This window comes from Anabrus simplex, chromosome 5 (assembly GCF_040414725.1).
Source record: "Anabrus simplex isolate iqAnaSimp1 chromosome 5, ASM4041472v1, whole genome shotgun sequence".
NCBI classification, from domain to species: Eukaryota; Metazoa; Arthropoda; class Insecta; order Orthoptera; family Tettigoniidae; genus Anabrus; species Anabrus simplex.
Genome location: NC_090269.1, coordinates 269,778,046 through 270,066,403, shown reverse-complemented (window position 1 = coordinate 270,066,403; position 288,358 = coordinate 269,778,046).

The window sequence follows — 288,358 nt, the reverse complement described above, 5'->3', positions numbered from 1 at the left end:
CAGTTCTGCATATTTACTCTGGAGAAATATGATTCGAGAGGAACATATCACAAACAACCATCATTCCATTATAGTTGTGAGCCGTATCCTGCCGGCCCATAATAATAATTAGAGTATTATTTGACCCAATATGTAAATTTTATTCATACAAGTTACAGTCTAATATGTTAAAGTATCGTATCCTAAGATAGTTGATACCGGATGTTGAGCAAGACAGTAAGTCGCTGGACATTCCTTCATATTTCCGTGTGACCGTCAGAAAGGGTGGCGTAACCAAGCGTTGGCAAGGATCGACACTGTATTAGATGCTGACCAAGCAAGATTTTTCAGCCAATGGGAACTTCAGGATTTGGCAAACATGGAGGCTAAACCGCGCCAAATCTTAATTCCAGAATGACCAACGTGCTCAGCTGCTAAAGTCAGTTTCTGTTGTTCATCGGTTTTCCACAGTTTCAGAAGTCAGATATATTTGGAAATGTAATATAAAAATTGGTGTAAGAGATTTGCTAGTGTTTGAGCTGTGTTTTGTAAATATATCACAATTAATATTGTGTCATCATATACGACGAATTTTCTAATTGGTGGTTGGTTCAGACACACGGGAACCCCAGTATTGAAATGGCGTCATCGAAGCCTCCTCAGTAACCCAAGCTCTGGAGAGCGTCACTCTGTGTTAAATGCATGGATAGTGTGGAAGCACAAACTCTGATTGGTGATCGTGATTAACTTAGTGTTATTCCAGTAACAGTAACTGGTTCTAAATAATATTTAAAATTGTGCAGTTGGAAGATTTTACTGATCCTGAGTTAATGGAAAAGTATATTTTGGCAGAGTTTACTTTCAATAGGTTATATAAAGACGGTGTTTAGTGACCGCTGTGTAACAAGTGTAGAGGAGACGTGCTATTGTTTCACTACTCCGCGACGGGCGCGTTTCGCGAGGAACTTTCGTAGCGAATCGTGTGCTGCTCTTAAAACTGTATTCTCACCCTTTAAGTGAAGTGTTTATTATAAATGTATCAGTGTGTTTAGCTGATCTTGTAAAGAGAAAGGGTATTCCGGCTCGTAGCATTGAGCAGCGAAGATATTGTCAACCAAAATCTTCTGTGTTCCAGTGAATCATTTCCAGCAAGATGATGGCTATGCATGCAGAAGAAGGAAGTGCATTACCACATGTTAATGCTGTGATTAACATGGTGTAAATTCCTCAATCAGCGGGTATGTAAGCTACTATCCTGGTATCCCGAGAGTCGTCATGTGAAATTCAGTTAAGACGCATGTGTTATTTATGGCATGATATGTAAATTACATTAAGGTACTAGGGCAGTGTAGATAGGATTTTTAATTTCATGTAAAGTAAGTCTGACGGCATGTGTTTGTTTAATTTTATTACTATGATAGATTCGGATACGAGAATAATGCATGTTTATTTTATTTTCATTTTGCTTTATGATTAGATGATTGGGAAAATGAGGGAATATATATATGCTAGAAGGGCTAAATTGACAGGTTCATCTTAATACAACGTTAAATACGTATTAGTTCATTTTATTTCGGTTATTCAGACAGACAGGTATAGCTAATCTGCATGATGCATGATTTTACGGAAGCTGACTGAAGGAGCTGCAGAACGTCGTTGTTAGAATAAGATCTTTGAAGTTAAGTTGGACTCTGTTTTGCCTGATGGTCTGCAAAGGACACGAACTGTCTCATAATGTGGAAGGCCAATGGGATTTATGAGAAATATGAGAAAGATTGCATGCTGAATTATAATGTATTGGTGCAGGTTGATGGTAAGCCTGACAAGAGAAAGAATATTGTGCAGATGTGTGTGCCTGCCAAGTGTCTTCTGAGTGTATATTGTGATCAGAATGGACAGTATTAATTCCAGACTATTGAGTCGAATGTTATTCAATGGTAAAAGCATGCTTAGAAGGAATGAATATACGTGAGTTTCCGTGTAGCTGGCGAAAGTCGTTATCTCATGGCAAGCTGATTACTGGCCTTGTGTTTATTAGTAGGCGCGAATGAGACGATATTTCCTTGTGACAGCCTCGGGAGACAGAATCCAAACTTTAGCATAGTGTTGAGTTCAACATTTCTTTTCAGCCCGTAATCTACCCGGAAGTACATGACGGATGACCGCGCTGTTGGGCGCTCAAATGCAGCAGAAGGAGGCAATGTTGCCCATTGCTTTCTTCATGATATCAAGGGTTATTTATATGTTTTTCCCTTACAGGATGATGTTTTACATTGTTATTTGTGGTTGTATACCTTGTCTCGTTGTTTTTAAAGGGAACAGCCCGAGTGCGGAAGTATTGGTGGTTTATCTAGTTCTGTCTAGAACTTTGTAGTGAACCGTGATTCACATTAGAATCTGTGTAGCATTTAAGACTCTATTCGATATCCGATATATATATATAGATGTGTTTAGTTTGATTATTTGAATTGTTGTAAATATAGTATAGGATATGCCCCTAGTATTTTTGCATAACTTACATAGCGTCCCATTGCGTCTTAATTTTCTTTTTCGTCGTAACTTTTCTTTATAATGTAACTTTTATTTAACGGTAGCATTTCGGCGACTCTCGTTTTAACTTAACTTTGGAAACCGTATCGTTGTGATGCGATAGTGTGTAACTCCATACGGAAATACCACATGTCAGTGTTTGCGTACACTTGTTGCCATACAATATAAATGGACCATAAGAAGAAACTCAGTTTTGATATATATATATGTGTTCTTTGTTAAACTTGATTTTTGATTTCAAAACTTGTTTTTATCATTCAAGTAACGTTTTAACTTCCATTTATTTTATATTTTTGAGTTCATTTTGACATATTATTATTCCTTGATTCTAATTGTTTTCTCGTAATATGATCGGGAATATTTATCAATAAATCCATCTTACCCCCTATGATCGTTTATCATTCGTGTTATACCTCCATTTCCTGTCATTGACTGATACTTTAGTGTAGAACTTCGACTTTTATCCTGACCCAACCGACAACCAACCCACACTCTGCCCAACCCTGAGTTAGTCGGATGTTCATACAGGAATGGAGGCATCGTCCTAGAGGGTATTTACCCTTGGGTACGGTACAGTTGTGTTTTGACATGTTGATTCAAATCTGGATTCAAAAAGTCAGTATTCTAAATATCTATGTCTAGCAACTACGAGATCGACAGACTTGGATAATCGGGCGATCGAGTTAAACAATTTCCCACTTCACACTTTATTACCAAAGCTCACCCTGTTCTTCCTTTAAAAAAAATACCAGTAACCTGTGCACAAATTCTCGCCTGTGACTTCTTCCCCATATCCGTATTCTTTCTGGGGACCGTAAGTTGAGACCAGAGGTAAAATTATCCCGTAAGTTTCATTTAATTGGTGGAAACGTAATTTTCGCCCTGTGGTTCTCAAGAAAGGAAGAAAGAAGGAAAGAAAGACAGAAAGAAAGAAAGAAAGGGTCTTCATGCGCATAAATGGATAGTTATTTAAGCAACTGCCACGTAAAGTGGTATTTTACGTCACGAGTGAGACGTTTACATCCGAGCATCTGAGCCGCGAAATTTCTAAACGAGTAACGTAAACTTGTCACATTATTGGCTCTTGGGTAAAATATTTTATTTCATAGTACGGTGAATTTACGTATTTTAAATTAAATGAATTTATTTATAGTACTATACAGTATAGTCAATAAGTTCGCGGACTGGTGCCTGCAGAGAGGGCAATACCTCGCACACTCACGTACTAGAGTCAATAGCTTCCAGGACTCGCGCTTACAGCGCAGACATCTGTGTAAGCACTTCAGTCTTATGTTCGTGGACTGGCGCTAAAAGTTCGAGGATCACATAGTTTTTTGACCTGTATTTTGGCGTCTTTTTCCTGTCGTGGTGATCAGGGAGATTTCGACTTGATCTTCTCAAACGTTTCGCTAGGAGATTTGCTTGTTCTTTTTTTATATGTTTCTGCTAGTGGCTTTACGTCGCACCGACACAGTTAGATCTTATGGCGACGATTGGATAGAAAAGGCTCAGGAGTTGGAAGGAAGCGGCCGTAGCCTTAATTAAGGTACAGCCCCAGGATTTGCCTGGTGTGAAACTGGGAAACCACGAAAAACCATATTCAAGGCTGCCGACAGTGGGATTCGAACCCACTATCCCCCGCATGCAAGCTCACAGTCGCGTGCCCCTAACCGCACGACCTACTCGCCCGGTGCTTAATTTTTGACAGAAGTTGAAATCTGCCGGTTGCTCAAACTACGACATTCTCAAAGTTCGCCACCGACATTCAACTACACTTCACAAAAAAAAAATAATAATAATAACCGTAGTTCAACTTATTCTGCATGCACGCAATTGCCTTTGCTGGGACGGCCAACTAGCTCGGTCACTTTTCTCTAAAACATGCGATAATATTGGTAAAAAGTTGAATGTGGTTATGTCTAGCGTTCGACGTAGAATACGCATCGCGAGATAGTTATTGTTGATATAAAGTATCTGGTCAGTACAGGTTTCAAATGTCGTTGTTTACATTCTATATGTTAATTGTGAACGAATTCGCGTGTCTTCAAGGTAAAGTCGATCACACCAGAGTAATCAGTATCCACATCCTTTAGTTCCAAATCACTTCCTATCACTGGGGCAGTAGACGTGTTATGATGGAACTCTCTTCGCGATACTCAGCCGCCTTTACTTTCAGACAAACCCGATAAGCCTGCTGACGCTTTGAATTGGCGATTTTGTACTTTTGGAAGTCTACCTCTCAAAAGGGATTTTTAAAATGTCGAAGCCATTTATTGTCCATATGTTGTGACAGTTTGCGAAAAAGGAAAGTAGTTTGCAATTCTTCGCTTCACAATTTTGTCAAATGTTCATGTTCACCATATTATTTAAATTTATCGTATTATTCTAGAACACACTGGGATGAAATGAACGACATGTACATGACGTGCTGCCTTACCGGAGCCCAGAGTTTCACTAGCCGTTACCCACGCGGCACGGTACTGTCAGTACCACAATGTGGTGGTACATGCAAGCACAGAAATGGTGTCCCGACGTAAACAATCAACACTGCCCCACTCCAGTACAGAAAAGGAGGAGAGGGAGTGAAGGGGTAGTGTCGAAGGCCACTCCAGTACCGAAAAGGAGGAGAGGGAGTGAAAGGGTAGTGCTGAAGGCACAGTGTGTGTATTGCTATACATCCACCACTGTGCCCATTTCAATCACAGCAGTCTTGTAGCGGACTGTCTACCTGCAGCAATGCGTTAAACGTGGAGGTGGGGGTATACCATATTTTGTTTATACCGGGACACCATTTCTGTGCTTGCATGTACTACTGCCTTCACCCGATGATGTCATACCGAAGACAGACCCTTGTTGCTTAGTTCCTCCTCTTTACCATAATATACTGAACATCTTTGTTGCACATGTGCAGAATTTATTTCAATTTTAAAACTTGCATGGTTTTTCAACGCTCACTGGCCACGGGACGGCTCCGACTAGTCGGTTGGCTGCGCGTTTTGGGTCACATAACTGTCAGCTTGCAATCTGGAGGTAGTGGGTTCGAACCCTACTGTCGCAAGCACTGAAGATTATTTTCCGTGGTTTTCTATTTCCTTAGATTAATTGAGGCCATGATCGATTTGTTCCTACTCCTAGCCTTTTCCTATCCTATCCTATCGTTGTCGTAAGATCTATCTGTGTCGGTGCGACTCAAAGCAAATTGTAAAAATAAAAAAATACGTTTCCAAAAATATAGACCTATTCTACGTCTAAATCCGTAACATTGAAAACTTGGTGCAACACTTTTTTATTCTGATTCTTCAACTTTATTAACTCTGATAATGCAAATTCTCCATCTGAGGAAAACGCTTACTCAACATTCCATTACAACGAACTATATTTATCTTTACGACACAAAGTCTCACGCAATATTCCAGTCGGCACGACAAGCCAAGGTCTACCGTTTATCAAGAGACATTCCCGCCTGATAGCTCGGGAACGTGAGGCGTAAATCCCAAGATGAAAAATGTTGATGAATGTATTATGTTTTTATTTTTGTTGTTATTATTGTTGCTGCTGCTGCTGCTGTTGTTGTTGGTATCAGTCTATAGACTGCACTGATACTCATTTTTGCAGAATCCTGTGCTAATTTCTTCACAATTACGTAGTCATTTCATTCTATATCCACCCTTATGCGTTTGTTATGTTTATGTGTGGCCTCCCCTTACTATTCTTATTCCTTATACTCCATACTTCTTAGGTATATCCATGTGTTCATTCCGGCAAATCGTTCTCCACTCGCCAATTAGATTCATTATCTATTTACATGTGACCTGATATGTCAATCTCATCCTTAACATTCTTCGGGAACACTGCCATTTCAAAGGCTTTCATTGTACACTGACTGACAGAGCAAATGCAACACCAAGAAGGAGTGGTCAGAACTTTATGCCAATTGCAGGGTAGACTGACGTCACTGAGGTATGCTCATGATGTGAAATGCACCGCTGTGCTGCGCACGTAGCGAACGATAAATGGGACACGGCGTTGGCGAATGGCCCACTTCGTACCGTGATTTCTCAGCCGACAGTCATTGTAGAACGTGTTGTCGTGTGCCACAGGACACGTGTATAGCTAAGAATGCCAGGCCACCGTCAACGGAGGCATTTCCAGCAGACAGACGACTTTACGAGGGGTATGGTGATCGGGCTGAGAAGGGCAGGTTGGTCGCTTCGTCAAATCGCAGCCGATACCCATAGGGATGTGTCCACGGTGCAGCGCCTGTGGCGAAGATGGTTGGCGCAGGGACATGTGGCACGTGCGAGGGGTCCAGGCGCAGCCCGAGTGACGTCAGCACGCGAGGATCGGCGCATCCGCCGCCAAGCGGTGGTTGCTCCGCACGCCACGTCAACCGCCATTCTTCAGCATGTGCAAGACACCCTGGCTGTTCCAATATCGACCAGAACAACGTCCCGTCGATTGGTTGAAGGAGGCCTGCACTCCCGGCGTCCGCTCAGAAGACTACCATTGACTCCACAGCATAGACGTGCACGCCTGGCATGGTGCCGGTCTAGAGCGACTTGGATGAGGGAATGGCGGAACGTCGTGTTCTCCGATGAGTCACGCTTCTGTTCTGTCAGTAATAGTCACCGCAGACGAGTGTGGCGTCGGCGTGGAGAAAGGTCAAATCCGGCAGTAACTGTGGAGCGCCCTACCGCTAGACAACGCGGCATCATGGTTTGGGGTGCTATTGCGTATGATTCCACGTCACCTCTAGTGCGTATTCAAGGCACGTTAAATGCCCACCGCTACGTGCAGCATGTGCTGCGGCCGGTGGCACTCCCGTACCTTCAGGGGCTGCCCAATGCTCTGTTTCAGCAGGATAATGCCCGCCCACACACTGCTCGCATCTCCCAACAGGCTCTACGAGGTGTACAGATGCTTCCGTGGCCAGCGTACTCTCCGGATCTCTCACCAATCGAACACGTGTGGGATCTCATTGGACGCCGTTTGCAAACTCTGCCCCAGCCTCGTACGGACGACCAACTGTGGCAAATGGTTGACAGAGAATGGAGAACCATCCCTCAGGACACCATCTGCACTCTTATTGACTCTGTACCTCGACGTGTTTCTGCGTGCATCGCCGCTCGCGGTGGTCCTACATCCTACTGAGTCGATGTCGTGCGCATTGTGTAACCTGCATATCGGTTTGAAATAAACATCAATTATTCGTCCGTGCCGTCTCTGTTTTTTCCCCAACTTTCATCCCTTTCGAACCACTCCTTCTTGGTGTTGCATTTGCTCTGTCAGTCAGTGTATTTTCTGAAAAATGTAATGTCCACCATCCAATTTCAACGAGTGTCTCACTTCAAACAAGCATCTTTATAAAGTACCACTAACATGCAAATCTATCTATAAGAGAAGCAAATTTCTTTCTTTAAGATCTCATTGCTTAGTCTTGTAATAATTTTTCGTACTCCTTACTTTTGACATTATTAGTTATTCCACTACCCAGACGACACCTATCTCATTGCCTAATCTATTTCTTGCATTATAACTTCACTTGACTGTTTTCCTTTATATTCGGTTCAAATTTATTCATTTTAATCTCGTGCTACTTCTCCAAGAATGTGTAAAAGTTGTTATTGAAGGAATACTTTACATACTCCAAACAATCTAGAGGTTTTGATTTCCTTACTTTGAACTGTGATTCCTTTTTCAAGTCTGTCTTTTATACCCTTTAAGTACTGTTTATGAAAATGTTAAGAAGGAAAGGGGAAGACTGCAACTCTACCCCGTATTTCGCTGTACTCTTGATAGTTACTTTTCTTCCATACCGTTTGATTCTGACCACTGTCCTTTGATTGTTGTTTTTAATTTATTTGATTTTAATCGCCTTGAAAGTCTCAAAGAACTGGTAGGAACAATAATCGCTATCACGTGACTCTCACCAGTTCTGTAAGTTCGTTATTGGTGGTTCTACTCTTTTCATACGGTCCTCTTTAGCTGACGTTTGTGATAAATTCCCTAGTAAGTTCCTTCATTCTCTCCTTACTTCCTAACTTGCACCTCCTTTTTAACTCTATATTACCGGGCGAGTTGTCGGCAGCCCTGAAGATGATTTTCCGTGGTTTCCCATTTTCACACCAGGCAAATGCCGGAGATGTACCTTAATTAAGGCCAAGGCCACTTCCTCCCCATTCCTAGGCCTTTTTTCTATCCCATAGGTCCTATCTGTGTCTTTGCGAAGCAAATAGCAAAATCTCTATATTGTAACATTGAGTGACTTTAACGTACCTAACAATCTTTAAAGGTATACGCCGGTATATACCCATCTCACAGGCATTTTACACTCTTATTTACCATTTTAAACCGACCATAATTATTTTTAACCTTTACAACCTTTCTTTCCATTATATTTAACGTTCACTATGACTAGAACAGTTCCCCCTGTGGGTTGAGGCGGTAGCATAACACCCACGGCACCCCCTGCCTGTTGTAAGAGATGACTAAAAGGGGCCCCAGGGGCTCTCAACTAGGGAGCGTGGGTTGGTGACCACTGGGCCTTCAGCTGAGTCCCGGCATTGCTTCCACTTACTTATGCCCTGCTCCTCACTTTCATCTATCCTATCCGACCTCCTTTGGTCAACTCTTTTTCTTTTCTGACCCCGACGGTATTCGAGCACCCGTGGCCTAGGGAGTCTTTCATTTTCACGCCCTTGAAGGCCCTTGTCTTCCTTTGGCTGATACCTTCATTTTTCGAAATGTCGGACCACTTCCATGTTTTCTCTCTGATTAGTGTTATTTAGAGGATGGTTGCTTAGTTGTACTCCCTCTTATAACAATAATCACCACCACCTGACTAAAACAGCTTCCTGATCACTTATATCATCTACCTTCAGTTTCTGTGCTTGAACACCTTCAGATCCCACCGATCTGAGCCGGAACTGGAGCCGAAAACTTGAGTTCAGAGACAAATATACATTTATGTAGATGCAATTATAGTTAGTATTAAATGGAGAGCTGTTTTATTGTTGTCGTATATCTGAAGTAAAAATATTTGGCCTGGTTAAAATTGTATTTTACGGAATATTTTTCGCGGAATACAACGTACTTAGTGGGTGCTTTAACGCGACACCATAGCAGCCGCCCGGTTGAACAATTCTGAGTAGCATCTCGTAGCCAAAAGGCTTCCCACTTGAAACTGCATATAGTAGGCCTATATGTTCTTTCTTTTCAATAATAATCCAAGATAGACTCGATCCCATCCAACTTCATTTATCGATACTCTGTTGCACGTATTCAATTGAATTATTATGAAACTGACATACTGGTCGTATTGAAAGGAGAGGAAACTCAGCCCTAAATCAGGACAGTGCTGGAATATCCAAGACGAATCGTAACCCTATCGTTACAGTGTTACAGCTTTCAGCATCGTTGAATGATCTCGTTTTGCAAACGGCGCTGTGACTAAGGTATTTTGGCAATGATACTATCGGGAACGGCTAGGACTCGGAAAGAATGGCCGGGTCCTGAATTAAGACATATTTTTGTCTAGCGTGAAAATGAGAAACTGCGGGAAATCATCTTGAGGGCTTTAAACGTTGGGGTTCAAACCCGCTACCTCAGGAACAAATGATCAAAACTATGTTGCTAAAACAGCGTAGTTATCTTTCTCAGTCGTTGAAAAAAATATATCAGCTAATTAACTGAATAATATAAGCAAAGTGAGCCCTCTACATGACGTTCATCACATTCCGTATTCATTAGTTCAGGAGATATTAGTAACAGAGTACTTGAGTATTCAATTCTGTCTCAGAAAAATCATAATGATTCCCGAGTGTGAACTTGGATCATTTCCTCGTTACGTCGAAGTTGTATAGAAGAATGTATGTCTATACTATTCAAAGTCGGCTATTGTTGACCTGGTGTATTATTACCGCACAAATATGCCACGCTTGCTTTTTACCTGTTGATTGTTACATGGAATTACTCCCATTGATAACAATCTTTTCTTGCACTTTTACTGAGAGTAATAGCTTTTAAAATTACCGTCATTAAATGTACAGTTAACATAGAGTACTCTAAACGGACTGTCAACGTGCTAATGGATAAGATTCTACAACCGTTTTTAATTTAATGATGTATAAATGATATATTGATACAATATTTATTTTATCATTTCCCTGTAATGTAATGTAACGTAATTGTTTATAATGTCATTTTATTTCTCTGAATTTATAATACAAGCGGAGGGTCACTGATAGAAGGTCACTAATTTATTAATATTAATAACAGATAACGAAATTTTTCATTCTTTATATTTTTCTTTAATCCAGTACATCAATGTCTAAATCACACGGTACTTTTTCTGAAGATCATACATTCTACGACAAATTAATTTATGGAATTACCAAGAAAATATATGGTACACGTACAAAATTAACGCTGTGATTAAAACTTTATCAAAACAATTCTTGACTCTTCTGATGAGACTTGGTGTTTGCAATGCTCTGTGTTTGCTGCTATGGGTTAGATCAAATTTGTCACTTTCGGTGACCTGTCACAGTCTAATCCTAAGCTTCGACGATGTGAAAGTGATTGAGGTATGAGTGATGCTAATAGTGACATTCCTTATACATGGTGGGGAAATATCCCCCATACGGTCGGTTGGTGCATGCAATTCGCTGGGCTTGGTACACTGATATGTAACAGCAACTTCCAGCTCGGTGAGGAAAGCAACAGGAAAGTACACTAATTCTCATTTCCCGAGCACTGTTCTTCAGTGACACCTACGCCACCTATGACAGCCGATGGTGGAACTGTTGTGGATTGGAAAAGCCTTCGAGCTTATTACTCGACATGCACAATAATTCCTAGTGTATGTGCAACTTCTTTCCACTTCTACTTTTCCAAGCCGAGTGTTACTAGATGGGACGATAGTAAATAAGTTTACGATACAGCTTACACTTAATCTACTAATTTCCTTGTCTGCGTGGACAAAGACAAGTACATGTAAAAGATACAATACAACAAGAGAAGAAAATGAAAGTAAAAATGAGGCACTAAACCCATAGGTCAGGACCGCTGACCACTAGGCTACAGGTACTCACCTGCAAAGTGCTAACAAGTATGCACACTGTTAAATGTAAAAGGTCATTTTCTCGTTAAATAAGGGCCTATGACACAAACAGTTGGACACTTATCTGTTTAATTTCGTGTAGATCAACAATGCGCGGTTTAATCGAAATCGTTCACTTCATAGCTGTCCGACTCTTTGGCTGAATTGTCAGCGTACTGACCTTCGGATCAGAGGGTCCCGGGTTCGATTCCCGGCCGGCTCGTGGATTTTAACCTTAATTGGTTAATTCCAATGGCTCGGGGCTGGGTGTTTGTGCTGTCCCCAACATCCCTGCAACTCACACAACGACACATAACACTATCCTCCACCACAATAACACGCAGTTACCTACACATGGCAGATGCCGCCCACCCTCATCGGAGGGTCTGCCTTACAAGGGCTGCACCCGGCTAGAAATAGCCACATGAAATTATTATATTACTTCATAGCTGTGACCTCGCCTTGTCAGTGAAACAAACAGAGCTAAGAATGAGATGATATATAATTATTGATTATATTGAAAATCAAGGATATTATGAATATTATCAGAACCAGCTTATGGTATATCTTCCTGGTTTTTCCTCAATTATTTGGGATCGCTACCTGTAGACTTGGACAAATTACATGGCCGGTTTCTTTTTTTTTTTTTTTTTTTTTTTATACTTGTTAAACGATGCACTAACACATAGAAAGTTTTGGCGAAGGAAAGATTGAAAGGACTAGGATTGGAAAGATACCGGCCGTGGCCTTAATTAAGGTACAGCCCCATGATTTTCCTAGTATGAAATTGGAAAGCATGGAAACGACCGGTTGCTCTCCCTATCCCCGATCCTATGTGGAGGAAAGTACTCACTACTGCGTGTCTCTGCGGACGTCGGTAGTATGATGAATTGTGCGTGTAAGAAATTGTGCTTATTAAGAGAAATACAAAACATATTTTCTCGAGCAAAATTAATTAATCGGAGTCTGACTCGTTGGCTGAATGGCCAGCGTACAGGCTTTAAGTTCAGAGGGTCCTGGATTCGATTCCTGGCCGGGTCGCGGATTTTAACCTTCATTGATTAATACCAGTAGCTAGGGGGATAGGTGTGTGTGAGGTATTCAACTTTAGAAATCATCCTAGGTAGGACCCTCATCTTCACAGACATCCAGGTCGCCTAATAGGCCATCTACGAGGAAAAGACCCACAACCGGCCTCCCCGGAGGCCATAAGCATTATTATTAATTAATCGGACGTCGCTAAAACCGGCAGGAATCGAACCTGAGACCGTATAAACCGAACCCCACTACGCTGGCCATTTAGCCACGGATTCGGGCAACTTGGTAAGTACATGTACTTTCGTAATCTGATCCACTTGGTGTTTGGTCTCTGAAATACCTGTATGAAAGTATACCGCTTACCACAGAGCTTAAAATTCGTCATGTAAGCAATGAATACCTTAAGCCTCTACGTGTGAAGGAAGTTTCAAACTCGATCTTCTCAGCAACATAGCAAATAATAATAATAATAATAATAATAATAATAATAATAATAATAATAATAATAATAATAATAATAAAGTTAGGAATGAGTTAAGAGTAAGCAGGGCAACAGGAAATAGACCGCAAATCGCACGACATATACACCTACCAAACTTACGTGTTCGCTCTGTAGGTCTATAGGAAAGGAGTGTTCCCTGCCTTGACTAGCAGCGTAACCGCAAGGTACACACAGCCCGTGCCTGCGCCCCATATTTCCTCAGTCGTGTTTGACCTGTTATAGTGTGCGGAGTGTAGACTCGTGGTGAACGTGACAACATAATGGCACAACGACGCCATATGGATCCCGTTTTGCAGGGTAGAATACTCGGCCTCCTGGAAGCAGGCCAGACAGACCGAAGTCGCTGTATCCTTGAATGTGCCACAAAGTGTCATTTCCAGACTTTGGAGACGGTTTCGAGACACAGGAGATGGTAGTCGTAGGCCAGTACCATGTAAACCAATGGTAACTTCCCTTAGCAGGACCGATATCTGGCCTTAACCACCCGACGAAATCGGAGTGCACCTGCAAGACAACTGTCGGCGGAGCTTGCAGCCGTCTCAGGGGTTGTCGTTTCCCGGCAAACTGTCTACCGGAGGCTCAGAACAGCAAGGCTGTTTGCCCGACGTCCAGCGGTGTGCGTCCTGCTCACTGCAGCACAGAGATGGGCCCGTTTACTGTGGAGCCGTCAACATGGAAACTGGACCATAAATAAATGGAGGCATGTGCTCTTCACAGATGAATCCCGCTTCAGTTTGCAGAACGATTCCCGTCGCACATTAATCTGGAGAGAACTGGGTAGCCGATACAACCACAGGAAAATCGTGGAACGGGACCAGTATGGTGATGGTGGCGTCATGGTGTGGAGCGTCGTCATGTTGAATGGCCGTACGGACCTGCACATGTTCATAGGTAGTCCGAGGAGCACTTTTAACGCTCGGATATACAGGGATGTGGTACTGAGACCACATGTTCGACTCTTCAGAGATACGGTTGTTCCAGACGTCCTCTTAATGGACGATAATGCCCGACCGCACCGCGCTGCTCTGGTTGATGAATTTCTGGCCGGGGAAGACATTCATCGCATAGACAGGCCAGCGAGGTCTGCGGATCTGAATCCTATAGAACATGCCTGGGATACATTGGGGAGGCGAATTGCATCCCGTCAGCCTCCACCAAGGACCCTCCAAGACCTTCACACTGCCCTTTCGGAGGAATGGGATCGACTACCCCAAGAGCTCTTGGACCATCTGAAAGAGAGCGTGCCACGTCGCTGCGGAGCGTGTGTGGCCGTTCGGGGGTAAACATACACCCTATTAACAGCATATTTTGTTGTGGAAGACATTGCCAAGTTTTGTTATTTGTTGTCAAAGGTGTACATTAGCTATCAGAACCTTTCTGCCACTGTTTCTTTGGACAAGTTGTGTGACATATGGTGTGTCATTCAGCATCCGTTTGTTCAGCAATCCGTCTGACATTCCTATCAGGCGGTATGGCCTCATTTAGTGATTATGCTTAACTTTTGGACACTAGTGTAATAATAATAATAATAATAATAATAATAATAATAATAATAATAATAATAATAATAATCGTCTATATTACTAGAAACGTAACGACCGTGTGTCTGTACATTGATTACTTTGGCGAAATTTTCGTACAGTTATCCGTTTCATGTGTAATTTTTTAGCTTTGGTGTCTATTTGTCCGAGCTCATACAACTTGAAAACTGGATATATTTCTACCAAACAGTATATTTAGAATACACCTGTCCTTGGGTAGCTTTTAGGGCTAATGTTATTTCTGAATACCTACATTTACTGGGGGTTTATATGAAACCGAAGCCGTGATTTTGCACTCCCATAAAATATGCGCGTCCAAATTTAATGGAAATCTACCTTCCTTAAAGGAAATCATTTTCTATTTTTTTTTCTCACGTGCATCATTTCGATAGGAGGATAAATAAGGAAGATATCATTAAGGGACACTTTTCCATCACAAGTCCCAGCGGACTAAACTCAAAAGTGTGTGCGTGTAAAGCGTATCTCTTATAACTAGAAAACTACTGGATATACGCGTATTTCAACCTAACTTCATATTTAGCATCCATATGTCCAAAAGGAGGATCCTAGGTCCATACCGTTTAAAATTTCCGGAAGAGACTAGGGTTTTATAGGGAACCGAAACAGAGATTTCACTCTCCCACAAAAGACACAAGACCAGCATGAATGGAAACCTACCGATCTTAAAGGCAACCTATTTCTAAAACATTTTTCACATACACCTATTCGGTAGGAGAATTATTAAGGGAGATACAATTAATGGACGGTCCTACAGACTAAGTCGCAGTGGACTGTGACCGAAAGGTGTTTCACTTGAAGCAAATTTCTTACCAATATAAATAAAATCGTAAAGACCGTGTGTTTGTACATTGACTATTTAGGCGAAATTTTTGTACATTTATCCGTCTCAGGTGTAATAATGACCATTTGCATATTTCCTGGCTTTACTTTCCTCAAACTCCTAATTTTTACTCCCTCCCCCAAATCAATATGGTTGCACAATCCGTGAGACGAGCTAGAAAATACGAATTTGGCAGAATTCTAAGTTTCAGCCTGTAAAAGACGAGGAAATTCTAAGATATTTATATTTTTCACATTTTACCCCTCGAAAATATCGAAATATGGAGGCAATTTTAATGACGGTGCAGTCCTTTGTTTCAAGGTATTTCGTGGCTGAATGGTAAGTTGTATCATCAAACGGATGGCACAATCCCCGTTCAATTCGGAGTGATCTACAACTTTGGTCCTATGAATTTTTGTCGTATGTCTATCGCTTATACGTTACATTTTACTGTATTTCTCGATTATACGTACATTTAGCAGTCTTTTCACGTACAACTCATATTTTGACACACTTATAGGAAGGATAGAATCATTAAATTCGGCACGAACATTGGTCCACCCAGTAGCCATATATGTGGCTAATTCTATGGTTCTAGCTCCCACGTAAGTGTCCGAACTGTGTGAAAACCTTACCCTAATTTCACCCTATGCAACGTTTCTAACTCAATCTAACCCATAAATAAAGGAGATACGAGAAAATGTCATAGGATTAACCATTTAGATCGCTAAAGGAGGCGTCTTATTGTGCAATCCGTTTGTCGATATGATATACCGTTTAGCAGTAGTTAATCTATAAATGAAGGTATGCGGAATTGTAAACGTTCATGTAGTTTCATATGCCGATCTATATACATTCATTGAAGTTGATTTGTAGTGATATAGGGTGTGTCTGCCATTATAATTAATACTTTACAAATCGATAGTGACTGTCAGCAGGAGGCCGTCTGCTATTGTAATCAACACTCCTCACATCGACTTTGGTTGTCAGTAGGAATGGGGTCCTTCTCCACCTCTTGTCCAACTGGCATTAGTAAGGAGAGCCTACCATTGTAATGAATAATTTCCTCCTCAATTCGACTGGCACAAAGCATGCAGTTTTGTTCAAAACTCCCGTACCCGATTGTGTTTCGCAGTAGGCGAGAGTGCTAGCCATTATAAACGCATTTGTCCATCTAATATGTGGCTGGCATTAGACAAAGTGTCCTGCTATTATAATAGAAACTCACCAACTCGGTGTGACTGGCAGTAAGGTCACTGGTATTAGGAAAAGCGGCCTGTCATTATAATGTTAACAGGACACCTCAATTTTGACTGGCAGTAGGGGAGGTGCCTACTATTCTAATAAAATCTTCTCAAATGTATTGTGACCGGAAGTAAGAAAGGGGGTCTGCCATTGTAGCGAGAACTCCCCAAATCGATTGTGACCACGCAGTAGGCAACGGAGCCTGTCATTATAATGTAAACTTCCCAACACGATTGTGAATGGCAGCATGCAAGTGAGCCTGCTGTTATCATCATAACTCCGTAAATGGTATCTTACTTTGGAAACAACGTATGGGGGCCTCCCCATGCTGTTTCTCGCATGCAGCTAAGAGACATGCCATTAAAATATCTTATTTACTGCATGTACAGTAATTTACTTCGATATCTGTATACAGTGTAGAATACCGTGGCGAAGCACGGGTACAATTTATAATAATAATAATAATAATAATAATAATAATAATAATAATAATAATAATAATAATAATAATAATAATAATAATAATAATAATAATGGAGTATTGCCTCCTGAGAGGTCTGGTGCAGATCTATCAAATTAACACCTACAGGCAACCTGCGTGTCTAAGAATGAGACCCTTCCTATGATTTCTAATGTTGAAGATGGTACACACGCACACCCTGTCCTCGACTCAGAGGCATTAAACAATTGAGGTTAAAATCCGCGACCTAGCCGCAAATCGAACTCGGAACTCCTTAGCCCTGATCCGTACATTGCAAGTTGTTTATTGCTCACACTGACCACGTCACTCGACAATTGTTAAACGAACACGAATGGTTTTAATCAACTGGCCTTTCGCACGGTACGACAATAAAATCCTAAGTAGTTTCTTACAAGGCGTTTTCTAACATGGAGAAAAGGACTATTTTGTGCCGGAGAAAAAAAGATACTTAAAGGGTACATCCATTTATTTCAAATACGCAACGTCGTGGAACTTGACTGCCCTGTTGTTGTGCCAAGAACATTAGACAGCACGATAGAAAGTCATTAAATAATCCCTGTTGACAGACGTAAGAATGAGCCTTTTGCGTGTTGTGTAATTTGGACGGAATTATTTTCTGTCATTTAATTATTCTGGAGATTTTAGCAATACAGGCCTATATCAAGAACTTAATTTATGGAAGGCAGCTTCAGAGAATAAGATAGCAAGGGCTCGCACGAAGAGATTTTATAGGCAGATACAACGATACACAGTAGCGTGGCAGTTACGCGTAGTACAATTCCACATAATCACCATTCTTTCCTAAAACATCGCCACTTTTAACCCGATTGCGTCTTATCACCTTCTGAATATTTAAATCCCTTGTAACAACTGACTTAAATCCACTCTCACTTAACATGGAAAACATGTTACACTTCTGCTAGTACTACACTCCACTGAGACTGTCTGGGAACTGACAATGAGTCTAGAGAAATGAGGCAGTTCTTGGGGGGCAGGGGGAAGGAGAGACTTCCCTCAATAATTTCAGAACTCTAAAAGCTATCAGAAAATAATAACTGATTTGAAAAGAAGAAACGAAGGTTCATAAAATCTTCCCAAATAGATTTTAAAGTCAGGTCGTGCAATAGAAAGCGGTGCCCATTCGCCACTTTCTGGTGAAATCGGAGCTTTGAGTGTATGATGAAATTAGTGTGACTCAGGACCTTGGCTTTACAGCACGCACCGCGGGGTGTCATTCGTTTTGCCTGCGTTCGATCTGTCGATATCTGTATTAAAATTTGTGAGAAGTCTTCAATAGGAGCGTTAAAATGGTGACATATTTTCTGATATTTCCGACATGCCACTATATCTTAATTGAAAGAAGGTCCAAGTCGACCGCAAATGACAAAAAATAAAAATAATGAGTGAAAGAGAATCGAGCAAGCCGAAAATGTCCAAGACTTGGCGTAGGACAGTCTATGTACAACATAAGAAAGCCGAGGCCGCCAAGCGCCACGAGCCGCAACCCGCGACAAAGTAGGTCTTGACTTACTGCTTCCGTCTAGCCTGTTGAAGCTGATAAGGCAGAAAACACTCAGAAGATGTAATAGGTTTGCTAGAGATCAGAAATACTGGTAGTGTGATTTCAAAACATTCGTGGGATATAAGTCCATTTGAAAGGAAATAATCTCTCTAAACCTTAACTCTGGGCATTCACTCATTTCCAACACCCACCAGATGTATTCTACGCTCAAATGACCTGCGGCCTTGACTTCAACACAGCCTCTGCAGAATTCATTTTTAATCATTGAGTATGCACAGAGTCCTGCGAATGGTTATCCGCAGATATTGTAAAAGTTTAACTACCGTATATTACACCCAATGTATAGAAACGGATAGAACTGTCAACATAATACAATAGGCCGTGTCAGATGCGACCGTGCCGAATGTGACCCGCTCACTAGCCACCGCATAATCTGTAATTGTGCCGGATATGACCGATGTTGTCAACGCAGTTTTAATTTAATAAGCTATGTCATCATTCAAGATAAAGTAAGCTAAATCAGAACAAGAGAAGTTCAGAAAATAGGCCTAACATTTATAGCACTGCTTACCGGGTGGGAATGAAATTGTTCTTTGTTCTGTTAAAATAGCGAAATATTATAGCTACAAACCGTGAACAACAATTAATTATGTACAATGAACTACTCGTCAGTAAAAAAAAAAAAAAACTTTTAGTGCCGGGAGTGTCCGAGGACATGTTCGGCTCGTCTGGTGCATGCCTTTTGATTTTACTCCCGTAGGCGACTTGCGCGTCGTGATGAGAATAAAAATATGAAGACGACACATACACCCAACCCCGTGCCAGCGAAATTAACCTATGATGGTTAAAATTCCTAAACCTGCCGGGAATCGAACCCGGGACCCCTGTGACTAAAGAACAACACGCTAAATATTTAGTCATGGAGCCGGAATCGTTGGTAAATACAGCCAAAATGAAACTTAATGGAGAATAATCCCAATGACTGCGTGAAATGTTTATAAAAGTAATAATTAATGAGTACATTTCTCTGAAGACTTTCCAATAAAACATGCATATCACACAAAATGGTAATATCTAAAACCAACTCAAGAACTCGTCGTTGAAAACTAAATCAATGTAATGTACAGTTTGGAATGCCATGAACAGAGACATTCCTTCCCAAGAGAAAACGGACGGGACATAAATAATGCAAGAAATATTTTAAGGTCAAAACTGTAGAACTGAATACTAAAATAACACCAGTTCAGTTATATTTTAACGAAGATTATACTTCTACATAATAATAATAATAATAATAATAATAATAATAATAATAATAACAATAATAATGTCATTGGCTTTACGTGCCACTAACTAATGTTACGGTTTTCGGAGACAACGTGATGCTGGAATTTAGGCCCGCATGAATTCTTTTACGTGCCAGTAAATCTACCGACACGAGGCAGATGTATTCGTGCACCTTCAAATACCACCGGACTGAGCCAGAATCGAACGTGCCAAGTTGGGTTCAAAGGCCAACGCTTCACCCACCTGAGCCACTCAGCCCGGTGATTATATTTGTTTTACTTACCTTGTATATAAAATCAGTTCTGGCGGATCATGAAGTTCAGTCCCTGGATTTTTGGGAAACAGATATAACAGAGCAGCATCTTCCTAAGTTGCTTCTGAAGAATTTACTGAGGGAAACTGGTCATTTTTTACAACATGAAATATGTTGATGCGTTTACGGTTTATCCTACAACATGCACGTATTATGGAGCTGCATCTCCATGTCTGGGAGAAGTTACCAAACAAGTTATCTCGGTGCGTTACGTAGTGTCTGTTACGGCTATTTCGGGAGACGGCTGGGCTCGCATCCCACGTCGGTCATCCTCGAAAATGGTTTTTCGTGGTTTCCCATTTTCATTTCCAGCCAAATGCCGGGATGGTACCTTTCTCATGGCATGACCATTTCCTCCCCATTCCTAGCCCGTACAGTTACAATTAGACCCACAGACAACACCCTCGCGCAGTAGTAGAAGTGACCTAACGGGAAAAACAGCCACAGATCTGGGGAGACGAACATGTCCTCGGACTTCCCGGCACTAAAAGTCATGCGATAACAACAATTAAAACGTTCAAGGTAATCATAAGACGTGGTAGCATTTATTCAGATACTTTGAAGTTTTGTGAGATCATGTTATATAATCAAACCACATTCCATTTTATACAGCTTGGAATGTAACTGATGCACCAAATTAACACAGTAGATCTTGGGGAGAGGATTACAATGCCGTAATTAACAGGTCTCTTGTTTGTACCATTACGCTAAGATTTGGGAGAAAGGAGACGAGCTGATCAAATAAGCGGTATGTTCTGAGCTGTCAATGGAGAGATAGCGCGGAATGACATTAGTAGAAGAAGAAGAAGTTTGAATGATACTTTTAAAAGTAGGAAATGTCACAATATGAAGATGAAGTTGGAATTCAAGAGGACAAATTGAGGCCATAAGAAAGGCACTTACGGATTGGAATAATTTACCAAGGGAAATTTTCGATTAATTTCCAAATTCTCTGAATATTTTTAGAAAAGACTTGGTAAACAACCGATAGGCAATCTGCCACTTCAGCGATTCCCTAAATACAGATCAGCGGTGACTGACTGATTGACAAATTGGTCGCATACGGCACTCAGTCACTAGCGGCACGATATCAGCGTGGTTGTATCCGGCACGGTCGCTTCTGGCACGTAAACGACACCAAACCCGTTACAGTCACAGGTTGGTGAGGCAGTTTCTCTTGCGACAGCTACCGACGTATTGACCTTTGTTCCTTCCTTCCATTAACTGCGGTTTCTCATTATATGTCACCATTCTCCCATGCCACAGTCAAGGGTCGCTTAAGCACAAGAGTATACCTGAGTGAAAATCAATAAACTTCAGTATTTAAAAATTATCAGCACAATTATCCGCACTGCCATACAGCTTACATCCGCAAGGCACTAGCTTTGCGGATTTGCAGGGCTCTACCTATATAATAACTTCTGCGAAGATAATGATGCTTATTCGACGGTCATGTCATCATACACTTAATAGTATTATTTCATGTCTGCTCTAGGGATACTCTTGAAGATATGTCTTCTGCATTTCGTCCAAACTCGCATCCAAAACTGAGTGTCACTGTCATTAAGTCAGTGTCAACATACAGATTAGTCTGAATACTGAAATCATAGGTGACGAAGACCCTTCGACGACTGAAACCGTATTAGGGCATCCGAAGCGACACCATATATCAAGGCCTATGTAGGCATTTGTCGGGATGTGACTGCTACAGTAAGGACAGTACGGTATGTGATAGTATGCCGAGCCTCCTCTTTGTTCGCAATGGAAGTAGCTGCCTCAATGAGTCTAGAGCTGGTTGAAGAAGAACTTGTGTTCTAGTCCGATATTATTACATGCGTGGTTAAATGCATTCAAACTATTTTGTAAGTCTTCCACTGTTTTGGCTAGAACAACACCTTCGCGTGCGAACTGGAGTTCGACCATAAAACTGACAAGAAAAACTCAGGCTGAGTATACATTGGTCTTTTTTAGTCAACTTCGTTTTACTTTAGCAAACCGATAGGCCTAGAGCATATCAACATACGGAAGAAATCATTCTTTAACAATATTATTACTTACAACAACATTATTAATATTAACCAATACTATTGGTTTTACGTCCCACTAATTACCTTTACGAGTTTCTAAGAATGTGCTGGAATTTTGTCCCTCAAGAGTTATTTTACGTGCTAGTAAACCTACCGACACTTGACTGACGTATTTCAGCACCTTGAAGTAATACCGGACAGAGCCGCGATCGAACGTGCCAATTTCAGCTCAGAAGGCCAGCACTCTACCGTGTGAGCTTAGCACAACATAAAGATTGTTCATATCCTCCGTTTAATTGACTGACCCCTGCTTTCTTGTTTGTGTAAGGTCACATTAACACACCGAAGGTTTTTCAGCAACGGAAGAATTGGGAAGGTAGCGACCCCAGCATTTGCCTGGTAACCACGGTCAACCATCTTCAGGGCTGCCGACGGTGGGATTCGAACCCACTGTCTCCCGAATGCAAGCTCACAGCTACGCGACCCTAAACGCATGGCCAACACGCTCGGTTTTCTGACGGCTTGGGTGCATACCTGCACTAGGTTTTTTCCAGCTCCTTCAAGATGATATGTATTATTCCCTCTCGACCTAGGTTTATCTCAAGCAGGTGTACTCCGGATTTTAGCCGGATGGCAAGACTGTAGTGTACTAGTTCACTTTCCACCCCTACGGAAGTTTCCCTTTGACTATTGAGGTGAAGTCCAACGCGTAATTTCCAATAACCGGACCCGAGCAACACTGTGAGAAATTCGTGGGGAACTCTGTTACACGGTATAAACATAATACCACTTCAGAATGGATCGAACATTTCAAAACAACCGTAAGTACGAGAGGAGTGTATAATCCTTACTACGAAATCACTACAGCGGCGTGGGCGTTCACTCCAAATTGTTTCAAGATAAATTGAAATCTCCCTGGTTCGACCTAAGTAATAATAATCATAATATAATGTCTATGATGTATCTTCATTATTAACTACTATGCCTTTCAGCGTTCTGTAGGCGAGCCTCTATTTCCTACCTCTGTACTGTAGTCTGGCTTAGTTGTACACCTTTTATAAATAAATAATTAAAACCGCGTCTAATCATCGTCGCCGAGGGCTTCCTCTACTCTTCTTACCCTCAATGGCTGAGTTTATTATTCTCCTTGGTAACCTATCCTCCGCATGGGCCTCGCCACAGGTAACCACTGCTACATCTATCGAGTTCATTCCTAACAGCTTTTATCTCCTCACTTCTATTACTCTCCTGTCTAAATAATAGTATTTATCAATTTTTTCAAGTGGCTTTACGTTGCACCAACGCGGATAGGTCTTATGGCGACGATGGAAGAGGAAGGGGCTAGGAGTGGGAAGGAAGTGGCCGTGGCCTTAATTAAAATACAGCCCCAGCATTCGCTGGCGTGAAAATAGGAAACCACGGAAAACCATCTTCAGGGCTGCCGAGAGTGGGGTTCGAACCCGTTATCAGCCGGATGCACGCTCACAGTTGCGCGCCCCCAACAATACGGCCAACTCGCCCGGTTGCAAGTTTCTGTAGGGGTGGGTAGTGTGACCTTGATCTACCAATCAAATTTCTGTCTGACGAACTAATGATCAAACAGACAGGTGGTTTACGTCTTTGTTCTAGAGCTGCCAACCAGCTTCCCTATAAATTATGTGTGTTTTGGACCTAACGTGTCAATGTACAGGGGGAGCGTAAGAGTGGTAATTGAAGAAGGTCTCTTTCGGGAGCCGTTGCCGAGGCTGGAGATTGGCATAAGTTAAAGCAGGACTTATCTAACTACTAGCAAATGTACCCGTGCTTCGCTACGGTATTCTACATTGTATACGGATATCGACGTAAATACTGTGCGTGCAGCAAATGAGATTGTTTTAAAATTGCATGTCTCTTAGCCTTATCCGAGAAATAGCATGGGGAGGTCCACATACGTTGTTTCCAATGTAAAGTGAGGGTTGCGGAGTTGTGATGATAACGCCAGGCTCACTTGCCTACTGCCATTCACAATCGAGTTGGCAAGTTTACATTATAATTGCAGGCCCCAATGCCTACTGCGCGGTCACAATCGATTTGGGGAGTTTTAGTTACAATGGCAGACCCATTTCCTACTTTCAGACCGGTTACAGTTGAGGAGTTTTTATTATAATACCAGGCAACTTCCCTACCACCAGTCAAAATTGAGTTGTGCAGTTATCATTATAATGACAGTCCCTTTTTACTGCTGCTAGCCAGCTTACTGCCAGTCACACAGAATTAGTGAGTTTCCATGAAAATAGCAGGCCACAATGCCTAATGCTAGTCAAATTTTAGATTGGAACATTTGTTTATAATGGCGGGCACCCTGGCCTAGAGCCAAACACAATAGAGTAGGGGACTTTCGAACAAAACTGCATGATCCCTTGCCTTCTGCAAGACAAATCGAAAAGTGAATTATTCATTAAAATGGTAGGCCCTCCTTACTAATGCCAGTTACACAGGAGTTGGAGAAGGACCCCATTCCTACTGCCAGCAGTCAAAGTCGGTGTAGGGAGTACTGATTACAATAGCAGACACATCCTTTCTCGATCTCTACAAATCGACATCAATGAATATATATACAGATGGACATACGAAAGTATATGAATGTTTACAATATTGCAGACCTTCATTTACAGATTAACTGCTGCTAAACGGTACGTCATATCGACAAAGGATTGTACCGTAAGGCGCAGTATTTAGCGATCTAAATGGCTAGTCCTATGATATTTTCTCGCATCTAATCTATTCATGGGTCAGATTGAATCAAAAACGTTGAATAGGTTGAAATTTGTGTAAGAATATCTTACATTTCCATTACTTTTCGGATAATTATGTGGCATAGCATTTGGCTCACATATGGGTACTGGGTGGGCCAATGTTCGTGTAGAGTTTGATCATACTATCTTTCCTGTAAGTGATTGAAATTATGCACATGAGAAGAAAAGGTTTAGAAATTAATTTCCATTAAGGCAGGTAGATTTCCATAAAGTTTGGTTGTGTGTATTTAGAGGGAGTGCAAAATCACGGTTTCGGTTTCGTATAAACCCCCAATTAGTTCAGGGATTTAGAAACAATATTTGCCCTAAAACCTCCCCAAAGGACAGGTGGATTCTAAATATGAAGTTTGGTGGAAATATATCCAGTAGATTTCAAGTTAGAGAAAGACAAACAGACCAACAAACAAAAAAACAAACTAACTAACTAACTAACTAACAGACACCAAGGAAACCTACCCCTGGACAGATGGATGCTATATATAAAATTTGGTTCAAATATCTTGTTAGTTTTCAAGTTGTAAGAAGTACGCTTTACACGCACCCGCTGGGATTTGTACCGAAAAACGGTCCGTTAATGATATATCCCTTACTAAATCCTGTTATCGAAATGATGCACATGAGAAAAAAATGGTTTAGAAATTCATTTTCATTAAGGCAGGTTGATTTCCATTAAGTTCGGTTGTGTATACTTTGAGGGAGTGCAAAATCACGGTTTCGGTTTCGTAAAAATCCCCACTCAGTTCAGGGATTTAGAAACGATATTTGAGCTAAAACCTACCCAAGGAGAGGTGGATTCTAAATATGAAGTTTGGTGGAAACATATCCAGTAGTTTTCAAGTTATAGAAGGACAGACAAACAGACAAACAGACAAACAGACAAACAGACACCAAAGATAAAAATGATGCAGATGGTCGTTATTACACCTGAAACGGATAACTGTACGGAAATTTCGCCAAAATCAATGTACAGACACACGGTCGTTACGCTTTTATTTTTTGCGCTAAAACCTACCCAAGGACAGGTGGATTCTAAATATGAAGTTTGGTGGAAATATATCCAGTAGTTTTCAAGTTATAGAAGGACAGACAAACAGACAAACAGACAAACAAACAGACAAACGGACACCAAAGCTAAAAATGATGCAGATGGTCATAATTACAGGTGAAACGGATAACTGTACGGAAATTTCGCCAAAATAATCAATGTACAGACACACGGTCGTTACGATTTAATTTATATAGATGACGGATAAGCATGAGCACGTTGAAAAGTGCAGACTTCCACTTCGAGATTCATATCTCCTAAACGGTTTATGATATTAAGAAACGGTTTGCGCTATCAGACGCCTCATTTATCGCTCTACATGTTTGTTTCTAAACCATTTCCTCGTATCTCCCATATTAAGGGGGTTAATTGAGATCAAATTTTGAATAGGGTGAAATTTGGGTGCATTTTTAACATTTTACATTACTTTTTGCCTACTTATGTATAAGCTAGAATCATGAAATTTGGTACACACATGTCCCTTAATCGTGCCAATGTGCGCACACAACGTGATGATCCTATCTTTCTTATAAGTGTGTCAAACAATGAAATATACTTGTAAAAATCACCAAATTTACGAACAATCCAGAAATACGGCCAAATTTAACGTATTAGGGAGAGAGATACGACAAAATGTCACAGGACCAAGGTTGTAGATCACTCCGAATTGAAGGGACATTGTGCCATCCGTTTTGTGATACGACTTACCGTTTAGCCAAAAAATAGCTCAAAAGGAATGTCTGCACAGTCATTAAAATTGCCTCCATATTTCGATATCTTTGGGGGGTAAAAAGTGAAAAATTTGAACATCTTGGAATTTTCCCATCGGTTAGGGACCAAAAGCTATAATTTCACCAAATTTCAATTGTCTACTTCGTCTGGCAGGTTGTGCCGCCATTTTGATTTGGGGGGATAGGGGATAAAAATGAGGAAATTCTCGAAAATTTTTAAGCCCACGAAACCTATAGGTTATCGTTTTGGATATACTATACGACTGTGTTCTTATGCTGAACCCAAAATTTGAGCCCCCCCAGCGTGCCCCCTTCAGGGAATTTTGAGAATTTCCGATTTTTCTAGGGATCCTGGGGTCATCAGTTTCCTCCGTACAAAGTTTCAAATTTCTGAGATTTCTGGAAGTGCCTCATTAATTCACGTCTTTTTTCATTTTTAAATATTTAATATATACATCGCTCCAGCCCGACTTGCTTTTATATACTGTATATAGATGACGGATAAGCATGAGCACGTTGAAAAGTGCAGACTTCCACTTCGAGATTCATATCTCCTAAACGGTTTATGATATTAAGAAACGGTTTGCGCCATCAGACGTCCCATTTATCGCTCTACATATTTGTTTCTAAACCATTTCCTCGTATCTCCCATATTAAGGGGGTAAATTGAGATCAAATTTTGAATAGGGTGAAATTTGGGTGCATTTTTATCATTTTACATTACTTTTTGCCTACTGATGTATAAGCTAGAATCATGAAATTTGGTACACACATGTCCCTTAATCGTGCCAATGTGCGCACACAACGTGATGATCCTATCATTCTTATAAGTGTGTCAAACAATGAAATATACTTGTAAAAATCACCAAATTTACGAACAATCCAGAAATACGGCCAAATTTAACGTATTAGGGAGAGAGATACGACAAATTGTCACAGGACCAAGGTTGTAGATCACTCAGAATTGAAGAGACATTGTGCCATCCGTTTTGTGATACAACTTACCGTTTAGCCAAAAAATAGCTCAAAAGGAATGTCTGCACAGTCATTAAAATTGCCTCCATATTTCGATATCTTTGGGGGGTAAAAAGTGAAAAATTTGAACATCTTGGAATTTTCCCATCGGTTAGGGACCAAAAGCTATAATTTCACCAAATTTCAATTGTCTACTTCGTCTGGCAGGTTGTGCCGCCATTTTGATTTGGGGGGATAGGGGATAAAAATGAGGAAATTCTCGAAAATTTTTAAGCCCACGAAACCTATAGGTTATCGTTTTGGATATACTATACGACTGTGTTCTTATGCTGAACCCAAAATTTAAGCCCCCCAGCGTGCCCCCTTCAGGGAATTTTGAGAATTTCCGATTTTTCTAGGGATCCTGGGGTCATCAGTTTCCTCCGTACAAAGTTTCAAATTTCTGAGATTTCTGGAAGTGCCTCATTAATTCACGTCTTTTTTCATTTTTAAATATTTAATATATACATCGCTCCAGCCCGACTTGCTTTTATATACTGTATATAGATGACGGATAAGCATGAGCACGTTGAAAAGTGCAGACTTCCACTTCGAGATTCATATCTCCTAAACGGTTTATGATATTAAGAAACGGTTTGCGCCATCAGACGCCTCATTTATCGCTCTACATATTTGTTTCTAAACCATTTCCTCGTATCTCCCATATTAAGGGGGTAAATTGAGATCAAATTTTGAATAGGGTGAAATTTGGGTGCATTTTTATCATTTTACATTACTTTTTGCCTACTTATGTATAAGCTAGAATCATGAAATTTGGTACACACATGTCCCTTAATCGTGCCAATGTGCGCACACAACGTGATGATCCTATCATTCTTATAAGTGTGTCAAGCAATGAAATATACATGTAAAAATCACCAAATTTACGAACAATCCAGAAATACGGCCAAATTTAACGTATAAGAGAGAGAGATACGACAAAATGTCACCGGACCAAAGTTGTAGATCACTCCGAATTGAAGGGACATTGTGCCATCCGTTTTGTGATACGACTTACCGTTTAGCCAAAAAATAGCTCAAAAGGAATGTCTGCACAGTCATTAAAATTGCCTCCATATTTCGATATCTTTGGGGGGTAAAAAGTGAAAAATTTGAACATCTTGGAATTTTCCCGTCGGTTAGGGACCAAAAGCTATAATTTCACCAAATGTCAATTGTCTACTTCGTCTGGCAGGTTGTGCCGCCATTTTGATTTGGGGGGATAGGGGATAAAAATGAGGAAATTCTCGAAAATTTTTAAGCCCACGAAACCTATAGGTTATCGTTTTGGATATACTATACGACTGTGTTCTTATGCTGAGCCCAAAATTTGAGCCCCCCCAGCGTGCCCCCTTCAGTGAATTTTGAGAATTTTCGATTTTTCTAGGGATCCTGGGGTCATCAGTTTCCTCCGTACAAAGTTTCAAATTTCTGAGATTTCTGGAAGTGCCTCATTAATTCACGTCTTTTTTCATTTTTAAATATTTATATATACATCGCTCCAGCCCGACTTGCTTTTATATATATAGATGACAGATAAGCATGAGCACGTTGAAAAGTGCAGACTTCCACTTCGAGATTCATATCTCCTAAACGGTTTATGATATTAAGAAACGGTTTGCGCCATCAGACGCCTCATTTATCGCTCTACATGCTTGTTTCTAAACCATTTAATCGTATCTCCCATATTAAGGGGGTAAATTGAGATCAAATTTTGAATAGGGTGAAATTTGGGTGCATTTTTAACATTTTACATTACTTTTTGCCTACTTATGTATAAGCTAGAATCATGAAATTTGGTACACATATGTCCCTTAATCGTGCCAATGTGCGCACACAACGTGATGATCCTATCATTCTTATAAGTGTGTCAAACAATGAAATATACTTGTAAAAATCACCAAATTTACGAACAATCCAGAAATACGGCCACATTTAACGTATTAGGGAGAGAGATACGACAAAATGTCACAGGACCAAAGTTGTAGATCACTCAGAATTGAAGGACATTGTGCCATCCGTTTTGTGATACGACTTACCGTTTAGCCAAAAAATAGCTCAAAAGGAATGTCTGCACAGTCATTAAAATTGCCTCCATATTTCGATATCTTTGGGGGGTAAAAAGTGAAAAATTTGAACATCTTGGAATTTTCCCATCGGTTAGGGACCAAAAGCTATAATTTCACCAAATTTCAATTGTCTACTTCGTCTGGCAGGTTGTGCCGCCATTTTGATTTGGGGGATAGGGGATAAAAATGAGGAAATTCTCGAAAATTTTTAAGCCCACGAAACCTATAGGTTATCGTTTTGGATATACTATACGACTGTGTTCTTATGCTGAACCCAAAATTTGAGCCCCCCCAGCGTGCCCCCTTCAGGGAATTTTGAGAATTTCCGATTTTTCTAGGGATCCTGGGGTCATCAGTTTCCTCCGTACAAAGTTTCAAATTTCTGAGATTTCTGGAAGTGCCTCATTAATTCACGTCTTTTTTCATTTTTAAATATTTAATATATACATCGCTCCAGCCCGACTTGCTTTTATATACTGTACTAGCAAATGTACCCGTGCTTCGCTACGGTATTCTACATTGCATACGGATATCGACGTAAATACTGTGCGTGCAGCAAATGAGATTGTTTTAAAATTGCATGTCTCTTAGCCTTATCCGGGAAATAGCATGGGGAGGTCCACATACGTTGTTTCCAATGTAAAGTGAGGGTTGCGGAGTTGTGATGATAACGCCAGGCTCACTCGCCTACTGCCATTCACAATCGAGTTGGCAAGTTTACATTATAATTGCAGGCCCCAATGCCTACTGCGCGGTCACAATCGATTTGGGGAGTTTTAGTTACAATGGCAGACCCATTTCCTACTTTCAGACAGGTTACAGTTGAGGAGTTTTTATTATAATAGCAGGCAACTTCCCTACCACCAGTCAAAATTGAGTTGTGCAGTTATCATTATAATGACAGTCCCTTTTTACTGCTGCTAGCCAGCTTACTGCCAGTCACACAGAATTAGTGAGTTTCCATGAAAATAGCAGGCCACTATGCCTAATGCTAGTCAAATTTTAGATTGGAACATTTGTTTATAATGGCGGGCACCTTGGCCTAGAGCCAAACACAATAGAGTAGGGGACTTTCGAACAAAACTGCATGATCCCTTGCCTTCTGCAAGACAAATCGAAAAGTGAATTATTCGTTAAAATGGTAGGCCCTCCTTACTAATGCCAGTTACACAGGAGTTGGAGAAGGACCCCATTCCTACTGCCAGCAGTCAAAGTCGGTGTAGGGAGTACTGATTACAATAGCAGACACATCCTTTCTCGATCGCTACAAATCGACATCAATGAATATATAGAGATGGACATACGAAAGTATATGAATGTTTACAATATTGCAGACCTTCATTTACAGATAAACTGCTGCTAAACGGTACGTCATATCGACAAATGATTGTACCGTAAGGCGCAGTATTTAGCGATCTAAATGACTGGTCCTATGATATTTTCTCGCATCTAATCTATTCATGGGTCAGATTGAATCAGAAACGTTGAATAGGTTGAAATTTGTGTAAGAATATCTTACATTGCATTACTTTTCGGATAATTATGTGACATAGCATTTGGCTCACATATGGGTACTGGGTGGGCCAATGTTCGTGTAGAGTTTGATCATACTATCTTTCCTGTAAGTGATTGAAGTGATGCACATGAGAAGAAAAGGTTTAGAAATTAATTTCCATTAAGGCAGGTAGATTTCCATTAAGTATGGTTGTGTGTATTTTAAGGGAGTGCAAAATCACTGTTTCGGGTTCGTATAAAACCCCAATTAGTTCAGGGATTTAGAAACAATATTTGCCCTAAAACCTCCCCAAAGGATAGGTGGATTCTAAATATGAAGTTTGGTGGAAATATATCCAGTAGTTTTCAAGTTAGAGAAAGACAAACAGACCAAACAAACAAACAAAGAAACAAACAAACAAACTAACTAACTAACAGACACCAAGGAAACCTACCCTTGGACAGATGGATGCTATATAAAAAATTTGGTTCAAATATCTTGTTAGTTTTCAAGGTGTAAGAAGTACACATTAAAAGCACCCGCTCTTGCGTTAAGTCCGCTGGGATTTGTACCGAAAAACGGTCCGTTAATGATATCTCCTTTACTAAATCCTGTTATCGAAATAATGCACATGAGAAAAAAAGGTTTAGAAATTAATTTTCATTAAGGCAGGTTGATTTCCATTAAGTTCGGTTGTGTATACTTTGAGGGAGTGCAAAATCACCGTTTCGGTTTCGTAAAAATCCCCACTCAGTTCAGGGATTTAGAAACGATATTTGCGCTAAAACCTACCCAAGGAGAGGTGGATTCTAAATATGAAGTTTGGTGGAAATATATATTTAGTAGTTTTCAAGTTATAGAAGGACAGACAAACAGACAAACAGACAAAGAGACTAACAGACAAACAAACAGACAAACAGACACCAAAGCTAAAAATGATGCAGATGGTCATTATTACACGAGAAACGGATAACTGTACGGAAATTTCGCCAAAATAATCAATGTACAGACACACAGTCGTTACGATTTTATTTTTTGCGCTAAAACCTACCCAAGGACAGGTGGATTCTAAATATGAAGTTTGGTGGAAATATATCCAGTAGTTTTCAAGTTATAGAAGGACAGACAAACAGACAAACAGACAAAAAACAGACACCGAAACTAAAAATGATGCAGATGGTCATTATTACACCTGAAACGGATAACTATACGGAAATTTCGCCAAAATAATCAATGCACAGACACACGGTCGTTACGATTTTATTTATATAGATGACGGATAAGCATGAGCACGTTGAAAAGTGCAGACTTCCACTTCGAGATTCATATCTCCTAAACGGTTTATGATATTAAGAAACGGTTTTCGCCATCAGACGCCTCATTTATCGCTCTACATGTTTGTTTCTAAACCATTTCCCCGTATCTCCTATATTAAGGGGGTAAATTGAGTTCAAATTTTGAATAGGGTGAAATTTGGGTGCATTTTTAATATTTTACATTACATTTCGCCTACTTATGTATAAGCTAGAATCATGAAATTTGGTACACATATGTCCCTTAATCGTGCCAATGTGCGCACACAACGTGATGATCCTATCATTGTTATAAGTGTGTCAAACAATAAAATATACTTGTAAAAATCACCAAATTTACGAACAATCCAGAAATACGGCCGAATTGAACGTATAAGGGAGAGAGATACGACAAAACGTCACAAGACCAAAGTTGTAGATCACTCCGAATTGAAGCGACATTGTGCCATCCGTTTTGTGATACGACTTACCGTTTAGCCAAAAAATAGCTCAAAAGGAATGTCTGTACAGTCATTAAAATTGCCTCCGTATTTCGATATCTTTGGGGGTAAAAAGTGAAAAATTTGAACATCTTGGAACTTTCCCGTCGGTTAGGGACCAAAAGCTATAATTTCACCAAATTTCAATTGTCTACCTCGTTTCGCAGGTTGTGCCGCCATCCTGATTTGGGGGGATGGGGGATAAAAATGAGGAAATTCCCGAAAATTTTTAAGCCCACGAAACCTATAGGTTATCGTTTTGGATATACTATACGACTGTGTTCTTATGCTGAGCCCAAAATTTGAGCCCCCCCAGCGTGCCCCCTTCAGGGAATTTTGAGAATTTCCGATTTTTCTAGGGATCCTGGGGTCATCAGTTTCCCTCGTACCAAGTTTCAAATTTCTGAGATTTCTGGAAGTGCCTCATTAATTCACGTCTTTTTTCATTTTTAAATATTTATATATACATCGCTCCAGCCCGACTTGCTTTTATATATATAGATAGATGACGGATAAGCATGAGCACGTTGAAAAGTGCAGACTTCCACTTCGAGATTCATATCTCCTAAACGGTTTATGATATTAAGATACGGTTTTCGCCATCAGACGCCTCATTTATCGCTCTACATGTTTGTTTCTAAAGCATTTCCTCGTATCTCCTATATTAAGGGGGTAAATTGAGTTCAAATTGTGAATAGGGTGAAATTTGGGTGCATTTTTAATATTTTACATTACATTTCGCCTACTTATGTATAAGCTAGAATCATGAAATTTGGTACACATATGTCCCTTAATCGTGCCAATGTGCGCACACAACGTGATGATCCTATCATTGTTATAAGTGTGTCAAACAATAAAATATACTTGTAAAAATCACCAAATTTACGAACAATCCAGAAATACGGCCGAATTTAACGTATAAGGGAGAGAGATACGACAAAATGTCACAGGACCAAAGTTGTAGATCACTCCGAATTGAAGAGACATTGTGCCATCCGTTTTGTGATACGACTTACCGTTTAGCCAAAAAATAGCTCAAAAGGAATGTCTGCACAGTCATTAAAATTGCCTCCGTATTTCGATATCTTTGGGAGTAAAAAGTGAAAAATTTGAACATCTTGGAATTTTCCCGTCGGTTAGGGACCAAAAGCTATAATTTCACCAATTTTTAATTGTCTACCTCGTTTCGCAGGTTGTGCCGCCATCTTGATTTGGGGGGATGGGGGATAAAAATGAGGAAATTCCCGAAAATTGTTAAGCCCACGAAACCTATAGGTTATCGTTTTGGATATACTATACGACTGTGTTCTTATGCTGAGCCCAAAATTTGAGTCCCCCCAGCGTGCCCCCTTCAGGGAATTTTGAGAATTTCCGATTTTTCTAGGGATCCTGGGGTCATCAGTTTCCCTCGTACCAAGTTTCAAATTTCTGAGATTTCTGGAAGTGCCTCATTAATTCACGTCTTTTTTCATTTTTAAATATTTATATATACATCGCTCCAGCCCGACTTGCTTTTATATATATAGATATAGATGACGGATAAGCATGAGCACGTTGAAAAGTGCAGACTTCCACTTCGAGATTCATATCTCCTAAACGGTTTATGATATTAAGAAACGGTTTGCGCCATCAGACGCCTCATTTATCGCTCTACATGTTTGTTTCTAAACCATTTCCCCATATCTCCCATATTAAGGGGGTAAATTGAGTTCAAAGTTTGAATAGGGTGAAATTTGGGTGCATTTTTAACATTTTACATTACATTTTGCCTACTTATGTATAAGCTAGAATCATGAAATTTGGTACACACATGTCCCTTAATCGTGCCAATGTGCGCACACAACGTGATGATCCTATCATTCTTATAAGTGTGTCAAGCAATGAAATATACATGTAAAAATCACCAAATTTACGAACAATCCAGAAATACGGCCAAATTTAACGTATAAGAGAGAGAGATACGACAAAATGTCACCGGACCAAAGTTGTAGATCACTCCGAATTGAAGGGACATTGTGCCATCCGTTTTGTGATACGACTTACCGTTTAGCCAAAAAATAGCTCAAAAGGAATGTCTGCACAGTCATTAAAATTGCCTCCATATTTCGATATCTTTGGGGGGTAAAAAGTGAAAAATTTGAACATCTTGGAATTTTCCCGTCGGTTAGGGACCAAAAGCTATAATTTCACCAAATGTCAATTGTCTACTTCGTCTGGCAGGTTGTGCCGCCATTTTGATTTGGGGGGATAGGGGATAAAAATGAGGAAATTCTCGAAAATTTTTAAGCCCACGAAACCTATAGGTTATCGTTTTGGATATACTATACGACTGTGTTCTTATGCTGAGCCCAAAATTTGAGCCCCCCCAGCGTGCCCCCTTCAGTGAATTTTGAGAATTTTCGATTTTTCTAGGGATCCTGGGGTCATCAGTTTCCTCCGTACAAAGTTTCAAATTTCTGAGATTTCTGGAAGTGCCTCATTAATTCACGTCTTTTTTCATTTTTAAATATTTATATATACATCGCTCCAGCCCGACTTGCTTTTATATATATAGATGACAGATAAGCATGAGCACGTTGAAAAGTGCAGACTTCCACTTCGAGATTCATATCTCCTAAACGGTTTATGATATTAAGAAACGGTTTGCGCCATCAGACGCCTCATTTATCGCTCTACATGCTTGTTTCTAAACCATTTAATCGTATCTCCCATATTAAGGGGGTAAATTGAGATCAAATTTTGAATAGGGTGAAATTTGGGTGCATTTTTAACATTTTACATTACTTTTTGCCTACTTATGTATAAGCTAGAATCATGAAATTTGGTACACATATGTCCCTTAATCGTGCCAATGTGCGCACACAACGTGATGATCCTATCATTCTTATAAGTGTGTCAAACAATGAAATATACTTGTAAAAATCACCAAATTTACGAACAATCCAGAAATACGGCCACATTTAACGTATTAGGGAGAGAGATACGACAAAATGTCACAGGACCAAAGTTGTAGATCACTCAGAATTGAAGGACATTGTGCCATCCGTTTTGTGATACGACTTACCGTTTAGCCAAAAAATAGCTCAAAAGGAATGTCTGCACAGTCATTAAAATTGCCTCCATATTTCGATATCTTTGGGGGGTAAAAAGTGAAAAATTTGAACATCTTGGAATTTTCCCATCGGTTAGGGACCAAAAGCTATAATTTCACCAAATTTCAATTGTCTACTTCGTCTGGCAGGTTGTGCCGCCATTTTGATTTGGGGGGATAGGGGATAAAAATGAGGAAATTCTCGAAAATTTTTAAGCCCACGAAACCTATAGGTTATCGTTTTGGATATACTATACGACTGTGTTCTTATGCTGAACCCAAAATTTGAGCCCCCCCAGCGTGCCCCCTTCAGGGAATTTTGAGAATTTCCGATTTTTCTAGGGATCCTGGGGTCATCAGTTTCCTCCGTACAAAGTTTCAAATTTCTGAGATTTCTGGAAGTGCCTCATTAATTCACGTCTTTTTTCATTTTTAAATATTTAATATATACATCGCTCCAGCCCGACTTGCTTTTATATACTGTATATAGATGACGGATAAGCATGAGCACGTTGAAAAGTGCAGACTTCCACTTCGAGATTCATATCTCCTAAACGGTTTATGATATTAAGAAACGGTTTGCGCCATCAGACGCCTCATTTATCGCTCTACATATTTGTTTCTAAACCATTTCCTCGTATCTCCCATATTAAGGGGGTAAATTGAGATCAAATTTTGAATAGGGTGAAATTTGGGTGCATTTTTATCATTTTACATTACTTTTTGCCTACTTATGTATAAGCTAGAATCATGAAATTTGGTACACACATGTCCCTTAATCGTGCCAATGTGCGCACACAACGTGATGATCCTATCATTCTTATAAGTGTGTCAAGCAATGAAATATACATGTAAAAATCACCAAATTTACGAACAATCCAGAAATACGGCCAAATTTAACGTATAAGGGAGAGAGATACGACAAAATGTCACAGGACCAAAGTTGTAGATCACTCCGAATTGAAGGGACATTGTGCCATCCGTTTTGTGATACGACTTACCGTTTAGCCAAAAAATAGCTCAAAAGGAATGTCTGCACAGTCATTAAAATTGCCTCAATATTTCGATATCTTTGGGGGTAAAAAGTGAAAAATTTGAACATCTTGGAATTTTCCCGTCGGTTAGGGACCAAAAGCTATAATTTCACCAAATTTCAATTGTCTACCTCGTCTCGCAGGTTGTGCCGCCATCTTGATTTGGGGGGATGGGGGATAAAAATGAGGAAATTCCCGAAAATTTTTAAGCCCACGAAACCTATAGGTTATCGTTTTGGATATACTATACGACTGTGTTCTTATGCTGAGCCCAAAATTTGAGCCCCCCCAGCGTGCCCCCTTCAGGGAATTTTGAGAATTTGCGATTTTTCTAGGGATCCTGGGGTCATCAGTTTCCCTCGTACCAAGTTTCAAAGTTCTGAGATTTCTGGAAGTGCCTCATTAATTCACGTCTTTTTTCATTTTTAAATATTTATATATACATCGCTCCAGCCCGACTTGCTTTTATATATATAGATGTAATGTTTAATAACGTGTGATAAAGGGAAGATTCCAGCGTTCCCATTCAACATCTAACGGTTATGTCGATCTGCGCTTCATAAATTTAATATAGGGTTTCCTTATTTCTGTGTTAGGACTTGCAATATAGATTTTCCAGGGAGTTTACAGACTTAATGTTATCACCCATCATGGAAACTATGTAAAATGAAGCACGCATGAGTGTGTACCCTAGTTTCCCTCATCCAATTTGGGGCCGATGACCTTAGATATCAGGCCCCTTTAAACCACAAGCATCACCATCATTATCTATCCAATGTTTTGTTTGAAGCTTTCCTACATTCCAATTGTATCTACCCTGGTTTTGGACTGTAGCCCCTCTTACCTAGTCACAAAGTAGCATGGCTTATTCTTTCTATCATTGGGGTCTATGCGCTATTGGATTTTAATTTAACTTTTGAACAAGAAGTGTTCCAGGTTATTCAGCCTCCATTTGCATTTTTGGCCTCATCCTCTTCTGTTAACCTTTGTTTTCTTCTTTTTTGGCCGTGTAGTATGGGCTTCGGCCTCTGTATTTTCTGGATCTTTGAATCCGCCTTTCTGATATGGCTCCCCTACGAAATAAGGGTAAAGAATGTGAAAACTATTTAAGCTTCAAGAACAGAAAGTGTATTCTGCTGAAGTAACTAGAGCTGTTGGACGTAAAGTTATTAACGTAACTTCATTTAACTGTGTGACTTCGAAATCTTGAGGGCATAATATACTGTCAATTTTTCTCAGGGTTCTCTCATTTAATATAACTTTTAATTTGAGTCCTCTCTTTCTAGGCGCTGTGGCTTCTTCTACTGCACAGAGTAAAATTTCATACTCCCTCTGCTATGGGACTAAAATTGGAAAGCCTACTGCCTCATTAAACTGCGTAAGATTGTATGCTAAAAGACCTATTGATCTAATTTCGACTCTAAGTCTGGTACTAAATGGTAGACTTTCTCCCCAGATTGTGAATTTTCTAATCTTCTGAGATTCCCCGTTATTTCTTGCTAATTCCTGTAAACTATTTTGTCATCGTTTGAGAAAAGATCATCAATAAGAAAAGAAAGTAGATAAATTTCGGTATATTTTTTTGTAACAATTCAGTCTTTGGTTCTAGCTTTGTCCAGCCATTTTCTCTTTAAAGTTTTTCCATCTCTGCCCCATGGAAATACTTGTAACAATAATAATTATGGCTGATGACCTAGATATTAGTCCCCGTTAAACAACAACCATCATCATCTGCAATAAAATGGAGGATAGTCAGACTCCTTGGATGAATGGCCAGCGTTGAGGCCTTCGGTTCAGCGGGTCCCGGGCTCGATACCCGGCTGGGCCAGTGATTTTAATTACGTCAGATTAATTCTTCTGGCTTTCGGACAGTGTTTTTTTTGTTCCGAAACTTTCCTTCTAATATTCAGACAACATACCAACCACCAATGAAACACGGAAATGTGATTACATCCCTCCATATAGGATTGACATCAGGAAGTGAATCTGGCCGTAAAACAGGGCAAATCCACATTTTGCGACAAAGTTCACACCCGCGATCCCACATGTGTGGGAAAAGCAGTAAAAAGGAAGAATGACAATATGAGGGATAAGCGGGTCAAGTCTTACTGTAGTACATCGTTCTCTCCGTAGAAGGGCGTAGCGTTCTGAGAAGATACTATGTAAGTAAGGGAAGGTATAGAGGCCATAGGGTTCGGTGATGATTTGACAACTGGTGACCCTCGTACTGCTGTTCGGAGACTCTTCAAGTGTTATGAAACCGCACCTCGGCAGCTAGGGAGGCTGGATCGATCGTCAGAGCGCGCTGGGCGCAGTGGGGTGAGAAAGGGTGGTCGGGGTGGTTCTAACTGGTGAAAGCGATGGCCAACAATTTATTTTATACATGTTACAGGCACACGGTGACAAATGATGGACTTCTGTCGCTATCTGTTCTGTAGACGTTGACGTAAAGGAACTCACAGCGGTGTGTGGTTAAAGGTTAATAGATCGACATTACCGTCATACGTACTTTTACCCGTACATTCTGCGACTGCCGTACTGTACATTATTTCCTGTCAGAAACGTGATGGTAGCTACAAAACATGATCTTCAAGATATAAATTGTTTCACCGTACTGTAGTTTGTCATGAATAGATTGGCCCTCGGCAAGAGTTCAAGGAGATATCACATTCCGACAGATTTAAATCTACCTCAGGGATGACTAGGTTGGATTAGCGCCCTTGAAACTAGGACGTGAAGCGATCATCACGTAGTGCGCTGAGTACCTGTCTGTATTTCGTTGCGCCAGGCAGACGGATGAGACGTTGGCCTTCTGGCCCCAACTAGGCAGATTCGATCCTGGCTCAGTCCGATGTTATTTAAAGGTCCTCAAATATGTCAGCCTCGTGCCGGTAGATTTACTGGCACGTAAAATAAATCCTGCAAAACAAAATCCCGGCACATCAGCGTCTCTGAAAACCGTCCATAGTAGTTAGTGCGACGTACAACCAATAATATTATTATTACTATTATTATTATTATTATTATTATTATTATTGTTATTATTATTATTACGTATTTCGTTGTACATTCTAGTAACAACACATACACACACACAATTCGTTAAATATCGCCTGGATCCTTTTCACGCGTTGTTACGAAACGACAGTGCCAGAACTTCACTGTGCCTTGATACAAGTTAACCAATACAATGTAAACAAAAGGGACGTGAAGACCCAAACCTCGCTCCAGGGAAATTAACTAAACGCAGTTAAAATCCTCGGCCTATCCGTAATCAAACTCGTGGCCCTTTGAACCGGAGACCAGTACACTGAACATTCAGTCAAGGAACCCACCCTTTCCATTTCTGACCTACCTATTCAAAATAAACTATGAAGGACACGTAAAACAACCTCATTTCTTCTTTTTAATCCTCTTCCTCTTCAACTTCTCTTTTGACTCTGCTCTTAAGTAACCAAATACAACTGTGTAGACTTATGTAACTGCTGAAGTCGTGTTCATAACCATATAGGCCTACACTCAGCCTAAGACAGAATCACAACCATAGGACGAGGTGTCACTTAATAGTTTCCATTATGCAGTCGACTGGATTCAAGCATCAACTGCATGAAGTAACCGTGATTTGTTGTACCTATCTGTCATAATACTACGGTATGTTGATTACATTTCTCAACGTTTTGCAGGAGATCGGCAAAACATTGTTTAAAGCGAAGACCACTTCATTCAATTCTGCACCAGTTCTTCATTTTTCGACATAATCAAGCACTTTTAATAGTTTTGAATTAGCTTCTCTTGTCGGTAGAGTGTGCCATCCTGCTCATTGGACCATTTACTCTCCAGTCCACCTCCATCTACACTTACTGGCATTTTTGGACTTGTGGAAAGATTAACAACTTATGACGTAGCACGCCACCCTGAAGCTGAAGCAGACAAGAAGACTGCTCCTCTCCCCCATGGGAAATTTTATGACCCCTCTAGCATGACCACAGAACTCAGCAACTGACAGAAATTCAGCGCCACATGCCTGTCCTCCGGCACTGTATCATCATCAATAGCATTAACGAATGCCTTTATAGTTGAAGTATGGCTGTTTTGTTCGTCGTCTTTCACAGTTGTTCGACCCTCTACAAATTCAACTTGCCGTTATCACACTGATTTCCTCACTTGTTGGACAAAAATAACTATTTATCTGCACATAGACACAATCCTTGTGAGAATAACGACATCTTCCGACGTTCTACCCACAGAAAACGAATCACTGCGCGTAACCTCCTCCATGGCCACTCTTTTCAGTACTTTCACAATTTTCCAACTGTCAACTTAAACTGTGCACAATTTATCGGTGGGCCTATAAGCTAGCGAATACTCAAGTTGTACTGATCTCTAGTGATTTGTTTCTGATCAATACTTTTTGGAAAATTGTTTTAGGACGTACCCTCGTATATTCCATTTCAAGTGTAAAATATTAGGATTCACCGATTACGCTTTTAGCATGCAACCAACAGAATTAATCCTGAGAGAGAATAGTGTTTCAGTGAAGTTGAGTATAACAATTCTGATGTATACCATACCACGTCTTACATTTCTCTCTTTCATATTTGGTGAACTTTAGTAGCATATGTAGGTATAGTATAGGCATAGGGTAGAAACGTTCCAGCCAAGAACAGTGAATACAAGTATACTCGTGAATCTGCATATGTCCACCTTTGGAAAATTCAGGCAAATTCGCTTCACTCACTATTATGAATTGCTTCCTTCTCTTCCTACAGAGAGCAGTGATCCGTGGAGCAGTAGTCAATTTTTGCTCTCTGAAAACAAATCTGTACGTGTATGATCTACTCCAACCATAGCATAAATTGCTACCTGCTGATGTGCTAGAATGAATGAGTTAATTAGTTGAATGGAATACAGAGCTAATTATTTTTATTGCTCTTGTAGTTGTTAGGAAATCTACAGCCTTCGGTACAGTGAATATACTGTATGTGTATGATTTATTTATTTATTTATTTATTTATTTATTTATTTATTTATTTATTTATTTATTTATTTATTTATTTATTTATTTATTTATTTGCTAGTGGTTTAACATCGCAATAACAAATCGAAGGTTGATAGAACCTTCACAGAAGGATGGGAAAGGGCTAGGATTTGGAAGGTAATGGACGTCGCCTTAACTAAAGTACAGAACCAGCATTTGCCTGGTGTGAAAATGGTAAACCACGGAAAGCCCACTTCAGAGCTACCAACGGTGGTATTCGAAACCACCATCTCCCGAACGCAAACTTACAGCTACGAGAAACTAGCCACATGGCCAACTCGCTCGGTTATTCTTCTTCACTGTAAAGTTCTGTTTTAATGTGAATGAGTTGAAGAAATACGGGGTAGGAATATAGATACAATGTTTTCAAGTTGCGGACGATCTTAGCCCTCTGTGTTTGTGAGTAAAAGAAAACAGAATGTGGTGTGAAGACGATGTATAAAATTGTCAGGTCACAGGCTGGTGGGATCCTCAAAATTTATGCAGCTGTAGGAAAACCGCAAAACCGATTACAGCACTATAATGAACCGGAACAGGGCACAACGACGAATTGGATAGTTTCCTAATGCTTTCCTCAGGACGACCACCCCTATGAATAACACCTTCCTTAACATCAAGATGTACTACTCATGCTCCAAATGTCATTACCCACACCTCAGCAGCTATGATACTGTCACAGCCATACATAAGTGAGACGTCGGCAGAAACTGCATTTTGTTCTTGCGTGTGACACGAGACAGACGAAAGTATCCGTCAAGGAATGGCAACAGGTGAGACTTATTCATAGTAATCATCAAAAGTTATCCAGGTATACTCATAGTTTACTCTGTGGATGAATATTACGCTACAGCTGGGATGACCGGTGCTCGTATCAGACTTTCTTATATTTAGTTTAATTACTCCATTCAAATTGCAACCAAAGCATAACAAGAACCTTCATGAATGCTCAAAAATTACGCTTTACTCTTACGTAACATATAGCACCTCGTTTTCCCTTTCCTTTTCGTAACGGGGAAATGAACTTATTTGTGATATACAAATATACCAATCACTTTCTTTCCGTTCAAGTTGCTGTCCATCCTATTTACTAAGTTGAAGCGGCTGATATCTTAAAAATCTTCTCTAGAAACAGAGAAGATGCGTAAGAGAGATAGATCCAGTGTTACTGAATACTCGAAAGAAATGTCAGTCGAATTCTGCGTCTAGTCAGCCAAGCCAGTGGACACTCAACTAAGCGTTGGCGTCATGTGAGCTCTCAACAGAATCAGGACAGCCAATGTCAGCCGTGCTTACTGGCTGCATAAATTAGATAAAACCTCTTCAGCAAGCTTTGATTGTGGTAATGATAAACAAGCTGTTCAATAACACGAGATTAAAAAGAAAGAAATGGCCGCTCATTCTAGCAATATATATTTGGAGAGGAGGATACCAAATGCTGAATATTAGCTGCATAAAATTAGTTTAAATGCACTTGTAAATCTAGAGCATGCTATAGGGCATTGGAGTCTACAATAAAGATATAGATGTAATGAGTAAACTCTGTAAAATAGCAATTGGTCGACATGAATGTATTGCTAATAATGGAGTTAGAATGTTTTGTGATGATATAATTTACCTTTCTTCTTACAATTGGCTTTACATTGCACGGACACAGATAGGTCTTAAGGTGGCGATGGAACAGGAATGAGCTGGGTGTGGGAAGGAAGCGGCTGTGGCCTTAATTAAGTTACAGCCACAGAATTTGCCTGGTGCGAAAAAACGAAACCACCAAAACCATCTTCAGGTCTGTCGACCATGGGGTTCTAATCCACTATCTACTGAATGCAAGTTCACAGCTTCACACCCCGAATCACACAGCCAACACACTCGGTGATGATATAAATACACAATCAGATATAGCTAGAACGGTAATACAAAATTTGTTAATATTGATAATAGGAAACCAAAAACCAAACCAAACCCCATGGCACTACAGCCCTTGAAGAGCCTTGGCCTACCAAGCGACCGCTGCTCAACCCGAAGGCCTGCAGATTACGAGGTGTCGTGTGTGCAGCACGACGAATCCTCTCGGCCGTTAATCTTGGCTTTCTAGACCGGGGCCGCTATCTCACCGTCAGATAGCTCCTCAATTCTAATCACGTAGGCTGAGTGGACCTCGAACCAGCCCTCAGGTCCAGGTAAAAATCCCGGGGCCTCCGGGTAAGAGGCAGGCACGCTACCCCTACAGCACGGGGCCGCCGATAAGAGGAAACGGGAGGGAAATATTGAATTTAGTATACCAAAATTAGATGAAGCATTTAAAACATTATTGGCTAATGGAAGTAAAAAAATGACGATAGAGAGAATAAAATGCGTAACTTCGGATAACAAGATTCAGAACAGAGACCGAAAGCTGAGTGTAACAATTCAAGTGAAAGATATTTATAAGTTGATGAATATGGCAAAATGTAAGACCAAAAGAACATTGTTAGAATTATGCGGAATTATCCATAAGTTGTCCATAAAAAGAATGAAACGCTTGCGAACAGAGAAGTAAGAAATATCATGTTGTGACTAATTTGTATATACTCGTTTAAGAACAACGATCAAAGAGAGCGACATGGCAAAAATAATTTGTTCTGTGGAGAAACAATTTAGTCGACACATCTTTTTTTAGAGTATAGAGCCATTTCCCCCGTTACATGTGAGGTCCATAGATATGGCTCACAGCTGGCAATCCTTTATGTAAGAAACTAATGTATAAGTAAGGAACAAAGTAACAGCATCAGTACAGTATTTCAAATTCCAGTCTATTTAAGTAGTTTTTGAATGAATATGTTTTCAGGACGTTAAGGAAGACAGTGTTGACGCTGCTAATTTGGATGAGGATTATATAACGTAAGGATATTTTAAAGAGTCAAAATTCAGGTGAGCCTGAACGCATAGGTCTTAAATGACAGGAAGAGTCCTCAACTACACCGGACAGTCAGAATGGAATTATATTGGAGATAATTTTTTGCTAATGTTAAAACACGTCTGGTGAGGGAAAACATATTTGGGGTACTTAAAGGGAAATTCGACAGTAAGGACGAACATCATACCGAGATAACGCCATCAAAATGTTCAAGGAAGAATTCCAACTTGACTTTGACTCAGGATGAATTTAAATCTATGGGTGAATAACTTGCTCATAGTCATTGTCTTTTGATAAAGATCACGAGCAACGTTGACGGTCGCGTTTCTTTCGTAGATACCTGTAATTGAGCATCTGGCCGTTATTAGATTGGTGTCATCGAGACTTCGGGAACAAGCCGAACCAAGTAATTTAACCGCGACAGATTGCTTCTACGCGATGATATAGAATAACAGAAGGTTTTATGAAACTGAAATAAGAGTGTATAGAACAGTAGTTGTATACATGGTTATTCGATTTTGTGTCCTGATGAGGGAGTATTCCGTCTAAAACTTTGCCATGCGTGGGTAGTATTATTCTTCGTCGTGAGGCATGTTTGCGATTCAGTTTCTTCAATTACATAGGATGAGAATTGTGTGTCTTCAAGATGAAGTCTACCAGTTACAACCTGAGAAATTGAAGGAGATCCAGCGGATAAGACCGACAGAAGAATAAGTCCGCTATTTATGTTATTTGCTTGTAGTTTAATTTCTCTTTCAGGAATGCAGATGTTACTTGCATTGTATTTTCCTGTCAGTGCATTTATTTTCTAACGCGAACATAGGCAGAATGCGATGACATTTCTAAGAGCTTGGAAGAGATGCTTGGATGCTAGAGAAGTAAATCTATTAATAAAGTTGTGGCAATACTTATTTGCCTAAAGGGGAGACCATTTTCTAAATGTGCTTGATTAATAAATCACAGCTCGGTACGAAATGTCTATGACGATATTTAAACGTTCGAGATTTGTCACCGCCGATTGTCAATTCGACTTTGCTCATTCATTACTATTGGCGATAATGGCCAAACATGTTTGTGAATGAGAAGAATTAATATAATTGTAAACAGTACATTGTCATCTAGTATGCTAGTAACTTCACTTAAAAAAAGTATTAATGTTGGCATTCCGTAGTAATTTTAAGATTAACATACCTTACCCAAGTTATTATGGTCTATGGTTGATCCAAACGCACCCTTCTCCCAGAGGCAACTCTACGCCCTGGAGGTTAGTTTCATGTTTCTCCCTGAGCAAAGTTTGGGCGCAAATGTGTCTAAAACTCATGCCTGGTTTACTTATTTTCCGTTTCAGACCTGAATGCCGTTGGCGTTATTCAGTCATTTATTATTTGTATGTGCAGATGTTTTCTTTCTAGCATATTCCATTACACGAGGCAGCGTGTGTTAATATTGTGTTCATCTTCGCTATTTTTGCTCCATAATTATGGCGTCGTTTGTTTACTTTTGGTCGAAATCCCTTTCGTATTCTAGAAGTTAATTAAGCTTTGTTTTGTGTATTATGATTCGTTTATCATTACGTTTTTTACTACGTAAGAATAATTAAACAAAGAAAAACAACATATCTTACGCACTATATTAGAATATAACAATGGATGTATAAATAAAATTATTATTTCGTTAAAGGTATTAAACTTGAGGCATCATTACTTTCAGTCAATCTGATTCCTTATTGTGTAATTATCCTGCTATTGTATTCCCTCATTTATTTATAAGTTTATGCGATTGCTCGAGACGTCTGTCTCAGGCCATCATACCCTAACATACCACTAAATTTTCTTTGGAACTTAGCAATCCCTACAGATTAGAGCAGCGAATCCTGAGAAGAACCCGAGGCATATGGTTACTACGAACCTTATATACACTGACTGACAGAGCAAATGCAACACCAAGAAGGAGTGGTCAGAACTGTATGCCAATTGCAGGGTAGACTGACGTCACTGAGGTATGCTCATGATGTGAAATGCGCCGCTGTGCTGCGCACGTAGCGAACGATAAATGGGACACGGCGTTTTCGAATGGCCGACTTCGTACCGTGATTTCTCAGCCGACAGTCATTGTAGAACGTGTTGTCGTGTGCCACAGGACACGTGTATAGCTAAGAATGCCAGGCCGCCGTCAACGGAGGCATTTCCAGCAGACAGACGACTTTACGAGGGGTATGGTGATCGGGCTGAGAAGGGCAGGTTGGTCGCTTCGTCAAATCGCAGCCGATACCCATAGGGATGTGTCCACGGTGCAGCGCCTGTGGCGAAGATGGTTGGCGCAGGGACATGTGGCACGTGCACGTGCGAGGGGTCCAGGCGCAGCCCGAGTGACGTCAGCACGCGAGGATCGGCGCATCCGCCGCCAAGCGGTGGCAGCTCCGCACGCCACGTCAACCGCCATTCTTCAGCATGTGCAAGACACCCTGGCTGTTCCAATATCGACCAGAACAATTTCCCGTCGATTGGTTGAAGGAGGCCTGCACTCCCGGCGTCCGCTCAGAAGACCACCGTTGACTCCACAGCATAGACGTGCACGCCTGGCATGGTGCCGGGCTAGAGCGACTTGGATGAGGGAATGGCGGAACGTCGTGTTCTCCGATGAGTCACGCTTCTGTTCAGTCAGTGATAGTCACCGCAGACGAGTGTGGCGTCGGCCTGGAGAAAGGTCAAATCCGGCAGTAACTGTGGAGCGCCCTACCGCTAGACAACGCGGCATCATGGTTTGGGGCGCTATTGCGTATGATTCCACGTCACCTCTAGTGCGTATTCAAGGCACGTAAAATGCCCACCGCTACGTGCAGCATGTGCTGCGGCCGGTGACACTCGCGTACCTTCAGGGGCTGCCCAATGCTCTGTTTCAGCAGGATAATGCCCGCCCATACACTGCTCGCATCTCCCAACAGGCTCTACGAGGTGTACAGATGCTTCCGTGGCCAGCGTACTCTCCGGATCTCTCACCAGTCGAACACGTGTGGGATCTCATTGGACGCCGTTTGCAAACTCTGCCCCAGCCTCGTACGGACGACCAACTGTGGCAAATGGTTGACAGAGAATGGAGAACCATCCCTCAGGACACCATCCGCACTCTTATTGACTCTGTACCTCGACGTGTTTCTGCGTGCATTGCCGCTCGCGGTGGTCCTACATCCTACTGAGTCGATGCCGTGCGCATTGTGTAACCTGCATATCGGTTTGAAATAAACATCAATTATTCGTCCGTGCCATCTCTGTTTCATCCCTTTCGAACCACTCCTTCTTGGTGTTGCATTTGCTCTGTCAGTCAATGTATTCTTCTCCATCACCTCACTAGGGTTAAATATCTGGGTAGTGAATATTAAAAGGTCCGCCTCTCTGGTGTAGTGGTTAGCGTGATTAGCTGCCCCCCCCCGGAGGCCCGGGTTCGATTCCCAGTTGTGTCACGAAACTTGAAAAGTGGTACGAGGGCTGTAACGGGGTCCACTCAGCCTTGGGTGGGTTCGATTCCCACCTCAGCCATTCTCGAAGTCGTTTTCCGTGATTTCCCACATCTCCTGCAGGCTTATTACGAGCTGCCTGCAGAACGGCCTCTTCTGTTTCACCCGATGTATCGGGCTTATCTCGGACTGGTGGCTGGTTGGAAATCAAGCCTCTTGTCCTTAGGCGTCTTTCAACACGGCGGAATGTCGTAGCAGCCGGGTGTCTGCTGTCGGGATGCCGTTCCTACAGACGTAGTGCCTCGCACGCGTTTTGTCTTGCTTCCCCATTAAATGAGAGCATGTCAACATACTGGAAAGGGCTGCTGAATCACATTATATCCCCCTCCCCCGATATCGACAAACTCGGGTACGTTTTGATGTCAGTAAATTTCTAATTCCCAGTCGCCGGTACCGCTAATCACAGGAAGAATTGTTGAGTTAATAACTTTCAAGCAACGGTAATATTTGCAAAGGACATTAAAATATCTCGAAGGGCTTGAAAATCAAAGTCTGCCCAGATCTTTCAAACTTAATACCGTCAGGGTCTGAAGAGAACAAGAGTTGATCACAGGAGGTCTGGTAGGGAAGATTAAAGTTATGAGCCTGGCAATAGCAAGTACTCACCTCTCCACATTCCCTAGTTGACTGCCTCATAGTTTTTATCCGATTTTCATCGCCTTGCAACATAGGCAGCGAAAAGCCGTGGGCGAGTTCTATGCCCCTACCCTCAGAGAGATGAGACGAGAGATTTTTCTGGGGATTTGGCTGAGCTCTCGGTGGCCAAGAAAATGCTAATTATTATTTTCAATTATTCAGATATTTACTTTAAAAATAATTTCCGAAGAGTTTAAATATTAATTTTATCCCTGTCATCTACGTGGTCTCAGAATATGAGAATTCTGGTCCAAAATGCCTGCGTTTGACTCCAAGCTTTTTCCACAGATTTTCAATGTTAAATTTTGTTTGGAACCAGAAGTACTCACCCTCCCACGGAGAAGTGAGTGAGTACAGTTGTGTTGAAATTCCAATTCTCCGATACCCACGAAGTGATTTTGCATAGCATCCACTTCAAATTCAGAAACATTCTGGGATGGTACAGAACCTAAGAGCACAGCATTCTCTTTTCAAACCTAAGCATATCGACTCTTAATTGCCATTTTCGAAAGATCCCCGTTTCATGTAGTGGGCGCAGTCTTTAGGGCCAAAGAATAGTTCCTCCTTCTCAATTGTACAGATGATTGAGTGTGAACTGTTCCGAGACAGCGCCTAAGGTGATGTAACAGAATTCTGTGGTTAAATGACAGTGTTACAATATAAACTAACTTCATTACATGGAACTATCTGTAAAATCTATTTAGTGTGTGTTTGTTTTGTTTTTTACCAAGCCGTAGAAAAAGGGGTGATCAACTGAAAGCGAGTCACCTGCCAAAAGGTGCAGTAGAAGATTTCGTACCTCAAAAGTAATTGCGCTGAAGAGTGGCCGCGTAGTTTTGGTTCAGTTACTGTCTAGCACCATACGGGAGATTGTGGATTCGAATCCCAGAGTCGACTGCCCAAGAGATGGCTTTCACAATTTTCATACCAGAAAACTGCTGGGGCTGTACCTTAATTAAGGCCAAGATGACTTCCTTCCTTGTCCTAGCCCATTCCTATCCTATCGTAACAGGACTTGTGAGTACGGATGCTAGGTAAAACAAAGGGTAAATAAAATGAACTACCAGAAATCCTGAGAGAATTATCGCGCTTGGCTTTGAGACGGTCAAACCCATTCCAGAAAAGTCTTGCAAGCTGTCAAACGGAACTCAATCACTACCCAGTCGCACACGTCGTTGACCTATGCAAGCCGATTAATTTGGAGGTGCGAAATATTCAGCTACACTAGACTTTATTTCGGGAGCCCATTATAAATAATAACTGGTACACACGGCAAAAGAGTAAGGCTACTGTAGATACCAGAGTCGCGGAACGGAAAAGGAGCCGTGAATGTTCAGTAATAATGCCATTACTGCACTTCATTACGGCGCCGTCATTGCTCCATCATTACCCCGTTATTGCGTTTCTCATATAACAGGCTAATCAACAGTGTCATTACTTGCGTGCGTTCAGTGTCAGTTGAAGTGCCATAGAGATTTCAGGAATTTTACCTCCTATTTGAAAATGACTATGGGAAGAAAAATTATTAATTATTCAACAACTAGCTGATATACCCGTGCTTCGCTACGGAATTCTACATTGTATACAGAATTCTAGCTTAGGTAAGATTGTATTCAATTGCATAGCTCTTACCGTCACTCCAGAAAGGCGATGGATAAGTCATCTACCGTCTTTTCTCATGTAAAGACTGGGTTAGGTAATTTTTCATTGTAATGGTAGGCCCTCTTGCCTACCTTTAGCGAATGTTCGATATATTGGCACAGACTCACTCACGACCTGCCTTTTTTACATCCTCAGAAATACTGTCTTAGTGGTTTACCCAACTGAAATTAACATATAACATTACAATGACGTCAGTAGGAATGTCGCGCTTAAAAGCAGTGCTATAGTATGAAAAGCTAACAGTTCAACGTTCCAGAGCTGGAATGACCAGGCCTATGAGAACAATGTATCGCCATTAGCTCCTGGTCCATCTCCATAGAGTTAGTCTCATATAACTAATGTATAGCATTCATCTTGCCTTGGGGGCCTTAGCACTAGAAAGTTGTACGCAGCCTCCATCTTGCGCAATCGCCCATAGGCCATCTCCTTAAGTCCTACGTCCCCCCTAGACTAGCTTTCTCCATAAGAGCCCACATATAGCTGCCATCGTGCGCAATAGCCTCGAGGCTAGCTTTCTCCATAAGAGTATGCGTATAGCAGCCATCTTGCTCAAGCGCCCTTAGGACGTCTTCTTAAGTCCTATGTCTCCCCTAGACCAGCTTTCTCCATAAGAGTCTGTGTATAATCGCCATCTTGCGCAAGCGCCCTTACACCGTCTCCTTAAATCCTATGTCTCTTCTAGACCAGCTTTCTCCATACGAGTCTATGTACAGCCGCCATCTTGCGCAAGCGCCCTTCGGCTGTCTCCTTATGTCCCATGCCTCCTCTAGAACAGCTTTCTCCATAAGGATCTCTGTATATCCGCCATCTTGCGCAGTAGCCCCTGGACTAGTTTTCTTCATAAGACCGGTGTACAGCCGCCATCTTGCGCAATCGCCCCTAGGCCATTTCATAAGAGCCTACGTATAGCCGCCATCTTGCACAGTTACCCCTGACCCAGGTTCCAGGATTTAGTCTCGTAAGAGCTTATGTATAGCCGCCATCTTGTACAATTCACGTCGGGAAGGGCATCTAGCCGTAACACTAGGGCACTGTGTAGTTGGGCTCCTCCATGTGGTTAGGTGTGCCCTCGTATGCGAATCCCTATTGCCCTACTACTTAAGATCGCGTCTCGAGAATACCCAATACCCTACTATTCAAGATGGTGTCGGTAAGGGCACCTGGCTGTAAAACTGAGGTTATTCGTCTCCAAGATAGCGACTGTAAGGTTAGGTATGCTCTCTTGTGCAAAATCCGCGTCGGGAAGGGCATCTCGTAGTAAAACAGGTAGGCCCTCCATGAGGTTAGGCTTGCTCTCTTGCGCGTAAAAGGTAATGTTAAGCCCCTCCAAGATGGCGTCTGTGATGTTAGACTCGCTCTCTTAGGCAAAACCCACGTCGGGAAGGGCATCTAGCCGTAAAACTGAGGTTAGGCTCCTCCAAGATAGCGGCTGCGAGGTTAGGCTTGCTCTCTTATACAAAATGCACGAATCGGCTTGGCCCTTCTACTATACTAGGAGTTAATGACCTTGCTATGGAGGCCTCTCTCGAGGGCCAGCGGTGGCGGTGGCGGCAGAACCCCTGAAAAACAGCTACTACCATCAACGAAAGTCGGTTTAGCCTATGCGTACAGATTCATCCATCGTGTTCATTCCTAACAGCCTGTATCTCCACATTCTGGGTATCCTTCCACCAGTGTTCCCACCTGTTTGCACCAGCAGTCATTCTCGCTTGTTAATGCATGCTGTTCTAGTTTATGAATAAATTACTCTGCGTTCATCCAGCTTTCAGCTGCGGACGGTGAAGTCTGAGAAGAGAGCAACGTAAAATAATTTTGTCCGAGAACTGATTTCTTTTTCATAGAATACCGTACTGCTGAACTCCACTGCTAACTCACGGCATTAGCTTTGTTTGACCACGATTCGATTTTACTTTTATACTAGAGTTCTGGGACATCTATATCCTAAATAGACCACTTTAAATAATCAAACTGGAAATGACGAAAATGTTCTAGTTTGATCTTTCGAACTTGGCATTCAATCCTATTGGGCTTCTTTCTAAATGGCATCTCATTAGCATAGGAAATGCAATTTATGTATCATACCCGCTGTTCTTCTTTTTAATAATAATGAATGTCTAGCTCAGTGGCTAAATGGTTAGGACACAGGTCATTCATCCTAAGGGTCTCGGGTTCGATTCCCGAGAGCATCGGGAATTTTAGGTACCATTAGTCAACAATTCCTCATGTTCGATTTCTGGGAGTTTATGCCGTCTTCAGCATTAGAATTCTTCCTAGGCAGGGTCCCATCCTCATAGACTCGCAGGTCACCTATACGGCGTCAGTTCGAAAGACCTGCACCAGGCCTCTTCGGAGGCCACACATGATAATAATTCGATATTATTATTGACTACTATTATTAATGGCAAATGTTGAATAAAAATCGGAACTTGAAAAGGAAATGAAAACTGCACATTACTTTTCTTTATTTTCACGGAATCATCTAAAAATTATATGTTAAGTAAATGTTGCAGTGTTAGTGGTGGTGATACTGTTTTAAGAGGAAGGATAAGTGGGCAACCAACCTCTATTAACACTAATAATAAGGGAGGAGGGAGGAATTGAAGAGGTCTGACACTTCGAAAACTGAAGTTAAAGGCTAAAGAAATGGAAGGGCCACTAATGCCGTCAGAATGAAGGATTTCTTAGGTCTGGAATGTATAACACTGTCGGGGTCAGAAAAGAACAAGAGTTGGCCAAGAGAGGTCAGATGAAAATGTAGATGAGCCTGACACACAGAAATGAAAGCTATGCCGGACTCAGCTAGGCCAACCATGGTATGCGTGCATAGTGGTTGAATGTGGGCTGTGGACCTCCAATTAACACATAAGTTAAATGAATGACGCAACAAATGTTACTCCTACCTCGGTCATTTTGTACTTACCTCATTACAACAATTACCCTCTGTTTGATCTTCCTCTAGTGAAGTAGTGATTTTTATTTGTCCAAATTAAGGTAATAAGCTTCAATAATTTATAGATTATTTTGCTATGAATTGAACCTCCTTGCATGAATTATCAGACGTGATACTTAATGCCAACTGTAGCATCAGGGCTGCACGATTCGAGCATAGTAATGATGGAGTAATGGGGCGAGTACCGCAACCTGATCATTATTAACGACAATATCACCTTTTTCCGCTAGTAGTGACGGTTCGATATCAGAATGTCCGGATCAACGTCATCACCGCATCATTACTTGCCTTCATACTATGTTCAACAACATGGTCATTACTTAAACTCACGCGTTTACAGATATTTGTTCGTGGCGTCGACCACTAGAGATCTTTTGCCACTACTTTCACAATATGATATGAACCTGCGTGTATTTGGAATTGCGGAAGTGTAGAGTGTTGAATGTGTGGAAAGGAACGTTAAGGACGACACAAACACCCAGTCCCGGGATATTAATCATTTACAATTAAAAATTCTGACCCGGCAGGGAATCAAACCTGGGGCCGCCGAATGACGGGCGCACGCGTTGCCCCCTACACCGCGGGTTACGCGTTTACTTATTGAGTAATGCGGTTGTAACGACTCTGCAGTAAGGGAACGAACCTATGAGATAATGGGCTCCTTGTGGCAAAGGAATGAAGAGTAAGTGGACCTGGCAGGGTGGTTTTATGTTCCACTCAATATTTTCATGGTTTTCAGAGACTCCAAGGTGAGGTAATTTTGTTCCACAGGATTTCTTTTACTTTCGGTAAATTTTATGACAGGGCTGCTCGTATATGCTAGCTGCTTTACGTCTCACCGACACAGATAGGTCTTATGGCGACGATGGGATAGGGAAGGAAGCGGCCGTGGACTTAATAAAGGTACAGCCCCAGCGTTTGCCTGGTGTGAAAATGAACATCGTCAAATACCAGCAGACTGAGCTGGGATCAAACCGTCAGTTTCTCCCCTTTATATCGTATTTCTCTTCCAATTTTCCTTCACAGAGGGAGGATAAGGAGAAAAATGTCGGCTTCCAGATCATGTGTACGGTGTCCTCCTACTTCGACATAAAAATATAACAGGAGTCATGTTTCCCGAGGTCCACCATTTTAGAATGTTTAGTAGTTGTTGACGGAATCTTAATTCTGTTCCAGGCAGTTAGCGTGCAGTGTATGATTGTGGTCGTCCATCCAGCCACGATAGGTTAGTATAGTCTATTTGTTTTATTCAATTAGGTTATTGTTTAAGAGATCGAAGTTGCATTTCAGGAGCTTTTTTGTTGACATATATGTGTGGTATTTATTTATAACATCAGCACAAAATATAAAATGGTCACCCATCCAAGAGGTGCCCCCTTCAATCTTGCTTAACTGTGGTTGATTCAGGTGACGTTTTTAGTGACATATAAACCTACCTCAATTACTGATGTTGAAGAGTCACCCGCATTCCTGTGCTGATTTAATGAATGACATTTCAACGTTCACACTGCCCATCTCTGTGAATGTACTAAACCCCACGGCAGACTTGTATTTGCAACTATTTCGGCGGTCTCATTTAGTACCATATCTCTTACCTTTAAATCATTGCAAAGTGAATATACCATATCCGCAATAATAATAATAATAATAATAATGTTATTTGCTTTACGTCCCACTAACTACATTTTAAGGTCTTCGGAGACGCCGAGGTGCCGGAATTTAGTCCCGCAGGAGTTCTTTTACGTGCCAGTAAATCTACCGACACGGGGCTGTCGTATTTGAGCACCTTCAAATACCACCGGACTGAGCCAGGATCGAACCTGCCAAGTTGGGGTTAGAAGGCCAGCGCCTTAACCGTCTGACCCACTCAGCCCGGCATTACCATAGCCGCCTTGGTCTCCCTCTGTATCTCTCATCATTCAAGACCGAGTTTGATATTATCTTAGATAACATACACTCCTCCGTTCGATTCACATGATTCCACCAAAGCCAGGTGTGAGGTTACCTATGGTCAAGGTACAGCACTCTCCCCCTGATCTATGCACCTCCGTTCACATTGCAATACCACAAACGAAGTCGATTTATACGTACAACATCATCCATTGTGTTTAGTGCTAATTTAGTCTTCATCGTCCCATTGTGAGTTCCCTTCTACCATTGTTCCTACATGTCTGCATCAGAAATCGTTCTCGATACATTAATTTCTGTTTATGCTAGCTTATGAATAAGATACTTTAAGCACCCTGTTTTCACTGCCGTGTGGCAAAGCCCGTCTGAAAGCACAGCGATGTGAAGATGATTTAGTCCGAGACCTTCTTGTATTAGCTTTGCTACAACTTGGTTTCATGTCACTTAATTTCCAACCATCCCTGGAGAATAACTTCAAGTTGTCAAATTGTTCCAGTTTCAAGTTCCTCAACCATCACAAACACACCAGTGTGCTTTACGTCGCACCGACACATATACAGTAGGTCTTATGGCGACGATAGGATAGAAAAGGGCAAGTAATGCGAAGGAAGCACTCGTCTTATTAAGGTACAGCCGGGGCATTAGCCTGGTGTGAAAATGGGAAACCAGAAACACCATCTTCAGGGCTGTCGACAGTGGGGTTCGAACCCACTATCTCCCGAATGCTAGCTCACAGCTGCGCGACCTTAACCGCAACAGCCACTTGCTCGGTTTTCCATCTATCATATGATCCTCTGATGTTTCTTCGCAACTCACGTCACATGACCCTTGTAAATGCTGATTTTTATATCGTACTGCGTTTATTTTCAAGTAAGTTTTAAAGATAATCGTATATTTCACCAAACACGTTGCCCTGTATATACTCTGTGAAGTCATAGGATCCATCCAATGTCCCAAAGCAGCGTGGTCGAGCAGATTGGAATTAACTAGGAGTTATGTAGCAAAACAAACCTGTTTGTTAGGTTATATGCCTATATTCTTCTCACATTGAAGTAGGAGGTCACTCATAAGATGGTAGAAATAAGTATCCAATACACGTGTTCCATCAGCAGCCACTTTCATGTTCAGGTCACAGTGTTACAAAGTCCGTAACACGATTTCAATCTTCCATGGTAGAAGTAACCTGAGCGAGAAAGTAACGACGTGGGATGGAATATAACATTGATACCGAATAATAGGCCTATATCTTCCAAGAAAATCATTACCACATCTTTTTCTTCTTCTTTGTGAATCGATCACTTAGAACCACGCGAAATCAACATTTGTTGACTGTCCTTCAGCCCAGGATTCTCTCATGTTCAACGAGGGAGTGTGTTTCCGTATTTTTATAAAACATTCGTTCAGCTAGCCCAGCTGATAATACCTTTAAATGGCCCCTTACTAGGGTGACGTTGATGACCTGAACGGTAGCAACGGCGAAGAAGATGGTCTTCGGTACGGCGAAGCTGGGGAAGGAGGTAATCCAATGTCCGAGGTTCATGGAGAATGATGAATGATAAGGATAGAAGGATAAGAGGGATGCATGTCCTAGAATAATTATTAGTGGGTTAAAAATAATAATAAATGTAGTAATATATAAGTTGCTGTATTGTCGTGTCGTTATCTTCTATCCACCGAGCTCGATAGCTGCAGTCGCTTAAGTGCGGCCAGTATCCAGTATTCGGGAGATAGTGGGTTCGAACCCCGCTATCGGCAGCCCTGAAGATGGTTTTCCGTGGTTTCCCATTTTCACACGAGGCAAATGCTGGGGCTGTACCTTAATTAAGGCCACGTTCGCTTCCTAACAAATCCTAGTCCTTCCTTGTCCCATCGTCGCCACAAGACTTATCTGTCGGTGCGACATAAACAACTTGCAAAAGAAAAAAAATGTCTACTATCCTTAATTCAGTCGTTAAGTAAATGTGAATTAAATGAGAACATCCCTTAATTAATTAATTAATTCATTCATTCATTCATTCATTCATTCATTCATTCATTCATTCATTCATTCATGGAACTCTCTCTCTCTCTCTCTCTCTCTCTCTCTCTCTCTCTCTCTCTCTCCAATGGGAGAGAGGATTTGCCGTCCAATCCAGTCATTCATGCATTCAGTCATCCATCAATTCATTCGTCTATTTCGGCAGACGATACTTCTTTCATCCTCAATTGAAAGTTAAAGTTATTTCATCAATTCACAATCAAGCACGCATCCTCTACTGAATGCTCTATTCGCAGTTGGTGGCTATCCGTGACTGGGGGGAAGAATGTTTATCTACTTAGTCTGGCACGAAATTCAATCTGAGAATCATTCATTCATCAACTCATAATGCATGAAACTCTCTCCGCAGTTGGTGGCTTCCGCGAATGGGAGAGAGGACTTTGAATCCAGTCCATTCAGTCATGCACTCAGTCATTCATCAATTCATTTAGAGAGTCAGGATCTCACTCATAAAGGAATGCTCAGTGCAGTATATTACAACTCAACAATGAAACCATGCATTTACAAATTCATGGAGTCATCCACTCATTTAGTTCGGTCATAAGGCATGTTATATTGGTAGCATACTCCATAAGACTTGTGACACAAAAATAAGCATTCAACATTCAATAAGCTAAGGAAAGGTAGGATACATGTTGTCCTAGACTATATAACATTGTTAACGTCTAGGACAAAATAAATTATATTTAGTGTAGTAATAGTCGAACAATTATAAGTGGAGAATACAATGTATGTTTTACGTTGGGTATTCAGCCCGAAGGCTGGTTTGATCCTCCATAGGTATGCCAACAGCTGTCATAGATGTCCTAGGCATCTCTGAAGAGACGTACTAAGGAAATGAGGAGTGAGGTGCTTTCCCGTTGCTTTCCTCAATGTAATGCATGTATCGAATATAATGAATTGCAGTAAAAGAGTACTCTCTTCCCAGTTTCATTCGATACGGAATTAGGGGATGGGAGTATTCTATTCTCTTCTAATGTCCGAAGTTCAAACGGACAGAAGGCACGGCAGTTTCACATGTAATTAACTCATCAGTAGAATCCTGAGCTTAAATGGACTGTAATCCCAAGTAAAAAGTAAAAAAGAAAACCAAGTAAATCAACATAGAAAGTGTTCCTTTCAAAACATTATGACTGATCCTGAGAAAAGTAAAATAAGGAATGGGTTGAAGAAAGTCCTGGAAGACTGATATATATATTCGGTCAATAAAACCCCATTAATTGAAAGGAACAATCAAATGTTTGTTCATTCCTGACATGAAAGCTGATTGGATTCTTGTACGGATAAAGCAGCATCAAACTATATACACTGACTAACAGTGACAATGCAACACCAAGGAGGAGTGGTTCGAAAGGGATGAAAGTTGGGGAAAAAACAGAGTCGGCACGGACGAATAATTGTTGTTTATTTCAAACCGATATGCAGGTTACACAATGCGCACGGCATCGACTCAGTAGGATGTAGGACCACCGCGAGCGGCGATGCACGCAGAAACACGTCGAGGTACAGAGTCAATAAGAGTGCGGATGGTGTCCTGAGGGATGGTTCTCCATTCTCTGTCAACCATTTGCCACAGTTGGTCGTCCGTACGAGGCTGGGGCAGAGTTTGCAAACGGCGTCCAATGAGATCCCACACGTGTTCGATTGGTGAGAGATCCGGAGAGTACGCTGGCCACGGAAGCATCTGTACACCTCGTAGAGCCTGTTGGGAGATGCGAGCAGTGTGTGGGCGGCATTATCCTGCTGAAACTGAGCATTGGGCAGCCCCTGAAGGTACGGGAGTGCCACCGGCCGCAGCACATGCTGCACGTAGCGGTGGGCATTTAACGTGCCTTGAATACGCACTAGAGGTGACGTGGAATCATACGCCATAGCGCCCCAAACCATGATGCCGCGTTGTCTAGCGGTAGGGCGCTCCACAGTTACTGCCGGATTTGACCTTTCTCCACGCCGACGCCACACTCGTCTGCGGTGACTATCACTGACAGAACAGAAGCGTAACTCATCGGAGAACACGACGTTCCGCCATTCCCTCATCCAAGTCGCTCTAGCCCGGCACCATGCCAGGCGTGCACGTCTATGCTGTGGAGTCAATGGTAGTCTTCTGAGCGGACGCCGGGAGTGCAGGCCTCCTTCAACCAATCGACGGGAAATTGTTCTGGTCGATATTGGAACAGCCAGGGTGTCTTGCACATGCTGAAGAATGGCGGTTGACGTGGCGTGCGGGGCTGCCACCGCTTGGCGGCGGATGCGCCGATCCTCGCGTGCTGACGTCACTCGGGCTGCGCCTGGACCCCTCGCACGTGCCATATGTCCCTGCGCCAACCGTCTTCGCCACAGGCGCTGCACCGTGGACACATCCCTATGGGTATCGGCTGCGATTTGACGAAGCGACCAACCTGCCCTTCTCAGCCCGATCACCATACCCCTCGTAAAGTCGTCTGTCTGCTGGAAATGCCTCCGTTGACGACGGCCTGGCATTCTTAGCTATACACGTGTCCTGTGGCACACGACAACACGTTCTACAATGACTGTCGGCTGAGAAATCACAGTACGAAGTGGGCCATTCGCCAACGCCGTGTCCCATTTATCGTTCGCTACGTGCGCAGCACAGCGGCGCATTTCACATCATGAGCATACCTCAGTGACGTCAGTCTACCCTGCAATTGGCATAAAGTTCTGACCACTCCTTCTTGGTGTTGCATTTGCTCTTTCAGTCAGTGTATACCCGTGCTATGATCTTTGAACGCATAATGAGTCTGTTGTTTCGTTCCAGTTCCGGATCTCACAGTAAGGAACCGTATGTTCCAAAACTGTGTTCAGAAGACTTCAAGAATTTCAAACCTACAAGAACTACTAAAACATAATAATTGACTTAAAACAAGGAAGTCCAAACAGTCTGACTTTTTTAGAGATCTTCAGTGTTCAGATGGCACAGTAGTGAACATCGCGCCCTGTGATGAGATTGGAGCTCGGAGTGTACGGTAAAATGAGTAAAACCAGTACGGCTCCATGGCTAAATCGTTAGCGTGCTGGTCTTTGGTCACAGGGGTCCCGGGTTTGATTTCCGGCAGGGTCGGGAATTTTAACCTTAATTGGTTAATTTCCCTGGCAAGGGGGCTGGGTGTATGTGTCATCATCAACATCATTTCATCCTCATCACGACGTGTAGGTCGCCAACGGAAGTCAAATCAAAAGACCTGCATCTGGCGAGCCGAACTTGTCCTTGGACACTCCCTGCACTAAAAGCCATGCCCCATTTCATTTTTTCAGTAAAACCAGTGTCGCCAGACATAGGGAAATTTCCTTCGGAGAAGGGAAAATTTACTCAAAAGTTGCAGTGATTGGAAAACGGCAAATGTCAATATAACAGTGGATTTAACCAATGAAGGTTAAAATCCTCAACTCAGCCGGGAATCCCTTGAACCAAAAGCCAGAATGCTAACCAGTTAGTCATGGATCCGAACACGTATTATTTATTAATAAATTTATTTTCCTTTTGAGTTCGGCTCTTTGTCTGAATTGTCGCCTTTGGGGCCTACGGTTCTCTTCTCTTCATATACACAGAAAACCCTGCACTACTAGCTACCATGGAAACACGCACCCGTCAATATATTTCTCAAATAGGGTTGGCGTCAGAAAGAGAATAGGACCGTGAAAGAGATAGAAATCCACTTGTGCGAACCAGTTCACACGCGGGATGTCCCAGGTGTGCGAAGAGCAGTAGAATAAGTAGTTCCGCTTTCAACTTCCCTTCAATTGACATGGAATTTGAGAGACTCCAATTTGTCAGATTTTCGTCCGTATGTAATGTACTAGAAGTCCAGGATTTGGACTTGTCGCATTTTACCCCCTTCAAATGACACTGATATTAATCGGCATTGAACCCGCAGTGGACTACAATGTTAAGTAATCAGCAACCGTCTCCAGTACTGGAATCGGATAATAGTGGTTATTGCATTCAGGAAATTTTGGGTTCGAATCCCAACGCCATGTCGGCAGCCCGAAAGATAATTTTTCTGTGGTTTCACATTTGTACAGTAGGACAATGCTTGAAATGTACTTAATGAAGACAACTACCTCTTAGTACTAGCTCTTGTACCGATGATACACTTCTACGTGTTGGTGTACGTGATTATGCTACTCGTATACTAAACTCAATACTAATTTACCAGTAAGAACCAAAAGCAAAGCCTTCTCTTGGAGGAGTAAGAGGGAAAAACTGCTACTGCTCTTCGTTACCTCGACACTTACTGCGATAGAGTTACTAGCATCCTGTCCGGCTCCATGGCTAAATGGTTAGCGTTGGACATTGGGGTCCCGGGTTCGATTCCCGGCAGGGCCGGGAATTTTAACCATCAATGGTTAATTTCGCTGGTAAGGGGCCTGGGTGTATGTGTCGTCTTCATCATCATTTCATCATCATCACGACGCGCGGGTCAAATCAAAAGATCTGCACCTGGCGAGCACATTTCCTCGGACACTCCTGGCACTAAAAGCCATAAGCCATTTCATTACAAGCATCCTGCTATGTCGCCTTTGCCCCCAGGAATGAGCCTCCTGGTATAGGGTGGGAGATATCCCGGACCATGTGCCTCTGCAGCTGTGCTACTTCTCCTGCCCTTGTTACCTTGGGTCAGCACTTTATGTAGATTCAGCCCAGATTCGCGACGCCAACCCTATGCATAGGAATGCATTCACTATTTTGTGTTCCTTTACGCGGTTTGTAGTGTGATATGTTGTATCTAAATGAAAATATCCGGAACCCTCTGAACGGAAGGTAAATACGATGACCATTCAGCCAAGGAGTTGGACCTTCTGCAGCAATACTCTCATTTTTTTATCATCCGACTTCACGAAGGATCGAACCGACGCCTTCCCGGTACTTCCAGCATGTTTTACCACAATATCTTAGAATCCCTCATTCTATGGCCTAATTGTAATGTACCACTTGCCTCTTCAAGTCCAGTTACGGTGATTACATAAACTACATAATATGAACAAAATGATTACATTTCAGATTCTATAGTTCCTATGCGCTAATGTAAAGGCTGAAGTTTGCATTCTGATCAGCCTATTATATATGGAGCTGTGAACGCTATGTAAGAACTGACAGCTTTGTACTTTACAGAGAGTTGCGAGAGCACGTATTGTAAGAGGAATGACAATCGATCACGTAGGGAAGTCCCTGATGCAGCAAAAATTTCACATGCAGAATTATACAGCGTCTCCCATGTTAGCCTATTCGACTTTTCTTTCTTTTTATCGAATTGTTTTTGCTTGCCTCGACACATGAATCTTCTACGGAGGAACAATGGAAAGGAGGATCTGGAGTTTTCAGAACAGGGATGAAGTGAGAAGTAAAGGAAAAAGCTTGTGGTTGAATTTTTCGAGTCATAAGTATGTTAGAATACACAATGGAAAGGGAGATCATGAGAAACGTTAAATAAGTTAATGGCAAAATAAAAGAGAAAATGCTTATAATTATATGTACAAACAGACTAATTCATCAGCACTTTATAATTTTTAAAATATTATTTTTACAATTTGCTTTACGTCGCACCGACACGGATAGATCTTATGGCGACGATGGGATAGGAAAGGCCTAGGCGTGTGAAGCAAGCGGCCGTGGCCTTAAGGTACATTTGCTTGGTGTGAAAATGGGACACAACGGAAACCCACCTTCAGGGCTTGATCCTGGATTACTACTGCGATATGGTAGGTTTAATTTGGACAATGCAGACACAATCGTTAGATCATTGAAAATTCAGTAATGTATATGTATGTTTACTCCTCAGCCCGAAGACTGGTTGGATCCTCAACATCTCCGCCATCAGCTGTCATAGATGGCCTAGGCGTCACTGAGGAGGCGTACTAGGGAAATTAGGAGTGAGATAGTTTCCCGTTGCTTTCCTCACTGAGCCAGAAGTTGCTATTACATATCAGTCTGCCAAGCCACGGAAATGCATGCATCAACCGACCCTATAAGCAATATTTTCACACCATTCATAGCAGGGACTGGCTGCAGAAGGAATGGCATTACTAGCATCACTCATACCTCAGTCACTTTCACACTGTCAAAGCCAAGGATAAGACAGAGACAGATCTATGAAAGTAGCAAAATTGCTCTAGCCCATACCGGAAGACATAGTGCACTGTAAACACTAGGTCCCGCCAGTAAAGGCACAAATTCAGTACCGTAATATAAAGTGTAATGTATGCGTGGAAAGACCACATGTGCGAGTAACACTGCCTCAGAAGAGAACGTGAACAGGTACCATATAGACTCCGAACTTCACTCGTGATGGTTACCCCTTTATCTTGCTAAGGTGGCAGACGCATTCACCTCTATGTTTATGAAATTAGGTCGTGCAAAGGTGGGTTCAAGTCCCCCCTATGGGTGGGTGAGGTAGAATAACACTCACCGTATCCACTGCCTGTCGTAAGAGGAGACTGGAGGGGGTCCAAGGGGCTCTTAACTTTGGAACATGGGTTAGTGAGCAGGGGGCCCATAGCTGATTCCTGGCATTGATTCGGCTTACTTGTGTCAGACTTCTCACATTCATATATCCTATCTGACCTCCCTTGGTCAAATCTTGTTCTATTTTTACCCCGATGTTATTTTCACGCCCTGCGTGGCCCTTGTCTTTCTTTGACCGATACCTTCATTTTTCTAAGTATCGGATCCTTTCGATACTTTCTCTCTGATTAGCATTAATAGAGGATGGTTGCTTAGTTGTACTTCCGTTTAAAACAATAATCACCACCACCACCCGCAGGTTCAATTCCTAGGGAGGGCCTCTTCCCTATTTTTTTTTTCTGTCAATTACTGTTGCTCTGACACAGGTACATGATATTCGTTCTTTGCAAATGTTTACGAAGGCTGTAAATACAGTAGTGGCAACGTAGTCCTGACACTCGCAGGTGACAGGGCATGCGCAAATAGGATATGGGAACAATGAGGTGGCGCTGTTATCGATGTTTAGTGTGCATATGACGGGCATCCAGTTGGGAGTGTTGTTGCTGTGTGGAGTTGAAGTGAAGAGTATCGATTTCATCGCTCTGAGGTAAGTTTTCAAAAGATGATCAGCGTGCGTGGATTAAAATCGAGGTTGCCCATGGCAAAAATGCATCAGAATGTTATCGAGAATTAGGTGAAACCTGTGGCGAAAATGTATTACCGTATATGAAGGTTTCACAATGGGCCAAGGCGTTTCGTACGGGTCTGAATGACACTGCGGATTTGCAACGCACATCCTCCGTACTCACCGGACATGAGTCCTTGTGACTTCAGCCTGTTTTCGAAGTTGAGAGAACCCTTCCGAGGCCACAGATTTCCTGACATAGCATCTGCACTCCGCGCATAAGGGCGCTCCGTCGCTGTCACCAACTCTTCGCCAACGGCCCCGTACGGCTTCTCGACATTTGGTAAAATGTAATAGACTTTGCGGGTGACTACAATGAAGGAATGTGATGGAATTGTATTTGTTAGTTCATTAAATATTGCCACTACTTTATTTAATGCCTTCGTATCATAACGAATAGTCGGTTTGCACCGAATATTACATAGCATCATTGTTGTGAAAATGTGATCCATTCGTAAATGGGACTACTGATGAAAAAAGGCTGCATCATTAAATGAAATATCCAATCGCAAAATGTTCCCGAAGCGTAGAAGTGGAGCTCCTGATGTAGTTCTATATTATGGTGCAGATGAACTTTATTGGTACGTAATACTCTTACCACTGATGACCGGCTGATGTTGGTATGTTTCCAAGTGAATGAATGAATTAATGAATGAATAGAATACTCTTCTCTTCCAGTCAAGGAAGATCAATTGAGAACAGGGTATTCATCTACTGAAGTCATAACCGATATACGCGTTAGTTATTTATAATACAACATATTAAAAAGTAATCGAACTAAAACTGTTACAAATACTGTATTTTTTTAATTATTGAATATTCCATAAATATTCCATGGGTGTACAATTAATGGTTAGTTAAACGTAGACTCTGAGGTATTTCCTACACTATAACTACGTCATAGAGTGTGGGATACCTACTCATACCACTAGTTAAAAGTTTATTCTCTGTTTCCGCCTACTTTAATTTCATTTTCTCCACATGCCTCTGAGAAGATTACATAGTTTTGTTGTTTTCCCTTTTTTAATAGCTTAACAAGTGTACTTATTCATGTTCCAATTCAGCATCGATATTTAATATTGCAGCATTGAGCAAGAGTAGATGAAAAGTTAATTAAATACTACCCACAACTAGTGAAACTCAGTAAAGAATACATCTCTATGAGTGCCACAAATTCTTTGTAAATATATTCTGAGTGCATCAGAATCAGGAACACAGTCCGCAAGGCTATTAATAACAGGTGGTGTCATACTAGAATGATGTTATATTGGTTACAGTAGGAGGGGAGGACAGTAGCAGATCGGCGTTATTATCCCATTAAACACGTCCCCCTTTCAACTGGCTTCACACCATACTACCGTAACATAACTAGGGACAGTGTGGCTGTTATCCCGCTGGTCTATAACCATGTTGTTCCGAGTCCCATTTACCTCATTTTCAGTAGAAGCAATTTAATTGTAAGACAGTCATCTTATATCTTATTTATTAACATAGGCTGAACTTGTGACTTTATTAGGTTCCTGTTACGGAGTTTTCCGTGGTAGTTAGAGGTGAAAGAAGGTGCGGGGTGGTGAATAGGTCTCAGGCTACGAAATTAAAGTGAATTTAAAATTTAACAAGGTTATATTTTCTTTTAAAAATCAAGAAATAACAAATATGGCAGGTACAGAGTAGCAAGGCAACAAAAGTACAATTACAGTATTTACAGGATTTGGGCTTCGAGCCCCGCGATCACAATCCTTGAGCAATCAGCTCAGTTTTACCCCAAACACAAGTGTCAACAGAGAGGGGAGAACCCCATTCATACCTAGGAGCACTTGCTCCAAAATACACAGTAAGGCCTCCTTGAGGCGCGCAGAAAACAAATTTTTTGGGAAAAGAGCAACTTGCTCTCAAAATTCAGGCCTGTCAAAGGCCACACCTAATTCTACTTTCAAGCTGTCCTCTCAGGACATATACACAGGGGTAAAATACCCAACCTACTGAGGTCTGTTAAATGACAAGAAGGTTAATTACATGACCTCTAAATCAACAATTTGAGAGGAGGCGATTTGCACTCCTAATATATTTGTTTCAAAACCTAATTTGGCTCTAGGCCACTGATGCAAGGGCTAATCCCATACTAAAGAGGTGACTTTAGAAATTGACAAATTTACATAATGTTAAGGAAGAATAGGTTGAGAAAATAAGTTCACCTCAAAACAATATGAGTGGGAGCTCGAGAGGGTTAAGCACTCTCTATCCCAATATGTAGTTTAAAAGATAGAATAGATACAAGTTCCTTTACATTTAAGGAAGTTTACATAATGGAAAAACTTCGGACCCGCCCCGAGAGTTAAACTGCTGAGCAAGCAAGAAAAGAAGTAATTAATCGGCCATTACCTGGTTGTTGACTGCCGCCGAAGAAAGAGGCGCTTCCCGCCCCCTGCTATGTACTTTACACACGAAAAGATGGAACAGAAGTGGCCCGGAGACCCTAAAATCAGCAGTTTATATACTCTCGCGGAAAGTTCGAGGCGTTAGGGGAATGAGAACACCCTCCCACAAACTCTTTATTGGGTAGGATACAGCAACATATTCAAGTTGGGGGAAGATACATCCGATTGGTCAGAAATTAATAAAAGAAATTCGGGATTGGCTAAATACAAAACAAGGGGAAAGAGAGGGGTATACAGCCAACTTAAACAATAACAGAAAGAAATTTAACAAGAAACAAACTTTTGAAATAAAAATTTCTCAAAAAAAATAGTTCTTTCACGTCGCACTAGGGTGCACCATTGTAGTTTTTCAGTAGTGTCCTCTAGAAGAGAAAGTTCACACTTCTTACTACAAGCAAAACAAAAATACGTCGAAAATGACACAGTTCAAAAACTCCAAAATTTCCAGGTAGTGACATCTTCTGATAAAGTAGAAAATTAATACCGTAGATAAAGTTCAGACTTCATCCAGCAGAGGAGTTTCAAGTGGCGCACATTTTTAAACTAGCGGCGTGGAGGTGTACCGCCCGGTACAGTTCCTATGCACTTATAAGTCGTATTAATGAAGAAACCATTCCAAACATGGAAATTAATAGGCGACATGGAAGTAATGGCTTACAGAAATAGATTTATTTCATAGGTGAAGGAAATAGAACATTATAATTAGTTATATTCATGTTAACATTTAATTGTAATACGCCATCATTTTCAGTATGACATCATTGATAACAGTTTTACTTCAAGGGCGCATTTCCATTGCCTCTTCGTCTTCCACTGAGAAATACTTGTAAAGTGACAATGTCCTGTGATAGTTCATATATTACACCTTCGCACTATATTCAGTAGTAAGAGATATTTATTATTGTCATTATTCATATTATTATTATTTCATTTGTATATGCATTCGTAATATTTTAAGCTGGAAGGTCTTCATATGTGATATGAGTAATTTGTTTGTACGAGCGGATGGGAAAATAGTGCTCTTTACAACTCACAAACTTCCTGCGAGTCATGTGAAACGGCCCAAAGTCCGACGACTTGGTCTTGTTATTCTCTTGGGACCCGGAAGAAGTTCGGGGCGTGGTCCTCGTTTAGCAAGAGGTTCTTCACTCGTGATTGGATGGCCAGTATTAGTCTAGACGTACCATGTAAGAGTAGGGTGAAGCTGAGGTCTTCTTAGGCATGTGAGAAAACGGCGGAGGGGACTGGACTGAAAAAAGCGGAGGAGCTGATTTAAAAACTTCGGTGTACGTAGAGGAGATGTAACTTTTGTGAAACACGCTTGTCTTCAAATCTTTGGTGGAACGTAGAGGAGATGTAATTGTTGTGAAACATGCTTGTCTTAAAATGTTTGTGGAACGTGGCTGACCTACAAACTGTTGAGTGCTTAGGCACTTGGTATTTTATCGCTTGCGGTGGCTTGGTGTCTTATATGTTGGTGAGAGCTATGGGGTGCTGTATTTCAGACATTTTATAATTTATTTTCTGGAACAACAAGCGTGCATTGCTCGAGTGAATGTGTCTTTAAACCAAGTGTTAGAATCAGTAAACACAGAATTAAAGAGATACGTTATCAATGTGATGTAACAAGTGCCAATATGAGAATGTGTTAATATAGAAAGACAGTGAAGGATATTTATCTACATAAATGTGTTTTGTAATTAATGTTCAACGGACTGACTGCAAATGGTAGCTTGTTCCTCGCTTTAGTTTTCCCACTGTTTTTTTTGTTGTTGTTGTAAATATGGAGTCTTCCATTAGTATTTTGTGAGTGTATTATATGTATATTTTGGTGAGTTGATGAGGTGCTTATGCAGGGATATTATTCAGAATATACATAGTTATTTTAGAATCAGTGCAGTTCCTACATATTTACTCGCTTTCAGAAGGTTAGGTAAGGCCTTAATGAGATGTACCAGGTCGCAGTCTTATGTACACGCCCTGGGAGACAGAATTATCTTTCTTTAATAAAATTGGAGGGATCCGTTCTGGTGAACTCTGGCGCCCATACTACGTATATTCGATTAATTAATTGTATTAATTTGTTTAATTCAAAAAATTTATTTAGTTATTTGAGTTCGTTTATTCAGATACCATATATGATGATAATATTACAGTCCTTTATATCGCATCGATACAACTGTTTGCAGTGCTGATTACCTTCGGTTGTGTCTGAAAATGAGCATTTTTAATTCACCCTCTTCATATTGTGTATGCTTTAATTTTGAAAATGACGCTTTGCTAAGATTTATTTACGTGCAACTGATTTAAAATTAAAATCAAATAATATTTTGGCACCATTTGGCTAAATTTGAATTTCTTATTTGACCTACAGTTCAGAATAGCCTCGAACAGAGACAATGGACTATGGAATTCCGTACGTCTAATGTGTCGTTCTATAATTGGATGCATTGAATCGACCTCGTCATCAGCACTATCACCAGGTTCTTGGTATATATGTTCTATAATGCTTAAGTTATGGTTGTCCCTTTCCAAGAAACAAATAATTAAGGCAATGGACATGTTGTGTCTGACGTTACCTTGGTACGTGATTTGGTGTGGTCCGGAATTTAACAGGATTAGTATAGACACAAAACAAAACGGATCTGTTTCTTCACCAGGTGTTTCCCTGCAATTCACAGCATAGTTCTTGGCAAGGAATATTCACTGAGCTTCATAACTAATATTTTAATAGAAATTGACTTAGAACAGTACGGTTCTAGACCATCCCCCAGATACCTAAAAAGAACGTATACCATTCAATGAATTATTGTGCATCAATTGTAATCCTAATCGCTATTCAAGTATATAATTCCCTTCAAAGATACACTGGTAATCAACACAATGTCCCCTGTAAATGAGTCTAGTATTTTTAAGTATAAGGGGGAAAATGTAGGTTAACCTGAGGTCTTACGTTCTCTGTAATCTCCCTGTCTAGGTATTAATGGTGTCTAAAATTTCAGCATCACTGTGGAAATACTTTTGTTTTAAGAAAACGTTTGAATCAAATTTTGGAGTTAATAATAATAATAATAATAATAATAATAATAATAATAATAATAATAATAATAATAATAATAATAATAAAACATTTTGTGAGCAACTCGAGAGATTTGTGCAATTACTGCTTTCGTCCAATTAGAAGGTATCTTGCAAGCATTTCATGTCAAACTTATTAGTCTGTGAAGCCATTTCATCTCTGTTTTCCCACTATGCTTTACCATTTCAGATCTAATTTAATCTATTACTACTGCTTTTTAACAATGGAGTTTATTTATCATCCTTTAAAATTCCACAAGCTGAATTTAATTAACATCATTGCCCTCCAGCCCATGAGCTTGGTCGTTCGCGACTTCAACAGAAAGTTTACGTTGATATTTTCTAAAATTATATTTCCACCTGTTCAGTGGTTATCTGGGATCTACTGCGAGTTCACGCAATTTACCCAAAACCCTATTAATTTCCTGTTTCGTTTTCTTTCTAAGATTATTCCTGTCAAGAAAATCTTCCCTATCGCTTGACTAAACCTTTCAAAGTTCTGACCGAAATCTTCCCTTGACTTCTTGTAGGATTCAACAATGACTTGTTTCTCTCTGTTTCATTCATCTACGTCAGTCCTGCAACAGTTTTATTTGGAACCATTCTGATATGCCTTCCTTTTACGTTTATAAGCTGCCCTCACTTCAACATTCCACCAAGATGTTCATTTTTATCATCTTCTTAAGCATACCCTTGCTGTTTCTAGTACCGCATCCCTGCATGCCACCCATTCTTCTATATCCTCAACCTGCATATTATATAATTACTGGATGTTTTCTCTAATCACATCCATGTACTTCTGTATAATATCCTCGCCCTGGACATTATCTACCCGTATTCATCTGCAGACAGATTTCACTTTGTCCTAGGCCTAGATGTACTTAGCTCACTGTTGATTAGATAGTGGCCTGTATCATCGAAATTTCCCAGAAAACTCGTACATTGCTGAACAGATTTCCAGAAATCAATGTCGGTTACGATATAATGTATTATGGAACTGATGTCCATTCACTCCGATGTGTAGCGCTGAATATCAATATTAGCGTATTAAACCAAAAGTAAATGTCATTAAAATAGGTGTCAGATGGAGTGAGATGACACGCAACGAATAGCTTACCAACCACTTATTCTCGAATAATCGCGGGTTTTTCACAATTTTAAAAATGGGCAAACAATGCTAGTGGCTTTTAAGTCGCACCGACACAGATAGGTCTTATGGCGACGATGGGATGGGAAAGGCCTAGGAGTTGGAAGGAAGCGGCCGTGGCCTTACCTAAGGTACAGCTCCAGCATTTGCCTGATGTGAAAATGGGAAACAACGGAAAAACAATCTTCAGGGCTGTCGACAGTGGGATTCGAACCCACTATCTCCCAGACGCAAGCACAGAGCCCCGCGCCCCTAACCGCATGGCCAAATCGCCCGTTGGACAAACAATGAAAAACCAGGAAAGAGAAGTTGGGTTATCAATTTACGTTTAACTAATCTAATGACCATCTGCATATTTTTAGCTACAGTTTCCGGAAAGTTCTAACTCCCCGCCCCTCGCCTGAAATCAAGATTGCGGTACAATTTGGCAGACAAGCTACAGAATTTAAACTTGGAAAAATTATACGTTTTAGCCTCTAATCGATGGAAAACTTGCAAGATTTTCAAATTATTCACTTTTATCCCCGAAGAGTATCGAAATTTGGAGGCAATTTTAATAACGGTGCAGTCCTTCATTTCGAGGTATTCCGTGGCTAAACGGTAAGTCCTACCACAAAATGGATGGCACAATCTCAGTTCGTTTTGTCGTATGTCTATCCCTTATGCGTTAGATTTATCTCTATTTCTCGATTGTAAGTAAATTTTTCACTTTTTACACGCATAATTTATACTTTGATTCACTTATAGGAGAGATAGAATCATCAAATTCTACACGAACATTGGCCCACCCAGTAGCCATATGAGAGACAAGTCCTATGTGTGTAGCTGTCACATAATTATCCGAAAAGTAATGCACTGTGAGCCAATCCTACCCAATTTCACCCTATTGAACGTTTCTAATTTAATCTGATCAATGAATAGAACGAATAGAAAATATCATAGGACCAGCCATTTAGACCGCTAAATACGGCGTCTTATGGTACAATCCGTTTGTCGACATGACGTACCGTTTAGCAGCAATTAACCGGTAAATGAAAGCCTGCAATATTGTAAGGATGCATACTTTTGTATATCTATCTATATATATTCACTGATGTCAGTTTCTAGCGATCGAGAAAGGGAGTGCCTGCTACTGTAGTCAGTACTCCCTACATCGACTTTGACTGGCAGTAGGAATGGGGTCCTTCTCTTACTCCTGTGTAACTGGCATTAGTAAGGAGGGCCTACCATTGTCATGGAAAATGGCCTTCTCGATTTGACTTGAAGAAGGCAAGGGAGCATGCAAATTTGGCTGTAGGCAAGGGTGCCCGGAAATATAAACAAATGCACCCTTCTAAAATATGACTGGCAATGGGCATAGCGGCCTGCTATTTTAATGGCAAATCACCAACTTGGTGTGACTGGCATTAGCTATTTGCTTTACGTCGCACCGACAAACGTAGGTCTTATGGCGACGATGGATAGGAAAGGCCTAGGAATGGGAAGGAAGCGGCCGTGGCCTTAATTAAGGTACACCCCCTGCATTTTCCTGGTGTGGAAATGGGGAAACAACGGAAAACCATCTTCAGGACTGCCGTCAGTGGGGTTCGAACCCGCTATCACCCGATTACTGGATACTGACCGCTCTTAAGCGACTGCACCTATCGAGCTCGGTGACTGGCATTAGGAAAAGGGGTCTGTCATTATAATGATAACAGCACAACTCAATTTTGACTGGCAGTAGGGAATGTGCCTGCTATTATAAAAAAACTTCTCAACTGTAATATGTCTTCTGGAAGTAGGAAAAGGGGCCTGCCATTGCAACGAAAACTCCCCAAATCGATTGTGACCGCGCATTAGGCAATGTTGCCTGTCATTATAATGTAAACTTCCCAACACGATTTTGAATAGCATTGAGCCTGCCGATATAATCACAACTCCGCACCTCACACTTTACATTGGAAACAACGTATGGGGACCTCTCGGATAACTCTAAGAGACATGCAATTTAAAAATATGTTATTTACTGCATGCGCAGTAATATTTACTTCGATATCCATATACAATGTAGAATACCGTAGCGAAGCACGGGTACATTTTCTAGTTTTGACTTCTAATGAAAACTCCATTGGAAACTAATGCAGTTATAAATCTTTACAACTTATAAAGATAACTGTTTGAAACAGTTATTTATCTAAAAGAAGAACGTTATTTCCGGATTTACTTATGGACTTACGGAATTAAGAATTTTGGAAGAAAGCTCTTAAATTGCATTTGAAAGTAAATCGATTTAAATTATCATCCCATGCGGTAGAGAAATTCTTTGGCCTTGCCATCTATTGTATAGCGACATCTAATTTCTAAGCACAAATTAATTGCTCAAGATATTATTATTTTTGCAGTTGGTAAACCTTTTTTCTGATTGTTTTTAATGTACCGAAGTTGTTAACACTTCACCTGGTTCCTCCTGTAATGTAATCTGACTATCACATGCCTGTAACTATGTTCTCTAGCCAGTCGAATCCTATTTAAGGATAGCATTTTAGGGCCGTCTTGTCTGAACTGCTCCATTTCTTGAGAGTGCGACATGACTGAGGCGAGCAGGGCGCGGCCAGCTTGAAGAAGATCCAGCGCTACAGTGTAATGGTGGAATTTACTAAGCATGTAATCGTGCCTGCTGGTAGTTCGAGGGGAAGATTTCAGCAATTTTCATTATATCCAACATGTAATCTTTTCTTTTTTAGGCTGAAATATAGGACCATCTGCGCATTCTTCGGACTCTTTCGATTTCCTACTTTTTTTGCTATTTTACTTTACGTCGCACCGACACAGATATGTCTTATGGCGACGATGGGATAGGAAAGGCCCGGGAATTGGAAGGAAGCGGCCGTGGCCTTAAGGAAGGTACAGCCCCGGCATTTGCCTGGTGTGAAAATGGGAAACCACGGAAAACCATCTTCAGGGCTGCCGACAGTGGGACTCGAACCCACTATCTCCCGATTACTGGATAATGGCCGCACTTAAGCGACTGCAGATATCGAGCTCGGTCGATTTCCTACTAGGAAAAATTCTAATGTAAGGGAGCACGAGTGATGACCCTCAGATCTCTCCCCTTCAACTTTCAGCCAGGTGACTTAAGTTTTTAACCTCTAAAATTTGGTAATCTTTGTCTCGGCTTTTAAAATTTCTGCCCGTTTAGTCACCCCTCTGAATATGTGATTAGCCTCTGTGTCATTGGGCCTTAGGACCACTTAGTTTCTCGTCTTTTCCAGAATATTCCTTAAGGAGTGCTGGTGTTTCGCCTCCTTGCCTTTTGTTAATGGCTGTTGTGTATAAAGATTTATTTGCATTCTTAAGGCCTTTTAGTATGGGTGATTATGCCCCTGTTTCTTCTTTATTGTTCTTAGGGTAACCGTGTCTACGTTTTGATTCCCTTCGGAAACAGGACTTAAAGCTAAATGTGGAACCTTGTAATAGGAAAGCCCACCATGGAGCCTCCTATAAATTGTACTTGCTCAGAGAAATAACGCTCTTTCATAAGATTGTACCTGTCAGGAGCAATTGTGCTCTTTCGTATGCAAGTTAACTGCGAGGAGTTTTTCCGTATTTTGTACCTGATGTACGAATGCATTTTTGGAGCTGGCCAGCTCGTTGTTAAAATTTTCAATTGTTCCTTGTTATACCATTGAATTTCTTTCTCCGGATTTTGAGAGAGGAAAGAATTAAAATTTCCAAATTTGTCAAAGTAAAGTTGCTCTCTGTAATCCCCTGTCCAGACATTCAACTCAGGCGCTTTATATTCCTCTGTGAGCCACGGAATGTCCGTAAAATTCCTGCGGCCCTAAAACGTATTTACTCATGTCAAGCAACTTCAGAGCAAAATCAGTCGACTAAACACTAAACATTGCAGTAAGTTTCCCTAATATTTCTTTCGGTGAACTGGCCAAGACAGCTCAAAATAAAGAACACCAAAGTTATTCAAGCATTGGTCATAGTGGAAAATGAGTCTCCCCCTTCAGTAACAACGGAAAGTGGAATCGTGTTCGCTGAACATCTGTAACTGATTCAGCGTTATATGTCTGTTATCCCGAACCATTTTAAAATAGCATTAACTAGCACATCTGATTTTGTTGGATGGCCTCTCACCCTACCTCTTTCACAGTCTTTCGATCCTGTGAAAATTCACATCACGGCATGATGTTCTGGAATGTGCTCTATTTGGAGAAACAAAATTTTCTGTACGTATATAAATACAATCATTTTTTGAATGGTGAAGTTCCAAATTTATTCCCGCAGAAAAGGAGATAACGGACTTCCTTCCCTTAACACTCGTACAATAACCACCATTTGCAACGTTCGCTGTGTCAAGGTTCTTGTTGTGCGTCTATACAGAACCTATCGGTGTGAATACAAACTACCGCATGCATGAGTCGGAACGAGCTTTGTTCCGTTATTTTTTCTGAACTTACCAACTATGGCATTGTAAGTTTGTTTAATTGTTTAATGGTCTCAGATACTGTTTTCAGGCTTTCTGATTTAACGTCCTTTAGGCCATCTGTGTGCCAAGTTTGACGTTTGACTTTATCAATAGCAGAGAATGCACAAGTCTTCTGCTGACACTTTACGATCCTATAAAGAGCAGAATGGACTCTTCAGCTTTCAGAAATCAGACTATCCCTATCGGTTTTCAATCTACGGTCATGTACAAAAACGAGTACAAAAGCAACGATAAAATATAATTCTAATTACTTTTTTGTCGCTATCGCTATTTGCTAGTTTTTCTCTCTGCCGCTGTTATTATAGCAGCCGGCGTCAATAACGATATAAATTAAAAAGTAAGCTTTAATTAGTTTTATGATTGCATCAGCAAAAATGTATGGCTTCAGTAATTTTTATTCAATGTTCAATGTAATTATATAGTCAAATATTAGCCTGTACAATGTATTCTTTTTTTCCAAAACTTCGTGTATAAATGAACCTTTATTTAATATAATACGTAAAATTGAAATATTATGGAAAATGAGGTATAATACGTAATCAATTCTAAAACGGCAAGCTTTTATGTAAAGGAAATTCAAACATTCATACTTACGGATTCCACTGCATGAATTGTGAACAACAATTTAAAGAAAAGCACGTGTTAGCAAAATATCAAGTTATCGAAATTCAGTACCATAATTTGACAATCTGTTGTGGATGTGAGGGATTTACTTCGCATGCAATAATGAATTTCTAACTTGCTATCTCTGCATCCCTTATGCAACAATGAATTTCTAACTTTCTATCCGGGTAGGTCCATCAGACAGGTGAACGTCTCCTGTATTCAGGGATGGGAGATCGAATACTCCCTCAATTGGTTAAGTGTACTGAAATTCGAGAGCCAGTGTAAACAGATTTAGTGATACATTTTAGGATATCTTTCCAGGGATACATCCCAGCAATTTTGTTTCTTTTGAAAGTGTAATAGTTGAGGGGACGGGCAAAATGTATTATTATTATTATTATTATTATTATTATTATTATTATTATTATTATTATTATTATTATTATTATTATTATTATTATTATTATTATTATCACTATGTGGCGAGAAAATTAAACATGTCAATATAATTTTCTATTTATTTTACTGAAGTCTGTATCCGATCGAGCTGAGGATCTTGCTAACATGTCCGCCCTTTCATTTTCAATAGTTCCAGCATTACCTTTTTACCCAACTAAAACAGATATACAAGTTGGAGATGAGATTAAATTCCTAATGTTTGAGGCCAATGGGTGTAGATTAAATTTGTCTGTTATGGCGGTGATGGAAGATTGAGAATCACTTGATATTTGAGCACTATAATTGTTTTGTAAGCACCACCTTACTGCCTGTTTTATAAAAGAGAGTTCTGCTTGAAAAATAGTGGTACAAAGTGCTAGCCTGTACGCTTTATTCAAAAAATCTGAATTATTAATAAACACAACGAGTGAGCATCCTACGTAGACGGTTCTGAGGTCTTAATCAGTTATCCGAGACCCGTCAGTGTATATGAAGCAGTGATGTATATTGCTGCACAGGGTTTTAGCTTTTATCTGTTTCTTAGATAATGTTTTCAACTCATTGTAATATCCTTTGCAGTATTTTGTTCTACCTATACTAGGTAATACATTAATAAAATTTAATATTGTATTCTTTTAAACTAAAGTCCTGACAATCTACGGCCATGTACATCGCTGTGTCAAGATTCTTGTTGTCCGCCTATACAGAACCAACCGCATATCTAAGTCGAAACGAGATTAGTTCCTTTCTTTTTTTCTGAACATTAAAGAAGTGAACTTATCAAGTATGGAATTGTTTACTTAATTGTACACTGGTCTGAGAATCACTGGATATATGAGCACTGTTATTATTTTCTGAGCACCGCCTTACTGCCAGTTTTATAGCAGAGATATCGGCTTGAAAAATGGTGCTAGAAAGTACTAGCCTGTATGCTTTATTCAAAAATTCTGAATTATTAATAAACACAACGAGTGAGCATTCTACGTAGACGGTGAAATAAGGCTACCTTTCTTGGAGAATAAGTAATAATAATAATAATAATAATAATAATAATAATAATAATAATAAATTTTACTGAGCGGAAATGGTACACAACTGCATCTTCTTTATACGTAGTCTCAGTTACGTTCAATGCAAGTCATCCAGCGCTAACTATCTGCGTTTTACGAGAAGTCGCAGCAGCTTGTAGGTACGTCACGGGTAACAGCTACAAACAGTGCGAGCTCTCTGAAATAGATGCGTGTTCATTATTAAACTGTTCATTATACAGTACTTACAGTAAATGTGTAACTGAAATACAATTGCACTGCCAATTTGAAACTTCACAGCAGCCCCTTAGTTCACAAGAATCACCGCGGACGGAGCCGATGTTTATCGTCGGGCCTTGAGACTTGATATTGACGCATGCGCAGCAGCTATGCTCACCCTCCGCACTCCTTACCCCGCATGCACGCGACTTCTCGTCAGACGACCATAGTACAAGGTGCATGAATTCCTCCCAATTATCGGTGCAGCTACTATTTACCCTTCTTTTTCCAAAAGGAACGTTTTTACTCCCAGTGCCTTTTTGAGTTGCCCAAACAAGGGACATTCACTAGGGGTGCAGTCTGTACAATATAGTGGATGTGGAAGACACTCGAAATGCAGGTCGCAACTGTTGCACGTGTAATATGGGCCGAGCATTGTCATGCTCCTGCTGTGACAAAGATGCATCACTATATTGACTCGTCATTCGTCGATGGATTTCAAAACGTTCCATACTTCTCGAAAAGACAGAATAACACACCGCTCTTTTAAAATAGATATATTTTTGGGCTGGGGGTCTATCAAGGAATACCATGGACATTTTTGCATTGACAATTTTCCGACACCACGGTAACCATGGTAACCAGTGTAAGTCCTCTGTGTATACCAGGACAGGAAAAGAACTTATCAATGCTGCTATGTTTCTCCGTGTGGTGGAGGAATTTAATTCATTCCTTTCGCGCTTGTCTGAATTGGGGCGTCCATAGTTACACTATGTTACGCGCTTGTCAACACGGGGTTACCATCTATTGGGTATATTCCTTAAAACATTTGTAACAGTACTGCCAGTGGACCGAAACCTGGCGTGACATATAGATTGTTAATTACACTCTCAGGTGACATATATCGTGTTTACCAGACAAAATTCATTTTAAAACTCGGCCGTAGACGCCCAAGAGAGATTCCGTTTATTCTGTCATCTAGTAGGCCTCCAGTATAACGGAATATTGAAATTGACGAGCAAACTGACAGATGGGGTCAAATTAAGAAAAAAATGCTTGCACACGGCAGCTGAGGCCATACGAATATTATTATTATTATTATTATTATTATTATTATTATTATTATTATTATTATTATTATTATTATTATTATTGCTAGTTGCTTTACGTCGCACTGACACAGATAGGTCTTATGGCGACGACGGGGTAGGAAAGGCCTAGGAGTTGGAAGGAAGCGGCCGTGGCCTTAATTACGGTACAGCCCCAGCATTTGCCTGGTGTGAAAATGGGAAACCACGGAAAACCATCTTCAGAGTTGCCGACAGTGGGATTCGAGCCCACCATCTCCAGATGCAAGCTCACAGCCGCGCGCCCCTAACCGCATGGCCAACTCGCCCAGTATTATTATTATTGATTACTCTTATGGTATTCGTTTCACTCGCTCTCATATTATTGTTATTATTTTTTATTATTATTATCATCATTATCATAATACCCTTTCCTTTGTTTTCCTTTCCTTCCCCAAGTAGAAATTTGGTGGTTATACGCAAGATGATGTACGGTTTCACTCAGTAGGCCTGTTCATGATTTTTCTGACTCTGTATGCCAGCTGTCTAATAAAACTGCCTTGTTTCTGATAGATTAAGTCAGTTTTGGACTGTCTGTATCTCCAGCTGCTGAAATCAAAATAATTGCAATAACAGTAGTTGCTCAAGCTTTCTAGAGACATTTTACTTCTGCTACCTGGTCCTTGTCTTTATTAGATTTGTCTAGGATCTTACTTTTCATGAAGTTCGGCACAGCAATGCGTTATTACATACTTTATACAGTGGCCGACAGGTGCACTCAGCTTATCTAACCCCCGTTGACTCATCACTGTCCGCTGCGCGGCATAACAATAAGGACAGCACTTCAGTCACTTTATCTGTGCATGACATGAGATAACAATTAAAATTAAGAAAACAAGAATTAAGAAAATTAATTAAAACTTTAAATAAAGCTCGTACCTTACGACAGGAGATGATGGAAATGTTCTCCTCCTTTTCTGGCATCGCCTTAGGAAACTCTGATTCACACGCATAAGTTCGTCTTCCGTAATTGAAGCTATTTTAATATTTTCGTAGACGGCCATGCTGAGCTCTTCTTGTCCAAGTCATCCTAGACATTTTGTAGGCGTATGTTCTAATCTTTGTGCGATTTAATTTACTTTTCCTTGTTAAGTGCACGTTCTCTAATACTTCGCTTCTTATCGAGTAAAGGACCAGTTCCTCTCAATTTGTGTACGAGTTTCCATACGGTCTCTCTGCTGGATATTGTGTTACAAATCGCCTAGCGACTTTCCTGCAAGACTCTGTTTTCGCATAATTATCGTACATAAATACCATTCCTCTAATGCAGGGTGCGAAATCACAAATAAATGGGGGGTTGGGGAAGGAACATAGGACTTAAATACTAGTGTCTATTTCGGGCAGTATCCGGCGGGGCGAGGGGGTATAACAATCCCCTGTAAGTAAATTACCCCAATCCTCAGAAAAATGCAAATTTTAGATGTTTTTGTTTGAATTTTGATGTTGTAACAGGACTGATAAAAATTAGAAAGTTATTCCAATCAGCTGAGAAGTTTATGACAGACTGTTCCTTTCTTAATAAAGGCCAGACGAGGAAAGATTTGTCCTGATTTATTGCTTTATTAGTAGAATCTTCCTCTAACAGGGCTAAGTGTTGACTGAACAAATTTGTCGGTTTACACACACCTGAAGTGAATATTGTCCTATTGATACTTACCGGAATCACACCCTCTCCAAGAAGTACAGGAGTTGTGTACGCTCATGCTACTTAGAGCAACGACAAGGGAGGAAACCTTCAAGTTACATTTTTGCCCTGGTTTCAAATGTACTTGCGAGAGTAAAACATGAACAACAGGCTACAGGTGCGGGGTTGCCACTGCTGCCTTATTTCATTGCTCAAGGTCTAGCAGTCACTTGAATTACTGCTGATGTTTTTATGAAAATATGCGCAGTAAAAATAATTAATTTCAGTAATAAAGTGTATGTGTTCTACATTTTCCTCATTATTTTATAATGAAAGAATCCCCCCCAGACAATTTTATTTGGGGGAACTTTTGAGATAAAATCGTCGGTAGGGGGGAAATCCCTCCCTTTCCCCCGCGATTTCACACCCTGCTCTATTGTGTACACATGTGGAGGCATTATGAGAATTATGCCATGAAGTAACACGTCACATCTCAAGAACGATTGGAGCGACAGATCTACTCTTAATACACGTTCTAAACACGGACCTGAACTGCGGGCGTACCCGTGCTGTCGCCGCGCTGTGTAACGGTAAGGGAGGCAGATATGCTGGGTGCGCCTACCGGCCAACCAATGAGAGAAACTCACTGTATACGATTAGCATTAGTTGGGCGTGCGGTTATGGTCACAGTTGTCTCTTCAGGGATCTCGTGACATTGTTTCTGATTGTTTATATAAACAGTTGTGGTTCACAGTGTGGGTTTCCATAATCATGTCCTGGTTCACGTACCGTGAACTACGACTGAGCGTCCTATTAGATTGTCCTCATAGTTGAGAGACTAGTAAGATGAGAGTAGGCATGTGGAACACTCCCTGGAAGTGGCCATACTTGTGCCTAGCTGACCATCCAACCCACCAACAATCAGCGGCGTCCAAAACGCTCCACAGTGAGTAAGTCACCACAGTTGTACACAAGTACTGATGCACTGTGAAACAGAGTCGTCAGTTGAGGGAGAAAAAGAGTGCTGGTGTTCGTGTGAACGAGGCAGACTCTTCTGGCGACAGAGCTGAAGAGGCGCACGCACTACCGACGGACATAGGCTGGAGAGCTCGATTCTCTAAATTCGTCGTAAGTCCACTCCCTCTCGATCCAGAAAGGGTCATAGGATTATTCAATAAATGATGGTATCCTTTGAATAAGAACGAGTCTTTTCAATATTAAAACGAAATAAACCAAGGGTGCGAGCAGGCATTTCAGATGAAAACGTGAGAAGTTGTTTACTCTTGTCTGCAATACTTTCTTTGCACCTGATGTTAAGGCGATTGTTTACTCCCGGAAAGAAGACTAATTGAAAGGAAAACACTAATCATTACTTTATGTATCTTAATCGCAAGCATATGCCAGTTTTATTGATATGTAAAAGTAGATGTTCGTTTGCCAATGTAGAAAAATACGAATATCCATTGTATCTAGTCTATTAATAAATTTGTTTTTGTATGTTACGTAGTACACACAAAAATATTCGTAGGATTTTACTGTGTTAAACAGTTCAAAATTCTAAAAACCATAATTTTGATGTCAAATTATTTTCTGTTTTTTCGTGACCCTCCCTTTACGTGACACGCAGTTTGATTGATAATTGACAGACTTAATGTTTTATGAATAAATATTTTGGTTTTATCGCAATTCCTACTGAAACATTAATGACATCTGTCCTCGAAGGTTGTAATGGGCAAGGGATTTCCCCGCCGCTCGAAGAGTTGCGGTAGTAAAGACGGGCGGGAACGTAAGGGTAACTGTGCTGGGCAGTGATTGAGTCACGCACTGTTTGCACCGCATACTGTGCGCAGTTCCGGACACTGCTGCGCTATCTTCTGGCAAGGGGAAGTCGCAGGTGCAGGGCTTCGATTTCGTTCAAACCGTGGAAGGTTCATCTACATAAAAATAAATGGAGACGTTTCCGAGGGTTTGTGTCATTGTATCTTATTTAACTAGAAAATGGCTTTGTTAAACTGTTGTTAATTTGCTTGTCAAATTCTGTACCACTGCTGCATTTCGGGATCGAGTCGAGTTAGTGCGTAAGTTTTACTTTTACCTCATTGTGTGGCTTCCCCTTGGAGTGAATATGTTGTTCTCACTGGACCTATAGGCTACAGGGTGGGCGGAAACAACGTGAACTGGGTATATGAGTATTAGAGGTTTGGTCATATTGATAACAAATTTGAGAAAACTTAGATATCTCGCGCCGTTCTCATTTTATTAGCTGCTGAATTCAGCCAATCAGACCACTCCGCGGCTCAGTTCATATGAGCTTTGCGAGGCGATGTTGCTAAATCTGCAAGTGAAGATCGGCTTTAGAGCACTCATAGAAGAAAAAGAACTTCGCCAGTGGAGGGATATGATCACGGACTACCGAGCTGACAGGATGGTGCCATAGCAAGTACCCTACGGTGACACTGGCTGAAACCATCATTATGTCTTTGTTTGATGCTGATTTCATGGCTTGGCTCTCAAGCAGGTCTAAGCCACTGGCAAGGTTAGCAACACCATCCCGCAAAGCCCACTTTTATTCGGCCCTGAAGCGATCTTAATAATAATAATGATAATAATAAAAATAATAATACGAAAATATTTGAGAGTAAAATGTCAGTCGTTTTCCTATACGTATACTAACTGAACATCTATATCACATCATAATTAGGCCATTATTATTATTATTATTTTTATTATTATTATTATTATTATTATTATTAGTAATTTATTAATAAATACATTTTTTTGAATCAGGATGCTACTCTTATGGACACACAGGGTGGTCGGGAAAGAACGTGAACTACGTATATGAGCGATAATAAAGTTGACATATAATTAACGTACAACAACAACAATAAAACGACGAAAAACAAAAACAACTACGACAAGAATAGCCTACAACAAGCAATTCCATGTGAGGAACTGACTAACTCCAGCGCTGATAAAATGACAACGGTGAGAGATATGGATTTTTTTTTTCAAATATAAATAAAGAACAACACTTTTATCGCTCATATACGCAGTTCACGTTCTTTCCCGACCACCCTGTGTGTCCATAAGAGTAGCATCCTGATTCATACAAATTTACTGAGCAGGCTCACAATGAATTTAGCAAGTTTGCTCAACTGATTGGGTGAATTAAAACCTGCATTACACGACAACGATTTCTTGGTTTCTGTAATTCAAAATGATAGTAAACTGTTACCTAGTAGGTGGACAATGGTCAGATCCAAGTCCCTGAAGACTATTCTGAAATAAATTCAATAAAATATTTGTTAATTTCACGTCACAAAAATAGGCTTTCAAGTTTAAAACCGTTGTCGTTTCGATCATCAGTTCACAGACTATTTTGATACAGCTAACCACGCCGTCCTGACCAGTCCTTATTTCCCATTTCTATATAACTACTACATGCTATATATACTCTAATCTATTCGTCATATTCATGTGTTGGTCAACCTTACCATTTTATACCCTAACCTTCCCGCAGCCACTAATGAAACGAGACCTGGATGTCTCAAGTTGTGTCTGATCAATCTATCACTTCCTCTGGTCAAATTCCATGAAACCATTCCTGTTTCTCCAACTCCCTTGTGATGTGATGTCTCTCATTTTCACTATTTTTCCGTTACAACACATTTCCGAATATTATGTTATCTTCCTTTCTGTGCTGGTAATTGTCCATGTTAGACTTTCGTACAATACTAAACTGCACACATAAATTTTCTTATGTTTACCCACGACTGAAATGAATAACTCGATTTTCTAATGAAAGACTCTCCTTCTTTGTGCTTGACTGCCTAATTTTACGACGGTCAGTTACTCTAACACTGAAGTAAAATTTTTAAATTCTTTAGGACTTAATTTTATAGCTTATTATTTCCTGCATTCTAGTGAACTTCATTTGACTCTGTACGTTGCCGTGTTATTGCATTCGTGTTGATTTTTAGTGCAAAAGTGAAAAAAAATCTCAAAACTAGGAGGAAGTGCTGAGAGACAAGACAATCCACACTGTGAAGTGGAGTACAGTATATGAATATTGAAAATTGTAAGACTAAACGTCCCTGTAAGTTTCACGAAGCTCCGGTTAGTGGGCTCAAATGCACAATATCACAATTAAGTGAGAGACAATATTTAATTAATGTTGATATAGGCCTAGATACTTTGTAAGTTGTAACAATTTTAATAATATGGAATATCATTTTCGGTTAGCATTTGTGTCTCATATTTCTTGTTAGCAGTCTTCGCCATAAAATGCGCATGAAAACAAACACGCGCATGTATATACATAATGATAATATGATTCTAAGTACAGAATTTTCGCGGTAAAGTAAACTCGTGTCCTCATCCCGAGGTGGTGCAGCTCTTTTCAGGCACACCCCTATTGGAGGTGAGCTGCATGTACCACTTTAACCACATACCAGCCCTCCTGCCAGTTTTAAATTCCTGACAGTACCGGGAATCGAACCCGGGCCCCCGAGGACGGCAGGTAATAACACTAACCGTTACGCTACGAAGGCGGACATTTTCGCGGTAAACGGTGGTAACTCTGCCTGCTGGAACCATATGAATGGAATTCTCTCTTTCACATCACTCGAATTAATTTAGCGTCGTCAATATGCATTGTGACCTTGCTTAAACAGTTGTGGATTCACTGTTAAAGGCGGCGAGGAGTTCTAAACATAACGAGCTGTAATTTAGGTTTAACGAGAGTGGGGGTTATAAATTACTCACTGGGAGAACTAGACGGCTGGGCTTAACGCACTACGCTTAGATCATTAAAGGGCGGGTTTTATTTTAACCTTCTGGTTTATGTCCTGCCGGTAATCTTATAGCTTGGCTAAGTGAGACAAAGAAGGAAGTGAATGAATAAAAGATTGGGAACCTATTTCTCTACTAATTCTGATGAGAAACTCGAATGCGATTGTTCATGGTTCTACCAGCTTCATAGGCAACACTAATTAATCATCATGTCTGATTTTTGTGTAATTGTACTTTGTTGCATGAACCATTGTGTTATTGTAAGACCTTTTACAAACAGGGTAATAATACATTCGTGTGACTATTTCTAGCCGAGTGCAGTCCTTGTAAGGCAGACCCTCCGATGAGGGTGGGCGGCATCTGTAATGTGTAGGTAACTGCGTGTTATTTTAGTGGAGGATAGTGTTATGTGTGGTGTGAGTTGCAGGGTTGTTGGGGGCAGCAGAAACACCCAGCCCCCGGGCCATTCAAATTAACCAATGAAGGTTAAAATCCCCGACCCGGCCGAGAATAGAACCCGGGACCCTCTGAACCGAAGGCCAGTACGCTGACCAGTCAACGAGTCTGACTACAAACAGGGTAATCCTCAGGGAAATGATGAGACCTCTTGCTTAGTCTTTGCTAAATAAATAAATAAATAAATAAATAAATAAATAAATAAATAAATAAATAAATAAATAAATAAATAAACTTTTGCTAGATCTATTAAGTCACTGATGAGCACGACGAACAACTGACTGCGAGAGCGATCCGAGGGAGGGACGAGTCAGTGACGTTGGCTTCTACAAGACGGTTGCGGCAAGTACGGAAGCCGTGGCAAGTGGCTTGCCTGGGTCAGTGTACTGTACACACTAGAGCTATGCAATAAGCAAATCTGGGCTCATTCCATCAGATCATACCTCTTCACTTCTACTACTTAGCTCGTTTCGTTCGAGAACGAGCTGAGTGAGACTCTTATATGAACGAACCTGGACCGACTAAAGATGAACTGTTGCTCGATAATTGGACAGTGGGTTGTGTGAGTCAACTTACACTCTTAGCCCGATCATGGTTTTGACATACCAGTCAATAACAAGTGCTGAATATCGTATTTAATGTACTCGTACATTCACAAGGATGTTTCCGGCATTTGGTAATGGTCATGATGAAAACCTACAACCTGTTTTCCAGTCAATGACCTGGTCAGGGATGGTATGAATGAAGCCCCCATCTTGCGGCGATGATAGGAATTGTGCCGGCTGCCGAGGACTGTTGCACTTCTCTGGGGCAATGATTAATGACAGACAGATGAAATGAAATGATAATGGAGAGTGTTGCTGGAATGAAAAATGACAAGGAAAACCGGAGTACCCAGAAAAAAAAACAGTCCCGCCTCTGATTTGTCCAGCACAAATCTCACATGGCGTGACCGGGATTTGAACCACGGAACCCAGCGGTGAGAGGCCGGCGCGCTGCCGCCTGAGCCACGGAGGTTGGTAATGGTCATCAAAACAAAAATTAATATAAATACTGTACATGCCTTCAAATAAACAAGGTTTACTCTTAATCAGTGTCAGGCAGTAGCAACTGTTCGTAAATACAGACCTTGTCAAAATTAATTAATAAAACCAGTACGAAACTGTTCCTTATGTGTAGTGACTTTGTTAATTTTGTTCCGATTGTTTTGACTCCATTGATCTTTGAGTGGTTTTACTTTTAAAATATTCAAATTCCAAGACTCCTCCTTAAACATTCATCGGTGGAGGTTTTTCTTTCCCATCCCGTGCATTGTACGATTTTCAAGAGAGCTGCTTATGAAACTAGCCATGGTAGAACAGTCCAGTCGCGGCTTTAGCCAATGCCGTGTATGGTCCAGTTTGCCATACTTGTAATGGAACGCACGCAACGTCCGATTTCCCGGATGACTACCGTGCTCCATTCGTCTTTGGCCTACGCTTTCGCCGGACCTGCCGTATCCTTAATATTTACTTACACTGTGATTACACAACGTTGGCTACAGGAAAAAAACCCGGCTCAAAGCATATTAGTTGCTAACTCTCGTAATACTTTCAACTCATCTTCTTCATCCAGTGCCGCGTAGTGGAAAGCCTGCTCAGGATGTTTTCATGAATACTGATATCTTTTATATGTTCCCCTCGTTGCATCAAGCCTAGTATTGACGCTAGTAGGGACCGTAGGAGAAGATAGTAAACTAAATACAGTTCTCCTAGTGCTTGTCCTTCATCGCGTCGCAGTTTTAAGAGTCAGCAGTGTCCGGCTCCATGGCTAAATGGTTAGCGTGCTGGCCTTTGGTCACAGGGGTCCCGGGTTCGATTCCCGGTAGGGTCGGTAATTTTAACCATCATTGGTTAATTTCCGTGGCACGGGAGCTGGATGTATGTGTTGTCTTCATCATCATTTCATCCTCACGATGCGCAGGTCGTCTAAGGCCGTAAAATCGAAAGACATGCACCTGGCGAGCCGAACCCGTCCTGCGATCTCCCGGCACTAAAAGTCATACGCCATTTCGTTTCATTTTGCCATTTCACTTTCTTTTAAGTCAGCAGTGTACTTTTGGAACATAAACTTTGTTACGGTGTTTTGTATGGAAATATCTGTCTCTCTCGCTAAAACTTAGTCAATTGTCGACGTTTAGAGGGTATACTTTATTTGTTCATGAGATGTTTAATTACATCTCGTTGAATATTGGAGATGTCAAGTCATTTACTCTTCGCTAACTGATTTATGAGCTCGTTATTATAATTACTCATCTCCACAAATTCAACATCGCCTCAGATGTAGTTCTACCTTACTAGGAACCCACCACACTTTCATATCGAGAAATTAAAATGTTGATATGGCTAAAAGCCCCATAGAACATCTACCTCATATGCCCAACGTTTGCTGCCTGTGGATATTTTGTCGACCAGAAAACGATTTACCTTTCACTTGTGCGAAAAGGATCTTCCTCTACCTAGATGGGTAGTCTGAGTAGTTCCACCAGGCGAGTTGGCCGAGTGGTTAGGAGCGCGCGGCTGTGAGCTTGCATACGGGAGACAGTGGGTTCGAACCCCTTTGTCGGAAGCCCTGAAGATGGTTTTCCGTGGTTTCCCATTTTCAAACCATGCAAATGCTGGGGCTGTACCTTAATTAATGCCACGGCCTCTTCCTTCCTACTCCTAGCCCTTTCCCATCCCTTCGTCGCCATGAGACCTATCTGTGTCGGTGCGACGTAAAGCCAATTGTAAAAATAATATAGTAGTTACATCGTCAGTGTTCACAGAATCATTATAACATATTTTTAACTTACAACTAGCGCACAGCAACTAGGAAGTTGTACGAAAACTTTAAAGTTGCGAAATTTGTTCATGACTACGCTGATGGTGCGTTGTCCAATGGCTACAACCGCGTGCGTCAACACGTGAATAAAGTATTGCCTACTAAATAAACTGGATAGTCTTCAATTTCAGTGCATTCGAATTTTCCTTGGAGATATGAAAACCACGCTAATTAATGCTCCTCTGTTAGAATCCGCAGAAATGTCCTTGCATATCCGTGCATAGATTCTTTCAGATAAGTTATATTAATTCAAACCCACACAAAAATCAACACTTCTAACATCCCTTCGAAGATTACAACACTTAGAAGACGACCAAGACCGGCTTTCTTTGAATCAAATATATCTTCTGCTGCAGCGTATAACGTATATAGACTCACTACTGAACCAACACTGTTAGAAGTGTATAGCAAACATATGTGATAATCCATTTGAGCACTGCGTATTCCGTATGGAGGGGAAGGGATCACTAACATATCTACATAAAGATCACAGATTGGCGCAGTTATGTCAAGATGATTTGACTCTCCTGTATCCTTCGTTTGTTAATATTTATACTGATGGCTCAAAAATACCAACAAGCGGTGTAGAATATGCATTCTACTGTCCTAAACAACATGAAGCTCAAGGTTTTCGTTTGCCAGGACATACTTCTGTCTATGCAGCAGAAGCCATTGCCATTATAGAAGCCCTCAAATATTCCAAACGATACTATCTTATAAGTATCACTAACCTTACCGATTCACTGAGCGTCCTTTCACACTATCGACCCCACTTATCCTCTAGAAACCCAGTATATACCAAATCCGTATTATTAATATAACATACTGAACCCGAGTGACTTAGGCCCATAATCAATCATGATTTGATCGGTAAAATAATATGATACATTTATTGAAATACAGAGGAGTGTATTTGAAAATATTTCGTTTAGGTAATGTCGAAATCAGAGCGAAGGAAGGACGACAGACTGGAGCCTGACGGATTAGCTCAACCCGACAACTTTTAGCTACTTCACAGCAGGGAATATCATTAGTTGGCGTACAAGGAAATACAGAGTCCACAAATAAGTCTTGGTCAGAAAGAGGAAGGGGGAGAGTCGTACAAAGAAAACCCACCACATGAGTAAGACCTTGGGATATTTTTGGTAGGACGGAAATTCCATGACCTCATGGAAAATTACAGCGGCTGAGTGTACGTTCGCTAGCCTAAGTTCGAGCAGGTGGAGATTTAAATCACGTGACCGCTTGCCGGCCAATAGTAAAAATTTGATGGGAGACTCAGTGATACCATCTTAAGGATTGATGGATGAGATATTTTCGTAACTACAAAAGTATTCAGTAATAAATTAATATGAGTACGCGGATGAATGTAATGAATTTATTAGATGTCACGCATGGAAAAATAATCAATACTTATTGGCAAATTAAATAAATTGAAGGCTGGATTTCTTGGAAACCGGACAGCTTGAATCTCATTGGCTGAAAGAAGACCACGTTGTCAGGGACGCTTACAAAGGCGCGAAATGTGAGGAGCGAAATCCACCCATATCTCCTAAATCTGTGATCACCAGGAGTTCATATTTTATCCAGCAGATATGCTAGCGGAGTGGATTAATTTGATGTAAATTTTAACTTCCAATTCGGAGTGCAAGTACCGATATTAAAAATCCACCCCCTCCCTCAGGGGTATGACGTCAACAAATCCGCGGGAAAAAGGCTTCATCCATATATACGGAGCTGAACTGACGGTCGCGAGACACTTGTCTTGAATCGTTGGAGCTGAATTGACGGTCGCCAGCACACGTGAATTGAATATCGGGAGTTGAACTGTTGGTCGCCGGTAACTTAGAATTCTACGGACGTACAGTCATTTAATGGCGCGAGCATCCGCCAGTGTTTGTAAAGTGTGATCGCGCTCAAGCAACATGTTAAATCTGGAAATAGTTAACGTAGGATAGTGTTTGTTATTTATGAATAATCAGTGACGTAAGGTAATTACCCTGCAAGAGAGTAGTATAAAATATATTACCATAAGTACGTACATAATAGACTGTGTGACGAACAGTACTTTAAGGAAGTAGTAGCCTGTACTTAGCTATACCGAACCGATATAATGAACACGTCAAGAATGCCGTATAAATCGGGCGTATCGCGACGGGCGAAATAGTTGACACCTCGTCGTACGTGTCCAGGTCCATTGTGCGGTAGGTGGACGAAGATTAAATAGTGTAAATATATTAAATTCTTGGGTCTAGGATAGAAATTTGTTGTGTTAACGTAGTAAATGGTGAAGGTTTGTGGTAGTCAAGATATGAGTATAAAATGATAATGTGCCAGGAAACCTTTTGTGAAACTACGCCATCAAGGATGGAGGAGTAAAACGCAGAGAGGGGCTGGATGAAGCCTCTCGTCTGCAAAGCTGCAATGGAATACCGATAACTAAGATGAGTACTAAATTGTAAAATATATTTGGGAAATGTTATCGTGATGGGAAAAATGGGAATAATTTGATTATACTTGGTTACCTTCTGTAACAAGATGGGTCGCTTAACGACCCCATCCTAAATTTGTAGCACGGACAGTAGTAAATCATAATAATGTAAATAATCGGGTCTTTTATGTATTCAGTTTGTTGGAGATGTAAATTTGTATATATAGTGTAGTACGTTAAGTCATGCATGCATTCATATTTTCTTTGTAGTCGATAATTTTCTTTACATTTGATTTTGATTATGATAGTTAAATAAGACCCGATATGTGCTTTTATGTTTTGTCATTTTAACGAGCCATTTAATGACATGGAAGGAAAATCCAGCTTCGCCATACCAAGAGTGTTTTGTTGAAATTAATATGGTCATATTTTCAAAGTGAAGTTGTTAAATTTGTGAGATACGATTAATATAATATTTCCAAGTAAATCATATCTGGAGTGATTAGTGCCAGAATAAATCGACTTTGTAAAAGGGGTTATGCGTTAAACATAATAAGAGTGGACTACCGTATTACAGGCGAAAATATTATTTTTTTAAAATAATAATAATAATAAATAAATAATATAACTATTTTTTTAAAGAAGATATTTCTTTTTTAAATATGATTTGGAGATAATAATAATTTATGTGATCAAGTGTTGAGTTTATTGGGAATCATTTAATGACGGGAGGTCGTTTTAATTTGGAATTAAAGTGCGTGATAATTTAATTTGATCGATTAATAATATTGAAATGTAGATCGGTGTTAATAATCCGTACATGTTAATGAACGTGTGGTTTAAATTACGGTCCAATATTTTTTTACGTATAAATGTCGCGTTTTGAAGTTGCGATTCATTAGCCGGAACATGTAGTGCTAATATTACGAGACCATGATTGTCAAATTTTGGTAAATATAATTTCAAGATGTTACGATTATTTGTGGAGAATGAACTAAGGCATAGATCCAAATGAGATAGAAAATGTGAAAGAATTTGCAGTCAGATAATAAAAGGTCGTACGATGTCCGAAATGAATAAATAAGTCAGTTGATAATTCTGTGAGGAATAAATAAATGAATCGAGGAATATTGAGATAGAGAGGAAAATAAATTCCGTACGAGAGACACTTAGGATATTGATATGAGTGTAAAATGTACGGGCAGTGTCACAGAGAAATACTGAGTTACGCAGCGGGTAGAATTCGAACCCGTGACAGCATGTACGAAATAAATAGACTGCACAGTTATTCGTTGAGATACAACGGATCTAAGGATAAGGAGAGTTCAGATTCCACATAAATGGTCGTATATTGTATTCATTGTAATAACGAGTGAGGACAATCATGATGTCGTGATAATAATAATAATAAATATTGCAGATAAAGGATTGGACCGCCTTAATTAATTGAGCGTTGATAACGATGTTAAACGGGAATCTAAATGATAATATGCAACCGATAATAATAATAACAATGTAAGGACGATGTTAAATCATCGCGGTCAGATTAATAATAATTGTCATAATAATAACTGTAATGATGTCGTTGGTTGATCAGTGAAATGTTTGTAATTGCACCGATATCTTAATATATATAATTTGGCGGAAGTGACCGGTCCATTAATGATAATAACCTTTTTAAGTGACGTGAATAATAATAATATCTTGAGTCACCTATTCATTAATAATAATAATAACCACGAGAGGGATATAATAATAATAACAGTAATAACCATTTGTGTTTGCATCCCGCATAATAATGATGATATTAATCAAACGTGACAGTTCCAGGAACCGTTGCATAATAATAATAATAATAATAATAATAATAATTTCGAGGATGATAATTTCGTGGATTAAATTGTTTGGTGACAACATCCCTCTATTCGTATGTTTGAATAATGAGAATGATAATATTAGAGTCATTTGGTACCTCTTTATTGTACGGTCTCCGTACGGGACGATGTGACAGTCATACTTGCGTGTTTGTTTACTTCGCTCGCGATGCGAGGGGGGGCCATGGCCACGGTATTTCCCACCGCTTCTCGTTATCTCATCTGTGGCAGTAGTCTACTGAGGCTAACTGGTGACAATTCAGATCACATGTAAATAATATATAAATGCTAATTCATTGGTATGGCATCAGCTGGATATCGTAAGATAGGGACTGTCCGTGGAATCCAGTTTTCGCAATTCACGAGAAACATTACCCAGTCCGAGTACCGGTCTCGGAAAAATGTACATAGCCGGAGTACATCATCTTAGTTAAATCGGGAAGCCGACCGTAACATGGGTTATGCTCGGGCTCCCGATAGAAGGAAGCTATATCTTTGAGTGACGGTTCGATTCAAATGGAATCGATCCGTAAATTATACCTCCAAAATGTCATTTTATTTCAGAAGCAACGCAGCAAGATATTGATACCACTTGCGGTATGGCAAGTGATTTATATATGTAACATGTGTGTAAATTCAAATATTGTTGCCACGTGTATCAAAGTCTTATACGTCAAATGGCGTAATAAACCGCTCCTTCTGGCAAATTATTTCAAAGGAAACCACTCTCATAATCTTTTTATTGTAGTTAGATAATGCCCTTTTTAAAGTAACAGTCACTTCCTAGTCCTATCATGGAGTCCTTAAATTCAAGTTACAATCGAGCCTTCCCCCTTTTAATTTTAAGTTGCTCCGTTCATCCCCGTGTTCTATTATGCCGTTATATTTATATTTGATGATTTAAATAATGAACCGACACCCCTGAGATAAATGCTAGTCTGGGACTCGGGAGGTGGACGGGTGCAATACGAACTCCAAAGACGCAGTTCCAGAGTAACCTTCGTATGGATCCTTTACCACATCGGGATACCACATAGTGAATATTAGATGCCTTAGTGAAGGAAACATGTGCCAATGGACAGGTCAAGAACACTACCAGCAACTTCATGGATCATACAGTGATTATACAGAATAGAGCCTATAGTCAGTGGACAAAGGTGTGGGAGGAAACAAAGAACCATAAAGGTAAATATTACTCAATAATCGAACTGAATCCTCCGCGAAGTTGTTGGTTCGTACAGTGGAACACTCAACGACTAATGCGATTCTTTTTTTTTTTTTTTTTGCTAGGGGCTTTATGTCGCACCGACACAGATAGGTCTTATGGCGACGATGGGATAGGAAAGGCCTAGGAGTTGGAAGGAAGCAGCCGTGGCCTTAATTAAGGTACAGCCCCAGCATTTGCCTGGTGTGAAAAGGGAAACCACGGAAAACCATTTTCAGGGCTGCCGATAGTGGGATTCGAACCTACTATCTCCTGGATGCAAGCTCACAGCCGCGCGCCTCTACGCGCACGGCCAACTCGCCCGGTGTAATGCGATTCAATCACGGAAGTTTTAGAAGTCACTTTTATCGCAACAACGTAGTGGACACACCATACAATTCATGTGATGGCCAGTCGATTCAGAACCTAAATCATCTCTTTTTTTTTGCATGTGCTCATTACCACCAACAGCAAAATGTGTTGATAACCTCTCTGATTCACGCTAAGCAACAGTTACCAACCTGTGTAAGTACCATACTGGCGACTAAAGACAAAAAAGTGTGTACTATTATTAGGAACTATGTAACAGAGACGTGCCCAAAAATGTAACTGATTTTCTGGATATTTATGTGATTAAAATGTAAAGATGTGCAACATATATGTCCTTAAGAATATATATATCAATTGACATGAAATGTAAAGTTAAATCCAGCGTGCTGTAATATCCTGATGTCTGTTTGGTCTGACAATTACATAAATCCAAATATTTTTTTAATATTGCCTAACATTGCGCTATTGAACGCTGTGTGATAGTCCTACCTCTCGCATTCAGTTATTTTAAAAAGTAAATGTTCGATATTTATAACACTTGTTTCTTCGAATTCGTAACAATTTCAACTTTCATATTAGCTATATTAATTTAAGAGAATGAAATTGGTATTAATTTATCGGCTAAACACCATCCCTCGAGAAAACGTAGCACATTTTCTGAGAACCCCTTACTTGTATTTAATAATATGAAAAGAGTAGGCTTATATGGATACCTTCATTGGATTAGAATTTATCAGCTAACTCTATATAAAGACCAGTATTTTCATAAAAAGTGTAGTAAACATGTCTCAAGACGCAGCGAACATATTAGTTCCTTTCTTTTACATTTGGCTTTACATCGCACCGACACAGGTACGTCTTACGGCGACGATGGGATAGGAAAGGCCTAGGAGTTGGAAGGAAGCGGCCGTGGCCTGAATTAAAGTTACTTCCTGAGAATTCTTTGAAATTATTTCATAGATTTAATGTCAATCTTTCTTTTCTTTCATTCTCACTGTATTTTCTTGGTATTACACAAATCGACATTCCTAACAACAGTAATTATGGTCGTGAGTTAAGCTTCGCTTTAACTGCGGTTCAGAAATTTCTTGCATGGTTTAACCCATTCGGTCTGCGTTCGTTACACTGTACGTTCCCTTTGTATATTTCACTCCTAGATCACCAAATTTCTTAAAAAATTAAGTTTTCTTATATGTTTTCACGTACCATTGCGCTGTTTGCTTTCAGCAACACGATGCTAAGCGATATGCCAGAACTTGAATAAGAGGAGAATGTCATTCAATAACATCACACCCTCTGAATGGCAGAATATACATCGAGGCAGGAAACCTCTAAAGAAAAAGAAAAGGAAAGTTATAACTTTACAACGCATTGATTCCCCTGGAGGAATGTATGCTAAAGGCTTTCAATAACTGCAACCTGTGCTTTTGTTCCGTTTGTGTTGCTTATACGTAACTGACTGCATGCTGTTTGTCTTTGTGTACAACCACCATACATACATATAGCAAAATTGAAAGTGCATTAACCCAGAATATCCAAAACTTTCTTCGAGTATTGTAAGAATAATCATTGGGAGTCCTAAGGCACACTATTGTTGTTAGTTCGATACAGAACAGTGACATCAGTGCTGGCCTATCTCTAAGACGGATGTCGTTCGATCCCAGCCAATTCATGGGGAAACTAACATCATACAAAGAACTTCACAAGAGATTGTTTTTCCTTTCATCGTTCAATCTGAAAGCCTTTGTTAATTAACTAAGTGTGCCCACAATCCTCTATTTGCAGGTAGCTCCATGTCTTTGTTTAGTTCCACATCTGCTATCATCACATCATTAGAAACTGAGTCTAACCATCGTTGTCTTAGTCTCTCTCTACTCCTCTCAACCTCCTTGGCCGTGTCCGTTATTTTCCTACGTACCCTATTCTCCTCTATTCGTCTCGCATAACCTAACCATCGTCCCCCTGCGCATGGAGGAGGTTGTATAACACCCACGGTATCCCTTGCCTGTCGTAAGAGTTCCCAGGGGCTCCAAACTTGGGAGCTGATATAGTGACCAGGGGGCCCTTAGCTGAGCCTTGGCATTGCTTCCACTTACGTGTGCCAGGCTCCTCACTTTCATGTATCATATCCGACCTCTGTTGGTCAACTCTTGTTCTTTTCTGACCCCAACGGTATTAGAGAACTCGACGCCAAGGTAGTTTTACTTTCCACGCCCTTCGTGGCCCTTGTCTTTCTTTGACGAGTACCATCATTTTTCGAAATGTCGGATCCCTTCCATTTTTCTCTCCGATTAGTGCTATATAGACGATGGTTGCCCAGTTATATTTCCTCTTAAAATAATCACCACCACCACCGCCTCACTATCAGCCTCAACCATTGCGTGTACTCCTAACTTAGCCTATATCTGCTCAAGCCGAGTACCTTCTTGCCTTTGTTCCCACTTGCTTGTGCCTGCAATCACTCTTGTAACTTCTGAATGAGATATCCCGAGTTCCACAGATTCTATTCCCGAGCAGTAAAATTGGTCTCAAAAGAGGACGATGCGAAAATGGTCTCGTCCGAGAACTCACTTCTTTCTTACAGAACACCGTTGATCGCAAGAACGAGCTCACTTCTTTAGCTTTGCTGTACCTTCATCCTATTTCAGTTAGTATGCTATCGTCCGGGGAGAATATACATCCTAAGTACTTGAAATGATCCACCTGTTCCACTTCCGTATTCTCTCTCTACCTGACATTTAATCTTCGCAGGTTTCCTCGCTACTGAAATGTTACCCCTAGAGCTACCAAACGTCGCGCTTGCGACGCAACATAATATCACTAGTATGCCAACGTCGCATGCGCCACGCATAGTACATGCATTTGCTTAATCACATATAAGATAACTTATCTTTCACTTGCGCTATTGTAGAAAGTAAGACATTGAAGACAAAGCTTCAGGTCTTTCATCACACATTCCTCACTAGCCGTAAATGACTATGACTTATGAAGCATGGCAGGAAAAGAACTCTCCAATGCTCGCCGACTGACGAAACTGTGTGCCGCTCGGAACTTAATTTTGTCTCTGTGTTTACCTTTGACAACTTAATATTCCTAATTTTTAATGACTAGAAGAATTTTGCATGTTTTTATATATTGATTTTTTTAAATGAGTGTTTTTATTAATGGTGAATTTAAAAATATGAAAAACAATACTTAGTTTTTCAAAATGTTGATCGCCTGATAATTACCAGATAAGTAAAACATCTAATACTTATATATGATCATATTAAATACAGTTTTCTGAGTAAAATGGCGTTCTTTATGTCTAACTTTTCTCTACCTAGACGTGATTGCATATAAATGAGCAATGCATAGGTAAATGGTCTAGCAATTAGGGAAAAATACTCGGCACTTCTAGGGTTAATTTTCTTATCATACTGCAGGCTTTCCACGTCCGACTCGTTCGTTGAATGGTCGGCGTACTGGCCTTCGGTTCAAAGAGTCCCGGGTTCGATTCCCGGATGGGTCGGGGATATTAATCGCTTCTAGTTAATTCTTCTGGCTCGGGTACTGGGTGTTTGTGTCCGTCCCAACACTCTCCTCTTCATATTAACACAGCAAACTACACTGCCAACCACCAGAGATTACATCCTTCCATATAGGGTTGGCGTCATGAAGGGTATCCGGCCGTAAAACAGGGCCAAATCCACATGTGCGACGGAGTTCGCACCCGCGACCCCACATATGTGGGAAAAGCAGTAGGAAAAGAAGAAGAACACCGCAGGTTTTCTACACAGTTTGCCTTTAACACAAAGTCCTTGGCATAGGCCAAATTGCTTACTACATTTACACCCAAGTGAATCCCTCTCTGCCATTTTATATTTTCAGCAGATGATCCGTGAATGCTATGAGTAACAAAGGTGAAGGATTATTATTTACTTATTTTTACTACTTTGCTTTACATCGCATGGACACAGATAGGGATGGGATAGGCCTAGGTGTGGGAAGAAGGAGATTGTGGCCTTAAGGTACAGCCACAGCATTTGCCTGGTGTGAAAATGGGACACCATGGAAATCCATCTTCAGGACTGCCGACATTGGGGTTCGAACCCACTATCTCACGAACGCAAGGTGAAGATAACAGCCCTGCCCAACCTCTGTAAGTTTCTTGAACCGAGAACTCATTTTACGATCAATTTTCATGGCGGACCGACTGTCAATATAAATACCTTGAATGGCCTGTGATGGCGTGCCACTAATCCCATAATTTCTCACTAAGTAAACCATAGTTTCCCTTGGGACGCTGTGATATAATTTTTCTAGACCTACGAGCCATGGACACGATCCTCTAAAATCACTTTTCAATTAATTGACGCATACTAAAGGTCTGGTTCTGACTGTCGCTCTGTGGTCTGAAAGTACACTTATATTTATAAAGATTACTCTCCACCTTTGGTGGCACTCTCCCTTTCAAAATAGGAGTGAAAACATTTCCTCGTACACTGGGTGATGAAATACATTGAAATATTTTGCAAACCTTTCTGTTCTGCTGCTTTATAGAAGGCACTTTCTTACAATAAGAAGGTACCCTACTCACATCCTATGGTACTTCTTTTACCTTACGCAGCCTTTTCATCCCTGCTCTCCCACTACATTTCACCATCTCAAGTCCAGTTTCACCTATACTATTGCTACAATGCAATTTATTTACAATCCTTCCAACTTCCTCGAGAGTAATTTGACTGTCTTCATTATTCTCCTCCCCATGAACTATTGTTCTGGAAATCAGCAAAAATTTACCCTCTTTCGCTGAGAAGAAATATTCTATCTGTCCAGTGATTCCCTAGTTCACCTAATTTACCCTGAACGATATTCATACCCTTTTTCTCACCCTTTCTGAGATAATTTATAACAGACCATAATAGTTTCCCTACCACTTAACCAAGCTTTTCAAGATTATTACCACCTCTTCCACCGAGCAAGTTGACCGTGCGGTTACGGTCGTACTGGTGTGAACTTTCTTCGGGAGAGAGAGTAGGTTCGAACCCCACTGTTGGCAGCCCCGAAGGTGGTTTATCGCGGATTCCCATTTTCGGACCGGGCAAATGCAAATTCCACTGCATTCCTTCCTACTCCTAGTCCTTTCCTATCCCATCGTCGCCTTGAGATCTATCTGTGTCGACGCGACCTACAGTAGATCGTCAAACTAAAGTCCTCCCTCGATTTCTTCTTGGACTCTACAATGATTTGTTTCGCTCTGTTTATTCCATTTAATAGGACAAACTTAACTTCCTCTAGTGATACTGTACGTTTACTGCATATCAGATGATGGTCTGTATATCAGAATTTCCCAGAATACCTGCATATTCCTAGCAGATATCCTGAAGTCGAAGTCAGTTATGATACAGTCCCTTATGGACTTACACCTCCCCGGATGTAACAGTGAATTATCTTATGCTTAATGAATGAATTCGCAGATGTTAATCCTGTACTAGTTCGCAACTCCAGTATACGCTTCCCATTCCTGTTTGCTTCCGTATCTTTGAAATGAAAAATCACAACCCTGAGGTTTCGATCGTCGTAGAACCGAATGTCGTATTTATTATTATTCTTCTACAACCACTTTTCTCACATTCTGTTAGGGTCGTGGTTGTGAACTGTGTCAAACTATTGGATTTGAACCTATGCCCTTCTCTTTGAGGAAGGATATAGCCTATATTGCGTGATTCCGTAATAGATTTTAGTGCGGTATATTGTGTAAATATGTAGAAGGATGTGTTGGGACGAACACAATCATCCGATTCCGGACGCAGAGAAATGAAGCAAATGTTATTAAAAGCTCCAAACCGGCCTGGAATCGAACCCGGGTCCCTTTGTGTCAAAGGCTTCAACACCGATCATTCATCCAAATAGCCAGACGGGATGTTTTGTGGCTATGTAGTAGTAGTAGTAGTAGTAGTAGTAGTAGTGGATTAACGTTGTACTAACACATCGAAGATTTTTGGTAATGGAAGGACGGGAAAGAGCTGGGATTGGGAAGACAGCGCCGTTACCCTAATTCAGTTCCAGCAATTGTGCGGCTATGATCACGATGTCAATATTCACATAAAACTGCGAAATTGCTTGTTTCTATATTTCTGCCTTTATTTGGGTGAAGGAGGAAGAATGGATGAATCCATTCGGCTTTAGCTACAAGTTTCTCTCATAATACATGACGTAGATGCAGGTAGGAACGTCCGTGGCTCAGGTGACAGCACGCCAGCCTCTCACCGCTGGATACCGTGGTTCAAATCCCGGTCACTCCATGTGGGATTTGTGCTGGACAAAGCGAAGGTGGGACAGATTTTCTCCGGGTACTCCGGTTTTTCCTGTCATCTTTCATTCCAGCAACACTCTCCATTAACATTTCATCTGTCAGTCATTTATCATTGCCCCCGATGGCTTCGGCAGCCGGCACAATTCCTATCCTCGCCGCCAGATCGGTCCTTCATTCATTCCATTCCTGACCCGGTCAAATGACTGGAAACATGTTGTGGATATTCATTTCATAGATGCAGGTAAGAAAACGTCTGCAGAGATATTAAAGTTAGTCATCATATCTGAGAGAGAAACTGGGTAAGAGAGCTGCTTTAAAACGCATGGGGAATACTGCTTTATTTCCTGGAAATGAAAACATGTAACGGCCACAAGGAAATAAATCAAGCAGGCCAGTCTCTTGGACTGTGCAATGCGGCAACTGCTATGATGCGCCAACCCACGACGAAGGCTGCCTCTGGCCTGGATATCATGCTCGCATTCATAGCCAGGCCTGCGCGCAAAACGAAATCGCTGTTGCTGCTGCTTTGTGTGCGGGCATATAAACATCCGCAGCGTTTTACAATAGGGCAATCAAGGTGATAGAAGTAACGAAGGTCAGATTAATTTCTGGTGTTATCTATCGGTCTGAGAACGCATAGCTGAGGCAGTAAAGACGTGTTCGGTTCACCCGAAATTACGTTGGTTCGTTTCTTTCTCAAGAAAACGAGAAATGTTGGAACGAAGCTGTTATTCCTGGAAAGACACATGGCCTCGGGGTTTATAAAGCCAACTCCAGAAATTAATACAAGGTTAATTCCTGGGGAGAAGTCCGGCTCCATGGCTGAATGGTTAGCGTGCTGGCTTTGGTCACAGAGGTCCTGGGTTCGATTCCCGGAAGGTTCAGGAATTTTAACCATAATTTGTTAATTCCGCTGTAACTGGGGTTGGGTTATGTGTCGTCTTCATAATCATTTCATCCTCATCTCGACGCGTAGGTCGCCTACGGGCGTCAAATCAAAAAGACCTAGATCTGGCGAGCCGAGCTTGTCCTCGGACACTCCCGGCACTAAAAGCCATACGCCATTTCATTTTTCCTGGGGAGAAAAAGTGGAAGAGCGCTAGCTAAGCAGCAATTTTCGCATAGTGCTGAAGTTAGAAATGGTGGAAGTCTTTACCTTCCACTCCTTTAGGGGCCTTCCTGATCTGATTTTTCATAACTTTCGTTTGTATTTTTATCTGTTAGCTAATAAGTTTAACCTGGCATATAACTAACTTCGGATAGTTTTCTGAGGTTCCTCAAGTGTTGAACCGGGGGAAACTTATTCCTGGCTTACCCCACGTATTTCTCTCTTCCCTGGAGCCATCTGGCACATTTTAGGTGTGAACAGGAATTAATGTTCGGATACTCTTCCTGAAGCCAAGTGAATATTCAAATGAAAATTCCAATCCACAACCACCAAGAATCTAACCTCGAGAGTCTGGCAGAAAAGCCAGTAGCTGAAGTCAGTACGCTAATACTGGTCCCAACCTCCAACCAATTAACTGTAAATTAAGGAATTTTATATGAATTGTTTCCTCTAACTAGTAATCGACTGGATGCTATCAAATAATATACTCATAGGACGAGTCATGCTGCAATAGCACTTTCTACCTCAGTGAGGAATTGGTCTGCCGTCTCAGTACTCCCTAGTATAAACTCATATTTCTTACTTACATAATTATTTTTTTTATTTTTATTTTTGCTATTTGTTTTACGTCGCACCGACACAGATATGTCTTATGGCGACGATGGGACTGGAAAGGCCTAGGAATGGGAAGGAAGCGTCCGTGGCCTTAGTTAAGGCACAGCCCCAGCATTTGCCTGGTGTGAAAATGGGAAACCACGGAAAACCATCTTCAGGGCTGCCGACAGTGGGGTTCGAACCCACTATCTCCCGAATACTGGATACTGGCCGCACTTAAGCGACTGCAGCTATCGAGCTCGGTTTACATAATTATAAGCAGTACATATTTCGGGAACGCTACCATTCTTGTCATCAGCCACAAATATAAAATTTACTTAGCATGTCCAAAACTCTTAACTATAAGGTTATTACAGTACCTAAAATAAGCTAAAAAGAAGGACAGGCAAGAATGTAAAGCATAATAACTCCGATGTTTGTTTTTAGTTTATTTTAAGTATAACTAATAATTTATAGAATAGAATACAACTTATTATCCTTAACAATGTTCACTGTAACAGACAATAGTCCAACAGTCCATAAAAAATTTGCTTTTAAAAATTGTCACTATACGTACTGTACTATTAAACATCGTTCACTCCATTGTAATATATAATGTACTACTTAATGCTGTATAAACAAGTAACATATCTACATCTATATATATAAAAGCAAGTCGGGCTGGAGCGATGTATATATAAATATTTAAAAATGAAAAAAGACGTGAATTAATGAGGCACTTCCAGAAATCTCAGAAATTTGAAACTTGGTACGAGGGAAACTGATGACCCCAGGATCCCTAGAAAAATCAGAAATTCTCAAAATTCCCTGAAGGGGGCACGCTGGGGGGGCTCAAATTTTGGGCTCAGTATAAGAACACAGTCGTATAGTATATCCAAAACGATAACCTATAGGTTTCGTGGGCTTAAAAATTTTCGGGAATTTCCTCATTTTTATCCCCCATCCCCCCAAATCAAGATGGCGGCACAACCTGCCAGACGAGGTATACAATTGAAATTTGGTGAAATTATAGCTTTTGAACCCTAACCGACGGGAAAATTCCAAGATGTTCAAATTTTTCACTTTTTACCCCCAAGGATATCGAAATATGGAGGCAATTTTAATGACTGTGCAGACATTCCTTCTGAGCTATTTTTTGGCTAAACGGTAAGTCGTATCACAAAACGGATGGCACAATGTCGCTTCAATTCGGAGTGATCTACAACTTTGGTCCTGTGACATTTTGTCGTATCTCTCTCCCTTATACGTTAAATTTGGCCGTATTTCTGGATTGTTCGTAAATTTGGTGATTTTTACAAGTATATTTTATTGTTTGACACACTTATAACAATGATAGGATCATCACGTTGTGTGCGCACATTGGCACGATTAAGGGACATATGTGTACCAAATTTCATGATTCTAGCTTATACATAAGTAGGAAAAATGTAATGTAAAATGTTACAAATGCACCCAAATTTCACCCTATTCAAAATTTGAACTCAATTTACCCCCTTAATATGGGAGATACGAGGAACTGGTTTAGAAACAAACATGTAGAGCGGTAAATGAGGCGTCTGATGGCGCAAACCGTTTCTTAATATCATAAACCGTTTAGGAGATATGAATCTCGAAGTGGAAGTCTGCACTTTTCAACGTGCTCATGCTTATCCGTCATCTATATTCTATATATAATATAAAAGCAAGTCGGGCTGGAGCGATGTATATATAAATATTTAAAAATGAAAAAAGACGTGAATTAATGAGGCACTTCCAGAAATCTCAGAAATTTGAAACTTGGTACGAGGGAAACTGATGACCCCAGGATCCCTAGAAAAATCAGAAATTCTCAAAATTCCCTGAAGGGGGCACGCTGGGGGGGCTCAAATTTTGGGCTCAGTATAAGAACACAGTCGTATAGTATATCCAAAACGATAACCTATAGGTTTCGTGGGCTTAAAAATTTTCGGGAATTTCCTCATTTTTATCCCCCATCCCCCCAAATCAAGATGGCGGCACAACCTGCGAGACGAGGTATACAATTGAAATTTGGTGAAATTATAGCTTTTGAACCCTAACCGACGGGAAAGTTCCAAGATGTTCAAATTTTTCACTTTTTACCCCCAAGGATATCGAAATATGGAGGCAATTTTAATGACTGTGCAGACATTCCTTCTGAGCTATTTTTTGGCTAAACGGTAAGTCGTATCACAAAACGGATGGCACAATGTCGCTTCAATTCGGAGTGATCTACAACTTTGGTCCTGTGACATTTTGTCGTATCTCTCTCCCTTATACGTTAAATTTGGCCGTATTTCTGGATTGTTCGTAAATTTGGTGATTTTTACAAGTATATTTTATTGTTTGACACACTTATAACAATGATAGGATCATCACGTTGTGTGCGCACATTGGCACGATTAAGGGACATATGTGTACCAAATTTCATGATTCTAGCTTATACATAAGTAGGAAAAATGTAATGTAAAATGTTACAAATGCACCCAAATTTCACCCTATTCAAAATTTGAACTCAATTTACCCCCTTAATATGGGAGATACGAGGAACTGGTTTAGAAACAAACATGTAGAGCGATAAATGAGGCGTCTGATGGCGCAAACCGTTTCTTAATATCATAAACCGTTTAGGAGATATGAATCTCGAAGTGGAAGTCTGCAATTTTCAACGTGCTCATGCTTATCCGTCATCTATATATATAAAAGCAAGTCGGGCTGGAGCGATGTACATATAAATATTTAAAAATGAAAAAAGACGTGAATTAATGAGGCACTTCCAGAAATCTCAGAAATTTGAAACTTGGTACGAGGGAAAGTGATGACCCCAGGATCCCTAGAAAAATCAGAAATTCTCAAAATTCCCTGAAGGGGGCACGCTGGGGGGGCTCAAATTTTGGGCTCAGTATAAGAACACAGTCGTATAGTATATCCAAAACGATAACCTATAGGTTTCGTGGGCTTAAAAATTTTCGGGAATTTCCTCATTTTTATCCCCCATCCCCCCAAATCAAGATGGCGGCACAACCTGCGAGACGAGGTAGACAATTGAAATTTGGTGAAATTATAGCTTTTGAACCCTAACCGACGGGAAAGTTCCAAGATGTTCAAAATTTTCACTTTTTACCCCCAAGGATATCGAAATATGGAGGCAATTTTAATGACTGTGCAGACATTCCTTCTGAGCTATTTTTTGGCTAAACGGTAAGTCGTATCACAAAACGGATGGCACAATGTCCCTTCAATTCGGAGTGATCTACAACTTTGGTCCTGTGACATTTTGTCGTATCTCTCTCCCTTATACGTTAAATTTGGCCGTATTTCTGGATTGTTCGTAAATTTGGTGATTTTTACAAGTATATTTTATTGTTTGACACACTTATAACAATGATAGGATCATCACGTTGTGTGCGCACATTGGCACGATTAAGGGACATATGTGTACCAAATTTCATGATTCTAGCTTATACATAAGTAGGAAAAATGTAATGTAAAATGTTACAAATGCACCCAAATTTCACCCTATTCAAAATTTGAACTCAATTTACCCCCTTAACATGGGAGATACGAGGAACTGGTTTAGAAACAAACATGTAGAGCGATAAATGAGGCGTCTGATGGCGCAAACCGTTTCTTAATATCATAAACCGTTTAGGAGATATGAATCTCGAAGTGGAAGTCTGCACTTTTCAACGTGCTCATGCTTATCCGTCATCTATATATATAAAAGCAAGTCGGGCTGGAGCGATGTATATATAAATATTTAAAAATGAAAAAAGACGTGAATTAATGAGGCACTTCCAGAAATCTCAGAAATTTGAAACTTGGTACGAGGGAAACTGATGACCCCAGGATCCCTAGAAAAATCAGAAATTCTCAAAATTCCCTGAAGGGGGCACGCTGGGGGGGCTCAAATTTTGGGCTCAGTATAAGAACACAGTCGTATAGTATATCCAAAACGATAACCTATAGGTTTCGTGGGCTTAAAAATTTTCGGGAATTTCCTCATTTTTATCCCCCATCCCCCCAAATCAAGATGGCGGCACAACCTGCGAGACGAGGTATACAATTGAAATTTGGTGAAATTATAGCTTTTGAACCCTAACCGACGGGAAAGTTCCAAGATGTTCAAATTTTTCACTTTTTACCCCCAAGGATATCGAAATATGGAGGCAATTTTAATGACTGTGCAGACATTCCTTCTGAGCTATTTTTTGGCTAAACGGTAAGTCGTATCACAAAACGGATGGCACAATGTCGCTTCAATTCGGAGTGATCTACAACTTTGGTCCTGTGACATTTTGTCGTATCTCTCTCCCTTATACGTTAAATTTGGCCGTATTTCTGGATTGTTCGCAAATTTGGTGATTTTTACAAGTATATTTTATTGTTTGACACACTTATAACAATGATAGGATCATCATGTTGTGTGCGCACATTGGCACGATTAAGGGACATATGTGTACCAAATTTCATGATTCTAGCTTATACATAAGTAGGAAAAATGTAATGTAAAATGTTACAAATGCACCCAAATTTCACCCTATTCAAAATTTGAACTCAATTTACCCCCTTAATATGGGAGATACGAGGAACTGGTTTAGAAACAAACATGTAGAGCGATAAATGAGGCGTCTGATGGCGCAAACCGTTTCTTAATATCATAAACCGTTTAGGAGATATGAATCTCGAAGTGGAAGTCTGCACTTTTCAACGTGCTCATGCTTATCCGTCATCTATATATATAAAAGCAAGTCGGGCTGGAGCGATGTATATATAAATATTTAAAAATGAAAAAAGACGTGAATTAATGAGGCACTTCCAGAAATCTCAGAAATTTGAAACTTGGTACGAGGGAAACTGATGACCCCAGGATCCCTAGAAAAATCAGAAATTCTCAAAATTCCCTGAAGGGGGCACGCTGGGGGGGGCTCAAATTTTGGGCTCAGTATAAGAACACAGTCGTATAGTATATCCAAAACGATAACCTATAGGTTTCGTGGGCTTAAAAATTTTCGGGAATTTCCTCATTTTTATCCCCCATTCCCCCAAATCAAGATGGCGGCACAACCTGCGAGACGAGGTATACAATTGAAATTTGGTGAAATTATAGCTTTTGAACCCTAACCGACGGGAAAATTCCAAGATGTTCAAAATTTTCACTTTTTACCCCCAAGGATACCGAAATATGGAGGCAATTTTAATGACAGTGCTGACATTCCTTCTGAGCTATTTTTTGGCTAAACGGTAAGTCGTATCACAAAACGGATGGCACAATGTCGCTTCAATTCGGAGTAATCTACAACTTTGGTCCTGTGACATTTTGTCGTATCTCTCTCCCTTATACGTTAAATTTGGCCGTATTTCTGGATTGTTCGTAAATTTGGTGATTTTTACAAGTATATTTTATTGTTTGACACACTTATAACAATGATAGGATCATCACGTTGTGTGCTCACATTGGCACGATTAAGATACATATGTGTACCAAATTTCATGATTCTAGCTTATACATAAGTAGGAAAAATGTAATGTAAAGTGTTAAAAATGCACGCAAATTTCACCCTATTCAAAATTTGAACTCAATTTACCCCCTTAACATGGGAGATACGAGGAACTGGTTTAGAAACAAACATGTAGAGCGATAAATGAGGCGTCTGATGGCGCAAACCGTTTCTTAATATCATAAACCGTTTAGGAGATATGAATCTCGAAGTGGAAGTCTGCACTTTTCAACGTGCTCATGCTTATCCGTCATCTATATATATATATATTATATAAAAGCAAGTCGGGCTGGAGCGATGTATATATAAATATTTAAAAATGAAAAAAGACGTGAATTAATGAGCCACTTCCAGAAATCTCAGAAATTTGAAACTTGGTACGAGGGAAACTGATGACCCCAGGATCCCTAGAAAAATCAGAAATTCTCAAAATTCCCTGAAGGGGGCACGCTGGGGGGGCTCAAATTTTGGGCTCAGTATAAGAACACAGTCGTATAGTATATCCAAAACGATAACCTATAGGTTTCGTGGGCTTAAAAATTTTCGGGAATTTCCTCATTTTTATCCCCCATTCCCCCAAATCAAGATGGCGGCACAACCTGCGAGACGAGGTATACAATTGAAATTTGGTGAAATTATAGCTTTTGAACCCTAACCGACGGGAAAATTCCAAGATGTTCAAAATTTTCACTTTTTACCCCCAAGGATACCGAAATATGGAGGCAATTTTAATGACTGTGCAGACATTCCTTCTGAGCTATTTTTTGGCTAAACGGTAAGTCGTATCACAAAACGGATGGCACAATGTCGCTTCAATTCGGAGTGATCTACAACTTTGGTCCTGTGACATTTTGTCGTATCTCTCTCCCTTATACGTTAAATTTGGCCGTATTTCTGGATTGTTCGTAAATTTGGTGATTTTTACAAGTATATTTTATTGTTTGACACACTTATAACAATGATAGGATCATCACGTTGTGTGCGCACATTGGCACGATTAAGGGACATATGTGTACCAAATTTCATGATTCTAGCTTATACATAAGTAGGAAAAATGTAATGTAAAATGTTACAAATGCACCCAAATTTCACCCTATTCAAAATTTGAACTCAATTTACCCCCTTAATATGGGAGATACGAGGAACTGGTTTAGAAACAAACATGTAGAGCGATAAATGAGGCGTCTGATGGCGCAAACCGTTTCTTAATATCATAAACCGTTTAGGAGATATGAATCTCGAAGTGGAAGTCTGCACTTTTCAACGTGCTCATGCTTATCCGTCATCTATATAATATAAAAGCAAGTCGGGCTGGAGCGATGTATATATAAATATTTAAAAATGAAAAAAGACGTGAATTAATGAGCCACTTCCAGAAATCTCAGAAATTTGAAACTTGGTACGAGGGAAACTGATGACCCCAGGATCCCTAGAAAAATCAGAAATTCTCAAAATTCCCTGAAGGGGGCACGCTGGGGGGGCTCAAATTTTGGGCTCAGTATAAGAACACAGTCGTATAGTATATCCAAAACGATAACCTATAGGTTTCGTGGGCTTAAAAATTTTCGGGAATTTCCTCATTTTTATCCCCCATTCCCCCAAATCAAGATGGCGGCACAACCTGCGAGACGAGGTATACAATTGAAATTTGGTGAAATTATAGCTTTTGAACCCTAACCGACGGGAAAATTCCAAGATGTTCAAAATTTTCACTTTTTACCCCCAAGGATACCGAAATATGGAGGCAATTTTAATGACAGTGCTGACATTCCTTCTGAGCTATTTTTTGGCTAAACGGTAAGTCGTATCACAAAACGGATGGCACAATGTCGCTTCAATTCGGAGTGATCTACAACTTTGGTCCTGTGACATTTTGTCGTATCTCTCTCCCTTATACGTTAAATTTGGCCGTATTTCTGGATTGTTCGTAAATTTGGTGATTTTTACAAGTATATTTTATTGTTTGACACACTTATAACAATGATAGGATCATCACGTTGTGTACTCACATTGGCACGATTAAGATACATATGTGTACCAAATTTCATGATTCTAGCTTATACATAAGTAGGAAAAATGTAATGTAAAGTGTTAAAAATGCACGCAAATTTCACCCTATTCAAAATTTGAACTCAATTTACCCCCTTAACATGGGAGATACGAGGAACTGGTTTAGAAACAAACATGTAGAGCGATAAATGAGGCGTCTGATGGCGCAAACCGTTTCTTAATATCATAAACCGTTTAGGAGATATGAATCTCGAAGTGGAAGTCTGCACTTTTCAACGTGCTCATGCTTATCCGTCATCTATATATATATATATTATATAAAAGCAAGTCGGGCTGGAGCGATGTATATATAAATATTTAAAAATGAAAAAAGACGTGAATTAATGAGCCACTTCCAGAAATCTCAGAAATTTGAAACTTGGTACGAGGGAAACTGATGACCCCAGGATCCCTAGAAAAATCAGAAATTCTCAAAATTCCCTGAAGGGGGCACGCTGGGGGGGCTCAAATTTTGGGCTCAGTATAAGAACACAGTCGTATAGTATATCCAAAACGATAACCTATAGGTTTCGTGGGCTTAAAAATTTTCGGGAATTTCCTCATTTTTATCCCCCATCCCCCCAAATCAAGATGGCGGCACAACCTGCGAGACGAGGTAGACAATTGAAATTTGGTGAAATTATAGCTTTTGAACCCTAACCGACGGGAAAATTCCAAGATGTTCAAAATTTTCACTTTTTACCCCCAAGGATATCGAAATATGGAGGCAATTTTAATGACTGTGCAGACATTCCTTCTGAGCTATTTTTTGGCTAAACGGTAAGTCGTATCACAAAACGGATGGCACAATGTCGCTTCAATTCGGAGTGATCTACAACTTTGGTCCTGTGACATTTTGTCGTATCTCTCTCCCTTATACGTTAAATTTGGCCGTATTTCTGGATTGTTCGTAAATTTGGTGATTTTTACAAGTATATTTTATTGTTTGACACACTTATAACAATGATAGGATCATCACGTTGTGTGCGCACATTGGCACGATTAAGGGACATATGTGTACCAAATTTCATGATTCTAGCTTATACATAAGTAGGAAAAATGTAATGTAAAATGTTACAAATGCACCCAAATTTCACCCTATTCAAAATTTGAACTCAATTTACCCCCTTAATATGGGAGATACGAGGAACTGGTTTAGAAACAAACATGTAGAGCGATAAATGAGGCGTCTGATGGCGCAAACCGTTTCTTAATATCATAAACCGTTTAGGAGATATGAATCTCGAAGTGGAAGTCTGCACTTTTCAACGTGCTCATGCTTATCCGTCATCTATATAATATAAAAGCAAGTCGGGCTGGAGCGATGTATATATAAATATTTAAAAATGAAAAAAGACGTGAATTAATGAGGCACTTCCAGAAATCTCAGAAATTTGAAACTTGGTACGAGGGAAACTGATGACCCCAGGATCCCTAGAAAAATCAGAAATTCTCAAAATTCCCTGAAGGGGGCACGCTGGGGGGGGGCTCAAATTTTGGGCTCAGTATAAGAACACAGTCGTATAGTATATCCAAAACGATAACCTATAGGTTTCGTGGGCTTAAAAATTTTCGGGAATTTCCTCATTTTTATCCCCCATTCCCCCAAATCAAGATGGCGGCACAACCTGCGAGACGAGGTATACAATTGAAATTTGGTGAAATTATAGCTTTTGAACCCTAACCGACGGGAAAATTCCAAGATGTTCAAATTTTTCACTTTTTACCCCCAAGGATATCGAAATATGGAGGCAATTTTAATGACAGTGCAGACATTCCTTCTGAGCTATTTTTTGGCTAAACGGTAAGTCGTATCACAAAACGGATGGCACAATGTCGCTTCAATTCGGAGTGATCTACAGCTTTGGTCCTGTGACATTTTGTCATATCTCTCTCCCTTATACGTTAAATTTGGCCGTATTTCTGGATTGTTCGTAAATTTGGTGATTTTTACAAGTATATTTTATTGTTTGACACACTTATAACAATGATAGGATCATCACGTTGTGTGCTCACATTGGCACGATTAAGAGACATATGTGTACCAAATTTCATGATTCTAGCTTATACATAAGTAGGAAAAATGTAATGTAAAGTGTTAAAAATGCACGCAAATTTCACCCTATTCAAAATTTGAACTCAATTTACCCCCTTAACATGGGAGATACGAGGAACTGGTTTAGAAACAAACATGTAGAGCGATAAATGAGGCGTCTGATGGCGCAAACCGTTTCTTAATATCATAAACCGTTTAGGAGATATGAATCTCGAAGTGGAAGTCTGCACTTTTCAACGTGCTCATGCTTATCCGTCATCTATATATATAATATAAAAGCAAGTCGGGCTGGAGCGATGTATATATAAATATTTAAAAATGAAAAAAGACGTGAATTAATGAGCCACTTCCAGAAATCTCAGAAATTTGAAACTTGGTACGAGGGAAACTGATGACCCCAGGATCCCTAGAAAAATCAGAAATTCTCAAAATTCCCTGAAGGGGGCACGCTGGGGGGGCTCAAATTTTGGGCTCAGTATAAGAACACAGTCGTATAGTATATCCAAAACGATAACCTATAGGTTTCGTGGGCTTAAAAATTTTCGGGAATTTCCTCATTTTTATCCCCCATTCCCCCAAATCAAGATGGCGGCACAACCTGCGAGACGAGGTATACAATTGAAATTTGGTGAAATTATAGCTTTTGAACCCTAACCGACGGGAAAATTCCAAGATGTTCAAAATTTTCACTTTTTACCCCCAAGGATACCGAAATATGGAGGCAATTTTAATGACAGTGCTGACATTCCTTCTGAGCTATTTTTTGGCTAAACGGTAAGTCGTATCACAAAACGGATGGCACAATGTCGCTTCAATTCGGAGTGATCTACAACTTTGGTCCTGTGACATTTTGTCGTATCTCTCTCCCTTATACGTTAAATTTGGCCGTATTTCTGGATTGTTCGTAAATTTGGTGATTTTTACAAGTATATTTTATTGTTAGACACACTTATAACAATGATAGGATCATCACGTTGTGTACTCACATTGGCACGATTAAGATACATATGTGTACCAAATTTCATGATTCTAGCTTATACATAAGTAGGAAAAATGTAATGTAAAGTGTTAAAAATGCACGCAAATTTCACCCTATTCAAAATTTGAACTCAATTTACCCCCTTAACATGGGAGATACGAGGAACTGGTTTAGAAACAAACATGTAGAGCGATAAATGAGGCGTCTGATGGCGCAAACCGTTTCTTAATATCATAAACCGTTTAGGAGATATGAATCTCGAAGTGGAAGTCTGCACTTTTCAACGTGCTCATGCTTATCCGTCATCTATATATATATATATTATATAAAAGCAAGTCGGGCTGGAGCGATGTATATATATAAATATTTAAAAATGAAAAAAGACGTGAATTAATGAGGCACTTCCAGAAATCTCAGAAATTTGAAACTTGGTACGAGGGAAACTGATGACCCCAGGATCCCTAGAAAAATCAGAAATTCTCAAAATTCCCTGAAGGGGGCACGCTGGGGGGGCTCAAATTTTGGGCTCAGTATAAGAACACAGTCGTATAGTATATCCAAAACGATAACCTATAGGTTTCGTGGGCTTAAAAATTTTCGGGAATTTCCTCATTTTTATCCCCCATCCCCCCAAATCAAGATGGCGGCACAACCTGCGAGACGAGGTAGACAATTGAAATTTGGTGAAATTATAGCTTTTGAACCCTAACCGACGGGAAAATTCCAAGATGTTCAAAATTTTCACTTTTTACCCCCAAGGATATCGAAATATGGAGGCAATTTTAATGACTGTGCAGACATTCCTTCTGAGCTATTTTTTGGCTAAACGGTAAGTCGTATCACAAAACGGATGGCACAATGTCGCTTCAATTCGGAGTGATCTACAACTTTGGTCCTGTGACATTTTGTCGTATCTCTCTCCCTTATACGTTAAATTTGGCCGTATTTCTGGATTGTTCGTAAATTTGGTGATTTTTACAAGTATATTTTATTGTTTGACACACTTATAACAATGATAGGATCATCACGTTGTGTGCGCACATTGGCACGATTAAGGGACATATGTGTACCAAATTTCATGATTCTAGCTTATACATAAGTAGGAAAAATGTAATGTAAAATGTTACAAATGCACCCAAATTTCACCCTATTCAAAATTTGAACTCAATTTACCCCCTTAATATGGGAGATACGAGGAACTGGTTTAGAAACAAACATGTAGAGCGATAAATGAGGCGTCTGATGGCGCAAACCGTTTCTTAATATCATAAACCGTTTAGGAGATATGAATCTCGAAGTGGAAGTCTGCACTTTTCAACGTGCTCATGCTTATCCGTCATCTATATTCTATATATAATATAAAAGCAAGTCGGGCTGGAGCGATGTATATATAAATATTTAAAAATGAAAAAAGACGTGAATTAATGAGGCACTTCCAGAAATCTCAGAAATTTGAAACTTGGTACGAGGGAAACTGATGACCCCAGGATCCCTAGAAAAATCAGAAATTCTCAAAATTCCCTGAAGGGGGCACGCTGGGGGGGGCTCAAATTTTGGGCTCAGTATAAGAACACAGTCGTATAGTATATCCAAAACGATAACCTATAGGTTTCGTGGGCTTAAAAATTTTCGGGAATTTCCTCATTTTTATCCCCCATTCCCCCAAATCAAGATGGCGGCACAACCTGCGAGACGAGGTATACAATTGAAATTTGGTGAAATTATAGCTTTTGAACCCTAACCGACGGGAAAATTCCAAGATGTTCAAATTTTTCACTTTTTACCCCCAAGGATATCGAAATATGGAGGCAATTTTAATGACAGTGCAGACATTCCTTCTGAGCTATTTTTTGGCTAAACGGTAAGTCGTATCACAAAACGGATGGCACAATGTCGCTTCAATTCGGAGTGATCTACAGCTTTGGTCCTGTGACATTTTGTCATATCTCTCTCCCTTATACGTTAAATTTGGCCGTATTTCTGGATTGTTCGTAAATTTGGTGATTTTTACAAGTATATTTTATTGTTTGACACACTTATAACAATGATAGGATCATCACGTTGTGTGCTCACATTGGCACGATTAAGAGACATATGTGTACCAAATTTCATGATTCTAGCTTATACATAAGTAGGAAAAATGTAATGTAAAGTGTTAAAAATGCACGCAAATTTCACCCTATTCAAAATTTGAACTCAATTTACCCCCTTAACATGGGAGATACGAGGAACTGGTTTAGAAACAAACATGTAGAGCGATAAATGAGGCGTCTGATGGCGCAAACCGTTTCTTAATATCATAAACCGTTTAGGAGATATGAATCTCGAAGTGGAAGTCTGCACTTTTCAACGTGCTCATGCTTATCCGTCATCTATATATATAATATAAAAGCAAGTCGGGCTGGAGCGATGTATATATAAATATTTAAAAATGAAAAAAGACGTGAATTAATGAGCCACTTCCAGAAATCTCAGAAATTTGAAACTTGGTACGAGGGAAACTGATGACCCCAGGATCCCTAGAAAAATCAGAAATTCTCAAAATTCCCTGAAGGGGGCACGCTGGGGGGGCTCAAATTTTGGGCTCAGTATAAGAACACAGTCGTATAGTATATCCAAAACGATAACCTATAGGTTTCGTGGGCTTAAAAATTTTCGGGAATTTCCTCATTTTTATCCCCCATCCCCCCAAATCAAGATGGCGGCACAACCTGCGAGACGAGGTAGACAATTGAAATTTGGTGAAATTATAGCTTTTGAACCCTAGCCGACGGGAAAATTCCAAGATGTTCAAAATTTTCACTTTTTACCCCCAAGGATATCGAAATATGGAGGCAATTTTAATGACTGTGCAGACATTCCTTCTGAGCTATTTTTTGGCTAAACGGTAAGTCGTATCACAAAACGGATGGCACAATGTCCCTTCAATTCGGAGTGATCTACAACTTTGGTCCTGTGACATTTTGTCGTATCTCTCTCCCTTATACGTTAAATTTGGCCGTATTTCTGGATTGTTCGTAAATTTGGTGATTTTTACAAGTATATTTTATTGTTTGACACACTTATAACAATGATAGGATCATCACGTTGTGTGCGCACATTGGCACGATTAAGGGACATATGTGTACCAAATTTCATGATTCTAGCTTATACATAAGTAGGAAAAATGTAATGTAAAATGTTACAAATGCACACATATTTCGCCCTATTCAAAATTTGAACTCAATTTACCCCCTTAATATGGGAGATACGAGGAAATGGTTTAGAAACAAACATGTAGAGCGATAAATGAGGCGTCTGATGGCGCAAACCGTTTCTTAATATGATAAACCGTTTAGGAGATATGAATCTCGAAGTGGAAGTCTGCACTTTTCAACGTGCTCATGCTTATCCGTCATCTATATAATATAAAAGCAAGTCGGGCTGGAGCGATGTATATATAAATATTTAAAAATGAAAAAGGACGTGAATTAATGAGGCACTTCCAGAAATCTCAGAAATTTGAAACTTGGTACGAGGGAATCTGATGACCCCAGGATCCCTAGAAAAATCAGAAATTCTCAAAATTTCCTGAAGGGGGCACGCTGGGGGGGCTCAAATTTTGGGCTCAGTATAAGAACACAGTCGTATAGTATATCCAAAACGATAACCTATAGGTTTCGTGGGCTTAAAAATTTTCGGGAATTTCCTCATTTTTATCCCCCATCCCCCCAAATCAAGATGGCGGCACAACCTGCGAGACGAGGTATACAATTGAAATTTGGTGAAATTATAGCTTTTGAACCCTAACCGACGGGAAAATTCCAAGATGTTCAAATTTTTCACTTTTTACCCCCAAGGATATCGAAATATGGAGGCAATTTTAATGACTGTGCAGACATTCCTTCTGAGCTATTTTTTGGCTAAACGGTAAGTCGTATCACAAAACGGATGGCACAATGTCGCTTCAATTCGGAGTGATCTACAACTTTGGTCCTGTGACATTTTGTCGTATCTCTCTCCCTTATACGTTACATTTGGCCGTATTTCTGGATTGTTCGTAAATTTGGTGATTTTTACAAGTATATTTTATTGTTTGACACACTTATAACAATGATAGGATCATCACGTTGTGTGCGCACATTGGCACGATTAAGGGACATATGTGTACCAAATTTCATGATTCTAGCTTATACATAAGTAGGAAAAATGTAATGTAAAATGTTACAAATGCACCCAAATTTCACCCTATTCAAAATTTGAACTCAATTTACCCCCTTAATATGGGAGATACGAGGAACTGGTTTAGAAACAAACATGTAGAGCGATAAATGAGGCGTCTGATGGCGCAAACCGTTTCTTAATATCATAAACCGTTTAGGAGATATGAATCTCGAAGTGGAAGTCTGCACTTTTCAACGTGCTCATGCTTATCCGTCATCTATATATATAAACTCGCTTTCGCTCGTTGGGGGCTGCGCCCCCAAACCCCCCATTCCTCTACATTACAAGTGGTTACATGGAAAATTACTGTGACGAAAAGGTACTTCGTTACGAAGAACGGATTCGCCACCAGACGGCGCATATATTCGCGTACATATTTGGTTCTCTAATATTTTCTCGTACCGTATATTCACGATTTATAGACGAGGTAGCGTTAAACGTTCCGACGTGGTGAAAATTACGTACGATTCTCGCAAGATAAGAAATTATTTTCCTAACGTAACGGGGAGCTATATTCTTGAAACTTGGCAGGTTTATTGTGGTTGAAACGCTCTATATTTCCGTTATTTGATGTTTTGTCGTATCTGTTCGAGTTGACCCTAGATTGGTTTAGAACCTTGGATTAGGAGTACAGGGTTTACGTATTACTTTCGTTTTTCCATGTTTACAGGGTGCTAGAATCATGCATTTGGTCACTTGTGGCCCACAAACGTTCCAATGAGCCTGCCAAATTTCATGATTCTATCTGTCCTATAAGTGTGTAAAACAGTAAATTAATTACGGAAAATGTAAAAAATTGACGTTAAATCTGAAAAATGGAGTTTTATCCAAGGCATAAGGGATCATGATACGACTAAAATTCCCGGGACCGAAGTTGTAGAACCCTCCATGTTGGGATCCGAACGTCTTGTCCATTTGGCGGTACGACTTACAGCTTAGCCACCAAAATTTTCGAAACGTTACTTAGCACCATAATGAAATTTGCTTCCAGATTTTGATAACTTCTGGAGATGAAGACGTTAAACAATTCAACTCCTTCGAATTTCTCCGTCGGTTGCAGGCCAAAGATGTAACTGCGGCAAATTTTAATTCTTTGGCGCACTGCAACATATCGTCCAAAATTTAGTTTAAGGCAAGGGAAGTAAAAATTACACTAAATCAACATATGGAACTTTTCCACAGTACAGCCTATTTGCTATCATATTGTCAAATTTTAAGTTTCTAGCTCATGCCGAAGTGGGTAAACATTTATGCCAGCCAGTGAGTCAAACAGTTTTATATATATAATATAGAGCCAGACAATGTGCACGCTAAATAGTGCAGACTTTGGTTAGGAAATTTATTGCGGAAAAACGGTACGTCGTATCAAAGTATGGATTGCGCCATCAGACGACCCCTTTAGTCTTCTACATTACTGTCTTAGGCTTTTTCTAGTATCTTGCGTATTTATACAAAGGAAGGAGGTGAACATATCGATCCATGTCAAATTTCGACCGCTTTAAACAAGTTGAAAAAAGATTTTGCCAACTTAGCAGACACCTACATTGTTGAAACTTGGCACGCTGGACGACAATATAACGACCTACAATTTTGGTTGTTTGAGGTTTTGCCGTATCTCCATGGTCTTCACCATAAATTGATTACGGTAGATACATTATGCTGAAATTAATGTAGTGTTTCTTGGTAAGTTACTGTATTCCTTCAGTTTCCCATACATTCATAGCAGTAGAATAATCAAAGTCGGTCTACATATGGCCAATGGTCGTGTCAGGGAGCGTGCTGAATTTAGTGTCTATCTGTCTTATGAGTGTGTTAATCTTAATTTTAGGACGCGAAAGTGTAATCAGTTCATTGATAGCAATTACCGTTCAGCCACAAAATAGCTCTAAACGAAAGTCTGCATCGTCATTAAATTTGGCTTCATATTTCGATTTTTCAGTGGGTTAATTATTCAAAATTTGAACTTGTTGCGATTTCCTCGTCGGTTACAGGCTTGGATCTAGAGTATTGCCAAATATTAATTTTGTAGGGCACTGCATCATTGCGTCCACCATTTTGTTTGGGGGGGAGGGGTGCAGAGGATTTTGATTGGGTGGTGGAGGGGTAAATATGAGAAAATGGAATGTTTTGGAATTTTTTCTTGGCTTACAGCCCAATTTCTATCAAACTGATTAATTTCAATTCCCGGATCATCTGGATGGGCCTAACACGAAATTTGAGTCTGATAATTTGATTGGGCGGGGAGGGTGCTAAATATGAAAAATTTGAACTAAATTTGAATTTTTCCTTGGGTTCCAACCTAATAGCCATCACATCGCCGAATATCAAGATCGTAGATCATCTGGAAGGCTCTAACACGAAATTTGAGCCCGATATATTGATTGGGCGGGGGATGAAATATGAAAAATTTTAACTTTTTGGCATTTTCCTTGGGTTTCAGCCTAATAGCTATCAGACTGCCGAATTCCAATATTCTAGCACATCTGGAACGGAAGGTTCTAAACCGAAATTTGAGCCCCATATTCTGATTCGTTGGGGGGATAAATATGAAAAATTTGAACTTTTTGGAATTTTTCCTTGAGTTGCAGCAAAATTTATATCACATTGCCAAATTTCAAGTTCCTAGCTCATCTGGAAGGGTCTAACGCGAAATTTTAGTCCGATAATTTGATTGGACGGAAAAGCGGCTAAATATGAAACATTTCAACTTTGTAGAATTTTTCCCACGGTTGCAGCTTAATAGCTATCAGAATTCCAAGTTTCTAGCTCATTTGGAACTGAAGGGCCTTACCCGAAATTTGAGTCCGATATTTCGATTCGGTGGAGGCTAGATATGAAAATTTTGAACTTTTTGGAATTCTTCCTTGGGTTACAGCCAAATAGCTATCAGGCAGCCGAATTTCAAGTTCCTAGCTCATATGGAAGGGTCTAACACGAAATTTCAGTCCGATATTTTGATTGGGCGGAAGGGGGCTAAATATGAAAAATTTCAACTTTTCGGAATTTTTCCTTGGTTTGCAGCCTAATACCTGTTAGACCGCCGAATTTCAAGTTCCTAGCTAATCTGCAAGGGTGTAACACCGAAATTTGAGTGATTCTGCGCGGGGGGGGGGGGGGGGCTAAATACAAAAAATTTGAACTTTTTGGAATTATCATTTGGGACACACCCTAATAGCTATCAGAGTGCTACATTTCAAGGTCCTAGCTCATCTGGAAGGGCCCAACACGAAATTTCACTCCGATATTTTGATTGGGCGGAAGGGGGGCTAAATATGAAAAATTTCAACTTTTTGGAATTTTTTCTTGGGTTGCAGCCTAATAGCTATTTGTTTGCCGAATTTCAAGTTCCTAGCTAATCTGCAAGGCTGTAACACCGAAATTTGAGTGATTCGGCGAAGGGGGGCTAAATACAAAAAAATTGAACTTTTTGGAATTTTCCCTTGGGACACACCCTAATAGCTATCAGATTGTAACATTTCAAGTTCCTAGCTCATCTGGAAGGGCCTAACACGACATTTCACTCCGATATTTTGACTGGGCGGAAGGGGGATATATATGAAAAATTTCAACTTTTTGGAATTTTTCCTTGGGTTGCAGCCTAATAGCTATTCGACTGCCGAATTTCAAGTTCCTAGCTAATCTGCAAGGGTGTAACACCGAAATTTGAGTGATTCGGTGAAAGGGGGGCTAAAAACAAATTCGGCGAAAGGGGGGCTAAAACAAAACATTTGAACTTTTTGGAATTTTCCCTTGGTACACACCCTAATAGCTATCAGAGTGCTACATTTCAAGGTCCTAGCTCATCTGGAAGGGCCTAACACGAAATTTCACTCCGATATTTTGACTGGGCGGAAGGGGGGTATATATGAAAAATTTCAACTTTTTGGAATTTTTTCCTGGGTTGCAGCCTAATAGCTATTTGATTGCCGAATTTTTTTAAGTTCCTAGCTAATCTGCAAGGCTGTAACACCGAAATTTGAGTGATTCGGCGAAGGGGGGCTAAATACAAAAAATTTGAACTTTTTGGAATTTTCCCTTGGGACACACCCTAGTAGCTCTCAGATTGTCACATTTCAAGTTCCTAGCTCATCTGGAAGGGCCTAACACGAAATTTCACTCCGATAATTTGATTTGGTGGAGGGGGGCTAAATATGAAAAATTTCAACTTTTTGGAATTTTTCCTTGGGTTACAGCCTAATATGTATCAGGTTGCTGAATTTCAATTTCGTAGCTCATCTGGAAGGGTCTTACACAAAATTTCTTTGATTGGGCGAAAGGGGGGCTAAATATGAAAAAAATGAACGTTTTGCAATTTTTCCTTGGGTTGCAGCCTAAAAGCTGTCAGACTGCCGAATTTCAAGTTCCTAGCTCATCTGGAAGGGTCTAACACGAAATTTCTTTGATTGGGCGGAAGGGGGGCTAAATATGAAAAATTTGAACTTTTTGCAATTTTTCCTTGGGTTGCAGCCTAAAAGCTATCAGACTGCCGAATTTCAAGTTCCTAGCTCACCTGGAAGTGGGCAAACATTAATGTCAGTGAGTGAGTGAGTGAGTCAGTTAGCCTTGCGGCTTTATATATATAAGATATAGAGCCAGGCAATGTGCACGCTAAATAGTGGAGACTTTGGTTAGGAAATTTATTGCGGAAAAACGGTACGTCGTATCAAAGTATGGATTGCGCCATCAGACGACCCCTTTAGTCTTCTATATTACTGTCTTAGGCCTTTTATAGTATCTTGCGTATTTATACCAAGGAAGGAGGTGAACATATCGATCCATGTCATACGACAAAAAGTCATACGACCAAAATTGTAGACATCTTAATTTTAGGACGCGAAAGTGCAATCAGTTCATTGATAGCAATTACCGTTCAGCCACAAAATAGCTCTAAACAAAAGTCTGCATCGTCATTAAATTTGGCTTCATATTTCGATTTTTCAGTGGGTTAATTATTCAAAATTTGAACTTGTTGCGATTTCTTCGTCGGTTACAGTCTTGGATCTAGAGCATTGCCAAATATTAATTTTGTAGGGCACTGCATCATGGCGTCCGCCATTTTGTTTGGGGGGAGGGGTGCAGAGGATTTTGATTGGGTGGTGGAGGGGAAAATATGAGAAAATGGAATGTTTTGGAATTTTTTCTTGGCTTACAGCCCAATTTCTATCATATTGATTAATTTCAATTCCTGGATCATCTGGATGGGCTAAACACGAAATTTGAGTCTGATAATTTGATTGGGCGGGGAGAGGGCTAAATATGAAAAATTTGAACTAAATTTGAATTTTTCCTTGGGTTGCAACCTAATAGCCATCACATCGCCGAATCTCAAGATCGTAGATCATCTGGAAGGCTCTAACAAAAAATTTGAGCTCGATATATTGATTGAGCGGGGGGGAATAAATATGAAAAATTTTAACTTTTTGGCATTTGCCTTGGGTTTCAGCCTAATAGCTATCAGATTGCCGAATTCCAATATTCTAGCGCATCTGGAACGGAAGGTTCTAAACCGAAATTTGAGTCCCATATTTTGATTCGGTGGGGGATAAATATGAAAAATTTGAACTTTTTGGAATTTTCCCTTGGGTTGCAGCCTAATTTATATCAGATTGCCAAATTTCAAATTCGTAGCTCATCTGGAAGGGTCTAACGCGAAATTTCAGTCCGATAATTTGATTGGACGGAAAAGCGGCTAAATATGAAACATTTCAACTTTTTAGAATTTTTCCCAAGGTTGCAGCTTAATAGCTATCAGATTACCGAATTCCAAGCTTCTAGCTCATCCGGAACTGAAGGGTCTTACCCGAAATTTGAGTCCGATATTTCGATTCGGTGGAGGCTAAATATGAAAATTTTGAACTTTTTGGAATTCTTAATTGGGTTACAGCCAAATAGCTATCAGGCAGCCGAATTTCAAGTTCCTAGCTCATATGGAAGGGTCTAACACGAAATTTCAGTCCGATATTTTGATTGGGCGGAAGGGGGCTAAATATGAAAAATTTCAACTTTTCGGAATTTTGCCTTGGTTTGCAGCCTAATAGCTATTTGATTACCGAATTTGAAGTTCCTAGCTAATCTGCAAGGGTGTAACACCGAAATTTGAGTGATTCGGCGAAGGGGGGGCTAAATACAAAAAATTTGAACTTTTTGGAATTTTCCCTTGGGACACACCCTAATAGCTATCAGATTGCCACATTTCAAGTTCCTAGCTCATCTGGAAGGGCCCAACATGAAATTTCACTCCGATATTTTGATTGGGCGGAAGGGGGCCTAAATATGAAAAATTTTCAACTTTTCGGAATTTCTCCTTGGGTTGCAGCCTAATAGCTATTTGATTGCCGAATTTCAAGTTCCTAGCTAATCTGCAAGGGTGTAACACCGAAATTTAAGTGATTCGGCGAAGGGGGGCTAAATACCAAAAAATTGAACTTTTTGGAATTTCCCCTTGGGACACACCTTAATAGCTATCAGATTGCCATATTTCAAGTGCCTAGCTCATCTGGAAGGGCCTAACACGAAATTTCACTCCGATATTTTGATTGGGCAGAAGGGGGGCTAAATATGAAAAATTTCAACTTTTTGGAATTTTTCCTTGGGTTGCAGCCCAACAGCTATTTGATTGCCGAATTTCAAGTTCCTAGCTCATCTGCAAGGGTGTAACACAAAATTTCAGTGTTTCGGCGAAAGGGGGGCTAATTACAAAAAATTTGAACTTTTTGGAATTTCCCCATGGGACGCACCCTAATAGCTATCAGATTGCCACATTTCAAGTTCCTAGCTCATCTGGCAGGGTCTAACATGAAATTTCAGTCCGATAACTTGATTGGGCGGAAGGGGGGCTAAATATGAAAAATTTCAACTTTTTGGAATTTTTCCTTGGGTTGCAGCCCAAGAGCTATTTGATTGCCGAATTTCAAGTTCCTTGCTCGTCTGCAAGGGTGTAACACGAAATTTCAGTGTTTCGGCGAAGGGGGGGCTAAATACAAAAAATGTGAACTCCTTGGAATTTCCCCATAAGACACACCCTAATAGCTATCAGATTGCCGAATTTCAAGTTCCCAGCTTAACTGGAAGGGTCTAAAACGAAATTTCAGTCCGATAATTTGATTGTGCGTAAGGGGGGGGGGGTAAATATGAAAAATTTCAACTTTTTGGAATTTTTCCTTGGGTTGCAGCCTAAAAGCTATCAGACTGCCGAATTTCAAGTTCCTAGCTCACTTGGAAGTGGGCAAACATTAATGTCAGTGAGTCAGTGAGTCAGTCAGTCAGTCAGTTAGCCTTGCGGCTTTATATATATAAGATAGCATAGATCCAGGCAATGTGCAGGCTACACAGTGCAGACTTCCATTTGAAAATTTATTGCGGGCAAACGATAAGTCGTATCGAGATACGGATTGCGCCATCAGACGTGTCTTTTAGTCACCTACAGTACTGTCTGAGGCATTTTCTCGTATGTCGAATATTTATGCCACTGAAAGGGGTGAACGTTTCGATCCATATCAAATTTCGTCCGCTTAACACCAGCTGAAAAATAATTTCGCCAACTTAGCAGACAGCTAGAGTCTTGAAACTTGCCACACAGATCGACGATGAAACGACCTATAGTTTTGGTTATTTGAGGTTTTGCCGTATCTCAAATGGCTTCACCATAAATTGGTTAAGTATCATAAATTAGGCTGAAATTTCAATAGTGTTTCCGCATGTACCCTCCGATTTCCCATACTTTCATGGCAGCTAGAATAACGAAAGTCGGTGTACATATGGCCAATGCCGTTGCCAAGGAGCGTGCTAAATTTCGTTCATCTCTCTATCATATGAGTGTGTGAATCAGTAAAATAATTTATGGAAATTTAACAAAATTTTGCGAAACCGGGAAAATGAAGCTCAATCTAAGGTAGAAGGAGTCGAGATACGACAAAAAGTCATAGGACCAAAGTTGTAGATCTTTTAATTTTAGGAGCCCAAAATGCAATCCGTTCATTGATAGCAATTACCGTTCGGCCACAAAATAGCTCGAAACGAAAGTCTGCACCGTCCTATATATTGAATCGGTGGGAGGGGGTTAATTATTAAAAATTTTAGCTTTTCGGATTTTTTCCAGGGGTTACAGCCTAATAACTATCAGATTGCTGAATTTCATGTTCCTAGCTCATCTGGAAGGATATACCCCGAAATTTTAGTCCGATACTTTGATTGGGTGGAGTTGGGCTAAATAGGAAAAGATTCAGCTTTTTGCATTTTTTCCTGGTGTTACAGCCGAATAGCTATCAGATTACCGAATTTCAAGTTCCTAGCTCGTCTGGAACTGAAGGGTCTGACCCGAAATTTGAGTCCGATATTTTGATTCCGTGGGGGGGCTAAATACAAAAAAATTTAACTGTTTGGAATTTTTCCTTGGTTTACAGCCTCATATACATCAGGTTGCCGAATTTCAAGTTCCTAGCTCATCTGGAAGGGTCTAACACGAAATTTCTTTGATTGGGCGGAAGGGGGGCTAAATATTAAAAAATTCAACTTTTTGGAATTTTTCCTTTGGTTGCAGCCTAATAGCTATCAGACTGCCGAATTTCAAGTTCCTACCTCACTTGGAAGTGGGCAAACATTAATGTCAGTGAGTGAGTGAGTGAGTGAGTGAGTCAGTTAGCCTTGTGGCTTTATATATATAGGATAGCATAGATCCAGGCAATGTGCAGGCTACACAGTGCAGACTTCCATTTGAAAATTTATTGCGGGCAAACGATAAGTCGTATCGAGATACGGATTGCGCCATCAGACGTGTCTTTTAGTCACCTACAGTACTGTCTGAGGCATTTTCTCGTATCTCGAATATTTATGCCACTGAAAGGGGTGAACGTTTCGATCCATATCAAATTTCGTCCGCTTAACACCAGCTGAAAAATAATTTCGCCAACTTAGCAGACAGCTAGAGTCTTGAAACTTGCCACACAGATCGACGATGAAACGACCTATAGTTTTGGTTATTTGAGGTTTTGCCGTATCTCAAATGGCTTCACCATAAATTGGTTAAGTATCATAAATTAGGCTGAAATTTCAATAGTGTTTCCGCATGTACCCTCCGATTTCCCATACTTTCATGGCAGCTAGAATAACGAAAGTCGGTGTACATATGGCCAATGCCGTTGCCAAGGAGCGTGCTAAATTTCGTTCATCTCTCTATCATATGAGTGTGTGAATCAGTAAAATAATTTATGGAAATTTAACAAAATTTTGCGAAACCGGGAAAATGAAGCTCAATCTAAGGTAGAAGGAGTCGAGATACGACAAAAAGTCATAGGACCAAAGTTGTAGATCTTTTAATTTTAGGAGCCGAAAGTGCAATCCGTTCATTGATAGCAATTACCGTTCGGCCACAAGAGAGCTCGAAACGAAAGTCTGCACCGTCATTCAATTTGGCTTAATATTCCGAATTTTTTAATGGGTAAAATATTAAATTTTTGAACTTGTTGCAATTTCTACGTCAGTTTCTGGGTAGGAGCTAGATTTTTGCCAAATTTCAATATTGTAGGGTACTGCATCATGGCGTCCGCCATTTTGTTTGGGGGGCGGGGGGCAAAAATTAAAAATTTGAATTTTTGGGATCTTTTCCGTAGCTTACACGCTAATAGCTGTTACTTTGCCAAATTTCACATTTCTACCACATCTGGAAGTGGCCAATCATTTATGTCAGTGAGTGAGTCAGCCGTTCGGCTTTATATAATAGAGATAGCATAGATCCAGGCAATGTGCAGGCTACACAGTGCAGACTTCCATTTGAAAATTTATTGCGGGCAAACGATAAGTCGTATCGAGATACGGATTGCGCCATCAGACGTGTCTTTTAGTCACCTACAGTACTGTCTGAGGCATTTTCTCGTATCTCGAATATTTATGCCACTGAAAGGGGTGAACGTTTCGATCCATATCAGATTTCGTCCGCTTAACACCAGCTGAAAAATAATTTCGCCAACTTAGCAGACAGCTAGAGTCTTGAAACTTGCCACACAGATCGACGATGAAACGACCTATAGTTTTGGTTATTTGAGGTTTTGCCGCATCTCAAATGGCTTCACCATAAATTGGTTAAGTATCATAAATTAGGCTGAAATTTCAATAGTGTTTCCGCATGTACCCTCCGATTTCCCATACTTTCATGGCAGCTAGAATAACGAAAGTCGGTGTACATATGGCCAATGCCGTTGCCAAGGAGCGTGCTAAATTTCGTTCATCTCTCTATCATATGAGTGTGTGAATCAGTAAAATAATTTATGGAAATTTAACAAAATTTTGCGAAACCGGGAAAATGAAGCTCAATCTAAGGTAGAAGGAGTCGAGATACGACAAAACGTCATAGGACCAAAGTTGTAGATCTTTTAATTTTAGGAGCCGAAAGTGCAATCCGTTCATTGATAGCAATTACCGTTCGGCCACAAGAGAGCTCGAAACGAAAGTCTGCACCGTCATTCAATTTGGCTTAATATTCCGAATTTTTTAATGGGTAAAATATTAAATTTTTGAACTTGTTGCAATTTCTACGTCAGTTTCTGGGTAGGAGCTAGATTTTTGCCAAATTTCAATATTGTAGGGTACTGCATCATGGCGTCCGCCACTTTGTTTGGGGGGCGGGGGGCAAAAATTAAAAATTTGAATTTTTGGGATCTTTTCCGTAGCTTACACGCTAATAGCTGTTACTTTGCCAAATTTCACATTTCTACCACATCTGGAAGTGGCCAATCATTTATGTCAGTGAGTGAGTCAGCCGTACGGCTTTATATAATAGAGATAGCATAGATCCAGGCAATGTGCAGGCTACACAGTGCAGACTTCCATTTGAAAATTTATTGCGGGCAAACGATAAGTCGTATCGAGATACGGATTGCGCCATCAGACGTGTCTTTTAGTCACCTACAGTACTGTCTGAGGCATTTTCTCGTATGTCGAATATTTATGCCACTGAAAGGGGTGAACGTTTCGATCCATATCAAATTTCGTCCGCTTAACACCAGCTGAAAAATAATTTCGCCAACTTAGCAGACAGCTAGAGTCTTGAAACTTGCCACACAGATCGACGATGAAACGACCTATAGTTTTGGTTATTTGAGGTTTTGCCGTATCTCAAATGGCTTCACCATAAATTGGTTAAGTATCATAAATTAGGCTGAAATTTCAATAGTGTTTCCGCATGTACCCTCCGATTTCCCATACTTTCATGGCAGCTAGAATAACGAAAGTCGGTGTACATATGGCCAATGCCGTTGCCAAGGAGCGTGCTAAATTTCGTTCATCTCTCTATCATATGAGTGTGTGAATCAGTAAAATAATTTATGGAAATTTAACAAAATTTTGCGAAACCGGGAAAATGAAGCTCAATCTAAGGTAGAAGGAGTCGAGATACGACAAAAAGTCATAGGACCAAAGTTGTAGATCTTTTAATTTTAGGACACGAAAGTGCAATCCGTTCATTGATAGCAATTACCGTTCGGCCACAAGAGAGCTCGAAACGAAAGTCTGCACCGTCATTCAATTTGGCTTAATATTCCGAATTTTTTAATGGGTAAAATATTAAATTTTTGAACTTGTTGCAATTTCTACGTCAGTTTCTGGGTAGGAGCTAGATTTTTGCCAAATTTCAATATTGTAGGGTACTGCATCATGGCGTCCGCCATTTTGTTTGGGGGGCGGGGGGCAAAAATTAAAAATTTGAATTTTTGGGATCTTTTCCGTAGCTTACACGCTAATAGCTGTTACTTTGCCAAATTTCACATTTCTACCACATCTGGAAGTGGCCAATCATTTATGTCAGTGAGTGAGTCAGCCGTTCGGCTTTATATAATAGAGATAGAGCCCGGCAATGTGCACGCTAAATAGTGCAGGCTTTCGTTTGGAAATTTATTGCGAGCAAACGGTGCATCGGATCGAGGTACGGATTGCGGCGTTAGACGACCCTTTTAGTGGTCTACATTACTGTCTTGGGCGCTTTCTCCTATCCCGCATATTTATGCCATAGAAAGAGGTTAACGTTTCGATCCATGTCAAATTTCGCCCACTTTTCACAAATTGAAAAATAATTCTGCCAACTTGGCGGACAGCTACAGTCACGAAACTTAGCAGGCACGTTGACGATGAAACGACCTATAATTTTGGTTATTTGAGGTTTTGCCGTATTTCAACGGGTTTCGCCATAAATTGCTTAAGAATCATAAATTAGGCCGAAATTTCAATAGTGTTTCCACATGTACCCTCCGTTTTCCCATACTTGCAAGGCAGCTAGAATAACGAAAGTCGGTTTACATGTGGCCAATGACGTTGCCAAGGAGCGTCCTGAATTTCGTTCATCTATCCATCTTATGAGTGTGTGAATCAGTAAAATCATTTATGGAAATTCAACAAAAATGAGCAAAACCGGGGAAATGAAGCTCAATCTAAGGTAGAAGGAGTCGAGATACGACAAAAAGTCATAGGACCAAAGTTGTAGATCTCTTCATTTTAGGGGCCGAAAGTGCAGTCCGTTTATTGATAACAATTACCGTTTAGCCACAAGAGAGCTCGAAACGAAAGCCTGCACCGTCATTAAATTTGGCTTAATATTTCGAATTTTTTAGTGGATAAAATATTAAATATTTCAACTTATTGCAATCTATACGTCGGTCACAGGCTAGGAGCTACAACTTTGCCAAATTTTAAATTTGTAGGGCACTTCATCACGGGGTCCGCCATTTTGTTTGGGGGGAGGGGGGCAAAAATTAAAAATGTAAACTTTTGGAATTTTTCCGTTGGTTACACGCTAATAGCTATCATGTTGAAAAATTCCAAGTTTCTAGCTCATCTGGAACGGAAGGGTCTAACCCGAAAATTGAGTCCGACGATTTGATTCGACGGGGGCTAAATACGAAAAATTTGAACTTCTGGAATTTGTCCTTGGTTTACAGCCTAATAGGTATCAGAAAGGGTGTACGAAATTTGAGTCCGATAATTTGATTGGGCGGAAGGGTGTAGCACGAAATTTGAGTCCGGTATTTTAATCCGGTGTGGGGGGGCTAAATATGAAAAATTTGACCTTTTTGAAATATGTCCTTGGGTTATGGAATAACAGTTATCAGATTTCCGCATTTCAAGTTCCTACCATATCTGGAAGGGTCTAACAAGAAATTTCAGTCCGATATTTTGATGGGGCGGAAGGGGGGCTAAATATGAAAAATGTCAACGTTTTTTAATTTTTCCTTGGGTTACAGCCTAATAGCTATGAGACTGCTGAACTCCAAGTTTCCAGCTCATCTGGAACGGAAGAGTCTAACCCGAAATTTGAGTCCGACTTCTTGATTCGACGGGGGGCTAAATACGGAAAATAGAACTTTTTGGAATTTTGCCTTGTGTTACATCCTAATAGCTATCAGATTTCCGAATTTCAATTTCTTAGCTCATCTGGAAGGGTCAACACGACATTTTAATCCGATATATTGATGGGGCGGAAGGGGGGCTAAATATGAAAAATGTCAACATTTTTGAATTTTTCCTTGGCTTGCAGCCTAATAGCTATCAGACTGCCGAATTCCAAGTTTTCAGCTCATCTGGAACGGAAGGGTCTAACCCGAAATTTGATTCCAATATTTTGATTCGATGGGGGGCTAAATACAAAACATTTGAACTTTTTGGAGTTTTGCCTTGGGTTACAGCCTAATAGCTATCAGATTGCCGAATTTCAAGTTCCTAGCTCATCTGGAAGGGTCTAACACGAAATTTTAGTCCGATTATTTGATGGGACGGAAGGGGGGCTAAATATGAAAAATTTCAACTTTTTTGAATTTTTCCTTGGGTTTCAGCCTAATAGCTATCAGATTGCCGAATTTCAAGTTCCTAGCTCACCTGGAAGTGGGCAAACATTAATGTCAGTCAGTCAGTCAGTCAGTGAGTCAGCCTTGTGGCTTTATATATATAAGATAAGATAGAGCCAGGCTATGTGCACGCTAAATAGTGCAGGCTTTCGTTTGGAAATTTATTGTGAGCAAACGGTGCGTCGTATCGAGGTACGGATTGCGGCGTTAGACGACCCGTTTAGTGGTCTACATTGCTGCCTTAGGCGCTTTCTCCTATCCCGCATATTTATGCCATAGAAAGAGGTGAACGTTTCGATCCATGTCAAATTTCGCCCACTTTTCACAAATTGAAAAATAATTTTGCCAACTTGGCAGACAGCTACAGTCTTGAAACTTTGCAGGCAGGTTGGCGATGAAACGACCTATAATTTTGCTTATTTGAGGTTTTGCCGAATCTCAACGGGTTTCGCCATAAATTGCTTAAGAATCATAAATTAGGCCGAAATTTCAATAGTGTTTCCACATGTACCCTCCGATTTCCCATACTTGCAAGGCAGCTAGAATAACGAAAGTCGGTCTACATATGGCCAATGACGTTGCCAAGGAGTGTCCTGAATTTCGTTCATCTATCCATCTTATGAGTGTGTGAATCAGTAAAATCATTTATGGAAATTTAACAAAAATAACCGATACCGGGAAAATGCAGCTCAATCTAAGGTAGAAGGAGTAGAGATACGACAAAAAGTCATAGGACCAAAGTTGTAGATCTCTTCATTTTAGCAGCCGAAAGTGCAGTCCGTTTATTGATAACAATTACCGTTTAGCCACAAGAGAGCTCGAAACGAAAGCCTGCACCGTCATTTAATTTGGCTTAATATTTCGAATTTTTTAGTGGATGAAATATTAAATATTTTAACTTTTTACAATTTCTACGTCGGTTACAGGCTAGGAGCTAGAACTTTGCCAAATATTAATTTTGTGGGACACTGCATCACGGTATCCGCCATTTTGTTTGGGGGGAGGGGGGCAAAAATTTAAAATTTAAAATTTTTGGAATTATTCCGTAGGTTACACGCTAATAGCTATCACCTTGCCAAATTTCTAGTTTCTAGCTCAAGTCGAAGTGGGTAAACATTTATGTCAGTGAGTGAGCCTTGCGGCTTTATATATATAAGATAAGATAGAGCCAGGCAATGTGCACGCTAAATAGTGCAGGCTTTCGTTTGGAAATTTATTGTGAGCAAACGGTGCGTCGTATCGAGGTACGGATTGCGGCGTTAGACGACCCGTTTAGTGGTCTACATTGCTGCCTTAGGCGCTTTCTCCTATCCCGCATATTTATGCCATAGAAAGAGGTGAACGTTTCGATCCATGTCAAATTTCGCCCACTTTTCACAAATTGAAAAATAATTTTGCCAACTTGGCAGACAGCTACAGTCTTGAAACTTTGCAGGCAGGTTGGCGATGAAACGACCTATAATTTTGCTTATTTGAGGTTTTGCCGAATCTCAACGGGTTTCGCCATAAATTGCTTAAGAATCATAAATTAGGCCGAAATTTCAATAGTGTTTCCACATGTACCCTCCGATTTCCCATACTTGCAAGGCAGCTAGAATAACGAAAGTCGGTCTACATGCCAAGGAGTGTCCTGAATTTCGTTCATCTATCCATCTTATGAGTGTGTGAATCAGTAAAATCATTTATGGAAATTTAACAAAAATAACCGATACCGGGAAAATGCAGCTCAATCTAAGGTAGAAGGAGTAGAGATACGACAAAAAGTCATAGGACCAAAGTTGTAGATCTCTTCATTTTAGCGGCCGAAAGTGCAGTCCGTTTATTGATAACAATTACCGTTTAGCCACAAGAGAGCTCGAAACGAAAGCCTGCACCGTCATTTAATTTGGCTTAATATTTCGAATTTTTTAGTGGATGAAATATTAAATATTTTAACTTTTTACAATTTCTACGTCGGTTACAGGCTAGGAGCTAGAACTTTGCCAAATATTAATTTTGTGGGACACTGCATCACGGTATCCGCCATTTTGTTTGGGGGGAGGGGGGCAAAAATTTAAAATTTAAAATTTTTGGAATTATTCCGTAGGTTACACGCTAATAGCTATCACCTTGCCAAATTTCTAGTTTCTAGCTCAAGTCGAAGTGGGTAAACATTTATGTCAGTGAGTGAGCCTTGCGGCTTTATATATATAAGATAAGATAGAGCCAGGCAATGTGCACGCTAAATAGTGCAGGCTTTCGTTTGGAAATTTATTGTGAGCAAACGGTGCGTCGTATCGAGGTACGGATTGCGGCGTTAGACGACCCGTTTAGTGGTCTACATTGCTGCCTTAGGCGCTTTCTCCTATCCCGCATATTTATGCCATAGAAAGAGGTGAACGTTTCGATCCATGTCAAATTTCGCCCACTTTTCACAAATTGAAAAATAATTTTGCCAACTTGGCAGACAGCTACAGTCTTGAAACTTTGCAGGCAGGTTGGCGATGAAACGACCTATAATTTTGCTTATTTGAGGTTTTGCCGAATCTCAACGGGTTTCGCCATAAATTGCTTAAGAATCATAAATTAGGCCGAAATTTCAATAGTGTTTCCACATGTACCCTCCGATTTCCCATACTTGCAAGGCAGCTAGAATAACGAAAGTCGGTCTACATGCCAAGGAGTGTCCTGAATTTCGTTCATCTATCCATCTTATGAGTGTGTGAATCAGTAAAATCATTTATGGAAATTTAACAAAAATAACCGATACCGGGAAAATGCAGCTCAATCTAAGGTAGAAGGAGTAGAGATACGACAAAAAGTCATAGGACCAAAGTTGTAGATCTCTTCATTTTAGCAGCCGAAAGTGCAGTCCGTTTATTGATAACAATTACCGTTTAGCCACAAGAGAGCTCGAAACGAAAGCCTGCACCGTCATTTAATTTGGCTTAATATTTCGAATTTTTTAGTGGATGAAATATTAAATATTTTAACTTTTTACAATTTCTACGTCGGTTACAGGCTAGGAGCTAGAACTTTGCCAAATATTAATTTTGTGGGACACTGCATCACGGTATCCGCCATTTTGTTTGGGGGGAGGGGGGCAAAAATTTAAAATTTAAAATTTTTGGAATTATTCCGTAGGTTACACGCTAATAGCTATCACCTTGCCAAATTTCTAGTTTCTAGCTCAAGTCGAAGTGGGTAAACATTTATGTCAGTGAGTGAGCCTTGCGGCTTTATATATATAAGATAAGATAGAGCCAGGCAATGTGCACGCTAAATAGTGCAGGCTTTCGTTTGGAAATTTATTGTGAGCAAACGGTGCGTCGTATCGAGGTACGGATTGCGGCGTTAGACGACCCGTTTAGTGGTCTACATTGCTGCCTTAGGCGCTTTCTCCTATCCCGCATATTTATGCCATAGAAAGAGGTGAACGTTTCGATCCATGTCAAATTTCGCCCACTTTTCACAAATTGAAAAATAATTTTGCCAACTTGGCAGACAGCTACAGTCTTGAAACTTTGCAGGCAGGTTGGCGATGAAACGACCTATAATTTTGCTTATTTGAGGTTTTGCCGAATCTCAACGGGTTTCGCCATAAATTGCTTAAGAATCATAAATTAGGCCGAAATTTCAATAGTGTTTCCACATGTACCCTCCGATTTCCCATACTTGCAAGGCAGCTAGAATAACGAAAGTCGGTCTACATGCCAAGGAGTGTCCTGAATTTCGTTCATCTATCCATCTTATGAGTGTGTGAATCAGTAAAATCATTTATGGAAATTTAACAAAAATAACCGATACCGGGAAAATGCAGCTCAATCTAAGGTAGAAGGAGTAGAGATACGACAAAAAGTCATAGGACCAAAGTTGTAGATCTCTTCATTTTAGCAGCCGAAAGTGCAGTCCGTTTATTGATAACAATTACCGTTTAGCCACAAGAGAGCTCGAAACGAAAGCCTGCACCGTCATTTAATTTGGCTTAATATTTCGAATTTTTTAGTGGATGAAATATTAAATATTTTAACTTTTTACAATTTCTACGTCGGTTACAGGCTAGGAGCTAGAACTTTGCCAAATATTAATTTTGTGGGACACTGCATCACGGTATCCGCCATTTTGTTTGGGGGGAGGGGGGCAAAAATTTAAAATTTAAAATTTTTGGAATTATTCCGTAGGTTACACGCTAATAGCTATCACCTTGCCAAATTTCTAGTTTCTAGCTCAAGTCGAAGTGGGTAAACATTTATGTCAGTGAGTGAGCCTTGCGGCTTTATATATATAAGATAAGATAGAGCCAGGCAATGTGCACGCTAAATAGTGCAGGCTTTCGTTTGGAAATTTATTGTGAGCAAACGGTGCGTCGTATCGAGGTACGGATTGCGGCGTTAGACGACCCGTTTAGTGGTCTACATTGCTGCCTTAGGCGCTTTCTCCTATCCCGCATATTTATGCCATAGAAAGAGGTGAACGTTTCGATCCATGTCAAATTTCGCCCACTTTTCACAAATTGAAAAATAATTTTGCCAACTTGGCAGACAGCTACAGTCTTGAAACTTTGCAGGCAGGTTGGCGATGAAACGACCTATAATTTTGCTTATTTGAGGTTTTGCCGAATCTCAACGGGTTTCGCCATAAATTGCTTAAGAATCATAAATTAGGCCGAAATTTCAATAGTGTTTCCACATGTACCCTCCGATTTCCCATACTTGCAAGGCAGCTAGAATAACGAAAGTCGGTCTACATGCCAAGGAGTGTCCTGAATTTCGTTCATCTATCCATCTTATGAGTGTGTGAATCAGTAAAATCATTTATGGAAATTTAACAAAAATAACCGATACCGGGAAAATGCAGCTCAATCTAAGGTAGAAGGAGTAGAGATACGACAAAAAGTCATAGGACCAAAGTTGTAGATCTCTTCATTTTAGCAGCCGAAAGTGCAGTCCGTTTATTGATAACAATTACCGTTTAGCCACAAGAGAGCTCGAAACGAAAGCCTGCACCGTCATTTAATTTGGCTTAATATTTCGAATTTTTTAGTGGATGAAATATTAAATATTTTAACTTTTTACAATTTCTACGTCGGTTACAGGCTAGGAGCTAGAACTTTGCCAAATATTAATTTTGTGGGACACTGCATCACGGTATCCGCCATTTTGTTTGGGGGGAGGGGGGCAAAAATTTAAAATTTAAAATTTTTGGAATTATTCCGTAGGTTACACGCTAATAGCTATCACCTTGCCAAATTTCTAGTTTCTAGCTCAAGTCGAAGTGGGTAAACATTTATGTCAGTGAGTGAGCCTTGCGGCTTTATATATATAAGATAAGATAGAGCCAGGCAATGTGCACGCTAAATAGTGCAGGCTTTCGTTTGGAAATTTATTGTGAGCAAACGGTGCGTCGTATCGAGGTACGGATTGCGGCGTTAGACGACCCGTTTAGTGGTCTACATTGCTGCCTTAGGCGCTTTCTCCTATCCCGCATATTTATGCCATAGAAAGAGGTGAACGTTTCGATCCATGTCAAATTTCGCCCACTTTTCACAAATTGAAAAATAATTTTGCCAACTTGGCAGACAGCTACAGTCTTGAAACTTTGCAGGCAGGTTGGCGATGAAACGACCTATAATTTTGCTTATTTGAGGTTTTGCCGAATCTCAACGGGTTTCGCCATAAATTGCTTAAGAATCATAAATTAGGCCGAAATTTCAATAGTGTTTCCACATGTACCCTCCGATTTCCCATACTTGCAAGGCAGCTAGAATAACGAAAGTCGGTCTACATGCCAAGGAGTGTCCTGAATTTCGTTCATCTATCCATCTTATGAGTGTGTGAATCAGTAAAATCATTTATGGAAATTTAACAAAAATAACCGATACCGGGAAAATGCAGCTCAATCTAAGGTAGAAGGAGTAGAGATACGACAAAAAGTCATAGGACCAAAGTTGTAGATCTCTTCATTTTAGCGGCCGAAAGTGCAGTCCGTTTATTGATAACAATTACCGTTTAGCCACAAGAGAGCTCGAAACGAAAGCCTGCACCGTCATTTAATTTGGCTTAATATTTCGAATTTTTTAGTGGATGAAATATTAAATATTTTAACTTTTTACAATTTCTACGTCGGTTACAGGCTAGGAGCTAGAACTTTGCCAAATATTAATTTTGTGGGACACTGCATCACGGTATCCGCCATTTTGTTTGGGGGGAGGGGGGCAAAAATTTAAAATTTAAAATTTTTGGAATTATTCCGTAGGTTACACGCTAATAGCTATCACCTTGCCAAATTTCTAGTTTCTAGCTCAAGTCGAAGTGGGTAAACATTTATGTCAGTGAGTGAGCCTTGCGGCTTTATATATATAAGAAGCAAGTCGGGCTGGAGCGATGTATATATAAATATTTAAAAATGAAAAAAACGTGAATTAATGAGACACTTCCAGAAATCTCAGAAATTTGAAACTTGGTACGAGGGAAACTGATGACCCCAGGATCCCTAGAAAAATCAGAAATTCTCAAAATTCCCTGAAGGGGGCACGCTGGGGGGGCTCAAATTTTGGGCTCAGTATAAGAACACAGTCGTATAGTATATCCAAAACGATAACCTATAGGTTTCGTGGGCTTAAAAATTTTCGGGAATTTCCTCATTTTTATCCCCCATCCCCCCAAATCAAGATGGCGGCACAACCTGCGAGACGAGGTATACAATTGAAATTTGGTGAAATTATAGCTTTTGAACCCTAACCGACGGGAAAATTCCAAGATGTTCAAATTTTTCACTTTTTACCCCCAAGGATATCGAAATATGGAGGCAATTTTAATGACTGTGCAGACATTCCTTCTGAGCTATTTTTTGGCTAAACGGTAAGTCGTATCACAGAACGGATGGCACAATGTCGCTTCAATTCGGAGTGATCTACAACTTTGGTCCTGTGACATTTTGTCGTATCTCTCTCCCTTATACGTTAAATTTGGCCGTATTTCTGGATTGTTCGTAAATTTGGTGATTTTTACAAGTTTATTTTATTGTTTGACACACTTATAACAATGATAGGATCATCACGTTGTGTGCTCACATTGGCACGATTAAGAGACATATGTGTACCAAATTTCATGATTCTAGCTTATACATAAGTAGGCAAAATGTAATGTAAAATGATAAAAATGCACCCAAATTTCACCCTATTCAAAATTTGAACTCAATTTACCCCCTTAATATGGGAGATACGAGGAAATGGTGTAGAAACAAACATGCAGAACGATAAATGAGGCGTCTGATGGCGCAAACCGTTTCTTAATATCATAAACCGTTTGGGAGATATGAATCTCGAAGTGGAAGTCTGCACTTTTCAACGTGCTCATGCTTATCCGTCATCTATATAAATAAAATCGTAACGACCGTGTGTCTGTACGTTGATTATTTTGGCGAAATTTCGGTACAGTTATCCGTTTCAGGTGTAATAATGACCATCTGCATCATTTTTAACTTTGGTGTCTGTTTGTCTGTTTGTCTGTTTGTCTGTTTGTCTGTCCTTCTATAACTTGAAAACTACTGGATATATTTCCACCAAACTTCATATTTAGAATCCACCTGTCCTTGGGTAGGTTTTAGCGCAAACTGTGTGTCTGTACACTGATTATTTTGGCGAAATTTCCGTACAGTTATCCGTTTCAGGTGTAATAATGACCATCTGCATCATTTTTAGCTTTGGTGTCTGTTTGTCTGTTTGTTTGTCTGTTAGTCTCTTTGTCTGTTTGTCTGTCCTTCTATAACTTGAAAACTACTAAATATATATTTCCACCAAACTTCATATTTAGAATCCACCTCTCCTTGGGTAGGTTTTAGCGCAAATATCGTTTCTAAATCCCTGAACTGAGTGGGGATTTTTACGAAACCGAAACTGTGATTTTGCATTCCCTCAAAGTATACACAACCGAACTTAATGGAAATCAACCTGCCTTAATGAAAATTAATTTTTAAACCTTTTTTTCTCATGTGCATCATTTCGATAACAGGATTTAGTAAGGGAGATATCATTAACGGACCGTTTTTCGATACAAATCCCAGCGGACTTAACGCAAGAGCGGGTGCGTGTAAAGCGTACTTCTTACAACTTGAAAACTAACAAGATATTTGAACCAAATTTTATATATAGCATCCATCTGTCCAAGGGTAGGTTTCCTTGGTGTCTGTTATTTAGTTAGTTTGTTTGTTTGTTTCTTTGTTTGTTTGTTTGTTTGTTTGGTCTGTTTGTCTGGTCTGTTTGTCTTTCTCTAACTTGAAAACTACTGGATATATTTCCACCAAACTTCATATTTAGAATCCAGTTATCCTTTGGGGAGGTTTTAGGGCAAATATTGTTTCTAAATCCCTGAACTAATTGGGGGTTTATACGAAACCGAAACCGTTATTTTGCACTCCCTCAAAATACACACAACCAGACTTAATGGAAATCTACCTGCCTTAATGGAAATTAATTTCTAAACCTTTTCTTCTCATGTGCATCATTTCAATCACTTACAGGAAAGATAGTATGATCAAACTCTACACGAACATTGGCCCACCCAGTACCCATATGTGAGCCAAATGCTATGTCACATAATTATCCGAAAAGTAATGCAATGTAAGATAATCTTACACAAATTTCAACCTATTCAACGTTTCTGATTCAATCTGACGCATGAATAGATTAGATGCGAGAAAATATCATAGGACCAGCCATTTAGATCGCTAAATACTGCGCCTTACGGTACAATCCTTTGTCGATATGACGTACCGTTTAGCAGCAGTTAATCTGTAAATGAAGGTCTGCAATATTGTAAACATTCATATACTTTCGTATGTCCATCTGTATATATTCATTGATGTCGATTTGTAGCGATCGAGAAAGGATGTGTCTGCTATTGTAATCAGTACTCCCTACACCGACTTTGACTGCTGGCAGTAGGAATGGGGTCCTTCTCCAACTCCTGTGTAACTGGCATTAGTAAGGAGGGCCTACCATTTTAATGAATAATTCACTTTTCGATTTGTCTTGCAGAAGGCAAGGGATCATGCAGTTTTGTTCGAAAGTCCCCTACTCTGTTGTGTTTGGCTCTAGGCCAGGGTGCCCGCCATTATAAACAAATGTTCCAATCTAAAATTTGACTAGCATTAGGCATAGTGGCCTGCTATTTTCATGGAAACTCACTAATTCCGTGTGACTGGCAGTAAGCTGGCTAGCAGCAGTAAAAAGGGACTGTCATTATAATGATAACTGCACAACTCAATTTTGACTGGTGGTAGGGAAGTTGCCTGGTATTATAATAAAAACTCCTCAACTGTAACCTGTCTGAAAGTAGGAAATGGGTCTGCCATTGTAACTAAAACTCCCCAAATCGATTGTGACCGCGCAGTAGGCATTGGGGCCTGCAATTATAATGTAAACTTGCCAACTCGATTGTGAATGGCAGTAGGCAAGTGAGCCTGGCGTTATCATCACAACTCCGCAACCCTCACTTTACATTGGAAACAACGTATGTGGGCCTCCCCATGCTATTTCTCGGATAAGGCTAAGAGACATGCAATTTTAAAACAATCTCATTTGCTGCACGCACAGTATTTACGTCGATATCCGTATACAATGTAGAATACCGTAGCGAAGCACGGGTACATTTGCTAGTACTTATATATTTACACATCTTTACTAATTTTTATGGAGATGCACCAATTTTTCTTCAAATTCATATATACTGTAAATGCTATTTCCCGTCAACTAGATTTTTAGAGTCTTTTGATAGGATTTCACAGACATATCTCTTAATTCCAATGCGCGATTGTTAAACAGTATCATTCCTGTGTAGTTATATTTTCGCGTTCCTTTAACCTAAAATGAGGAGTGTTTATATCATTTCGTTTTCTTGTATTATATTGATGGAACTCCTTCCTTAATGGCAATTAATCAGGTTTCCTTTAATGTCCATTATGCATTGGTAAGTATATATTGAGGGAAGAGTCATTATTTCCAGTTCTTGAAAAATGGCCCTACATGATTTTGTCTGAAATACCATGTACGCACCTGATTGCTTTCCTTTGCCATATAAAGACATCCAGAACCCCTCTGGAATGTCCGCACAGTATTGTTCAGTACTGTAGTCGTGAATGAAACAACGCATAGTAAGCAGTAGAGGTTTGCTAACACATTTCTTCAGTTTTCGCAGTAAAAATATCACTCGGGACAGTTTCTTACATAGTTGTTGCGTATGAACATTCCAGCTCAGTTTTGAGTCTAAAATAAATCCTAACATGTTCACTGAATTTTTGCTGTCCTCCCTAGTTTTTACTGCTTCGATGAAAGAAAATTTCTTCAGTTTTGTTACTATTTAAGACCAATTTATTCCCCTTTAACCATGTCAATGACTCCTGAAATCACTCCCTGGTTTGAGTAACTACATTTTATAATTCTAATATCATTTGCATATAGTACATACTTGTACTGACTTGCTTGATAAGTTCCCAGGAAAGTTATTAATATACACAAGAAAAAGGTATGGTTCGACTATTGATCCTTTGACTACTCCTGTTTTTACTTCGAGTAACTCTGAGTATTGATTGACAACCGTTGTTACTTTTTGGTTTTTGAAGGGTTTTAGACATTGTAAGTGAATTTTGTATTTGTAAGTGAATTTTTTATTTGTAACTGAATGGCAGCGTTACCGAAGCATGCACCGCATATATTTATGTAAATAATAAATGTGAGTTTATACTAGTGAGTACCGACAAGGCGGACCAGTACAAAAGAATATATTTGTACCAGTCAATACGGACCAATTAGGCCAAGTATGGTCAAAATCATGGGTTCAGTAAGGAAAGCAATGAAATCTGACTAGCTCTTTAACTTGCCTAATATATCCCTTTATAGAATGCCAATGGCCTTTGGGGTTTCCTGTAACTTCATAATCATCAAAGGTGCTATATGAGGATCTATCATGATGACTAACAGACACAATATTTTGTGGCACTCACAAAGGAAGGATTCCGGCTTGAACAGAAATTTGTCATAAATTTATACAGACCCAACTCTTCATCTCTGTACATCCCCAAATAATTTCTTTGTTTAATGTGTGACTTTTATGTTAAAACACTGTAAACGTTGATGAATTTGGTGAGCTTACCGTTAATCAAACCCATCCATGCAACAGCTTAATGTACTTGATAGAGCAATTTATACAGGCTGTTCCCAGACATCTGGGAAGTAATCAGGGTTGGACAGTACACCCCAAAACAACACAGACATTTCCTATGAACATATGCCTTAAGGACAACCGTTTACAAGTTACAGACTTTCCAGCCTTGTACACTCAACACGGCACACTACAGACAATAGTGAAAAGATCCCTCTTCATAAGTTCGACAGGAAAGGCATCGGGCCGTAAAACGCGTCTGAATTCATACTAAGTGCAGACCCCACGGTACTTGGGTAAAGACTAGGAAAAAAGAGAAGAAAATTAAGACCTTTGGTTTGCCGGGAAAACAAAATCACACGCGTAAAATACCCGGATGATGAGTATTCAAAAAGTTGTTGGTGTTTTCCAAACAGTATTATTCTAAACAAAGGTGGAGGCTACGCCGAGAACTACTGTATGTACGGATTCAGACGTTCTAATATTACTACATAAAGAAAGATGTTGCAGAAGACCACGGAGTAGGCGAATGTAGCGGGTTAGAAATTTCGACCAATTATATTTTAACAGAGTAAGTTCATTCATCAACAATATTTCAAGACTTATTTGCTAGTAAGTCATCAGACGTTGGATGGACTTACTAAATATTAATACTACGTTGAGAGTAACACAATTGAAAGTAGCATGAGAATGAGTCCGGCCCCGCGGTGTAGGGGGCAGCGCATCCGCCTGTCACCCAGCGGCCCCGGCATCGATTTCCGACTGGGTCAGGGGTTTTAATTGTAATGATTGATATCCCTGGCCAGGGGACTGGGTGTTTGTGACGTCCTTAATATTCCTTTCTTCACACACAATATTTCACACTACCGCCATTCCTATTACACGCAGTTTCATACAAGATCCACATGGGTCGACGCCCCGAACAAATAGCATTACATTTCTTTAAAAAAGAGCATGAGAATGACAGATGTAATAATGATAATAACAGTTGACCTAAATATCTTTTTCTGAAGCGTATGCGAGGTATTCCTGAGGTAACTGGAGCACCTAGCGCATTTTGGGTTTTGGCCATAGGTTTAAGACCGGACGACCTTCGTGACCCCACCTGATTATTCCTGTGAAAATTCCAAATCTGGCTTTACCGGCAATCCAAACTCAGCCCTTCTGTTAGAAAGTCAACATCAAAACTATTTCGTTAATCACACCCCCAATGTTAATAAAAATAAAAATAATAATAATAATAATAATAATAATAATAATAATAATAATAATAATAATAATAATAATAATAATAATAGAACGCCAGGCAGATCGTGTAAATGTGGACTACAGATGGTAATATCGATCGATAAATCATAATTATAAGAGGAAGAAGAAGAAGGTCTCGGCTGCCATGTGCAGATATTTCACTTTTAGTGTTTACATAGACCAGGCAGTAAAGGAAATCAAAGAGAAATTTGGAAAGGGAATCACAGTCCAAGGCGAGGAAATCAAAACCTTGAGATTTGCCGATGATATTGTTATTTTATCTGAGACTGCAGAAGATCTCGAGAAGTTGCTGAATGGTATGGATGAAGTCTTGGGTAAGGAGTACAAGATGAAAATAAATAAGTCCAAAACAAATGTAATGGAGTGCAGTCGAACGAAGGCAGGTGATGTAGGAAATATTAGATTAGGAAATGAAGTCTTAAAGGAAGTAGATGAATATTGTTACTTGGGTAGTAAAATAACTAACGATGGCAGAAGTAAGGAGGACAGAAAATGCAGACTAGCACAAGCAAGGAAGAGCTTTCTTAAGAAAAGAAATTTGCTCACTTCAAACATTGATATCGGAATTAGAAAGATCCTTTTTTTTTTAAGACTTTCGTGTGGAGCGTGGCATTGTACGGAAGTGAAACATGGACGATAACTATTCAGAAAGAAAGAGAATAGAAGCTTTTGAAATGTGGTGTTATAGAAAAATGCTGAAGGTGAGATGGATAGATCGAATCACGAATGAAGAGATACTGAATCGAATTGGTGAGAGGAGATCGATTTGGCTAAATTTGACGAGAGGAAGAGATAGAATGATAGGACATATTTTAAGACACCCAGGACTTGTTCAGTTGGTTTGTGAAGGAAGTGTAGGTGGTAAGAATGGTATGGGTAGACCAAGGTATGAATATGACAAGCAGATTAGAGCAGATGAAGGATGCAATAGTTACGTAGAAATGAAAAGGTTAGCACAGGATAGGGTGGCATGGAGTGCTGCATCAAACCAGTCTATGGACTGATGACTCAAACAACAACAGTGACCTTTCAGATGCCAACTCTGTGTGGAGGGATGAATTCACTATTGCGTACTTCTGTGGTGGTTCTTAGTGTAGTGAATTGTAAGTAAGTTATGAAATGAAAACGCACAGCCTGTTTCCAGTCATTCGACCGGGTCAGGAATGGAATGAATGAAGCCCCATCTAGCAGCGAGGATAGGAAGTATGCCGGCTGCCGAAGCCTGCCGCAGTCCACTGGGGCAATGATAAGTGACTGACAGATGAAATGTTAATGGAGAGTGTTGCTGGAATGAAAGATGACAGGGAAAACTGGAGTACCCGGAGAAAAACCTGTCCTGCCTCCACTTTGTCCAGCACAAATCTCACATAGAGTGACCGGGATTTGAACCACGGTATCCAGCGGTGAGAGGCCGGCGCTCTGCTGCCTGAGCGGTGGAGGCTTCTGTAAGTAAGTTAGATGAAGAAACTTGTATTAAGACTAACACAAAATGCCAGTGGCCGCTAGATGGGGGCTTCATTCATACCATTCCTGCCTCGGACAAATGACTGGAAACAGGCTGTGGATTTTCGTTTCATAACTTACTTACAACTCACTACACTAATAACTAAGAACACAAAATAAAATCACTGGACCGAGCGGGAAGTGAACCAACGCGCCTTTATACCAAAGACCAGTACGCTGACTAATCATCTAAGGAGCGGCACCTCTGTGCCAGTTAAACTATCGACGCCATACTTAAGCATCGTAAATTAGTCTAACCTCTCGACTGAGGTGGGGTCGAAACCGCCAATTTGAGCTCAAATCGACAGGTCCTTTTTGTTCTACCTGATGTCAGAGAACTAAATCTCTGTTGACTGACCGATGGCTGAGTTTTAATTCATCTTATGAAGTGAAAATGAAAATCCACAACCTCTTTCCAGTCATCTGACCGGGTCAGAAATGTAATGAATGGAGCCCCCATCTAGCGGCGAGGATAGGAATTGTGCTAGCTGCCGAAGCCTGTCGCACTCTTCTGGGGCAATGATTAATGACTGACAGATGAAATTAAATGATATTGGAGAGTGTTGCTGGAATGAAAGATAAGGATTATTCTGCCCGAAGGCAGGTCCGAACCTCCGCAGAGGTGTTCCTGAGCCGGAGTTTACGTGCGGTAGGGTGGCCAGTTCCTTTCCGCTCCTCCATTCCCTTACCCCCACCAACAGCGCGTGGCAACCCATCCAACTCCTGACCATGCCCAATGTTGCTTAACATCGGAGATCTCACGGGATCCGGTGTTTCAACACGGCTACGGCCGTTGGCGCTGGAATGAAAGATGACAGAGAAAACCGGAGTACCCGGAGAAAAACGTGTCCCTACTCCGCTTTGTCCAGCACAAATCTCCCATGGAGTGACCGGAATTTGAACCACAGAAACCAGTGGTGAGAGGGCGGCGTGCTGCCGCCTGAGCCACGGAGGCTGCCATCTCGTCAAGTAAACACTGAATTAGTCCCTTATAATATCTTTCAGATTACAATATCGTACGACATGGAGTGTCAAATGAAGTTTTCTCTGCTTTTCGGAAAGTCATCTATCAATAAATCGCATGGCAGCCTGTACGGTTGCTAGGTAACATCGAATCACGCATTTTGTATTCCTAATTTTGTGGTGCACATTTTCAGATGACTCTCAGCCGTAAGACATAGACCTATTTATGCCAACTTGGAGATGGTGTTCATTTTTCACTGCAAAATCCAAAGGTTTTCAACAAGTGAGGAGGAGTGGTTGATGAGTGCTAGATATTCACGTATCTCACAGAACACCGCTGGTCAAAAGGTACTTTAAATAGAATATTTTCAACTTTCTAGCAAATATTTTTCAATTTTGTAGCACCTAAACATCTTTTTCCTAGTCGCCACTCAGCACTATCCCATATCTCAGATTCTTCCATAACCGGGCGAGTTGGCCGTGCGCGTAGAGGCGCGCGGCTGTGAGCTTGCACGCGGGAGATAGTAGGTTCGAATCCCACTATCGGCAGCCCTGAAGATGGTTTTCCGTGGTTTCCCATTTTCACACCAGGCAAATGCTGGGGCTGTACCTTAATTAAGGCCACGGCCGCTTCCTTCCAACTCCTAGGCCTTTCCTATCCCATCGTCGCCATAAGACCTGTCTGTGTCGGCGCGACGTAAAGCCCCTAGCAAAAAAAAAAAAGATTCTTCCATCCTCTAAAAACCATTGTCAAAATGAGTGACTTCTGTCGAACGTGCATTTTTCTGTCATACGTGAAACGTCGTACGGCTTTTAGTGCCAGGAGTGTCCGAGGACATGTTCGGCTCATCAGGTGCAGGTCTTTCGATTTGACGTCTGTAGGCGACCTGCGCTCCGTGATGAGGGTGAAATGATGTTGAAGACGACACATCCACTCAGCCCCAGTGTCAGCGGAATTAATCAATTATCGTTAAAGTTCCCGAACCCGGGACTCCTGTGACCAAAGGCAAGCACGCTAACCATTTAGCCATGGAGCCGGACGCTTTAATAAGTGTAAGGAGCCAAATGTAAAAATAGTTCATTCATCAAGAAATAGTAACACGAATGATCACATGAACTACGATGTAAAACAGAAAACTGCTTGATTTGTAACATTCACGCCTTTTTTAATAATAATAAAATGACACACGAGAGAGATACGGTAAGATGAAAGGTTTGTCCGACAAGAAAACGAGAAAGAGCAGAATATTCTCGCCAGAAGAATTAGCACGAGGAAGCCGACGGATGAAGAAGTACTAGCGAAATAGAAAAGAGAGAACTTGGGAAAATGCTGGAAGTTCTGTAATCGCAATCCACAGGTATTTGAAATTAAACTACTACTACTACTACTACTACTACTTTCTTACGTCCTACTGCCTACACATTTACGGTTTATGCACTGCCAACGTGCCGGAATTTCCACAGAAGTTATCCCATGATCTGGAATAGGCTTTTTTTCTTACAACTGGCCTTATGTCGCACCGACACAGATAGGTCTTACGGCGACGATGGCATAGGTCTAGGCGTGGGAAGTAGTCGTGGCCTTAATTTAAGTACAGCCCCAGCATTTGCCTGGTGTCAAAATAGGAAACCACGGAAAACCATCTTTAGTGCTGCCGATAGTGGGGTTGGAGCCCACAGTCTGCCGGATGCAGGCTCACACCTATACGCCCCTAACCGAACGGCTAACTTGCCACCCGATCTGGAATAGTATACAGACACGAGGTTGACATTTGAGTATCTTCAAATACCACCCAACTGTTTGCTTGACATCTGGCTTTTAGTACCGGGAGGGTACGAGGACATGTTTGGCTCACCTGGTGCAGGTATTCCTATTTGACACCTGCACTTCTGTACTTAAGATGATTATGATAATGAGGTAAGGAGAAAGCGAAATCCGGTGTCGGCGAAAAGCCTACTCCTGTCAAATAACAGCAAAGCTTAACTTCTCCATACGTTGGATGAATCGCCATCAATAGCATCATGTGCCCTTGTTCAATATGAACACTGCAGGGAGGTCTGGAATTGAATCCAGGCTTTTAACACGGGGTCTACTGATTACAAATGTTACATCATTAGCTCTCTTGTCCTTACCGGCCAATAATCTGATGGGGAAATTTTTTCACCAACGGGACTCGAACCTGCTAATCATAGTGTCTGACCGCAGGGACTTGACGCCTTATCGAACATACCTAGTCACCCGGTGGGCTACTACCAGGACTGAGTCAGTGTACTGGGTGAAAAAATAATACAAGGGCATATTCCTCGCACGTAGGAACAGGAAATATATTCTTACGGACATTGGGCCTGAAAACCCTTCTATTTCCATGTTAGAACTCGCTTACTACAACTATCCATAGTACATTAATCATGGGAAACAGACCCAAACGAATAAACCAGCATACCACATAAAACTCTCTTTTGCATGAAATATTCCAAATGCCTTCGTTAGAATTTGATACATGAAACAACCCGGCATCGCACGGAATACCGGATATGCTTATTTATCTCTGGTGTATTATATATATGACTTTATCAATGTTATCAGAGGATATTTTCGGCATTTCATGTAAGGAAAAGCTTTAAGTGGTATGATGGTAAGTTCCCTTCCTGTGTGTTTCCCATGATGTATTATTATTATTATTATTAGTATTATTATTATTATTATTCGTTATCTGTTTACCCGCCAGGGTCAGTTTCTCCCTCGGACTCAGCGAGGGTTCCCACCCCTCTACCGCCTCAGAGGCAGTGTCCTGGAGCTTTAGACTCTGGGTCGGGGGATACAACTGGTGAGGATGACCAATACCTCGCCCAGGCGACCTCACCTGCTATGCTGAACAGGGGCCTTGTGGGGGAATGGGGAGATTGAAAGAGATAGACAAGGAAGAGGGAAGGAAGCGGCCGTGGCCTTAAGTAAGGCAACCACGGGAAACCACTTCCAGGATGGCTGAGGTGGGAATCGAACCCACCTCTATTCACTTGACCTCCCGAAGCTGAGTGGACCCCGTTCTAGCCCGCGTACCACATTTCAAATTTTGTGGCAGAGCCGGGAGTCGAATCCGGGCCTCCAGGTGTGGCAGCTAATCACACTAACCACTACACCGCTGAGGCTGTCTATTATTATTATTATTATTATTATTATTATTATTATTATTATTATTATTATTATTATTATTATTATTATTATTTGCCTTTATTCGTAGTGGCGAAATTAGGATTCATGGTCATCTTTTACATTTAACCAAGCTTCTTTAACACTGTACATCTGAGAAAAATATTCATACTCTTATCTTACAAACGGAAAGGAACATGACTCAAAAGTATGTAATATAAATAGAATAAATATTCTTAAACATATCTTAAATCTATTGTTAAAACTAGAAGTAACATGACACAAAATAACATAAGCACAGTGGACGTATGTTCCCTCTCTCTCTCTCTCTCTCTCTCTCTCTCCTCACAAGATTCATTCAACCTGGCGACATACATCGAGAAGATGCTGACGGCAAGACGACTTAAAGGAATTTAAGCTTTTTATGACTTTGATATTATGGGGGAGAGGGTTTCATGTTCTAACTCCATTCGCAACAAAGGACGGCTATATGCTGCTGACCTGCTGGAAGGGATATCTCTTGGGCGTCTATGGCTGAATTTTAAATTAATTTTGTCGTATGAACACCAAGTGTGTCACCAGACATCTTTATCATACCGACATCGTACGACCTGGAGTATGGAATTGACTTTATAAACGCTTCAAAAATCCGAGTACCTTTGCTGGGTTTGAATCCGCTTTCTTCGGTTGCGGAGGACGACACTCTACCAATGATCCACGGAGGGAGCTCTTAATTTGAATAGGCTGTATGTCCTATTAGGATGATCAGGATATTTCGGTTCTCCTCATTTCATAGCATAATTGCCGGAGGGGTGTTTACCAGGAAATTAAATTAGAGCTATGAGAAACAGAAAAAAGGCTGATCCTACGCTGGAGGCGGTACGAGAACACGGAAATCTGCTGAACAAAAAATACTTGGCAGTTTTCAAAGAAATTCATTAACAACTTTTATACACTTCATCAATCAAGGATTTAAAGCAATATCTTGAAAATTCCTAAATGTATATAACTATTTTAAACAGTAGGAGAGCTAGAATATGTAGTTAAGAGGGTAGAGCGTTGGCCATCCAACCCTCAGGCGGCCGTATTTGAAGTTACTTGGAGACGGCAGCCTCGTATCCTTAGATAATCTCACGTACAAAAACTCCTGGTGGACAATATTCCGCCACCATAGCGTCTCCTAAAATCGTGCAAGTAGCCTGCTGGATGTAAAAGTAATAGGACTAACCAATTATCATTAAGAATGTTGAAGGTGAAGTCAATAATTGCGTCACAATAGAAAAGATACTGAATTGCATTCGAGTAGACAAAGTATTCGCTATTTATGCAAAGATGAAGAAGACCTCAGCATATCTTAGGGTGCATAGACAGCTGCATGAAATCAGTTAACCACTATATTATGAGGGAGTAAAAGTTAGTTGGTTACAAGGATACGTGGTGAAAAGTTGTGCTCTGTTTAATTTCCGATATTTTATGGAAGTGAAGTGGCCACGAGGTTGCAACCGCGTATTGGAGGTTAGTTTGGAAACAGATGATGTATGGCTCATTATTATAATGGGTATCCGCGGAGGAAGTAACGCTTACAACTGGAAGTATATTCCTACTTTTCAAACTCCTATGAATGCAGTTTAGAAAGATTCATAATGGCCAAGCAATGATATATTTGACAGCATGGAGAGATTAAAAAGTTACATTGGGCCACTATTACCTTTCAATGGAGAACGAAACCATCTGCAGAGAAAATTTAAGTTCTGAAGCATGCATTGGGTGGAATGTTTCTGAATTAAAAAATATAAAAATTGCCGTTCACATAATTTAATCGAAGTAATATGGATTTTGGGTGAGTGGTATCTAGGATTATTTTTGAGAGTTTCCGGCTCCTTGGCTGAATGGTCAGCATAGTCGCCTTCGGTTTAGAGGGCCTCGGGTTTGATTTCCGATCGGGTCGCATATTTTTACTTTAATTGGTTATTACCCCTGACTCGGGACTGGGTTATTGTGCTTCCCCAATAACACTATCCTCCAGTATAAAAGCACTCGGTTCCCATACACGGCAGATGCCATCCCCCTCGTTGGAGGATCTACCTTACAAGGGCTGTACCAAGCTAGCCAAGCCTCGGACACTCCCGGCACTAAAAAGCCATACGATAAATAAATAACATAAAATTGGATAGTACTAAACGTGAAACATCAATGTCTAATTCTAGGAAGCGTTCTTTTGTGCAGTAGTAAGTAGAATGGAATCATCTTAGAAAACATCTCTGTTCGAACCCCACTGTCGGCAGGCCTGAAGATGGTTTTCCGTCGTTTCCCATTTTCTCACCAGGCAAATGCTGGGGCTGTACCTTACTTAAGGCCACGGCTGCTTCCTTCCAACTCCTAGCCCCTTCCTGCCTCATCATCGCCATAAGACATATCTGTGTCGGTGCGACGTAAAGCAAATAACGGAGGAGAAAACAACTCACAGAAACGCGTAGTAGGTTTCGGAATCAGTGAGGCCAGAACGGGAAACAATACAAACCTAATATTCAAGCTTCCTTTTCCATCGCCTTTTCCCCCACGTACTAGATGGGTTATAAACTGTTGCGCCTTTCAGCGTTAAATGTCCAAACCTCCTTGAATTAACTGTGCGCCTCCACAAGCCTCTGTTCCCAATCAGCTCAGCCACCTCATTTAGTTCGATATCTGTTATTTTTAAATAATTCAAAACGGCTGAACTTCGCCTCCACAATCCTCTGTTCCCAATCAGCTCAGCTCCCTCACTTAGTTCGACATCTGTTATTTTGAAATAATTCAAAACGGCTGAACTTCGCCTCCACAATCCTCTCTTCCCAATCAGCTCAGTACCGAGCTCGATAGCTGCAGTCGCTTAAGTGCGGCCAGAATCCAGTATTCGGGAGATAGTAGGTTCGAACCCCACTGTCGGCAGCCCTGAAAATGGTTTTCCGTGGTTTCCCATTTTCACACCAGGCAAATGCTGGGGCTGTACCTTAATTATGGCCACGGCTGCTTTCTTCCTACTCCTAGCCCTTTCCTGTCCCTTCGTCGCCGTAATACGTATCTGTGTCGGTGCGACGTAAAACAACTAGCAAAAAAAAAAAAAAAAAACCAGCTCAGCTACCTCATTTAGTTCGACATCTGTTATTTTTAAATAATTCAAAACGGCTGAACTTCGTCATGATGCTCTCTCTATTATACTCTGACCCTTAATGGACTAGTCCATTATTCTCCTAAGTAAACTATCCTTCTCCATATCCTAGCACGCACGGAAGCATTCCATACGCCTGTTTCATCAATTGTGTTGTCCGATTCGTTGGCTGAATGGTCAGCGTACTGGCCTTCGGTTCAGAGGGTCCCGGGTTCGATTCCCGGTCGGGTCGGGGATTTTAACCTTAATTGGTTAATTCCAGTGGCCCGGGGGCTGGGTGTTTGTGCTGTCCCCAACATCCCTGCAACTCACACACCACACATAACACTATCCTCCACCACAATAACACGCAGTTACCTACACATGGCAGATGCCGCCCACCCTCGTCGGAGGGTCTGCCTTACAAGGGCTGCACTCGGCTAGTAATAGCCACACGAAATTATTATCAATTGTGTTCATGCCGAACTCCCAGTACCCTCCTGCTGTTGTTCATACCTGACTCTACCAGCAATCCTTTGCGCTAATCTCATCCCAGTTATTTAGAACTCGTAGTATATTATATGAGTCCACCCATCTTTCACACTCATGTACAGCACAATCCAGTTGAAAATAATAACGATGTAAAGATAATTTCGTCCGAGAGCTAACTTTCATCTTACAGAATATAATGTATTTAAAAGTAATAGTGACAGTTACTTTCAGTAGAGGGGATATGTTTAGGAGAAAATCAGGTATTGAATTCGTTTGCTAGCGGTTTTACGTAATACTAATAAATCGTACAGGATTTCCATGGTGGTGAGTGGGATGGGAAAGGCTAGGACTGGGAAGGTAGTCGCGTGGACTTGAAAGGTATGGGTACAGCAACTCATGCATTTGCCTGGTGTGAAAATAGGTGAGCATGGTATACAATCGTAAGGTCTGCCAATGGTGAAGTTTGAATCCACAATTTTATAAAATCAAGCTAATAGCTACATGACCCATAATACGTAGGTGATTCGCTGGAAAAGACAAAATTACTGTTCTCAGGCCCAAGAAGGATGAAGAACTCATCAAGATATGTTGCTCGGATAATAAATATAACACCTGTGTGAATGTGTTGACGGAAGATACCCACGGTATGCCCTGCCGTCTAAAGAGGTGACTAAAACGGGGTGACTCTGCAATTTAGGAGAGTGATTTTGAATCCACAGGGAACTTAGCTGTATCTATAATTTCTTCCATTAACTGGTGCAAGAGTCCATATTTTCCTATTTACTAACCTCCGTTGGCCAACATTTGTTCTCTTAATATTTCGACAATATTGGGTTTTCGAAACGTAGAGAATTTTTCTTTCATTTCCACACATTTCGCATCCACGGGGTAGAGTAGTGTATACGACAATGCGCTGGACTTCTGAGCCCAGATTGTTGGGTTCTATCCTGCTCAGTTTGGTGATATTACTGAAAATGCTTAAGTATAACAGACTTATATCGGTACATGAAGAAAATATCCTTTCTATGATTCCATAATTTCTATGATTCTGAAAACCGTAAAAATAGGTCGTAGGGCGTAAAACCAATAACATTAATTAACCTTTCATGGCCTTTCACTTCATTCCCTGTGCCTTCATTCTCCAGAGCCTTCGATCTCTTCATCCTCGTCCTTGTAATAGTAGCCAAAAGCGGCTCAACATCTCGCACTTATCCTTAGAACAACAACCACAGTCACCACCACCACCTCTATTACTACGAACGCTATATGATATGTAGTAATAATTGCGTGTGGCCTCCGCAGAGGCCTGGTGCAGATCTTTCGAGCTGACGCCGTATAGGCGACCTGCGCCCCCGAGCCATCGGAATAACTAATGAAAGTTAAAATCCTCGACCCGTTCGGGAATCGAACTCGAAACCCCTGGACCAAAGGCCAGCATGCTAATCCTCATCCCGAGGTGGTTCAGCTCTTTCGAGGCGCACCCCCAAGGGAGGTGAGTTGCATTGACCATTTTAACCACATGTCAGCCCTCCTGCCATTCTAAAATTCCTGGCAATACCGGGAATCGAACCTAGACCTCCAAGGACGGCAGATAATAGAGCTAATCGTAAAGCTACGGAGCCTGACATCTGTAGTAATATAACGAAAGTTTCAGAACTTATCCTGAGAGAATGTGGAGCTCGAGTTCAATTGATTTTCACTACTTAGCGAATAACTATGCAACTTAAGCCAGTAATGAAAATAAAAGTAAATAAATATACAGGTATTGACTGGATTAAGTAACCTCTCCAGAGAACAAAACATCCAACACTGTTTTAATTTTGCTTTTGAACTCTATGGGCCACAGGCTGCCAGTACGTCAGCAGTCGGCCTAATTAGAATAACAGATTTGCATCCTGTTAATTGTGCACTTTGTGGTCAAATTTATAGACTAAAGAAGATGTATTCAGTTAGATGTTCTGATGAATTTAAGAAAGTGCACATTTGTTCGGTAAGTGATCAAACTGTGGTAATAGGCAGCTGTAATTTGTTGAAACTTCTGATATTCTTATAGTGGCTTGGTCAAACATTTCCGAGGCAAATAACCAATTTAATGCAGCCTTTGGTCCATCAACGATCACTTTACCTTAATTCGGGGAATAGAGAACCTTAAGTAATACTGATTAGTTCTAACAAGCGGTCATAGATACATTTATTTTAAGTATGATCCTCCTGGAAAATGTCCCTCAGGGATTTTCTGTGGAATACAGGAGCAATGAAGTTACTTCGAGAATATGACTGTGCTGTTAAATGCCGACGAAACTCGATGAATAGCTTAATGATCAAGGCTGTTAATACTTCAGTCGCAAAAATATATATAATACAATTTAATATAATTTATGTGTGTATCAATGTTAATAGGATATTGTAGATTCTTAAAAGATGCGGAAAGGTTGACGTAAAAGACAATTGTGCCGGATATTGAGTAGGCTTATGTTGCGCTGATCTTTAGGAACTGGCATTTCACTTCAATTAAACGAATTGTCTTCGACTTCTACACATTTTTGGAACTTCATATTTATTAAATTGTGTTGTGACTTCGCGCCAGACAGTGTATGAAGACTGGTTGACTGAACTGTTCACCTCTTCTCGTAAACATTTTGAGGCACAGTGCCGGACATTGCGTGTGTTGTGCTACTCTTCAAGGGCTTGCACCGTGCTTCATATAAGTGACTGATCTAAAACGTTTCTGGATTTTGTGATTTGAAATCGCACAGTGCTAATCCTTATTGTCTTATATTGCCTCTTTAACTGCTTTTGAAAGACTTATCCTTCAATTTCTTGTTTTCAATGCATTGTTTTTTGTATTTTTTATCGGCTGATGATGACCCAGATTAGTTTTCGAAACCGGTACCGCTTTTAATCAAATAAAACTGTAACACTACATTTCTTATTTTATTGTATTGAATAGGTTGAACCATTTTATTTCTTATTTCAATTTAATTAGGGCATTTCATTATACAATACATCCACTTGGTAATTACATATTTGTCCTATCCGGCTGTCCTCGGTTATACTTCTATTTTCCATTAATTTCAACTATCTTAACTGTAATAGTTTCTTCCTTAATTACTCCGCACGTATGCGAGTACTAATCCGGAAATCTGGACACCCTTTTCCTTGAGGAAAAATTCCAAGCTTTTCAAATGTATAACATTTTCACCCCGGAACATATCGAAATATCGAGGCAATTTCAATGTCGGTGCAGACCTTCGTTTCGTAGTAGAAAATCTAGCCTGCCATTATCATCCAAATTTTCCCAACGTGCACCTTACATCGGAAACAACGTATGGGGTCCTTCCTCCCCCCCCCCCTTTTTGTTTTGAGACACGCAATTTAATATAATCTTACTTGCGGCCTGTACAACAACTTACGTAGAACTCCGTATACGAGGTAGAATGCCGTAGCGAAGCACGGGTACATTTAATATTTTAAAATAAAAATGAACATGTTAATATATCTTATGAACAAATCTTCCACAGGGTTGACAGAGATAATTACCGCAGTAGATGATCTATTGCTGCTTTCACCCATATGACAGTCTCTCGTTACATGATGAGAGATATTTCATGATACAGAATCAAGCATGAGGAATTCCACCTTGCAGGAATCATATCTCTGCATGGAAATACCTACAACAAAACATCCACGATCAAAACTGCACAGACTCAGTGACAAGAGTTCTGTCTTCTTGTTAGAGATGGAGGCAATGAATTGTTCTTGTGTAACCTATGTATGGTGCCAAATGTCTTCAAAACTTCTCGATTTCTTAGTATCGCTGCGGAAGGCGACACAACAGAGTACGGCCGACTTAATGCGTCGCTCTAGTTAGCTCAACGTTGATTTAGTTGGCCGTGCATAGAGATTCCTTGTTCGAACTCATGCCGACAGATAGAGCTGGGCAGAGCTCTGTGCGTTAAGAAGGTGAAGATGATCAATCATTTCACTGAAAAAAAAAAACCCACTTCAAAATGTTAAACACCGGGCGAGGTGGCCGTGCGCGTAGAGGCGCGCGGCTGTGAGCTTGCATCCGGGAGATAGTAGGTTCGAATCCCACTATCGGCAGCCCTGAAAATGGTTTTCCGTGGTTTCCCATTTTCACACCAGGCAAATGCTGGGGCTGTACCTTAATTAAGGCCACGGCCGCTTCCTTCCAACTCCTAGGCCTTTCCTATCCCATCGTCGCCATAAGACCTATCTGTGTCGGTGCGACGTAAAGCCCCTAGCAAAAAAAAAAAAATGTTAAACAATCGTGATCACAACAAGTTCATTGTGTTTGTCTGGTAAAGGGGAGATAATAAGCTATATCTGGTGATAATATAAACTTTTGAAAACCGAGCGAGTAGGCCGTGCGCTTAGGGTCGCGCAGCTATGAGCTTGCATTCGGAAGATGGTGGGTTCGAATTCCACCGTCGGTAGCCTTGAAGATGCTTTCAAGTGGCTTCTCACTTTCACACTACGCAAATGCTGGAGCTGTACCTTAATTACAGTCACATACACTACCTTCCCAATCCTAGTAGTTTACCATCCTTTCGTCGCCAAAAATCATTCGATGTGCTACTGGGACGTTAAACCAGTAGCGAAAAAAGAGTAATCTGTTGAAACGTTCCCTTAATCTCGCTATCGCTGTGAAAGACATTCAGATAAGGGGATGTGATCAATTATATGTTATCGAATAGTAAAAACAGTTCAGTTTTAGACCGGACAGGGATAAACCTGGAAAGGAAATGACCGTTTTTAGAGTTTTAAGATATCGCTTATCACTTACCTGGAGTGAAAATAGGATGCCACGGAAACCCATATTCAGGGATGCCGACAGTGTGATTCAAACTTATTTTACCCCCAATGCAAGCTCAGAGATACGTTACGAAAACCGCACAGCCAACTCAGAGAAAATTATTACAGGTAATTCTATTTTCATATTGTAAATAACTGAGACGATCCTATGAATAACTATCAAAATACAGACCACGATATGGTACCACATTAGTTGAAGATAGTCCAGTGCCTTGATTGAATGGTTAGTATAGTGGCTTTCAATTAAAAAGGGCCCCAGGTTCGATTCCCAGCCAGGTCGAGGATTTTTAATCATAAGTGCTTAATTCCCTTGGTTCACCAATATTCTGACAACTCATACACCACACACAACACTGTCCATCACCACACAATCACGCAGTTTTCTATAAATGGTAGGCATCACCCTCCATCGACGAAGGGTCTGCCTTACAAGAGCTGCTCCAGGCAAGAAATACCTCATTAAATAATAATAATAATAATAATAATAATAATAATAATAATAATAATAATAATAATAATGGCTTTCGGTTCAAAGGACCCCGGGTTCCATTCCCTGCCGGGTAGCGGGTTTTTAACCTTTATTAATTAATCATCAATAATAATTATAGCTGAGTATTTATTTTCCAATTCCTCCATTATTTTCCTTTGATGAATTACCAATTTCCTAAACTGATCGGTGTGCTGAAACATGAAACCTTTTGGTAAATACAGTTACCCTGCCAGAGTATCTCCTCTCAAGTTCTGTATAAATATTTGAATTATTTCAGAATCGTTCAACATTTAACAATCTATAAAAAGCATTCATGTTAAAGTAACTTGCAACAAGCTTAGCCAGGAAACCTGCAGAAATCCGTCAAATGTGAGCTATAGGAATTAAATTTTCATTTCCAGACTGTCGCTGGGATTTGAAACGCGGTAATCCAAGGAACTAAAATGCTTAGGCCTAAAGAAAATAATCAAGAAACAAAACATTGTCAGTTCATGCTTATAACGTAAGACAATCCACGAGACCAACGAAGAGTTCTATGAAAGGTAATTACTAGAGATCATGGTATTGGCGATAAAAATAAAAATACTACTCAGTCTTTATAGCATTCACTTCAAGAAAGAGTTATGATCAGGATACAAGGGAAATAAAGCTTTTCCATTGCAATTAGTGGCTCTAATATGGTGACAGTGAAATAATAATAATAATAATAATAATAATAATAATAATAATAATAATAATAATAATAATAATAATAATAATAATAATAATAATAATGTGTGGATATTGCAGCCGGATGAGCCTTTGTAAGGCAGACCCTCTAATTGGGGACGGTGGCACTTCTCGCGTATGAGGTTTTGCGTGTCATTGTGCGAATTGCAAGAACGTTACTGATAACACAAACACCCAGTCCCCGAGCCAAGATAATTAATCATTAAGGATCAAAATCTCACTAACTCGACGGAAATCGAACCTTTGAGCCGTACAGCTAAGGTAATTGAAGAGTCATGAGAAGCAGATATAAAATATCTCCCCATGCTTTGCAACTGATATACTGTGAGAAGAAAAAAACGAGTCATGACCAAAGGAGATCGTATGAGAAAGGTGAAGACGTTAGAACAAATCCATGGATGTTAAACCCACTAAAAATGTAAACTCGTGTCCTCATCCCAAAGTGGTCCAGCTCTTTTCAGGCACACCCCCATTGGAGGTTAGCTGCATGTTCCATTTCAACCACAGACCAGCCCTCCTGCCATTCTTAAATTTCAGGCAGTACCAGGAATCGAACCCGGGCCCTCGAGGACGGCAGCTAATAACACCAACCATTACGCTGCGGACATTAAACCCATTTTTTACGCATGAAGTGGAAAAAATAATAACAAACATCTTTTAGAAACGAATTACTTGATATTCTGTTTGTATAACATAGCCTGGAAGAGAAAAATCTAGTAATATGACAAATATTTCATTTACCCCTATTTCGCCACCCGGTGGCGTCATACCGGGATAACACTTTCGTTTCTGGGTGAATTGATTCCCCTCCCGCCTTCTTTAAAATGGAATAATGAACACCGTTGTCGTATCTGTTGTCTAGAAAATATCTGATTAAACGTTCATGTATGTTCCTTTACGTTGTAACGACACAGATAGATCGTATGGCGTTGATGGGTTGGGAAAGGGCTAGGAGTGGGTAGGAAGCAACATCGGCCTTAATTAAGTTACGGTCCCAGCATTTGTCTGGTGTGAAATTGGGAAACTACAAAATATCATCTTCAGGGCTTGCGACAGTAGGGTTCAAACCCACTATCTCCGGAATTCAAACTGATAGCTACGTGACGCACACCGCATAGCCACTTGTTAGGTCATTCCCGTTTCCAAAAGTCTCACCAGATAAAGTAGGCTACTGTTCCGACACTATAGACATTATTAGAGCACTTCCCTTGCACTTTAATAATGGGAATAGCAACAGCTGGAATGATGGGGAACTGTCTTATTTTATTATTTCAGTTATTTTTGAAAAAGCTTTTCTTGAATTGGGAATTTTCGATCACCAAATATTCTTCACAGTTTAGGGACTACCTCCATGCAAACTGCGGCTTTCAGGACCGTCTAGCATTTAAGACTATTTATTCATCCCTTAATAAAACTCCCGTTGCGACCTTCCAGTACAATCTTAATTCCAAACTGCCCAGGTCTCCTAGTATTCCTGCGCCCCTAAACGCTAGGTGATACTAGAAAGCAAGCTTGTAACTTCGTAAGGCATTCTGGTGTTAAGATATTTTTGTCTGGAAAGCAAGCGGAATAACGGTCTATATTACCACGTGTTTTGGTCTCCGAAAATTTTACATTTACGGCCTTCTTTCTTGATGAAGAGGAACTGTTTCCGATGCTGCTGTGCTGTTTTTTAAATATCTTTCAACTTGATGAGGGGAATATTCTGTGAAGGGCCTTGGCCTACCAAGCGACCGCTGCTCAGCCCGAAGGCCTGCACATTACGAGGTGACGTGTGGTCAGCACGACGAGTCTTCTCGGCCGTTCTTCTTGGCTCTCTTGACCGGGGTCTCTACCTCACCGTCAGATAGTTTCTCAGTTCTAATCACTCTAATCACGTAGGCTGAGTGGATCTCGAACCAGCCCTCAGATCCAGGTAAAAATCCGTGGCCTTGCTGGGAATCGAACCAGAGCCTTCGGGTAAAAGGTAGGCACGCTACCCCTACACCACGGGGCCGGCTATCAAACACACAGTATCTGGCAAATTAATTTCTTAAATTGCAAGCAAATTTGTTTTTTACAAATAGGCGACGTATGTCAAAATGTTAGGATAACTTATCAAAGCACTTGCGTATTATCGCAGGCCCTTAACGAAACACATGGACTTTATTTTCATGACGTTGTTTCACTATATAGAGGACAACATTTGTTTAACATCCGTTAAGTTGATGAAGAATTCAAAATACGTCGGGATATTGTAATTTTGACACGTAGGAATTCTTTTAACGTGACAAAACATAACGACATGAAATTGTAACATATCTTTCCTTCCTATCCTGGTACCCTTGACGGGGAGTGGTGGTATGGCATGTGTGACCTCGGCGTTTTCGTCATGCACTCCTGTCCTGTCACCTTCCGTACATACGTCCCTAACTATTCCTTCATCTGGTCAAGCCACATTGTTGAAGCTACTTCTCGGGGTCTTGTTCCTTGCACCTTGCCCTTTACGGTCGGGCACCATAGCTCCAGTACCCCTTGATACATGACCAATTTATCTCAAATATATGTGGCTTATCATTCTTCTGTATCTGCTACTGAGCTCTTCTATGACAGAGAAGTTCGTCCTATATCCGGTCCACAATACTCATATTACACTTAAGAAAATGGAAATTGCAACACCATGAAGGCATAGGTCGTTTGTGTTGGTTTTCAAGATATGGAACGATGACATGTAGCTATGTAAACGATCAAAGTTTCAGACCAATTGGATTGTTGCTACAGGTCTCTCCACGTGATTGGTCGCGGAGGAATCAACTCCAGTATACGAACTCTGGTGTAGCGTAGTTGACTTGCAGTCTGTGCAGTGAAGTGTTCCCCGTCAAAAATGCCTCGACGGCAGAGAAGAGCACGCTATCAACAACTGTCGCCGTTTGAGAGGGCTCGGATAATTGAGCTGTGTCAGGCTGGATTATCGCTAAGGACTGTCGCTGCACGTGTTGGCCGACAGGCATCTACGGTACAAAGTGTATGGCAGCAGTGGTCAAATGAAGGTACCCACACTCGTAGACCTGGCACAGGCCCAGCGCGACAGACAACTGTGAGAGAGGATCGCCGCATCATTCGGATGGCCCGGATGGAATCGCATGCAACAGCAGCGCAAATTCGAGCAGTTGTGTCACCCCACTTTTCACAAGAAACAGTTGGCAATCGCCTGCGTGCAGCTGGCTTACGAGCCCGTGTCCCTGGAGAAGGTGTTCCATTGACCCCCACAACAGCGAAGTGTAAGGCTGGCCTGGTGTCGAGAAAGATCGACGTGGGTTGACGAATGGCATAGGGTCGTTTTAGTGATGAATCGCGCTTCTGTCTTGCCCGCAGTGATCGCCGGAATCGTGTGCGCCGACGTACTGAGGAGAGGGGCCGCCCAGATCTTATTGTCGAGAGGCACACAGGGCCAACACCAAGTATTATGGACTGGGGAGCTATTGGTTTTAATGTGAAATCACAATTATTGCTTGTTGACGGCACTATAACTGCTCGACAGTACGTTGATAGGGTACTCAATCCAGTGGTTGTCCCTATGATGGCGAACATTGCTAATGGGATGTTTCAGCAGGACAATGCCCGGGTTCACACTGCACGCATCTCCAGAGAAGCTCTCCACGACATCACAACCTTAGAATTGCCCGCCAGATACCCGAACCTCAATCCTATTGAGCATGTGTGGGACATGATGGGTCGACAACTGGCCAACCGTCCTCAGACACCCACACCTCTGGAACAACTGACCCGTGCAGTGCAGCAAGCATCGACCACAATTCCTCAGGAAGCGATCGAGGGCCTTATTGATTCCATGCTTCGACGAATTCATTAATGTATTGCAGCTCGTGGTGGGCACATCCTGTATTGATTGTTGTCCAAACTTGCGTTCAGAGGGACCTGAAAGTGTAATCATCGAATCACAACCGAACACTCGTCCTGCATGTTCAATTGCAGCAATGTAGCACCACTCCTTCTGGGTATTGTAATTTCCATTTTCTTCAGTGAATTTCAGTGTACACCCTACAATTCCATCACTTCAATCTTCAAAAGCTACTGGCCTCATCCAGGATCGAAGCCGCTACCATGTGGTCAGAATGACAACGACAAACCAATTATGCCTCTGAAATCTGTCATTTAAAAACCATAATTGTTGGGGTAAACTGTATGATTTCTATTCGCTGAATCAAATGTCAGTGTGAGCCTTACAGTGGTGAGAAAATATTTTAAAAGGTGGACATGTTATAAGAAAGGAAAAATGCTAACGAATTACGAAACTCCCCCGAGCTACGAAATAAGAAGTACGAATTTACGCCAGCTTTATCCTTGCAATCATCAGTTATGACAGATTGTGGGTGCGCAGGACTTTGTCTCAAGCTGGCACTGGTTACATATCTTGGAGTCCTACAATCATCTCGCAAAGCACACACAGACAGCAGAACAGTACTAGCCTACTAATTCTCTAAATATCAAAATAAAAATTACATTTGAAATCATTCTGCTTTCAAGACATAGAGCAATGTACTTATTAACGGTTTTGCAAAACATTTCCATATCATTCTGCAGACGAAGGCAATCTGTAAAAGGATTGGAGAATTTCACAAACTATATCAGGTGAGTGGAATAGAGTTACTGTTTACATAACAAACTTCTTAAGCTTACATAAACAACATCCGTAGTCCATTCAAATTTTCGCTTGTTTGTAAACAGAGCTGAGCGAAGTTAATATAATATTCGAACTCTCTTCCTTAATGTATACTACCTCGCCAATACCTCGAACTCGCTATGTTTCGTTTTGTAAATTACATTTCTCAAGTCACGCTGCCGATCCGAAACGAAAACAGCAACTACGACAATAGATTCATCTACTCCAATTCTGTAAAAGAATAAAATATCCAAGCTGTAAACTCGTGCTCGGTTCATCAACAAAGAGGTGAATTTGTTAACTTGCCGGGGTACTGAAACATTCAGAAAGGGACTTATATTTTTGGAGAGACATATGACTTCGGGGTTCACTTAGCCTACACCAGATATGATTACCAGGTTAATTGTTGTGGCTGAAGGCGACCAAGGGTAGAGCAAATCACTACAATTATTCTTAACCTAGTGATTAAGCTCAGTGAGCCAGAGCGTACAAACTGCGAAGAGCGTGGACACCCGTGAATTCTAACCTGGACGTCAGCAGTTTTTAAAGTAGTTAGTTTGGGGTTCGAAATTCTCAAAATCAGGCGGATGATGGGTTCTGGGTTAATGTGAATGCTTATCGTAAATGTTCATCCTTTTTCATACCACGAAATAACTCTTCATGAACGATACGTATATTCCTTTCCTCTGACTGTATCCAGAATTATACGAGGTGACATGGTCATATTTGAAATATCCGAGTCAGAAGATAATGAGCAATTCGCGAGGCCAGCTCTTGAATGGGTAAGCCGAGTGCTGTTGGCTGCAGGAAGGGCAGATAGGAACTTGAAATTCCTGCTCATAATATCTGAGCTCCTCCAGCACTGTAATGAACTCAGGTTCTAACTTTTTGCTCAATTCTCATTAAATTAAGGAAAGTTTGGGTAGGCCGGAAGATTACAAATTTGGTAGAGAATTGATAATTCACACATCAAGGAATGAAGATGTGTTAGAGAATAAATAAGAAAGTTATGCAAGTATACTCTAATATGTACTCTACGTAAAATTGAAAATACAGGAAATATTGGCAGTTTGGCTAAGGAAACTACAAATGTCCTTTCGTCCACTACGGTGTCCTATTCACTTCGACTTATACGAAAGCAAGTCAGCTTTTGTTTAAAGATATCTCCGCATTCTAATCACTTAGTTGCTTTGTGTGAATCTGGCCAATTAAATCAGGTTATAAATTTATGTCCGATTCACAGGAATTCAATAATAGCTACATTCTGTTGCTAGGAGTAAACAAGAACTGAACAGTATATATATGGTGTACAGCAACGATAGGGTTAGACTCTACACAGCTATGGAATGAGGCAATCCCTATATAATAGTGACTGGTGAACATGGACGATTTATGTTTATTATTATTATTATTATTATTATTATTATTATAAAAATGACAAAACAGGCGACCTAAGCAACAAAGGGCCGAAACGCTTCACATCGACGTAAAGACTGCAAATATATTATACTCCACGAAGCTCTATGAAGGAACAAAAAATTGTTAAGTAGAGTGGTTGTGGACCTGCCATTAGACGGGACAACGACTGGTGAACAAAGCGATTATGATTAAGATATAGTAATCTTTAATTAACACACTATTGGACTTTATGAATAACTTTGACAAAAATGCCGCGAAATATATTCAACGGTACAGCAGGAAAAATACAGTAGGTTTAACGCAAGATAGTAAATTTTCGTCTTCGACGTAAGAATATCAGATTTCTTTTGGTTAGGAAAGTATATTGTATACTTACACGTTAATTAATTAACTTATTTATTTATTTATTTATTTATTTATTTATTTATTTATTTATGAACTATCTGATGTCACACTCACAGAATTATATTTAGAGTAGAATACGTTTTATAGTTTCGGAACCATACTTAATCTGGTGAATGTTACAAAAATAATGAAATCTTTACTATCGAAATAATTTCTCAAAATACCGAGTGAGCTGGCGGTCGCGTAGCTGTAAGGATGCATTCGGAAGATAGGGGGTTCAAATCCCACCGTCGGCAACAAGGGTGCAAGTTGCTCCCCATCACGTAGTGTAAATATTTAGTTGCGAAATTTCCACTTAATGAGGGACATGTATCCACAAAGGTCACTCAATCTACTCCGTAAATGACTAATTCTGTGGCCGAGGACGGCCAGGCATTTCACTTAGTGCCGAGGTCACGAATAGCACAAGCCTTTGCCTTCTACTCCTTCAAGGGCCTTCATTCCCTGCTTCTCTTACGAGCGCTTGATCTTAATATCGACCATGAGTGCTTATTAAATTTGAATTCACCGGGAATAGATCCACGACGCTAACCAATTGAAAAATGAAAAACAATGTATTCAACACATACGTGAATGGAAACGTTTCATTTGTGGAATGATTCTACTGCAAAATTATAATGCGGCTGACTCAATGTTACCGTTATTTCTGCAAAATAAAGACAGGCGAAGAGCATATTTCTCGTAATGGCAAAGAAACTCCGCAGTTGAACTACTTCAAACAGTGACACGGGCAATATAGAGCACCGTGTAGAAAGGACTTGGTGCTTCAGTAGCTTGCTACATCCCTAATACCTACGTAACTAAATTTCCTAACGTTATCCTTCTACGGTTCGTTCAATAGTTTTCAATTATGAATGCGCATTCCTGCTTAATGTATGCCCTTATTAGTTATCCCGTTTTCATCTTGAATAAGAGCGTAAATTCTGAAAAGAGCTCAATTTTATGTTCAGGTATAAAATAATTCGGCTTGCGTATTTGATTGGTATGTGAATCTTTCTCTGCACATGCCATGCCTGGTACCCTAAATATGGACGGTGAATATGAAATAGTTGGAAAACAATAATAATAATAAGAAAAAGAAAAATACGAGTAATCACCACGCTAACTACGTGTCCATTTCGACGTTCCGTTTTATCCTACCAGATGGAAAAGAAACCTGAACTCTGTTCACCAACATTTGAGTGATTTATAATTATTTTTATGAGTAAACTTGGAATGTTTGATAAGAGATACTTTACGTGCGGATATCGTACGACGGAGTATCAAATTGTCTTCTTTTCCGCCGGGTTTAAACCCAAAATCTTGGTATCAGGTGACTGACAATGATCAACAGAGGGAGCTGTTTACCCTGGGAAACGCTGCACTATTCCGTGAGTTCCCCAGCTGTCAGGATGCCCATTCATACATTGATATGAATGATTGATATTGTCTGTGGTCTGAAAAGTCCTCGCTTGCCCTCCGTCTTGCATTTCATTATTAACTGCAGCAGACTGTATTTTCTTCCACTCTGTATACGACCCATATAATTTACTTTCCTGCCTTTTATGGTTGCAAACAGATTTCATCTATGATTTCACCTCAGGGGGTCCAAGGTTCCATTTCCCGTCGGAGTGGGGATTTTGGCCACATCTGATTAACTTCAATCGCTCCGGCCTGGGCGTTTGTATTTACACACACACACACACACACACACACACACACACACACACACACACAAATAAACCAGCACAGGCGCAAGCAGTAGTGACTATATTCCACCCATAGGATTGGCTAGAGGAAGGGCATCCTTTCGTGGAACTGGGTAAAATTAATATCACGTAAATCCCAAAAATTGGGGAAAAGTTTAGAAATGTATTATTATTATTATTATTATTATTATTATTATTATTATTATTATTTCAAAAAACATTTCATTGGATAGCGTAAGCAGCGAGGATGCCCCTAGAGTATTTTTTAACATTCCCTTGAGTAACTTCATTAGGAACAGGAATGTTCAGTTCAAATAAGAAACTTCGAATAGGTTCAATATACAGTATTATCAAACTTTGCCCGAGATTCATATTTATATTATCTTTACAAAACAGTACACTCGTCTTCGTAAAGTATTTGAATTAACGAATATACTTCAGAAAATATCTGCGAGAACATTCATACACTACCTCTATGGGTGTAAGGACGTCAAGTCGCAAACCTCTAGTGTTTAACTGGAATTGTTTATTGTATTCCGTCAGTGTGGCTCCTTGGCTGAAAGTAGTGTTTAGTTCACAATGCTCCGGGTTCTATTTCCAGCTGGGTAAGCTCGGGAACTGGATGTTTTTGTTCATCTTAACATACGTATTCCTGTACATACAACACATCAGACTACTGTACCAACTACCAAGAAGCACAGAATGTTGAATTAATCTCTCCTCATTAGATTGACTACAGGAAAGGCTACCCGGCGTAAAACTGGGCTACACTCATAGGAATGTGCTGACTCCAACTGAATAAAGACCAAGAAAAATAATATTTTTATTCCGTCAGACTTTTTTCAATCTGTTTTACGTCGCCCCGAGACAGATGGGTCTTATGGCGACGATGGAATAGCAAAGTGCTGGAAGTGGTATAGAAGTGAACGTGGCCTTAATTATGGGCCACTTGCCTTGTGTGAAAATGGAAAACCACAGAAAACCATCTTCAGGACTGCCGACACTGGGGTTTGAACCCACTATCTCTCAGATATTTGTTTAAGGCAACACTATTCTGCCCAGTTATCCCTGGTATCCCATCTCCATGGGTGGCTTACATTACAGGGTATGAATTGAGTCAAGAGAGTAGAATTGCTGAACCATACATTTCAAGTGCGATTTTTAATAGTAAATTCTTGATCGTGGCTGAAATTTTCATGGGGTAAAAATTATATAAGTGAAGGACTACACTTGCATATAGTCGTTGCGCCTAGAAATACCAAACCAAACCAAAGCAAACCCCAAGGCGCAACAGCCCCGAAGGACCATGGCCTACCAAGCGACCGCTGCTCAGCCCGAAGGCTTACAGATTACGAGGTGACGTGTGGTCAGCACGACGGATCCTCTCGGCCATTAATTTTGTCTTTCTAAACCGGGCCTAGAAAAACCGCTGTATGGTAATATAGGTTCTGCCATGTAAGGATCCCTTTTGTATGAACAATATCAATTAATTTTCTAAGTAATGCATGTACTGCGGGTCAGTATTTCTCCCCTGAACATTGTCACATAAAAGACGTACAGTATTTCGAGGCGCAACGACGATATAGTAGAGTCCTGCATAAGGTGGTTTATTAGACACGGTTCGACTTCAACTGGCCAGTGAACATTATACGAATGTTGGTACTCCACCAAACATTTCATAGCGAACCGGTCTTTCCCCGCGTAGCTGACTGAGTACAGCCAAATGATGCCGTGCTTCGAAATCACATAACCAGCACGGACGACTGATACATACAGAAATGGCGGTTTATATCTCTTGCTTTACAAATTAGTTGAGCTGGACCATAAGTGAAACATTTCTAAGGCTACAGGACAGTTTATGAGGTTTTATATTTTTTCCTATTGGTGTACAATTTGAATTTTGTCCTTACGTGATACTGGTTAGCAATCCACGATATGGACTGTATCCGTTGACTTTTCGAGATTCGTAACTCATAGCTCTCTGGTTACTGTTATCTATTCTTGTTCAAAATTATTTAAGTAATGCACTATTTTATATTCTCACTACATTCTCGCTGTGTTAAAAGAAATAATTATAATTAATTAATTAATTAATTAATTATAATTGATACAAAATTATATTCTCACTCATAATAGCAACTAAAGCAGAAAAACTAACCACCACATGGTATGACTACATTATTTTTGTTGTTTCCGGCTCATAGGATGAATTGTTAGCGCAGTCTCCTTTGGTTCATCTTCAATGGTTAATTCCCCAGGCTCGGAGACTGGGTGTTTTTATTGTCCCAACATCCGTGCAAAGTACATACCACATAACACTATCCTCCAATACAATAACATGCAGTTCTCATACATAGCAGATGCCACCCAATTTGCTTTTCGTTTTATGGTGACAATGGGATAGGAAAGGGCTAGGGGTAAGAAGGAAGCAGCCATGATACAGCCCCGGCATTTTCCTGGTGTGAAAATGGGAAACCACGGAAAACTATCTTCAGAGCTGTAGACAGTTGGGTTCGAACCTACTAATCTCCCGAATGCAAGCTCACAACAGCACGACCCTAACCGCACGGTCAACTCGCTCGGCACGGTGGTAGTGGTGGTGGTGGTGGTGGTGGTGGTGGGGGTGTTGCGTTTCTAAGGCAAACAAGGAAATTACCTGAAGATACACATTCGATACAACAGAAAAGACAAAACATAAACAGTCTCGGCCGAATCTTTCCTTCTCAGTTAACGCACATAATACTGTACGCAGAAATGTTTGGTGAAATACCGTTACAGCCGGGCGTCAGAATACTCCATTACGTTTACCTATGATCTTCATACTCGCTAAAGCATGACTCTAATATACAACCACAAACAGTTCGCACGGTATGACGGTTTGAACGCTCTAGCCGGAGTTCACTATACTGAACAAAGTGTAGATCAGACAGGCTTCTTCGGAGTTCTCTGGTGTTCCCTGTCAATTTATTTGGCAGCACTAAATAATCACTCATTATTCATCAATGGGTCAACCAGTATATCTTACCTCTGTCGAGGCTATTAGCCCACTAACACAGGTTGACACGCTGCCTCAATTTTGTTATTAGCCTATACCGTATATCTGATACAGAAGAGATTATAAACGGTATCTACGTACAATTTCCTCCAGCCAATTGGAAAACTGACTTCATTTCGATTTCATACAATCAAAGAACCAATGGCCTATATAACGTTGCTGGCAAGGCACTCGCCTTCTAAAATCATGTGTGCGAAATCAAATTCCGGCACGATTTACTTGCATTTAGCAGAAATACGAGAAACGTACGACAATTTAATTTCTATCAGTCTGATTCGAACATATTCCGTACAAAATTCGAGTGCACCACCATCTCTTAAAACTACAGTTGTAGTAAATATATTATTATTATTATTATTATTATTATTATTATTATTGTGTATTTATCTCGCGTTAACTCATATACGTTTTCGACGAGGATAGGAGGGGAATGAAACTGGAAAGGTAGTGTCGTGATATCAATTAGGATACAGACTGGACATTTACTTGCTTTGAACACGGGAAAACACAGCAGATTATCTTGAATAATTTCGAACCAAGATCTTCCGAAAGTAAGATTACAAACTACACGATCCAAACATGTTGGCCAACTCGCTCGATGATATTATTATTATTATTAACATAATAAATCTGTAAAATTCGGGAGATAATTGCGTTTATGTGAGGAGCAAGTATTTTCTAATTTCGTGAAAAATGTGCTCGGAAGACTGCAAACTGTGGAAATACATTTTCTAAGGTCGTAGTTTCCGGCTGAAATAACTGCAGACTATAGCATATCCTTTATTATGTAAAACTTGTTTAATGTAAAGACAAGATGAGGAAAAAGAAGGTGAATGTTGCGGTAACAGCAAATTCTATAACCATATTATGAGTTGAACGTTCCTTCCATTACCGTAGAATTTGAGAGGGTGTAGAGCATAACCCTGAACTGCTGACAAGTTGGCCTCATATTACTGAAGGACACAAGTGACAGCAGTGTGTGTCACAATCGAGTCTCGAAAACTTCAGTATAGAGGACGAGCTGCTGCGCTACACAAACTCTCACACTTATTTCAAATCCTACATATCTTATCAACCCTGGGTCCAAATGTGATGAAGATTTATAAATACAGCATTGATTTAAAGCAGGAATAGGTTAGAAATCACAAGTAGCAAATGTCGCCAAGCTCGATGTCGGTTATATATTAAATGATGAGTAAATTTTAGGGGTTCAATTACACTCTGCACTCAATGTTAATGCAAATCTAATTGCAGGCGATTCTTGCACATTAGACGACATATAATATTCACTTCACTTTATACAAAATCTGTTTACACAGTCGAGTTGTAATTGGCGATGATTGTTCACAGAAGTTCAGAAGTTCACCGGCCCTTGGTGGCTCAGATAATTGAAATGATAAACGTTACAATAGTTCATATACAGCAGAGGTTATAAGAAAAAATATATGTAAACAGATAAATGGGAACGATAACGATGGATGTTTCAATTCTCTGACATGAACTAACAGCTAATGACTATTCGATTGCTAATTTCTTTTAGCCACGCCAAGTTTAGTTTCGGTAAGAAGTCGTTGAGTGTAAGGCACCTACTGTATTATGTAAATATTATTGTCTCTGGAATAAATATAAAACACTTTTTACCATTATTTTATATGAATATTGAACGTATCCATCAGAAAGGAACACGCATTTACAGTACCGCACAAACAGTATCAGAAAAAAATATATAAAAAGAATAAAGATAAGCTGAAAATTAAATTGATAATAATAATAATAATATTTCCAGGATTAGTGTTTCAGATGTTAAAGCATTGGCTTCCTAAGTCCAAGTCGACGGATTGGATTCGTGATATTCGACGGTGCTCAGATATGCGAGCGTAAGTATACCAACACGTAAAAGAATTCCTGCGGGAATATCAGTAATCTCAGCCGAGAACAAACCATTAACTTAGAAACACGACAACAACAAGTCGACAGTATCGCAGAGTTTGACTGTTTTCTAATTGAAGCAGTTAAGTAATCGTACGGGAGATTGACATTGCAAAAATACCCTGATTCATACTTTATAAACATACTAAGTACCGTACATGACACGAAGGAAGGTTTTTATAGACTTATCCAAGACACGCGACTCAATGAAAGAGGTCAGATGAATAAGTACTTAGCAATTACCTGTTAGAAGTACGAATGTGAGGATCGCCAAGGGCACCAGAAGCCCTCCGAGGTCAGTCATCGTCCTTCCGCAAATCATTTCTGGAGGTGCATATCTCCCAAAATGATGCAGTCCAGTTTTTGTGGAACGATTTTCACTGATCAGATTATGTTATCTAATTTTACACCATTTAACTAAAGATCCCATGGTTTTCAATTAATCCAGAAGCACGAACAATTACAGTGATGTCTACAATAACAGGACAGTGTTAAACACGCGCACGAACACACACACACTCACGAACAGCACGACAACAGATAGTGTAGGTAGTATTAGTAATAGTACTGTACCAACAGCTTGGAAGAATAATTGGGACAACAACCACTTACTGTCGTACGGAATGATTCTACTTGATACGATTGAACTTAGTATACGATATACTCTGAACACAAATATAATGGCACTATTAACATTACTATAATAGCAATAACGAGTGATTGAGTCTACAGCATTTCACATTAGAATGGTTGACCCATTTTCCGTGTGTCATTTCACTTTTAAAATCATTCATCAGTAGAGGTAATTTAAATGTGATCCACTGGTCGTGATAGTTAACCACTTAAAGATGATTCTTGAAGAACTGTCAAAACACGCACGGTGGAATTGTTCTCTCTAGGATAAAAACACATAATCACTGCGATAAAGAGAAGATAACTTTTTCATCCCATGAAAGTAACACATATTCGCGGAGTATTCTTTGACATTAGTCAACATAAATAGACGATGTTCGACTGGTAAATTAATCAATAATTAATTAATTAATTAATCAATTCACACACAAACTGTTAATCACATTGTTAGCACTATTGCAACAGCACACTCGCTGGAGAGTCACTAGTCCACTGTGGTTCAATTTCGGTAGGAGAGGGGGCGGATTTGTCAGCAGGGAGGGGGCGTGGTGGTGATGGTGGGAGGCTGGGGAGAGAGCCCTCTCCTCTCCTTATGTTAGTGCTAATGTTTAGCGTCGGGTATACGGGCTGTCGGGCCTTCGCTCGGGCAGGGCACTAGGCGTGGAGTAGAGGGGCCTGGGCATGGCGGGCTTCGGCCTCAAAAGCTCCCCGATAATAGGATGGTGACGACTCGCCGTTCGCTCTGATACTGCGCACCACAGCACAGAACAGCGCCACGCTCAATACACCAGCATAGCAGGCAGGCACTCCCTCGCCTCGGCACACACTCGCAAACCAGCGGTGACAGCAGTTGCTGTGGGAGCTCTTCTCTTGGAGACCGAAAGGCTGTAATAATAATAATAATAATAATAATAATAATAATAATAATAATAATTGGACATCTTAGATTAATGGTCAGCATAATGGTCTTCGGTTCATAGGGCACTGGGTTCAATTCACCCTCACCTCGACATTCACTCGCAAACCAGCCTTGACAGCAGTAGCTGTGGGAGCTTACTCTCTTGGCGACCGAAAGGGTTATAATAATGGTATTGGGTTTTTCGCCCCACTAAGTACTTATAGTCTAACGTTTTCGGAGACGCCAAGATGCCGGGATTTAGTCCCGCAGGAGTTCCTTTACGAGCCTCGAGGCTGACGTCTTTGAGCACCACCGGGCGAGTTGGCCGTGCGGTTAGGAGCGCGCAGCTGTGAGCTTGCATCCGGGAGATAGTGGGTTCGAACCCCACTGTCGGCGGCCCTGAAGATGGTTTTCCGTGGTTTCCCATTTTTACACCAAGCAAATGCTGGGGCTGTACCTTAATTGAGGCCACGGCCGCTTCCTTCCCATTCCTAGGCCTTTCCTATCCCATAGCTGCCATAAAACCTATCTGTGTCGATGCGACATAAAAAAATAGCAATACCTTCAAATACCGCCGGCTTAGCCAGGATCGAACCTGCCAAGTTGGGGCCAGGAGGCCAGTGCCTCAACTGACTGAGCCATTCAGCCCGACTGAACGAAAGAGTAAGGTCCGAACCTCCGCAGAGGTGTGCCTGACCTTACGTACGGTAGGGTGGCCAGTTCCTTTCCGCTCCTCCATTCCCTTACCCCACAACAACAGTGCGTGGCAACCCATCCAAATCTTGACCACGCCCAATGTTGCTTAACTTCGGAGATCTCAGGGGATCCGCTGTTTTAACACGGCTACGGCCGTTGGCAACGATATAATAATAATAATAATAATAATAATAATAATAATAATAATAATAATAAATATCTGTCTACCTCTTATTCCCGTTTCCTGATAATTGGATCGGGGATGATGTAAGATGAAATTGTATAGCATGTTTTACGTCCGAATGACCATATGGCTCTATTTTTATTTTATTTTTTAGTCTGGAAGGGATGCACTAATGCCGAGATTGTGCATATGTTCAAATTACAAAAATAATTAAGTTGATTGTTCAGCTGTCAGACAAACTAGGAAATCTTAGCCCGCAACTGGGAGGATGAGGGCGATTACCCGGTGCCTTAAAACGGAGTATAGTCGGCTAAGGTATGGTAACCTTGACAAAGAGTCTCCGGTCTTCCAGTTCGGGGACTACGCGGGATATCCCGCACAAATTAACATTATCTGGACTAACAGATGGCAGACAGGCAAATATCTGATCTACAATTTCCAAGGAGAGGGAAGCCTGGAGTAAGGTCCTGCGGAAATCCGATCATCACACTGGGTGATGATTATTATGAAACGACCAATGGCTTTTATATTATTTTATTATTCCCACATTTCCATGAACTCGATGCTTGTGTAAATATTTACCAAGTGTTACTTGTTTCAAATGAACCTAAATTTTCGCGGGCAATCCTCAGCTCTCTAAAACCAAATATGTGCACATGTGAAATAAATTTTGTCTATTAATTATTGTATGGATTTTTGGCATTGAAGGAAACTCTAAAAGGTCTTCACATTAGCAAACAGTGAATAGGGATACGGTAAGGGGAAAAGGGAGTCACCATAACCTATCTTCCCACCAGTCTAAATGGAAAGCATGTGACAACATTTTAAGATATGGAATTTAGAGATTGGAATGAGTTGTATCCTCATTTCGTATTCCTCATTAGTGCTAAGAAGTCCTGGCTCAAACATTTTACTTTCCTTCTTTTTTCTTCCAATTGGCTTTACGTCACACCGACACAGAGAGATCTTGTGGCGATGATAGGACAGGGAATTGTTAGGAGTGGGAAGAAAGCGGCCGTGGCGTTAATTCAGCACAGTCTCGGAATATGCCTGGTGTGAAAATGGGAAACCTCGGAAAACCATCCTCAGGGCTGCCGACAGTCTACCCGAATACTGGATACTGGCCGCACATAAGCGACTGCAGCTATCAAGCTCGGTAATCCAAGTGATATCATAACAGTTACCCATCTATCCCACTGAGAGAAACGAATCAAGTAAACAAACAAAGTGCTGAAATGCCAAATGCAAGATGGAGAAAAAAAACTTTCATCCATATTCTTAATGCAAGCGCACCTCGTGTTCTGTGGCGTACCAACTCACAGTGGGAGGCAACCCGCCAAAACGTCGAACGTGGTCGGAACATTTCGGAAGACGTCGGGTAATTAATAATGAAACTCTAGCTAATAAACCTCATTGTGAGATATTTTGGCACTCTCATTAACAAACAAGTAATTACGAATTTTGGGAAAGAAATGTTGAAGCTATATTTCACAGGGTGGCCGAGTGGAACACACGTGTCAAGGACAAAAGCTACAGTCAAAATGCGCGGGAACCATCGAGCACGAAATTAATTAATTAGTTACGCCCGTTAAGGACACGGGAGAAATCAGTGATCAACACTGTCTTGACTGGAAAAATATGTGGAATCTCAAAGGAATAGGTCTAGTGGTTATCAAATGGAATGATTGCACAACAGTATATAACGGCACGCGGAGCGTCTCTGGAGAATGTATAAATACCCCCTCCTCAAGCAAGAGAGTCAATCATCATTCAGTTGTCCGAGGGAGGGAATCTAAATCGAGTGGCATTAAGAAGAGGACTTAAAGTGTGCGAAGTAGACTTGGAGAATTTCTAAAGCCAGGGATGAATATTTTACCAGTTGGTAATGGTGAGCGAAGACAACGTAGATAATGAAACATTGTATTTACGAAACCCACCCCGGTCGGGGGAAAGATCATAAGTTAATAATTGTAGGATTCCTGAACTTCTGCGTAGGGAGACAGCAGATTCATAGATAGCTCTTGTGTTAATTATTGCGGACAAGGTTATTTTGATAATCGGTAAGGGAGGACTGTTGTAGTTGGCAGAGATACGGTTTTGTCTCACGGTCATTCACGTCTGTGGGATACCTGGAGGAAAATAAGTTGGAAATTTTCCACAAACTGCATCAGTTGAATTCTCGACACTAGGCTGGGCGGTTTATTGTTGTATATGTGTACAGAGTATTATTTATTGTTAAGTTGAAAGTCATAAAGGAAATCAATGTGTGTTGCTTCAAGACGAGTGCAAAATCAGTGTATTTATATGGTAGCATTTAAGCGAAGAATGTTTCCTGCAATTATGAGGGGCCAAGTTCAGGGGTGGTTGGCGCAAGATGAAGCCAAGATATTGCCACGTCAAGCGACACAATTACAGGTCTGTCTCATTCAAATATTATGTTTTTGTAGTTTCAGATGTAAATGTTTGTCCCTTAAAATTAATGAATTAATAAATCATAACATTGCGATGTATATGTGGCATGTGTAGAATTAAGTATTTTGTGATAACGGTGATGTGTCTTGTCGTTATTCCATTGTCGAGGCGAATTGTCTGTTATATATGTCAGCGCGCGAGACGTTAAACTATGTTTAAATTTCTTAAAAAAATTAAAACTGAAGTTAAATATTGCAATGAAAATTAATAACATAATGTTAGAGCCAGCAAAAGTCACAATAATTATAACGATAAAATAACCATTATGAGTGCGATAAAGTCAAATAACAACGTATCTAATAATAATAATAAAATGTATGTATGTTGGGTATTCAGCCCGAAGGCTGGTTTGATCCTCTACAGCTCCGCCAACAGCTGTCATAAATAGCCTAGGCGTCACTAAAGAGGCGTACTAGGGAAATGAGGAGTGAGGTAGTTTCCCGTTGCTTTCCTCACCGAGCCAGCCGTTGTTGTTATTACGTATCAGTCTGCCTAGCCCACTGAAATGCATGCACCAACCGACCCTATGAGCGATATTTTCACAACATTCATAACAGGGACTGGCTGCATAAGCAATGGTATTACTAGCATCACTCATATCTCAGTCACTTTCATATTGTCAAAGCCAAGGATGAGAATGAGACAGGTCAATGAAAGCAACAAATTTGATATAGCCCATACCAGAAGACATAGTGCACAGTAAACAATACATCTCGCCAGCAAAGGCATGATAATAAAATAATAATAATAACATGTCAGGATAATAGCTGAGATAATAACAATGCGTTCAGCAGTTACGTAAGCGAGATTTGCTGTCTATATCGAAATCCAGTGAAGTACGGTAAAGTTGGCATTTTGGGAAATTTAAATTTTGTGACACCGTGTATTTGTGGTATAGAAAATTACGACATGTTATTTTGCTCCCGAGGTCCAGAAAAATTTTGAGAAATTCATTGTGAGATCATTATATTTGGTCATGTGATCGCTTGTATTTAAAAAGAATAGTTTCAAGCAAGAAAATGGATTGTAATAGAAATGAAATATTATGAGTGTAATTGGAAGATGTCAAAGGCAGAGTAAGCCTGTACTTTATGAGTGATGTAGAATAAGTAGGACGCCGAGAATAAGAGGCCCTGTGGTTCGACGAGAAGAGTTTTTGTGACAAGTTGATGTGTAGTATTTCTGAGGTAGGCTGTATAAGAGGATCGATGTCCTGTAGCAATCCAATACGACTGAAGAATGTAAGGGTTGTCAAACCCATGTGAGTGCGTTATATCGCCTGTTTTAGGTACAAGTTGATGTTCTCCCTTGATTACTATTTTACGTGAGACCGTAGATAACGACAGTTAGGTCTAGCTGACGGTTCTATATGATACCAGCGAAGTGCATTTTGTGATAGCTGTCCTCACGAACAAAATACATTCTGACACACGGTCAAGATAATACTTAATTATTGTAAATTGAATTCTATTTTGTACCTTTACGAGAAAAAAAAGCATCGCTGACTGGAAACATTGCGGGTGCGAAAATGAATTTTATTAGAGTGAGAGTTTAGCTTGCGTAGGTTGATGAGAAGTTCACTGGACGGTTCACGACGATTCATGTATAGAGTGTTGACATGGCAGGTGGAGCCTCACACTCAACTTACGCCGTGAATGCCGTGATGGTGATGATTATTGTTATGAGTGATATTTCGTACTATCACACGTGATTTGAGTTTATTTTTATTTAGAGAACTTCACGACATGTGTTTAAATTGTAACGAGGAATGGATTAAACTATTCGAACATATTGTTTAATTTCGGTTTCACGCTTTATCGCAGACAATAGACAAAGTAATGTTTCCAGATTCGAGTTCATTTTTGTAGCGTATTTCACTTCATGCGTTAAGAGTTTCAACAAGGATAAGATTTAAGTATCCGGACATTGTGTTAAAGTTTCGATTTCACCTGGCATTATGAGTGATGTATAGATACCATAACGTTGACTCCACGACAGGATCAGGACGCCGCCTGTACATAGCCAAGTCATAGGTTAGGCATTTTTGCGAATCGACTAGAACGATGTTAGTGTTTGCAGTTTTGGGTATGAGTGTGGAAGATATTAGCAGGTGCTCTTTAGGCCATGTTTCGGCATAATTCTTACTAGCCAGAAGAGCGTTGCACCAGCAGCGGCACTAATGTAAGTGTTGTCCCACGTGGAAACCTAACTAATGGAGACTGATCCCTACTACTTAGCCGCGTGTGTTCAAGTTCAATTAACTTTCGTTTCTATTTGCTTTTCTCCTTTACTTCATGATTTATTGTTCGGGGTCCGGTATATTATGATAGTGCCATGTGTTGATACTTAGTTGATTTATGTAGGATTTGCATTATGAATGCGGTTTCGATTCGTCAGCTGTTAATATATTTTATTTTCAATCTTCGTAATTCATATTATTTATGTGAGACGTTGATCTACCGATCACTTGTAGTTTGGTTTAATGGGCCAAATGTAGGTGGACAGATTTGTGATTGTAGTCGTAGTTATAGAATATTAGAAAGACTTCCTTCTGTTTTTTTATATTGTGGAATTTTATTCTAACGAATTTAACGACGTAGCTGTTTTGTAACCTGAAAGTTGGTTTAGTAAGAACATTTTCAACCAATCACTATTCTTTAACTTCACTGTTTGGCGTGTCTTCTAAACTCATAATGAATTAATGTTTTCCTGCATTTCGCTGGATTGTTTCCTTCAAAACAATGTAACGTAAGATCCCCTCGGACCAAGTGTTGTTGGTTTATTCTGAACCTCTGTTTGGGGTGGTGCATTTTTCAGCATCGGAATTCCTCTGTAACTTAAAGAGTGTCACGAGATGACAATACATGGTGGAATTTTACTTTCGATGGTGACAATTGCTGCTAACTTGTAATGAACACCATGCCTTCAAGTAATACTTCGCAACCTATCCAAAGCAACTGATAGTCGATATGGTTCGATTAAGGATCCATTCGGGGGATGTCCAATATCCAATAAGATAGACGACTGTAGATAACCTTAATTAAATGTAAATCTGGAAGGTCAGATTTTCTACGGGTCGTGTGGATTATATTTCAGTTATTGTTTGGATCAATGTTGCACGATTTTCAGATTTTCTATTCTTTTTTCTGGTGTTTGCTGTCCGCGAATCTTACGTTGCGTTTTCATTCTTTAGAAGTCAATAATATATACACTTTCCCGATATTCTTACCATTCACTTTATGCATTGTGACTGCGTCATAACATGTTGTGAAAAATGTAACTAAATATTCTTGCCTATTTAATAAACAGGTTATCGTGATTACATTGAATAAATATTTGATTAAGCACATTTTTGCTCCTCATTTGATGTATTTATGCTCTCGTCTGAACCCTATCGATTGGCCAAATAAGTGACAAAAAACTCGTAACGACCCCAAGATCCTAGAGTACGATATTGCTGAGGCAGACGACCAACGATGGAACGGTAAGTTCAATGGTTCAGTAGGTATATTACTATTGTGACTACAAAGAACGGAAACTCCAGCTTTATTCCGAATCCGAACAACATGAACGTGAGTTATAATTTGAAAGTTTCCACTTGCTTTGGTCGGTATTTACGTAATAGCAGTTCCCTTGTTGAGACCTATTGGAGAGAGCATACATAGTTCTTATATAAACGTAGTTAACCACGGTATCCCACACTTCGAATCCAGAGAAGTTCTAGTTGATTCCTAATAGATCCACACCCGCTCCCCTACAAATTCTAGAGCCATCAGCACAAGCATTACACCTCTTTCGGTGGGGGAGTGGGGGGTGGGTGTTGAAGCCCGCTTCCCCGCATGAAGATCAGCATAATCTACATCGCCTCCGACATTCTGTTAGTTCTGAGAGGAGTAAGAGGCAGCAGGGAGGATTAATAGTATACGATACTACAAGAAGTATCTGCCTGTCCCTACGCTCAGCATGCTAACAGGCCAGATGAGGTTATGGGGTATCATAGTGGTGTTAGTGGTGTAATCGAGCACTAAGTGTCAGAAAAAACTACATAGGCGGAAACAGAAATATGCCTATATGTAAAACCTGACAAATTATAGAAAGCACATGCAAGGATGTGGGTTAGAAAAGTCCAGGTAATATTGTTAGTAAGGAACAGATATCATGCACAATTCACCATCCATTCCAAGCTGGTCCAGTTATTCGATGGGTTAGTCGTTATAGGCACTGCTATGGCTAGCGCGGGCTCAAGCCACGCCGCGAGAAATCCTAAGACCTGCTGAACAGCTTGATCCCCTTGTGACCCCTGTTACTGAGTATCCGATCCCGTATAATGCAGCCACGCCCGCCTGCTGGAAGAGGCGGGCACATGGCGATGGGCCTATTTCCTCATTGCTCGAGCCATGGTTATGAAAACCGGGCAACTGCGATGAGAGGCCGGATGCCCCCCCCCCCTCCCCGTTGGCACGTACAGGTGCCTCAGTAGATCCCGTGCAAGCTGTGGTGTGGTGATCATCAGATCTCACCAGTTAGCCGTATCCCGTTGCTGAGGCTCTCTCCTGACTGGACCCTCCTTCAACTGCCTCCATGGGTGCAGTTGTGGATTGCGGCTGGGTGGCCCTCTGCTGGTGGGCCGGCATCTTCCTCCTCTTATAACGCCTGTGCCGTTGTCCTGGTGTCGGTCACTTCTTAGCAAGGCAAGAGGCCTTTTTCTTGCTGTGGCCTTCCACCCGGCTTGGAGAACATGAGGGCACGGATAGCCCCGCTACGATGCCGGCTTCATCTTCTTATTTTTACTGGATGGTGGCGGCGTCGGTAGCTGCTAGTATCTTAGTGTTTTCCCGGTTCTTTATGATACACGCCGATGTCTGCACCGTTAACGAGGTGCTAGTTGGCTGGGGGCCTATGTAGCAGCCTTGCAACTTCTGGGGGAGTCTTTTCCACTACCGTGCTGCCACCTGTCGTCCAGAGCGCATTCCTGGTTTGCGCCTGGGTGGTTAACCAGTCCGGAGTGACCCGCGCCGGAAGCTGACGTTTCTGGATGGCAGCCTTGATTGTCTGCGTCTACTTCGAGAAGCAGGGCAGGACAACCTGTGTCGCACCGTAGCGAAGCTCGGTAATATCGCCGCCCATGGCAGTAAATGGGCACGAGTCCGTGGCCACATGTTAATGCCTCTACTTCTGGCTGTCTGTGTTGCGGCGGTGGCCGTCATCTTCTCTTCTTGCGGTGTCTTGGTAGCCGCTTCCTGAGTCCGGCTGTCGTCTGGTCTCAGTCGACTCCTTGGCAGCTTGACGACCTGGAAGTACTTAGAAACGAGCTTCCCGTAATAGACTAAGTTGTCCAGGTTTCTGGGACGCATAGTGATCGCCGAGGGTAGGACTGGCCTCGATGACACGTTGGGGATTCTCTCTTCCTTCCCTCGTCACGAACTCAGCCAGGAGTTTCATCATAATGACCATCTACTTGTCACGGGACTCTCCCAATCAGTAGCTCACCATCAGTGCTGGGCGGGTAGGATTCTGGGGTTCGATCTTGGCTTTGAGCGCCTTGACGAATGTTCTTACATCTGCTTTGAACGTGTGGTCGGCTGATCTCGAAAGCGTAATTCTTCTTGGAATCTTCCCTGAAATAAATACCCTGGAAATGTAGTGAGAATTGCTACGCTGACAACACTTTTAGTTTGTTCTTAAAGAAACAGTTCTTCAGACAATGCTCTCTTGGGAGTACTGCCCTGGCTGTACTGGTGAGTACGGGGAGCCCTGGCAAGGAGCGTGACTAAGCGGAAAGCTCATACGTCCTTACGCTATCACAGTCATTTTGCTCCCCGGGCATCACAACTGATAAGACAAAGTATGTTGATGGCTTTCTTTTAAAACCTCTTCCTACCCATTAAGTCCCTAAGACTGGTCACTCCTTCCAGCCATATTCAGTCAATCAGAATCACTTTTTGTTGTGTTAATTTTTCTATGCTATTGTGTAAAGGAAAATGGACCTTACCATACGGTATTATAAGGATGTTGTTTGCATTGCGAATTTACTCACTCTTACAGTATAATGAATTTAAGGTTAATTTTCTTTTACACATTAGCATAGGAAAATGAACAGAACGAAAATTATTCTGATGGAATACATTTAAATATGTGGCTGGGCGGCGTGATCAATCTTGAGCAGTATAGTGGGTTTGAAGAGCATTAGGGCGTACGAGCTTTTAAAGGAAAGCCATCGATATATAGCTCAAATACTTAGTGAACGTCCTGCGTGGAAATCAGCCGCGCATGCGGCGAAGGGCAATTGAGAATCGAAGGTGGGGGGGGAGGGGGGTGCAACGGCTCCCACTCCTCCCGCTGCCCAGTCATATCATCTACACATTGAACTAAACTGACTTTAAGAGTGTGTTGCGGTGGATGGTTGATAGGCTCCTTGCTCGCTCCTAGGTCGTGTTCTTAGTTCCTCACACAGTTTCAACAGGCGTTTCTAGTTCTCTAGTTGGGTTTGGTAATGGTGTAAGCTTGTATTTTTGTTGTGACGTAGACTTTAATATGTTACATTGTTCAGCAATTAGACTTGTTAGTTGTTCGGCTCTATTGTGAAACGTAGAGGACATGACTTCCAATTTCTCTTAAAATCCTGACTGGCCTCTGCGAGGGCAGGACAGTATTGTTGTATGTACAGTAATTTCCTTATATAACTGGTAAATGTATTGTCCGTTTGTTTTAGCAGAAGTACGCCTCATAGTCTAGTTATAACGAAACTAATGTGTTCGGTACCTTTCATAATATAAATATCTTATAGCTCTGTGGTAAGCATATGTGCAATTCCCGCCTCCTTTCCAATCCTCTCTCCGATTACAAAACACACATTAGTACAGTCACTACAGCTACACGGTTTAACAGACAAATGTTCACACTTGCTCAGTACATGGGATTGATGACCATGATATTCCAATCCCCATCATGAAATGACAACAACATATGTCCATTAATTTGTTTGTTTCTTCATCTTAGATATTAAAAAAACCAGACAAGATGATACCTTATTCGAAGCATACCAGAACGCGCTATTCTTTTACAGATGACAGAATTAATTGTCAATAATTCTAACAGGCATTCTGCCTTCTACCTTTCACTACTCTCCCAATAGCTTTCCCAAGAATTCTTGTCCGACTCGTTGGCTGAACGGTCACCGTACTGACCTTCGGTTCAGAGGGTCCAGGGTTCGATTCCCGGACGGGTCGGGGATTTTAACCTTAATTGATTAATTCCAATGGCACGGTGGCTGGGTTTATGTGTTGTCTTCATAATCATTTCATCATCATCACGACGCACAGGTGGCCTACAGGCGTCAAATAGAAAGTCCTGCACCCGGCACTAAAAGCCATACGACATTTCATTTCCAAGAATTATTGATGACTTATTATTTTACTACCTTTTTGCTACTGGTTTTCGCACACTTCTAGGGGGGTGTGGGGGTGTCGTTGGTCCGAACTCTGTCGAACACGCGGATTTAGCCCTGTATTACGAGTGGATGCCCTTCCTGACGCAAACCCTATAAAGAGGGATGCAACAGCACTGCGTGTTGGTTATGTAGCATGTTGTCTGAGTGTTGGAACAAACACAAACACCCAGTCTGCTAGCCAGAGGAATTAATCAGACGTGGTTAAAATCACTGACCCACCCGTAATGTAACCCAGAACCCTCAGAACCAAATGCCTTAACGCTAACCAGTCGACGAAAGAGTAGGACGGATTCATATTTTTTTACGTCTGTGTTTTCGAGCTGTTGACGCGTTTGTATGTTGATTTCAGTGTCGTGTAGTGTGTACTCAGCGCACGTGCTAAGTTTATAGTGAGGTCTAATTTTCTCATTCATTGCTCGCAAAGCGATAATTACTTGGTAAACTTGGTAACTTGAAGTTATTAGTGAAAGTGACGAGTGATATAGACATCGCTTATGAACGTGGCGATATAAACGATATACAGCTGTGTGTCAGACAACAAGGTCTTTCTTTTAATTAATCTCTTCATGAAGCTGATGAGACGAAACCCTTTAGGTATCAGACTTCATTATTTTATAAATATGTTAGTCCCTAACTGTTCACTCTGAAGTACAGACTTGATCATTCTACTTTTATGTTCTATGTGTTTTTTTTGTAGTTGCTTTACGTCGCACCGGCACGGATAGGTCTTATGGCGACGATGGGTCAGGAGAGGGCTAGGAGTGAGAAGGAAGCGTCCGTGGCCTTAATTAAGGTACAGCCCCAGCATTTGCCTAGAGTGAAAATTGGAAACCAAGGAAAACCATCTTCAGGGCTGCCGAAAATGGGGTTCGAACCCACTATCTCCCGAATACTGGATACTGGCCGCACTTAAGTGACTGCAGCTATCGAGCTCGGTGTTCTATGTGTGTAATATCAGACTAAATAATCTATCACGTTTATTATTGTGTCATCAATAGTAACTTTATTAGGCCTATAGCAAGTAGCAGAAGTAGGGTATTCGTATATAAGGGAATATTTTGTTTAATAATGTATAATAATAATGTAAATTACTCATTATAATGATTCTACGTTCCGACATTGTTAACATGCAGAACCAAGATTTATGTTTCGCTTTAACGTCCAATATAACTTTCTGCCAGCGATGTATTATTAGATTCTTAAAGGTACAAATAGATATGACATTTCTCCTATCCCATGTAAGAGACAGTAGACTTACTTATTCACGGTGTTTTACCCGATAAACTGCTCAGGTAAAATTTACCCAGTGCGCGCTCATACGTCAGAAACCTAAGCTCGCGTCCTGATAGGTTAATATATCCTGCTCTTGGACATTAAGATAACTACTAGGTGTAACAGAACTGCATCAAGTACAGTATCTCTACTGTACTTGACCATAGCTAACTTCAGTTGAATCGTTGCTTACGAGATGTGTACAGAACGGCTGAACACAACGTTTCAATAAGCGCGTAAAGAGATAGTGAACCAGGAAAAGAGAGAGCGCTCTAGGAAGATCTCCAAACCTGCCTACATAACCACGCCCCACCGGACACTCCGAAGGACGTTTACTAAGTATTTGGACTATAGCACCCTTGCTAACGATGTCTGAAACAGAGAAACATTACAATTATTCGTTGGATCAAGTTAGTGGATTCCCCGACATTGATGTGAGAATCAACAGGAAGTTTGGACTAAGGAGCAAACTATTTTATTAAATGACATTGCCTTAATGCAGAGATTGTTGTAATATGTTAAATTATAATCCTTTGCTATGAATCCTAGACTTTACAGTGCTGCTTTCAATCGACAAACGGATACAGGGAGAATGGAATAAATTAGATCTCCAAATTCTGATTGTACAGATTTGCCTCCTGACAACACGTGGATTATGGTCGCAAGTAATAGCTTCGTCTACGATTTTTAGACATTTTATTACTGTTCTCTGCGAGCATAAGGATACTTAACGCATGGTATAAATAATTGGGCTATTAACTTAATTTCTACCATTCGTCACTTTCAATCAAAAATTGATGTTGATAACTTGGAGTAAATAGCTCTCTCATGTTTAGACTCATAAATGCTATTTTATTGCTTCTTTTCGATAATATTCGTATGGAAAAATAGTCCCATGAATACTTACCGTTAAGCGTTATTTTGAAGAAACACATATAAACTCGTCGCATGGGATAAAGAACACCGTGGATAGCTTACTAAATAACTCTATTCATCTACTTAATTAAGACTTAATTTCCTAATCTAACATTTTTTGAAATACCTGAATTCCTTGCTGCCTTGTGCTACTTCAAGACTTTGGGTGATAAAGATTATTATTTTATTGTTATTAATATAATTATTAAAATATGGCAAGAATTCTTTGTCAGTATTCAGCATGATATTGATTGATAATGACACTTTATCATTTGAATCATTGGGTCATAATGATGATGATGATGATGATGAATAAATATCTCTTGGCTGATGATCTAGATGTTAGGCCCCTTTAAACAACAAACGACAAGAATAAATGTCTGGGAACGGGAGGTAGGCCTACAGGGCACTAGACCATTCGTTTTACAGACTAAGTATTTGACTTACTGAAATGTTCACGCTCGTTCCTGCAGTGGAAAACACTATATCCTACTCGTTGTGGTTACTCATTGATTTACATACGGATCTGAATTAAAATATTCATGAAATAAAATATTCAATGACCGGACTATATACTCACACTTAGGCTAGTACTTACCTGATTACTTACACATACAATTATTGACGGGCGCAAGCTACACGTCCATGTAACGATAATAGAATGAGAGTCTTGAATATTTCTAGGGTGTGAGGTAATAAGCTTACTTTGACAGCATAACATATAGGTTCTGGGAAAAGGACACTGAAGTATGGTTTCCCCATTAAAATTTGAGGTTATCTAATTCTACCACTGAAATTAAACCGTAAAATTCGATTTGATACTAAACAAAATATGTTCTTTAAATTGATAATTGAAATGGCATGTTTTGTTGCGATAATATAGATATGATATAAAACTCTGAAATTATAACTGAAAGAAACTCTAGGCATTAAATTTGAAATCCACTAGACCGGACATTTAAAAGTTTTACAAGACACTCACCTCTCACTGGTTCAAATAACAGTACCTTCGACAGTTTGAGTGTTATTACGACGTATTCCTTTGAGTTGATATCTGCTGTAGGTATCTCAGACCTAATTTCGTGATGTATCCTCTTAGTTTCACAAACGAGATATAGCATGAATTGTCGTTATATTCACAATCAAGTTTACAAATAATTCACTGATAACTGTTAGTCTGCGTTACGACGACTCAATATTCGGCTGTCACCGAACTGACATAAGAACTCGACCGAAGAGGTAAGTACACGAAACACACTCCGAACATATAACCCATTGGGTCACTGACGATTACGTATCCATGCGACTGCTTCTTCTTCATCTCACTGACTCACTGACCAACTGTGGCCCCACTCTCCTTCCAACTCCTTCCAGCCAACTAATCTATCCAACGGCACTCTCGCTATAAGATACGGCCCTTTATATAGACATACGTTCTCACATGGTATAACACCCATGTCATTTCTAACAAACACCTATGGAATCACTCCCACCCAGCTACAAATATTACATATTGTGTTGAAATAGCCTCAGCTAAATCAGGAGTTTCCTAAATATTATCTCAACGCTAAATGCGAACAATGATAGAGCGATGACTCGACCGTTACTGTAACAGTATTGCACCATGTGTCGCAACGTCAAAATGTTTCACAAAACACATCAATATCTGATATTAGGCAGTCAATCTCACTATCCATAATTTTAATGCTAATACACACACACATATATACCAATAAATTAACTACAATGAAGCAAACAATAACAATAGTTATAGTAATAGTAATAATGATAATACAGATACAATAATAATAATTGTACCGGGAGGTACACCTCAACGCCGTGCATTTAAATCTTGCGCCAAAAAAAAAAGAACTCCTCTACTGGAGAAACCGTGAAACTGAAACTGGACCTACTTATAAATATACTCAGAAGACGTCACTACTGTAATCTGACGTAATTTTGTCATTGTGAAGTTTTCAGTACTGTGTGAATTTCTACTTCTTTGTTTACCCTTCATCAAGAAGTTTGGACATTCTTCCATAAATGTCACTGCTGAAAAACTATCATGCACCCTGGTGCGGACTGAAAGAACCTTTGATTTGAAGAAGTTTTGTATTCATATGTTTTTGTTTACTAAATAATGTTCATTCATTTTTGGGTTGGCAATATTTATCTTTTCTTTCCGCCAATTTTGAATTTAGCCAATCACGAATTTCTGTAATTAATTTTCCGCTTATCACATGCTTCTTCCTCGATTCTGAATGTCACTTTTGAAGTTAATCAATAAAATCCTGTGGGTGTGTTGATTATTCGTGAAAGGTCTCGAACTTTCCCCGAGGGTTTATAAACTGCGGATTTTCACGTCTCTTGGCCAATTGATCGTCATCTTAACTAGTGTGTATGTCAAGCAGGAGGCGCGAGGCGCCTCTTTCATCAGGCAGCAGTACAGCGACAAGGTAATGGCCAATTAACATATTTAATTCTTGCTAGCTTTGCAGTTTAACCCGAGGGAGAGGTCCGAAAATTGAACTATGTAACCTACATATCTGAAAATGTAACTTCTGCCGGCTTATGTAATAATTTAATAAAATCTTTAACTGTGAATTGGGGATAGAGAGTGAACCCTCTCGAACTCCCCTTCATATTTGTTTGAGGTGACTACGTTTTGTAACTGGTTTTTTTCCTTTCCGTAAAGTCTTAATTTATTCTTATTCGAGTCACCTCCATAGTTTGGGAATAGCTCCTGTTTCATCGGCCTAGTGCCCTTTAGGTTTTAAGAATTCATATCTAGGAGTGCAAGTATTCGCCTCCTTTCATTTTGTGTTCGGGCTATTTATCTAACTGCTATTTCTTTTTACACGAAGGCCCTATAGGTTGGGTACGAGATACCCCTGTTTCATTTTGTAAGCTGGGCCATGGAAGGCCAAAAGATGTAATATATTTTTGGTGTTGCCTTGAGTAGGCTTGAAAACTGAGAGCCTGTTAGCTCTTTTTCAAAGTAAGATTACTGAATGCCTTTTGAAGGCTGGATATTGTATGTTGGGAGCAAGCACTCCAAGTATTGAGGGATTTCTGCCCTTGTGTAAATTTGTGTCTTTTGTAAATTTGAGCTAGGAGCTCAGGGTCTGTAAAGTGAGGGCTTGGAGCCCAAGATCTGTTTATACTACCAATCTTGTCTTTCCTAGACTTGTTTATTGCTACTGGTACCTGATACATTGTTATTTGTTGATTTTTGAAATTCAAAAGAAGTATAAGCTTTGTTAAAGTTTTAAATCAATTCGTGACATTGTAGTTAGACCCATTCACCCCGACACCTTCTTTCACCTCTGCCTGTCCACGAGTAACTCCGTAACAAGTGGTAGCAGAACGTGCTTAAATGGGTCTCTATTAAGCCCCTTTTGACGGCTAAACATAGGATTCGATTTGTACTCTAACAAGTTTCTCAGTCGCTGTAATTTTCTTTTCCTCTTTTCCAAATTTGTCAACTTCTGTCATCATGTCCGGCCCTCGCGAAGTCCTCCATCCCGGCTACTTGCGCAAGGAGAAATTAATTTACGAATTATCTATTAGAAATGTTCAATCTGTAGGCCCGGTAGCGGCAGATTGAACCAAACTGAAAGAGTCATTATAGTTACCAATTTGTATCCCAAACTTGGGAGAGAAGGAAATTGATGAGGCTCTATCAACTATCACGGACAATATCACTAAGCTAGCATCCGTAGTTAGTTTTCTGAAGTGAGTGATCCTCCTGCTAATCAACTTAAAAGAGGACAAGCTAGATTGTTTCACTCTAACAATAGAGTAAGTGATCTGTTGTCTCTTAAATTTAAAGAGGACCATGCTAAGGAGGCCAGCAACCTTATTGAACATCTCTCTGAAATGTCAAATAAAGTTAATTGTTGATTGGGGCAGCTACCTCCAAAACCGACCAAGTGGCTGTGGTAAACATCGTAAGTGAGGAAGACTCGTCCAAGAATGTAGAAAGAAGGAAATCGGTAGCTACTACCTGTGTACGGCGCGCCGGAGTCCATCTCCCGGCAAAGGCTGAAGTGCGGTGCCCCTACCGCCAATTCATCTGGGGACTGGTGATATACTTCTAATCTGCGGCGTCCTTCACCACGACTACACCTCTCATAATAGCGGTAGAGGTGTATCTGAGGGTACTTGAGGGGTCCAGGCGACCTCAACTGGATATCTGCAGCGGCGGCAGTACTTGCCGTCAAAATTATCAACATGTATTTCACATTCAACGGCAACAAAACACTCTAAAGCTGGAGTTTAATAAGTTTCTACCCATCAACAAAAAACTTAGAATAATATTTTTTCAAAATTCTTCTGTGTCACCCCTTGGAAGGATATTTGGGGGGGGGGAGGAGAGGTCTGTACCCCGATGTACACCCCAACGCCGCGCATTTAAATCTTGCGCCAAAAAAAAAAAAAGAACTCCTCTACTGGAGAAACCGTGAAATTGAAACTGGTCCTACTTATAAATTTACTCAGAAGATGTCACTACTGTAATTTGACGTTTTTTTCTTTATTGTGAAGTTTCCAGTACTGTGTGAATTTCTACTTGCTTTGTTTACCCTTCATCAAGAAGTTTGGACATTCTTCCATAAATCTCACTGCTGAAAATCTATGATCATGCACCCTGGTGCGGAGTGAAATAACTTTTGATTTGAATAAGTTTGTATTCATAAGTATTTGTTTACTAAATTATGTTAATTCATTTTTGGTTTGGCAATATTTATCTTTTCTTTCCGCCAGTTTTGAATTTAGCCAATCACAAATTTCTGTAATTAATTTTCCGACTATCACAGGCTTCTTCCACGATTTTGAATGTCACTTTTGAAGTTAATCAATAAAATTCTGTGGGTGTGTCTTGATTATTCGTGAAAGGTCTCGAACTTTCCCCGAGGGTTTATAAACTGCGGATTTTCACGTCTCTTGGCCAATTGATCGTCATCTTAACTAGTGTGTGTGTCAAGCAGGAGGCGGGAGGCGCCTCTTTCATCAGGCAGCAGTACAGCGACAAGGTAATGGCCAATTAACATATTTAATTCTTGCTAGCTTTGCAGTTTAACTCGAGGGAGAGGTCCGAAACTTTAACTATGTAACCTACATATCTGAAAATGTAACTTCTGCCGGCTTATGTAATAACTTCATAAAATCTTTAACTGTGAATCGGGGTTAGAGAGTGATGTACTCTCTCGAGCTCCCCTTCATATTGGTTTGAGGTGACCGATTTTTAACTGTCTTTTTCCCTTTCCGTGAAGTCTTAATTTATTCTTATACGAGTCACCTCCATAGTTTGGGAATAGCTCCTGTTTCATCGGCCTAGTGCCCTTTAGGTTTTACGAATTCATATCTAGTTGTGCAAGCATTCGCCTCCTTTCATTTTGTGTTCGGGCTATTTATCTAACTGCTATTTCTTTTTACACGAAGGCCCCATAGGTTGGGTACGAGATACCCCTGTTTCAATTTGTAAGCTTGGCCATGGAAGGCCAAAAGATGTAAGATATTTTTGGTGTTGTCTTGAGTAGGCTTTAAAACTGAGAGCCTGTTAGCTCTGTTTCAAAGTAGGATTACTGAATGCCTTTTGAAGGCTGTGCCTTTTGTAAATTTGAGCTAGGAGCTCAGAGTCTGTAAAGCGAGGGCCTGAAGCCTAAGATCTGTTTATATCACCAATCTTGTCTTCCCCAGACCTGTTTATTGCTACTGGTACCTGATACATTGTTATTTGTTGATTTTTGAAATTGTAAAGAAATATAACCTTTGTTAAAGTTTTAAATCAATTCGGGAGATTGTAGTTGGACCCATTCACCCCGGCACCTTCTTTCACCTCTGCTGATCCACGGGTAACTCCGTAATAATAATAATAATAATAATAATAATAATAATAATAATAATAATAATAATAATAATAATAATAATAATAATAATAATAATACAAATAACGATAATGGTAATACAAATAAAATAATAATAATACAGATGAATGCTTGTAACGGGATTTGAACCGTTATAACGTAACAATTGGCGATTTATCCAATAGTAAGCGGCATAAGCTTAAGCGCCATTGCGTTAGGGGCTATTGAGGTAAAAAGCACTAAGTTGGCATTGTTTCCCCTGTCTTTCTTTTTGTACAATTCGTTTTAAGTCGCACCAACACAGATAGATCTTATGGCGATGATGGGATAGGAAATGCTTAGAAGTGGGAAGGACGTTGGCGTGGACTTAATTAAGGTATAGACCCAGCATTTGCCTGGTTTGAAAATGGAAAAACACAGATAACCACCTTCAGTGCTGCCAGAAATAGGGTTTGAACCGTATCTCTTCTCAACTTTTGCCAAAGGAATACCTTTCGTTTTACGGAAGCCTGCGACACACAAATATTTCGATAGACTTGCAAGTTGAAGATGGCGAACATTGAAATGCTAATTTTTGCGTAATGTGTCCTAAAGCATTTACATCAGAAATATTCAAATGATAAAGTTTCTTTATCAGGCATTATTATATGAGTTGTCAGTGTTTTAACTCTGTCGTCACCCAATATGATGTTATTTTTTTGTTAGTCGTCAGCAGATTTATGTTACATTCATCGTTAACTTCACACCAAAGTTCCTCTGGTTTCCGATCAAGGTAATTTAGGAACTTGAAACGATTCTTAATAGATGTTTTAAATAATATTGGAATGTTTTAAATTTGTTGGTGTTTTTTATTTTTTATTTTCTATCCTATTTCAATCCACTGCTGGATATAGGTCTCTTCCGTATGTTTTCATCGTGTTCAGTCTTAAGCCACTTGGAGCCAGCGTGTTCCAGCCAACAGCTTTATGTCATAGAGCCATCTCTTCTGGGGACTTCCAACGCCTCTCTTGTGTTCCCATGGTCTCCAGTGAACAATCCTTGGTGTTGGTATTAGATTACCTTAATATTCCTTTTAAGTTTGACAGTCTGCACCAGGCCAAGTTTTTTCTGCTGTAATGGAACTTCGCCACCTTCTAGACCCTATTTCTGTATTTCCCATCAGGAGATGTCCAGGTGTACAGCTGACTATTTGGTTGCTTGAAACATGTGTTGGCAACGAAACGGTGGTTATATTAACTGATAAGTCGCTCTCCAGCTTAGTTTCGATCACGTAAACCATAAAGACTAACAATATTTACCTCTTAACCTTTCCCAAATTAGGCATTCCTATCTCCATTCAGAAGTAAGACATCTATACTGGCACGGTATCGTCGTTGTGGTTACAATTTGGAAACTAATCTCTTCCAAAAACACTCGTAAAGTACTGTATTATGGCTGTACTCTACAGGCTGCAGTCTCCAGGCTGAAGTTTATGCATAGCATATCTCTTAAACAGACGCTACCGAAGATTCCCGTTTAAGTATTCAATGGAACTTTACATGATTCATGTTCAAGATTTTAGGCACTGCTCTAGAGCAGATAAATAAATTCTTCGCTGCAGCACCTCTAGTTGTATTTAGAGTACTAAGTGAAGTGCGCCGAACATGTAAAGGGAACACCATGTTGTGTTCCCTGTGAGGTATTTTGTACTTTACAACTCTAAATAGGCTATGGATTGGCTATCACCTATCAGGATATAACGGTCAATATTAGGCAGATACGTGCCTCTGATCTCTTCGATTTTCCACGGTCACTAACAGCATATCCTTGAAATCATCGTTAATATACCGTCCCTGCTCTATTCAATAGCAAACAATATGCAACCGGAACGTTTATTAATTCTGAACTGTGACCGAAGATACCTTGGTAAAAATTACCCCTCTACAAAAGATCAGTGCTTTAACCCTCACTTTTTGAGGCGAAATACTCGTTTGTTTCTATTACGAATCAACAACATTCGCCTGTGTTTAGAATAGACTGTCCTACTCCGCAGGTAAAGAAATGAAGTTGCCGACGCATCCGAAGTTTCGATGGAACAACTACTTCTCCGGAGAATCTGTTAATTAGGCACCCAGCAGTACGTGTTTATGCAACGTGGTAGACAAGGAGTAGCACTGAGTAGCCTTTGATTTAAAGTTCAGTCATCATTTCACAAAACATGAAAAGTCAGAATTCTCGAACAGAAATACCGACTAATGTTGAACTCACTTGTTTGCCATTAATATGGGAGAGATGAGAGAACTTCCACCGACGAACCTGGTTTATAATATTCGCCGCCTCATCTAGATGGTACTCCTTCTCATCTAAGAGACGTAGGGATTGTAAGAAGAAAAGGTAAAAGCAATATCAAACCGAACTCTGAATGGGATTTTGTGTGCCACTACATAGTCTAGAAATGTTTCTTGGACTAAAACATATTATGCTGAAGTCATGAAAAAGAGTAAGGGATAAGCTAATTAGTTGGATTACCGAGCTCGATAGCCGGAGTCGCTGAAGTGCGGCCAGTATCCAGTATTCGGGAGATAGTAGGTTCGAACCCCACTGTCGGCAGCCCTGAAGATGGTTTTCCGTGGTTTCCCATTTTCACACCAGGCTGTACCTTAATTAAGGCCACGGCTGCTTCCTTCCCACTCCTAGCCCTTCCCTGTCCCATAGTCGCCGTCAGACCTATCTGTGCCGGTGCGACGTAAAGCAACTACCAAAAAAAAAGAAAAGTAGGATTAATTTATTGTCTACGGTCAAATTTGTATTTAACTTTCATTTTTTTTGAAATCTCCCTTTAGAAGGATTGCTATTTTGATATAATCCACCTCTGTATCTTTTATATAATAATAATAATAATAATAATAATAATAATAATAATAATAATAATAATAATAATAATAATAATAATAATAATAATAATAATAATAATAATAATTCTACAAGTACTGTGAAATAATAACGGATGTAGCAAGGAACAGACGCCTAGCATTTTATGGGCACGTCTACAGGATGCATCCTACCAGGTTGACCAACCGGATTCTCAGCTACTGGCAAAATAGGAAGACCAAGTTACCATAGTTGATCGAAGTGGATAAAGATCTACAGGAACTAGGAATAACAGAAGGAACCTTAAAGGATTGCACAGCACTCAGGAAGATGCTTAAACATAAGGAGTTCCAGGACAGACTACCAACAAAGAAGACTGGCGCCCTTTGGACAAAGGAGAGGAAGAAGCAACACAGCCTTAGGATGCGCAACTACTGGGCAAACATCAATGCCCATTCCAAAATGCAATAGTTGAATGTCGTGGTCCTTAGCTTTCCTATACGAAACAACAATAATAATAATAATAATAATAATAATAATAATAATAATAATAATAATAATAATAATAATAATAATAATGATAATAATAAGTGATTTAAGACGCCCAAGGGCACCATTAAAAGCATTCGAATCAAATTTTGGTCTGCAGACCTCGTCTGAAACTACATTACAAGACTTGAATCTAGATGAAAATTAACTGGTGACGTATTAAAGCCTACATCCACTCAACGGAATTTTACAAGAGAAACGAGAATATGATTGTAGAATAACGAGGTCAGTAACTACGAAAGTGTAAAACTGTACCAATTCTACGTAATGCATGTTTTCATGAAACAAGGAAATAGAAACAGGGAACAGAAATAGGAAAAAGATTTTCATTCTAACTATATTTAATTATTATGGAACTTCACTGTATATGAAGGAAACGAATGCTTTTACAAGAAATATTGTGTATGTACACAGGTTCCTTAAGAACTACTGTTGACTTTCCCTTTGGGAAAATCAAAGGATCTTATATACACTGACTGACAGAGCAAATGCAACACCAAGAAGGAGTGGTTCGAAAGGGATGAAAGTTGGGGAAATAACAGAGACGGCACGGACGAATAATTGATGTTTATTTCAAACCGATATGCAGGTTACACAATGCGCACGGCATCGACTCAGTAGGATGTAGGACCACCGCGAGCGGCGATGCACGCAGAAACACGTCGAGGTACAGAGTCAATAAGAGTGCGGATGGTGTCCTGAGGGATGGTTCTCCATTCTCTGTCAACCATTTGCCACAGTTGGTCGTCCGTACGAGGCTGGGGCAGAGTTTGCAAACGGCGTCCAATGAGATCCCACACGTGTTCGATTGGTGAGAGATCCGGTGAGTACACTGGCCACGGAAGCATCTGTACACCTCGTAGAGCCTGTTGGGAGATGCGAGCAGTGTGTGGGTGGGCATTATCCTGCTGAAACAGAGCATTGGGCAGCCCCTGAAGGTACGGGAGTGCCACCGGCCGCAGCACATACTGCACGTAGCAGTGGGCATTTAACGTGCCTTGAATACGCACTAGAGGTGACGTGGAATCATACGCAATAGCGCCCCAAACCATGATGCCGCGTTGTCTAGCGGTAGGGCGCTCCACAGTTACTGCCGGATTTGACCTTTCTCCACGCCGACGCCACACTCGTCTGCGGTGACTATCACTGACAGAACAGAAGCGTGACTCATCGGAGAACACGACGTTCCGCCATTCCCTCATCCAAGTCGCTCTAGCCCGGCACCATGCCAGGCGTGCACGTCTATGCTGTGGAGTCAATGGTAGTCTTCTGAGCGGACGCCGGGAGTGCAGGCCTCCTTCAACCAATCGACGGGAAATTGTTCTGGTCGATATTGGAACAGCCAGGGTGTCTTGCACATGCTGAAGAATGGCGGTTGACGTGGCGTGCGGGGCTGCCACCGCTTGGCGGCGGATGCGCCGATCCTCGCGTGCTGACGTCACTCGGGCTGCGCCTGGACCCCTCGCACGTGCCACATGTCCCTGCGCCAACCATCTTCGCCACAGGCGCTGCACCGTGGACACATCCCTATGGGTATCGGCTGCGATTTGACGAAGCGACCAAGCTGCCCTTCTCAGCTCGATCACCATACCCCTCGTAAAGTCGTCTGTCTGCTGGAAATGCCTCCGTTGACGGCGGCCTGGCATTCTTAGCTATACACGTGTCCTGTGGCACACGACAACACGTTCTACAATGACTGTCGGCTGAGAAATCACGGTACGAAGTGGGCCATTCGCCAACGCCGTGTCCCATTTATCGTTCGCTACGTGCGCAGCACAGCGGCGCATTTCACATCATGAGCATACCTCAGTGACGTCAGTCTACCCTGCAATTGGCATAAAGTTCTGACCACTCCTTCTTGGTGTTGCATTTGCTCTGTCAGTCAGTGTAAATGTATTTTAATAAATGAGACTCAAATTGGTAGCGATTAATGTTTGCGTATAACGGATCGTTTTCGAGGGGTATGTTAATGGAATCTGGAGTCTCGAAGTGTAGGAATCAGTGCATCGAAAGGGGGAAAATGACTTATAGCTTATGAAACTACTGTGAGGGAAATAATCATTTTTCTAGACTTAGAGTATGATGAAATGAGGTCGCTTTGATATGAGAGCCTTGTATATGTCTTTCAGTTATGGCCACCGATCAATATTTTACATCAAAGCCTGCAATATCATCAACCATTTGTATTCTAAGGCACCTCTTTGATAATAACATGTGTCTCATGCATGGCTATCCATCAGTACTTCACATCAGAGCCTACACGGTTGCTAGGTAACATCGAGTCACATGTTTTGTATTGGTAATTCCATGCCGCAAATTTTCAGATGACCTCCAGCCATAAGGTACATATTTATGTCAAAATTAGACCGACAAACTTACAGTACTTGTATAGGACATGAACACAAACAAATTTTTCTAATGCCATTTTGCCCTACGAGCCTTGCTCAGTGAGGAAAAGAGCAACAACTTTACTATAATACGTATCATACATACATTTTTCCTCTGAAGTGTAGTGCCACAAAAGTTACATACTTCAGTCCGCTTTATAGAATAGGGTCAGAAACACCTCCCTTGACCTACACACAAAGCTCACATCGCGGAATCATGGAGTGTCGTGCATGAACGCAGGCTTCAGGATTCTCCTGAATTTCCCCAGTCGTTGCAAGTCTCCTGGCAACCTGAATCTCTTCAGTGTCAAGTGGAGCCTCATGCACACGAGACCGCATCCGACGCTAACGAAATACGTCTAAAGCGGATAAATCCGGTATCGGGGAGGCCATGGACCAGGACCTCCTCTTCCAAACCAGCGCTCATGAAAAGTTCAATCACACATTTGACCGAGATGATCCTTAACGTAGGAATTAATATCAGAGAAGAGACTGAGTGTTTCAACAAATTACTAGTAAACTTATAGCCGTAGAGTGGCAAACAGTATTTTCCACATAAACATGCCATTAGAAAAAGCGTTTTACTTTTCGTGCCCTATAACTATATATAAGTGAGTAGGGCTAATTATTACACAAGCGAAAATTCATGAAACTGCACCAAACTCAATTTTGTCCATACGTGTACGTAACATGGTCTATAAGGATACTGCTGAATTTCAACTTAGATGATTGGTTCCTATCCTAGTTTAAACTGACTTGATCCCCTTTACCATAGCTTAATAGTATCTGAGAATGAGTATATGAATATTAATGACACGTTGATTAATTAAATATAATTACAACTGTAAGTGCAAAAGTAATCCTCGGAGCCATTTTTTACACATGAATCGAGATTTCTATGTCATCATCCCTTCCATTAAAGTAGTAAATCAAGATAGAAGATATGTGGGGCTCACAATGATCGTGTGAAGCTCTCTAAACATAATACTCTTTTTGCTGATAGCCTTCCACGGAGGTCAATCCTCTTTATATCTCCTCCATAAAGATACAGATAAATAACCACTGGGCCTATAAAAATCCCAGGCACGTGTACACTCACATTTATTCCGACCAAGCTCCACCGTACGTTTTTCTTCTGTCTACTAACCTAATATATAGCGACGTTGGATGTAAGTTGTGTACGAACCGTTCGTCTTTTATTTAAAGGTGGATTTTAGCACCTCTCCGCCTTCATAAGAAATGAAAGATCTACAAGATCCTAAATCTGCCAGCTCCAAATAGGCACGTACTTTATTAGCCGACGCAAACCTAAAGACTGAGCATATATGAAAAACGAAACGCGGACCGCGAGATTTCCAGCTGAGTCCAACTTCATTTTCGTTTACTAGTGAAGAGCTCCTAAATTTCATCTTTCGTGTCTGACCTTCGTTAACAATCTTAACAAACTGTTAATCTCTTCTGTGACCGAGCAAGTTGGTCGTGCTGTTAGGGGCGCACAGCAGTGAGCTTGCACTCGGGAGATAATGGGTTCGGAGCCCTCTGTCCGCTGCGCTGAACATGGTTTTCCGTGGTTTCCCATCTTCACACCGGAAAAATGCTGTTTCCATACCTCAGTTAAGGCCACGATCACTACCCTCCCATTCCAAGCCCTTTCCTATCATATCGTCTCCATAAGACCTATATGTGTCGATGCGACATAAAGCAACGCGTAAAAACTATATTTCTCAATCTACAGACACTAAGCTGCCCATGTCCTCTCTAGGGTTGCCAAACTTGTTTCACTTCCCTTCTTCAGAAATATAAATCCCTCCCTACAATGGAATGGAATTCTCCTTAATGTCGGACAAGGGGGGTCAAAGCCATGGAAGGGGTCAACATCATCATGGGAGTTCTCTAACTGACGTACGACTCAGTGCGCGATTTGATAACCTGCTAGTCTTTGTTCCAAGATTTCCCGGGTTTGATTCCCGGTCGAGCAGGGTATTTTAATCTTCATAGGTTATTTTCCTCCGGCTCAGAGATTGTGTGCTTGTGCAGTCTTCAGCATAGATTTCATCCTTAGTAGGGCTCCCACCCCATAGATGCACAGGTATGGATGTGGATGTAGAAGACCTTCACCAGACATTACTATTACTATTACTGAAGAGAATCATGATTGTCTTCCGCGTGCTCCATTGTTGCCGATTTTGAGTACTTAGGTAGCTAAAGAGACCAGATCTAGAACATATTTTTTATACATCTTCTTTCATAACGGAACAGGCAGGTCGTATGGCGAAGATGGGATAGGAAGCTAAACTATGGAATTTGATATTGTAGTGTGCTTTTTATTTTATTAAAATTGTCAGTACATAGTCAGTGCATACATACATACATACATACATACATACATACATACATACATACATACATACATACATACATACATACATACATACATAGAACATTATAGACCGTTTTGCCTTTCAGCGTTCAATCTGCAAGCCTCTGTGAACTTATTACACGTCACCACAATGCTCTATTTGCAACTAGTGCTGTGTCCTCACTTCTATAGGCCTACCACTTTTCTTTAAATCGTTATAAACTGAGTCTAACCATCGTCGTCTTGGTCTCCCACTACTTCTCTTACCTTCCATAACAGAGTACATTATTCTCCTAGGTAACCTATCCTCATCCATACGCCTCACATGACCCTACCACCGAAGTAGGTTTATGTACACAATTTCATCTCTCGAGTTCATTCCTAACTTGGCCCTTATCCCCTCATTCCGAGTACCTTTCTGCTATTGTTCCCACCTGTTTTTACCAGCAATCATTCTCGCTACTTTCATGTCTGTTACTTCTAACTTATGAATAAGATATGCTGAGTCCACCCGCCTTTCACTCCCGTAAAGCAAAGTTGGTCTGAAAACAGACCGATGTAAAGATAGTTTCGTCCGGGAGCTGTCTTACTTCTTACAGAATACTGTCGATAGCAATTGCGAGCTCATTGCATTAGCTTTACTGCAGTTGATTCAATCTCACTTACTATATTACGATCCTGGGAGAATACACATCATAAATACTTGAAATTATCTATCTGCTCCAGCATTGTATCTCCAATCTGACATTCGATTCTCTTGGATTTCTTACCTACTGACATCAATTTAGTCTTCGAAAAGCTAATTTTCATACCACACTCACTGCACCTATTTTCAAACTCCAAGATATTAGACTGCATGCTTTCGGCACACTCTGCCATTAAGACCGAATCGTCAGCATAGGCCTGACTGCTTACTACATTTCCACCTGTATGAATCCCTCCCTGCCATTTTATATCTTTCAGTAGATGATCCATGTAAACTACGAAAAACAAGGGTGACAGATTACAACCTTGTCTACCCCTGTAAGTACCGTGAACCGAAAACTCATTCTGCCGCAAATTCTCACTGCAGCCAAATTATCAACAAAAATGCCTTTGATTGATTTTAATAATCTGCCCTTAATCCCATAGTCCCCTAGTATGGCGAACATCCTTTCTCTCGGTACCCTGTCATAAGATCTACGAAACATGAACATGACTTTCTATTTCTCTCGTAGCATTTTTTTAGTTACCTGGAGCATACTGAAAATCTGAACCTGATAGCCCCTCTGTGGTCTGAAACCACACTGGTTTTCATTCAACTTGCCCTCAACCACTGATCGCACCTTTCGTTCCAAGATGCAAGTGAATACTTTGCCTGGTATACTAATCAATGTGATACCTCGATAATTGTTGCAATCCTTCCCTTACTGAGCTCGATAGCTGCAGTCACTTAAGTGCGACCAGTATCGAGTAATCGGTAGATAGTGGGTTCGAACCCCACTGTCGGCAGCCCTAAAGATGGTTTTCCTTGGTTTCCCATTTTCACACCAGACAAATGCTGGGGCTGTGCCTTAATTAAAGCCACGGCTACCTTCTTCCAATTCCTAGCCCTTTCCTGTCCCATCGTCGCCATAAGACCTATCTGTGTCGGTGCGACGTAAAGCAAATAGCAAAAAAAAATCCTTTTCCCTTGCTTGTAGATACATGCAGTTACTGCTTTTGTCCAATCTGAAGGTATCTTACCAACACTCCATGCTAATCGTATTACCCTATGAAGCCATTTCATCCCTGCCTTCCCTCTCTTCATCACCATTTCAGGTCAAATTTCATCTATTCCTGCTGCTTTATGAAAATTGATTTAATTTACCACCTTTTCCGCTTCTTCTAGAGTAATTTCACCGACATAATTTTCCTCCCCCTCCCCCAGAATTAGCTTGGTTGTTCGCGACACCACTAGGAAGGTTTCCTTTTTTTATGTTGAGAAAATTTTCAAAATATTCCCTCCTCCGCACAGTGCGTAATTTCAGGACTCTAGCCGGCCAAAAATCGTATCTCGGAAACTAATGGACCGATTTACATAAAACTTAGTATGTAACTGTTATTATTGGAGATAAATAAGTGTGTGGTCAATCAAGCGCAAAGAACAATTTACTACGCCAGGAATAGAATTAGTAATCTTAAATAATTTTATTCATTTCTCGTTATAGCTTTAAGAAATTAAATAGATTATAATAGTGGGACATGCTGTTTAGAATTTTTAAAAACAGATATAGGAGTACATGTACTTAGTTACACCAGAATCGCTACTTCACTGTCATTATCTCCTTCGGCCGAACCACATACAGGAGACTCAGACAGTAAGTTGACCACTTCTCGTGAAAGCGGAATCAACTTTCTCCTCCCTGATTTCCTTAATCTGGTAATGTAAGGGTCCGATGATATAAGCAGCCTATGGAAAAGGTCAGTATTTGTGTCCTTTCTGGAAGGTTTCCTGTTATCTTTATTCCTGATCTCCTGGGCTTCCACGGAGAGTTGTCCAATAGGTATAATACAGTGCCTAATTACCTCCTCTCCATGAACCACGAGTTTGTGCAAAGTTACAGACATGTAGTACGATATGAATTTTTGTAAGGGCAATTGTATAGTTTCCTTTGCGTACATTCCAAATGTCGCTTTATCAATGGCATGCCCACACGAAAGAGTTTCTAAGATGACACGTAGATGGTTTATTAAATTTAGATCTACTCCAGTAATATCCGCAGAAGTGGAAGCCTCTCTGAAGAATCTTCTAGCGGTTTCCATCATTGGTATTGCCAGCACTTTGCTTCGAATATCAACCAATAGACCCATTTCCTCCCTGAACTGAACCTTTATATTCTTTCCTCAACCAGTTTCTTCTCCTCGGCATTTCTTATTTGCCACTTTCTTACGTCAAGTCTGTACGCTATATCTAAAAGGCTTTCGAAACATCGAATCCATGCATTATGTGGTCATAACTCAAACTTAAGCCTTGCTGGGTTAATTACTTTTTCAGTCACTTCAGGAATATTATTCATCCCTTTGACGGACGCGCCACATATATAGCACCTTGGGAAGACTGATAGGAAGACAATGCACTGCAGACGTTTCCATCCACCACAGTGAAGTGTAGCTCATGTTCAACCGCTCTGTGAACCGCTGGCACCTCACTTCTATAGTGAAGTCATCTACAGTATTTATTTATTGCGTGTGTATTTTAGGCTTTAAATCAGTGCGTAATTGTATATTGTTGCGTGAGAGTTATGCGATAAGCCTAACATTAACATTAATACTGTGATCTTTTACAGTCATCTGCAGTATTTGTTTATTGCGTCTTTTTTCTAGCTTTTATTGTCTGGATACATTTATTAAATGCAATTAAATACATCCCCCGTTCCTCGAGCCCTTAAAATTATTTGTCTATTTTCTCCCTCAATTTGCCTTATATTTCAGTGCTGAGGTTTCTTATGTGCCGTAGTTTTCCTCTGATTCTGTACAAACCAAAAGTGGCCCCTGAAAACCCCTTTAGTTCATAAAAATAATTTGTAGCTTAGTTTCTTCAGCATTTTGTCTTGAACTTACATACTGAATTTCACAAATTTATGTGCCGCCGTTTTCCAGTGATGGCGTTGAGAAAAGCCGTTCTATAAGGCAACCCTGTTGTCATAAGAGCAATACTGTTTTCTTAACATGGAATGAGCTATAGTACTGGCAGGCCCATCCTGACGTGGTGTGATCCACGTCCTTCTGCAAGGCTAATTCTCTGGTCGAACCAACTTTTATTGTACTTCAGCAATTTGTCCCTTTTTCTACTATATTTTGTCCAGCGTGATCAAATTTTAGCACACAAAATACTGACAGACTTCCTTATTGACTTGGATATATCCTCGGAACAATCCTCAAAGCCTATATGTTCAATTACGACATTCGCCATATCATCGTTCCGCTTATATTTCCTGCTGTTCCTCAACAGCTCGAAAACCGACCTTCGGGTTACAGAGTACATGGCTTCTGAAAAAAATTAATTACTCTCATAGTCTCGCCTGGTCGCAGCAAAAGTCACAGTTTTCTATTCATTAAAGTATAGATAACTCCTCCAAATACTTTCATTGCGAAAATCAAAGGCAATACATTTTGAAAGTCAGTTCAAATTTGTATAATTAGATAGCTCTTGGACATCCCTGTACCTGAATTTTGAGTGCATATCCCGAACAAAAATATATTAATTTTCAGAAAATGCTACGTACTATATAAAATACATACATTCATCCAATGTAATCACATTTCAAGATAAAGAAATATTTAGTTCTGACGTCCTTACTGAGCCCTCACATAATAATAACTGCGCGCTCGCCTCGCCAGGATATGATGCCCTAACGGAGGAGAGCCACTTTAGGCCTTCGGTGAGATTAGATAATCAGACAGCGCGACTTTTCAATACTTAATTACTGTACCCAAGAGTCTTATAAATACGACTCACAGAAAATGCGCACCAAAGACAAGGGTTGAAAATCTTAATTTTGGCCGGCTGGATGTTAGAAATTACCCACTGTGCACCTGTACAGTGATTCCCCGCGATCTATTATGAGTTCACCTGAATTACCCAAAACACTGTTCATTTCCTTTTTCCCTACCCGGTTATTACAAAAATCTTCCCATGACTTCGTTTTGCTCTGTTTTTTTTCATCTACGTACAATTTCCTGTCTGCATCAGCCTCTGTTTGGATCCATTTCTGATTAGCCTTATTTTTATGTTTACGTGCTGGTCTCACTTCACCGTTCAACCAAGATGTTCGATTTTTTCCATCTTCACACATGGTTTTTCCTAGGCATTCCCTTGCTCTTTATACCACAGCATCCCTATATGCCACACAATTTCTTTCTCTATCCTGAACCTGCTTACTGTCCACTGTTCGGAACTTCTCACAAATCATATCCATGTACTCCTTTCTAACTTCCTCGCCTTGGAGATTTTCTACTCTTATTTGTTTGCAGACAGCTTTGTCTTTCTCTATCCTATGCCTGGAAATACTTGGTTCACTACAGATCATAAAGTGGTCTGTATGATTGGAAAATCCTCGGAAAACCCGTACATTCCTAACAGATTTCCTGAATTAGAAGTTAGTTGAGATATAGTCTATTATGGATCTGGTACCCTTACCCTCCCATGTGTAGCGGTGAATAGCCTTATCCTTGAAGAATTTATTCGTAACTGCTATACCCATTGTACCACTGAAGTCCAGCGAACGCTTCCAATTCGTATTAGCTTCCATATCTTCCCCGCATTTTTCAATCACTCTTTCGTTTTCTTCAGTTTCATTTCCAACTTTCGCATTCAAATCGCCCATTATCACCATATCCGTGCTGTTGACCCTGACTACGATGTCACTCAATGCTTGATAAAACTTGTCAAATTCCTCCTCATCTGCACACTCACATATTGAACCCTTTAACATCATCCGAAAGATACCTACTTTCCTTACCTATCAGCATATCGGCATGAGATCTTTATCTTGGTTCTTGACGGGTTCATTTCAGTAATTTTAAACTAATGTCTACAATGAGAGGAGTCGAGTCAAAAGAAATAGATGTTTTATTGACCACTGACGATGAAGTGGAAGAGACTTGTGAAAATTTACCATCTCTAAACAACGAACTCTGTCTTGTCCCGTTAAAACAATAATAGCAATAATAACGATTATGAGAGACGCTGGCTTTGGAGAACTTAATTCAAATGCCTAGGGGGCATCTTTACTAGAAACCACCGTCTTAATTTAATAATGAAATGAAGAAAGTCTGGAGATCCCTAAGATCAGTTTCCATGTAAGACTGCATGTACTACCATAATGATTCGTGATGCTCCAGCTCCCGTAACGAGAACTGCATGGAGGCACTCCAATATGATATTTGCCACACAGTGGCTGAACGGCACGGACCCTTAATTGAATCGATATGACGGTAGACTATGTCATGGACCGACATCTACCTTAATGATTTACGTTTAAGTCATTGTGGATGATGATCGCTAGGAAAATTATGTTATAATGGCAGACGGCCCTAATCTAAATCACTGAGGTTGATGATGCCATGATCATCCAAACTTCTAAACTGAAGGCTGAACAGGATTAAGTTAAAGTAGTTGTAGACCAAGGTTTCCACATTGATAAATCCCCAGCACGTATGATGCTCAACAAATCAAAATCAAAATAACAACATCAAGAAACAAAGGCTTACAACTCTTGTGGCAGTCATGTCCCTTTCCATCGGACATGTCCCCTTAATCATTACGTTACTAAATTGAAATTTTTCAGCAAATAAAACTAAAATTTCCAGAGAACATTTTCAAGTTAGTCACTTGGTTACAAGCTAATTCTCAAAATACCGTTCCACAGAATTTAATAAATAATTAATAAATTAAGTAATCTCATAATCCTAATTAACAACAAATTTTATTAATCCCGGACGAATGGTTTCCTTAAACATTTTTCTTATCAGTCGGACCTGTTTATCAGAAATAATCCTTTGACGAAAAGTATTGATCTAAATTGGTTTATGCTCTCAGTTTCCCTCACCACAGCAAAACATCGGAATACATTGTTATAATTACCAGTACTATTTATTTCATGACGTCACTCAACAATTTTAAACTATAATACTAATAATTATTAAGAAAGTAGCTTGGATAACCCTAATCTTACGTCCTATAATTTGCGTAAATTTATACTCAACGCAAATTAAATAACCCCTCTCAAATCGATTATAACGCCTACGGTTATACTTTGGACTAATTACGGCACCTCCTTCGATATGATTTCATGTCGATGAAGCTCAAGTGCCATAATGCATCTCACCCAACTCTAGGGTGGATGGACTACAGCACTCCAAGTGCTCCACAAGCACGATCTCATATCGCATGAACCTACATTTGTGCCTTGGAAAAAACATCAACAAAACACGAACATCCATTACGAACTTTATGGATTTACAAGCTATCGTGGCATTCAAATAAAATAATCGCAAATCTGTGTACAACTCTCAACAACACCAAACAACATCACTACAGATTCTCAAATTTTGACATCCCTGAAAATAATCATCTCCAACATAACGTACCATCGTGTCATTTCCGTCGCTTCGATAATGAATTCAAGTCTCTATTAAAACGACTCTCTGCTAAATAATGAAATATATTTCCAGACATTTAATACAAATGACAAATCTCAGTTACAGTTTCTTTTTAACAATAAGCTGGCTCGACCGCCGGACAGCTGGCTTAATAACGGGAACAGGACCCTTCCTCTCTATCTCTTAAAAAAACACAAATGTTATCTTAACCTGCATCGAATGAAAACCTCGCTTCGCTGGCAATTCGCCTGAAATACAATTCTTGACCAACACAGAATATGCAAAGAGATTTAAATTAAAACGTCACTTGAAGTAATCTTTTCCATCACGGTCCTACGATTTCACTTGGGATTCCAACTATGGAATGACCCTATTCCCACAACAGTAAATCACACAAAATAAATTATCGGGTTCCCTACAGTGAAAATCCCGGGATAAAGTCTCTTCAACATTACAATATTTCAATAATCCGATCCACATTCCTTCCCATCCTTGCAATACTCATACCACTTGCTATCACAAATCCTCTACACGACAATAATATGGGATATCTCTCTTGAGTGACCCACTATTTTGTTACGTTAAACACTCCGTGACTAACTAACCACCTCTCCTCACATATCTGAGATTGACAACACAATATTCTCGCAACTGAAACTCAAAACTTGACTTACAATAATTTTTACGGTTATTTTTCTCTCATCATTTAAGTATCAGCAAATACTGATTTGCATTTAAGGCAGTCGCCCAGGTGGCATATTCCCTATCTGTTTTTCCTAGCCTTTTCTTAAACGTTTTGAAAGAAGTTGGAAATTTATTGAACATCTCCCTTGATAAGTTATTCCAGTCCCTAATTCCCCTTCCTATACATGAATATTTGCCCCAATTTGTCCCCTTGAATTCCGACTTTATCTTCATATTGCGACTTTCCTAGTTTAAAGACGCCACTCAAACTTATTCAAACCAATGTCATTCCACGCCATCTCTCCGCTGACAGCTCGGAACATACCACTTAGTCGAGCAGCTCGTCTTCTTTCTCCCAATTCTACCCAGCCCAAACTTCGCAACATTTTTGTAACGCTACTCTTTTGTCGGAAATCACCCAGAACAAATCTAACTGCTTTTCTTTGGATTTTTCCAGTTCTTGAATCTGGTAATCCCGGTGAGTGTCCCGTACACTGGAACCATTCTCTACTTGGGTTCTTACCAGAGACTTATATTCCCTCTCCTTTACGTCCTTACTACAACCCCTAAACACCCTCATAACCATGTGCAGAGATCTGTATCCTTTATTTACAATCCCATTTATGTGATTACCCCAATGAAGATCTTTCCTTACATTAACACCCAGATTTTAACAGACTTTTGGAATAGTACTCCCCTTTAAAACATTACATCGGCCTCGCCTCGTAACTTCCCTTGACAAATTTTACAGTGCCGAATACACGACGGTGTGCCTTCCGCAACAGCCGACACTCCACTATCCATCGCGCACGGCCTCAAAATGGTAAAATGGTAAACTACGGATTACACTTACAGGAATTTTTCTTTAAACTGAATGGAATTTTATGATAATTTAATGTATTAACTTTGGCAAACAACAAATATGAAATAAACGTACGGAAATGGTACTTTGATCTAGACATTATATTCGTTAATACGGCCATCAGTATTCTACTACTATGCAAAATTTCACATGCTAGTTTTGCGACTTTCCCGATTATCCAAGAAACATAAAAAAATACCATTTGTCACATTCCCCTGAAATGTTCACGAAAAGAAAGGGTGACAAAATGCGTCACAGATACACACATAAAATAGTGACATCATGAAATTCTACTTTATAACAAAGGTAATTCACGTACCTGGAACTCATTTGTGGTTTCACATCATAATAGGCCCACAGCCATCTGGACAGATTGTGGCTTTACAAAACATATTTTCCCATCTCTGTCTTTTGTATCATTAACCTGCAAATAATGACATAAACAAAAATGCCCTTCACACGTACTCTCCTTCTCGAACCAAACACGTTCTTCGAATCACCGATCCGCACACTCAATAGAGTTGAATAAACGATACTAGCTAATTTAACTGCAGGACTTCCGCATTATAATGACCGTTAGTTGCCTCGACGTGAATTTACATACCGGTTCCACATGATGGGAATACCGTTAATTTGACTGACAATCTCTCTACACTTGGAGATGACGTTAGATAGCTACCTTTGGCCAAACTGTTTTCCCTTGTGGGGACATTGTCTGCACAACCGATTTTAAAGTTTTTCTGAGTGGCGTGCGGTCGCTTAAAATTCACTGGAAATAATGTGGGATTGCAAAATGGGGCTTCGTTCTTTTGTAACATTTACTCCCACTCCCATGCCATCTGCATTTTCCGCCAAAAGTTTACATACACATTTTTCAGCCCATAGAAATGTACTGATGGCTGATCACGACATAACACATAGTTGCTTAGTTGAGTAGCGGTGTTGATAACAAGCATTTAAGGGTTTCTCTTAATCAACTGAGTTGTTAAATTACCTCATAAGCTAGGCACTATATTCTGGTCAATGTAACATAGTTTAAACGAACAGGCGCGTCTTTTGACAATTTTTCTTCTGGAGCTATTTAGCGGTCTAAAGTCTGTACCATTATCAACCAAATTGTTAGAAAAATAGTTCCTCCGTGCCCCTGCACATTCTACACGTGCTCTTGACGTACTTTCTCTAACGTGAGAATGAGAATCGCCACTTGTTTTCCACATGCCGTATCTGGTCAGCTGAAAATATATACGAGACCTCATGTAATTAATTTAGGATTCTGGCTCCTTATGACTCAATATTGAATACTCTGAGACAAACCCGCACTAATTCCTCCAACTGCCAAATCTACCCTCATCATTCGCTCATTTACGTGCCTAACTGAAACTTTGTTGCGTGCAATAGTAATCCTGAAGAAAAACCCTACTCCAAACTCTGTCCTTCCCTTTCTAACACCCGTCAAACATACTTTATAATCTCCTACCTCTTCCTCGTTATCACCCCTTACCCGAATATCACTTACTCCTGGCACATCCAGATGCATCCTCTTTGCTGACTCAGCCAGTTCTACATTCTTACTTCCGTAAGCCCCAGTAATATCAGTAGCTCCGGATCGAATTTCATTTCATTCGCCAAGTTGTTTCCAAGGAGTCCCCTGCCTGACAAAAGGGAGTGCGACTCCGTTACTTCCATAGGTGCGAGACTTGCTTAAAATGTTTTGAACTCGGCAAATTCATGAAGCAGGATGCTACCCTACTTACACATAGTCCAACTGAGGATCTCTCCTCTAATGGGTTAGGGACCACCGGTGGATTGTACAATCCTATCCGCCTGAGCACTAGAAGGGCCATGACTGAGAATCTGTCCGAGATGCCCACTCCCATTCCATAGCAACTGGTATCCCGTCTCTTAGGACCACTTACTAGGCTACTAAGCCGTTGCCCATTGTTCACGAACTAAGACGTGACTGCAGTAATCAACAACATTAACTCAATGCATGATGAGGTTATTTTCGCATGCTTCTTGTTTGTTTAGTTTATGAACCCTGAGTTGAAACATGTAATGAATACCTTGTGGAAATGTTCAAATAAAAGGGATATCCTATTTTCATCCAGCAAAGCCTTGTACTTCTAAAAATGTATTCCTACCCGAGCTGACATAAGAGGAGCATATTTGGAACAGTCAATATCATTTGATTCTAATTCTAAATGATTAAGAGGAAACTTTTCACCCAACAAAATAATTGAATCGATAGTGTGATACCCTTCGTTGTTTTTAACATACTTTTTTTAAGGTTTTTGGCACTACTTGCTCAACTATAACACAAACAACATTAAATTTATTCACAGTTATTTTCACCTGTGCGCTCTGCTTCACTAGTGGCACTTCTGATTGCTGCAAAGCAGTTATATTAGCAGGAAGAAAACAAAATATGATTTATGATATATATATATATATGTTCACGTGAAATGTCAGAATTAGACATTAATTCCTGGGCTATTCAATTGAAGTGGCTTCACTGCTATCAAATGAATCTGATACCATTTACAATGGTTTTTTTTTTTTTTGCTAGGGGCTTTACGTCGCACCGACACAGATAGGTCTTATGGCGACGATGGGATAGGAAAGGCCTAGGAGTTGGAAGGAAGCGGCCGTGGCCTTAATTAAGGTACAGCCCCAGCATTTGCCTGGTGTGAAAATGGGAAACCACGGAAAACCATCTTCAGGGCTGCCGATAGTGGGATTCGAACCTACTATCTCCCGGATGCAAGCTCACAGCCGCGCGCCTCTACGCGCACGGCCAACTCGCCCGGTCATTTACAATGTTGAGGAACTGACAGTAATAGGCCTAGTTTCAGGCTTCAATCCAGGATCCCCATATTGTCGAAATATGAGAAGGGGAATTCAGGAGCTAATAACTTAAACTATGCAACACGTAAAGGGGCTTCCAAGAAGACCTCCTTGATACACCCAATCAATTTATTAACCTCGCTGGATTGGCTACGAATCTCTTCTGCAACTAGTATAAGGCGTGAGCTAAGCAAGTCACAATTTAACTTAATAATAGATATTAGAAACTTTTCACCTGGACTATCTTCTTCCAAAGTCCCCACAGTGACATTCGCAATACCTATATCCTTCTATAGGGTCTGTGGTTTCATCATTGATACATATATTTCTTATTTGCCACCCATTGACTGATTTCTTGCATAGCTTTTCGTAGCTTCAGTGGAAGGATAGGGAAGAGATTTTCTGGTGAATTTTGTCTAAGAATTCTCAAAATTTTGGATGATTCAGCATATTTTACCGAATGTGGGCACAAAGGAAGTCTGTACAAAGTTCTTCATAGAATGGTGAATAAGACTGGCAACATTCTCATAGGGGCATTTGCTATAGAGTCATACCATTTTCGATTCGTTGTACTCCACGTTTGCATTCTTCTGTTGCCACATGCTGCTGAATGTTATGTGGTTTCATCGCAGTTACTATTACATCGCACAGTTCACAGTATTTCACCATCACTCGAGAACACTTTCTCACCATATTGAGACACGTACTGTAGAAATGTTACTCGAATACTTTGCTTCACTTGAGGCATCTTTTCTGAATACTACACAGTACACACACACTTCTGACTTCAACAAGGTTCAATAACCTCTGAGACAATTGTCTGCAGTCTGGTGTCCAGATTGTAAAGGGTAGGCTTAAGTAGCTATCTGCCCGTAACGGCTACACAAATAGTTCACTGTTGCGTAAGGGTAAGTCCGTACTGTGAATTCCATAGAAATAGGGGATGAAGGTAGATTCTTACCATTTTATAGGGAAAAAAATACGATGTGTAATTCTGGGAAATGTAACAACTCAGTTGAACAAGCAATAAATAAACTGCATGAGAAAAGATCTTTACTACTTGAAAGAATGAAAATGTGAGGAACATGACAATTTACTTGTTAAAACATGCTTTATCACATACAAATGGCCACTTATGCATAAATATGTCAACAAAGTTCTATACTTCATAACAAGGAACATATCAATCTTACCAAAAAATGTATGCTCCATCATGAAAATCCCAGTCCTAGTGATTGGAAATCTACATGCAGCTCATCCCCCCATTAGGAATATGCCCGATAAGTGCTTCTCGAGGACACTTTTTACAGCACCCATGCATTAAGATGGCAGATAATCTAAATATTTTTTACTGAATATTAAGAGGAGTCACTCTCCATATTTCTCACCCATTTATATGACAACTGATACCGGAATTTGAAAGATTTCTTCCATAAAATATTTCAGTCCAGCAGAAGGAGGTGACACGCTACTTCAGAAATACTTAGGCGCTCTTACCAGCTTTCTTCTTCTTCATCCCATCTCTGACATTAAGAAGCTGATCATTGTTGTTTCGCAAGAAATGAACGCCAAGCGGGGGGGTTTTCGGATCAACAGCGGATAATCCTACTAGACATGCAGCTCTGAATAATGGAGGTGGAGGGGCCGGTTCCCATTGTAGATTGTCCTGATAATGCACTTCTGTGGTTTTCCGTACTCCTACACTAAAGCAAATGCCGGGACAGAACTCCTTTAGGCCACGGCCACTACCCTCTCACTTTCTCCACACATCCGATCCCACCACAAATTTCGGTGACCTGAGGAAAAGCACGAGACTCGTCGAACACCTTCAGAGTACGAAACGAAAAATTAAAAAGATGATAAAGTTTTAAGAAACAGATTATAACGGCTGCTGAATGTTGCACGGAGAAATAATCAAGAAGGCCTGCTCAACAATTAGAATTAGACATCTAGAAAATGATGATAAGATTAAAAACGGAAAGGTGATCGAATTCAACTCAGTTGTTATTTTATTAGATAAGGAATGAAACCTCATGTAACATTTCACATATTTTGTTATATTAGTAGCGACATGAAGAGCCTCCGTGGCTCAGACGGCAGCGCGTCGGCCTCTCACCGCTGGATACCGTGGTTCAAATCCAGGTGACTCCATGTGAGATTTGTGCTGGACAAAGCGGAGGCGGGACAGGGTTTTCTCCGGGTACTCCGGTTTTCCCTGTCATATTTCATTCCAGCAACACTCTCCATTATCATTTCATAGCATTTATCACTCATTAATAAATCACCTTGGGAGTGGCGACCCCATTGTAATAACAGCCTATATATGTTTCATTCATTACATCCCTGACCCGGTCAATGACTGGAAAACAGGTTGTAGGTTTTCATTTTCAGTAGCGACATGGAGCCAGAGGAAGTAAGGAAATTGGAAGTAAAAATCAATGAAATATGTAAAGCATATGGATTATCATTTTAGATCTTGGAACTGTGTTAAATATCTAGGATTTAATTACATGTACAAAGTGTACTAGGATTAGATAATCAATAACAGAGGCTTTAAAATGTCTGTTGAATCTTGAGGAATGAAATGAATACATCGGTGGAGAAAGTAACTAGGTCACTTTTTCTCACTTCTCAGGAGAAGTCACATATATTACTCTGTCTTTCATTTTACAATTGGCTTCATGTCGCATTTATACAGGTAGGAGTGGGAAGGAATCGACCTTTGAGCTTGATTGAGGTACAGATCCTGTACTTGGTGAACGTGAAAATGACAAACCACGGAACACCATCTTCAGGGCTGCCGACAGTGGGGTTTGAACCTACTATCTACCGAATGCAAGCTGATACCCACGTCATTTACTCTGTGATGGAATTCCTCCCATGCAGCTGAGATAAATAGGTTACATCAATGTATGCTGGGAAATGATTAATATCTGAGGTATCATACTTCATTGTGGCATTTTAATGTATTCGTATAATGTGAAACGATGGAAAGGCAATATAATTAGCTAACATTGCTATGAAGCAAAATTATCACCTGTTCTCTGAATACGGAACATGTTGCGAGCATGCTCTAATTTTCCTTTTGTAATGCATATAGTTTAACCTGCTCCCCAACTGGTTCACGGAATGATGCTTAAAATCGTGCAGTTAAGTCAAGTGTTGAGGTGCATTTTTTAACATACTGATGTCCGGAAATTTAACTCCATAAAATAAATGTATTGATATAGCTTACTTGACAGTCTGCTAACTAAGAAATAAGGTCTATTAAGATCCATGTTGATGTAGTGTAGTAATATTCCCTACTTTAGTGTTATACATCTCAGAAATTCAACCCGTACGTTTTTCTCACTGCATATTCCTTCCTAAACCGAAGTTAGAATATCTAATATATATTACATGTACCTACCACGAAACACTGGCAGAAGACGTAAGGTGAGGAATAAAATAATCCAAAATATGACAGGCAAAACTTGGAGGGCCCAAGTCGATAACCTGTGCACAGCAGGAATGGAGATAGTATATTCTGTTGCCGATTACTGTTCGCCAGAGTCGTACAAAACTTATCACGTAATCAGAGTCGATATGCAACTCAAGGAGACCATGTTGACCATAACAAGCATCATAAGATGAACACCTGTAGCCTGGTTGTATGCGCTGGCGAATATACCTCCTCCACAGCTCAGAAGATAGGAAGCAGCTGCCCGTGAACTGAAGATTTCCAGCTCCATCGACTTCCGACACAAGCCAATTTATTCCGTACTGTGTAATCCACCCAACTCGCGTATGAAATCCAGGAAGCTGCTTCGGGCTGATGACATCATTAAAACCGGAGCCATTCCAGATCAAGAAGGTGTGGAAAGCCGATCCCAGATCCCAGCATGCCCAACTACTTTACTCTACTGAACCTTTACCCGGAACTCAGTTTCTAAGAGAAACACGGTGTCCACTGAACCACGCACGTATGATCAGTCCACGGGAGATGTGTGGCTCCACAGATGGTGTGATAGTGAAGTCCAGGAGCAAACTATTACGACGTCATCAAATAGTTCCCAATCCACGGTTTTAGAGTGACTGGAATAACTTATAGTATTTTCCTGCTGAATGCACTACATGTTGGACTGTAACATTAGGTACATATATGAATACTGTATATGTACTTGTATAGATTTCACATAAAATTGTAGATCATTTGTACATTTCATACGATAATAATAAATTGACGCAAATTCCAATTATATTTTTCCTCTCATTTTCTGATTAGCCAATACTGGGGAGTATTATGTTGCATTGTTTCCTATTGCACGCAATCCTTCCAAATAAAAAAGGTGATCAATCAATTAGCCAAGCTCCCAGTAAGCGAATGAATGGAAGAGCTACCCATTTGGAGATCCATTCATAGATCACAGCAACGATCAATCTAAATAAGGAAGTACTGGACGTCATATAATTCTCTTCTTTGATTACAGATAAATATTTCGCGGTGAGATAGTTGTGGTGCTGTGTATTTATGAGGCTGATGATCACTTTGTCTATCCCTTCGAATCAACAATAACCACCGCCTGTCATCGACATGTCTTAATTATTTATTTACAGTAAAAATAATCTAAGGTAGAACAACTGAAAGTGTAACTACCGTTCAGAATTCAGCCCAATCACTTCAAGACGTTCGATACATGAGAGAAACTTGTTTTACTTACCAGCAGAAAACTTGGTAATCTGTAGGGGATACATCCCGGGAAGTACTGAATTCATTATGTGCGCTGATGGCTGGTGAACTCATGCATTGCTTAGCAGCTAGTCTACGCATGTACGCATCGATGTCCCACGTAGTTGTCAGCTTGCATTCGGGAGATTGTGGGTTCGAACCCCACTGTTGGCAGCCCTGAAAATGGTTTCCATTGTTTCCCATTTCGCATTTCCCTTTCCTATCCCATCGACGCCATAAGACCTATCTGTGTCGATGCGACATGAAGAAAATTGTAAAAATCAGTCAATCAATCAATCAATCAATCAATCAATCAATCAATCAATCAATCAATCAATCAATCAATCAATCAAGCAATCAATCAATCAATCAATCAATCAATCAATCAATCAATCAATCAATCAATCAATCAATCAATCAATCAATCAATCAATCAATCAATCCATATTGTACTCCATTTAGGGCTGTCGTGAGGTGGCAGATTTCTTATCAGTTATTTGCCTGGTCACTTCTTAAATAATTTCATGGAAGATGGAAATTTATCGAACACATCCCATAATAAATTATTTCAGTCCCTAATTCCCCTTTCTACAAAAGAGTATTTGCCTCAACTTGTTCTCTCGAATTCCAACTTTATCTTAATTGTATGACCTTTCCTACTCATAAAACTCCACTCAAGCTTAATTGTCTACTAATTTCAAGCCTTCTCTCTTCTAATAGTTCGAAACATTTAGTTTTTCTATTCGTCTCCTTACTTCGAAGTCTTCCCGGCCCAAAGTTTGCTCAATTTTCGTAACATTACCCTTTTGTTGGAACTCACCTAGAACAAATGGTGTTGTTTTCCCTTATTTTTTTCCAGTTCTCATATCAAGTAATTCGGATGGGGGTACCATATAATAAAACCATAGGCCTACTCTATTAGGGGCGTTACCCGAGTGTTTTACAACCTTACTACAACCCCAAAATACTCTTACAACCATGTGAAGAGATGTGTAACCTTTATTTACAATCCTGTATATGTGATTATCCCAATTAAGATCTGCCCTTATATTAACATGAAGGCAATGTTCAAGAAACCTGTCTTTTACATGTGTTTCTACATTGACTTAGCAAATTTCATGGGATAGTCACCTAAGAGCGTGTAGGGCCTCCTCTGGCCCTGCGAACTGCAGTGAGACGCCGTGGAAATGAGTCGACAAGTCTCTGGTAGTCCTCTGGATGCAGGTGACACCAAATCGTTTGCAGAGCGGCCGCCAATGCTGGTCTGTTCGTTGGTGCCGGATCCATGGCACGGAGCCTGCGTTCCAGGACATCCCAGATATGCTCGATAGGGTTCATATCGGGGCTTCTGTGTGTCCATGGCAGTCGTTGGACCTCCGCTGCATGTTCCTGGAACCATTCCCGGGCGACGTGGGAGCGATGTGGCGGCGCGTTGTCATCTTGAAACACCGCAGAACCGTCTGGGCGCTGGAAGGCCAAAAATTGGTGGAGATGATCTCCGAGCAGCTCAACATACCGCGTTCCATTCAAAGTCTCTTCCAGAACAACTAGGGGGCCCATTCCATACCAGGAAAATGCACCCCGGACCATAACAGACACCAGCACCCTGGACCACACCTTCGAGGTAGGCGGGATCCATCGCTTCATGCGGTTTGCGCCATACACGGTGCCTCCAATCGGCATGGTGCAGTTGAAATCGTGATTCGTCCGACCATATCACGTTACGCCACTGTTCCAGTGTCCATTCCTGGTAACTGGCGACAAATGCGCTTCGTTATGCCCGATGACGTTGGGTTAACAGTGGCACCCGTGTGCGGCGCCGGCTCCCACACCCCATAGAATCCATGTTCCTACGGATTGTCCACTGGGAGACGTGTCTAGCACGCCCTGTGTTGAATTGAGCCGTGATTTGTTGCACGGTTGCCCGTCTATCACTATTGACAATCCGTCTCAGATGTCGCCGGTCACGGTCATCGAGGGTGGCTGGACGGCCGGTCGTTCGTCTGTTGTGGACGGTGACACCCGCATTCAACCATTCACGATACACCCTGGACACGGTTGATCGTGTGAAGACAAATTCCCGCACCACTTCCGAAATCGCACTTCCCATCCGTCGGACACCGGCCACCATACCCCGTTCGAACGGTGTCAGCTCACGACGACATTCAATGTCACATGCACAGCCAATGCTCACAAGGTCTCCTATACAACTGCCGCTGACACAGGGGGCGAGTGGTGTGCAGACAACACACCTGCGCATCAGTGCTCCGCTTTCCCATGACATTTGCTCAGTGTATATTTGACTGCATATGCTCATGGAACCTATCTGTTGTGAATAAGAATAAGATCTCGATATGACATCCATTCAAGATGGTCGTAAAAATTTCCAGATGCTACGACATCAGTTAATCACTTTGTAATTATGATTTCGTGAATAACACGTGAGCTTAATAGCAGTTGTATTAATACTGAAATCAATAACATTTTATCTTATCTGTGTACGCAGGTACGGTTTCGTAGACATTTTGAAGGTATCGGCCAAGGCACAGCATTATTCTTACGAAGATAAGATACAACGGAAAACCACCTTTAGCTCTCCCTACGTTGGGATTCAAACCTTGCATCTCCCGAAAAAAAGCGTACTGCTTTATGCTTAGCCAAACTCGCCAGTTTAATAACATTATTGTTCTTTACAATGTTCCACATTCGACCAGTACGAGAATGGACGATGAAATACGTGAAGTGAATGTTTGGATATGGTAAATAAATTGCTTGTTTTAAATGCTGTAATATTTGTCCAATAGAGACGTGGAACTGGACAATTATTGATACGTATATTATTAAAAATAACTGGCCTAAGTTGCCATTGAAAACTCACCACCACGTTCAAATGAAACAATACACGTAGTTAAACTACACGTTATTTCGACGTATTTTATATATCTGGGCGTGTTTTTTGTGAGTCTGTGTGTCCGTGTGCAGTTTCACAATAAAACAACTATAGCATGTCAACAGAACAATAGGATGAAAGAACAGGTTTCATTATTGTATGCCTTTGTGATGTTATGAAACGAGAGTTATTCCACTGATATGGACGCTTCGCTACTAATAATGTTTAACCGTGAGTCAAATATTCAGGTACCACGCTTGTATTTCTAAGAAAATGTTACTTCTTATCAGTATTCATGGAATTCATCCGATATTAACACTCGAACCGGTTGTCATTTATCCTCTAGTGCAGAATATTTTACCGGCATTGCAGACTCCAAGTACAGTATAAATTCTTCCAAAAATCATTCACAGGTCATATATCTACAAAATAGTACATCATTTTATCCAGGAATTACAAGGAATAAGAAGGCTATGCTACTGAAATATTTAGACCTATTTATCTTTCAAAAATTTAAACACCATTAATCTTGACTAATTTTTGCAAAACTTCATTGCATGCAACATGCCTATATTTAGACGAAATTTAAAACAATGAGAGACACAAAAGGAGCTCCTTTGTATAGCAAATAAATATACAGGATGGTCGGAAACAACGTGAACAGGTTATATGACCGTAAGAGGATTCGTCGCACCCATAAATATATATATATATTTTTTTTTTTTTTTGCTAGGGGCTTTACGTCGCACCGACACAGATAGGTCTTATGGCGACGATGGGACAGGAAAGGCCTAGGAGTTGGAAGGAAGCGGCCGTGGCCTTAATTAAGGTACAGCCCCAGCATTTGCCTGGTGTGAAAATGGGAAACCACGGAAAACCATCTTCAGGGCTGCCGATAGTGGGATTCGAACCTACTATCTCCCGGATGCAAGCTCACAGCCGCGCGCCTCTACGCGCACGGCCAACTCGCCCGGTCATAAATAATTTGAAAGAAGTTGTAATTTAATGAGCTGCTAAAGATACGAAATAGGATAGTTTCGTGGGCGAATTAAAATGGGCTTTTTGAGGTGGTATTGCTAAATCTGCACATGGCTCAAGTTTGAGAGCACCACACGAAGAAGAAAACTTTCGGCAGTGGAGGGGTGCGAACACGGACCTCCAAACTTACAGGATCGCGCCATAGCAAGCACGCAACGGAGACAACGGCTGAAACCCACACTGTGTTTGCGCTTGATGCTGATTTCTCGTAATGGCTCTGAAGCCGTTAAGCCACGTGACCGCAAAGCCCGCTTGAATTTGCCCGCGAAGCGATCTAATTGGCTAACTTCAGCAGCTGATAAGTTGACAACACCGAACGATATCAAAATATCTTTTTCAAAATATTTATCATTATGGACAACCCTTATACGCCCATGAACATGGTTCACGTTTTCTCCGAGCACTCTGTATATCGTTTATTGCACTGTCCTCAATTGGAACGTGTGTAGTTCATAAACCAATATAGTACACCACAACCTGTGAAGTTTGCTTACAGTTGCTTGGTGGGCCTTCACATTTCCTTCACAATTGTCGGGCCTCCAGATGTGTACGAGTTTATGATAACAGCCCTGGTGAATCTCACCATCACGCCCTGGGCACCAGTATACAGACTTCTACTTCATCTTCTTTGCTTCTAAGCAAGCAACACACGAGCAACTGTTATTCTGTGCAATATTTGGAGGACATGAGATGGGTATCCTGCGTCACCTGCAGGCCCCGCAACTGGTATAGGACCGGGCGAGTTGGCCGTGTGGAAGGAGCGCGCAGACGTGAGCTTGCATCCGGGAGAGAGTGGTTTCGTACCCCACTGTCGGCAGCCCTGAAGATCGATTCCCGTGGTTTCCAATTTTCACACCAGGCAAATGCTGGGGCTGAACCTTAATTAAGGCCACGACCTCTACATTCCCATCCCTAGGCCTTTCCCATCCCACCGTCACCATATGACCTATCGGTGTCGGTGTGACATAAAACAAATCGTAAAAAAAGTTACTGGCATAGGAATTGGGATAGGTTCATTTACCTAATCCTCTAACTATACTGGCCATGAGGTCTTGGTAAATGCTTATCGGTGTTCCTTACGCGAAGCATGTTCGCATCAAATAATGTCATACCGAGCTCGATAGCTGCAGTCGCTTAAGTGCGGCCAGTACCCAGTATTCGGGAGATAGTAGGTTCAAACTCCACTGAATATTTTAGTCGATCTGGAGCAGATTTCATACTAAACGTACTTATCTTTGTTTTCCACTCCTCCCATAAAGGTGTTATACTAGTGGTTTCAACCCCTCATTTCCCTTACGTTTCGTTTCAATCACTCGGAACATTAGCCTGCTCAAGACGACGTCATCAAGATTTCTTACTAGCACTGACACTAAATTTATCTCACCAGCCAGCAAATTACACCAGGAAATATATCAATATTACCGTATATTACTCATATGAGTGCATATCAACACTTGGGTTTGATACCAGAAAGGAAACTAGCGATTAAATGTAGCTGGATCAGGTGAGACAGACACATGGCCGGCGAGTGATTGTCTAGCTCCGGGGTTTACAAAAGGCGGCCCGCGAGAACACTGTAAGAAATAATGTGAAGAAAAGTCACAAAAATATTTAATAGCTCGTTCAAAAACTTATTAATTTTTACACAACACATAGACCGAAGTCAAAACTAATTATTCTTTAATACTAGTTCCTCTTTTCAAGTATTCACTTGTTCTCAATACATTATTTTTAATTTTAAAACATTTAAAATCCAAATTTCAAGTAATAATGTTGTTAATTTTGCGTCCCACTGACTACTTTTGATGGTTTTCGGAGACGGCGAGGTGTCGAGATTTTGTCCAGCAAGAGTTCTTTCACGTGCCAGTAAATCTACCGACACAAGGCTGACGTATTTGAGCACCTTCAAATACCACCGGACTGTGCCAGGTTCGAACCTGCCAAGCTAGGGTCAGAAGGCCAGCGCCTCAACCGTCTCAGCCACTCAGCCCGGCTCCCAATTTCACTCTTTTATGCAATTTTAAAATAATGTTTTAAGTAATTACAATTATCAAACCCTCCTTTCAATTGAACTATGCATATTATTTCATAATGGTGCTTCTGTACTATTTGCAGAATTTTACGGAAATTGGCCTATTCAAGTGCGGCCCGCGAACATGGCTAAGGTTTCCAAAATGACCCTCGAGCGGTTACAAATTGGAAACCCCTGGTCTAGCTGCTAGTGCAAGACGACAAGTTATGAACTTATTTGATATCGTTCCTCATAACATCAGTACAATATTTGAAATAAAAAAACCTATTTCTCAATAAAATATTGCGATAAAATAAAGAGCAGATCCAAATGTCTCCTATCAGGCGTTTGCCAGTTCGAGGGTAAAATATAATAGAAAATGAACTGTCTTGTGGATGTTCGCTCGTCGAACAAACATTAGAAAGTTCATCGGTTAGACTGCAAACAAATACCTTGACTCTAAACGTAAGTCAGTGGTTAGAACACTGTAAGACTTTATATTCAGGAGAATAATGCCAAGGTTCAGGTCCTGCTGCTAATAGATTCCACAATGTTATACAAGAGCTAAAACGTCCTGAATGAATAAGGAAAAAGCTGCTCACAATCATCAAAGAAAGCTGGAAGAGAAGTACGGGACTCGAACTGATCTCTGGGTTATGGAATCTGAGAAACTGGCACCAGATATCTTCAAAAGAATTGTTTCGCAACACCACCAACACCGAAATCTCCGTGATGATAGCTGACGTAAGGAACGGGTTAGGCAATTGAAGGAGAGTAAAGTGTACTCCTGTCTTCTTTTGTAGGTGTATACTGGCTGAGTCACATCTTCACTGGTTTTTATCAAGAAGGCCGCAGTATGATTTACGGTCAATGCATGTGAGAACTTTACAATTGAAAGTAACGACGTTACGATTTGGGTTTACGCAGAACTGGTGGCCCCGTGACTATAAACCTGATTTCAACAGCCACGTAAAACCGCAAATTGGTTTACTGTTTCTCTCTCGTTGTGTGTCCAACCCTTGTCCCGTTTCTCTACGGGACTGGGTATGAGGTGAGATGAATCTGTCGTGGCGGGTTTTTATGACCGTATGCCCTTCCTGACGTCAACATAATCAGAGGAGTTAATGAGATGAAGTGAGTGACGTGTGATATATGATAATAGAAAGGGAGAGGGTGAAACCCGGTGCCGGCACATAGCCTACTCATGTCGAATAGCACCAAGGGATCTGCTCAAGGCTTAACGTCCCCATCTGAGGGACGAATCGCCATCAACAGCGTCATGTGTTTTCACTCCATATGAGCACTGCGACGAGGTCTGGAATTCAATTCAGGTTTTCAGCACGCAATCTAGCGATTAGAAAATGTATTCCACTACCTCCCCTACCCTGCTGGCCAACACTGTGATAGTGAAACGTTTTTCGGCCAACGGGACTCGAACCGGCTAACCTCCGTGTCAGACAGTTTAGATTTGAACGCCTTAACTATCATGGCCACCAGGCGGGCTTCCTGTTTCCCTCTCGTGTAAGATATTTTATTTTACTTCTATAAATTACAGATATTATGGAGCGATGTATAACTTACTAAAGAAATCAGATTTCTAATCTTTCAAATGCCAGTAGATTGCGGAGTCGCTCTGAGACTTATTTAAATATATTTCAAAGTAATTTGCATGGAGCAAAGGGATTTATCTAAAGGCTGACCTCTACGTCACAATTAAAGTAACGGAATGCGTACATTATGTTCTTATGACGTCAATTATAATTCCCTTTAAAACTATATATATTTCAAAAAATATTCTTTGCTAGTGGTTTAACGTCGCACCAACACATCGAAGGTTTTCGATGACCTAATGATGGGAAAGGGCTAAGATTTGGAAGGTAGCAGCCGTGGCCTTAATTAAAGTACAGCCCCAGAAATTGTCTGGTGTTAAAAGGGAAAACCTGGGAAAAGTATATTCAGGGCTGCCGACGTTGGGATTCGAACCCACCATCTCCAGAATGCAACCCCACAGCCACGCGACCCTGGCTGATGACCCAAACAACCACCACCACCACCACCACAACAACAACAACAACAATATATCACCTGTATAAAAACGGAAATGCTCGGAAGACGATATTATCATGCCATTCATAACTCAAAAACTTTATATAATACATCGAAATAAATATTTTGAGCACTACCGAACACTTTACATAATTCTAGTCACGATATTTATCTTTAGAATCATACATTCATTCCAGAGCTATTTACCCTTGACATCAAATATTTATATCACACAAAGGAACTAAACTTGAAGTATAGCTTTTATATTGAATTATTCACAAGTGATATTCATCGAAACCATTTGTCCTGTCGCCTGGTTGGAGGCCGCGTTTGAATTTGACCCAGATCCAAGCGGAGATATGTTACACTAAGTCTCACAATTTATCTTTCAGCGCAGAACAAGCATGAGACAGAGGGAAGCTTAAGAAAGTTGAAACTGCCAAGAGAATGGGACACAGCAGCTCTAGTTCCAGATTAATCTTGGCAGTACTGTAGTCAAGCTTTGGCCACTTCTTCACTAGTGCAAAGGATGTCCTAGTTATTACGGGATAATCTGCGTGAACCTGATATAATTGTCACAAATATTCTCCTCTACAAACACTGGAGGATTCAGAAGAATTATACTTGGAAGTATTTACTGCCAAATTCAAACAGGTGGGCCTTTACCAATGTATAGATGGTGTATTTTCCTAGGGTTTCGGTGTAGTGTGAAACAGAATCAAAGTGCAGGAAAGATGAAAGGCCAGTTGATAAATGTCAGATTATAAATACAATTTTTTGTGTCTATCGCCAACCTGGTGCAACTCTTGTAAGTCAAATCCTCTGATAAGGAAGGGCAGCGTCTGCCGTGTATAGGGTGTTTGAGTTTATGAGTATTGTTGGAGACAGCACGAGTACCCAAAGAAAATAACCATTAAGACGAAAATATTTTGTTCTGCCCTAGAGTCACACTCGGGGCCACGAGAACTGCAGACTAAGACGCCGACGTTTTGGCCATGGAGTGGACGGTGTCAAGTTGAAGCAGTTGGATCATTTTACGATGAATTGATCAAAGGAATGAGCGCACGGTGATGTGTAATTTCTCGCAGGTACACTTTTCTCAGAAACAAAATTGAACTTATAGATAATGTTTCATGTGGGCACCCATGAGATTTGACGCAACATTGGAGGTAAATTATATTTTGATACCTAACATATCAAGTGTCAAGTTGCTATGCGATGAGGGTTACAGTGTTGCCTGGTCGGTAGATTGTACGTAACCATTTCGGGAGTTTTAATGAAAATTTCGGTAGTTTCTAGAGCATTGAAATGTTATACAGTAATATAACTAAAAGAATGCAATATTCATTTGAAGTTACTATGAGAAAAATATACAATTTCACTCACCCGTACTCTCTGGCCACCCTATGCTTCTTCTTCTTCTTCTTCTTCTTCTTCTTCTTCCTCTTCTTCTTCTACTTCTCCTTCTCTTCCTGTAGATGTAGTTATTCAGAAATTGTGTGCCAGTTTTGAAGTCGTAGCTGTATGCAGATGTGCTCTATATGCGGGATAGTTATATCTCTTCGAAAGATGCAATCAAGCGTGAGTTTTGAGCTCAATGAGAGGGGAGAGGTTACGTAATTCGAGCCTAAAATTAATGCGGTGAAGTTATAGATAACACGTCCGCAGTGAGGAAAGAGTTTATCGGCACAAATATATTATGCGCCATTAATCATTATTTTTCATTTTCCTTAAATTTGGATCAGGAGAAATTTCGGGAGATTTTTCAGGTTTTCTAGTGTGTTGAAAAAATCAGGAGATCTGAAATTTCGGAATATCTGGCGACACTGCAGGGCTGTACGAAAATCAGTACGTAAATATTCCAATATAGGTAGAAAGCCACATTTCAGAAAACTTATATTCACATTCCATCCTAGCAATATTCTGCTAAATTATTTCATAGCAGTCACCATCGAAAATTCCTCTGCACACACAATGTGTTATTTCTTGACCTGGTGATACAAATTTTGTGTGCCAATCGCCAAACTAAAGCTAAATTATCTCAATCGTGAAAGACCTGTGTAAATTGATAGATTTTTACCGGCCTCGGGGTGTATGGTAGGACAGATTGTCTCTCATCCAAAGGTCCAGATTCGATTCCCGGTCAGCTTGCGGAATTTTACGTGCACCCGATAGCTGGTTCGGGATCTACTCAGCCTACGCGAGAACAATTGAACAGTTGTCTGTCACGGTCTAGCCTCCGCCTAGAAAACCAAGAATAACCACCGAGAAGACTCGTCGCGCTGATAACGTGTAACCTCGTAATCTGCAGATCTTCGGGCTGAGCAGTGGTCATTTGGGGTAGGTCAAGGGCCATCAGGATTGTAGTATCACTTCGTTTAAATGTAAAAGGAGTGCATCAGCCAGAGGGGATAAATGTTACTGCGGCCGGCGGAGTGGTTCAGGTGGTAGAATCTATGGTGTTTGGTGGTGCTTAAGGAAGCCAACCTCGTGGCGTTAGATATACCGACACGTAACATAAATGGTGATAGAGGGAGTTTAAACAATGAGTTATCGGTAATAATAATAATAATAATAATAATAATAATAATAATAATAATAATAATAATAATAATAATAATAATAATAATAATAATAATAATAATCTTGTTCTTTGTCCGCTGCTGCTATCTGTGTAGTAGATGTGAATTTGGCCCTGTTTACGGCCGGATGACCTTCCTGACGCCAACCCTATGCGGATCTAATCACTATTGCGTGTTTCTGTGGTGGTTGCTAGTGTAGTATGCTGTATATATATGAAGAAGAAAGTGTTGAGAACGACACTAACACCTAGTCCCCGAGCCGGAAGAATTAATCAGACGAGATTAAAGTCCCTGACCCGGCCGGTAATCGAACCCGGGGCCCTCTGAGCCGAGGGCCTCGATGCTGACCATTCAGCCAAGGATTGGGATAATAATAATAATAATAATAATAATAATAATAATAATAATAATAATAATAATATCTGTAGTAGACCTACACCTCTATTAAATGAGTCTGTAATTTTATTGTATAACTCTTGTCCCACTCCACACGTGTTTGTAGGAGAGTAAGTTTCTTACTAAGATGATCATGGCAATCTTCTTCATTCTCACTTTATGTACAGGCATCCTCTTAAGAAAAGTTTTCGGGTATTGAAGTTGATCTTCTCCATGGCCACACAAAATATCGTCTACATTTTCGTAGAATTCCTTGTCTCCTGGTAAACCTTGAAGGACACCATTGTTAAGACGTCTTTAAATGATTTTGCTTCCTTTATTCAGGTAATTTAAAATATTTTGGTGCAAACCGCACCTCCTCTCTCCCTTTTTATAGTTTCGGAGTTTGAATTTTGTGATAGATACATCCTAGGGTTTTACACAGAAATTCTTATTCTTATTCTTATTCTTATTCTTATTCTTATTCTTATTCTTATTCTTATTCTTATTCTTATTCTTATTCTTATTCTTATTCTTATTCTTATTCTTATTCTTATTCTTATTCTTATTCTTATTCTTATTCTTATTCTTATTCTTATTCTTATTCTTATTCTTATTCTTATTCTTATTCTTATTCTTATTCTTATTCTTATTCTTATTCTTATTCTTATTCTTATTCTTATTCTTATTCTTATTCTTATTCTTATTCTTATTCTTATAACTCACAACTCTAATGCTTTCAGTCTCTTCTTCTGTCTCTCCAAGTGTCCAAGTCTCACTTCTATATAATAGCATATCCCAAACAAAAGTTCTGACGAGATATTTTCGGAGGTGCATATCTATTCATATACAGTACTACAATTTAGGCTGTAAATAATTTTAGTCACGTTAAGTGAAATAGTAGTAGGGCAGGTCTATAAATTGATACTCAAATATATGACTTACACTCATATAACATCCGAGAAACTGAAAGAGCCCACACAGAATTTGAAAAAGTAGTAGGCATGGTTGTAACTCCTTATGGCACTGCTTTGTGAAGGTGTATAATTCTCTCCGTAAATATATGCAACAAGCAGCAACATTTTCAAAATTTAAACAAAAAAAATAAGTAATCAATTGATAGAAGAAAATGAGCAGTAAATTTACATACCAATCAATGTACAGTGGCCTTGTATATTTTTTAAGGCTTTCCTCTTCTTTCCGGCTGTACCCTATGTGGAAATCAGGTATTATCATATTGTAATATTTGTCATTTCATATCTTCTAGTTATTTACTGTGTCCTGCCGTTGTTGATCATATTGAAGAGTCCTTTGTAGCAAAGAAAGAAGGAATAGTGAATTATTACCTTCTAATCGTCATACATTTATTCGAAGTAAATAGTCACCGATTCAAAATATATATATACTGTCGTAGAGTGAGTCGTGGTATGACGGGCGATTTCGAGAAGTTACATTGCTGAGTGGGACCACTTCTCTCTGAATATTGGTGCGACGGAGTTGGGGAGGCAGATGCATTTCTTTACCTTGCATTCCTTAGGTTGGTACATATTCTAAAAACTACTGAGCTTGTACGTGACACACTGGTCCATCCTAGTATTGACCGGCTCCATGAGTAAATGGCTAGCGTACTGGCCTTTGGTCACGGAGGTCCCGGGTTCGTTTATTAACCATAATTGCTTAATTCCGCTGGATGTATATGACATATTCATCTTCATCATAATTTCATCCTCATCGCGACACGCAGGTCGCCTACTGGTGTTAAATCAAAAGACCTGCATCTGGCGATCCGAACTTGTCCTCAGACACTCCCGGCACTGAAAGCCACACGCCATTTCATTTTATCATAGTATTAGTTATTCGAGATATTCGACTCGTACTATGGAGATGCTAGCATGAGTAGAAGCTTACAGTCACTAATCCCATGTCCCAACTGTCGAAGGTAGATATAATAATAATAATAATAATAATAATAATAATAATAATAATAATAATAATAATAATAATAATAATAATAATAATAATAATAATAATAATAATAATCGTTTGGCTTAGGCATGCATGTTTAATTTATCTCAATTTTGACTACCTCTCTCTAAAGGTTGCATTCCATTTTTTACTCTACCGGACAAAAGATGAATTGGAATTCTACTGGTTGACTTATAGCTGAGATTTAATTCACTTTTTCGGTGGGCCGATGACCTAGATGTTAGGCCCCTTTAAACAACAACCAAGCATTTTTCGGTTAAACTCTGAATTTGTAGCCAGGCATCCTTCATCTGGCGACATCGTATGACATGGGATACTGTGTGGACATAAGAGTACCATTACCTTTTCCGCACTTGAACCCATAGTTTCAGGAGATGCAGGCCTTTGACAAATCTAATTTCGAACCCTGGATGTTTGAGGAACTATCACCACGATCAGTAGGATGTGGATATAAATAACTTTATATTTCCAAACGTGCGACGGAAATCTTTTAAAAAGGAAATTATGAATTTCACCGCATACGGGGCTTTGAAACACATTTTCATCCTACTGAATCATGCAGTAGCGGGCGAGTTGGCCGTGCGGTTATGGGCGCGCGACTGTGAGCTTGCATCCAGGAGATAGTGGGTTCAAATCCCACCGTCAGCAGCCCTGAAGATGGTTTCCTCTGGTTTCTCATTTTCACACCAGGCCGCTTCCAACTCCTCGGCCTCTTCTTATCCCATCGTCGCCATAAGACCTATCTGTGTCAGTGCGACGTAAAGCCACTAGCAAAAAATATCATGTAGCATGTGCTAATTAATATGGTGGAAAATTTGGATCCACGGGTTGATACTTTGCTACTGATCTGCAAAGGGAGTTACTTGATCTCTGAATAGAGGGAAGACTAATAATAATGTAATTTGTGATTACAAGCTCTGATTTTTCTTAGCATTCATCATACATTTTTAGATTTTTCAGAGATCTTGTGGCTTTTCAGACCCAATTAGTGTCGGGGAGACAAATAAGACATGGAGGGTACGATGGTGATCTTGTTAATTATGGGCTGTCCTGTAGCTAATTACATGGGCTATGGGGGGGTTTATCTACGAGCACTGGTTGACAGGTATTGACCTTGTACTACATGTGACTAATGGGGTGGTGGCTGAATGAGCTAGTGCACCCCCACTAGTATCAGCCTGCAGTCACGTCTACACTCCTTCAGGTATATTCGCTTTCCATCCCTCGTCTATGAAATAATTCATAATCATTAAAACATAGGAACGCCATATAAGGCAAAAATAATCGATGAGTTACCTCTGTCGTTGCTTACGTTACGGCCGTGACAAAGCAAGTCAAAACGTGAACCGTAATAGTTCTACTATTACACGCTGGACAGCACTCGTATGATTTGTCTCTCGGGTTATACGTGAAGAATGTATATATTAAAAGATTTTACTAAAAACAGCTTTGGAAAATCCGTCCGTACGTTCTACTGGACAGAGTTGTCTCATTTTTGTTTTATTCTCACCAGAATTACCTGCCAGTGTATCATGAGACATTAATCGGTCTCTAAATTCATCCAACTTTCAGTAATCCTAAAATCAAATCATTAAATGATTACTCCAATAATTGCAGGCGAAAGCTTACTCTAACCCGCAATACATTTTGTACTTAGTGGGTTGCTAAGCTACTAACATTTTTATTAATAATCTGATAAAAGTGATTTTCGTCCGTAGTAATGTGATTGCATGCAGCCATGTTTGATTACTACCTGTCAAGCCAGAGAGTATACATTTTCTCTGATCACGGAAGAATACTAATATCCGACCTTTCCCAGCTTCTGAACATACTCAACAGGTGGCAGGACGTTTGTAATAACCTTAAATCTGCTAAGAGGAAAACGTCTACGTACAAACAGACTCCATCATGACATACGCCTTAGTCGTTATCAGGGAACACCTAGCGATGCTACACTAGAAAGAGTGAAGACGATGTATCTTAGAAAAGTTCTCTGCCTGGGGAAAAACGCCCCTTCGAGGCCAGCCTATGAGCGTACAAGACAACCATCCAATACTGAAGCACTGCGATAAAACTTCCATTGCCTTCTACGACACAATACCAAGCTTTAGATCACGGAATTCAGGATAAAACAAAAAGCGAATATATGGATAGATTGTTACCAAACAGACGGCTTGATGACGTCAGAATGAATTCATTCTGACTGCGAACTGCATCATACCATAATACGCTTCTTTTAAAAGTTATTTAAAACCACTGAATAGGACAGTCACAACAATATGAATACAACAGGCATATCAAGAGGAGTTGTCTGACCTACTTACAACGAATGCTGCAGAGGAGCACGGGTCCTCTAGTTGTTTATTAATTGACTTTTTCTAATACCACTAGAAAATATTTTCGGAAGTTCTGTGATTATGACTTACCTCTTAAAATATGACTGAAGGTGATTAAATTTTCAAATGCTTGCGGCTTGTAGGTTTTCTCACGACATTCCTGGGAATATCAAGTTTATTGCTGATGTTCCTTCCGTGGTCATCGAAAACGAGTTTTAGAAATTTTGTCACAATAACATTACTGAGAATTGGTTGGACACATTCATAACACTTGAAAGTTGGAGACGATACAATTCCTCAGTATCTTTAACATATGGGCATGTCCCAAATGTCACCGCTGTGAAATTCAGAACACTCTTCAGAAAATAAACGAATTTTCTCAAAAGATAGCGCAATTCTCGCTGATTTTGTGCCTTATTGAGACACATCAACGGACTGTCACTGACAGCTGATGACAGAAGCTGTAAGCAAGAAGAGCATATTTTCCTCCGCCACTCGAACATGATAGCCACTAATCATCGCAAAGGTGTAGAGTTTGATGTTAACGTGTGCTTCTGTAAAGAAGGAAACAAATTTCTGCTGATAAATTGAATTAACTCTCAACTAGTCGTGAGCGTAGCGCAGATAATGCTGGATGTTGTTCGCTGAGTTGCATACGGTATAACTTTTTTTAAACTAAAATCTGTACTTCGGAAAATATCGTTACCTACCTTCAAGAGCCGAGTTCAGGAGTGCTAGAATATCCTGAGGATTCGGAACTTCAGTTGTCTCTTGAAGTATTCGCTGCGTCCTGATGGAATCCAGTTCTTTGAAAATCTGTCTTTCTTCATTTGAAGTATAAGATGGATTTATCATTCCTGTTTGTTTTCAACGTTGTTTCCATAGCATAGAGCCAAGATTTAACGTCCATCATACCATTCAAACCTCCTTTATTCCGCAAGTTGTTGAACAGGAGTTCTATATCTTCACTAGATAGATTCCTACTTAATACATATCGAAATCCCACTGACAGCAAGTACTGGTACCGAATACATTTTATTGTGGACGTGTTGTGATGACGGGTGCTTCGTAAGTTTCCATGCTGATTTTATTCTCGTTCGAATTTCGCTGGACTTCTTCAATAAAGAACAAAAACGTATTCGTCAGCCAACTGAGTCTTTAGTTATCTGCCTCTGAAAATACAAGTTTGCCTTTGTTCCTAGATGAATAGGCTTGCTTTGTTTTGCATATATCATGAATGTCATGCCATTTTATAATTATCTCAAGAAACTCTATGGTCTTCTATAGAAATTCTTGATTTTTCAGCACCTCTGGGGCAACAGTAAGCAAAGTCTTCAACGCACCTGAGAAAGATATAGATGTATTTGGCCCTTTGCACACTCAATTTTTCCAAGTTATTCGGATACAGGGTTTTCCTTATTGGGCCTCTATAACAAAGTTGCGAGATATGAGCCTTCTGTGCATTGTTTTAGGTGTGAAATGGAAATTACTTTGCCTTGATGGATGAATTCATTCATCAAGAATTGAGGTCGCAAGTTTTTCAGGATAAGACTGCTAGCAAAACTTAAAAAGGCCTGTTTCTATCGCACGGGCACTCGATTTCTGAAAGAAGTGATCAATTGCACATTTCCTTAATCATGTCGACGTTAACTGAGCAATTATCAGTTATAATTCTAATAATCTGAAACTCAGTTTGTTCAAATTTGTTACTACTTTCGTTGCGAGGGTGTTTAGTCTTTCCCCACTTAACTGTCGAGCAAAGTAGAATGAGTCGATAGTCCTCTCAACATAACACAGAGACGCTCGTTAACGGCTTCATAACGTCTGCCTACTTCTTCTATTTCAGATTCTGTGTATCCTAAATATTCGTCAATATCGCGATCATAAGTATTTTAGATTTAATCGCCATCTTATCAATAAAAAGATATCCTATTTTTCCACTCTACAGGTAAAATGACCTGTTTCACACTGGAGTTGCTGTTTAATGAGAGAGCTTACTCCCGTTCCACCATTTGTGCACCTGATATACCTTTTCTGTGCCAAAGTGCACATGCCTTCAGAGTTGTTTCTTTATACGTCACATATTTCTCGCCATAGGAATAAATTTATTCTAAACTGAAAGACGCTTTAATTTATCCATTGCTAGAATTTTCCTGAGCTTCTTTACTTTCTAATCTAATGCTAGCTGCGTCTCCTTATGTTTCTTTAATCGTTCAATTTTCCCCAATAATTTACTTATTGTTAATACTTCCTTTGCCTAAGTCGGAAAATGAAGCCTGGGTACCTATCTCGCGAATATTTGTTATGGAACTAGTTGACTACTACTAAATCTTTTCATTACTGCCGGAAAGGGAGGGGGGAGAGTCTCCTACACGGTGACGCTGTCTCACAGACCTAAAATTTTGTATATCGGAGAAGGAGAAGTTGAGAGGGTTGGTGGCCGAGGCCTATACTAGGAACTGTCCCCACATTCATCTTAAAGCAGAAGAAAAGGAAACCATGACATTCTCAGGACAGCCAACGGTGTGGACCAGCACCTCTCCATCTCTCGAATACAGAGGCGTAGGTCCACGGTAGATCCGTCGCCACACCCCGCCCCCCCCCCCCTGCTCGGTTGGCCGGTCGGAGTCGGTTTTTCTCAAAGCTCACGAGTATCGAAATACACCAGTTCCAAGGAGAGGATTAGTAAGAGTAGGTTTCTCTACCTGGGCCAGCCTCAAAACTCAGGAGCAGGACCAGTTCTTCTTTGAAGTATAAATGCCCACCCTACTATTGATGGGCTAATCGAATACGTTTAATAATTGCATAACTTCCATCCGGTAATTTAAGTAATCGAATAATCAAAAATCGAATGAGTTTCAAATATTGTTCAGTTACATAGCGTAGAATAATCGAATACGTCATGAATAAATTTTTCGGCCTAAGTGTGTCGGATGGATAAACGATTGAAATATCGATTGAAAAATAGAAATACGACTTTTTTCCAATCCATGAAGTCAAATGCTGATGACGGCACAAACAGCCAGTCCCCAAGACATAGGAATTAACAAATGAAAGTTAAAATCCCGGCCGGGAAACGAACCCGGGACCACCTGGACCCCTTGGCCCCTTGGACCAAAGGCCAGTATGTTAACCATGTATCCATGGAGCAGACGACAAAAGTTATAAATATATTGTCTTCTGCTAGTTGGTGAGTTGACCGTGCGGTTAGGGACGCGCACTGAGAGCTTGCATCCGGGAGATAGTGGGTTCAAACCCCATTGTCGGTATCCCTGAAGATTCTTTCCAAGCCAGGCAAATGTTGGGGCTATACCTTAATTAAGGCCACGGCCGCATCCTTCCCACTCCTAGCCCTCTCCTATCCCATTGTCGCTATAAGACCTATCTGAGTCGTTGCGATATAAAGCCAAAAAAATATCAATTGGTAGCACTGGAGCTTAGGTCTATTGTGCGGCCAGAAGAAGGTATTTACTTAAATAACGAACTTTATTTTACAGATATTAAAGATTACGACTGTTAATATACTTATTTAGTTTCAACATTTAGATATTCATTTGATAGGATAATCAAATAAAAAATCACTTATTCCATTAGTTCATTTTTCGATTATTTTTCCATTCGATTATTTTTCGGTTATTCAATTGTTTTCCATTAGATTAATTTTTCGATTACTCATTTGAAATTCCATTAGAATGACTGGGGCATTTGAATATTGAATGCTTTCGAAACAATCGAATGAAAAGTAATCCTAATGTTGTCATCAACTCATCAATAACATTACCTCTCTCCATTCCCTTGCACAAAGTGAGTGGGTACGACAGACTGTCTCTGATAAGCTTTCCAAAACTAATACGAACTCATGCTCCACATGTATGAATGGGTCATGCACCCTCAGACGATGTTACTTAAAATGCGTGTATTGCATCATGCGCCCACGCGGTTACACGAAGCGCAATGCTATATGGTATTGACTACTTGGCTAACCAAAGTTATCAGGTCATAAATTAAAACTCATGAGAATTTTATCTAAAATATGGTGAAGTCGCTAGTCGCTTTCTTTGAAATTCTGCCGCTAAAAGACTTAAAAGAGACTCCAGAGCGCTAATGATGATGATATTTTGTGATAGTGGTTCTTTTCCCAGCCAAGAAAATGTGGAAATGGTCAATACAAATCAATAAGGGTTGAAGACAATGAACGAAGAGTTGGTGGTGGTGATTACAGTTGTAAGAGGGAGTGCAACTGGGCAGCCACCCTCTACTAATTGTAATCAGAGGGGAAATGGCAGGTGTCCCACACTTCAAAAAATGAAGGTATCTGGTATGGTGCTTGAGTCACCGAGCACCTCATCCCTCCTGCGGTGATCGCAGGCACCTGCTGTCCGGAGACTCGTTAGAATGTCAATTAAGCTACTAATTTGTACTTGTGAGTATTGATACTATTTGCTACTAATTTTAGCCCCTGAATTTTGGGACTCGTGGCCACTTGCACCAACTCTACATCGGCCAACGCTAGATGGCTGTGTATTTACGAACAGTTACAATTCTAATGATGTGAAATCCAGTTTGTTCAACTTTTGATACTACATTAGTTGTGAGGGTGTTAAGCATTGCCCCACTTAACTGTCGAGCAATGTACGCTTCGTTCTTGCACTAGCCTCCGTCCATTTGGCGGCAAAGAATCTGATCTTGGCGCTGGTCACTTTCTATCAGGAGTAGACTTCAGCTTATGAGAAGGACAACCAGGAAAACCTCAAGGAACTGTGTTAGGCAGCAGTCTCTTTTTAGCTGTACTAATTGTACCCTGGGTACACCTTCCCCGGCTATTTGAATTGCGCGCCTTCTCTAAGGCTATCTGGGACAACTGACTTGAACTTGCAAACTCCCAAGAAATTTTATCTTCTTCTGTTAGATGGCTCTACCATCGATTTATTACTGCACTCTTATGGGCTAAAAACTAACCTAGAGCTTCAGAATTTTCATTTTTGCTGATGGTAAACCTTTTTCTGTGAATAATTTTTTTTTGTTAATGCACTAAAGTTGTCAACAATTATATGGTTCTTCCTCGATTGTAATCAACCTGTCACATACATGGAAATATGTTCTCTAGCTAATTAAAACTGGGGGGTGTGTACAGAAATCCAGGCTATCAGCAAAGAGATCTGGAAGCTTCCCCTTCGGGTACTATAAAAGCAGGGCATTTTAGGACCGTCTTGTCTGAATTGCTCCAATGCTTGGGAGAGCGACTTGACCTAGGAGAGGCAGGGGCTAGGCCTGCATGACGTTGATCCAGCGGCAAAAGGCAATGGAAGGATTTACTTAGACGTCATGATAGAGCTCCTGCGGATAGTTTGAGGGGATGATTTCATACTCCTTTCTTTTAATGTAAATTAAGAAATTCGTGGTTTCAATGTAGGATTTTCGAAAACTCTAAGGACTCTGGTTCTATCTTCCACTGGAAAAGAGGTATTGTAAGGGAACAAAGAGTGATGACCCTCTGTCATTCCCCATTCGACGTTGTATTGGTAACTAAAGCTTTCAACCTCTACATTTCTTAAATCATATTTTGACATGTTTCTCCATTAGTCAGCCCCTGTATCTTCGGGCTGTAAGTCCAATTAGGGTTTTAACAGTTTGTATAAGGAGTGCTGGTGTGTCACCTTCTTGACTTTTGTTTATGCCCGGTTATGTGTAACACTTTTCTTTTACCATTAAGGCCACGTAGTATGGGCAATTATGCCCTGTTTAGTTATTTATGAGTGCGAAGTTTTCCTTTTGTTAGTTCCATTTGGGAACAGAGACTCATGTAACTGTGGAGCAAGATGTAACCCCACATCGGGACAACTGTCTGTGAATACTTTAATGCGATGCCAACCGATAGGTTGTCTGGTGGAATTTTAGAGCGCTGTTAGAAACAGATGCCTCTGCGAGGCTATAGTGTGGTATTTTTGAGCTCAGACTTCTGAGTAGTGTATCTTTCGGGAGAAAATCGTGCTTTTGTAAGATATTGTACCTGTCAAGAGCAATAAGTCCCTTTTATATGCAAATTAACTGCTTGGTATTTTCACAAGTTTTTGTAACTGATTTTCGGACTTCTATCTAAGTCCCTGATATTGTTAGAACTGACGAGCTCATTAATAACCTGTTATATTTGTTGGCTATTCGTGTTTATTTTCTATCTTTCAATTTTAACGAACGGAAAGGAATAAAATATCATATTTTCTTGTGTTAAGTTCTGCTCTAGTTAATTCCTTGTCCAGCCATTCAACCTACAAGCTCCTTATCCCCCCTGTGAGCCACGGAAACGCCGGAACACTAATATTTAAAGTCACATTGTTTTAAATGGGCGTTCCAAATTTTATAAGATTCATTAGTGCTCCACAGAGTGCCCAGCTTTATTACCTACCTAGAAATAGCAGTAGCCCATTCGTCTCTTAGTTCGGTGTCCATGGGATATTTTTGAAACGTGACACTGTCTTCCTGGAATCACAAAATTTGCAATACTGAACAGAACAATGCACCATTTCAAAACTATGTAAAGGAGTTAATAAATATGAAGAAATACCTAATACATTCAACAGTATTGCTATAGTCTCTACGAAATTTCACCCACTATATTTACAAATTTCATTCACGCAACTTGACCATACAATCTGTGCTGTATATGTTAGCACCCGACAGACGGCTGAAATGCTTTTTTCTATTCTGGCAGAATTTTTATTACACTATGCGCTGTTTGCATACAAGGTAATGTAAACTAATCGCGGAACAGGTCATAAACCTGACATCTAGCGGCTGCAGCTGAAAAGGCTTAACCCACGTTCTGACGTACAAAACCTTGAGCTTGTCACGGCCGCTAGTATAAAGTAAGCAACGTCTCTATACACAAAAATTATAATTACCTCCGTCTGTCTGTCTTTCCAAGCATTACGTCCAAGGCGCTGGTCAGAATTCCATAAAATTTGGGGCTACAAATACATTATTTGCGAAATTATTGGCAAAAATTCGCCCAGTAACTTAAATGAGAATTGTATTGCTCGATCACGCCGAAAGCTACGGGAAAAAGTTAGATAACATTTAATTATTTCCCATTTCTACTCAGGGGAATACTCGATTGTACCATAACTACGTAATTGGCACTTTTCTCCTAGTCCTAACTCTTCCCTCTTTTATCGGGGACGAAGACCTTCTTTTCTTAAAGCGAAGTTAAGCTGCTAGCAAAATAGAACATTATTCAGAGGGCAAACGAAAAGTTGAAAATGACTTTTTGACCAGTGACCTTCTTCAAGTGCCTCTCATCCTCGCAAACTTCTTACTCTGAGATGCCTTAAATTTAAGAGTATATTTCGTTTGGAACATGATCCTACATGTTTTGATCTCGCTGTAGTTTGTGGAACAAGAATGAGTTGTACTGAAACTTCGACCTGGTACTGCGTAAACCACCAGTAAGTTCTTGACATTTTAGCATTTCTTTTGGAGTAAATAATGAAGGTTATTATTTCCATTTTTGTAGCCTACGTTCAATATTGCGAAATAAGCATGAATGTTATCTCTCAAATCCTGTGTGTGTTTGAAGAACGAAACCAAAACCAAAGTAGGCCCCACATGGCGCAACAGCCCATAATGGTTATGGCCTACCAAGCGACCGCTGCTAAACCCGAAGGCCTGTAGATTATGAGGTGTCGTGTGGTCAGCGCTACGAATCCTTTCGGCGATTATTCTTGGATTTCTGGACCGGGGCCACTATTTCACTGTCAGATGGCTCCTCAACTGTAATCACGTAGGCTTAGTTGACTTCGAACCTGCCCTCAGCTCCAGGTAAAAGCCCCTGATCTGATCGGGAATCGAACCTGGATCTTGCTGCCCCTACACCACAGGGGTGGCCGGTGTGCTTATGAGCGATAGCATTTTGATGCATGCTTTATAAATCAATAAAAATATTCGCATGGAGGTATTAACATTTATTCACTAACTTACTAGCTTCGTATACTCGTCATGGACGGGTTAGAGGTGATCAAGGTAGGGATTTCAGAACATTTTATTAAATCAACATTTTTTTATGTTACAGAAGGAAGTGCTAATTAATTTCTAAAACGTTTTCCTCCTTCAGAATTTCTGTCTAACCTCTTCAGTGTCACGTCCGAGGAAATCTCTGGCAGCGCTTGCTTGCTCATAACGTGACCGCCCGAGACATTCTCATTTATCCCCACTATTCATTTCGCGAACGTCCAATAATTTCTCGGCTATTGTAACCTCTCCGAAAAGGTTCTCTAGCATTCTTAACAGATAGCATAAGGGTTTACAGCTGCATGAATTTTACATACACTCTCTGACCAACTGACAAGGTAAGCAGGAATGGCGAGAGTGAGACGAAACCGGATTTTGTTTGAAAGTAAAATAAGGGATATCGAAGATACATCTTTGAGCGGTATTAATATTTCTCATAGTAGTGATAATGATTCGAATAATTGTTCTGAAGGTGATTTTGGTGGTATGTCTACTCAAAATGAAGAAAATATTACGTTGGAAGCAATGGTGATGGTAGAAGATGAGAATATAATTCTATAACATAACCTGACCCTATTATTTTCATTTTGATAATACTGTGATGAGCCATACGATAAATAAACGCACGCCACTCACCTTAATTAAACATTACCGAACCATTTACCTGTCCTATATTTCCCAACCTACCTATACGGTGTGTTTGAAGATTAGTTACAGAAAATGTAAGGGTGGATTTTACCCAATACTGTAAAAGAGGACCGTCATCCATTTTTCCTAAATCGTTTGATCAATGGACCGGGCTGTTTGATATCTCTTATGTCCTGTGAAGTAGTGCAATGACATCGCTACAAAACATTACCGGTGAAAATTTGCAAGGATAAAGCATTGGGTATGCAAAAATGACCATAATCTTTAGTCGTGATCAACAAACATGAGCAGGTGACTGAGGACGAAACGGAATCAGCTGCTTACATGTACTGTGCTGCTGACAAGTAACACAGGAGAGCGCATTGTAAAACTCGTCACATATAGAAGAGGTAAGTGGACAAGTGAGACATCAGGAAAGTGAAATCCAAAGCAGTATTCCATGCAAGTGTCCTATATTTTGAGCACAAGACTACGAGTTCTTGTTCCCATATCGTAACAAGTCAAACCTTGCACCTCATTTGCAGACATGCCCAAGGGAACTCAGAAGAGATGCAGCGTTTGTACGTCAAACGTTTACCACAGACAAGGTTGAAAAACACTTGGACGTCATAATGTCGTGTGGCTATTTCCAGCCAAGTGCAGGTCTGTAAGGCAGACCCTCCGATGAGGGTTGGCGGCATCTGCCATGTGTAGGTAACTGCGTATTATTGTGGTGGAGGATAGTGTTGTGTGTGGTGTGTGAGTTGTAGGATGTTGGGGACAGCACAAACACCCTGCCCCCGGGCCATTAGAATCAACGAACGAAGGTTAAAATCCCCGACCCGGCCGGGAATCGAACCCGAAACCCTCTGAACCGAAGGACAGTAGGCTGACCATTCAGCCAGTGAGTCGGACATACGCGTGGACGTTCAGACAGCACTTACTAGTGACAACGAGTATACGGGGCATTTGTTATCTGTGTCACTCGAGCAGCTGATTCCGTTCGGTCCTCAGTCACCTTACGGCGACGAAGGGATAGGAGAGGGATAGTAATAGGAAGGAGTCAGCCGTGGACTTAAAGGAGGTACACTCTTTGCATTTGCCTGATATGAAAATGGGAAACCACGGAAAATCATCCTCAGTGCTGCCGTCAGTGGGGCTCGAACCTACAATATCCCGAATGCAAGCTCTTAGCTGCGCGACCCTAACCGCGCAACCAACTTGCTCGGTGGACTTTTGTTTGTGGATTCACGCAAAAACCCCAGTGTACGCATCCGTGTTTACGCATCGTGAAGAGTTGGTACGGCGGATTGAATAGGATTGCGCTGCAGTAAGTTCAAGCCATTCCTCAGTGATTCTTATAGCGAGTGCAGATATGCCACGATGTTGGAGGGTGACAATTTTACGAAGCAGGTTGAATAAAATAATAAGTTATCTGTTCACACAATACTGAAGTGAACCATACCTACACGGAAGAAGGTAAGTTAGAGCCAAAGGAAATATGTATTTATTTACTGTGTGTGGTAATAGTATGCCTACCTCTTTGTCCCTTTTCATGATACGAGATGGAAGATAACGTGATAGGAAATTTTGTGACATGTTTTACGACCGGATACCCTTCCTGACGCCATAGTTGAGGAGCTAACGAAGATGAAATTAATGATGAAGAATGAAACTGGGTAAGGAGGAGGAAGGAATCGCCTATGTGATGTGCATAGGAACTGTCCTACATTTGTCTGGAAGTGAAAATGGGAAACCAAAGGAAACCATTATCAGGACAGCCGACGATGCGGTCGAATCCACTCGTCTCCCTCCTGGCTCCAAAACAATAGCGCGGTAACACGCATGGCCATTTCACTCGGTTATTTATTTACTGTATACTGAAAATGAAAATCTACAACTTTTCCAGTCATTGACCGAGTCAGGAACGAAATGATGGGGTCGCCACTCCCAAAGTGATTTTATTAATGACTGATAGATGCTATGAAATGAGAATGGAGAATGTTGCTGGAATGAAACATGACAGGGAAAACCGGAGTACCCGGAGAAAAGCTTGTCCTGCCTCCGCTTCGTCCAGCACAAAACTCATATGGAGGGACCGGGATTTGAACCACGGTATCCAGCGGTGAGAGGCCGACGCGCTGCCATCTGAGCCACGGAGACTCCTCTTATTGTATACTATAACTGTTAATTTATTTCCTACTACAATAGAAAACGGTTATGATTTATGTTATTTAAAATATACGCAGAATTACAAAAAAAAAAGGTGATGCTTATTTTCGAACAGCGACTGATATCAACAGTTTTCGAATGGAACTTTAATAGGCTAAACACATTCAAATTCTATCCAAGCATTGCTGTTGCTATTTATACAATATTCATTAGTAGTAAGGAAATAAGAATATCAATACTTCGTTTTAAGAAATAGGAAAACAGGTCTTTTTAACACCACTATACAGTATAAGAAATGCACGTACAATGTAAAACATGTAAACGTACATAATGTTGGTAGACAAATGGGGATAGTTTGTGTTTAAACATTCGTGATTACGTTCAGTATCTGACCGGTCTTGGGGTTAGCGGTGGTGCCCTGCACGGGGTGAAACACACAAGAAGTATAAAATATTAATGTTCACAATATTTACGATACATTTTGGCCTAAGAGGTCTAAAGTCGAGCTGAAAAGGCTTGGCCTGCTATGACAGGACACCGAGGTAAGGTAAGGTAACGACGGTGTAAGATTCTGATTAACACCTATCAAAATTCAATAACACAGCCTGAAACTACGTCGAACTTCATTTTCTAAGCCCATATCCTTGGATATTCTGCACGAAACCTAATCTTTAATACTTGTCTGTATCAGGAGCATGTTTGCAAATGTTTGGACTATAAAAAATACAATCCCCACACTTACCTCGTGTGAAAATGAGGAACCACAGAAACCATCTTCTGGGCTGCCGAGAGTGGGTGTTTGAAATCTCTGTCTCCCGAATGCAATCTCACAGATACTTGCCGCAAGCTGAGTAGCCACCTCGTTCGGTTATGTTTACTTTTGCTACATAACCTACATTTCGTGGGTATGCCATTTTAATAATTATTTCGCGGATATTTCTAAGTAGTGACGTTTGACAATCACTAAATATAATATATTTACCAATATGCTTTATAAAACAACTAAGCTGTGTTAACCCTAAACTGGGCGTAATTTTACTACTATAAGTTTTGCACGGCGATCAGTTTACAATATCTTACTGCATTACAATCAGAATGAAAGCGCTATATTATCCGTACGTGAACAGGTTTTCCTCGGTGAAACGCCGCTGTTAGTAGAAAGGTTGAATGTGAGCGAACAACACATCAGTGAACTACTGTAGCATTCCGCCTAGTGTTATCAAACAGTTTAGCTCGGCTGGCCACGCGCTGTACAGCCTGACGCAACGTTGCTCACGATTGAACAGGTCAATGCTTGGTGAATTTTCGCTTGAAAGAAATAAAAACTCTGAAGATCGATATTTGATTCAAAGCAGTATGCCCTCCTAATTTTCGTAATTTTCCTGCATGTATGATTTGGCAACCTCTCAGAATATCATGAGTAGAGAACCAGAGCGCTAAGAATAAATCCTTAACCTACAACTCCTTCATTGTTGAGGCCAGCTGTGAACGGAATTCTCTTCCGCAAAAGGTCAACAACATCCAATTGAATGAGCTAATAGTACAACAGTTCACCACTTTCTTCTCCTTCTTCTTGGTCCTCTTCTCCTTTCTATTATTATTATCGTTACAGTTATTGAAAGGAAGTAATCAAGCAAGCAAACAAGTAGTAGAATAATTATTTACAAAAAATGAAATCACACGAATACTGCTAATGTTACCATACAATGTCGCCATAGGCTCACATGTGTTCCTTCTGTTATTGATGCGGAAGTGCCGCTAGGGGGTGTATATAACCCTCCCCCACCAATGAAGACCATATTAGCCGAGTGAGGTACAGAGCTAAGTCGAGTGAAAGCACAGCATGCCCCGACGGCACATTCAACAGGCCTTGACCAGCTGGGTGAGTTCGAGAGAGGCCACATCATCAAACTGAGGCAAGTTGGACGTTTTGGTTCATTGTTCACAACTTGAACCGTTCTGACTACACTTTGGGTCGATGTAGGACGCAGAGGGAATGTGAGAGCACACAGGCGTCGAGAAGGCTCGGGTCGACCCCATCAGTCTACTAGAAGGAAGAATCACTTCATCATGCGACAGACTGTGAGCAATGCAAGGACGTAGCAGCTCTAACCCAGAGACATGTCACGGCACATGGGGATATGCCTGTGTCGACCAGTACCACATCCAGGAGGCTAGCAGAGCAGGATCAGTAGTCGCAATTTCCTTACGACGCCTACCACTGCGGAGCATTGCTGAACACTTTTGTACTTCTTCCAGGAACAGCCAACATGCCACCTTGTGGACTGATGACGAGTGGAGTTCAGAGAATCACGGTTCTGTCTGAATGCAAACGACCACCGAGTTCAAGACTGGAGACATCCTGGCCAGCACAATGGTCCACACTTCATTGCAGGGAGTCACATCTCCCCAACGGTAGGTGTTATTGTGTTATGTTCCATTCTGTACATTTCCTGCTCCACGCTGCTGGTGATTGAAGGAACACTGCCAGCACTGCGATTTGTCCAGGGAATTCTGCGACTGGGTGTGCTTCCCTTCCTAGTGTAACTCGACAACCCCATATGGTCTCACATAGCACGGATAGTTTTGGGCTATCTTAGTGTTGTCAACATGTTTCCTTGATCAGGAAGGTCTTCATATCTCTCACCCAAATAGAGCGATTGGTACCAGATTGAGCACCGTATTCGCCAGTGGCAACTAAAGATTTGGAGTGCCAGCTGCGCAATCTGTGGCAAACACTTCTCTAGGAGAACATCGGGCGTCTGTACGCCTCCATACCCAACCGTATCACTGTTTGTCTCCGCAGTACGGGTAGTCCAACATCGTACTGTGTGAATGCCGGTTCTACATGAGTTTGTTACTCATGCTTGTAGCCCGATCCACTTGCTTGTCCCTAGGATGGCTCCTACATGGTGCTCATTATACGTTCCATTCTTTTATTTCTTTTGTGTGAAAAAGGGTGTAGTAGTACTCAGTTATTGTTTCCCGATCATTATCCAAATTCTTATTTAGCAATACCTTTCGCCGACAGTTATAATATGAAACATTCCTTATTTCAAAGAATTCGAGTACATAATATTAAATGAAATATTATAGTGCGGTTGTCTATGTACTTCTTCTCCTTCTTATTAATTAAATGAATTTATTCATTAGTTTTATTTTATTTAGGAAATAATTTGTCCATTTGTTTTGTATAATTATAGTGTAGTATATTAGTTATTTCACGTATTTTAAATAGCACAGTATTATAGACCTTTGTTTCAGATGTTGTGCTTGGTACGTATTCTCTGAGTAGGTGTAAGGAAGGGACAAGTGCCCTAATTTTTCAGGTAAAATACATCATCTGTATATCTATCCTATGGTGGTTTAATATGTTGTAATCAGTGTTGAGATGCAATAGCTAGAAAGTTGACAACATTGCTGAGGGAATTTTATCTATTATGGTGGAGCAAGGACAGTCTGCAGAGAGGGAACAAACGAGTACAAACACTACTGTATGATTAAAAATGTTTGATTTAAACAAATAAATAATTCGCGAAGCATCAAATGTAAAACTAGACAAACAGTCGACAGCTTTGCGAAGTTAACAACCGTAACAAAGTATAATTTGTTCCGTCATGGAATAATTACACACGACAAGTAAATTAAATTCTCTAGAGTTATCTGGTAATATTTAGTCTTTTGCAATTTAATTAAAATAGTCATCACTTTGCTCATTCCGTTTCAGCGCTTTCAACTATGTAAAAGAGTGGCTAGTAAAGTAAAGTAAATTGACCACATTCCAGAAATATTTCTAACTTTATAAATAGATTATAACACAGGTTGCCGTGAATAGGAGATATACTTTCTTCTACTTCAGCTGCTGTCTCTCTGTCACTCTCTACACCTCTTTCTTGAGATGTTGTCTTTTGCAGGGGAAATGAATTTACGGCGTGCTATGTCTTCTGGTTTGGGATGTCTCAGTCTCACCCTTGAGATATGAGCGCTACTCGTAATGTAATTCTTTTTGCAGAGTGTCCTTGCTATAAATGGTGTAAAAATATCGCTCATAGCGTCAGTTGGTGCGTGCATTTCAGTAGGCTTGGCAAACTGACGTTTAATAGCAACTTCTGGCTCGATGAGGAAAGATACAGGAAACTACCTCACTCCTCAAATCCCTTGTATACCTCTTCACTGATGCCTAGGACATATTCCCCCCTGTGGTAGAATACATCCATGGTATCCCCTGCCTGTCGTCAAAAGGCGACTAAAAGCGGACCCAATGTCTTTCACTTTGGGAGCGTATGTTGGCAACCGCAGGTCTTCTAGCTGTGTGTGTAATTGATCTCACTTAATTGTGTCAAACTCCTCACTTTCATTTCATATCCGACCTTTCTTGGTCAACTGTTGTTCTCTTCCGAATCCGATGGCATTACGTTTGCGATACTAGGAGAGCTTTTCATTTTCACGCAATTTTTGGTCGTTTCTTTTGCCGATATCTGCACTCTTCTAAGGATCAGACCTTTTCATGTTCCCTTTACATTTGTATTGATAAGGGATGGCTGCCCAGTTGAACCTGCATTCAAAAGAATTAACATCACAACCGCCGTCATCTAGGTCATTATAACAGTTGATGGTCAGTGAGGATATTAATGATCCAAACTGCTTTTGGGCCGATTACTTAACATGCATACTGACGATGAACCAACAGTTCTATATGGAGTGTAAGAAGGTGACACTTCTATAATGTTAGAAACGATTTTAGAAAATTTCATTTACTTGGTCTTGTGTTAAGCAGTTAATCACCTAAAACCCTTTAGACCAGGATACACAGGCGTAAAAATAATTTAATCCTAAGCTTAACCTCATGAACAAAGACAAGAAGTGTTTGTTTTGTAAAAGCTTTTTTTATTTGCCTTACGCCGCACTGGCATAGAAAAGAGCTAGGACTGGGAAGGAAGCGGCCTTGTGTTTAACTGAGGTACAGTCCTAGCATTTTCATGGTGAGAAAATGGGAAACCGCGGAAAACAAGAACCATATTCAGGGCTACCGACAGCCGGTTCGAACCCATTATATCCTATCTCCTGAATGCAAGCTGATAGCTACGTGACCCAGACCTAGCGGCCACTTGTTCGGATTTTTTAAAGTTCTTAACTGTATCAAGTTGTCATCAAATTGGTAACATACCTCTCTAGCTTGACATCTAGAATGTCATCTCTCAACTTTTGATAACTGGCCTGTTATACCTACATTAGTAACCTGACGACTCAAGGTGTCATATTTTGCGAATGGATGATATAATATTTCGCTATGGTTCAGAATCGTGAGCAAAATGTGCTCACTGAACATTAGTATCATACAGTACGTCCGCAGGGGAATAGCACCCCTATAACCATGTGCACGATAGTTGGGCTGCAACAAACGATATTGGGACTGCCGAATCACACTGTACAGTCCATTACAAGGCCTACACCCAAAACATACACATGAGTAGTTACACGGGCTGTGTTCAACGAATATGAAGAGGAGAATGTTGAACAGACACAAAAAACTCAGTTCCTAAGCCAGAAGAAATAATCATCTTTTTCTTCTCTTTAATCTGCTTACCCTCCAGGGTCGGTTTTTTCCCTCGGACTCAGCGAGGGATCCCACCTCTACCGCCTCAAGGGCAGTGTCCTGGAGCTTCAGACTGTCGGTCGGGGAAACAACTGGGGAGGATGACCAGTACCTCGCCCAGGCGGCATCACCTGCTATGCTGAACAGGGGCCTTACGGGAGGATGGGAAGAATGAAAGGGATAGACAAGGAAGAGGGAAGGAAGCGGCCGTGGCCTTAAGTTAGGTGCCATCCCGGCATATGCCTGGAGGAGGAGTGGGAAATCACGGAAAACCACTTCCAGGATGGCTGAGGTGGGAATCGAATCCCTCCTCTACTCAGTTGACCTCCCGAGGTTGAGTGGACTCCGTTCCAGCCCTCGTAGTACCACTTTTCAAATTTCGTGGCACCGAGCTCGATAGCTGAAGTCGTTTAAGTGCGGCCAGTATCCAGTATTCGGGAGATAGTAGGTTCGAACCCCACTGTCAGCAGCCCTGAAGATGGTTTTCCGTGGTTTCCCATTTTCACACCAGGTAAATGCTGAGGCTGTACCTTAATTAACGCCACGGACGCTTCCTTCCTACTCCTAGCCCTTCCCTGTCCCATCGTCGCCGTAAGACCTATCTGTGTCGGTGCAACGTAAAGCAACTAGCAAATTTCGTGGCAGAGCCAGGAATCTAACCCGGGCCTCCGGGTATGGCAGCTAATCACACTAACCACTACACCACGAAGGCGGACAGAAATAATCATACGTGACTAAAATCCCAGAACCTGCTTGGAATCGAAGCCAGGAACCGGAAACGAAGGACTCAATGCTGACCATTCAGCCAAGCAGCCGGATTAATATTGAATCGTGTCTGTTTATTATATAGTATTAGTTGGGTCGGAGTTAGAGTTATCACTCAAGGTCATCAAATCTGGATATTATGGTACAGGATATTCTTCGCTAAGTAATACGGCACATGCCTCATTACAGATGACAAATTGGGGTACTTTATATTTTAGAAGCGATTCGTTACATGTTAGTTAAACAGAAATAGTACTTAGTTTAATGTTCCCTCCAAATCATAGGAACTGCAAGTGGCATTTGATATACCGCCGTTGCGCCCCGAAATACCGCTATGTGAAAACATTGTCGGGAGAAATACTGACCCGCAGCACATATACTATCTAGAACAAAAATTCCTTGATATAGTTCATGCAATACTGAACCTTAGATGACAAAACACTTCTAGTCAGAGTTCTAAGTTGAAATATAGACGTGTAGCGTTTTTAAGGGGCTGAAATAATGTAGAAACGTCCTTTTACCATGTAACTATGTTATTGTGTCGTGCCTCGAACCTAGTGTAACGAAGAGGGGAATCAATGCATAAAACTAGCTAACAGTGTAGTAGCTAATGTTTTAAATCGTGCGTGTAGAGGCGCGCGGCTGTGAGCTTGCATCCGGGAGATAGTAGGTTCGAATCCGACTATCGGCAGCCCTGAAAATGGTTTTCCGTGGTTTCCCATTTTCACACCAGGCAAATGCTGGGGCTGTACCTTAATTAAGGCCACGGCCGCTTCCTTCCAACTCCTAGGCCTTTCCTATCCGATCATCGCCATAAGACCTGTCTGTGTCGGTGCGACGTAAAGCCCCTACCAAAAAAAAAATGTTTTAAACACCGAACTGAATGGCGTATGTATTCTGCTCTCGTCGTACTACCAGCATGTTTCCAGCAGTGCAGCGCAGCGGCTGCGGTTAGTCGATTGCGTAGCGGAATGTGCCAGAGGCGGTTCGAATCATGCATCGTTCAGCTATTTTTGCTCGGTATGATGTTTGAATGCGTAAACACAGGTCCACGTTTGCCACATTCAGACAGTAGAATGACGCTGTTATTCGTACTGTGCCCCGCGTACACTCCGCTGATTAGGGCCTGAATATACTGTAATGTCAGCTGTCATTCAGCATGTCGTCGCTGCCGGGACAAAACCTCCAATGAGATAATATTTTTGGAGATATACTGCCCCGCAGCACATACATTTTTCAGAGCGAGAATGCTTTGACAATATCCAAACAATATTGCACCTTAGACGACAGAACCTTACCGGCCAATGTTGTTAAGATGGAATATTTCACATTGGAGGTTTTATCCCGGCAGCGACGATGTTTTCCACACAGGAATACGTTGACATGCTCCTCATTTATAGAGAAGCAAGACAAAGCACGTGCGAAGCACTACGTCTGTACCAGGAACGGTATCTCGACTGGCGACACCTGGCTGCTACGACATTCCACAGTGTTGAAAGACACCTAAGGACAACAGGCGTGAATTCCAACCAGCCACCAGTCCGCGATAGGCCCGTTACATCAGGTGAGACAGAAGAGGCCGTTCTGGAGAGAGCTCGTAATAATCCACACATTAGTTCAAGGGCGATTGCACAGCAGGTGAACACCAGACGGCCGTCCGTCAGGCGAATACTAAATGAACATAAATTTCACCCATACCATCTTCAACAACACCAATAGCTCCATGGGCGAGATTTCGAAGCTCAAATGTAGTTCTGTCGGTGGCTATTAGGAAGGCTGGGCAATGATGCAGCATTCGTATCGCATATCTGGTTCTCGGACGAATCGCGCTTCCACAATAATGGGAATGTCCATCCCCACAACATGCACTATTGGAGTCGGACAATCCTCACTGGGTGCAACGGGCGGCCCATCAAGTACGATGGGGAGTGAATGTTTGATGTGGAATCTTGGGGGATCACTTGATTGGACCTTATTTCTTTGAGGGCCATTGGACGGGCCCACGCTACCTGCACTTTCTGCGTCAGGAACTCCCACTGCTTATAGAGGATGTGCTCTTACACGATCGTTTGACGATGTGGTTGCAACAGGATGGAGCTCCACCACATTGGACTTTGCCCGTTCGTAACCATGTGAACGAGGAACTGCCAGGGAAATGGATAGGACGAGGAGGCCATGTTTCTTAGCCTTCAAGATCACCGGATTAACGCCGTTAGACTTCTTTTTATGGGCACATTTGAGAACGTCGTTTAAACTCAAGCGCCGGAAAACCGCGACCAGCTCCGGCAATTTATCACGGACGCCTGCCTAGCAATTACACCTGGAATGCTTTAGTGCGCAAGGCGATCTATTAGACACCGGGCCCGAATGTGCATAAACCAAAACGTTCGTCGCATCGAGCATTTGCTGCGATATAACATTGCCGGGCAGTTGTGTTATTATTTCCGTTCCGTACGTGTCCGGCCTGCTAACTATTCGCTAATTCTTAGGGCCGCAAACACATTCATTCACACCCAATTTGCATGAAAGAGAGTATTGAACTACATTGCGTGCGGTTCGTGTTAAACAAATATTTAAAAAATTTGCAATCCTCGCCTCGGACTCGAACCTCCCCACTCACATGCAAGTCCACCCCACCACGCCTCTACCAACTACACTGAAGTTCCGTCCGCCACACTAGCCAGCTTATAGCAAGAATTAGGTTTACTGCGGTCACAAAATCAATTTAGTGTTTCGCCAGCGTGTAAGGTTCATTTGATCTAGAAGGCACACGCATGTCATCTAGTGTTTAATACGAGTATAACATTACGGCGTCCTATCATGGCGAGGCGTAAGTACCAAGATCTCCTCTTGTGTTGTCTGAGCATTTCGGCAAGCAGATATTTTCAGGATGGAATGAATATTGTGGGTTGCTTAAAACTGCATTGGAAGGGGCGGCTGAATTACGCTGTATAAGTACTCTCAACGCTTTTCAAAAGGAACCTTGCCTTTCTTCATCAGGAGAAAACAGAATAATTGAAACATGACGCATCAACGTTGTTAAGAGAAGAAAACAAAAACTTAAAATGGGGCCCTAGATGTAATAGGGACTCTATTGTAGCCCACGCCAGGGACAACAAACGGCAACAGTAAAGCATAATTTTCTGATGGTTCTGATAATAGGTAGTCATGATTCATTAAGGGTGTAGCCTGTATCGCTGTTGAAATTATCTGGGTGTTTACGTATTTCATCCACCTCCCTGATGATTCTGGGGCGATATTGTTTGATACGGGCAAGAATACCCCCCTGCTTGGAACATGACATAATGATCAGGTGTTAAGGCATGATGAGCAACAGCTGATTTAACGCGAGTACATATCGTTCTCAAAGTACGTCCAATATAAACCTTGCCACAAGTACAGGGAACTATGTAGATACCAGTTTGTTCCAGTTTAGGCAAACTATCTTTAGTTGGTCGCAGGACTTGCCTAATCTTAATTGAATTTCCAAATACAGATCGTACGTTGTACGTATGTAGGATTTTAGCAACACTATCCGTCGTATTACGCATGTAAGCTAGGTAAGCAATTCCTTTCACATCTTCTTTATAACAGACGTCCGATTATGCGTCGATTTCAGAACATTAATCAAAGGTTTGCTGTAACCGTTGCTCTCAAAGATGATTCTCAAGGTGTTAATTTCCTCTTGTAGAGCAGACATTTCACAAGTCTTCCTAGCCCTATTAGAGTTGTAACGATACCGTGTTTCTGGGCAGGGTGATGGTGAGAATCTGCGTGGAGATATTTATTGGTGTGTGTAGACTTACGATGGACGCTGTGTCTTAAAGGTCCATCCTCTTTCTTAGAGACGTGAACATCTAAAAGTGGTATTTTGCCTTCAGATTCCAGTTCCGTGGTGAAACAAATGGAAGGATGTTGGCGATTAGCCCTAGAAGCACCAATGCGGCGGGGGGTGGGGGTATTTTGCCACGGTATTTTATTTCCTTATCACTCATGCTTCGAATGAATTCACAGATCACTGATACTTAAGCTATTTGTAAAGGACTTCCTAAGCCAAAGTTACTAACATATTTCATACTCTTTCTTTACATGCACTCCCTCTATATTTATTTTTTCTTGGCGGTAAATATTGATCCTTGTTGGTGCTCCATGATACATAAATTCTCAAGAATTCCTGTGAGTTTATAAGAAGAAAGTGTTCCATTGTTGAATTTGATTTAAAATCCGTGTGTTTAGCCTTGTTGTCATATGGTTGGTTACATTTTATGATTTGAAAAAGTTATATTTAGGTACTGTATTTTTCCAGTTATAAGGTGGAAAGATTTAGTTTTGCAGTTTGTGTATAATAATGTTGTGAAAATAAATAGATTGTATGAACAATCTTCACAAGAAGATGGCGTTAGGGCGGAGTTAGAGGCTGATTTGCTCTAAGACTTTGAAATTATAAGTGAATATGTGGTAGACGCTATTGACAACATTGAAAACTCGCCAGATTCAAGTGATGACGAAACCACTACAAATTGAGTAACAAGTTCGTCTGGGAAATGTATCATAAAATCGGGAAGGACTTTCCTCTCAGAAGTTAAAAAAGAAATCCAAACGGTATTTTGCTAACGTTATTCGCCATGTGCAATGGGTAACACCTGAAGGGAAAACAGCAGACATCCGTTAATCATTTGAAAAGTTCATTACTGCTGAAACTGTTGATTGCATACTAAGACATTCTAATGAGGAGGCAGCATAAAAGGGCATTCCTTCCATAAATGAACATGAACTCTATGCTTTCATTTGTCTATTGAGACTGATGGGTGTATATCAGGATTGACTCGTGGTCAAATTTGTTCTGTAGGGGAGTATATCAGGCTGTAGTGAGCAGAGCCAGAATGTATGAAGTACTTTCTATTCTTCGGTTCGATGATAAGGACACAAGACAGGAAGTAATGCAGACAAATTCGCACCCCTTAGATAGGTTTTTGAAAAACTAAATGAAATATTTCCAAAATATTTCAGATGTGGCCCTCATCGTACCATTGACGAAATGCTGCCACTCATCAGGGAACGTTGCACATTTAAAGTATTTATGAAAGAAAAGCCGGGCAAATATTAATACTTATACGGGTGCTGACTGGTGCAATTGAAAGGTGTGTGATAAAGATAGAGGTTTATGCTGGTAAGGATAACAGACCTGGAGCGGGACGTGGGCCACTTGAAGTTGTGAAAGGACTCGTGGAGCCAACACGTAACACAGGTTATAATGTTACCAATTTTATACCTCTGTTGAGTTATCGGATGTACTTTACAACGACTTCAGATTTACACTGATCGCGACACTGAAGTCCAGTACAAAAGAAATTCCAAAAGGCCTGAAGACCACCAATGGAAGAGAACTTTATTCATTTTTAAGTTCGCTTTCACTGATCCGTCAATAGGGAAGCCTCCACTTACTCTTGTTTCCTACATTACCAAAGACAAGCCGAAGAAAAAATATACTCATGTTATATACTCAACATATGGATGACGGGATATAAAGAGATACCCCGGAAACATGTTGCATATAAACCTGTACTGCAACTCTACATATGGAGGCGTAGACACGATTGACCAAATGGCTAGGGCCCACAGTACCAAGCGAGATATGTTCACTTTCTATATTTTATACACTAATAGATATTGCAGCTCTAAACTCCTACACTTTATTCATGCAGTGTATATCGACCTACAACAAGGGTAAAAATAACACCGGTAAATTGTATTTTTCAAATTGAAAATTGAGTTGGTGAAGCCTTGTGATGTAGTAGTTTCACATAATCTTCAAGAACTGCATTTCTTAGTGATTCGTGCTATGGAGGGTGTACTTGGAATGAATTGTAGAGAAAAACAAACGAAGCTACACGTTAGTCGTCGAAGAGAGCAAGATATCATGGCTGTGTCCACGATGCTCCCGAAAAAGTCACAGAAAAATGTTACCAAATCTAACGTTGTATGTGGTAACTGTGGAATAAACCTCTGCAAAATTCAGTTTGTAACCAAAGTTCAGTGCCGTGCTGGGTCATATGCCACGGTTTTGGATGATGATATCTATTGACACTTCAAAAGGTCTTTCAGAAAGCTGAAGTGGTTTTCAAAATAAAAAGTAGAATTTTTGTTTTATACTGTGTGTGCTTTGTGTTATTACTGAAGTTTGAAGTAAGTGCAATAGATTAAATAACACTAATATTAATAAAATAAAAATATATTCAATAATCGAGTGCTTACTTTGTGCACAAATTCAGTGGGCAAATTTTGCTTCTATTAGTGCTCCAAGTGACCAGAAAATATTTGGTGCTTCTAGGGGTAAGGTGATCCAGGAAATGGCCAAGATTGTCTTCACCTCTCCAAACAACAAACATATCATCCACATATCACCACCAGATCTTCGGTTTGCAAGGTGCCGACGACAAAGCTTTCTCCTTGAAGTTCCCCATGAAGAAATTAGCCACAACAGGAGAGAGAGTACTTCCCAAGGCCACATCATCTGTACGTTCATAATATTCCCCATTCCATAGAAAGTAGGAAGAGGTCATGTGACCTCTGCACTTGTGGCAAGGTTTATATTGGGCAGACTTTGAGAACGATATGTACTCGCATTAAAGAACATAACAGGTGTATCAAACTCAACCAACCTGATAAATCAGCTGTTGATGATCATGCCTTAACACCTGGGCATGATGTCATGTTCCAAGGAGTGGATGTTCTTGCCCGTATAAAACAATATCGCCCCAGAATCATCTGGAGGTGGTTTAAATACGTAAACACCCTGATAAAATCAACCGCGATACAGCTTAAAACCTCAGTGAATCATAGCTACCTATTATCAGCACCATCAGAAAATGATGCTTTACAGTTGCCATTAGTTGTACCTTGCGTGGGGCTAAAATAGCGTCCCTATTACATCTTAGGGCACCATTTTAAGTTCTTTGCTGCTTTCTCTTAGCAACCTTCCTGCGTCATATTCATTTTTCTGTTTTCTCCTGATGAAGAAAAGCAAGGTTTCTTTTGAAACGCATTGAGAGTTTCCATACAATTCATTACACGGCATAAACCCGAAATTTACATCATGAATATGTCCTTGAAACTTCACCTCTTGGACTCCCACCTAGAATTCTTTCCAGAAAAACGTGGAGTTCTCAGTGATGAACATGGCGAGCGTTTGCATTAACATATTTCTATCATGGAAAAGAGGTAACAAGGCAAACGCAGTCCCAGTACCCCATCCGACTACAACTGGAACCTGACGAGAGATATGACGAAGAAAACATATGGCCGAAAATTATCACATGCAACGTGTAGGTAACCCCTAGTGAGGTGTACATTTATAATTTAATGTTATGTAAGTACTAATCCTATACAACTTTAAAAGCGAGACACCCGCCAGAGAAGAAATATCTGAAAGCATATTTTAGCTGATCATGGAAAAGAGTCATAGACTGACTTAATTTAGTTCGTGTGAAAGGAATATTATTTGTAAAATAGTGTAATCTGTATCTGATATCCTGTTTTACATACTGTGCAGAATTGACAGAGATCTTGTCCCTCTGATGTGGATTTTTTACCTGTTTGTACTTATTGAGCTATATATATTAATTTGCTTTACGTCGCACCGACACAGATAGTTCTGATGGGGACTATGGGATAGGAAAGGGATAGGAGTGAGAATGAACCGACCGTGGCCTTAATGAAGGTACAGCCCCGGCATTTGCCTCATATGAAAATGGAAACACACGGAAATCCATCTTCAGGGGTGCCGACGGTGTAGACCGAACCCACTGTCTCCCGAATGCAAGGTAATGGCTATGTGACCCAAGCAGCACACCCACTTGTTCGGTTTGAATGATACTGAAGGTGAATATCTTACGTAGTTGTTTCCTGTCTATAAGTTAGGGAATGTTGGTAATTCGGTTATAATAGACCTCATTTAATGTTCTTAACAGATGTTGGTGCAACGTTCATATAAATATATTACCACCGATCGTTCATATTGAAATATTCCAAAGGGGAGTGAGAAAGCAATTTTTGAAATGACTTTTTCCAAATATTGTCTCAAATAATTATTTGTCTCTGCTGAATGAAATAGTGTATAGTTTATTTGGATACGCTACCCGTGAACATTTAAAACATATTTTAGACTATTAATGCGTAAGTGATAAATTTTACAACTTCTGGCACGCTTCTCTTTGAAATTACCTGTTACGTAAGCGTTTGATCTAGAAGGCTGTGATTTTCATTAATCTGTTCCAGAATACTGTGTGAAGAAGTTGCTGGCACTGTCATAACAAACACTCAGATAATGCTGACTATGGACTAGGCTGTTTTTAGGTGCTGACGTTAGTAAATGTGTGACTAAATATTGTGACTTACTATGAAATCAGTTTCTGAAAATTGACTTTCTTATGATGTCTGACCCATTATCTCATAAAGTATACAAGCTAAGGAGATAATTTTTTCAGATAGTTATTTTATTCCTTAATGCATCTACTGGACAAGAAGGAAAGTATTTCCCTTTATTGGTTTCTAAATTAGAGAAATATTTAATGACTTGCTTTGCTGAAATATGGAACATTAATGAAGTACACAGCTGTTCACTCAATCCACTTCATTCTAGTTAAGTACCTAGGGGAAGATTGTATTATCAGTGGCAAACATTTCAAAATGTTAACCTTAATTGTTCCTGTGATATTGGGATGTCTTTTCTGTCAAATTAACATTGTCATGATAGGGCATTCATACTCCCATTAAAATTCAAACCTATTGCGGCAGGTTTCGATTCCGTAACCCTGAGCAAATTAGGCTAGTAATAAAGCTTTATGTCATCTTAAAATGAACAGGAAATAGACTTCTTGCTTTTTAATTTTGAAGGTATACGATACTACTAATAATTACATTTTGTCGATTTATAATTTGTTCAATTGAATCTGGGGCAAACACAAAAAAAGAGGCGGTGAGAAGGGAAAACACGTACTGTTAATTACTCCGGTGTTAATAAATCATTGTCGTTATACAGGGTGATTCTCTCCTCTACGGCAAAACACAGGAAGGTGACTGGGGCGATAATAAGAAGGATATTAAGCCAGGAAGTATGGCCCAGTGCGCTACTAGTTCGTTAATTACATTTTATCAGAACTGGAAGAGAACGCTCATCGCATCACGTTGCCTCTAGCAAGCGAAACAGGTGTAGACCTACTCAGCGTTGACTTCTGTGGACTCTACAGCTACGTTGTTTCTTTCTCGGCCCAGCGTAGACCCAAGGTCTATATACACAGGTCACAACACGAATGTTAATTATGGAGCAGCAATTTTAGGACTCAATGTGGATGATCAAAGTAGCTTGGACGATTAAAATAATAATTACACTTAGATTAAAGCCCAAAACAATATTATTACAAAAATATAACTTTCTTTCTTAACCCGTTTACCCTGCAGGGTTAGTTTTCCCTCGGACCCACCTCTAGCGACTCAAGGACAGTGTCCTGAAGCGTGGGCAGAAAGACCATTACTTCGCCCAGGAGGACTCACCTGCTATGCTGAACAGGGGCCTTGTAGGAGATAGCAAGATTGGAGGGGATAGACAAGGAAGAGGGAAGGAAGTGGCGGTGTCCTTACGTTAGGTACCATACCAGCCTGGAGGAGAAGTCGAAAACCACGCAAAACCACTTCGAGGATGGCTGAGGTGTGATTCAAATGCCCCTCTACTCAGTCGACCTCCCGACCGAGGCTGAGTGGAACCCGTTCCAGCCCACGTACCGCTTCAAATTTCGAGGCAGAGCCCGTAAAAGATCCCTGACCTCCGCGGGGGAGGAGGGGGGTAGCAAATCACACTAACCACTACACCACAGAGGTGGATCAATAAATGTTACAGCCACCAATTTAGGCAAAATTTCTAGTAACAGGGAAACATGCAAATAGTAGAAAACTGCGATACAGAGTGTGTCCGCTTTCATGGCGTAATGTCAGTGTAATTCACTACCCGGAAAGTAAGTTTAAGATACAGTCATCTCTTGTTACTTCCAATTTCTAAAACAGTATTTAATATAAGCTCACCACCGTTCAGAATATACACTATATATAACATCACAGTTCATAAATTTCCTGATCTTGATTTAGATACAATTATTATGTAAAATTATTGAAGAAAGCACACAGTTAAAGTAATGGTCAGTTCAGTTAAAGCACTATTCATGAAGGTATACCCTATAGGTGTATATATGTACTGTATTTATACTTATTTATTGGTTAGTTTGTGTTTCATTTTAGTGTTTTATTTCATTTAAATTTATTTAATTTAAATATAGATAAACAAAATGTAGGGAAAACTGCAAACAAATTGTCATTACTAGCGCCTATTTGTACTTAAGATTTAATGAGCTGTTCTTACTGATTGCAACAACTCATCTCTTACCAAACACTCATGACTTACTTTCCATTATTTTCTTTTTGTATTTCAGTTGCTTGAATTGGTGTCAGTTTAAGATTAGAGTAATTATTTTTGTAGATACTAACTCTTAATTTAATTTATGTTTCTGAATTTCTACTTTCATTTTATTCATTTTTAGATATTAAGTATTTTAGGTCATAAGTGCACTTCGAACTTCAAAAAGTATTAATGTGCTGTAAATTCCGTTTGCTACTTTATTATTAATAATGTTGTATATCTTTATTTTTAGATATTAAGTTCTTGCCAACGGCCGTAGCCGTGTTGAAACACCGGATCCCGTGAGGTCTCCGAAGTTAAGCAACATTGGGCGTGGTCAGGAGTTGGATGGGTTGCCACGCGCTGTTGGAGGGGGGTAAAGGAATGGAGGAGCGGAACGGAACTGGCCACCCTACCTTACCTTATTAAGTTCTTTCTGACATTTGTTATTTTTTAAAATTAATGTTTAGTGACTATGCCACCTATAATTGGAGAAAATCTCTGTTGGTGGTATGAAATAAATAAGTAAATAAATAAATAAATTAATTAATTAATTAAAAATAGATAAATAAACAAATACATAAATTAGCTGCTGTCCTCGTGACCCGGGTTGGATTCTCTGTACTGGCAGAAATTTCAAACTGGAAGGAGGGCTAGTATTTGGTTGAAATAATACTTGCAGCTCAGCTTCATTGGGGGTGTGCCTCGAAAATGATCTGCATCACTTCGGGATGAAGACACGAGCTTACTATTATAATACAGTGATAAGTATATATTTTATATAATAATTATTATTGAATAAGTTATGCAAATTTTACTTTACTATTATCAAGAAAACGGTATCTAAGGACTAAAGGACATTATATCAATTTACGAAATAATTTATACAACAAATTGGCAAACAACATTTTTATATACAAGCATTGAAATCAGTCCTCTTTTCTTCGGAGCCTTCCTCACACACAAGAAAGATTTCTCGGAATTAGGAACGTCGAAGAGTATAGGGATGGCATTCCATTTTAACAGATTCCTCCCATCTGCTCTCTTCATTTCGAATCGACATTCCTCAAAACGAAGCTGCAGGAAAAGGTTATAACCAAGATATGGTGAGATATAGTTTGAAAGGCAAGTGTTTTTACAAAAGCAAATATAATAAACTTGGTGATTATTCATTTTTCTCTAGCAAAATTTATTCTCATCTCACATAGCTGTTATGTACTGTTGGCTGCCACTTATCACGTCGGAAATTCCGCACCCATTTATCCTCCTATTCTTAATCTCATCAGATGAGTGAATTTTACAATTTGGAGTGACACAATAACCCATTATAACTATAATCTCCTTGAATTGGATAACAAGCAGACGACAGCAAGTAGAAAGTTTAGTCTCGAAATGTCCGCTGCTTCAAAGAATTCTGGGAACGTGACCAGACCTCTGCATATACTATCTGCGTCTCACGAGAAGTCGCGGCAGCTTGTAGGTATGGCACGGGTAACAGATACTACACTAAGCTACAAACATTAGTAGTAATAAAACAGTGCGAGCTCTCTGAAAGAGATTCGTGTTCATTATTAAACTGTTCATTATGGAGTACTCGCAACTAGCTGTTACCCACGGCTTCGCTCGCGAGGATTTCGTAAGTTGATAAAAATTAACTGTTCGTCGGTACTGCACTAAAATATTATCTGAATATCCCTAAAGTATAAAAATTCGCCGAAAATTGCATTTCATTCACGCCAGAACCTCGTTGTAAACCACGTTTGTTGCATTGCCTTTTGGGGCTAAGATGACCAAGCTACTGGCACAGATAAATCGGGAACATGCGACATGGAAATCTACATGTGAGAAACAGTCAAAAAACGATGAAGTGGGGCGGTTTTTAAAATTAGTATAATCTCATAAACTTAACATGTTGCAGGCGTGAAAATTGGCATTTGTAATCTCCTCTACAAATAAAGAAACCCCTTTTTCCTGCAGGAGATCTTTTACGTGCCGGCAAGTCCACCGACATGAGACTAGTGTAACTGAATACCTTCAAGTAACATCGTACTGGGCCAAGACCAAACCAGACATTTTGGGCACAGCGCCCTTCCATGTGAGCCATACAGTCCATCAGACAACTATTTCGTGTGGCATTTCTTTCATTCTTCGCCCCCACCCACAAGATTGTGGTTTATCCCCTAAATGAATTCTTCAAGCATTGGCCGAGAATTACATTTAGTGAGAAACCAACAATAACGAATAATGATCTCACTCGGGTATCATATTCCATTCCCAAATAAAGTAATAGAGTTTTTAGTATTCTGTAAATGAGTGAGAAGAAACACTGGAGTAAACTAACCTCAACTTTAAATTTTTACTACACATATCATATTTCAAACATACATAGACAACGTAATGTCAAAAGAAGATTTGGAGCTAACTTGCAGAGATTATTCTGTAAATTCAGTAAATAGTACAGAAGACTAAAGCTATGACATTTACTATATATGCTGTTCAGTGTGAACTGGTGGCGGATAATTAGAAACCAAAACTAGTTGGTAAAATAAAATACCTTGAAGTGACAAGAACAAGCTCGGGAATTGCAAAGAAAGACATTGAGGAGCTAGTTAAAGGAGGAAAGAGAATAGCTGGTTGTCTCGACTACGCATTATGTTACAACAAATATCTCTGTAGGATTCAAAAGTAAGCTAATGCATGTCCATGATATGACCCTTTTTGGTATATGCAGGAAAAAACAAGAAGTGGAAAAATGCGCCACTTCTTTGGACCAAAGGCCATCTAGCCAGAGGGCCCGAATTTTCATTGTGAAATACATGTTAGCGGTCTATTAGAAGCTTTAAAGTGACGGAAAATGTGACAATTAGGAACTGTCGGGCATGTTACTATAGTGAGCCGCATCAAAATATATGAGTTTCGGAACATTTTCAGCCGCATGACAATTAAACCTCTCATGTGGGCAAGACACTTCTCAAGAATCGGTACACATAGCTTGCTTATGACACTGCTGTATTATGTATCATGCCAGAAGACACCTCCTGGGTAGGTCAAGAAAAACTTGGAGGGTCGGGGAATGTGAAAATCTGCGAAAATCATCTTTCCTTTAAGATGAGATACATCTAGCCAAGCATACTCACTTCGAAACGATTGGTGGAATTGATAGCACACAGCAAGAAAGACATACCATAGCTGTGCTTGGCCCACTCGCTCACGATATGATGTTTATGAGATGTAATATAGACTTTTATGTATTGAAAAATGAAGGTCGAAAGTGCAGGTGACCGGCGGAAGGCCATAATGCCGGATGAGTGGTAACAATGTGCCCGGGATCTGCGGTGAGACAAACGATTTGCTGATGAATTATTTTCCAAGTTTCTGCAAAGATGCTGGGAGCTGGCTAACAATTGAAAGACATCCGCACAGATCTGAAAGAGGAGATTGCAGGATACTTTCTAGAAAATCTTCTGCGGGCCTATATTGAGAGTGAATCGGGTAGGGACAGTCAGTCTTGAGTCAGTCGCATAGACGGCCGCGATTCAACGACGAGTTTTTCAGGAATGATAGGACGATAGTTTATTACGCAACGTGTGGCAAGCTGTGAAGTGAACTGCTCTGGATCGACACTGCGCTGTGCGGGACCGTGTTCCAGAACATGATGAAATGAAATGGCGTGTGGCTTTTAGTGCCGGGAGTCTCCGAGGACAAGTTCGGCTCGCCAGATGCAGGTCTTTCGATTTGACTCCCGTAGGTGACCTGCGCGTCGTGATGAGGATGAAATGATGGTGAAGACGACACATACACCCAGCCCCCGTGCCAGCGAAATCAACCAGTTATAGTTAAATTTCCCGACCCAGCCGGGAATCAAACCCGGAACCCCTGTGAACAAAGGCCAGCACGCTAACCATTTAGCCATGAAGCCGGACCCAGAACATGATCTGAACGCGGTACAGGGCTGTTTGTTCGACCACGTTCGTCAGAACAAACTGCGAGAAATGAAAAACTCGAAGGGAGTGAACTTGTAAATATAGTAGAATATTCAATGTATTGATTATAAAAAACACATTACATCTGTCTAGACATTTTTTTAAGGAGCCAGACTTTCCGCACATAAGTTGAAAAATGTGGAAAACATAAGTAGTGCTTTCAAATCTTTTCATTTTTTTGCTAGTTGCTTTACGTCGCACCGACACAGATATGTCTTATGGTGACGATGGGATAGAAAAGGCCTAGGAGTTGGAAGGAAGCGGCCGTGGCCTTAATTAAGGTACAGCCCCAGCATTTTCCTGATGTGAAAATGGGAAACCATGGAAAACCATCTTCAGGGCTGCCGACAGTGGGATTCGATCCCACTATCTCCCGGATGCAAGTTCCCAGCCCGCGTGACCCTGACCGCATGGCTAATTCGCCCGGTGCTTTCAAATCTAAAATTTTCTAAATATTTGGTCACATTCTGTATGCCTAGAATGTTGTTCTCTGGTTTTCGGCATATAAGAGCGGTACGTACAAAGTACTGTATAGTTATTTTAAACGACTGTGCGTTTTAAAGTGGTACACAACAGTTGCGGTCTATAGAGAGTTTTGTACAAACCACACCTTGTCTTAACTCACGCAACACTGCATGCAAAACTTCCATAAGTATTTTTAATAAGGCTAGCATGCCACATACCGCACATACATGCACGTACACATAGCGTATAGACTAAAACTTACATCCGTTAACTCTCGTTTTAGCAGTGGGCTCCAATTTGAAATCAGTTGTGCTACCTTGAGTGACTGTTTCCATGCGTGGGTTGTATTTGCGCTGTAATAATTTATCATGTACCTTATCTTAATGAGAAATAATAATAGGGCTATTTTCAGTTTGTTTATATTCACGCATAGCAATTAGAATTGTTCCCAAGTGGATTATACTGGAAGCAATTTGATAATGTTACTCTACATGAGAAGACAGTTGGCAACCCTAAAATGGAGGCGGGCGGGACATGTGCCTAGAAGCTTAGATGAGAAGTGGACAAATAGGCTCCTATTCTGGTGCCCCAGAACATACTTGAGGAGCGTCGGACGCTCCCATCTCCGTCAGCACTATGATATAAAGAGATGAGCCGAAGTAAAATGGATGTAGACTACCTAGGAAAGAACGGCAAGACTGGAGGGGGCCTATGCCCAAGAGTGGTCATTACCAGGTTAAGGAGGAAGGAAAATAAGATCAAGAAGATAATGAGGGGTTACTATTAAAAATGATGTAGATACATGATTGTAAATATAATTTCACATCATGGCGACAGAGTTTGTTTTTCCTATTGGTATTTACAACAACATATTTGCTTTGATTTTTAAAGTTTTTTGTTTTGCTTAACGTCGAACCGACACAGATAGGTCTTGTGGCGATGATTGGGAGGAGAAGGGCTAGGAGTGGGAAGAAATTGACCGTGTCTTTGAATACAGTATAGCTCCAGCGTATGACTGGCATGAAAGTGGGGAAACCACGGAAAACCGTCTGCCGACAGTGGGGTTCCAGCTCACTGTCACATGTAGGCAAATTTGATTACTTTGAGTGAGTTTCTCTTCTATGGAGAAAAGCCAGGAGGTGTTTTGGGAGATGGTAAGGGAAATAACAAAGCCAACATGGTCTACACTGGCTCGGGGAAGGAGCACTGTCACAGCATGGAGGTAGCTACGACTGTAGAGTATACGTTGAGTAGACCTTTTCGCTTGCTAGAACGCAAAACGAGACGTGTTTTCCTCCAACTTTGTTCAGGTGTAGTTTACAACAGCAGTAGTGTACCAAACAACTAGGTGGGCGCGCAGCTATGAGTTTGCATTCGGGAGATAGTGGATTCAAGCCCCACTGTCAGCAGCCCTGAAGATAGTTTTCCGAGGTTTCACGTTTTCACACCAGGCAAATGCTGGGGCTTGCACCTTAATTAAGGACCTATCTGTGTCGGTGCGACGTAAATCAAATTCTAAAAAATACTAGCTTACTGTCATCCTCATCATCACCCCAGTAAACTCTGTGCGTTTTACCATAAAGAAAAGACTCACCCGCTATGTACATGCAAAACAAACGATTGCAAATTCTAGTGCCGGACTGAGTGGCTCGGACGGTAGAACGCTGGCCTTCTGAGCCCAAATTGGCAGGTTCGATCCTGGCTCATTCCCGGTGGTATTTGAAGGTGCTCAAATACGACAGCCTAGTGTCGGTAGATTTACTGACACGTTATAGAACTCCTGCGGGACAAAATTCCAGCACCTCGGCGTCTACGAAAATCGTAAAAGTAGTAGCTAGTGGGACGTATAATCAATAACATTAATTATCTTGCGACAGATTTAATTGTATATTCTTCTTCTTCTGCTGCTTCTTCTTCTTCTTCTTCTTCCTGACCTTACCCCAAATATTTAAGGTCGATACTAATGTGGAAAGAGCCAAGTTTTATGGCCAGATGTCTTTTCAGATGCCAACCCTCTATAGAGAAATGTATTCATGATTGCATATTTCTGTCATGGTAGGTAGTATGCTGTGTGTAGATGAAGTTTATTTTTATTAAGGCAAGAACGAAGACGATTCCCCGAGTCACATGAATTAATCAAATATGATTTTAAATTCCCAGGACCCGAAGCTCTCTGAACCGAGGGTCACTGCTGTGACTATTAGGCCAAAGAGACGGTCACTTCATTTTTCCTATTGGTTTCCATGTGATATTAGTTATGTATGCACTTATACCTACAGTAATGTTGATAATGTTTAATTGTTTCCTCTTATTTCTTTAAAACTGGCGATTGTAATAACCTGCCGCTTATATCGTACGTACAGTGATGCGAGGGTTAAACTGGCAGTGTCCGTTCTCAAATTTGATGTATTCTTAACAGTAGGATGGAGATACAAAATATCTGCTTCTTCCCCTCTCTTTGCTCAGTTTCTCATTCGGCTCACGAAAGGGAAGTGATCTAAGTCGACTGCTTTACGAGTTTTCCTCCAGCAGTAAAGGCTCTAAAGAAGGCGGTGGAAATACGACGGCCTAATCCATGCAGCAAGCAGCGTCATGTTGATCCTTAGGTATACACACTACCAACATATTACCACACAAAGCAAGCGTCTATATATTTTAAATGTTACACTCACTGCACGGTGTGCGGCCAAACACACACACACAAAAAGTAACAGCGCTCATATACTTCCCAGTTCTACATGTTTTTTATCTCCCTACCTCAAGTAAAACAAAACAACAAATTTGCAAGGGAAAAGCAACCAAACCACCTATGGTTAATAAGGGATTAAGTAGCGAGTGAGCCTACCACTCAAATGCTAAATGAAAAATATATAGGAGACATTAATTTTGAATGGATATAGCACGTTTAGGTCGTATTCGGCAGAGAGCAAACACAAAATCTAGGGTAATAAATAGAAACTACAGCAGCATGTCTGTGCTGGAGTTTGCAGACAGCTCTGGTCTGAAAGCCGGTACGGCCGTTTGAGTTTCGCACAAAACATACTTGTTTTCAGTAAGGTAATTCGGTATTAACCCCATGAGTAACGCCCAAACTTATCCTAGATGGTTACAGGGACCACAGAAACACCCAGCATAAGCTGGAAAATGATATTTTCGGGGGAAGTAGGGCGAGACAGTAGGCTAGTTACTCCGTATTTAACCATGTATTATGACAAAGTAATCGCTACGTAATGTTACAGAATGAAATATTGTTGAAGAAATCTGAAGGCCTAGGTGTAAATTTGTTTCACTTTAAATCCGTTTGGAATACGTTTTATATAGAACTTCCGACATTTGAATCCCGAGTCCATTGGTAAAAGCGTGCCATTCAATCGTCTTAGAGAGAGAACATATTGCCTCTTAAAATGAATTCTAACTATAACAGCTTGAGCTCGAGATTCTGGAAATGAATCACGATATCTTAGTCCCAGGGCTGGATTTAGATATATGTCACCCAGCGAGTTGGCGGAGGTCACGTACAGAAGGTGTGAGTCTACACTCCAGATATGATAGGTTCGAATCACATCGTCGGGAGCGTTGAAGACGGTTTTCCTTGTTGTCCAGTTTTGACACCCGGCCATTCTTCCCTTCCGTAGCCCTTCCCTATACCATCGTCTCAAAACGATCTAGCTGAGTCGATCCGACGTTAAAACTCTTCCTAAAAATTGGAACAGTGCTGTTTCGGGGTCGCGACCGCTCCATTGGTACTGACCAAATAAGGTGTCTACTCAGTATGGGTTTGAAAGTTATATCTCATTTCTTAATCCTAAACAAGTTTAGACATCTTCGAGGCCGGATAATTTTCCACTACTCAGGCAATGCAGTAGACGTGTGCGCGTCGTGACGCTCAGCAAATTTAAGTCGATTCTGATAAACCTTTTGACGCTCGACATTGCTGATTTTGAACTTCATGAAATTATAACAAGCCACTCTATTCTCTTGAAAGAGTTTTCCATCATTTGAAGCCACTTTTTATCCACATATCGTGACGTTTTACGACATAATTTTTTAGCAATCCTTCGTACCACGGTATTCTCAATTTTTTCCGTATTTGATTTTGTCCTGTCATAAACGTGTAGAAGCCGCTGATATGGATCAAATAATACTTCGTACGACGTACGACATGCCGGAGTCCAGACCTACACTAAACTAATTTTAATCCACGTGACAAGATGGATTTTATTTACCTCAAGATGGCTGCATTGTTCTATCATCAAATGACGGCAAGAGCAGGTCAGAAACTTGTTGCTAGGTACATTGACCACTGTCGTCACACATGTTATCTAGGTTGTTCGATATTTAAACGCTCATGTTTTTGTAACGCCCACTTGCCCAAGTACGGTTAAAATTTCGAGACACCATCTGCGTCAAAAACATTTTCATCACTATGAAGTGTTTTTTTAGACATTGTTTACTCAGTACCCTTCCGATTCCTACGGCATAAGATTCCATAGCCCTATAGATTTCCTTTAGTTACACACCTCTTCTGACCGTTCCCATGTCTTAATCCCTTGCTGATAATTAAATCATTGAATGTCTGCCTCCGTAGCGCAACGGTTAACACTAGTATCCCCAGTCCTCGGAGACCCGAGTTTGATTCCACGTTCTGTCAAAAGTTTAAGAATGGAAGGATGGCTGGTATGTGGTTAAGATGGTACATGGGTTATGTTTGTAGCTTAACCATTCTTGTGGCCGCGAATACTTGAAGCTAACGTTCCATAAGTTTAATTGACTCTGAGTGGTATCTAAATTAAATCAAAATTAAAAACCAAATGATCTTACATATGTATTAATTATTAATCAGACTGCCTTTAAATATATACAGTTTTCTTAGACTGATCTACATGTCACCTAAGTAATTATTGTCAGAGCTTGAACCCTAGACTTGAGGCAGGAATCCTGCTGACATGTTACTGGTGAACTAAAGGAATGATGATCGAATGACTGGATGGTAGTTGGCCGCCCTATATTAACATCTGCAATTTTAGTTGCACATAGTTTCACGGATACTACAATAAAATACGGAGTGGGCATTCAAATGATTTAATCATCAGGAAGGGATTAATAGTTAAGATATTTTAAAAAAGTTATGGGAATGGTCAGAAGAGAACTGAAAGAAATATATAGGCCTACTAAATCTGATACCGTCGAAATTGGAATTGGAAGGGTACAAGAGTAAGTTTGGCTCGTAAATTCACGAAGGCAATAATCAAAGCCGAATGGAGTATTTCCGGAAATATGGCATTATAAATTTAAATGAAATCATAAAATACGATTCAACACATAACATTTAAAGCCAGTTATAAATTAGGCAAATTTATAATAATGGTATTGGTTTCATGATCAATTCACTAACTTCACGGAATTTGGAGACGAGGTGCACAACCATTTTTCTGGAAGATTTGTTTCTCATGCCAACAAAACTATCGATTTCAGCACCTTCAAATATCACTGAACCAAACTTGGATCGATCTCTTCAACTTGTATTCAGAAGGACAACACTCGTCCGCCTGAACCACTCAAATACGCAGAAGAATTTTATCTAACATAATAATCAGTATCAGATACGAACGTATTTACAGCACATTTAGAATATACGAGATTTACTCTAAGAACGCCTGTAGCATTGATTTCATGTTCTAACCAAATTCTTAAAATTTTGTAAGATACATTTAAACAAGAATTTTGTAAACATTAATCCGCTTTCTCCTTAGTCTGAAGAAGAAAAAAGTATCTGAAGACGTACAGTTATTAACGGATGACAAGACAGAGGATTTATATGCTATACTAGCAAGATACCCGTGTATCGCTACGGTATTATACTGAAATTTATAATTGCATGCATAAAGTTTTATATATGATCCGCCGAAATTAGCGATCTCACTCGTTTTCTGAGATTACGGCAATGTTACACCCATTTTTCATTCTTTCTTTCCAGCAATCGACTTCGTACTTCCTGGGCTAGCTCCAGGTAATCCCTAAATCTTTGCCATCTCAATCAATCAATCAATCAATCAATCAATCAATCAATCAATCAATCAATCAATCAATCAATCAATCAATCAATCAATCAATCAATCAATCAATCAATCAATCAATCAATCAATCAATCAATCAATCAATCAATCAATCAATCACTACTGATACCTGGTATCCTATAAGCATTTTTAATATGGACCAAATCCTTGAGAAGATCCGGCGTAGTGTCGTCTTGGGTGCCTTGGCGGTACTGAACCCGCGGCCGGACTGCATTCGTAGTCAATACCCGGCCAGGACGCGTTTCCACCGTGGTCCGCATGTTTTAATGACGTTCCAGAACATTATTATTATGGTGGGTGGTATTAGTTTATTATTATTATTATTATTATTATTATTATTATTATTATGATTATTATTATTATTATTATTATTATTATTATTATTATTATTATTATTATTATTATTATTATTATTATTATTATTATTATTATTATTGATGTTCTGGTCACCGCAGCAAGATGCAAGACCGCTACTTGGTGGTAAATTACATCTGTTGCCATTGTCCTGACAATGTGACCAGCACTATTGTCGCGCGTAGGCAAGTGCGCGTGATTTCTGGCGATAAGAATTATGTACTTCCGTGCATTATTGACCTTATTATAGAGGCGAACAATTGCACGGTCAATATCATTTATTTCGTTTATTTCAAATGTGTTCAATTTTTTTTGTATATGCCAGGAGAATCTACTGTAATCTAACTTTAAGTTCTCCAAAGGAAAAGATGGACCTTGAAAACGACTCTGGAAAGATTCAAAATAATTGATTTATAATCAGAATCATCAATATCTTGAACAGTAAAATCAATTGGTTTCAACTCCTTTTTCACCCCACCGTCGTTAAGTTGATTTACCCCCTGTCCCCCAAAAATGAAGGCACGGTTTTTTTATGTTCAAAGGGGATTCCAAATACCTATGTTCACGTCTGTTACGTTCAGTTTTGAGATATAAGTATCCCCTTAAAAAGAATTCACTTTTTCACTTCCTTTCACACTCCCCACCCAAGTGAATTTTCCGGAAAAAAATACTTGTTTCTTTATTAGTGAAGGAACTTCTAAATACCAATTGCCACGACTGGAACATCTTCAGTTTTTGAGATATGTGTCCTCATAAAAGGAATTCAACTCCTTTTCACCTCTGCCCCCAAGATGATTCCCCCCCCCCACACACACACACACAAATGCGTTTTTCTTTGTTTTTAAAGGAGATACAAATACTAACTTTACGTCTGTAACAATTTAGATATAATTAGATGTAAGTATCCTTATGCAATTAATTCAATTAATTATTAAATTCATTCATTACACCCCCTTATTGGATTTTCCGAAATAAAAGGGATACGTGCTTCTTTACTTTTAACTGGCGCGTTGGCCGTTCGGTTAGAGAAGCGCAGCTGTGAGCTCGCATCCGGGAGATAGTTGGTTCGAATCCTACTGGTCTTCCATGGTTTCCCATTTTCACGCCAAGCAAGTGCTGGGGATGTACGTTAATTAAGGCTACGGCCTGTCCCATCGTCCTTATAAGACCTATCTTTGTCGGTGCGACGTAAAACAAACAGCAAAATAGTAAATAGCGTAGCATTACCTTTCAAGCAAATACCAAATACCTATTTTCACGTCTACAACATCTTTCGTTTTTGAGATAATAGTATCTTCATACAAAGAGCCTCCGTGGCTCAGAAGGCAGCGCGCCGGCCTCTCACCGCTGGATACCGTGGTTCAAATCCCGGTCACTCCATGTGAGGTTTGTGCTGGACTAAGCGAAGGCGGGACAGGTTTTTCTCCGGGTACTCCGGTTTGCCCTGTCATCTTTCATTCAAGCAACACTCTCCATTCTCATTTCATAGCATCACTTTGCGAGTGGCGACCATATCGTACTAACAGCCTATATCTGCTCCATTCATTATATCCCTGACCCGGTCAATGGCTGGAAACAGGTTGTAGGTTTTCATTTTCAGTATCTTCATACGAATAATTCAACTAAATTTTAATACCCCCCCCCCCCCTTTAAGTGGATTTCCGAAAACAAAGAAGTACTTACCTCTTTATTTTTAAAGGAGATCCCAAATACCCATTTTCACGTCTGTAACATCTTCAGTTTTTGAGATATCAGCATCCTAGTGAAAATAATTCAACCCATTTTTCAGTCATTTTTACCCCCACCCAAGTGGTTTTTCCGGAGACAAAAAAATACATGTTTCTTCATCTTAAATATAGATTAAAATACCATTTTTCACTTCTGTAACATGTTAAGTTATTGAGATATACTGCAGACATGCTCATTTTAAAATTGCACTCCCCTCTTTTAGTTCCCCTTAAGTGGAGTTTCCGAAAACAACTCACCTACGTTTCTTTACCTTTACAGGAGATTCCAAATATAATTTTTATGCCTGTAACATTTTACGTTTCTGAGATATACTGTAGATATAGTATTTCTAAAATTCACCCCATTTGTCACTCCTGTTTTACCCCCATTAACCGGATTTTCCAAAAACACAAAATACGTATTCCTTTATTTTTAAGGGAGATTCCAAATACCAATTTTCAGTTCTGTAATATCATAAGTTTATGAGATATAAGTATCCTCATTAAAGGCATTCAAACGCCTTTTTTTACCCTTATTCACCCTTCCTAGTGGGATTTTCCTAAAGCAAAAATCCTATTTCCTTATTTTTAAAGGAGATTCTAAATACCAGTGTTAACATCTGTGAACTATTAAAGTCTTTGCATATAGATACACTCATTTTAAAAATTTCTAAATGTTCACCCCATTTGTCACTCCTGTTCAACCCCCATTAATTGGATTTTTGAAAAACAAAAAAGTACGTGTGTCTTTATTTATAAAGGAGATTCCAAATACCAATTTACAGGTCTGTGATATATGTATCCTCATAAAAAGCATTCAACCTATTTTTCACCCTTTTTCATCCCTCGTAGTGAGATTTTCCTGAAACGAAATAATACGTGTTTATTTTTAAAGGAGATGATTCTCAATGATGTACCAGGAAGGCATAGGTCCTGGCAAATATAAATTAGAAACTTTATTTCCAGAATACAATTCCATTCCGATACGAGAACAGCTGCGTGAAAGAATGTTCTAGTACCTACCACACTTCACGAGCAAGTCAGGCAAGGTCAAGTGACGTCACTGCCGCTCGCAGCTTACTTCCCCTACAGACGTTTCTAGACTATTTCATTAACTTTTTAATGCCTGGACCAATTAAAATGAGATCAACGCTAAATTGTAGCTGATGTTATAGAAGTAAAACCCTGCAAATTTCAAGTACTTCCGTCCAGTCGTTTTTGAAATATAACAATTTAAAGTTTGGTAAGAATGAGCACTCTTCATCACTTATTCCTAGCGCCGCCCACCTGGCGGGGATATATAGGCCACTGGGCCAAGGCCATGAGAGAGAACAGTCTGACCCGCGTGGCGAGTACAGTCTGTCAGTTGTTACGAGCTCAACTTCGCTTACCTTATGCATACTTCTCCGCTCCGATTTAGTGCACATTATATTGCGCTGCTTCACGAACTTTCAGCTTACAAGTCTGTCTCACCACTGCTTCGACTGTTGCCCCTCCACGCGCAATCACCGTGACGTCACCCGGTTCCAGTGTTTTCTCGAGCTCGCTTCGCTTCCGTATATATACTCGCCGCTTTCTCTTGTCCAGCGGTCAGGTGTGATTGATATGTTGTAATCGGCAGTGGGAGCTTGAGCAGTGTACACGGCTGGACTGTGTGCATTTCAATTTTACTTCATTCTTCTTTACGTACTGGGTGAGCAGACTTTTATTATTATTATTATCATCCATTCAATTTTGCCCTCTCTTTCTCCATATGGGCTTGGCTAATGCTTGGATTTCGAACTCTAGTCCCTTCAGGACTCTACGAAATTACGCTGTGCCAAACTATTGGCTTTAGACTTGTGGTGGAAATGTGAAGGAAGAAGTGTACTGCACTAGCGATATTATGGTGACCTTCAACTTCTAAAGTGTTGTGCATGAACTTTGCCTTCCCTCGTTTTGAAGTGGGACTTGACAGCCTGATCATTTCCCTTTCCCTGCTGTTTGTTTCTTGGTTTTCTTTTCCTGCTCCTCTTTCCATTCTCCTTTTCGTCTCCCATTCGTAATTTCTCATAATTTACTAATGAAATTTGGTAATATTGTGGTCTGCCAATTTCGCACTGCGTCTGTTGTTTACATTTCGAATGTTCTAGTATCTTCCTGTCTTAAACAAGTGTGTGTTAGATTTTTGAGGGATATGATGTCGTTTTATTGCGTACCATTTTAGGTACTGGAAAGTTCCCTTTAACTTGTATAATTTTTACTTGTTCCTTTTCAAAATTTCTTGCTGTTTTTCGCGCGGCATTCATGTAAACGTTGTCATATTGGAACTTGAATGTAATGAGAACATTAATTTATTCCTACAGCCCTTATCTCGTACCTGAGTATACCAAAGATGTATTGTAATTTGTGTGGTTACCCTTTTTAGTGCCTGTATGAACCAAAATAAGACCTGTCAATAACTTGTATGATTCCCTTTTCCTATGGTGTATCAATGGTCCAATTTTACTCTCTGTTGTGAAAATATTTGTTATTTCTTTTGAAGTTGTTTCAATATATATGTTCATTTTTTCTAAACCTGTGCTTTTGGGAGTTCTCATTTCTGTGTTCTCTTTCGTTTTGCTTAGTATGTACCTACCGCGGAAATTCCCCTTGGGAAAGTTCCCATAATTGTAATCGGCACACGGCTTGGGATGTTATCTGCACTGATTGTGGTTACTTGAAGCATGACATTTGAATAGTGCCATTACCCCATACTACACGTTTCCCTGCGCTCTGCTTACTAAGTTCTCTGTGCAGCATACCAGCACATATTACTGGGAGTCTTTCACTTCCTTCATATCGAACTTTCGTTGATATTTGCCAAGCGATTGCTGCAAGTACTTGGAAATACATACTCATATTTAATTATACCAATGTACCGCAACACATGGTAGCAGATTACTTCTTATTTTGACTGCCCTTATTTTCTTTTTCTTGTGTGCTTTCATTCATGGCTTGCTTTTCCGATAACTTCCCTTTAGGGGAAGACTCTTCATTATTATCTTCTCCGCTACCACCAAATTTATCATTGCCCAACCCTTCTGTACCGAATTTAATTTCCTTTTCTTCTGCTCCGTCTTCTCCCTCCATATACCCGTCTTCATCCAACCACACACCTGATTTTCAATCTGATGATACTAAACCTTCCGTTTTACTACATCACACGGCCCCACCCCTCCTCCTTATTCTCAACCCCCAGTACCTACTACCCCCTCTGTTGATAGTGCACTTAATGTACAAATCATTAAGCAGTCGTTATTACAAGTTCCCCAACTATTAGCGACAAATCCCTGAAATCTTACCATTTGGCTGTTTTCGGTTCGCAAGTTCTTAAACATAAAAGTTGCCTCTTTTCCCCAATTAATTGGCCTCCTGTCCACCAAAACTACGGGTTTTTTTTCCACCTTTTGTTTGGATAATATGTCAAATTTTACAAATTGGTATGAATTGAGACATGCGATACACAATTATTTCTTACCCCTAGAAGTCCGTCACAAATAAGGTACCGAGTTCATCAGACGCCACCAGCTACCCAACGAACCTGCGCACGACTATTTGGACTCTATTATCACTTATAGTGATGTTTTAAATATTTCATATAATACTTCCGAACTGATATCTATTATTCAGTTTTATGCCTCCCCATCATTCCGCATGCTTTTTAATGTTCTTGCCCCCCATGTTTCCCTCTTTCAACTCTACAATCTTGCTCAACAACATACCATAAATTCTTTAGGGGATCGTTCCTACTATGCTTCCGTCTCTCCTCCACCTATTACTGCTCCTCCCTTACGTTCTTTTTTGTCTGCAGTACCCCCCCTTAGTGTTCGTCCTCCCATAACCTGCTATCGCTGTAAATTACCGGGCAATATTGCCCGTCAATATACTGATTTGCCTTCGGGAAACGCCCTTCACCCGCGTCCTTAGGCAGTAGGCGTTCACATGGGGAAAATCTGCCTCATTCTTCGCAGCTTACCTCCCTATCAGCATCTTCCCAATCCATTCATAATTCTATTTCCCTTTTACCCCCGAGTTGTCATGTTTTGCTTACTGTTAATAACCTTCCTTCTGTTGCGCTCCTCGATTCTGGGGCGGCAGTGTCACTTATGCCGATTTTATAAAGATTTACTTCACAATAATCCTCATTTGAAATATCTTCCATCTCCCCTTCGATGTCTTTCAGTTTCTAATCAACCCTTGCAAATTTTGGGTAGTATCTTGTTACATATTAAACTACAGCACCTTTCTTGGCCTTTCACTTTTCAGATTGTTGAGGACTTGTCATTCCCGGTTATCTTAGGATATGATTTTTTTCGCATACTGGTCTCCTTCTCGATTCCACCCAGTCTAAAGTTTTTTTTCCTTTTCGGACAAGTTTGTTCCGTTGATTAGCATCTCCGATTTTCCTCTTCGTTCACATTTCCTACTTCCTACTATTAACTCTATTCATTCTGACCAGGTTCAAGCTTTGCTCACTGAGTTTTCTGACGTTATTACCCCTAATTTGGGTACGGTTAAGAATTTTTTTGCACATATTGATCTAGTGGATTCTACTCCTGTTCGCTCTTCTCCTTATTTCCTTAGCCCTCCTCGGATGAACGTTTTAAATCAGTTGATTCAGATAATGCTTAAAGACAATACTATTATTCCATCATCTTCCGATTATGTCTCACCCGCCTTTGTGGTGGATAAGCCTGATGGTTCTGCGAGGTTCATTGTTGATTACAGGAAGCTCAATGAGAAAATCGTCTACGACGCCTATCCGATGCCTAAATTAAATTCGGCATTCCAACATTTTTCCGGTTCCAAATTTTTCTCAATTTTCGACGTCAATTCTGCCTACAATCAGCTTCCCTTAGATGGCCTCAGTTCTCAGTATACGGCGTTCATTACTCCTAATGGGCTCTATCAATTTAAAAAAGTTCCTTTTGGCCTTAATCTAGGCTCCCAAATAATGCAGCGTTTTGTGGACTCCCTTTTTGCTGACATTAAGTATAAATATCTTTTTCCTTTCGTTGATGATATCTTAGTTTTTCTCCTGATTTTGAATCGCATTTGTCTCATGTACGCGAAGTACTTACTCGTCTTCGCAATGTCGATCTCACCGTTAATCCCTCTAAAGTTTTGATCGCCCAAACCTCGATTAAATTTCTCGGCCACATATTGAGCTCTGATGGTATTGCTGTTGACCCTGACCGTATCTCCGCCATTAATAAGATACCCCCTCCTACTAACTTGAAACATTTACGATCCTTTTTGGGAATGGTCGGCTTCTACGCCAAGTACATCCCTAATTTTTCATCCATTGCTGATCCATTGAATAAACTCAAAAGGAAAGGGGTGAAATTTCACTGGTCCCCTCAGCAACAAATGGCCTTTGATCTTCTTAAATCGAAATTATCCCATGCTCCCCTCTTACAAATTCCGGACTTTAATCTTACCTTTGAACTATCCACTGATGCCTCGGACATTGCCATTGGCGCTGTCCTTCAACAAACTGTTAATGACCGTACGCTTCCTGTTGCCTATTTTAGCCGCCTGTTATCCCCTGTTGAACAAAAGTATTCTACTTACGAAAAAGAAGCCCTGGCTCTTATTCTCTCAATAGAACACATTTCTGAATACCTCGACCATCGTGAATTCATTGTCAGCACTGATAACCAGGCTATTTCTTGGCTACTACATAATGCCCCAAAAATTGGTCGTACTGGTCGTTGGTTACTCCGCCTGTCTCGTTTCAAATTCTCCTTAAAATTCGTTTCCGGTTATAATAATTCTGTCGCCGATGCTCTTTCCCGTCTCTTTGATGACTACCAGCTTCAACCCTCCGAACTTGATTCCCTTCCCGTTAACTCTGTTATTTCCGTCTCTTCTTTAACTAACTTCCCCCTCTCTTTTCAATCTTGCTTGCACCATCAACAGCTTGACCCGTACTGTCAACAAATTTCTCAAGAAATTACTTCTCCTAATTATTCTGGCCCATTTCGGGTCCACCACCAACTCCTTCTTTTTAAACCTACCCCTAAAGCTACTCCTCGCCTGGTTCTTCCTTCCACTCTCCGATCTATGGTATTTCAATATTTTCATGATTCGCCTATGGGCGGCCACTTTGGGAGAGCTAAGACCTACGCTCGCCTTGCCTCCCAATTTTTTTGGCCGCAAATGCGTAGACATTTTTTCGTGGGTTCGATCTTGCCCTTCTTGTCAGAAACATAAACCGTTAAATCACCTTCCTTACGGCTCCTATGCCGCCTCTCCTGCTACTTACTCGTCTGAAAAGTATTACATTGACATTGTTGGGCCTATTGTCAAATCCTCTAAATCCAATTCATATATTTTCACTCTGTTAGATGGTTTTTATAAATTTCTTATTGTTCGTCCTTTGAGAAATATCTCCTCACAAATTGTTATCAATCTTTTGTTTAATTACATCTTTCCTATCACTGGTCTCCCTAAAGTTCTCATTTCTGATAATGCTTCGATTTTCACCTCTAGACAGTTCTATAATTTTTGTTTTTCTCTCGGCATAAAAAAAGTTTGCACTTCCCCGTATCACCCTCAGGCAAATACCATTGAACGCTACCACCGTAACCTGAAAATGTTTCTATCTATTTTCCACTCCCAAAACCAGAAATCATGGGACACCGAACTTCCTTCTTTTGTTCTGGCCCTCAACTCCACCATTAATTCCTCTACTGGTTGTACTCCGGCTAAACTCTTTCTCGGCCGTGAGTTGAATACCCCTCTTGCTCTAACGTGGGATCTACCCTCGCTTTTGGACGCCCCCTCCGATCGTCTTAATCATTCCCAATTTCATTCCGCTTATCAAAAGCTCCTTCAGGCCAGCAAAGTTCACAAGAAACTGTGTAATTCTCGTGTCTTACCTTCTAAATTTAAATTGTTTGATTTAGTTCTTCTTAAAAATCACCCCCTCAGCTCTACACCTCAGAATATTTCTGCTAAACTCTCCCCTCGTTGGATGGGTCCCTTCCATATTCTTTCTTTTCCCTCGCCTAATACCGCTCAGCTCCAGTCTGTGGAATCCCCTACTGACCTCCGAAAGGCTCATTTCTCTCTACTAAAGCCGTTCCATACCTTATCACTATTTTCCTTTTTTTTGGTAGGGCGGGAGATGGGTATCGATCAGCTCTGTTATCACATTTTTTATCTCCTTGGTTCTGCGGTATTATTTTGCTGTCTATCCCTCTCCTTCCTTCATATTTCTTGTTTATTTTTTTCTTTTTGCCTCTGCTCACCCAGCTCACCTCCCATTGCCTAAATTTTCATGCCTGATCCTCCCCCTCTTATAACTAAAGTTTTTTTGTTTATTTGTTATCCCTTTGGGATATATTATTGATAAATATTGTAATTTTCTATTGTCAAATTGTCATGCAGAGCACTAGATAATCATGTTTTATTACTAAATTTATCCGGTTCGTTCCCTTGCCCTCTCCTTCCCCCCCGTCCTTTCCCCCCTTTTCTTCCCTTATTCTCTCTTGTTACTTATTCTCTTTATTTTTTCTTTCCTATTACGCTGCATAATCCTGCCTGTCCCTGAGATGGCGCCTCTTTGGGACTTCGTGGGACCTGCTGCTTCTCCTGTCTTCATCTTTACGTTTCGTCGGTTCTGCTTCTTCGCTTGTCGTCGTTTCTACCGTTGTCGGATCTCCGCCACTCCTCATCTTCGCCGCATCGCTTTGGATCACCTGTACTGCTTTCACCACCCTCTGCTTCTCGTCGTGCCGTCTCGTCAACTTTGGACACCAATCCTTCGGATTTCTTCTGGTGGTGGGAGTATGTTACGAGCTCAACTTCGCTTACCTTATGCATACTTCTCCGCTCCGATTTAGTGCACATTATATTGCGCTGCTTCACGAACTTTCAGCTTACAAGTCTGTCTCACCACTGCTTCGACTGTTGCCCCTCCACGCGCAATCACCGTGACGTCACCCGGTTCCAGTGTTTTCTCGAGCTCGCTTCGCTTCCGTATATATACTCGCCGCTTTCTCTTGTCCAGCGGTCAGGTGTGATTGATATGTTGTAATCGGCAGTGGGAGCTTGAGCAGTGTACACGGCTGGACTGTGTGCATTTCAATTTTACTTCATTCTTCTTTACGTACTGGGTGAGCAGACTTTTATTATTATTATTATCATCCATTCAATTTTGCCCTCTCTTTCTCCATATGGGCTTGGCTAATGCTTGGATTTCGAACTCTAGTCCCTTCAGGACTCTACGAAATTACGCTGTGCCAAACTATTGGCTTTAGACTTGTGGTGGAAATGTGAAGGAAGAAGTGTACTGGACTAGCGATATTATGGTGACCTTCAACTTCTAAAGTGTTGTGCATGAACTTTGCCTTCCCTCGTTTTGAAGTGGGACTTGACAGCCTGATCATTTCCCTTTCCCTGCTGTTTGTTTCTTGGTTTTCTTTTCCTGCTCCTCTTTCCATTCTCCTTTTCGTCTCCCATTCGTAATTTCTCATAATTTACTAATGAAATTTGGTAATATTGTGGTCTGCCAATTTCGCACTGCGTCTGTTGTTTACATTTCGAATGTTCTAGTATCTTCCTGTCTTAAACAAGTATGTGTTAGATTTTTGGGGGATATGATGTCGTTTTATTGCGTACCATTTTAGGTACTGGGAAAGTTCCCTTTAACTTGTATAATTTTTACTTGTTCCTTTTCAAAATTTCTTGCTGTTTTCGCGCGGCATTCATGTAAACGTCGTCATATTGGAACTTGAATGTAATGAGAACATTAATTTATTCCTACAGCCCTTATCTCGTACCTGAGTATACCAAAGATTTATTGTAATTTGTGTGGTTACCCTTTTTAGTGCCTGTATGAACCAAAATAAGACCTGTCAATAACTTGTATGATTCCCTTTTCCTATGGTGTATCAATGGTCCAATTTTACTCTCTGTTGTGAAAACATTTGTTATTTCTTTTGAAGTTGTTTCAATATATATGTTCATTTTTTCTAAACCTGTGCTTTTGGGAGTTCTCATTTCTGTGTTCTCTTTCGTTTTGCTTAGTATGTACCTACCGCGGAAATTCCCCTTGGGAAAGGGCCCATAATTGTAATCGGCACACGGCTTGGGATGTTATCTGCACTGATTGTGGTTACTTGAAGCATGACATTTGAATAGTGCCATTACCCCATACTACACGTTTCCCTGCGCTCTGCTTACTAAGTTCTCTGTGCAGCATACCAGCACATATTACTGGGAGTCTTTCACTTCCTTCATATCGAACTTTCGTTGATATTTGCCAAGCGATTGCTGCAAGTACTTGGAAATACATACTCATATTTAATTATACCAATGTACCGCAACACAGTGCAGTCTCGTCAGTGAAGAAAGTATGTTTCCTCGCGTTTCGCGAGGACGTAGTTATGGCCATGAACGAACGTGGTTGAAAGTCGTAACCTACTTGAAGTTCTAACGTGCCGCGACGACAGTAAAATTCTAGACGTTTCAGGAATATAACACTTGTGAAATTATTAACTGAATAAAACTATAATTGGAATGAGAATTCACGTATCTGAGATTTACGGACTAGTACACGACACTGTTGACTTCATTGATTTCGTGTAATCGTGAACTATGACGATATCTTAAATTATCGTGTGTGGCAAACAGAAACCATAATTTACGGCAACTTTAATCATTCTAGGTCACATTTCTTTTAAGACAGTAGATCATTGAAGTGTGTGTAACTTTATTTTTACAGTATTCGTCTCATAACAGGACAAGACTTTACTATTTTTCCTGGTAATAAACTCAGTGAACATTAAGAACTTTTTATAGTAATATTAGATAATTCATGCTAGTGTAATATAGATGCCACCATAAAATCTTCTTAATCTGAACAACAATTGTTCAGAGACTGTGATAAAGACTATTGCGAATTACATTTTCAAGTGTTTGAATTGTGCTTACTACTTCACAATCATATTTCCAGACGTTATCAGTGACATTATAAACCGTGTTTTATGCAGCCAGAACTGTAAATATTAATTTAACATCGTAAAATTAGAGTATGAACTGAACTGTGTTTTACAACAGTGAGTGATAATAATATCCGTGATTACTAAATTTAATAGTTCCAATTGAACTTTCCGTGTGCTAATATCACCTCCAAGAACAGCGGAAATCTTGGTGAAATACTACAAGATCCTGCAACATCGAACATCATTTCTTCATCTATGATACCCATCGAGGGATGTCGACGTTGTCTCTTCACGGAACATCGCCGAGTTCGAGTCTTCATTCGCACTCCGCGGAATGTTCCAGACACCAAGTCTCCACTTCAACATTCGTAAGCAGATATTTCTTTCCTGAGTGAGTAATCACTAATTGACTGACCTTTTGCAAAACTATTAATCCCGAACAGTGATATCATCAGTGCTTCGTGTGAATAGTATTCCATAATTTTCTCACCATTTCTAAGAAGTTCACATTTTGTGATAAATTTATTTTCAAATTTAATAATTAATTCAAATTCACGTTACCTAGAAGGACTTTAGGGTGTTCAAGTGTTTTATTATCCTTACTTGCAATTAGAACAAACTGAGAGACACTCAACAAGAGTTTACATATTTTATTGAACTTTTTCATAATAAGTGTGATTTAAGACTTAGAAAGACTCTAGGTGCAAAATTGATATTTTGTGTTTTCATAAGATTTAGAAAGACTGAAGGATATTGATATCCCATGAAGGAGTGATATTTATTTTTGATATTTTCAAACTGACTTCATTAAGATCACAATCTTTGATTTTAACAAATATTGATGATAGATTTGAGTCCTACATTAAGATTGCAGGGTGATATATCTTTGAATACTATTAATAAATTTTATAGAAAAAAGTATAACTATCTATTATTCGCCCTGCGATTCTATCCTTCTCTGTATCGGCTCCAAAAAAAAAAAAAAACCGTACACTACCTGAGATCCTTCTCATGCCCAAAACCCACAATCATTTCCTGGTACAATACCAATTTCTAAAGTTTTGAGATATACATACACTCATTTAAAAATTCACCCCGCTTTTCACTCCGTTAGCGACGGAATATCCGAAAACCCTCCCTTAGGGAGCACTTACATTATTACATTAATGTATCCTAAAAATTTCATTTCTAAGTCCAGCAGTTTTGGCTCGGCGATATGAATGTGTCAGTCAGTCAGTCAGTCAGTCAGTCAGTCAGTCAGTCAGTCAGTCAGTCAGTCAGTCAGTCAGTCAGTCAGTCAGGACATGTTCTTTTATATATATAGATAAATCATCAATATAAGCATGCAACTATACTGCAATAAGTGGTGAAATATGCACTTAATTTCATGCTATTAAATACTTTCATGGAATGCAAACCCTAATACTCACGCGATTCATCTATACTAATATACGATAGTATGATCATGAATAAACAACTGAAAGCAAAACAGAAACTTGCACTCTACTTACAGCTGCAGTACCTCTAATACGAACAATCTGTGCATAGCTTGTGAGACGTTTAATTCTATCAATGTTTAGTGTTAAAACATATGCACCGGGCGAGTTGGCCACGCGGTTAGGAGCGCGCAGCTGTGAGCTTGAATCCGAGAGGTAGTGGGTTCGAGCCCCACTATCGGCAGCCCTGAAGTTGGTTGCCCGCTGTTTCCCATTTTCACACAGCTGGGGCTGTACCTTAATTAAGGCCACGCCTCTTTTCTGTCCCATCGTCGCCATAAGACCTATTTGTGTCGGTGCGACGTAAAAAATAGCAAATAAAATGTAAAAAAAGCATATACACACGTCCCCTGGATATCACAGGCACAGTTTGTTAATCAATACACACGATAAATCATAATTAGTATGGCTGAAAGAAAACCGTGTAACACAAACGTGAAATACACACTAAAATACACATTCCTCCTTCATTTTACATTGCACACCCATAATTTGTTTTACAGTACACTACAGCAATTTCCAAGTTTTCTTGTGCAAATCTCCGGTATTCTCTGCGAAAAATGATTTTTTACATCCACGGATGTGACAGGACAATACTCGAATTCGGGAGCGCACGCTGTGTTCTTGTCTTGATTTTCCCTTGAAATCTTACCACAGCTGTAATGATCATTCAGAACAAGGCTAATCATTTCACAAGAGTTTACTGGATTAATTACTTCACATTTTCTTAAAGACTGGTTCTAAAGCATGTTAAAGTATGGATGATATAAGTCGAAAACGTGCACAAGAAATCTGAAATTTGAAATGTGCGAACTAATCTCAAATATATACTAATATGCATACATATATACACTACTAAACTTAATAATTCGTCCAGTTTCTTCTTCAAACGAATTTCCTTGACAGTTTTGGAGGTGTGCATATCAGCAAATAAAATATGCATTTGTATACATATCCGATGTCCACTGATGGCTATACAGTTACTGATATCAGTCCCCAGATACAAATACTTGAGTTGAAATGATCTATTTGTCCAGAAAACATAAAAATGGAAGTGTGTACAAAATGTTACGGCATTATAATTGTTCGACATGGCTTTTAGCAAAATATTATTAGTAACATGGAGTGAACAAATATTTGTAGAGTTATTTTACTTGATTAAACATGCTTCTGTTTTGAGTACGACAAAACAATGTGACCAATGCATACATTACCACAGAATAACATTTGGTCAGTCTGCATGCCTGTGGACAAATTCATAACATTTATTGCAACTCGTGAGAGACATCCAAAGCACAGAATCTATTTAGTCTCTGCATATTTTATAAATTACTGCAGATAAATATCCTATGGAACAGTGATTTCACTATTTCTGGGGTAAATATGATCGTTCTTTGGTCAGATAACTTAAGTGGTCAAATCAGTGCTGAGGGGAGGGCTTCTGATTTCGAAGACCTGGATATAAAGTAAGTGAACACGGTAAAAATTAGTTGAATGAACTCACAACAGCAAGACACTTGAAAGGGGAATATGAGTTAGCTCCTAAATTCAATCAGAAACAGACAAGATGTTTTAACCATGAAACAATCACAATTTTTTAATTAACATATATTGGGGATAGTCGTCATTCTTTTATGAATCATGAACTAGCAAGGCAAGGCTGATGAAATATTAGATAAATTCTTATTGGGAGGATTTTAAGTATGGTGACTTATGGCAGGTCACAAACGGCGACTCGAATCAGTAGCAGTTTATACCCAAGAGATGGACGAGAAATGTATTGGTGAGATCATTTCAGAGGACACAGAATCGATCTAAAATATCTCAGAACGGTAGCTCTTTACTTCTTACAGAGACAAATAACTTCCAATTATTTTTGAAATGTTTGCTTCGAAGTTTTCAGTGATATAACAGTATAGTCACTGAATTTGCCATCGATTGAGTAGATCAGCATATAAACATTCATGATCCCTTCGAACACTCCACTTCAAATGTTTCAAATCTTCAGTCTGTGGTGGTATTATAGCCTCAGCTAAATGAAACATAGCTCATCCTCCGTTAAGAAATTATTACCTGTCAGTTATATATTTTTAGATATTCATATAGTTTTAAACAGCAAAGAAATGGTCGTGTTTGGAATATAAATCTGATTTCAAATCATTATAAACGTAATAAATTCAAATATGTATTAACGCAGCATTTTCTTTAATTTGGGAAATTAACTTTATTCCTGTTGTACTTATTTCTCGGAAAAATACCATATTAATAGGGGGACTACCATACCGGCCTTACAGGTCTTATTAACCATTTTAAGTACTTTTGGTGATTGCCTTCCGTTTTTGTCGCAAGATACATTAATATTCATTCTTAACTTCAGAAACAGCCACGTTTATAATCAGAAAGAGCGCCAGTGTTTTCTGGACAGCCTTCATCACTCATGAAAATTCAGCAACTTACTGCTCGTACCTTAAAACTTGCTATTTAACAGTGCGTACTCTTAATGTAAAAACGAAATATTTTGCGACGACTCTCTTGATGATCTGATCAATACTATTTAAAAAGTATTTATATCTATACGAAAGCTATTTAGAAGTCCAAGGATAGAAAACCTCAGAATCGTACGTAAAATGGCAGAAGAAGGGAAAGGGAGAATGATAAGACACATCTTAAAACACCCATGACTGGTTCAGTTTGATTTTGAAGGAAGTGTAGGCCATAAGAACGGTAAGTGTAGACTAAGGCATGAAAATGGCAAACAGATACCTGATGTGGTAGTTTCGTAAAAATGAGAAGTTTAGCACAGGATAGGGTGGCATAGAACCTTTCATCAAACTCGTCAATGGATTGATGGCGCAAACAAAAACATAAGATGATATTCAAGTTACGAATCCTGTGCCTTGATAAAACAGGTTCCTGAAGCTGAGTTTTGAATCGAAAGAGTAATTCCTTCCTAACAGGTTGCACTAAAATCCTGAGATATACAGGTGTTAGGGGTATACCTGCAGATATTTCTTCTAGCAATAGAGAACGATGTGACGAACCACTATATATCAGACTAATAGTAATCTCGGAAGTTATTTTCGAGAGCAAAGAGATACGATGTTTTAAGAATAGGTGGTATGCCTTGTCTTTGTGAATTAATACCTTCCCTTCGATAACAGGTAAGTCACGCGCCATCCGTGCCAAACTGGTTTCTGTTTATGTTTACGAGCAAATGTACTACCGTAACAGCAGGACGCCACCTATGAAATGCACGAGATGTTACGTAACATACTTGTCAAACTGGTTTTATGTTTAAGAGCAACTGAACTACGACAACAGCTGAAGGCGGCTACTAGAGTAGTGTATGCCATGTTACGTTACATTCTCGCCAGATTGGTTTTGTTGTTGTTAGTATTTAATTTCCCTCTTAAGGGCTTCAGACAACCCTGGTCATCGGTTTCGGACCCTAGAGATGTACCGAATTTTCAGCGTCCATACTGGTTCATTTGCTGTTACGTCCTTTAGGGGATTGGGATATCTGTGATCATCAGCCCCGTGGTCTAGTGAGTATGGAAATGACCTGAAAACCTGTGTCGGTGCGGGACCTGTACGAGCGTGTGATATAATTATTGGTTGGGATAGGCGCGCTGGGACGTGGAATACTGTACGATCCCCATTGTGCACTGCGTAAAGGTAGAAGAAGGATGGCAGTTCCTTACGTCAACGAAAGCATTCATGGGATGGGATGTCCAAATGAGTAACATCGGAATTAAAT